Raw genomic sequence first — 288,358 nt, forward strand, 5'->3', positions numbered from 1 at the left:
ATTATACAGAATTAGAAACAGTGTAACTTATTAAATTTTTTACAGTTTTTCTTTCTTGTTTATTTTTTAGATTTTTATGTTTCAATTGAACCTTGTATTTGGAAGTCAAATTTCCCATTCTTTTAATCAAAAACGCTTGAAGTTCCTCTATTTCTTTAAATATCCATTTTTGTTGTGTCCAGTGACACACTTCTAAGTTCAATGATCATTATTAACATTTTCTCTGTTACTTTCTTAAGTCTAGGCAAGCAATAAAACAATAGATCAAGTCATGATTTATAACATTTCCTATTTCTGAAATATAAATGATGTCACTGAAAATTCAATGATTAGCAACGTAGAGCACACTCCATTTCTAAGGACTGTCAGAAGGTAGTGGACTTAGACTTAATCTACTTGACCTCCAGGAAGCAGAAAATAGGAACAAATGGATGTAAGTTACAGAGAAGCCAGTTGCAGTTTGATGTAAAAAAAAAATACAAAGAAAAAGAAAACAACAACAACAAACAAACAAAACAAAACACCAAACTTCCTGAAAAATAGAATTGACCAGAAATGGAAGGGACTGCCTCTAGAAATTCCCCCTCATTAGAGGTTTTCAGGTGCTTGTCTGTAACACTGTAGAAGGAACATCTTTTAATCATACTAACTTGGGGTCACACTGTACTTTGTTTGGGTCACCTTTGAGATTCTGTGATTCTATGATAGGACAATTAAAGTGCAGAGCCCAGACTCCTGATTCTCAGGACACTATGGTTTTTACTATGCAGTGAAAGTCATCTCATTCTAATCATTATACTGATTACCTGGAGTCATCAAAAAAAAAAAGGTAAAATTCAATTTACTCTTTAAGGAAGATTTCCATCCAAAATGCTTACGATAAAAAATAACTTTTTTTTTTTGATAAACATACTTTTAAAGAAGTTTTCCCTATTAAAAAAAATCTCTAGAGGAAGAGATTCAATAACCTTTACAACAACTACTTAACAGAAATGTTGATCTATTTAATAAAACAAAAGTAAAGTCTGATAAGCCTTCTTTTGAGAGCATTTTGAAAGAAAATGCCTCAAGAAATCTAGGTCCTAAAAATGCATCCTCTCAGATTTCCTAAATTGAAATAAATGTGAGCATAACATAACATGGGTGTGTTACCTCTGTCATTTACCTCGAGGAAGTATACAATTCACTAAAACCCAAGCCCATTCTCTTTCACTGAAATATGCCCTATGGGGGCAACTAGGTGGCACAATGGATAAAGCACCAGCCCTGGATTCAGCAGGACCTGAGTTCAAATCTGGCCTCAGGCACTTGATACTTACTAGCTGTGTGATCCTGGGCAAGTCACTTAACCCTCATTGCCCTGCAAAAATAAAATAAAATAAAATAAAACAAAACAAAACAACAAAATATGCCCTATTCAGGATACAAAAAGAGGTCTCTTATATAGACATATCTAATTACCTGGTTTAATAAAAGACAGTTTGATGGCAGAGGGAATTCTTCCTTTGAAGCAATTGAGCAACAATGCCATCATTGAGTATGGAACAAGATTGAAACTTGAGAAAATCTCATTAGGAAAAAAGTTTGTAGCTTGATCTTTTTTTAAATAGAGGTTTAAGAGATCTGTGGCTTCAGTTTAAAAAAAATATGAATTTAGATAGCAGATAAGCACCAACTGAAAGACATTGCCATATTCTTCCCATCTCTCTGCCTCTTTAACCAAAAAAATCTTAATACCTCCAAAGTGGTAGTAATTTCATTATCTATTATTCTAGAAATTCCTTATTCCTAAAAATTACATTCAACATTTGGCCAGAGAGCAATATTTTAAAACTATTTAATGGTTTTACTGACATCTTTTGCTTCTGTGACACCCTCATTTCCCTATATGTATCCCTTCCAACATCCCATTCCTGAAGAAACATCCCTATAACAAAGAAAAAAAGGAAAGGAAATCAGTTCAGTGAAATGAATTAGCACACTGACCAAATATATGCAGTGTTCCTTCTGTAACTATACAAAGAAGCAAGAAAGTGTAATGCTACATCTAGACAAGTTTGGTTATATAATTACATTGCATCAATTATTTATTTTTTTTTTTGCTTTTCCATTTACATTGTGATAATGATTGTGCATATTTTTTCCTGGTTCTACTTCACTTTTCATCAATCCATACAAGTTTTCACATGCTTCTCTGTATTCTACATATTCATGTTTTCTTTTCACATCAATATACCATTAAATTCATGTACCACAACTTGCTTAGTCATTCCCAAATCAATTGGCAACTACTTTATTTCAGTTCTTTGCTACTATAAAAATCGCTGCTAAAAACTATTTGATGTAAATAGAACCTTTCTTTGCATTTTTGAGTTCTCTGGAGTTTATGCCTAGCAGTGGGATTTGGGGGTTGAAGAGCATAGGCATTTTAGTTTTTATCTTATCATAACTCCAATTTTTTTCTGGAATGATTGAATCAAAATCCATCTCTACCAACAGTGGATTAGGGTCCCTATCCTTTTACAATTCTGCCAACACTAACTATTCCCATATTTTGTCATCTTTGCCAAAATTTCCTGGATAGTAGGTTAAACCTCAGAGTGGTTTTGATTTGTATTTTTTCTTATCAAGAACAATAGTTTTCATTTCTTCTTTTGAAAAATGTTTATTCATATTATTTGACTACTTATCCATTTGTTTTAAATATTTTGATTGCATGTAAATCTTGGATATCAGACCCATGTTAGACTTATTTGATCAGTCCCATATCAAACATAATAAATGCAAAGTTTTTTGTTTCCTCAGTCAACTTCCTTGTTGTTTAGTCATTCAGTTGTCCAATTCTTCATGACTCCATGCCAGGCTCTTCTACCCTCTAATATCACCTGAAGTCTCTTCAACCTCATGTTCCTTGCTTCCACAAGTATCTATCCATCTCATCCTTTGTCAATTCCTTTCTCCTTTTACCTCCAATATTTCCCAACATCAGGGTCTTTTCCAAGGAGTCCTTCTCATTATGTGGCCAAAGTATTTGACCTTCAGCATCAGCATTTGTCCTTCCAAATTAATTTCTTTAAGAATTAAAGTATTAAATTCACTTCTTTCCTTCTTATCTTAGTTGTGTTCATTTTGTTTCTACAAAAGCATTTCAATTTTATGCAATTTAAAGTATCACAAAATTTGCGCAACATTTTTTTATCCCTTGTTTGGATAAAATAATTCTTCCCCTATTCATAGCTGTGAAATTCTGATGCTCTTGTAGTTTTTGTTATGATATGAACTTTAATATTCAAGTATATATTAATTTTGAGCTTATTATGGTTTATGGTATAAGCCATTGGTCTAAACCTAATTTTCAACACTTGCCAATTTTTCTTGACATTCTTTAAAAACAGACAATTATTGTCCAAAGAATTTGTGTTCTTGGATTTATCAAATACTGTGTTATTTATGTTAGAAGTACAGCTAACCACTCTTCATATTGCACAGGTCTAGTGTTAGCAGCTCTAGTGTTGGCAGCTTGAGTGTCAGCAGCTCAAGTGTTGGCAGCCCTAGTGTTGCTAGCAGGTCGCTGTTCAAAAATCCCAAGGAGGCAGCAGTTGGTGAGTGAAGGCTTTATTCATCTTCCCAAAGATGGGCACTTTTCTGAATGTGCTGGACAGTGCACTGAAGTGAGATCTCTCACCTCTATTTATACCCCTCAAGGGGTCCCCTCCAACAAATCACATTAAGGCATTTCGATACCCTTCATTTACATTTCAGTTATTACACCTATTACAGTTGCTATTTATACTGAATAACAGTAACATTCTAAGAACCCATCAGGTGATAGCAGTTAACCAATCAGATTTTACAAACTACAATACTGGGTCTTAACCTATTCTGGACAAGAGTGTCAGCTCCCCCTCAGAACAATACTGTGTTAACATACATAACTCTCCAAGAAAGAAAACTCATTTTGGTGTTTGACCAATCAGATTGCTCTGTTTACCAACCAATCAGATTGTGGCCTTAGGCCCCAACCCTATGCTGGAGTAAGAAAGTCCTCTTTCCTCACTAAACAGTTCTTGCGTAAACATAATGTTTCAAAACAAAACTCAAGTCAGGGCTTGAGTGCCAAGTCACGTGGGGATCACCTTGGGCACCTCAAGGTGAACTCCCAGCCCAGCCCAACTCCCACACAACCCAGGCCCTTCTTCAGGCCCTGCTTGGGCCTAAGGCCCAGGAGCCTCAGCTCAAAGCTTCATGTGCCAAGTGGCGCCCTGCTGGGAGGTTTGGGGCCACAAAGCTGTTGATCTAAAACCAGATTCATTCTCTGCCTTTAGGGCACTGAGAAGAGTCCAAATATAGTCTTTTCTCTCATTTACTTTAAATGTTTCTGGTTCTTCCTTATCTGTACTTTTTCACTAATATAACCAAAAAGCAGTTTAATAAAATAGTTTCCAAATCATTTTGGGAGGTCAATCTCCCATATAATTCATACTTGGTAAAGAGAAGGTTAAATCCAATAGCATAACAAGTAAGGTGTGTGTATTTTAATGTGTGCTCTTTGCCAAAGCTTCTTGGGGTTGCATAACTGAATGTGGGGGTGGTGAAAAATTTGACAGTAAATGTTTTATTTGTATACCTGTTTTATATACCTATATATCTGAGGTGACATAAAAATTTCTCAGGTGAAAAGGGGTTGTGAATGGAAAAAGTTTAAGGAGCCCTGCTCTATACTGGCAGACTTAGTTGATGGTCACTTTTGCTGAATGTTTTTTTTTTTTCTGTTAAAAAAAAAGTCTTTGTTACAAGATATGACGTGCTAAATAAGGGAAGAGGGACTTAATTTGGAAATAAAGGTGATGTAAAAAATAATCAATAAAATTTTTTTAAGGAATACACGTAAGGGATTATTTCCTTCACTGTGCTTTATTCTCAGTACTTGGCACATAGTGAGTGCCATTATGATAATGACATTGGCACACAGCAGGTTCTTAATAAATACTGATTGATTGTTTGAAGGACTTCTCACTGACATGCACAGAATTAGATTATTTGAATTACTTCATATAACACAGGGGACAGCAGGGATTGCACAGTGGATAGAGTGCCAGGTCTGGATTTGGGAAGAGTCATCTTCCTGAATTCAAATCCAGCCTCAGCCAATAACTAGCTGTGTGGCCCTGGGCAAGTCATTTAATTTTCTTTGTCTCTGTTTCCTCATCTGTAAAATGAGCTGGAGAAGCAAATGACAAACTACTCTAGTATCTTTGTCAAGAAAATCCCAAATGGGCTTGCAAAGAGTTGGGCATAACTGAAAACAACTAAATTATGTAACACAATAAATAAACTAGGATGAAAATAGGTATCATTAATATTAATATTGTAAATACTTAGAGTCTTCAGTAAATAATAACTATTGATGGCTACGTGGTGCTTTAGATAAATTTTCTTATTTGTTCCTCACAAAAGCAGAGTGAGACAGTTTGGTGTGGTATGGGAATTCCTAGCCTTTTGTATCATGGCACCCTTTTCTAGTCAGGCATAGCCTATGGACCCCTATTCAAAATGTATTTAAATGCACAAAAATAAAAGGAATAGGATTTAAAAAGATATGAATTATATTGAAATGCAGTTATTAGAATCTACATTTTTTAAAGTATATGGTTGCAAAGTTAAGAATTTCTGGTGTAAAACATTCTGGAGAGCAATTTGGAACTATGCCCAAAGGGCGATAAAGTTGTCCATACCCTTTGACCCAGCAATCCCACTTTTGGGTCTTTTTCCCAAAGAAATCATGGAAAGGGGAAAGGGACCCACATGTACAAAAATATTTATAGCTGCTCTTTATGTGCTGGCAAGGAATTGGAAGTTGAGGGGATGTCCATCAATTGGGGAATGGATGGACAAGTTGTGGTATATGAATACAATGGAATACTATTGTGCTGTAAGAAACGATGAGCAGGAGGAGTTCAGAGAAACCTGGAGGGTCTTGCATGAACTGATGATGAATGAGATGAGCAGAACCAGAAGAACATTGTACACAGTATCATCAACATTGAATATTGATCTACTGTGATGGACTATAGAGTTCCAGGGAACTCATGATAGAAGAGGATCTCCAAATCCAAGAAAAAAAAAAACAAACTATGGATTATAGATGCTGAATGAACCATACTATTTCTTTTGTTTTTGGTGCTGTTGTTTTTTCTATTTTGAGGTTTTTCCTCATTGCTCTGATTTTTCTCTTATAACTAATGCAGAAATATGATTAATGTTATTATGTGTGGTGTGTATATATATATATATAACCTATATCAGATTACTTGCTGTCTAGGGGAGGGGGGAGGGAGGGGAGGGAGGGAGAAAAATCTGAAATTGGAAAGCTTGTATAAACAAAAGTTGAGAACTATCTTTACATGTAACGGGAAAAAATTAAAATACTTTATTAATTTTTAAAAAATAAATAAAGTAAAAAAAAAAAAAGAATTCCTGGTGTAGTAGAAAGCAGGATTTGTAGTCAGGGAGCCTGGGTTTAAATCCTGACTGTGCCTGTGGAACACTGAACAAGTCACATAGTGGATTCTGTCTGCTTTCTCCTTACCTAAAATGCAACAAAATTCAATAAGTATTTATTAAGCACCTAAGACTTGTAAAGAGTTCAACTGGAACTTGTATCACACACACTCTTACATCTCCGAGCCTTTTCTCATCCTGTTCTCTATGTCTGCAGTGCCCTCTTTCCTCTTTGCTGAATTTCTGCCTATCCTTTAAAACCTAAATTAAATGGTGGTTCCTCCAAGAAGCTTTCCCTAGTGTGAGCTGCAGTTTGTTCTCCTGCAAACCTTAATTGATGCTTTGTTTTGTAACTTTCTAATGTACTTACCTTATAATAAGATGTATTCTGCACCAGACACTCTCTAAAACTATGATCTGCAACCGTGGAGGGCATTTCCACACTGGGAGATCCCTATAGTGTTGAAATCACAAGTGTAGGGGGGAGAGCCAAGATGGCAGAGGAAAGGCAGTGAGCTCTCAAACACATGACATGATTGCTCCAAAAAACATTCAAATAATGCCATAGGACAATTCTTGCAGAAGCAAAACCCACAGAAGAATGTGCTAAAATCATCTTCCAATCAAGGACAGCTTTGAAGGTCAGAAGGAGGGAGCTGCTGTGCTGATACAGGAGCCGAGTCCAACCCCACAGTCACCCTGACACAGATCCAGTCCCAGGAAGGCCTCACCAGAGAAGGAGACTCCCAGAGCCTCTGAATCCGCTGAAGCACCAGTGTTGTCTGGAACTAAGCTCACAGTCTGGTGAGAGGGCTGAGCCCTAGGCAGGGGGGAGACTACAGGGGTCTCTGCTGGTGCTGAGGCAGAACCTGGATTTTTCACCCCTGCTGGGAACCAGGAGGTAGGCTTGAGTAGCGGTGGCCCAGGTGGGGGGAGGGGCACAGGCTGGTCGGAGCTGACAACCACAACACACAAAGCTGGTTGATTAGCAAGTTGGTCTGGGCTCATCTACAGACCAGGGAACAGGCCAGGCGAGTGAAGAACCTGATCCTCCTTAAATCATACCACCTGGAACTTCTTAAGCTTGGGATACTGCAGCCTGGAAACAGTGTCCCACTTTAAAGAGCTAAAAGTCAAGTCAAAGAAAGGCAAGATGAGCAGATAGAGAAAAGTAAGAACCATAGAAAGTTTCTTCAGTGACAAGGAAGATTGAGGTACACCCTCAGAGGAAGATGTCAACATCAGGGCCCCTATATCTAAAGCTTCCAAGAAAAATATGAATTGGTCTCAGGCCATAGAGATGCTCCAAAAGGACTTTGAAGATAAAGTTAGAGAGGGAGAGGAAAAAATGGAAAGAGAAATTAGGGTGATGCAGGAAAGACATGAGAAAAAAAGTCAACAGCTTGAAAAGCCAAATGGAAAAGCTCTCTGATGAAAATAATTACTTAAGAATTAGGATTGAATAAATGGAAGCCAGTGACTTTATGAGAAACCAAGACACAATAAAGCAAATCCAATTGAATAAAAAAATAGGGGGCAATGCAAAATATGTTCTTGGAAAACTGCTGACCTGGAAAATAGGTCCAGGAGAGATAATTTGAAAATTATTCTCTGAAATACCTACCTACCTGAAAACCATGATCAAGGAAAGAGCTTAGACATCATCTTCCAAAATATTTTCAGGGAAAATTGCCCCGAAATTCTAGAAGCAGAAGCTAAAATAGAAATTGAAAGAATCCACCAATCATGTCCTGAAAGAGATCCCAAAAGGAAAACTCATAGGAATATTATAGTCAAATTCAAGAGCTCTCAAGTCAAGGAGAAAATATTGAAAGCTGCCAAAAAAGAAAGAATTCAAGCATCGTGGAGCCCCAGTCAGGATAGCAAAAGATCTAGTAGCTTCTACATTAAAGGACCAGAGGGCAAAGGAATTGAAATTGCAACCAAGAATCACCTACCCAGAAAAACTGAGTATAATCTTTCAGAGGAAAAAATCAGACTTTAATGAAAAAGAGGACTTTCAGGTATTTGTGATGAAAAGACCTGAACTGAATGGCAAATTTGACTTTCAAATAGCTTTCAAATACCCTAGAGAACCATAAAACATTGGAGTTGGGGAGGCAGCTAGGTGGCGCAGTGGATAAAGCACCGGCCCTAGATTCAGGAGGACCTGAGTTAAAATCCAGCCTCAGACACTTAACACTTATTAGCTGTGTGGCCCTGGGCAAGTCACTTAACCCTCATTGTCCCCCCCCCCCCACAAAAACAAAAAAAAAAAACCCAAAACAACAAAAATTGGAGTTGGGAGACATACCTGGGGTCATGTAGTAAGTGACTGTCTTGTGTCTGAGGACAGGTTTTGGCTGGGATCTCCCTGGATCCAGGGTGGATTCTTTGTCCACTGTGTCACCTAGCTGCCCCATGATGACATCTTTAGGGTTAAATTGAAGGGTGAGGGGAATGCACTGGGGGTGGGGGAAGGGCAGAGGTGAAATCCCATGTGAAAGAAACAGGAAAAGGCTTATGGAGTGGAGGAAAAGATGGGGGAGGAGCAGGGCAGTAAACGAATTTTACACTCATCAGAAAAGGCTCAAAGACCTTAAACTCATCAGAGTTGCCTCAAGGAGGGACTAACATATACACCCAACTGGGTGGAGTAATCTATTTAATCTGGGCAGTAAATGAGCCTCACACTCATCTGAATTGGCTCAAAGACCTCAATCTCATTAGAATTGGCTCAAGGAGGGAATAATGGACACACTCAATTGGGCAGAGTAATCTCTCTAACCCTGCAGGAAAATAGGAGGGGAAGGGGATAAAGAAAAAGGGGCAAAAGAAGGAGGGGTAGATTGGGGGAGGGGAAAGACAGAAGCAAATCGGTTTTGAAGAGGGATAGGATGAAAGAAGATGGATAATAGAATAAATAACATGGGGAAGGGAATAGAAAGGAAGGGAAACAGTTAACAATAGGAATCATGAAAAGAGAAAAATTGTACAAAAAATACTTATAGCAACTCTTTGTGGTGGCTAAGAATTGAGAATCAAGGGAATGTCCATCAATTGAGGAATGACAGAAGAAGCTGTGGTATATGATTGTGGTGGAATGGTATTGTGCTATAGGAAATGACAATCAGGATGATCCCAGAAAAACCTGGAAAGACTCATGAACTGATGTATAGTGAAGTGAGCAGAGCTGGGAGGACAATGTGCATAGTGACAGCAGTATTTTTCGATGAGCAATTGTGAATGACTTAACTATTTTCAGCAATGCAATGATCCAAGACAATCCCAAGGGACTAATGACGAAGCTTACTTTCCACCCCCATAGAAAGAACTGATAAAAAGAACATTGTGGATTGTACATATACAACCTGGTTGGGGTCTTGTGGAGGGGGAAGGAAAGGGAGGGAGGGAGGGAGAAAAATTTGGAACTCTAAATCTTATGAAAATGAATGTTGAAAACTACCCTTACATGTAACTGGAAAAAATAAATTAAATGTTTGTTGAAATCACAAATTTAGGACAAAAGCACTAAAATTATTGCTATTTAATATAGTTTCAAAATTGCCTTCATTTTTTAGAATGGGCATCTATACTGCTTGCCCAAAATACATGCACTAATGGACTGATTCAATGGATGGCCCATCAACTTTCTACAAGAAGCCTTTCCCAATCCCTCTGAGATTGCCTCCAATCCATCCTGTCTATGTCACATGGTGGTTACATCTTGTTTCCCCATTGAACTGTGAGCTCCTTGAGAGGAAGGAAAATATTTTGCCTTTCTTTATATTCCCAGAGCTTAGCACAGGGCCTGGCACATAGTAGGCCCTTACTGTTGACTGGCTGAATGACCTATATATTATGAGCTGAAAGTTGCATATTCTTCATTCATTCAATTTTTCTTAGATGGGTTGTGAAGTGAATCCTTTATAGGAAGAAAAAAGTGAGTTAGATTGCATTTGGAAAATTGTTCAGCCATTGCAATGGTCCCAGGATACTTCCTGACAGTAATAATCATCTTCACATCACTGTTTTCCACTGAAATAATATGGATATAAAGAATGGACAACTACAGGCTCCAAAGATTCCAAATTGCAGGTGACTGCATTAGACAGCACACCAACGATAATGTACGTGAAAGAAGTACAGATAGGAACAAGAGCACTAGGCCTGGAGTCAGGAAGACATGAGTTCAAATCCAACCTCAGATACTTATGTGTCACTTTGTGACCCTAAGCAAGTCACAATTTCTATTCGTCTCAGTTTCCTCATTTATAAAATGGGGATATAATAGTAACTGTCCCCCAGGGTGGTTGGGCAGGACATCTTAACATTTTTCCACTTGTGATCCTTTTTCACCTGAGATATATAAGATAGGTTTATATCACCTTTTACTGTTGCCAATTTTTTCACAACTCCCACATTCAGTCTCATGACTCCATATGGGGCCATGCCACTCAGTTTAAGAAGCTAGGGTTGTGAGGATTAATTGAGATAATAATTTAAAAATGCTTAGTGTAGTATCTGGCACACAATAAGCACTCTATACTAGCTATTATTAGGCATAAAGAGTATAGAACAATTATAAATCATTTTTCACATAAAATAAAATTAGATCTAAACAATTGAGAAAATGTCAATTGTTCATGGGTAGGCTGAGCTAAAAGATAAAAATGACAGTTCTACTTAAATTAATTTACTTATTCAGTTCCATACCAATCAAACTACCAAAAAATATTTTATAGAATTAGAAAAAATAATAGCAAAATTCATCTGGAAGAACAAAAGGTCAAGAATATCATGGGAATTAATGAAAAAAAATGCAAAGGAAGGTGGCCTAGCTGTACCAGATCTAAAACTATATTGTAAAGCAGCAATCATAAAAATAAATAAAAAGAGCATATAAAGGAAATGTGTGTTGGAAAAGTATATAGGCTGATTATACAACAAGAATAAAGTATAACAGAAGGCTAGTCCACATGTTTTGCTGGGACTTCCAGTAGGTTTAAAAGTCTATAGAAAGTCCCTCTAAGGTATTATGTGTATCCTTAAAGAAGATTTTTTGGAAAACTTGGTAAAGAATCATGCAAGATGAGAAAGCATTGATGGATTGTAATTTGTAATATGGGAAGGATTATTTGCATCAGCAAATTCAGGGATCCATTAGAATGTCATAATTATTTTCTTTCTTACTTGAAAGACAAAACAAGGTTATTTTTGAAAAATGTTACTAATTGGTTTTTGAGTTAGTATATTCAGTTTCTCCTGATGGTGGGTAGATTGGATGTGGGATAGTTTCCAAAGTTTTCCCACTATCTTTGACCTGGGAAATCAACAGCTGTCTGATTCTTTTCTTACTGAAAACCCTTGATGAATGAACAAATGATCTGTTAATGTTTGCTAATGCTGTGATTTCAGCTGTATGGTTGGGAGAGAGCAGGCACACACCCACTTAGCAAATAAGCAATGTGAGTGTGAAAAGATGCTTATTTCCTATTGAGTACTCTGTTATTATACAAATGCAGTTTGTCCTAATACCAAAGCTGAGCAATTCGGGTTATAAGGATATTCTGGGCCTGAGACTTGGGAAAGATTAAAATATAAAATCATACATTACAGTCTCTCTGTGTCACATTACATCAATCTGTGCCGTCATTTTCACTCGAATGATTAATATTCTGTTTCCTCATGCATAAAATCTGCAGTTTTCAGTAATACCTCTTCCATAAGGTTCATTCTCAGCCAACAGTAAAATCATCATAGAGTGAGTGATTCTCCACTAATAATTCTATAATGTCTCTTCCCGGGGTCCTTCTCATCTTCACATAATATTGCAAACCTTAGATAATTGATCCCCAGTAGTGCTCTAATGAAATGATTTTTGATGACTTCCTTAATAAGAGATGAATTTCATGAAAGGCTTCAAAGATCACTGTCTTGATTCCTTTTGCTTTCTTAGGATGAGGAACCATTGTAGTCAGACTCTTTTAGCCTCAGCCTACCATATTTGCCCACCGCACTGGGACCGCAGAGGCAAGAAGGCTAGTTCATGAGAGCTGAAGATAAATTGAGTGCTACCAGGCTATAAATCATTTCCATCAGCTTCCATTGATATGCCACCATAGGCCAGTGCCACTTCCAGACCCTATGTCTACCACCTCTCACTTCTAATCATTCGATACCCATAGCGTTTATTTACATAAACCTCTCCAAATACCACTGTCATATAGTACGAACAGGACAGCTTTAAAAGTAACATGTTAAATTCATCATATGCATTTGTTAAAACAAGCTGAACATGATAGAAATATGTAGTTACCCATATAATTCTCTTTTTTCTATTTTCTTTGATTACTCATATAGGTTTTTGGTTTTGTTATCTGGTGTTTGTTAAGTTTAGAATAAAATCAATAAAAAATTTTAAAATAAACATCATTGCTATGTCACTGAAAGACAAGACTAGCTAGATGGAACCAGGGGTAGGAGTTTGGCTGACAGTAGAGGCAAGGAGTTAGTTATAGGAAGGATTTAATGGATTAGGCTGGTATTGTGGGTCTGAGAGGGGTGGCTAGGTGGTGCAGTGAATAGAGGGCTGGGTCTGGAGTCAGAAATATCTGAATTCAAATAAGGCATCAGACTGACAGTGTGACCCTGGGCACGCTACTTAACCCCTATTTCCCTTGGTTCCTCCTCTATAAAATAGGGGCACAATGGAGAAGGAAATGACAAACCAATCCAGTATCTTTGCCAAAAACAAAACAAAATCAAAATCCTATGGACAAAGTCAATGGGTCAGGTAGAATTGAAAATTATTAAATGATCAAATAATAACAAAAAGGTTTAAAAGGCAAAATTCAGTGTTAGGGAAAATAGCCAAGATAGGAAAGATCAAGCACCTAACTTAGGTGCCAGAAGACACAAGTCAGAACCCAGGAGGTTAAAGAGTTAGAGAGAACTTGCATTTTCATAGTTTATTATTGTAACAAAACACTTTCCATCATTTGATCTTCAAAATAACCCTGTGAAATAGGTAATAGGAATACTGTTATACAAGCTTGCCCAAGCTCAGCTAGCCAATGTCAGAGATGGGGCTTGAACCTAACTAATGTTTCTGTCTCCAAGTTTAGTACTTAATATACGAGTGAATAAGATACAAGAAATTATTCTAATCCAAGGGAAAATGTTGTTTCTGCCTTTTAAAAATACTACCAGTGGCGCAGTGGATAAAGCACCGGCCCTGGATTCAGGAGTACCTGAGTTCAAATCTGGCCTCAGACACTTGACACTTACTAGCTGTGTGACCCTGGGCAAGTCACTTAATCCCCATTGCCCTGCAAAAAAATAAATAAATAAATAAAATAAAATACTACCTGCTATTGTAAATGTATTTACAGAGAGGAAGACAGGAAGAGGGGTCGACAATGGTTCAGTTTAGTCCTTAACATGTTCGTAGACAATACAGTGTGTAGTTTGATTAATTTGTTTGAATGCTATCTCCCCCATTGGATTATAAGCTCCTTGAGGGCAGGGACTATTTTTTGTTTCTTTTTCTATCCTCAGTGATTAGCACAGTGCCTGACACTTAATAAATGTTTATTGATTGATTGATAGATAAGGCAAAGCCAAAGCACAAAAACACCCCAATGTCTCATTCTGAATTCCCCACATTTCTTTGAGTTAAGGCAGAGTAGGATGCTCTTAAGTGTAACTATCACTGAGAGGAAAATAGATTAAACACAAGTTAATGACTGGAGTCAGTCACTACAATCAAAGATTTTTAGTATTTGCATAAGCAGAGGCTTGGGCAAAGTCATAGAGGGAGAAAAGCACAAAGCATGTTCAGGAGACCCGTTTTTCCTTTAACAGATGAGAAGTGAAGTCCAGAAAGATAATTTGCTTAACATGACACAGAAGGGTGCCCTGCTCCCAGCCAATTGTTTCCATATAGATTTTTCCATAATCCAAAAGGACTACAAAGATTTTTTTAAGCTCCAATTTTAAGGAAAGTGGGTTGTTCTTTATGAGACAGCTATTTCATGAACTCCCCTGTGAGACAGGTAATAGGCAGGTTATTATCCTTACTTTAAAGATTAAAACACTATAAAAAAACACCCACTGTCGCAGAGAGAAGTACTTTCCAAATCTGCTCATTACCTTCTTTATCAGTGAAGTTTGGGTGATGGATTGTACAGGGATAAAGTAAAGAGCCCTGTCTTGAGGTGAAGAACAAGAAACTTGAGTTGAATTTTGCCTTCATGTTAAGGGTAAGTTCTTTAAAACATCACCAAGGAAAAAAAGTCATCATGAGAAAGATAGACAGACAGAAACAGAGACAGAGAAATAAAGACAGACCTACAGATAGAAACAGAAATATATACATAGAAAGGAGAAAGACAGAGACAGAATGATATGGTGGGGGGGGGCGGGGAGACACAGAGAGACACAGAGAAAAAAACAGAGAGAAAAAGAGAGAGAGAGAGACAGAGAGAGAGACAGAGAGACAGAGAGAGAGACAGAGAGGCAGAGAGAGAGAGAGAGAAGGGAAGGGAAGGGAAGGGAAGGGAAGGGAAGGGAAGGGAAGGGAAGGGAAGGGAAGGGAAGGGAAGGGAAGGGAAGGGAAGGGAAGGGAAGGGAAGGGAAGGGAAGGGAAGGGAAGGGAAGGGAAGGGAAGGGAAGGGAAGGGAAGGGAAGGGAAGGGAAGGGAAGGGAAGGGAAGGGAAGGGAAGGGAAGGGAAGGGAAGGGAAGGGAAGGGAAGGGAAGGGAAGGGAAGGGAAGGGAAGGGAAGGGAAGGGAAGGGAAGGGAAGGGAAGGGAAGGGAAGGGAAGGGAAGGGAAGGGAAGGAGAAAAAAGGAGTGAGACAGAAAGACATAGAGCCAGAGCCAGAGTATGATATAAAAAATACACCTGAGAGGGCAAAAAAGGTCTATTTGAGGATGTTATCATTAGATTTGATGACATAGTGATAACATTTTATGTCAACATTTTAAGGAGTTTCATAATATTTGATGGCTGGAAATAGTCTTAGTAAATAATGTAATTTCTTTAGATAGGGTAGCATGTTTGCACCCAATAACTACCAATAGAACCACTTATAAAATGCAATATAGTGAAAAACAAGTGAGGAAAAAAGTAATTGGAATATTTAACAGGGCAAATAGCAAAAGTTTACATATTGAGACTGGACTGATTTGAAGAAAGATGGTGATGTTAAAGGTGCCAGCTAAACTGAAACAAACAGAGGTTAAGTGAGTTGCCTAAAATCAAACAGCTAGTAAGTGTTTGAGGATTTGAACTCAGGTCTTCCTGACCCTAGGCCCAGTGATTAATTCCCTGCAGTCACCTAGCTGCCTGAGGAAAATGCTGTGAGAAATCATAAAAGAAAGCTTGATTTTCGTTACATCATAGATTTAGAGATGAAATGTACCTTAGAGAGAATCTTGTTGAATCCTTTCCTCTTTAGATGAGGAAATTAAAGTCTCACTAGGTTACATGACTTCTACAGGGTGGGCCAAAGGTCACAAATATTTAATAACACTTTTATTTTTGTTTTTAATTTACAATACCATAGCATCATATACAATACATATAGGAAATTAACTTATATTATGTGTGAAAAATCAAATCCTGTAAATAGCAAAAAAAAAAAACCCAAAGAAAAATAGTTTTCAAAAAGTTTTAAAATGTCAGACCCCTTCATGACTTTTGGCCCACTCTGTACTACGTCACACAAGGAATTAGCAGTCCAGTCCTAAGATTTAAAACCACCAAAGAATTAAGGTCTCCAAATCTAGTGCCTTTTCCATTATACCAGATGGGTTTTTTTAGGGTAGGAGACAATGTCAGGATAATTTTGAATAACAGAAGTCTGGATGTGTGATCTGATGAATAAATGGCAGTCACTGTAGGTGCTTAAATGGAGAAAAAGATTTAAAAGCCCCAATATTTTAGACCATTATTTCTCATAATTTTGGACCCAGGACCCTTTAGTTGTTGTTATTCAGTCATTTCAATCATGTCCAATTCTTCATTGACCCCGTTTCCTTCTCTAGTTTATTTTACAGATGAGGAAACTGAGGCAAACAGGTGACTTGTTCAAGGTCACACAGCTAGTGTCTGAGGGCAAATCTGAACTTAGGTCTTCTGACTCCAGGCCCTGAATTCTATTTACTGCTCCACCTAGCTGCCCCAGGACCCTTTTATATTATATTACTGAAGACCACAAAAAGCTTTTGTTTATATGGATTATATGTATTGATGTTTACCATATTAGAAATTTAAATGTCTTAGGCTTATTAGAAAAACAATTTTGACCTTGTGAACCCCTGAACAGGTCTCCTCAGAGATCCCCAAACCACATTTTGAGAACTACTGTCTTTGATGGATTAGTCTGGTGGTAATTTACAGCAGAGGTAGCTGACATTTACCCACATTGCTGTCCACAATACTCCTAAGTGTGGCCCAAATCAGATTAAAATGTAATTGAGAAATATTAAACAAAATTAATAAGGATACAGTAGAATATAGATAACACTGATTTGTGGTTTTCTCAGTCAATAGACCACCTTTTTAGGGATAATTTAGTCCCGTCCCCCCCCCCCCCGCCCCATCCCCATGTTTCTTTTTGAGTTTGACACCACTGTTACACAGGATAGATTGGAGGGAGAGAGATAGCTAGAAGAAATTTTTTAAATGATTCTAAACTTCCACAACTTAGTGACAATGGAAGTAGTAGCACAACTGATAAAAATTGGAAAATTGGTTAATTTGGTTTGTGAAATACCCATAGACATTCAAATGAAGATACTCTGCAGGTAAGGGGAAATATCAAAGTAAGCTTCAAGTGCTATGATAATATATACATTTGGGAGTTGTTGGCATGGTTAAAATCATTCTGGTGCTCACTGAGAGACTATCAAGCACTAACTGTTGAAGACTGAGTCTTGGAGAAAGTCTTCAGGAAAATGTTGTCTCACTGAACACCAGGCAAAAGAAGGTCTCAGGAGAGAATTCAACTAGACATCCCAATAATCAATACCATCTGCTTTTAAACGACCATCGATGATGAAAGAAAAAAAAATCATTCATTAAGTTTTTGCTCTATTCAAAGCACTGTGCTAAGCACAAGGGACACAAATAGAAAAGCCGGACAGTGTCTGTTCTCCAGAAGCTCATATTCAAGTAGGGGAGATTACATAAATGGAAGGTTTCAGCCGCAGTCAGATTGAAAGTTCCCATGGTCCTTAGGGTATAATTGCAAAGCACAAAAGGTGACAAAGCACAAAAATATTAATGCCCCTACTTCAATGTCATTTCAACTGATAAAATAATCGTAGCTTCTGATGGTGAACCATTTGACAGGGCCAGAACTTTGATAGCAACAGCTCTCCTTTCTGGATCTTGATTAGATGTGACTATAGCACCTGCAAGAACTGTTGTCAGGTTGCATTTCCAAAGGGTGATGTATGAGGGCAGTGGGCTGGAAGTTATGCTATTCCCGAGGCTCTTGGGTTCAGAATCCTGGCTTGACTCCATCGGGGTCTGAGGGAAGATGGTGGAAGAGGTGGTGGTGGTGGTGGCCTTATTTGTCTGATAGGTGTTGTCCTCCTGTCTGTGACCCCTCAAGGTGCCTGGCTACTTCAGCTAGGCTGGTTGGCCTGCCCTGTGAGTGGCAGTTGCTGGGGATGACTGGTCCTTTCTCTAGAAGTTGCTTCCCTGGATATTGCAGGCATGACAGCCACCAGAGAGCATTACTCTCCTTGGGAATTCTCACCATGACATTCAAGGAATGTTATCATTGCCCAACTTCCTTTATCTTACAAATGAGGGAACTGTAAAAATGTAAATGAAGTTAAGCAATTTAGCTGGGTAATATCCTACCTTTCTGCCTTTGCTCACACTGTTCCATACACTTGGTGGATATCCTCCCTTCTCTTCTTTGTCTGTCAAATTCCTATCCATCCTTTGGAACCAAACTCAAATGCCATCTATCTCCTTGAGGCCTTCCCTCAATAATGATGCTTCTTCCCTCAGACCTCACTTAACACCACTTCCCACCTTTCTAGTGCATTTAGGGATTATTCTGCATTAAAGTTGCCCATATTGGTGGCTTATACCCCCAACAGACTATGAATTTCTTGAGGGCAGGGTCCTATATCCTATTGTAATTTTGTCTGCTCCAAAAGTTGGATGTGATGCTCTGTACATAGTAAGCACTTTAAAAATGTTTCTTGTACTGGCCTGAATCAAACAGAGCAGTGTTACTCTGACCTAGCCCCAGTTAGAGTCTAAGTTTTAGCTTCCTCTTAACTTCACTTCACTTTTTATTTCCTTCCTGTTCACTCTCTTTTCTACTTCTCATGTCTGTTTTTTTGTCTCTTATACTTATTTCCTTTCTTTCTCTGGCCTTCCCTCAGTACTGCAATAATCCAGCCTGAAGTGTGTGCACTTGATGTCTCATTTTCTTCTTGCAAGAGAGCAAATATCATGAAAAGCTTTATTCTCTTTGCTTGTTCTTGACATAGAATAGATTCTCTTAGGAAATGTAGGAACACTTGTGGCATGAAAAGCAGAAGTTCCTGTTAGGGATTTAATCTTACCTCTTTGGGCAACCTCCCTCCCCTTCCCAGAGCCCTGGAACTTCTACAGTTTGGTCAACAACTCACAGATCAAGTTACCAAGAAAGTTTGACCATAATGATTCTCAAGCATTGTCAATGACTTCCCAGAAGCCCCAGTGACCCAACACATTTTTGGAGAGACTTTCTGTGGTGAAGGAGTTACTCATGGGATTCCAGATGAGTCCCAAAACACAATGAGGCATAAATGGAGTGATTCCATCCAACAGAGATTCTACCCAACACCTGGATGTGTCCAAGGCCCCACTGCTCTCTGGGATTGGCTCTCTCCTCCAATTTGTTCTTGTACAAATTCATTTAAGTTCCCAGGGGGCAGCTAGGTGGTGCAGTGGATAAAGCACTCTCCCTGAATTCAGGAGGACCTGAGTTCAGAATCTGGCCTCAGACACTTGACACTTACTAGCTGTGTGGCCCTGGGCAAGTCACTTGACCCTAATTGCCCTGAAAAAAAAAAAGGAAAAAATAGGTTATCATTTAAGTTCTCAGAGACAGATGGCCACCACCTCTGATTCAACCCCCAGTCTAATGTGTTTTCTATCTATACAATCAGCCACTCATAATATTGATACTTTTAGCTCTTTAATTGAACTATTTGCTTAATTAGACAAAACAAAAAACAGATTATAATATACCAAAAGGCACAAATAATAAAATAGAACATATATGTGTATATGCACACATGCGTACGTATATATGTACTGTATGTGTCTCCAGATCACACACTTAAACCAATGCACTCAATAGCTATGGTAGAGAGTGGGAACACACTTACAGGAACTTAGCAGGAATATACACGACAGGAGGGAGAACCTATTCCCAGAGCATCTACAGTGCAGGCATCCATGTTATTGGTCCATTCAGGAACATCTGCACCACATGAAGCTGCCTCTGTCTCACTATTCCACTATTGATTGGTCAGAGACAGAACAGATTTCACTGGACAGCAGCTCACTTTTCATTAGTGTTGGTTGCTTTCTGCTGTCCCCTCTCAGGTTTGGAAGCAAAAGCAGAGGGGGCTTTGCAAGTGCTTTCTTATCCTGCTAAGGGGCTTTAGCAGTCAACTTGGAGGGTGTTGCTGTGAGTTCCATTTTGATCAGACAGCTCCATGTCTGAGTGAAGGAATGATTGGCTGGACTGGACTGGTCTGTATAGCCCAGGGAGAGTGAATTTGATGAGGTTGGCAGTTGCCGTGTCTTAAAGAGGACTGTGATTCACCCCAAGTCCTAACACTTCTAGATGTCCCATTAAAGATGATACTTAATTAAAAGACCTTAAAAGGCTATGTTCCAGTAGAGAAGAGAGGCTATCTTGTGTGAGACCACTCCTTGCCTCTTTTTCTCAGCAGTACCTTAGATGAGAGTCTCATAAAAGTTGAGGGGATCACTTTTACTTAAAAAAGCAATTCTTCAAATTTCTCCTATCAAATTCACATTCTTTTCCATTAGACTTCAGTTTTCCAATGTTTGTGATTTCTCAGTTTTCTTTGTTTTACCTTCTTTAGTCATAAAACATGTGTATGCAAATTAGGAGAGGTACCCAACAAGCCTCAGCTCTGAAGTCTTCCATGAGGCAACCTATCTCTTTGGTGCCCTTGAAACGATTTCTTCAAACTTGGTATTTCTCTATTTTTTAAAAAATTTTTCTCTGTCTCTTTATAACATTAAACTATCCCCACACAAGTGAAGCTTCTCTCTACCTTGTTAACAAAGGGTTCCAAGTCCTCAGATCTTTATTACACATCATTTTCTCTCCCAAACTGTCCAAAACCCTCCCTGAAAGCTGTATTCCTTCATACATATATTAGCAGGGTACATTAAAACAAGGTTCTTTTTTCTATTCCTACTAAACATCAAAATGCTCATCCATAACAGTACCAGTATCTTAGATCCTTTGACAATAAATGAAAATCTCTTCCTTTACACAAAAATACTTTTTTGCCTTTTTCACTACTAAATACACCTTATGAAAAGGGTCTTAAAGAGACATTTTGTTTTTCAGATGGACGGATGAATGAGGAAGTAGTTCATTTCTTCTCTTTCTATTATAATCCCCACCAAGCCTGATACAGTACAAATGGATGATTTCTCATGCCAATTGATCAATTTAAACATACACAGGTTGGTTGCTTCATTTTACACACACACACACACACACACACACACACACACACACACACACACACACACACGCATACTTCAAAATAATGACAATGGCAACAATAACAACAACAATAAACACCTCCAATATCTATTTCTTCTTCCCTTTTCCATCAGACGCCTCAAATGACTGCACAGCTGCATTTACTTTACTGAAACTTCTCTAAACAAAGTCATCATGATCTCTTAGCCAAATCAATAGCTTATTTTTTTCTTTCTAAAAATATGTTTTTAATGTTTTTGTTTTTTTACATCACTGCTATTTCCCAGTGGGAACAGAAAAGTATAGTTTAGCAAAACAAACATAACACATTGACTATGTCTGACAGAACATGACTTGATGATTACATTTTTTTTTAATGGGGCAATTGGGGTTAAGTGACTTGCCCAGGGTCACACAGCTAGTAAGTGTTAAGTGTCTGAGGCCATATTTGAACTCAGGTACTCCTGACTCCAGGGCCGGTGCTCTATCCACTAAGCCACCTAGCTGCCTGATGATTACTTTTGATGTATTTTTGTGTTGATTTCCTCTATCATTGTGATGTATGTATATTGGGCTCTTTGGTTTTAATTCCTTTACATTGAGTCAGTTCATCGACATCTTCCCAAATGTTTCTGAATTCTTCATATTCACCATATCCTTCACTGCCCCAGCTTCATTCCTGGATCTTTGGACTTTTCCATCTCTGCACCAACAGCCTTCTCACCTCCTCCCTACCTGTGGCCTCCTTGCTCACAAATCCCAGGCCATTCAAACTCACTCCTTTCCTCATTTTCTAGTTCCCTTTCATATATTGTCGTCTCCCATTAGAAGGTAAGCAGCATCTTATTTGCTTATAGCTGTATTCCCAGCTTCACATAATGCCTGGCAGTAAGAACTTAATAAACATTCTACTTACCTATCATCTATTTTTCACTATTTCTTATGGTATAATAATAATGTATTATATTTATATGCCACAATTTGTTCATCTATCTACCACTTTCCAGCTTTTTTGCTACCACAGGAAGTGCTGTTTTGAATATTTCATTATTTATGTGACCTTTCCTTGTCTTTGAACTCCTTTTGGGTTCAGCTGTGGGTATGAATAGTTTGCTACATTTCCATTCTAGTTCCAGATCATTTTCCAGAATGGTTGGGCCAACTCATAACTCCACCAACAGTATACGAGTGTGCCTGCCTTCCCTCCAAACCCTGCAGCATTGACCATTTTTGTCTTTCATCATCTTTTCTAAAGTTTCCCCCCAAAATCTGACTTCTTTTAATTTGTATTTCTCTTGGTTTCTGTGATTTAAAGCATTTCATATGGTTAGTGATTATTTGCTCTTAATCTGAAAATTATTTGCTTACATCCTTTTGTTGAGGACTCATCAGTCAATAAACATTTACTATTTACCGAGTCTGTTGGTCATTGTGCTATATGATAGGTAGTCTTTTTTTAAAGTTCTTATCCACTTAAGTAAAAATTTTACTTGTGAGAACAAACCTTGGTTCAATAATATACCCATAACACCGAGTGAAAACCTGGGAATAACCATAACAATCTTCTATCAAGCTTTCAAATCATCACTTAACCAGGAGCCCAGAATGCATTAAAGTTCATTCTAAAAGACAGCTAAGTGGGGAAAAAAAAGGGTTTATTTATTTTATTCCTTAGAGTAAAGAGGGATAGTCTTAAAAAAATTATAGGCTGATACATATTTGGATACCTACTTCTTAGGCTGCTTTAGGGATTTCATAGTACTTCAGGGTCACGAATTCATTTACCTTTGCAGTCTCCTGAGGGAGGTTACTCTTGTTCCCATTTAACAAGGCCACAATAGCAATTCATCAGTTAATTTAAGGTTGAAAGGTACTGCCTTTCTGCTGGAAACAACTGACTTCAACTCCTCTGGTGCCTTATAGTCATAAGATTTAAGCTTCTATAACCTGTTAGTCTAACAAGGCCCAGAGGGAGGCAAGATATTTGACCTATCATCTCTCATTTGAATTTGGTTATTCTTTTTATGGCCCCAAATGGCTTTACCATGATTTTTTGAAAGAATAATAGTAAAAGGCTTTGTGCTTTCCCAGAACACTCTTCTTCCAGGGTTCCTACAGTCTCAAAAATACCTGCTTAGACTCTTCTCCTTAGTGTGATATTCTCTGAAAATCTTCAGAGTTACATTATTTGGTGTTTTTTTTTTAAGTCCTGTAACAAGTGCAAAAAAGTTAACATTCCAGCATATTTTAACCAATTCACTCATCCTTAAAAAAGAAAAAAAACATTATTTTCTCTTCATTGGGAATTAAGTTTTACTCAGCTTGTCTAAGCTCCCACAGATTTACTTTTTCTACTAGTCAACCAACTGGGACAGGAGCTGCATGCTCTAAAGGCCCATGGAAGGCCATATGTGTAGAGAAGACATAAAACCAGACCATTCTTACTTCAGAGGTACTAGTGTCTTCTCATTAGAGTTTCACTATCAGTTGCTGCTATTCAACTATGAAGCCTCTTTCTCCCTTGTGGGGAGGGGTCTCTTTCTTCCTTTTTTCTTTCCTTCCTCCCTTCTTTTCTTTTTCTTCTTTCCTTCCTTCCCTCCCTCCTTTCTTTTTTATCTTTCTTTCCCTCCTTTCTTTATTCTTTCTATCACTCCTCTCTTTCTTTCTTTTCTTCTATTATCCATCTGTCATCTATTTATGAATCATCTATCTATCATCTATCCAATTATCTATGTATTTATCTGTCTATCTGTAATGATCCAGAAGGTTGTAAGGTGCTATGGAGAAGCCAGAAAAAAAAAAAGACGTGGGAGGCAGTCTTCACTCACAGGGACCCCACAGATTGAGAGAATCTATGAAGAAGAAGAGAAGGAATAGCAGTAAGAAATCAGTAGTTAGGGGCAGCTAGGTGGCGCAGTGGATAGAGCACCAGCCCTGGAGTCAGGAGGATGTGAGTTCAAATCTGGCCTCAGACACTTGACACTTACTAGCTGTGTGACCCTGGACAAGTCACTTAACCCCAATTGCCTCACTAAAAAAAAAAAAGAAAGAAATCAGTAGTTATTGCCATACAGTTGAGTCCTTTGTGGGCTGGTGCAAAAGTGAAATGGAAGTTCTAGGAGAGCTGATGGTGGCCTTTACACCCCATGGCAGGACCTCATAGCATCACAAATTTAAAAAACAAAAACAAAACATTGATTCATATGAAGGGATAGGGGATCCTGGAGGAACAAAGGAGTTGCAGTCATGTTTTTGTTACAGTAATAAACATGATGGTTGATATATTCATCCTCCCACTGTATTCAAAAGGGGCATCTAGGTGTACCAGTGGATAGAGAACTGGGTCTGGAGTTGGGAGGACCTGAATCTGGCCTCAGATACTTAACACTTACTAGCTATGTGACCCTGGGCAAGTCACTTAACCCCAATTGCTTTAAACATCCAGGGCCAGGAATTTTGATGTATATCTTGCCACTGGACCCAGATGGCTCTGAAGGAGAGAGCAAGATTGGTAACTTTGCAAAGCCTTCCCTCACTTAAATCCAATTCGCTGCAAGTCATGACATCACCTCCTGATGTGACAGTCCTTTTCCAGAATAAAGAACAAATAACAACACTGTATGCAAAGCATTTCTCTTCCTTTTTTCTTAGTTCTATGTCATTCCTAGATCCTACTTCCTGAGATTGTGGAATTTGGCAGTTTATCTATATAAGGCGGGGCGGGGGTTAGGAAGGGGCAGAGAGTGGAAGTACTGGCCAATAGGAGCTCAATCCTTGGACCATGTACAGTGTACTTTCCCTGGCGCATCCTCCTATGGAGTCTTGATGAGCCTTTAAAAAAAAGGGGGGGGGATGTCCATAACAGAAGGGCCTTTCCCCAATCCAAAGCGTGCACAGGCATTCTATGACTTTCAGTGTGAGCCCACTGTCCCCAGGGACCAAGGTGGCAGACAAGAGTGTGCTCCTGGTTTCAGAGGGTTCTTAGTACTTTGGGTCTTGTTAGATCTTCTTGGGAAATATTCCTTTGTAAAAGCAGATTGATGTGAATATATGATACTGAGGAGGTACCAACTGATTATTTATATTAGGGAGGGATTATATCGGATAGAGCATCAAGAGTGAGAGCACTATGGAACAACTCCACGATTCCTTGGACTTTCCCCTATGGCTCCTTTGCTCTCAGGACCCAACCATCAGTGACAATGTGTGTTGGGAAAGTAAATCCAGAGTTTACATGTGATGTATGAGGCAATTAGGTGCCAGAGTAGATGGAGCACTGAGCTTAGAGTCAGGAAGAACTGAGTTCAAATTCAGTCTCAGATATTTACTAGCTGTGTGACCTTGGACAATTACTTGACCTCTATTTGCCTCAGTTACCTCAACTATAAAATGTCGATAATAATGGTATCCACATCACAGGATTAGGGCAGCTAGGTGGATCAATGGATAGTGCTGGGCCTGGAGTCAGGAAGACTCATCTGTTGGAGTTCAGATTTATCCTCAGACACTTACTAAGCTGTGTGACCCTGGGCAAGTCACTTCAACTTGTTTGCTTCAGTTCCTCATCTGTAAAATGAGCTGGAAAAGGATATAGCAGGGCAGCTAGGTGGCACAGTGGATAGAGCACCAGCCCTGGATTCAGAAGGACCTGAGTTCAAATCCTGCTTCAGACCCTTGACACTTACTAGCTGTGTGACCCTGGGCAAGTCACTTGACCCTCATTGCCCTGCAGAGAGAGAGAGAGAGAGAGAGAGAGAGAGAGAGAGAGAGAGAGAGAGAGAGAGAGAGAGAGAGAGAAGGATATTGCAAACCACTCTAGTATCTTTGGCAAGAAAACTCAAATGGAGTCACAAAGAGTCAGACAACTGAAAAAGATTGAACAACAACAAAATGTGACAGGATTATTGTGAGGATCAAGTGAAATAATGTTTATAAAGCATTTAGTACTGGCACATAGTTTATTCCCTTCCCTATATCCATTTAAGAAAATTCTATTACAACAAAGTAATTTGGACTTCCCATGTAGTTTTTCTTTATTTTTTAAATAGTATTCTGTACTATTCTGTAAATAGTATCCCGGAGTAGACCGCACAACCCTTTTATCCTCTTTTTTCAAAATATCTGATAATCTCACTAAATCCCTTCTCTAAATAATTAAACATTTATCTAAGTTGCTAAAAAAATTTCCCTGGTGAATGTCTCTGACAGACCACATATAGAAAATAAAATTAAGCAAAAAAATATGCTTTGTAAATAAATCTGAAGAACCTTGGCCAAAAAACAAATGGAAAATGACAATTTTCACTGGAATTGTTTTTGTAATGTTAAGCAATTCCTGGGTCATGTAAAATGACCTGACCACAAGTTTTCCATTGGCTTAAATAAACTTCAGAAAATCAGGCAATCTTGGCTCACATAGCAACATTGGATTTGTCACCAAGGGTCACAAAAGGCCATGTTCAAGGAGACTAACAATTTTTTTTACAAAGTTCATTGCCAATAGGTTTTAATACAAATATGCTGAAGGGCTAAACCTGTGAAAAGGAGCCTTCTGCATGAAACTGTATACTTTTAAAACAAGTCTCTACTGAATTCAGTCTCCAGATTTGAAAATAACATAGCAAGATTTTCCAAGGCCTTATTTTTATGGTTCCTTTGCAAGACACTGAAATACATCATTTCCTCTCCATATGTTTCTTATCCTCTCTGAGGCTGAAAAGTGTGCCTCTGCCTGGTGTGCGAGTTTAATGATGCTTATACATTCTTGTGGCATTTTTCTGTTGAAAGTTTAAATCACATGGCTTGTTTTGATGCCTAAGGAAATAACAATACTTGGTTCCATTGCTTACAAAAGTAAATAGAAATGCACACCTTTGAATATACTGTGGGTGGGTTGAGGTTCTTCTTTCACCCTATGTAAAGTCAACTATTGGGGGGGGGGGATTTATCTTTCTGTCACAGAGTTTCTAAATAAGAAGCTATCTTAGAAGCTTGCATCTCCAAGATGCTCCGAGTCTATGGGTCTAAATGAAAGATAGCCAGCCAGTTAACTTTCTCATTAGAGCATTGATCAAGGTGGTGGTGAAGGGCTTTTTTTTGGTTGATGTGAGAAATGTTCATTCCTGTTCAACATTCCACATCCTGGTTTTGGGATTAGGAATCTCAGCTCCCATTCCAGACCCATTCCTACCAAATGACTTTTGTTCTTTAATTTGTATTATCATCTCTACTATAAATTGCCTGAATATTGAGGATAAGGGTTTTATTAATTTAGGGAATTCCAGGTGAACATCACTTCTCTCTAAGTTAATCTTATAGAATTGACTAGAATACTGAGAAGTTAAGTGACTTGTTTAGGACTACCCAGCCAGGATGTCTCAGAAGCAGGATTCTAACCTTGTTTGTTCTGGCTTTGAGGACAATTCTTTATTTACTATACATGCTGCCTCTTATATGAATGTTATTAATTCCATGGATTATGCATAGCACCAACTAATTCATAAACTGGTTTTCTTGTGCTTTCTCTCATTCAGTTTTACTGCCTTTCTCTAACACCAGGATATCAGTACAACCCTTGGGAGTTAGGAGCCCTGGTTCCATGGAGGTGGGCACAAACAATAGCCTTCTGGTCAAGAACATACATGGCATATAAGCTCTGATTGGTTTCTTGGACCCCTTGACTGATATTACAAAGGGGATTGGCTACTGAGCCAGGAGGAGCTGTCCACTTGATAGGTTTAAAAGGAGCTGACATGCATGAAAAGCTCTGCTTTCCTTTCTTTTCAAGCTTGTCACTTGGGACTTTGCCAGCTCTCCCTTGGACTTCCAGAAAATGGAGTGGATGGGGGATATTTTCCCCCTTTCCTCACCTGTGGCCATGGCAGACACAAGCATATGGCAGTGAGAATATGTGATTGCCCACAAGAGCCTGAGACCAGACCTCCGGTCCTTGGCTGCCTCTTGTGTTTGGGTTGCTTCCCCTGAGCATGTCATGAAAAGTGACTCTGAGAAATGGATATTTTTGGCCCCATTGCTAACTTTAGGAGTTCCTGAGTTGGGGCTGGCTGCTCAAACGAAAGGTTCTTCCTACAGCTACACTGCTGCTCTAGGAAGATCCCACACTGCCAAGAGAAACTTCCGGGAGAATGCTGTAAATGCAAGGACTGAAACAGGTCAAGCCATGTCCTGCTTTACCAGGAGTCCCAGGGTCATGAGTTACACAGATGATTCATTAATACACAATGATGGGGGGCAGCTAGGTGGCGCAGTGGATAAAGCACTGGCCCTGGATTCAGGAAGACCTGAGTTCAAATCCGGCCTCAGTCAGACACTTGACACTAGCTGTGTGACCCTGGGCAAGTCACTTAACCCCCATTGCCCCACCCAAAAAAAATACACAATGATGAGTCTTTTGTGTTGTAGTTATGCCTTTTGAGGTAGAAGAAATCATTTTCTTGGATGTCAGCACTTAATAAATGCTTGCGGACTGATGCTTAGTAGTAGGGCATTTAATAAAATGCCTGTTGACTGCTGAACTGACTTGTCAAATCTGATACCAACGTTGTGGCTCACCGTTATTTCCACTAAATTATATTGTTGCTTTGTGTATAGAGAAGTCCAAAGTGGGAGCTGGCTTGGCAGAAAAGATGAGAATTTCAGTTTTATACATTTTCTGTTGGAGGTACCTCTGGTATTAACTGCCAGGAGACAGTTAAAGATGTGGGGCAGAGGTACAAGCTAGAGATGCAGATTGGGTTGTCGCTGAGGTGATCTCTAAGTCTGAAATTCTGTGATTTGGGCATTATCCACATAGAAGCTTGATGCAGTGAAAGAGCCACTAGCTGGAGAATGAAAAGACCTCGCTGTAAATTCTAACTCTCCTATTTTTTGGCCACACAAGAATTACTTAACTTGTCAGGATCTTGGCTTCCTCAGTAGAAAAACAAGGGAGTCAGTTCCTTATACCTCTGACCTTCTGGCATTCTATAAGGAATCTCTACTAATGAAATAAGAAAAAGTGAAACTATAATGAAGACAAAAAATACGGGTTGGAAGATCCCTTAGTAGTGTCATAATTAGGATAGTACAGTCTAAACTTTGCCTTAGGGCATAGACATCTGGGGGGGGTACACTTCCTCTCTATGGCACATGAACCCTGTGCTATGTGACACCACTCCTAAAGGTCCCTCCCTTTAAAGAGCACTTTATTTCCATACTCTTATCCCCTCGTGTGCCAACGCTTGTCACCACCTTGTCCTTTGTCTTCTTCTAAAGTATGAGGAATCAAGAGTTGTGGGTCATTGAAGTTCTGGGACTCCTAACTGTAAACAATGGGATGTTGCTTCTCTAGGAGTGCCTGAAACCATCCAGGGCACATTATCTTCAGCATGTCCTGCTAACCCCTTTCCCCCTTTACTGCTCAACTAATTTGTCCTGGACAGCAGAATTCCTAGTTACAGCTCTGACCCGTAGGTTGAGTTTTCAGAATGGAAGAGATAGTAAAGGGAATGTGAGGATCCAGGGAAGTGTCAGAATCCATCATGCCCACAGGGAGACTTGGTAATGTGAGGTCTGGAGCTCAGAATCAAATAGAGTGGAGGGTGGGGGAGATGGGGAAGGGAATGCCAATACCCTGAAAATTTCTGATATGAATTAAGCAGATGGGTGGCTAGAGAATATGTTCCAGTGAAGGCAATGGAGGGACCAACTATTGAGTGAGTTCTCTCATGGGTAGGCCATGCTGTATTCCCAGAATCCTTTGCCAGGAAAGCACAAGTTGGAATGGCTTCAAGTATGGGCCCCCGATGGACTGTGCACAGCCCATCATCTGAGGACCAACCTAGTTAAGATCTCAAAGGCTCCGTCCTGGGCTTTTCACGGTCATCACAGCAGCTCACAAAGGCTGACTAAAAGGAAGAGAGTAGCTGAAATATGCATCTGGGAAGGGAGAATGAATTCACAGTTCCTTGAAATATTGAAGTGTTGAAGTAGGAAGATAAGAAGAAGAATGAGGCCCAGAGATGTAGGACTATAAACGAACATATCAGAATTTAAATGTCAGCTTTTATTAAGTACCTGCCATGTGCCAGGCTTTATGTTCATGGGATGCAACTTTAAGGAGTTTACACTCTCTACCTGGAAGAAAAATGTCCATAAGATCACTGATCTAGAGGCAAAATGGAATTCAGAGGTCATCTAGTGCAATGCCTTCATTTCATAGATGACGAGACTAATATCCAGGGGTGTTGTTACTTGGCTAAGGTCACACAAGCAGTAAATGTCATAAGGAAGGTATAAATAACTCCATGTCACGATAGGAAGCTATATGGCAAAGTGGTTCAAATGGAGTCAGGAAGACATGATTTCAAATCAGAGCTCAAATACTAGCTCTGTGACCCTAGGCAAGTTGTATTACCTCTTTTTGCCTCAGTTTTCTGATTTGTAAAATTGGAATAATAAATAATAGCATTTACCTCACAGAGTTGTTGTGAGGATCAAATCATTGTAAAACTTAGCACAGTACCTTGTATACAGTAAGTACTACATGAATATTATTTATTATTAATTATTACTGCCTTCCACTCTAGGTCTTTCCATTAGCTCCACACATCCCCGTGTGGTACAGTGCTATGTGGGATTAGTGAGGGGGCTTTGTTATTCCTTCTCACTAGCCTCCACCCCTATGCAAGTTGTGATGCTGATCCAGTCACTGCCTTGACTGGTACCCTAAAGTATGTCTGTGTCTACTGGTAAGTCAGGCCAGGGTTGAGCTCATCTTCTTGTCAATGGCCATCCTCTCTGAGAAGTGGTATAGAAACTAGAGGGGGCACTTAGGGACTTCCCCAAATTCTGTCTCTCAGGATCACTGCATGGGCACCTATACTCAGAGAAAGAAACAAAAAGTAGAGGAGGAAGCCAGAGGCCCCAGCCCCAATGAACACATGTGTCTGACATCCCCATAATTCACAGGAAGTACCAGACAGTTAATTACATGCCACGCTTTCCAGAGAAAGGAAAGGAGAGGGCACCAGGGGTCTCAGTCCTTATTTTCAGTTGTAATAAGTAGCCAATTGGCTATGACAGAGCTTTGACACTTTGCCCTCTCTGGGGAAAGGAAGGAAGGAGGCACATGGAACCCAACCAGAAGGCCATTGGAAAGGACCACAGCTGATATGTCACTGGAAGGAGGTCACCTCTGCATGCAGCACATGTGACTCTGAAAGTGAGCCAGCTCCAGTCATGCTCCAGAAGGTGTGCCTTAGCCAGAGCTGAAGGGGTGGGGGGTGGGGGCTTGAGGATATCCTCTACATAGTCATAGATGAAAGAGCTATTAGGTTACTATGGTGGAATGGGGATAGTACTAACAGCTAGGAATGGAGAGTGCCCAAGAAAACTTCCTGTAGAAGGTGGCACTTGATCTGAGCTTTGAGGAGAACCAGAAAGGGATTCTGATCCATGGAAACAAGGAGGGAGCATATTGCAGGCATGCAGAACAACCAGAGCAAAGGTATGGAGATGAGAGATGACATGTTGCATATGAGGAATAATGCAATTGAATGTTGTCCACAGTACGTAGTTATCCTCAGAGATGTAGTCGTCCAGTAAAATTGTCATTGATCTAACTAAATATGTTAGGAATTGCTTTCAAAGACAAAAGCACCTCTTCTTGAAGTAGGCAGAGCCTTGAAGGTCCTTTCCAGCTCAAGATCTATGAGGCCGGTGGTCTAGTACTGGCCTGCCATTTACTAGCCATAGCTCCTGGGCAAGCCATTTTGCCTTTTGGGACCTCAGTTTCCCTGTCTATGAAATAAAGACTTGAAATAATGACTTGATATCTCAAATTCCTTCTGGTTCTAAAAAATTACAGAATAAATTTCCCCTGGTTTGATTTTTTTTTGAGAAGGAGGGAGAGAGGAGCAGATCAGTGATTTTGTCAGTCATATATCATGATTATCACCAATAGTAGCAAAACTGTGGGGTTTGCAGGTAGATTTGATTTTTAGGAATAATCAAAAGATATTTCAAGTCACATGTGGCAAAGAAGGTTAGTAATAATCTACAACATTATTTTTAATAAAACAACAACCCCCCCAAAAAAACCCCATGAAGCTCAACTATAAAATAATAATGTTCCTCTTTCTGCATGTCTCTTAAACAGATTCTTCTCTTAACCTTCATGTCAGTTTCCTCATCTATAAATGGGTATACTTCACTTACCTTCAAGTGAAGGATCAAGTGAAATTGTAATTGTAAGGTGTTTAGCACAGTGCTTGGAACATTGTACTAACCATATAAAAGCTAGCTAATAATATTATCATTCTTTCTCTCAAGATCATTTTCATGACTATTATGGTAATATTTTACATAATCGTACATGTATAACCTATATTTGATTGCTTACTGCCTCAGCGAGGGGGGAGGGAAAGGAGGGAAGGAGGGATAAAAAACAGAACCCCAAACTATAGGTAAAAATGTTTATTCCTTTAAAAAAAAAGATAGTTTTCAAAGGAGTATCCTAAACATATTTTGAAAATTTATCAAAATCATTGGAATAAGGGTATAATCTCCAAAAGCTACTACTTTGAACTGATAACATTTATACACACACACACACACACACACACACACACACACACACTTATTTAGATCCTAGCATGTTTGTTCAAAGAAAGAAAATCCAATGTTGAAGGAAATGAGCAGGTCCTTTTTTCAGAATATTTATTAAGCGCCTACTATGTTCCAGGTACTGTGCTAGTTGCTAGAGAAATAAAGCCAAAAACAAAACATTCCCTGCCCTGGAGGAGCTTATTTTCGGAGTCAATTAATAGCATATTGTGTCTTTGACAACAGTGATAAGAAAAGGCCACCAGAGAATTGGCTGTCTCCCCAGCTAATTCTTCACACTATTTTCATGAGCTTTAGAATGGATGGCAGAAGGAATAGCAAGAGTTTTGGAGTTGGAGTCAAGGGACCTGCTTGTAAATCTTACCTCTGATGTGGTTGGCCTTTGTGACTTTGGACAAGTCACTTCAGTTCTTTGGGTTTCAGTTCCCTCAACAGTAAAATGAGAGTGTTGGATTAGAGGATCTCAAGGTTCCTTCCATTTCTTTCTTTCTTTTTTTGCAGTGTTCCTTCCATTTCTAAACTGTACAGATTTTCCCAAGATACAATAGAAATATGTTAACTCAATCTCTTCTCTTTTCATTGTCTTAAGGATAACTTTGCCTTTTTTATTAACTTTCAGTGTTCTCTTGTTATTTTAACATTGGAAGGCAGTTTGCATTTTTAAAACAGAACTTGTGAGGTTACACGCACAAAATCAGTCATGTCAGTAGGTTGGTTTGCACTCATTTCTAATTATTTGTTTCAGCTAATAAGAAGCAAAAGTCATTTCAGTAAATGGAGATGATCTGTATTTTCTTTGTTCAGGGGTTATGGCAACAGCTGGCTTTCTCTAGGGAAATACCATGCCTCTGTTGATCAAGTAGATGGCACTGTAACATCAAAGCTAGCCAAGAAGAGAAGAGACTCAGTTATTTGCAGTTGGAGGGAAGGAAACCTGAGAGGAGAAAAAATAAAAACCAGAGGAAAATATAAAAAGATAAAAGGTATTTTTTGAAGAATTTTTAATAGGCACCAAATTTCAGCAGAGCATTGAAAATCTCATTAATTTTAACAGGGGAGATGTCTTCTGGAACTACAGATGCTAGCTCTGTGTCTGAGCTGGCTTGCACTGGATTTAGCAGAATCGGTTGTGAATTCCAGCTGGGACTTCTGATCTGGGTGTTTAGTGTCCCACAAAGATCACGAAATGCCTTTCAACTTTCAAACACTTCCAACAATCCAGTCCCACCTCATCTCTAAGCCCCCTCCCCTATGAGTCTGAGCTTTCTAATGACCTGCCTTCTAACCAATGCTTCCTAATATGTTAAAGATTTTGTTGCCAATCTTTTTTCTTTGAACCGTTCAGCTCTTTTTCTAATCCCAGTGTTGGTCTCTTTTCAATTCTCACTTCAGGATTCCCACCTCTAGCCACCCTCAAACATGACTTCCAATCCCCTGACCCATTTCCACTGTGCTTTTTGATCGGTATTCTGTTTCTATGCCTTTTACCTGACCTCGTAATTTTTTCTCCATCTCCTTCATATTTCCTCTCCAACCTAGAAGAGCTCTCTTACTCTCCTTGCAGAAATCATCTCTTTTATAACTGGCTCATAGATCGAGAACTGGAGGGCACCTTAGAGGTCATCTCTCATTAGAGGTCAACCCCCATTTTACCTATGAAGAAACTAAGACCCAGAATAATTAAGTGACTTGTCCAAAGTCACACAGCAGCAAGAAACAGAGCCTGGATTAGAACTCAGGTTCTGTGATCTCAGGTTATCTGGTCTTTCCACAGCACCATGTTTGTACTGACTTTCTCCATGGTTTCTCATAAAGATCTTTTATGCCTTTAATAGCAGGACCTAATGTTCTTATTCTTCTACCCAGAGCCTATGCCATTCCTAATTATGAGGTCTCTGCTTCTCTGTCTCTCTCTTCATTGTGAGAATGGTTTGATTAGGTATGGAAGAAGGCAAGAACACACCCTCCTTTCACTTAGAGATCTTCAGTTAATATAGCCACTTAACCTTCCTAATCTATAAAATGAGGAGAATTGTCTATATCATTTTTAAGGTGGATTCCAGCTTTCAGTCTATATGCTTTAACCTGAAATGAGAAGAACATTGGTCTTGGAGTCAGAAGTCCTGTGTTTGAGTTTCATCTCTCCTACCTATTAGTTTTGTGAGGATGGACAAATTGCTTAGACTGAATTTTAGCCCAACTACAGGCAAGAGGCTGTAGTGCACAGTGGTGTATGGAGAGCTAGCCTTGAAGTCAGGAAGACCTATGTTCTAGTCTTGCCCCTGGCAGTAGGATCATGGACAATCTCAACCTCTTAGTGCTCCAGGCAATTCTCTAAGACAATAAGTGACAGGTGAATTGCTGATCTATATCCCAGCGGGAAAATTTCCATAGCAGAAGAGACACACATTTCTGAAATCACAGGTCCCAACCCTATCAAAAATATGTTCAGAACTGCCTGAGTGATTAGATCAAAGGATGTCATCTTGGGATTAGGGAGGTTCTAGTGAATTATTGCAAGGATTTATCTTTGATCTTACATTATCCAATGCTCCCCTTCCCACCCTGCAATGGCTTCTGAACTCAGCAAGTGCTATTAAACTGGCATCTAGACCTGAAAAGTTCTTGACACAGAAGCTAAAAAGACAAAATTCCATAGATAGAAATGTTAAATTTTGCACTTAGTTGTTTTTTTTAATTAAATTACTTGTACAAGAGAGAGAAAACATGGCTATTATGATGTGAAAAAGACTTGAGAAGAAGCTAAGATTTTCAGTTCTTCAATTCTTACCCTAGGGGATATGCTGTTCTGGTTGATAAGGACCCATGTAACCATGCTTCACCTAGGTCATCTTCCTCCCACACCACTCTGTGAATGCTACTGCTGCTACACTCTGTGAACCAGATTTCCAGAGACCATGACCTAGAGGACTTCACCCATTCAGCTTTTGAATTTCTGCCCTCAGTCCATGCTGTCTTTATTCACAGTATCAAGCCGGCATCAAGGTCTTCTTGCCATGCCCCTGAATTTATTCCCAGATCCCTGCCATATATACCACTTCTTGATTTTGGACAGTAATGAAATCAAATCAACTACAATTGCTTCTGGAAGGAGTATGTCAGTCAACCTCTCTGTGGTTCCACTCATCATCCCCATGGCTTTCCAGACCAATATATCCTTCACAGCTACTGCTTCTCATGTATTGTTTTTCCCTCCGCTGCCCACCACTATTAGAATTTAAGCTCTTTGAGGAAAGACCTTGTCTCTCTCTGACATATGAAGCTCGATGAAAGTTATGGTTCTATATGTAATAAAATAAAAACTTAATGGGAAGGAAACAGATTATACAACTAATTCTTTCTTACTACCAGTTTTTGGAACAACATTTTTAGAACAACAAAATGGATGACAACAGGTTTTAAAACAATTATAATGAAAACTTGCACAACATTAATGAAACATAGGGTCAGCAGTCAAAGACCCCAAAGTAGCTAATAGAAAGATTAATACTTCCTCATCAAAAAGGATGTAGAGATGGGGCAGTTAGGTGGTGCAGTGGATAAAGCATTGGCCCTGGATTCAGGAGGACCTGAGTTCAAATCTGGCCTCAGACACTTGACACTTACTAGCTGTGTGACCCTGGGTAAGTCACTTAACCCTCATTACCCCCCCCAAAAAAAGGATGAAGAAAATGGATAAAGATTTTCACAGTATATAAACTGGTTAAAAACTTACACAAATACTTTTAGAACAAACATGCATATATGATTTCATTGATCAATGGCAATAAAAGACATATACTACTGGAGTTGGTAAATATAACCATAAGTGGAGCCTATGAAACAAGATTGGAATCACAAGGCTCTCCATGGGTATCATCCATATTAACTTAACCAACAATAATAGTCAAGGATGCAAAGGAAAAAAATGGCAGCATCACGTGGATTTATTTACCCAAAACTAAAAGTTTATAATGAAGATCCAGGACAAGGTCATTAATACCAAGAAGCACCATTACCACCAATAAATGTTATCTTTTTAGGAACATAGACTTATTAATTGGTACATATTGTCCAAGGAAACAATAGAAACTGCAAAGTTTCAGTTCAAATTGTGAACATTTAGCACTTCCCAAATACTTAGATAGATATGATCAGGTAGCTAGGCTTATGTACCAGAAGCCCACTATCCTTCATCAACTAATGAATCACAAATCTTGTACTACAAATGCAGATCCCAAAATAATCTTGCAAATTCGACAAATAGATTATACTAGAATTGGAGCCTCATCCTGTACAGAACTATTGCTCACAATTGTCCAGATAAAGTATCGATTCATAAACATTTAAGACCAATTTTTTTTCAACATATGTTGCCATATTTGTGAGAAATTCAATCTCCAAATTACAGGCACTCAATCAGCAAGCATTTATTAAACACCAACTATATGCCAGATACTATGGGATAAAAAGACAAAAAATAAACAGTTTCTGTTATCAGAGAATCTTTCTATAGGAGATAATTTGTATAAACATGTAAGTATAAAAAAGAGAAATTTTGCATCAAAATGAATATAAAATAATTTGGAGAAGGAAGGTTCTAATCACCAAGGAAGCAGGAAAGGCCTCATGTAGAAGGACTTGGACTGAGTTTTGAAGGAAATCAAAGATTCCAAGAGGTTGAAGTAAGAAGGGAGAACATTCTAGGCATGGGGTATAGACAATGAAAAAGCAAAGGAATAGAGGGTATACTATTGTATATGAAGAATAGCATAGAGGGGTGCAACATATCAAAAATCTGGAAAGATGGAAAAGGGTGAGATTGTGAAAAGTTTTAAACACTAAACAGAAGAATTTCTGTTTGATCTTAGAGGTAAAAGGGAGCCACTAGTGCATATTGGAGGGGGAGGGAGAGTGACATGATCAGAGCTAAGATTTAGAAAAATCACTTCCTTTGTGGAGGATGGATTAGAGTAGGAAGAAAATTGAGCCACGGAAACTAGGACTATGTTACATTAGTCCAGGCAAAAGGTGTTGTGGCCAGACCTAGAATGATAGAAGATGTCTGTCAGAGAGATTGTGGAGAGCGAAATGACAAGATCTGGTAACATTGGATATATGGAGTCAGTGAGAATAAAAAGTAGAAGTTTATGTGCCAACGTTGTGAATGTAAGTGATTGGAAGGAGAGGGGTGCCCTTGACTAAAATAGGGAAGTGGGAAATATAAAGACCTAGCAGAAGAAGTCAAAACTATGTGGAAACAAGATGAGGAATGGTGGTGGGATGGAACAGTATCATCCCTGTAACCTTTTCTGTTATTCCCGTTGTCTTGAATATGCTTTCAGTAAGCTCACAGAAAATGAATATACAACCTAATGCTTTTGTTCAATGTCAAAAAGCAGTTGCTTTATTGATCTGGGCAATAGTTTGATGAATAGTAAATAGAAAATAAAAATATCAGGAGAGCAACTTGTTCTTCAGCCATTTCCACTTGAACTCAAAGTCGACAATGAGATAGCAAAAATAATAATTATAGTAATAATAAAACAGCTGATTTTTATTTGGTGCTTTAAAGTATTTTTTTTTTCAGGCCTGGCCCTCTCCAGCCACAGGTGTGATGTCTGAGCCATGATTAGCATCAGGTGATGAGAACATTGCACTAGGTAGATACCTTCTCATTACTCCTTTCCTGATGGTCATTAATCCTCCACCTTTCTACACCATGGCTGCTGAGCCATCACTTCTCCCTTGCTATTCTCACCCTCTCCTCAGGCCTACCTTTTTTCCCAATCCCTGGTGGGGGCTGGTTCAGCCTCAGGGGATGATGGGCCACTTTTTCTCCCTTTCACAGCTAAATTGATCCCTGTGCTTCTACTGCCCTCTTGTCCCTAACCCTCCCCACAACTGCCTTTGTTCGAGGTGTAAGGATTTTTGGTTTTGGTTTTGGTTTTGGGTGGGGCAATCAGGGTTAAGTGACTTGCACAAGGTCACACAGATAGTAAGTGTCAAGTGTCTGAGGCTGGATTTGAATTCAGGTCCTCCTGAATCCAGGGGTGGTGTTTTATCCACTGTGCCACCTAGCTGCCCCCTAGATGTAAGGATTTTTAGTGATTGCTGGTGGTGCCTGATATTAGTGGGCTAATCAAATATGTTTATAATTTAATTTTATGGAATTTCCAGACATAGATCGTGTAGCCTTGGAGTTCCTTGGAACAAAGTTGGAAATCAACTGTTCTATATAATTAAGATATCTCTATGTTTTAATAAAAATGAGCATAAAATCATGTAGTTTAAAAAAAATTTCTTTTTGAGAGTGTGGAATCTTTGGTTTGGGGACGGTCTATTGGAGGAAAGCCAATAGGAAGGCAGTAGAAGTAAACCATCTCATTAGCCTTTCCTATAGAACATAGTATTAACATTAAGCAGCTCACCCTTCACTAAGATTGGAATATTACCCTGATTACTGTATTTATAATATTATAAGGGATTTATAATATGCTATTTGAAGCTGAAATTCCTTATGCTTGTTTTAGTCCAGGGGCAGTAACAATATTTAATCAAGTCTCACTTTATAATTTTTTCAGACTAACAATATGCATTTAAATTGCACATGATCCTTACTTAGAAGGTAAATTTTGTTATTCAGTCAACACACAGCAAAATGGAAAACGTTATGTTAATTCATTATGCAAATCAGGACCGGTTTATTTAAGAACAATTTGATTATTTCCATTTTCTTTCCCCTTCTCAATTTTTAAAGTCTGTTTCCTTGGTCCTCACTCATTACTGGAAGTGGTGACTCATGATGTCATACCTACAAAACTGCCCACCCCCCATCCCTATTCATTATAATTTCTACAAAACTGAATTCACAAACTTTTGGAAATGGAAGAAAATCAGGAAGAGGTTTTTTTTTTTCAGCTCCATTGTATATCTTCCTGTCAAGTATCTTTGTTACTTCGAATTTCTGCTTGGCTGAAACTTAGTTTAAATTCTCTTCATTGGTGTGTAACATGTTTGGAATCCTTACAAAAAAGCTAGTTTGTACTAGTAAAGAAAATGGTCTCATGTTTTTCCCAAGTACTTTTCTACCATGTGCATCTTAAAGCCTCTAATTCTTATAATTCTGCTAACTTCATTAAGCTTCAGTTTATCATCTTGATAAATAAGATGTTGTTTAGTTGTATCTGACCCTTCATGACCTGATTTGGGGTTTTCTTGGCAAAGATACTGGAATAGTTTGCCATTCCCTTCTCTAGCTCATTTTACAGATGAGGAAACTGAGGGAAACAAGGTTAAGTGACTTGCCCAGGGTCACACAGTATCTGAGGCTAGATTTGAACTCAAGAAGACAGGTCTTCCTAACTTCATACCTGGTACTTTATCCACTGTACCACTTAGCTGCCCCTATCAATGAAAATAGCATGTTTTAAATGCTTAATATTTGCCAGGTATTGTGCTAAATGTTGGAAATATAAATGCAAAAACCTGTTTGTGAGGAGCATACACAGCCCAGTATGACTATTAGTCATCAAAGCCCATTTGTTAAATGGATTTTGTTCTAATAGATAACTTGGGATTTCTTAAAAGCCAGTAGTCAATCAACAAGCATTTATTAACATGAACAATGGACAGAGTACTGGATTTGGAGTCAAGAAGACCCAAGTTTGAATCTTGCCTCAGACATTTACTAGTTATGTGGCTTTGGGAAATTAATTTAACCTCTCTTAGCCTTGGTTTCCCCATGTATAAAATTGGGATAATAATAGCTCCTACCTCTCAGGGCTGTTTAAGGATCAAAGAGATTTTATATATATACATGTATGTGTGTGTATTTGTAGGTGTATACATATATACAAACCTTAAACACTATATAAATGCTAGTTATTCTTGCTTTTTTTTTCATTGTTATGAGCCAGGTATAGGCACTGGACATACAAGGACAAAAATAAAACTCCTGGCCTCCAAGGAGCAACATGCACGCATACAAGTAAATACAAAATGCTGTATAGAGTAAATACAAGGTAATTTTTTTTGGGGGTGGGAGAGTGAGAATAATGAGATTATATGGTACTTAGAGTGAACTTTAAAGGAGAGTATGAATTTGGGGCAGAGGAAAGGGGTAGGCGGGGTTTTACATTGTAGTCTGTACATAAGAAGGGAGATATAATATAGGTAATGGAGTTTGGCTAGAGGATGGATTCTTAACCTGGGATCACTGAACTATTTTTTTTTTAAAGAATTATTTCAGTATAAGGACATCTAAGTGGCTCGATGGATAGAGTGTTGGCCCTAGAGTCAGGAAGATGACTTCCTGAGTTCAAATACAGCTGTGTGACCTTGGGCAAGTTACTTAACCCTGTTTGCCTCAGTTTCTTCATCTATAAAATAAGCTGGAGAATTAAATGGTAAATCATTCCAGTATCTTTGCTAAGAAAGCCCCAAATAAGCTCACAAAGAGTTAGATATAACTTAAAAACTACTGAACAAAAACATTTCAGTATAATTGGTTTCCTTTATAATCCCATGTATTTTTAGTTGTTATCAGACACCATGATTCTGAGGAGGGATCAGTCCATGACACAACAAAGGTTATGGAGACCTGAGCTAAAAGGAGTATGTGAAGGAGAATGATGCTTAATAAGCCTGGAAAGGTAATTTGGAGACAAATCTCGAAAGGACTCAAATTTTAAAGCTAAATAGAGATCAGACCCGTGCTTTAAGAATCTCACTTTGGCAACTATGTAGTGAACAGATTAGAACAGGGAGATGCCTGAAGCAGGAAGCTATTTGCAAGAGTTTAAGCAAGAGTTGCTAAGAGCTCTAGAAAGCAAACCAAATGTCCTTGGGTTCCACTGAATCATCATGATCTGAGTTTGGGGCAATGGATCTCTAGATCTCACTGTAAGTGTCTGAGACAGGAAATAGACTAACATTTTTCTGTTTTCAAGTTCAGAGCTATTTACAGACTGAGGCCATCCTAAAAAGCCAGGATCTATTGGAAAACAAAGCAAACTTTAAGGACTATAGGTCTTTAAATGTGAAATTATACTTCTCTTTCGATGCTTCAGTACATCAAAATAGAGGAATTCCCTTTTCTTTTCCAATGCAATGATACAGTCACTTTCATCTGGGAGCACAGAACTGTGTGCTAACTAGCATGTGGATTTGGGAATCTTTTTTTGGAAACTCTTCCACATCTGCCTTCTGTCAGAAAGCACTGAGTCAAGTTGTCATTCAGGTAAGGACCTAGTAGATATATATTAACTGTGCTAAAAAGTAAAGAGACAAGTGAACTACCACCTCATTTAGAAAAAAAATACATTTTATATTAAGAAGTCCTATGAGTGCAAGCTAAAACTAGGTGGTGCTTAACAGCTGCATGAGTTATAAAAAGCACTTAGCTTAAATCATATATTCATAAAATGTCCTTTGGAAAAAAGAATGTTTTTCCTTCTGAGAAATTAAACTTAGCTCATTTGGGGGGGGGGCTGCAGGAAGGGGACATGTTCCAAAATTAAAATTACATCAGAAATTGCTAAAAATAAATAGAGCAAAATTATCTCAATAATAGTAAAGAGTAAGATGCTAGAGTTTATGGAAACAGTGAAATCGTCCATAGGATGCCCACAAGGGAGAATAAAGAAAATCAACCTAATGCCACTTAACAAGAAATGATTAATGAGCCTGCAGATTGGATGGTTGAAAGTAGCAATGCTATATCTGCTGATGACAGTACAATGTGAGTTAAGAGCAAATGCATATTCTAAATGTAGCATGCAAAGGTACTAATGATGCTCTGAAAATCACTATTCGTTAGGAAGGTAAACTCAAACAATGATTTTCATCAGATGGGAAAGGAAAATAAGATTAACAAGGAGGGAGGGGCGGGGCTAAAATGCTTGCTGAATTTAAATTACCAGCCGTGATATTGGATCATAACCTCTGGAGAACTAAGCCTCCTGGCATTGCCTTAATACAAAGAAAAATAGACTCCCAGGAACATTTAATATGAATAGATATGTTGAAGAGTTAAAGTTAGAAGAAAAAGCTGATGACATTTGGTTGCACTCTGGTAATAACTACTTAGTTTAGTGATAGAACAATGCCAAGTATTTAGGGGGAAAATATTCCAGCTAGGAAGTATGAAATAAAAGTTGACTCTGGAGAAATGCAATGCATTCAGTAATGGTTTTCATATTTTCAGGAAATTTATTTGATCGCATGAAAAGTATAAAGCCTCCTTCCCTTGCCTTCCCTCCCTGGATAAAGGAGTCCAAAGTTTAATGAGATATGGAGGTCTATGCACCCCTGCTAAATTTATCTAAGTTTAGCTTTAGGAATAATATGTGATAATCCAATAATCCTAATGCTGGCAGCAGAGTCAGAAAATGAGTAAGAAAATATTATAGAAGGCTAATCATTTTAGTTGACTGTTGCAAAGTTTATTTGTGTAAATTAATGTGACGTGGCCAGAGAACAGACGTTAACTAGTAACTAGAAGAAAAGAACATAGAACACATTTCTTAATTTTCCTGTTTACCTGTTTAGTGTCAATAATAATAAATTTTAAGAGATATCATTCCTCCATAAAAGCCATTAATGCCTATGACTTAGGAAGTATCTATTTCAAACTTCATGAGTGTATTATATTTGAAATGCAGAGGCACTAGATTTGAAATTCAGAGGTACTTTGTTAGGTACTGAGAACTTCACTGAGTCAATTAATCAGAATTAAGTGGGAGTAGAACCCATATACTTCCTTTAATCAGTCCAAGCCATTTCATGAAAGACTCAGTCATGCCTTAAGGAATCTGTATAAAAGGAAGAAGCTATCTCAGAAACACAGAAAGTCTGAGGATCTGGAAGTCGAAAAGAAGTACATGGTTGATGCAGAATTGAATCAAGAACCAGCATCCCTGGGGCAAGTAGTGAAAGGAGAGCAAGTAGAACTGAATTATGGCAGAGAATGGAGATATAGAGCAGGGCATCCTCAAGGCTTTTTGGAGCAGACCTGGCCATGAGTACATCCATCCATTTATTCACTGCAGAAGAGTACTGAGGAAAGTTTTGTTCTCCCACCTCCCCTCCATGGTTATTATTTATTCGTGGACATTATAACATAATCTGTTGTTTCATTACCCGACTGTTTTCAGTTCCAAGTTGGATTTTTGCCTAAATCACAAGGATACCAGGTGTTAACTAAAGGTAGATATCAATGTAAATTTAATCAGAGAGTCTAACCTCTGCCTAAATGTGAGGACTTTTCCTAACTAGGTATTGGGAATGATTATGTTTGAACTCATAACTTTTGGTTCAAAATAAAATTCTTAAGGCTTCTGAAGAGGGAACCGCTTGGATCTCAGTTGCCATTAATTAGCAGCATTAGTGACCCTTGAGCTTAAGGCAAGCTAAAACTATAACAGGATATAATGCATTTTTGTATATTTTAGGTTTTTTTTAATGAGTGTGAGAATAATAAAAAGGTTTGATAGTTGAGAATAAAACTGGAAAGGTAGGTTGTGGTTAGGTGGTTTAGTGGTTTAAATGTCAAAGTATATATGATCCTAAAGTAAATAGAGAACCACTGGAGTTTATTAAGTTGTGGGCTGATATGGTCAAATTTGCATTTTAGGAAAATAATTTTGTCAGCTGAAGGAAGGATGGATTAGATTTGAAGGGACTTGAGTCAGGAAGACTAATTAGGAGGACACTGGAACAGCCTAGGGGAAATATGACAAAGGCCTAAACTAGGCTGGTGGCTGTGTGAGTAGAGAGGAGACAGATGTAAGAAATCTAGAAAGAGCACAACACATTCAGTATATTGTCCTCCTACTTGGTCAGTCCATCCTCTGAACAGATGCCAAACTAATGTTTCTAATGTGTGGATATGACCATGTTACTCCTTTGCTCAAGCAACTTCAGGGGCCCCATCTTGATTTTGGGATAAAATACAAACTTCTCTGGGCTCCACAATTTATCTTCCCAGACTAATTTCTAATTACTTCCCACTACATACTCTATGTTCTAGGCAAACTTTATTATTTACTTTTCTCCATACATGATATTCTATTTCTTATGACAAACGAAAAGTCTAAGACACATAGTTTTGGGGTAATTAATAGCCAATTTATTGATTGGGTTGGGAAATAATAAATTGAGGTCAATGGGAGGGGGTAGAATGTTTAAATACCCTTGGAAAATGGGCTGTCCCTGAGGGTGAAAATCATCTTTGGTTAACAATTAATGAGAGATTAAATATTATAGTGAGAGGGGGACTTTTTCTAATGAGGGGCTGGGAGAAGTGACTTTGATCATGTTAGCATTTTCACAGATCAGCCTCCAGCAATCTATACAAAAGAATCTATTCTCCATCCAGTCTTACCAGAGTTGAACAATGGGCCAGAATTCACCTAGATTAGATTCTCTTTGGCCCTTTAATTAGAAATAAGCTCTCCCATTTGGGTGGGGGTTCTATCCTTCCAAGATTGAGGAGAATATCTTTTTGTCTTGCCTGTCTTTCATAAGGACTGGGCTTTGAATGAGGAAGTTAAAGGAGAAAAAAACCTGATACTAATAACGAACCTACTAATAATTGGTTATTAATAATGAAAAAGAGGATCTTTGGGTCCCATATATAAAATCTATTGTTAATATAAAAAAATAATTTTTCTGTTTCTTTCCACAGCTCATTCCCCATGCTTATAGCACTCTCCATTCCTTTGGATTCATGATCTTTTTTAGTGCTCAACTTCGGTACATCCCCTATATGAGGTTTTCCTGCCTCCTCCTCTCCCCCTGCCATTCTATTCTCTCTTGTTTCACATTGCCATCTTATTCATCTTTCCTAAAGCACCAATTTCACTATTGTTCTCTCAGTTAAAGATTTAGAATGATAAAAATCTATTAAAAAATAAAGGGGGCAGCTAGGTGGTGCAGTGAAGAAAGCGCTGACCCTGGATTCAGGAGTACCTGAGTTCAAATCTGGCCTCAGACACTTGACACTTACTAGCTGTGTGACTCTGGGCAAGTCACTTAACCCTCATTGCCCCACCCAAAAATAAATAAATAAATTAATAAATTTAAAAAAATAAAAAGATTTACAGTGGCTCCCAATGTCACTTTCTATCTTCTATTTTGTATTATTACTTGTTTTATTTGAAGCTTGTCTTTTCTTCCCAAATAGATCTATAAGTACTTGGAGTGAAGAGTTGTACCTTGCATTTCTTTATATTCTGCCCAGAGTTCAACACTATGTTTTGTACTTTATGAGTCCTTAATGAATACTTCTATATGAATGAAGATGGTAAGAAATATATACAGAAGGCCAGAAAATAACAACCTAAGTTCTTAAATTTAGAGTAGTTATTATATACCTTAAAAAAACCAACACCCTAAGAAGTATAGACAAGATTTTCATTAAACTGAAAGACAGATGCTAAACCACTTTGCCTGCTATTAATTTGTTTTGATTGGCATTATAATCTCATAAATTTGACTCTTCTGAGATAAAGTTTTGGAAATATTTCCATAAATTCCAGAAAGTGATTTTTTCTGATTTGAATGACCATGGATTCATTTAACCTTGTCTAATCAATCACAACATTCTCCCTTTTACATGAAAAACAGTTTGAAAACATCTAAATTATTCTGTTCTTGTTTTGTGTGCTTCCAATGTGCTTCTAGTAAACATTTACTTGTCTAAGCCCTAAAATTTTTCCATGATTGGCTTTTCCTACTCAGAGGACACACATATGTTAGTCATCACTATTAAGAGTTAACTATATTGACAGGGCTAAAGTAGGCTGACAAGAGTGGCCTATGAAATAGTTATTCTAAATGTGTCGGATTATGTATTAGATACCTCAGATTGAGAGGAAACAGAGAAGTGTAGCTAATTTGAAACATATTTCTCAGAAAGAAAAAATTTTCATCATTTACCAGTCCCTAAAAAAATCTACCATTTTATAAATGCCACAGAGCAATAATGCATCTAGAACCAGACATCAGGAATATTTGATCCTATCTGAAGAATCTATAGATCATCAAAAATTAGCCCACGACTTAGTCTCAGAGGGGATCTGTCTTGTTGAAACATCTGATCTTGAAAGGTTAATGGAACAATTAAACTTCTTTTCCTACAATGAGGAAACAAAGCATCATATAACCACTGTGATATGTGCACAAAAAGGGATTTATTTTCCTACATGAGTGGGTACAAGTGCCACCATTTGACCATCATCAGTCTTGTTTGGAGTCTATAACCTAGGTAACACAGAGAAAAACTAATAACCTCTCCTTGTTAGGAGTTTATAGCCCAGCCAACCTAGAGAAGAATGGCTAACAAGGAAGTCTACCTCAAATTATGTCCCTCTTCAGAAGCATTGAACTCTATAGAACAGGGGCTCTGGTTCATGGATAGATTTCAGGGTGGAGTCCACAAACCTGGATTGGAAAAAATTACGTCTTTATTTTCCCTAACTTCTAACTGAAATTGAACATTTTCTTCAATTATCTTTTTTTTTTTTTTTTAGTGAGGCAATTGGAGTTAAGTGACTTGCCCTGGGTCACACAGCTACTAAGTGTTAAGTGTCTGAGGTCGGATTTGAACTCAGGTACTCCTGACTCCAGGGCCGGTGCTCTATCCACTGCACCATCTAGCTGCCCCTTCAATTATCATTTAAAAAAATTATATCATTATTCTGAGAAAGGATTCAGAAGTTAATCACACTGCCAAAAGGGTCAATGACACAAAAATGGTTAAGAGCTCCTGCTATGGGGTGTTCAAGCAATAGGTAGAAAGAATTTTAAAACTCTCTCCAACATATGACTTGTACCTTTATGAAAATCTCAGTCACAAAATCATGGGTCTGGAATGAGCTCTCTTTATGTTTTAAATCAGAAGTGAGCTTAGATTAGTCAAGTAAACATATGTGTGTATTTATAATTTTGTATAAACAAAATCTGTGATAAAATTGAATAAATCTACTATTTCCTTTATATTATCCATGGGGGACAAAGGGTTTAGCAGGAATACGTCTAAGAGATGGGGAGCTTATGCCCCTCCCTCCAGTGTTTCTAGGATCTTCTGGAAATTTCAAGGCTATTTGCATGACTTGAGGGCTAGCTGATAGGGGCTTGATGGTAACTGAAGTGAAAACTAAAAAAGGATCACCCCTGTGCTGATTCCTAGCCTCAGAGAAGCTCATTAAGAAGTATGAAAGGTATGTGGAGCATATAATCTGCCCTCTGAACTGAGGAAGAAGTGACAAGAATCTCTGGTCCAACATGTCTTCAGACTTTGTGCTGTTCAGCCTCAAAGTGGGAGGATGCTTCCCAAAGGAGAAAAGCAACAATAGGCACCACAGAAAGCAGTAGCAGAAGGCAAAACTACAATATATAACAACCATGATAGAAAGTAATGACATATGACAGTGGTCACTGGAGTGGATGAGGGGTAGAGTTGAGAAGCAGAGGATTCTGTGGAAGATGCCAAGGAGCTATGGGAATTTAAAGTTGTGTGAACTCCTACAGGAGGAATGCCATACAAAGTTGATGCCTTCTTAAAACCTTTCCTCCAGAGAGGAGCAGTTTTCCAGGGACTTGTTCTTCCCCCATTGGCTTATAAGTATGTAGGAGTTTGTGCCCATTTGTGTATTGGAGGAGAGCAACAGGATGATTTCATTACTTTATTTCACTGTTATTTAGTTGCTATTCTAGCCCAATAAAATAAAATACTTTGCTATTTGATTTATGACTTCTCTCTAGTCTCTTGGTAGAGAATATGGGGGCACAAGCTGAATATTAGCCCCAACTTTTTTTTCAGTATAATAAAGTAATAGTGAATTCCTATAGTTGAACAGAATCCTCATGAAGTTATAGCAGAAAGAATGAAGTTAAAGATAGAGATCTTCGGTTAGATCTTGGGTTGCCTAGTTATTTTCTATCTATGTGCCTAAGTGTTCTTTTTAGGGAATGGTATCTGGAGGGGTCATCAAGATGGTTGGTGAGGAGGTATGGAGATATACAAATAAATGGTTTACAAGGGGGCACAGTGGATAAAGCACCGGCCCTGGATTCAGGAGGACCTGAGTTCAAATCTGACCTCAGACACTTGATACTTACTAGCTGTGTGACCCTGGGCTAGTCACTTAACCCCAATTGCCTCACAAAAACAAACAAACAAAAAAAAGTACTACATTGGAGTTATATGAGTCAAAAGATGGTAAACCCTCCTAGGCCCTCTGCAGGACTGGGTTTTAAGCCATTTTAAACTCATAGAAGATTTGATTTGAAGTAATGTTGCTCCAGGGATGGAAGAAGGAAACCGATGAAGATCTCCAGTTGGGAGAGTTTTAATAACAAAATTAGAAAATCAGGAGTAAGGAGCATAGGAGGAGTTCATGGAATTTTAGGATTGGGTGGGATCAATTAGCCCAAACTACTCAAGTTACAGATAAGAAAGTTGAGGCTCAGAGACTTCTCAAAACAAATTACTGGCCAATTTCTTGTCTTTTGGGACAAGGAATTAGACCTATGGCTTGAATTCAACTTAACTACCATATTGTTAGTTTCCATAATGCTAGTGTAACATATGAAGTATCCCCCATCTAATAAAATAGGTACCCCAGATTCAAGATAGTCTCTCTCTAGATCTGTAGACATGCAAAACAAAGCTCACAAGCCTTCAACATGCCTATTTGTACAAGTCAACCAGAGAATGAAATTAATTCAAGCAAAGACATTTAATGAAATAGCATAGTTTCAAAAAATTACCAACAAGCATTTTGTTATATCTACTATGTGAGAAAGACAAAAGTAAAACAGTCCCTATCTTCTATTTGTTATATTTGGTTTGAGGAAACAGTTGTAGATAGATACAAAATAGATATCAAGTATTTGGGAAGGTCCTTGGAGCTGGGGAGAGGGATAAGAAAAGGTTTCATGTAGAAGGGGAACCGGAGCTGAATTTTGAGGGAAACTAGCTACTTGAAGGAGTGTAAATGAGGAAGGAGAGCATTGCCAGACATGGGGTACAGTAGCTTCAAGTCAAAGAAGTAAGAAATTGAGGAAAGTAGAAATAAACCATCTTCCTCATAAACGCAGAGAATATTCTCCCACACATTTGCACAACAGGAGAAGAAGACAAGCATTTATTAAGCCCTTATTATGTGTCAGGCACTATGCTAAATACTTTACATTAATTTACTTTAATGCTTCACAACTCTGGGAGATAGGTGCTATTATTATCCCCATTTTACAGATGAAGAAACAGAGACAAACTGCTGTGAAGGGACTCGCCCAAGGTCACCCATCTAGGAAATGTCTGAGGCTGTATTTGAAATTAGGTTTTCCTGACTCTAAGGCCAGCACTCTATCCATTAGTGGAAACAGTGACCACACAAAGAGGGAACACATGCATAGGAACAATTTGTATTTCTGATGGAACATGGCCTCCCATGTCTTCTGGTTATATCATTGCAGTGACATCAATGGGTCTTCTCCCACACTGGTCTCCTGTAGTATGGAGTCTGCTTGGCATAGGGAAATGGCAGGGAGTCTTTGCTGTACATTGCTTCCCTTTGGTCTCAAGCAGCTATTGCTTGATGGTGTTTCACTGATGCCGTGATCACTGCTGATCAGCGGCAGTCATGGCTCCACAGGACGTGAGATTGAGGAGTTTCTCGACTTCAAGTCTCTAGCTTCAGTTGGAATCTTCAGCATACTCTTCCTCAGAAGAGTATATTAGGAAGAGAAGGTCCTCACACAGGCAGGGATCAAACCAGTAAAAAAAAAAATCCCATAATGGCTTGAATTTTTCTTCTCCATAAGGGGAGTGTCTCAGTTGTCAGACCCTTAGCTATAATGGGCATTTTCTCTCAAAAAAGGAGATTCCTTGCCCCAGGAGACAACTTCAGAGAACACAGAACAGTCAGACATCTAAGTAGTTTCCCATAGGCTTTAAATTTATTTTTAACCTTAATTTCCTGCTCACCGAGGGTCATGTCTCTGTCTCTAGCTGCTATGGTTAGAAAATCTTTGCAACTTCCATATACTGTCTGTTCAATAAACTGCACCCATTCAGTTTTGTCTTAGAGGCTCTCCACTCTTTCCACAAGGGTGAGGGCAGAGGTCCCATAGTTTTTTCCCTTAATCTCAATATTTTTTCACCCCCTTTAACATGAGCACTTTTATTTGTACTGGTCTTAAGTGAATGTACAGGTAAAGCTCCTCCCTTCCCCCATTAATCTCATTGAACTCCCCAGGAGACTATAAAAAGTCTATATTGGAGGACCAGGGAAGGAAAAAAGGTAGCCATTATGGCTTATAATAATTAAAAAAAAAACAGGCATTAAGGCAGAAGACACAAAAGTCTTTTTTAAGGATTACATAATTTATATGCAAGCAATACCACTACCTCCTCCATCACCCTTCCCCTCCCTTGCTAGAATTTATGTAATTAGCTCCTTTTTATAAAGCAGAGCATTCTTCATAGAGAAAAGCAATTCCTTGTAATAAATATTTGGTATTTTTTTTAAAGTACAATAAGTGTCTTGAAAATGCATTGTAGAACTTTGGAGATGTTTGTCTCCAACAAACTTAAATTACTGCTCATCACCTTTACTATTCCAGTTTTTAAATACTAATTCAAATGTCCCTAAAAAATGAAAGGAAGAAAGGAGGAAGGGAAAAGGAAGAAAAGAGAAAAAGAATAAAAGGAAGGGAAGAAGGAAAGGAGGGAGGGAGGGAAGGAGGAAGGAAGACATGCCAATCTCATTTCTTTGGGAGGTAATTATCATGTCATACTCTTTAACAAGAAACCTCCCCTCCACTCCCCCAGCAGAACCCCAACAGAAACAATAAGCTGTTTAGAAGCATCTGGCTCCAAGAAACTATAGCAAGAGCAGTAAAAGAGCAGTTTCAAACCTTTTCAGGCTTTGAGGCCCATTATAGACAAGCATAACTATCTCTGTCTTGATATATTTGAACTAATGTGACAAGTGGATAAAAATGGTACCCTGTGTGTGTGTGTGTGTGTGTGTGTGTGTGTGAGGCAATTGGGGTTAAGTGACTTGCCCAGGGTCACACAGCTAGTAAGTGTTAAGTGTCTGAGGCCAGATTTGAACTCAGGTACTCCTGAATCCAGGGCCGGTGCTCTATCCACTGCGCCATCTAGCTGCCCCAGGATCTAAGTTTTTAAGTCTCCTTACTCCAAGTACAGACTCTTTCTTCTCTGCCACCTTATAGCTCTTAAATTTACAGATTTAAATAAAGTGTTAACTTCTCTACTTTCTCTTCTCTTGGATAAATATCCCAGTTTTTCAAAATATATTTTATTGATCTCAATTGGGCTCTATAAATGATCATATATTTTATAATAAATAATAGTGTGTAAAATGAAACACTATAAGCCCTGTACCAGATGACTTTGGGTGAGGACCTGAGCTAGATGCTGAGGAAACATTAAAAAAAAAAGGAATCAGTTCCTTCCAGAGCTATAACTAGTATAGTAGAATCTGCCTTGGAGTGAGCAGTGTAGAAGATATCCTTGAATCAACATTTTAAGACAAGTTTAGCAGTTGGTCACAGATGTGGAAGACTTTGGTTGGGAGGAAGGGGGAGGGACCTTGGCTCTCAGGACACAGGGCCCCATGGTGGGCAGAGCTGCCTTTGGATAAAGGCTGTTGGGGAAGGCACTAGGGTTGGCCTGGCTGGGGAAGCTCTCACTTGAGGTGTAGGTAATAATGGTAAAGAGGAGAAATGGGCCACATGACAGATTATTATTTTAACTAATTCTAAGCTTAGATGTTTCTACTTGCTGAAAGAGCACCCTCTAAATTTGGTCATTATGGGGCAAAATTCTGTTTGGCCTGAACTAATCACGGCTCTGGTCTCTGGGAATCTAGGGACCTTGATGCCAGTTTTTCTAAAAATATTCTGGAGGGTTATACATGACACAATTGAGTCAAGACATTCTTGAAGATAATTTGTCTCTAATCTTTTCATCTCAAGTTTGATACTTGACATATTTACATGTACATTTTTTAAGTGGGTTGGGCATACTTTGTTCCTAATTTTCCTGACCTCAGCTAAAAGTACCCTGCTGGGAATGATCTTGCAAAGAAGAAAACAGAAGAATAAAATGTTGATCAGAGCAAAAGGGTTGGAATGAACAAGGTAGGCAATATTGTTCTACTTGGCTTGCCGTAACCTCAGTGGATAGATTTGTGAGTGAGAGTAGGGGGTAAGTGGGATTGAAGAAAATGAACCAATGACTCCATAAAATGATGACTTTTATAACTAGTTCTGGGTAAGGCACAGTTTTATCTAATGCAACATTCCTACTCCCTACTCCCAGGTGACTCAACTAGTACAGATAAGTAAAAAAAATGTAATTTGAGAGGAAAGAGAGCATTAAACAATGGGGTATCAAGAAAGGCTTCACAGAAGAGGTGGGTTTTGAGAAAAAAGAAAGATTCTGACAAGTAGAAAGAAGGAAGAGATATTATTTCAGTATGGAGGATATATTGGAGGCAGGATATGGAACATGGAGTTTAGGGACCATAGTAATACCATTTTGTCAGAATGTAGAGTGTGTAAATGGGTAAAATACAAAATATAGCTTGCTTCTCTCACAACAGCTAGTTTATTCCATGATACCATATTTGGAATAAATAGTATGAACTGCTTTCTTGGGCTTCCGAGGATGTGCTGAAGGGTGGGCCAGATGAAATGACAAATAAAGATTGTCTAGTTTGCTATAGTTCATTTGTGGGCTAATTGCAAGATGGGGATAGTATAAAGATTTCTGAATTTTTCAGAGGGCTTGTGTTCAAAATCCCAGTTTTGCTACTTAATACCTCTTAATCCTTAATACTTTACCTAGGGCAAATCATTTAATTTCTCTGGATCTCCATTTCCTCATCTCTACAAGGTAGGGCCTACTTTGTATACAGCACACTGTGCCACAAAGACAAAACTGAAACAAACTCTTCTTAAGGAGTTTAAATGTTATTGGGAAAACTTATTTATTGAAACATTCCACCTTACAGATGAAAATACAGAAAAAAAGCAAGATTTTGGTTCTAAAAAAGAATCAAATGGAATTAAATGGAATTAAAAAATGCTTCTGAGTAAACGCAGTGAGATAAAAACAATGTGTGACAGACATTGGATATCACTCTATTATTTGGAATTTTAAAATTTTAGCTTCCATTTGTTCACTTCCTTTTAGGAGCATTGATCTAAACCTGCAGTGAACCTCTTTATCTGTTGGGGAATTGCTCAGAGTTCATCTAGACTAGCCTCCTCATTGGGCCTCATATGAGGAAATAAATTCACAGTTTAAATAACTCACTCAAGGTCACACAGGTGGTAAAAGACAGAGTCAGGATTCCAACTGAGAGCCTCTAAACTACATATCCATCTCTCTTTTTGCATACTTTTGTGCATTTTTTAATATCAATGATGCATCCCACACCCCCATTTCCATAAAATGTTTTCATAGCAAACAAAAACAGTTAAGCAAAACAAAGAGACACAAGGACTATCACTTATAGCATATGCAACAGTTCACATCTCTAATCCAACACTTCTCTTCCAAGAGTGTACTTCATCATGTTTTCTGGATCCCAATCAGGGGAGTGCTGGTAAATGTTTAACAATCAGCTCTCTGGGAAAAAAATATGATCCAATGGCTCACTTAATTCTAGATCAGGGCTTTAAAACTTTTTCTATTCCTTTTTGCCAGAGAAATTTTTATATGACCCAGGTATCTAGGTATATAAAATAGAAATATATAACTTTTTACTGTTGTCAAATTTTGTAAAACCCCCACATTCAATGGGGTCAAGACCCACAGTTTAAGAAGCTAAGGTTTGGATAATATTTAAAACACTAATCAAGCTCTGATTTATAGAGTTTGCCGATTTGGGAGCCATAAATGCTCACACTGAAAATTTAATCAATTTGAGCTGGTTCCAGCACCTCCCCTGATTAGATAGTGTATATAGTCTAGATTCTGATGTCCTTTAGTATTGTTTTCATTTGATTTGTTCATTTCTTTAAAAACCTGAACCTGCAACCATTTGGCCAGAGCTCTGGGGTAAAGTCTGAGCAGGGGGCAGAAGCTTTAGTTGTTTGGCTACCTTAAGGCCAAACTGAATGTTGTTTTGTGTTCTGGTTCATGAGAATTACACATTAATTTCCATCCTTAAAAAATTTTTGAAAATCCCATTTCTTTATTATAAGCTTTGCCACTAAGATCATTCTTTGGAACAACTTTTTAAAGTATACACACACACACACACACACACACACACACACACACACATATTCAGGTTCTTTTTTGTTTGTTTAGCCAATCTAATCCTTATTAGATACATTAACTTGTATTGTTGTTTAGTCTTCTTGGCAAGGACACTGGGGTGTTTGGCCATTTCCTTCTCCAATAGATTAAGGCAAACAGAGGTTAAGTCACTTTCTTAGGGTCACATTGCTGGTAAGTATCTGAGGCTGGATTTGAACTCAGGTCTTACTGACTCCAGACCCAACACTTTATCCATTGAGACATCTTCCTGCCTCAGACTTGTATTACTCACTTCAAATCTTAGCGTGGTCTTTGAACCTTGGAGAGGCCAAGGGTCTTATACTGATTGTCCAGGTTTTCAAGTTTAGTCATTAAAGAAGTCTTCCTCTCTCCCAAGGACTCATATATTATTGAAAGGTGAAGGCTTTGTGCAGTGATTAATTATAAACTAGGTCTCCTAAATCCTTAAAACTTTCAATCAACTGGCCCTATCATTCCTTCACATTATTATTCTAAATATTCCCTCCCTTTCATAGCCCAACTCCTAGAAAAGTCTGCTGTGCCAAACTAGTTGCTCCACTTTTCCCCTTCTAACTTTATAATCCCTTGTGATCTAGCTTCTGACCTCAATACTTCATGGACTTGGCTTTCTCAAGTTATCAGTGATCTCTGGCACAGTGGTGGCCATTTTCAAGATGTAAGAGGGCACCTCTTTACTTCTTAATCACTAAATTCATGGTCTTTTTCTTTTTTGGTCATCTTTGCCAATCTGGTAGATGTGAGGAAGAACCTCACAGCCATTTTAATTTGTATTCATCTACATATTAAATGATTTTCAGCATCCCTCCAATGACTGTTCCTAGCTTGCATTTCTTCTTTTGAAAACTGTCTCTTTATATCTTTTTGACTATGTTTGAGAATAGTTGCTATTCATATACATTTTTATCAGGGTATTATATATCTCAGGTATGAAACAATAAGCATGAACTTGGACAGACTTCAAGAAATGGTAGAGGATGGAAAGGCCTGGCATGCTGTGATCCATGGGTCATGATGAGTCAGACACAGCTAAATGATTGAACAACAACAACAACAAAAATTAGAGCTCTGTCAGAGAATCTTATTATTCCATTGATCATGCACTTTATTTCTTATTCCATACCAAATTGTTTTGATGATTACCATTTTGTAATATAGTTTGAGACCTGATACTGCTAGGACCTTCACTTTTTAAAAATTTCATTGATTCCCCTGATACTCCATTTTGTTCTTCCAGATACATTTTGTCATTTTTTCTATCTCCTTTGCCTTCTGGAATATCATATTCCAAGCCTTCTGTTCCTTTAGAATGGTAGCTTCTAAGTCTTGTGTAATCCCTACTGTGACTCCATTGAATTTAAATTATTTCTGGCTACTTGAAATATTTTCTCCTTGACCTGAGAACTCAGGATTTTGGCCCTTATATTTCTGGGGGTTGTTTTGATGTTGAGATTTCTTTCAGAAGGTGACCAGTGAATTCTTTTATTTTCTACTTTGCCCTCTACTTCTAAGATGTATTCTTTTTTAAATTATGGCTACTACCATGTTTTTAATATATTGTTATTGCACCAGTTTGGGCAGTAAGCATTTGTTATTACTATTATATATACCAGTAAAGAAGTGATTGATATGGCAGTTAACACAGGCAGGAGCAAAGCCCCAGAAGACCCATGTTGTCTCACAGCATGTGGTCTCCCTCCAGGAGAGTTCAGAAGACCTACAAGACCTACACTGTCATAAGAGGGAGAGTGTGTCCAGAGAGAGAACCAAGCACCAGTCAAGTGGGAGAGCTAAAAGCCATAAGAGCAGTGACCTTGGAGCAGCCAAGGGTTTTATCCCCTTTAATAACCAGTCATTATGCATTGATCAAAGGTAATTGGCTAACATCATTCAGTTTCATTGGTTGACATGACTTGAGGTGGTCTACATTTAAATGAACTCAACAGATGACATCAGGGAGGAGAATGTCATGGGGTCATTAGCTTCTACTTTCCCAGTCCTAATTTTTAAGGAGTTATTTTTTTCAGTAAGGTTTTATACTTGTTTTACCATTTGGATAAATTTGATTTTTAAGAACTTATTTTATTATCTTTTGTTCCTCCTTTACCAAGCTGTTAATTCTCTTTTCATAACTTTCTTGCATAGCTCTCATTTCTTTCCCAAATTTTCCTCTATCACCTATTTTTAAAAATTTAATTAAAAATTAAATTATATTAAATTTTAAAATTTAAAATCATCTTTTTTACTTTTTACATTTTTGTGTTTTTCTGCTGCTTACACCGCTCAGTAGAGGCTTTTTTTTTTTTTTTTTAGTGCTTCCAATGTGCTGTGATCCAGGGAGAGAGATATTTTCACTGCTCTCCTGGTCTTTGCTTTGGTGCTTACCCATGTAGGGTCCTTGCTCCCTCACAACCTCAACCATCCCTCTCTTTGCCCTGGAACTATGACCTGCAACTGGGTGTTGGGTGATAGAGCACTTGTTCCAGCTCCCAATGCTAGTATATGGGGCTCTGGGCTCTCTTTTTGATCAAGTTTTCAGTCACCTTAGCATCCTTGAGTACTGTGTTGTAGTCCTCTGCTGCTACCGCCCTCATAGCCCCGTGTTGCCATCACTAGCAGTGCCAATTCCATGCTTCTGGTAAGCTCCCACAACAGTGTTGAAAAACTTTTTAATGTCTTCCTAACCTGCCCCAAGCTGGAAAAATGCCTCAATATGACTTTTAATTGGCTTTTCTGCCCAAAATTTGGTTTGGTGTGCTTTTTTAGGTTGTTTTGGAGGGGATGTGTTGGGAGATCTTGGCAAATTGATGTATAATATTATCATCATGTAAATTGTTCTAGTAATGCCCATTTCATTCTCAAGTCAGCTCACAAGGTTCATACCAGTTCCTTGTAAAACTGTCCATTTCAACATTTCTTATGGTGTAATAATGTTCTATTACATTCATTTACACAATTTGTTTAGCCATTCTGCAATAGTTTCTCCCCTTTTGTTTCACATTTTTTGGCTACCATGAAAAATGCAGCTACAACTATTTTTTATACATATAGATCCTTTTTCTCTTTCTTTGCTTTCTTCTGGGTATAGTTCTAATAGTGGTCAAGCTGGGTCAAAGAGTATTGTACAGTTTAGTAACTTTCTGTGTACAGTTCCAAATTGCTTCTCAGTTGACTGGCTCAATGCATAGCCCTACAAACCAGTGCAGCTAATCTATCTGCTTTCCTCTTCTCCAACATTTGCCATTTTTCCCTTTTGTCATCTTTGACAGTCTGATGGTAAAAAGTGGAAATCAGCTTGTTTTAGTTTGCATCTCTTTTATTTTTAGTGATCTAGGGCACTCCCTCCCCATAATTGTTGATAACTGGGATTATTTTGAAAACTGCCTATTTATATAAGTTGACCATTTATCTATTAGGGAATATCTCAATCTTATAAATCTGAATCAGTTTTCTATTATATCAGTTCTCTCACTCTAAATACACACATATCATGTTTTTTTGTTGTTTTTTTGCGGAGCAGTAAGGGTTAAGTGACTTGCCCAAGGTCACATAGCTAGTAAGTGTCAAGTGTTTCAGGCCAAATTTGAACTCAGGTCCTCCTGAATCCAGGGCCAGTGCTTTATCCACTGTGCCACCTAGCTACCCCCTATTATGTTTATTTATATGGTCATTAGAAGCAGCCTCAGCTAGCCTTGCTGGACTTTCATTGGGTTCTCTCTATTAAGTATGTAGCAAATAAATATGCGGATAATAAATGTATGTACATATAAAAAGATAACGTCTATAAGTATATGTGTGTATAGACTTTCACCAGAAAAATGTTTATGAGCCCTCCCCCCCTTAACTTTTTTTCCTTTTAATCTTATCTCTACTGGGTTTGTGCTGAACAGTTCATTTTATGCTATCAAAATGGTCCATTTCGTCTTGCTGACCCCTTCTGTCCTTTGTTTAGTGATGATCTCTTCATCTATCTATAAATCTGAAAGTCAATTTCCTCTCCTCTTTGCTCCTCTAATGGGTTTATGAGGTGACCTTTTCTATCTATGTCATGTATGCACCTGAAGCTTATCTTGGTACCTGGCAGGGAGTGTTGGTCCAAACCTAATTTCTGCCAGTTCTGTACAGTTTTCGTTTTGGTTTCGGTGGTGGGGTGGCTAGGAATAGAGTCGGGAAGATTCGAGTTCTAACGCGGACTGTCAGGTCATTGCAGAAGATCCATTTGCTTCAATTTCCACAACTGTCAAATGGGGCTCATAACTGCAGGCACTTGGGCTGTTGTGAGGCTCAAATGAGTTCCTATTTGTAAAAGATACTTAGCAAGTGCTTGGCACGGAACATAGTAGGTGCTGTGGAAATGCTTATTCCCTTCCCCCAATCCTTTGGGGGAACTTAGGCTCGGGAGGCGAAGGGTCTCAAGGTTGCACCTAGATCCCATTTTAACAAAAGCAAAGCTCCCAGGACCTGGTTACGCCCCTCTGCGGCTCAGGCTGGTTGGCGGGGGCGTGGTCGGGGAGGGGCTGCGGCCCGGGCCAAGGAGTGAGGGAGAGAGGAAGAGGAGGAGGAAGGAGAGGAGGAGGAGGCTTTTCGCAGGCCATGCGCGCACTGCGGCTACTGCGACTGCTGAGGCCTACGCCGGCACCGAGGCCGGGCCTGCCGCTGCGAGGTGCCGGAGCCGCGGCCTGGGCCGGACGTTCGTGGCAGTTATCGCCGCTGCACCGAGCCATGAGCCAGTACAGCACGGAGGAGCAGGGCCGTCCGTGCTCGGCCCAGTACCGCCTCTACTTCAGTGAGTACGGGGAGAGGTAGGCGGCCCGCAGCCCGTTCCGGTGGCCCAGCCTGAAGACCCGGCCCAGAGCTTCCGCCCCAGCCTGCCCGAGCCGGGGGGCGGGACTAGGGATAGCCCCGCCCCTAGAGCCCGCCCCCGCCTCGCTTCATCCTCGGGTCCCCTCTGCCTCTGCCTCCCTCCTCCCTCCTCTCCCTCCTTCCTCCCACCCACCTTTTCCTCTTTCCTTCTCCTCTCTTCTCCCCTTTACACCTTGCCACTCTCATTTCTCCTTCTCACCTTCTCCCTCCTCTTTTCCCATTTCCTCCCTTCTCTCTTTCCACATCTTTCCTCCCCTTCTCCCCTCCCCCTCCCTTCCCTCCCCTCCCACCTCCTCCTCCCTCCGACCTTCTCTTCCTTCTCCCTTCCACCCTCTCTTCTCCCTCTTCCACCTTTCTCTCTCTCCCACATTTCCCCTCAGCCCCACTTCATATGAGAAGCCTCCTCCTAACCTTCCCAACTACAAGGACCCTGCTTTTCAAACTACCCCCGCCCTGTGTGGATCCACTTTCTCTTTGCCCCCCTTACATTCCTTCTCTATCTCCTTAGGGGCTGGGCACTGGCTCCCTCCCCCTTTCTTCCCCTTTGCCCTCCAAGCATCGCTTCAAGGTCACATCCCCCTTCCGCCACCACTTTCATGGATTCCCGGTTGCCCTCCCCAAGCCTCGCTGACATGCCGCTCCCTTTACCCGGGAAGACAACTGTTACTAGCCGATTGTTCCTCCCCAAGCTTCCTAGAGGCATAGAAATCACTCAGGGAATTAAGACTGCAAGGTTTAAAAGATCCAGGGCAGGGATTAGTCCGCAGTTTTTCTCCTGGGTTTGGGGGCGGGGGCCAGCTTTCCTTTGGGAAAGGTTCCTGGAACAGAGGGGTCAAATTCCCTTTTGGGGGGGGGGCGGGGCAGGGTGTACACTGCAGAGATGAAGGTCTGATGGCCACTCTAATCTCCAGTTTTTAAACTAGACTAATGACAGTTCTTGAAGTCAATTCTGTGCAGTCTGCCAACCTCCCTGGAAGGAAAGGATGTGAAATTCATCAGAAATATGTACAATTTCCTATTTTATAGGTTCTATGATCCTTTGAAATGCTTTTCTCATTGTTTCCACAGCAGTTTACTAGATAAAGAGGGAATAAGGTGAGAGGAAATGGGTAGAAAGAGGAGGCTTAATAAAGTCTTGCCTCCTAATGAGGGGTATGATTTTTAAAAATTGGATGAATGATTGCATTGGGGGGAAAACGTCTAATGCAAATCAGCCCAGCTTGGTACTTTAACTGTCTTAGACTTTTGCCTGGGACACAGGTTAAATGACTTGTTCAGTCAGGGTCAAGATCTTACTCTGGATCTTCCTTACTGAAGCTGGCTTTTTGTCCAGTTTGCCATCTTGCCTCTCTTGGGAGTCAACGACTGAGGATTTATTTATTTGTGTGAGTTGCCCCTTATCTGAAAGAGTCATAGGGCTATAAGAGACCTTAGAGATCATGTGGTGATAAGCCCATAAGACTTAGAGTTAAAAGGGTTAATTCAACCCTTTTTGAAGAAATTGAACCTTAGAAGTTAAAAGATTTGCCTAATAAGGTCACATAATATCAGATTTACAGTTGGAACCTACATTTCTTGCCTGGTTTTCTTGCTTTAAAAAAAATCACAATGATAGCTTGACTGGTTGTGGGGCAAGAACTATGATTATTGCAGTTTTATTTGGATGCAAATCATTTACTGTAGCATCCTTGTTTGGTGAAGGTTGTTGAAATTGATATGAACAGTACACAGAATTTGTTTTTTGGGGGATGGGGGAGGGGACAGGTTTCTCAGAGTTTAACTAATGGATTATGTTCCAAAAGTTTAATAAGTTAGTTGTTTGGAACTGAGAATTTATTTCACAGAAGCAGTATTATTGTGGCTAGGGTCTCAAACTGTCCTATTTGCTTTAGAACATAGTAAGTACCTAATAAACCTTCCTTCTTCCTTCCTTCCTTCCTTCCTTCCTTCCTTCCTTCCTTCCTTCCTTCCTTCCTTCCTTCCTTCCTTCCTTCCTTCCTTCCTTCCTTCCTTCCTTCTTTCCTTTCTTCCTTCCTTCCTTCCTTCCTTCCTTCCTTCCTTCCTTCCTTCCTTCCTTCCTTCCTTCCTTCCTTCCTTCCTTCCTTCCTTCCTTCCTTCCTTCCTCCCTCCCTCCCTCCCTTCCTCCCTTCCTTCTTCCCTCTCTCCCTGCCTTCTTCCCTTCCTCCATTCCATCATGCATGTAAATACTGTAGGTTTGCAATAAAATAGTAAACAACATTGTTACAATTATAATAAAAATAATAGTTACTCATAAATTAAAAATGCAAAAAAGATTATAAAATCTTAAAATTTTGACTCAGTTGCTGTTTTTTGAAGAACAGCTCATTTAATGAGTGGGGAACAGATGGAGATTGGTATAGATTATGAAGTATTTCAGATATTTTGAAAGGTTTACAAGGTAATAAAATTTCATTTCTTATTTCTGGGTTTCCTTTTCTTTGTGTCAGACATATTACTCACATACTTTTAGCTCACCAGATATGATTAAGGTCATTTTTTTTTTTGCTTCAGTAGAATGATGTGAGATTTCCTGAGTTAACCAGGAGGGAGATGGGAAAGCAGGGCGAGGAGGATGTTAAAGAGGATGTGAGTGTTCATGTGAAAAAGAGATTACCTGAGAGAAAATCAACTGAGCAGTGAGCTGCAGAAGATAGGAAATACGTGGACCGTGACATTTTCTGCCTGAGTGGGAATTGAGGAGCTGGTGGGAAAAAAACGTTGCGTCAGACAGTTCCTTATACTAGCTACCACCAGATGGTGCTGTTGGATCAGTACAGCTTTGTGACTATGGAGTAGACCCTGGCTTCTTAAACTGTGCATCCCCACCCCATATGGGGTCATGTAACTGAATGTGGGGGTGGTGAAAAATTTGGCAACAGAAAAAGGTTATGTTTGCCTATTTTATATACCTACATACCTGGGGTCATATAAAAATTTCTTGAGTGAAAGGGGTCATGAATGGAAAAAGTTTAAGAAGCCCTGGAGTAGACTATATATATATATATATATATACCTCAAGATGTTTTTAAGTAGGCAGAGGGAATTTACAACTAGCCACTTGTCTTCACACAAATTTGAGGTGTTTGAAACTTAGAGTGCTTATATGCTATATTGTGATGTAACCTTAAACTAATTTCCACAGGAAAATCATTAGTGTAACACTGCTTTCAAACTGAGTATTTAAAAAAAAACAACAAGATTTAAAATAGAAATATTTTTCATATTTCCAGGCATATTTTCTTGAAAGAATGGTGGATTAGGAGTTGGAAGATTTTGAAATATAAATTGTTTTACTTACATTGTTATTTAGAATTATTGCTAAATAGTCAGCTGCTTTGTATTAGTATTGAATTGTCTTTATGGAAGCAACATTAGCATGAGGTACAGTGCCCAGGCACATACTAGGTACGTAATAAATGAGTGATTGAAATATAACTACTGGGATTGTGACCTTACTAATCGTTAACAAAAACAAACATTTCATCTTATAAAGGAGAATAAGAAACAGACTCATATCAGAAACTAGGAACTTCTGTCAGCTAAGTTTCTTTCTTTCTTTCTTTCTTTCTTTCTTTCTTTCTTTCTTTCTTTCTTTCTTTCTTTCTTTCTTTCTTTTTTGAGAGTTATATACACAGCAACAAAACTACTATATTTGTGTCTCTGTGCTTTTAGGTTTTCTTCTCTGCATTAAAAAGTTAGGGTTGTTTTCTTGTTGTTATACCTATCAAAGCCTATCAATCTACCATCACAGGGTTCTCCATCCCCAGCAGAAGCCCTACCTTGTAACAAATATGTATAGTCCAGCACTGTCACTTCTGAGAATACATATCTCATTCTGTATCTATAGTTCAGTCACTTTGTCAAGAGTTGGAAGTATTTTTCATCATCCTTCTTTGAACTTGCTATTATTGGCTACTTTGATCAGAGTTCTGAGATCTTTTAAAATTCTTTACTTTTATATTATTGTGGTCATTGTGTAAATTTTTCTCCTGCTTATTTAACTTTATTTCAGTTTGTATAGGTCTTCCAAAATTTTGCAAAATTTATCATATTTCTCATATCTTCTGGTGGAATATTATTCCATTACATACATATACCCAATTGATTGGTACCTCTTATATTTCCTCTTCTTTGTTACTACAAAAAGCAATGTTTTAAATATTTCTTCACACTTGTCTCAATCAGCAAGCTTTTATTAAGCACCTAGTGTATTTCAGGCACTGAGGTTATAAATACACAGTCTGAGAAAATGCTTACTGGTTCTTTCCCTCCGCTCTTGATCTCCTTGGGACATAAGCCTAATATAGTAGTATTTCTCGTCAAAGATTATGTTTTATTTAGTGACTTTTTGGGTGTAGTTCCAAATTGTTTTCCAAAATGTTTAGACCAATACCAACATGGTGCTAAATAGACTTGTTTTCACAAAGTTCCTCTAAAAATTGCTATTTTCCTTTTTTGCTGCCTTTGCTAATCAGGTAGGTATAAGGTGAAACCTGAGAGTTATTATTTAAAGTTGCATTTTTCTGATTATTAGTGATTTGGAGCATTTGTTCATATGGTAGTTAATACTTTGTATTTCTTCATTTCAGAACTTCCCGTTCATACCCTTTGATCACATATCTGTGGGCAAATATTCTTTTAAATGAAAACCTGTTGCCGCCTAAGCCTGTGTTTGTAGTAATTATGAAATCCCAATGGAGTTAGAATTCCTAGGATCAGAAATTTCAATCTGGAAGGGGCGTTTGAGGCTATCGAGTATACCTTCTTCCTTGCACAGATGAGGAGACTGAGGTACAAAGAAGTTTGTTCAGGGTCACATTTATTTAGTGAATGAGGTGGGATTTCAATCCAGGTTTTTCTATCTCTGAATACAGAGCTCTGATAAGAAATGACAAGTAAGATGATTTCAGAAAGGCCTGGAAAGACTTGTATGAACTGATGTGTAGTGAAGTGAGCAGAATCAGGAGAACGTTGTGCACAGAGACAGTAATATTGTTTAATGAAGAACTGTGTATGACTTAACTATTCTCAACAATAAATACACGATCCAAGACAATCCCAAAGGATTATTGACGAAACATACTGTCTCCAAAGAAAGAACTGATATTGATGGACACAAACTGAAGCCTGCTATTTTTCACTTTCTTTCATTTTTTTTCTTTTATTCAAGTTTTCTTATACAAAATGACTAATATGGTAATGTTTTACATAATCATACATATCTGATTGCTTACTGCCTCAGGGAGGGGGCCGTGGAGAGAAGGAAGGAGGGATAAAAAATGGAACTCAAATCTTTAAATAAAAATATTCATTACTTAAATAAAAAAAGGATCAACAGTAGAATAAAAGTTTTCATGTTTAAAAATAAAAAAAAATACAAAGCTCTGTACATTTTTGCATTCAGCTTCTACACTGTCTTTCATGAGACTAAAGACCAAGCCCTGCTCATTCATAACTTCCCGGACATATTCCTTGGCCTTTTTGCCTGGAATTTCTTTTTTTAAAAATCACTTTAAATTTCTTTTTTTATGGATAGGGAGAATGACATTTCCTACACTTAGGATGTTTATTATTAACTCTTGATCATCTGGAAGGAAGTAATGACATGGACTGTCAAAAGTCACTTTTATTTGTCCTTGTACCACAATGCCTAGGTAGCTGGGCTTGGAGTCAGAAATGCTTGAGTTCAAATCTGACCCCAAATACTTTTAGTAGCTATAGGACACTGAGCTAGTCACTTAACCCTATTTACTTCAATTTCCTCATCTGTAAAATGAGCTGGAGAAGATACTGGCAAACTACTGTCTCTGCTAAGAAAACTCCAAATGGGGTAATGCAGAGTCAGACACAACTGAACAACAAAAAGGGCTTTTTACCCCTCAAAGGTTCTATGATGAACCATATCATAAATTGGGAGTTAACGAATATTCTACTGATTCCCATCCATTTCTATATGGAGATTACTTTTTTTGTTGATTAGTTGTTTCAATTATATCTGACATAATCCCACTTAATCCTATTTGGAAAAAAAAAAGAAGAAAGAAATTTTAAAAATAGAAAGAGAATTTGGGGCAGCTAGGTGGCGCAGTGGATAGAGCACCAGCCCTGGAGTCAGGAGTACCTGAGTTCAAATCCGGCCTCAGACACTTAATACTTACTAGCTGTGTGACCCTGGGCAAGTCACTTATCCCCAATTGCCTCACTAAAAAAAAAGAAAAAAAGAAAAAAAAAGAAAGAGAATTTGAAAAAACCCTGCAAAAAACCTTCTATCATATATGCAGTCAAGCAGAACAAGTGCCCATATTGTCCACATCCCAAACTGTCTTTCCTATATGAGTCTGTCATCTCTCTGTCAGGACTCAGGTAGCATTCCTCATCATTAGGCCTTTGGAATTGGATTGATCGTTGCACTGATCAGAGTTTTTAAGTCTTTCAGAACTGTTTGTTTTTGCAATATTCTTCACTTTGCATCAGTTCTTACAAGTCTTCTTGTTTCTTTGAAACCATCTCTTTCATCATTTCTTACAGCATAATAGCATTCCACTAAAATCAGATAATATAATTTGTTCAGCCATTACCCACTTGTTGGTGGGCACCCTCCAGTTCTTTGTTAAGAGCTGTTATAATAAATATTTTCATACATCTTTTGCTTTTTCCTTTGATTGTGTTGGGGTATAGGCCTACTAGTGACATTGTTGGGTCAAAGGGCATACACAGATTGGTAACTTTGGGGGAACAATTATAAATTGCTTTCTGGAACTGCTGGACCAATTCATATTTCTACCCATAGTGTGTTAACATTCTTGTTTCCTGAAGCCCTTCCAACATTTTTAGTTGCTTTTTTTGTCAGCTTTGCCAATCTGCTGGTTGTAAGGCAGAACCTCAGAGTTGCTTTAATTTGCATTTCTTTAATTATTAGTGCTTTGGAGCATTTTTTTCCCCCTTATGGCCATAAACAATTCCCCCCTCCCCCAAGAGTTGTCTGTCTCATATCCTTAGTTTATCAATTGGGGAATGACTCTTATTCTTATAACTTTCAATCAATTCCTCCTTATATATCTTAGAAATTAGATCTTTATCAGAGAAACATGCTACCATTATTGTTTTCCCACTTTACTTTCTTATCTTAACTGTTTTGGATTTTATTAAAAAAAATTATTAATTTTATGTAATCAAATTATCCCTTTTATCTTGTGTGAACCTCCTGGTTCTTTTTTTAGTTATGATCTTTTCTTCTATCCATATATCTGGAAGGTAATTTCTTGTCTCTTTCTCTAATTTGTTTATGATGTGACTTTTTATATGTGGGCCATGTATCCATTTGGAGATTATCTTGGCATAAAGTATTGGTGTAAACCTAATTTCTGTCAGTCTTCTGTCCAGTTTTTGTCCCAGCAGTTTTTGTCAGACTGAATCTTTTAGCAGTTGCTGAGTTCTTTGGATTTGAACTCTAGGCCACTGGATTCATTTGTTTCTGCATCTTTTATACCTAATCTCTTCCATGGGTAGATGTCTAATTTTTTTTAGATGAGTATCAAACTGGTAATGCGAGACCCTCTTCCTTTCTACTTTTTATCATTATTTTGCTTGAGATTTATGATCTTTTCCTTTTCTAGATATTTTTTTAAATATTTTTTTTTCTAGTTCTACAAAGTAATCCTTTGATAGTTTGGTACAGTGGTAAATAGGTGAATTAACTTAGGTAGTAGTATTGTCATTTTTATGATACTGACTTGGCCTGCCATGAATAATGAATATTTCTCCAATTATTTAGTTCTGTTGATTTCTGTGTTTTGTAGATGTATTACATAGTTCTTGCATGTATCTTAGTAGGTGGACTCCCAAGTATTTTATACATTTTAAATGGAATTTCTCTGTCTTCTCCTTTTGTATTTTTTTATACAGTAATACATAGCACTCTTCTTCTTTTTTTTTTTTTTTGTAAGGCAATTGGGGTTAAGTGACTTGCCCAGGGTCACACAGCTAGTAAGTGTTAAGTGTCTGAGGCCGGATTTGAACTCAGGTACTCCTGAATCCAGGGCCGGTGCTCTATCCACTGCGCCATCTAGCTGCCCCAATACATAGCACTCTTGATGAATGATGTGGTTTTATTTTATATCCTGCAACTTTGCTGAAGTTCTTAATTGACCCTGTGTAGATATTGGTAAAACATATGGTTTCTATCAGTTGTCTCTTGCTCTTGCTACAAGATTGGCCCATCTTTTTGGGTTGCACAACTTTACCCTGTTTGTTCTCTGCAGTTTCTCACTGGTCACTTAATTCATCTTACCTACCATGTGCTTCTGTCAACCCATAACTTTAATTCTATATAAGCTTTGGCATTCTTTGAACAGAATGACAAATACCTACTATGCATTTATTAGCTTTTTAAAAAAAATTGTATGTTATTAATCACACAAAGCAAAGCAACACATTGACCATCTTTGACATGTGCATCATGCCACCCATGTAATCTACCACTAGGGGGGAGATAAGTTTCATTATCCATATTCTAGTGTCCAGCTTGATTATTGCTTTAATCTGAGTTTGATGTCTTTTAGGGCAGTTATATTATTGTAACCATTATGTATAACGTTTTCTTGGTTTGGTTTACTTTGCCTCAATTTGCATGTGCCTTTGAATTCTCCATATTTTTTTTTTGTGGTGGTGGTGGTGTTGGTTTTTTTTTTGTCTATGTAACAGTATTCTGTCACATTCACACACTACACTTTACTCAGCTACTCCCCAAAAGAAAAACGTTCAAAGGACTTGAGCAGTTTTCAGAAGATATAATGCAGATGATCCACAGCTATATGAAAACATGCTTGCTATTACTATTAGAAATGCAAATTAAGGTGACAGAAAAAATTGTTTATAATGACAGAAAATTGTTCATACCAAATGTAATATTAACTGCCACTCCTTAAATTATCCCAGTAATGTGAGAATTTCAATAATGTCCTCACCTGTCTCAATCTTACTTTGCAAAGGAACCTAGCCTGACCTGGATCTCAGCTCCTAATGTCCTGTTCATTGAGACATGGAGAGTTAGATCTTGGAGGATAAATTAACCAGAATAAGTGGGTATTCTTGTCCAGATTGTCAAAGGTGATTGGGATCTCAGTGCCAGAGGCCTTGCTACCTAATGTGACCCCCTCCCCCTTTTCTCCTAAAAGTATAAACCTTTTCCTGTGAGTCTGCTACTGGCATATCCCCTAGGGTGGCAGGTTGCTAGCCTGTTATCGTGATTAAAGAAGCCTTATTCTTCCACTTATGAGTTTGATTTATTTCAGGACCTGACAAAGGCAATTCATCTCCTACTCAGAAAATTAACAGAGATGATAAAAGACAACTATGTAATCAATATTGGAGGATCTGCAATGGAGACAGGAACTCTGTGAATTGGTCCAGTATTCTGGAACAGAATTTGGAACTATGTTAGAAAAGTGACTTAATTACTTCTTCCCTCTGATCCAGACATGTTGCGCTTGCCATTTTATCCCATAGGGAATGTTCCATATATACTCACTTCTTTATAGCAGTGCTTTTGGTGATAGCAGGGACCTGGAAACAAAATGGGGGCTCATTGATTGAGAAATGAGTAGACAAATCATGTCACACACAGTTTATTGCCATCCGACTGGACAGTGAGCTGCTTTCTGATCAATCACCATACCTGAAAGTTACTGCCCCCTCCTTTAGTTTCCTATGGGTTTTGGATCTTTTCTTTGCTCTTATCACATCCTGCCCTGTTATCATACTTCTATCTTATTTTCTTCACCCTCCATTCTCCACCCCCATAATAGGCTCCTAAATCAGGAACTGAAAGGGAGCTCCTCAGTGTCTGTGTAGTTCAAAGCATTCATTTTGCAGGCAAGGAAACTGAGGCTCAGGGAGGTGAGTGACATGCTCAAACTCACACTGCCAGTACAAATCAGAGGCAGAATTTGAACCCAGTTCCTCTGCCTCCAAAGCCAGTTTTCCTTCTTATTTTCTCTTATTTTGTAAGGACTGTTATAGCCTTGAAGTCTGTTCACTTGGCCTTTATTTCATACTTATCTGTCCAGCACCTGGCATACTCATGTGTACACAATAGGTGTTTAATAATTGTTGAGAAGTATTTGATATTCCCCTTCCATTATTGCTCTTTTGTTAAAGTAGGGTGGGCTAGAACATGCATAGGATGCCCTCTGGAGAATATTGCAGACCACCCTGATGAGATGGTCTTTCCCATCATTATCCCTGGCCTATCAACAGCTGCCTTCCTTTTCATGTTGTTGCCAATGGCAGCCATATTAAAAAGCTAATTAAGAAGTGGATAGATCCTTTCACCACTATCATCTTTGTTGGTTTAAACATTTGAAAAATTGAATTTGAAAACTATGCTAAAAAAGTAATTGCAGGGGGAAACATACCCTAAATGATGAGATTCCAAACTTTAAAATTCCAGGATACAAATTTAGGCTTTTCATTTTTATGATTTTTCTATGGTATGTTGTATTTTTCTAGTGTATGTTGTACCATATATTTTTTTGAAAAGTATATACATTAATAGGAAAAAAATTGGAAGTATTAAAGATGTTTCAGACTTGAAGTTTTGTGATCATATCCTCTCACTTGGGGCGATTCCAAGAGTTATTTGCTAGATTGTTCTTTGGAAAAGGATAGCACCTCCACCCAAACCTTTGTTCTTCCCTTTCTTCACATAGACTCTGGGAAGACAGAGGAATTCATAAGGCCTAGGTCTCCTCTAAGATTATGAACATGTGCAGAAGTGGTGAGAACAGCCACACTCATGAAATTACCTAGTTACTAAAGCTTTCTAGCCATTTATATCAATTTTAATTCAGTTCACTTGGAAGTGAATGAAGTGCTCTCTTCTCTTTCCAATATTTCAAGTCAGTCAATAAATATTTATTAAACACATGTTGTATGTCAGGCACTGTACTGGGGATACAAATGCAAGTTAAAAAAAGAAAAGAATCCCTGCCTTCAAGGAGCTTACGATTTAATAGGAAAAGGCAACAAACAAAAGGAAGCTGAAAAGCAAAGAGATGGGGAGGTAGACACACATAAACTGCTCACTTCAGTTTTCTTATCTGTAAAATATGACTACAAATGGTACCCACCTCCCAGGGTTGTTGTGAAGATCAAATGAGATGGTAATTGCAGAGCACTTAGCAACAGTGCCTGGCAAATAGCAATCGCTATACAAGTGGATAAAGTGCAGAGAAGTTCAAAGGCAGTGGAGCTGTTGGGAAAAGGGGAAAAGACTATGCTGAGCCCCCTCCTTAAACAGAGGCCCTGGAGCTCATGATCCCCCCCTCCAGCCAGAGGGTCCAAGGAAGGGCAGAGAGCACTGATGAGATGTGAGTTCCAGGCCGATTCAATCAATTGAGCTTCTACATGTTCTGGCCAGGCTATTTAGACACTTTCAGACTTTGGTTTTTATACCATTTGCATAGGATTACAATGATAGAGCTGAATGCTACGGGGCTAAATGAAAGATTTCAAAAGTGCCAAAATGGGCCCTTGCTTCGGTCTGAGTTACTTTCTGACTGAGCAGGTTGGTGCAGATTTTTAAAGCTGGCTTTAAATTCCAGACAACAGTGTTTTGAGTCAAAATCTTCACTGGCTGTCACATCCGTACATGATAGCATAAACATAGGGCCTGGTCCTCAGTTGTTAACATTCTTTGTTTTTATCTTGCAGAAAATGTAGCTGGTCACTACATCTCTCCCTTTCATGACATTCCTCTGAAGGCTGAATCTAAAGAGGTATTGCTCTTAATTATTTTGGGGTTAAAAAGAACCTCTTCAAAAAAAAAAAAAAGAAAGAAAAAGAAAAAAACGCATATGAATAATAATAATAAAAGAACCTCTTCCAACAGCATCAAGAAACAGGTTGGGATCTACAGAGAAGATTATTAGGAAACCACAAGGTTGGGAGGTACTGATAAAGCGTAAGAAGGTGGGTGACAAGATCTAGAATACAGTCCCAGGACAGGATAGCTGAAGATGGGAATCTCTAGGAGAGGGTCTCTCAAAGGGACAAGGGGGCAGGAGTTTGCTATCAGGTAGGGAGGGAGGCTTCAGACTGGAGGGGTTTAGGTACTGGAGAGATGAATGGGGGTAGAGTGAAGGGCTGATAGTTGGGAGAAGGGGAGTTTCTGAGTAGTGAGATGCCCATGAAGTATCTAAGTAACTAATGTCAAAAATGTGGGTTCATCGAATAATATTTGTTTGCTTACTCCTAATACCACAGAATTTGCCCTGGCTTCAGTAAAAGATAAATTTAGATCTGATATTTGGTCTCAGCTTTGATAATATGAAAACTGGGGTGCCCCAGTTACTAAAGATGGAAGTCAGCTGGAAGTGAGCATTCCATAATTCAACATATTTGACACATAGAGAACTTTAAGCTATTCAAAGTCTCCCCAAACTTGTGCTAATATCATCCTTATTTACATACTGAGATTGGTGATAGTGTTATCCTTATTTTATGTATTGAAATAGGTTAAGGGGGCTGGTAGGTGGCGCAGTGGATAAAGCACTGGCCCTGGATTCAGGAGGACCTGAGTTCAAATATAGCCTCAGACACTTGACACTTTACTAGCTGTGTGACCCTGGGCACGTCACTTAACCCTCATTGCCCTGAAAAAAGAAAAAAAGAAATAGGTTAAGTGACTCACTCAAATTTACCCACACCTAGAATTAGCTCAAACAGCTAGGAAATATTTGAGATGAGATTCAAACTCAGGTCCTGTATTCTGTGTACTATGCCACAGTTGGAGGAGGGGGTGGAAATCAGAGGATGGTGGAATATTTGGGCAGAAGGCCAGGGTAAGTGAAAGAATTAGATGTTTATTAATAGAGTTGTTATTTATCTCTGGGACAAATAAAAGATAGGGTGATAGATTTGGGATTGAAAAGGAGTTTAGAGATCATCTGGTTTAACATTTTACAGCTGCGGGAACCGAGGCCCAGAGAGGTGAAGTTATTAGGACAAGGCCACACAGGCAATGGTGGTAGACTCAGGATGATCCAGCACTTTTCACTGTATCCTGATGGGGAAGTAGATGTGGGTGGGAAGATGCATGGTTTTGTTACAGAATCAGGTTCTGAAGTACAGGAACGGCTCTGAGAATCCTCTCCAGAGCAGGCTTGAGAACTGCTGTCCTGGATGTGTAAGTGGGGTGAACTCGGCTGAAGGTGTCCTCAGCTACATTGATTTGTGGCTGTCAGGCTGAGCAGAATGGGATGGCGCAGCTGAGTAAGCCCTTCTGCTGCATCCTGTGCTAATGGCCAAGTGCTTAGATCGGGGTTCTGGTGTTCTCCATTATAGAGCAAGGGCTTTCAGTCTGCTGGAGTCCCTGGGCTCCTTCTCAGAACACTGTTTTTAAATACACACAATAATACACAGGATTACAATGAAATAAAAGCAATTATACTGAAATATAATTACCAAAAAAAGTTCACAGGCCTCAGGTTGAGGATCCTTGATTTAGAGACCAAAGCCTGCTGTGATGAGGTAGACTCTGAAATAGACTTTCTACCAATTGCAGGCTGTAATACGGTCATTCTTCAGGTGGCCTAGGAGATGGAACGCCTGGCCTAGAGTCAGGAGGACTCATCTTCCTGAGCTCAAAACTGGCCTCAGACACTAGCTGTGGGCCACTTCACCCTATCCGCCTCAGTTTCCTTATCTGTAAAACGAGCTGGAGAAGGAAATGGCAAACCCCTCCAGTACCTTTGCCAAGAAATCCCTAAATGGAATCCTGAAGAATCATACACAACTGAAAAACGACTGGACAACAAGAACAGAATACTCGAACATCTGTCCTTGCTACCAGTGTGGCAGCCAGCTCTGGGACATGGTGAACGTTTGGCATTTAGCAGCATCATAAGCTTGGGAGAGTAGAAGCAGACAGAGAAGTAGTAATCAGGGTGAGGTTGGTTACCCGTGGAATGTGCAGAAAGACATCTGAGGCATAGCTTCATAGAGCCAGAACTGGAAGGAGTCTCAGGAGATCTAATGCTTTTCACAGACAAGATGGAAGCTCAGGAAAATTAAGGGAGTTAACAGGGTGCTTGGCAAATAGTAGACGCTTAATAAATGTTTATTGAATTGACCCAATTATGTCATGTAATTAAAAAACACAAACATATCTGGTCCAAAGTATCCAAGTGACTTCCTTTTGGGGGGAGTAATGTAGTGGGTTTGAGGGCAGAACCAAATTCTGTGCTCCACAGAAAATTCTAGCTTGGGGCTTCCTTGATATTACAATGATCTGAAGCCTGAGTTGTTGATTATAGCTAGCTTAAGAATGGGGGTTGGGATAACATAGAGGCTAGGAGAAGCCCCGCGAGTCCTTGATGATTGGCAGTGGGGTGGGAATAATGGCACACTTAGATTGTCACGGTGACTGCAAACAGTTTTCAGTCCCACAGGGGTCACACAAATAGGCTTTACTCACTCAGCCAATAGTGATTAGAACCACTGTTATTTGTACTTTGGAGTGTAGTTGTTTGGGAGACAAAAATAGTGTTTTAGGGCTGGCTTGTAACAGTCCCTTTTTCAACATTTATTCCTAAATTATGTTCATTTTCTTCATGATGGGTTGTTTTTCTGTGCAGAAGGTACACAATGTGTAAGCTGGTATAAGGGGCATAGTTCTCCTTCCCGCCCCCATCCCAGAGGCTGTTTTAATTTAAAACCAGCAAGGATGCTCAAGAGAGGAGCAGTAATCACACCTTTGGAGAATTACAAGGCATGGGGTGCAGCCGAGTACTTTCACGTCTTGTTAGTCACACTCCCTGGAGTTTCATTTCGATAATGAAATGACTGTTTTATACGTAATCGCTGGAAGCTGCTGCTACTCTTGCCTTTAGTTCAAGCAATGGATTTGCTTCTTGAAGAAAGGCTTCGGAAAAAGACCTTTGATAAGAGGTTTTTTTTTTAAATATTTTTAGACTTATGAGAACATACCAAGCAAATCCACTCTTAGACATTTGAAATGGTTCACAATTCGTTTTTTTTTAAAATTCCCTCTTTGGGTTTAACCTTGGAGGTCATTTGACCCACAAGGCACTTGGTAGCATATTTACAGAAGATACCAGTATTACGTGAATCTGCTGTCAGTTCTAAGCATGCAGTAGGCACTTGCAATTTTGGTTCTGTTATCACCTCTTACTGCAGCTTTATTTTAATCTCCTGGCCAGGCAATATAGAGCCATACTCAAAAACCATGTCTTTATTACAGTCATCAGCAAGCATTTAAAGTCTGATCGGAGGACTTAGTATTGTATCCTAGAGGCAATAGGGATCCGCTGGAAATTTTTGAGTAAGGAGTTGATCTGAAAGATGGATTGGACAAGGAAGAGACTTGAGGTAGAGACACCAATTGGGAGGATAGTGCACGAGTCCTGGAGATAGTTTAAAGGCCTGACCTAGGTGGGGGAACAGTTGCAAGAGATGTTGCAAAGGTAGAATCTACATGAGTTGGCAACTGATGGCATATGGTGGGGGTTGGGGCGGGGGGGAGGTTAAGGGAAAGTATGGAATTGAGAATGACTTTGAGCTTACAAACCTGGGTGACTAAAATGATGTTGGTACTTTGTACAGAAATAGAGAAGTTAGGGAATGAAGTGGGGGTTGGGGGTAAGACAACGAGTTGTTTTGGACATACTGAGTTTCAGATGCCTGTAGGACATTGACTTGGAAATGCCCCAGAAGCAGTTGGTGATTGTTTGTAAAGAGATGTGTAAACCTAAGTGATTTTTCCCCCCTCTTCATCCATAGGAAAATGGCATTCCTGCAAAGAAAGCTCGGACCAAGGAGCATGAGGTATGTCTAGGGCTTGTTTTTTTTTTTTTTTTTTTGCAGGGCAATGGGGGTTAAGTGACTTGCCCAGGGTCACACAGCTAGTAAGTGTCAAGTGTCTGAGGCCGGATTTGAAATCAGGTCCTCCTGAATCCAGGGCCGGTGCTTTAACCACTGTACCACCTTAGCTGCTCCTAGAGGCTTGTTTTTTTTGTACATAACTTTCATTGTTTAGTATCATCGTGCCTGATCCTTGTATGGTGCTCTAAAATGTTTTTGCTTGTGTCTTCTGATTTTGTGCTTCTCACACTTCTTTGAGGCATGCAGAGTGAATGTTATTCCATTTTGTAGATGAATAATGTGAGAAACAGGTTGACTTGTTCTGGTCAAAGAGTAAGGGCTGATATTTAAACTTTAGAGTAAATCATTTTATCTTAAGACATTGAGTGAGGCAGCTTGGTTAGTAGTGGATAAAATGCTGAGTCTGGAAGACCTGAGTGCAAATGTGGCCTCATACACTTACTAACTTTGTGTCCTTGCACAAGTCACTTAGCATATTTGAACCTCAATTTCCTTTTCTGTAAAAAAGGAAATAATAACACCTCCTTCTTAGACTTGTTCTGAGGATCAAATAAGATAATATATGTAAAGATCTTTATAAATCTTAAAGCATTATATAGATGTTGATAATGAATTTTATCAATAGCTGGAGTGATATAAATATAGATGTATATTTGTGTGATTATATACTTATGTGTATATGTGCATATACACATGTGTGTTTACATGTTTGTATTGTGTGCATACATATATGTATGTACTTATATTTCATACACATATCTTTATGTGGATATACACAAGTCTGTGTATCTATGTATCTATCTAATGTTTGATATATAAAAAAGTGATCTCCCTGAGGGCAGGGACTGTTTTTTGTCTTTCTTTGTATCCCCAATGCTTGGCCTGTGCACGGCACATAGTAAGTATTCAATAAATGCTTTCTGATCTATTGATTGATTGATTGATTGATGTTCAGTTTATTTTTTCCTTTGTTAAAGGCAGCTTGGCATAGTAGAAAGGGAATTCACTAGATTTGACCTCTGGAGGAGAGACCTGGCTTTGACCCATGGCCAGCTGAATGATTCTCGAGCAAGTCAATTCATTTCTCAGGGACCCTGTCTCATGTTCTCTAAGATGAGGGTGATATGAGCTGAATGGGCCATTGTAAGAAGAATGCCTATGGCTCTTAACAGGGGCATAGATTTGGAGTTAGAGGGTCATCTCGAGAGGCCTCATCTTTTGGTTTTGCAGTTTTAGAAACCGAGGCCCTCCAAAAGTTAAATGACTTGTCTAAGGTAACAAAGGGAGCAGTAGCAGAGCTAGGATTCATACTAAAACCCCCTGACTCCCTTTCCCTCTCCCCCTCCTTTTCTTCCCTCCCCCTCTCCCTTCCTTTCCTTCTTTACTTTTTACAAAGAAACATTTACAAAGGAATGGCAGGGAGAACAATCATACAAACATCCCACCAACACCTGGGGCATAACCGCCCCCGCCCCCATCCCCACCCTGTGACCGTTTCATACTCTGGGGAGGGGAATAGGATGAGTTTTGCAGCTTTGCACAGATCCATGTTCCTAGTCCAAAGCCCTCCTTGGGCTGGAGTGCCAGTCACCCCGGGTTCTTAGGGTTTCCTCCTGGCTGGTCTGGCTGCAGCATCTGGGCCTGGAATCCTGGCTCCAGGATCGCCATCCCTTGATTCCCTGCCCGTGGGGATTCTACCCTCTGCACCAGGCACTGAAAAGGACAAACAGACACCCAGAGCTGGTGTCTGGGGGCCACAAGATGGAAGAGGAGAGGGGGGGACAAAAGCCTTCCCCTTCTTACTGCTTAGTTCATGGCACCCTTGCTGTGGGTGAACTTGGATCTAGAGCCTATCAGGATCAGAAGGAAAGAGCTCATCCATTCTAAATCCAACACTTTCCATGAAATAATAATACTTACATCAGATTGAGAAAGGTTTTTTGCTTGGTGACCAGTAAGTGAGATAGATAGTTTGCAGGTAAATTGGGTGAGGTCAGATTTCCCTTTCTAATGCATGAATACCGTCCAACTCAGTGGAGCCCCAGCTAATCTGTCCTTACCCAAAAGTGCAAGAGGAATGGCTTGTGTCACGTGTACTCAGAACCCTGCCCTGACTGCTGCTACAGGAGCAGCTTCTACAGTCTTTACCTTTGCCACCTCTGTCCCCCCTGTAAATCCTAGGCTTAGGACTCAGAGAGGCTCAGCCTAAGAGAGTTCAAGGGGGCTTGGGATCTGGGGAGAGCCCTTTGGGCTACTGTTAGTGTTGTTTCAGGAGTGGGCTGGAAATCTAAGCAATCATTTAAAGGATAAAGAGCAGGGGTCATTTCATTTTGGTCTTTGTGTCTCCAGCTCCTAGCCTAGTGCCCAGCACATGGTAGACACTTAATAAGTGTTTATTGATTGATTCATTGGTTGGTCAATGGGAAAATGCACTCAGAGTTCCAAGTGACTAACTTACAAATGAACTTTTAGGAAAACCGGATCAGAAAAATGTCACTTTTTAAAAAATTGTAAGCACATGCCTTTCACTGGAGAAGAGCAAGGAGGTAGGCTGGGAATAAGTGCTCAGTAATCAGAACCAGGAAGACAGAGGTTTTGGGGGAGATCGTGCTTGGCAAGATTAAAATTCAGCCCTCATCCATGGTCCTTTTGGCCTCGTTCTGAGCTCTGTGAGTGGTTATGGTAGTTAGCATTGTGTAAAACTCCATTTCTTGTCACTAGTGTGGTCTTCTCTGTTACCCTCTATGCATTCATCCAAGGCATTTGTTCTCTAGTAACCAGGCTTTCTGAGATGAATAAATTATGTGAACATCTGCCATTTCCTTAGGTTCTCCTTTATAACGATGACTTCAGACATATTTAAACAGGTGCAGAGGTGCCTCACGAAAGAGCATAGAAAATGAAACATAATGGGGGGCTGTGTCTGCCGTTGCTTGAGACGGGTGATGAGACATGCTCTGGGGGAATAATTGTTGAGAATTAGAGCAAGTGGAGGGAGCCAGGCTCAGGTTTAGCCGTCCCCCCTCTTATAACTAGCATGAGGCAGTTGTGCCACAGCTAGGCCCAGCTTCATAAAAACACCATTCAGTGCCTTTGTGTTTCTTTGTGAGTAAAGAACTTTGTTTCAATGTGTGAGAAACTTAGACATGATTTAACCAAGCTCTTCCCAAGCCATTGTTTAGGAATCACCAGACTGGCTATCAGAGTGCTCCTTCTGGATGACATAGCCTTATCTTAGGAAGCTCTTGATAGGAAAACCACTCTGGGATTGGGTGGGGGTGGGGGGCATGGGGGGATAATGGTGGGGAGTGGGGGGGTGTTCAGTGAGGAGACTTGAACTCACCATATTCCTAGAGTCACTCTCAATTGAAGCTATACTTATATAGCCATGTAGGGCATGAATACCATTCAGAAATGTCAAATGAAGCAGACCACCTCTGGGATCTCTTACCTTCCAGTGTGTAGAGTCTGTCAATTCTCCTGCCTGTGAGATCAAACTTTAATGACTACTTCTACTAATTTTACATTTAATAATGATAATTTGTACACTGGTATAACACTTCACACTTTTCAAGTGATTTCCCCAAGCTTCCTCTCTTTTGATTCTTAAGATAGCCCTGTGAAGTGGGCAGTTATTACATAAAGATGAAGAAACTTCACCTGAGAAGCTTAAGTGGTTAAATGGAGATGGGATTTAGAGCCCCCATGCCTTCTGATGCCATCCACCAAAGTGCACTATAGGATTCATTTCCAGATGTGACTCTTCTCTGTCATACGGGAGATTGGGAGAGGGGAGATCCAGGTTCAAATGATGGCTTTACCATCATGTGATTATTTTCTCCTTTCTTTTCTTGTCATTGTTTATTCCACATGGGCAGGTAGTTTTGAGGGTTGGATAAGGCAATTACCCAGTCTCAGACATCTGCTAAATAGCATATTGGGACTTCATATAGAACTTACACACACACACACACACACACACACACACACACAACACACACACACACACTCACACACACTCACATTCAATGACACCAAACAAAACCAGGTAATTTCATCTCTACCTCATTTTACTTTTCTGTCAAATGAGAGGGTTGGGTAAAATAATCTCTAAGTTCCCTTCTAGCTCAGATCTCCTAGGATTCTCATGGATCATAGGTTTAGGATCATAGATTTAGAGGCAGAAGGGACCTTTAAAGCCAGTTAGGCCAACCTTCTCATTTGACAATGAAGAAATGAGACCCAGCGAACTTAAGTGACTTTTTCAGGGTCACATGTGTAGTAAGTGTCAGACCCATGATTTGAATCTAGGCCTTCAGACCTGAATTTCCATTGTTCTCAGGCTGTGGAAAATTGGAGAATATAGTTGTATTGTTTTAGACTCTATTTTCTTTCAGTTTTTAGGAAATTGAAGACTTTGGAATAAGAAGCTCATTGAACTTGAGTAAGAATTTTACTTAGATGAGTTCATAGGGAAAAAAACCACTGAAGTATATTTTGAAGCACATAAATTGAGATGTTATAAGTAGATACATTTTAAATCTTTTTATTATTTTTATTATCACAGGCAGTATTTAACATGGTCGTAGAAGTACCTCGCTGGACAAATGCCAAAATGGAGGTATGTGATCAAATATATCCTACTAATATCAAAGGGAATTATAACTTTATTATTAAGCATCCAGAACAGTCTTTTAATTATCCAAAACATGGTCTTTTAGTTAAGCAACTTCCCACAAAATTCAATATGGTTGGCCATTTTTTTTTTTTTTTTGTTAAGGCAATTGGGGTTAAGTGACTTGCCCAGGGTCACACAGCTAGTAAATGTTAAGTGTCTGAGGCCAGATTTGAACTCAGGTCCTCCTGATTTCAGGGCCGGTGCTCTATCCACTGTGCCACCTAGCTGCCTGGCCATATTTTTTTAATGAGGAAAAAAGTTATGATTTAAGAACTTTCTTGTCAAACTTATTTTCCATTGAACTTGATCTTGGGCCAGTCACTAAATATCCCTGGGCCTCAGTTTCCTCATTTGTAAAATGAGGGGGTTGGATTAGATGGCCTCTGAGGTCTCTTTCAGCTCTACATGTGTGAGCCTATGACCTGTGATGTCATCAGGGTAGAGAACTTCCAATGTGGACATTCCATCTACCAATGCAGATCTGCCACCCTTTGAAATACATATTCTTAGAGTATTACCCAAAATATATTCCAGAGAGAGGACCTCAAGCCAGGTTCTCCTAATTCTGAGACTGGCCCCAGGATACATTGTTTTTAAAGTTTGCAATTTAGATGCCAGCTGGGTGCACTTGCACTTGTCCTGATCTGTGTTTTTTTTTTTTTTTTAGTGAGGCAATTGGGGTTAAGTGACTTGCCCAGGGTCGCACAGTTAGTAAGTGTTAAATGTCTGAGGCTGGATTTGAACTCAGGTCCTCCTGACTCCAGGGCTGGTGCTCTATCCACTGTGCCACCTAGCTGCCCCCTTTGGTTTTTTTTAGTATAAATATATTAACTTAATTCTGTTTAATAAATGACATATATATATATATGTCACCCTTCTCCTCTGTCCTCCCCTCCACCTTGGGAAATGGCAAATACTATTTTCAAGGGTGACCTAAGCAGCCACTGAGTTATATTTAGTTCAGTGACAGCCCTGAAACCTGTTTATTTGGGAGTGAAGCCAGTTTTGGTTTCCAAGGACTTAATTCTCCCTTTAGATTTTGCTCATGCGGGAGTGATAGAGTTTTCCAGGGTAATGCTTGATTTACGATGACTATCTAAGAACATCTGCTCTTCTGCTGATTAGTCATTTTGAATCTTGTTCACAAGAAGGGAGCCTATAAGATGTTCACACCAAGGCCCCTCCAGAGCTTCCCTGTACTCTTCATGAAGTATTCAGCAAGACCACTTGCAGAGCAAAGTCGGATTTAATTTATGGCAACTGCTTTTGTTGAGTTATCCATAGCATTTCTAGTACCAAGTACTAGTGTTAATGTTAATTCTAGCTTTTAAATTAGGGATTTTTTTTTGGGGGGGTGGGGCAGGTCTGTTTCTCTGAACGTGTTGAAAGTTGCCAATACTTCCTGCACGTGTTTATAATGATCAGTCTTTATTAGGGTTTTTATTAATGATAAGCACTAAGTTATTCTTCTCTTTATCCACCATTTCACAGTCTTTCTCCCCCTGGCCTAGCAAAGGAAGTTACAGGATCCCAGAATCTGAGACTTCAGCCAGTAGAAATAATTTTCTTCATCAAACATGCTAATGCTTATTTTTACTGACTTGATATTATGGGTGATCTTTTTTCCCTTTCAATAATTCCAAACTATTTTAGTGAAGCTTTAGTAGAAATTTCACTTTGAACCAGCCAACTGGACCATGGCCTCACAATTAATTTTATCATAAAATTGATTTAAAAAAGCTTAAGATGAACAATACAAAAAGTAAATTGGCTAATCTTAATCTGTTGACCATCCCAGTCTTCCAACTTGTTGGATTTTTGAGATCGATAGATTTGTAAAATATCAACATTTCTTTTCCAGACATTTTTTCCGAACCTATAAAGATTAGCTTGTAAATTAGTAGTACAAACAGGCTTTTTTTTTTTTAAGCCTATATCATGGATAGATTATATGAATTTTGGCAGTCTGAAAATATCAGACTTTTAAAGAACTTTTCAGGCAGTTGGATAGAGGATTAATTGCTATTCATTTGACTTTTTTTCCTTTTTTTTTCCTATGATCTCTTTAGATTGCCACCAAGGAGCCATTGAATCCCATTAAACAAGATATAAAGAAAGGCAAGCTACGTTATGTGGCAAATATCTTCCCTCACAAGGGTTATATATGGAATTATGGTGCCCTCCCTCAGGTAACATTTTTGTTATAATGGCGAAACTTTTCTGTCTTCTGAGTAAATTGCCTTATAAATCCTGAGCACTGCATGAATTTAAATCAGCTGAAAGGATATGTCTGTTTGAGAGATTTGTAAATTTGATTTTTTTAATGCAAAGTTTTATTATATCAATAAATTTTGTCTAAATCATGTGTATTTCCACAAACAATTTCATGGACTTAAGCATTTAGGAAACCTCCAACTTGATATTTTATACATTTTTTTCCCCCCTTTTGGACATGACTCTACCGTGTTAGTCAGAAGTGTTTAAGCCAAATTGTATTTACAGCTTTCCCTTTGAATGTGAAACATGCAATATATTTATGTAAAAGAGTTTTTTTACACCTTGAACAGAGAGTGGTGTGTTTTCTTCTCAACTGATTTTTTCTTTCCCTGACCTCATTATGAATTAGCTTAGCAAGCGTATTCACTTTGACTGTTTAGTGTTCTGTTTATAATCTTTAAGTGGAGAACAGTGAAAAGGAGGCAAATGAGCACGGAGGTAGCATTGTGAGTAATGGGAAAGCAGCATCTGTCTTTTTCCCTCTCTCCCTGCTTCTTTTTTTGTTTCCTACAGCCTCTTGCTTGCCTTTCATCCTGGTTCCCTCCCAGTGAGGAGGTGATTCCTTCCACAGCACCAGAATGAATAAAAATGAAAATGTACCGAGTTGAGACCTACCGGACCTAGAAACATCTGCCTCTGTGTTTACATAGGCCCTTGGAACCCCCATCTGTCTGGAGTTGGGAGTTTTTGTTTGTTGTCGCTGTCGCTGGGGTTTTTTTTTTTTTTGAAGTTCTGTATAAAATTCCAAGATGCTATTTAGCAGATATCTGAGAATGGGGCATTGCCTTATCCAGCCCTTAAGACCAGCTGCCCATGTAGAATAAACATTGACAAGAAAAGAAAAGAGAAAACAATTTTCTGAAGGGCCAGGCTGTCTTTGATGCAGTCAGGCCACCCACATGGATACATTCTGGGTTAAAATGGTGTGCTGAAAGGAATTAGAATTCCTATTGAAGTCATGGAAATAGCAGGTTTCTCTGTCAGCACTGCAGCCTGAAAATGCAGCCTGGTTGACCTGTGAGTAAGTGAAGGGGACTGTGAAAGGCTGAAGGGGGCAGCCTTTATCACATAGAGAGGCCAGAACACTGTGTAGGGGGAGAAGCATGTGTGAAGGAAGGAGCTGATAAAGGGACTTGAGCAACTGAGTTCTTTCCATCCTGTCAATTAGATATTCCCCTGGGGGAACATTTGCATTTAAAGCATTTTTATCTGATGTGTTAGTTTAATTGAGGCTGGGCCTGGGTAGATGGAGAGCTGATATTAGAGCCAAGAAGATCTGAGTTCAGGTCCCATTTTTTTTATACTTCCTGGTTGAATGTCCCTGAGCAGTCCTTTAACTTCTCAGGACTCCAGCAGCTTTCCAGAATTGTAAACTACTTGCATTGGTAAAAGGTTTTTTCCTCATTTGGGAGTTCTCTTTACTAGTGACATAACAAGCCTAGTACTTGTTCCTATTCACTTAATTAGGTAATGCATTTTTTTTTTTCCTCCTGGAAATATGGACCCTAAGTTGCCCAGAATCATGTGGTTTTACATTTGATTCTTCTGGGATTCTAGGTGTCAGGGTCTCATGGTTTGAGATATATGACATTTTTGGGGGTTATTTCCAGTACTAGCACTTAAGTCTTTAATGTAAAAGAGTTGCTTTGGCTGGGAACTTCTGCCCTGTGCACATATACTGGGGTAATATCCTAGGATTTAGGGCTGGAAAGATCTTAGAGTTATCTTGTTCAGCAGTCCAGGAAACCGAGACCCAGAGAGGCTAAGTGACTTATTTGAAGTCACAGGCAGAAAATGTTAGGAGGTGCAATATGAATCTTTTCCCACTGCATTTCTGAATCTACTCTGAGTTCTAAGCCAATGCCTTGGCTTTTGTGATCATATTTTTATTTCATATAGCAAGCAAAGTTGCTTATAGTGAGGGAGCATAGTTTTCAAGGGTAAATGGAGGTGATTATGGCTCTTTCTCCTACAGCCTTGTCTGAAATCAGTCATGGAAATCCCTGAGTCACACTCCCTTCATGAAGAATAACAACTCGATTTTATAGAGTTTTGCAAAACAATTTCCTTAGAATAGCCCTGGGAGGTTGGAAGTTTGAATGTTACTAAGTCCCATTTTACAGATGAGCCAAAGCTCAGAGAGATTAAGTTATTTGTTCAGGGTCTCACAGACAATGGAGTCATAGAGCCAAGACTGTTTCTTTCTCTCCAAATACAGTGCTGCTCATATATGCAAATACAAACATTTATCAAGTTCTTGCTGCATACAAAGCTCTACCTCTACCAAGCTCTAAGAGATATACACAGTTTAGATAAGATGAGGTTTCTGTGTTCTTCAAGCTTACCTTTGAGGAGGGGAACACAGCTACCGGGCACTTATCCAGTATTGTGTATCAGAGTTGCCCAACTAGATATCAGGACAGACACACCTAAGAAATAAGGGAAGATAAAATTCAATAGCAGGAAAGTCTGGTGTGGCTACTACCTGACCAGAGATAGGAGACAGAGATAACTCCAGGGTCAGGACCATCATTTCAGAAAAATGTCATGGGAAAAGGTGAGGGTCCTTAGGTATTCCTCAATAAAGAATTATACTCTCACACACAGTCCAATTAGAATTAATTTTTATTTGGTGGTAGGGTAAGTTATGGAGAGAGAAGTTGAAGACTTTGTGTCAGGGGGAGGAGAGTTTAGAAACATTCTCCTCTACCAATAGAGAGAAGGCAAAAGCTTTTACAGAGGATAGATGGGGTGTCCACTTGAAAACTGGAAGGTTCCCTTTGCGGGGTGGGGTGGGGAAAGCTTGGATGCTTATCATATTCCTGAGAGTTGAGGGGGATTTTTTTGAAATGATGGTCCTGACCTTGGGGTTATCTCTGTCTCCTAGCTCTGGTCAGGTAGTAGCTGCGCCTAACTGACTTTCCTGCTATAGAATTTGATCTCCCCTTATTTCTTAGGTGTATTTGTCCTAATATCTAGATGGTCAATCTAAACTTTAAAAGTCTCTTGATTCCTCCATATGTCTGTCCTGTTATGTGGTCATCTTTGGTTTTGCATCTCACGGGAGAAACTTCTGATTTATTCTAAGCCCCATGTCAGAGCCATTAGAGTTCATCGAATGGGGAGGGAGGGTGACATGGACGCACCCCTTTGGCAGCAGAGAAGACGATGGACCGGAGTGGGGAGAGATGGGAAGTGAGGAGCTCCATCCGAAAAGTTCACAAGACTTTGGTGTTCCCACCTTGCCCTGCTTAACTGAATGCATTTTCACATAGAAACAATATTATAAATGTGGTTAGGCCCAATATGCCAATGGGTGTCCTCAGGCTAGTCCTAACTTCTTTGAACCTGAGTTTTGTGATTTGTAAAGGGTAAAGGTATGTGCTGGACCTGGCATTTTAATGGTGTAGGATGAAGGCATTCCTTGTATCAGTGCAGGTCTGCGCTTGTTCCAGGTCAGCATCTTGCTGTTCAGTTGTGCCTGACTCTTCTGGAGGTCACGGACCATAACACACCAATAACTTCCATGAGGTTTTTTGTTTTTTTTTTTTCGGGGCAATGAGGGTTAAGTGACTTGCCCAGGGTCACACAGCTAGTACATGTCAAGTGTCTGAGGTTGGATTTGAACTCAGGTCCTCCTGAATCCAGAGTTGGTGCTTTATTCACTGTGCCACCTGGCTGCCCGGCCATGAGGTTTTCTCGACAAAGATACTGGAGTGGTTTGCCATTTCCTTCTCCAGTAGATTAAGGCAAGCAGAGGTTAAGTGACTCGCCCAGGGTCACATGGCTAGAAGTATCTGAGACTGGATTTGAACCTAGCTCTTCCTGACTCCAGGCCTGGTGCTTTACTCACTGGGCCACTTAGCTGCTTCCTAGGTGGTAAGTGTCTGAGGTCAGATTTTGAATTCAAGTCTTCCTGACTGCAGGCCCAGCTCTGTATCCATTGAGCCATACATATAGCTGCCTCATAGTCTTAAAGACTTGTTTACAGCTCTGAGACATGAAGGAACTTGCTTAGGGTCATATAACTTGTCTATATGTCAGAGGCAGGACCTGAACCCAGGTGTTTCTGGCTTTAGGATTGGCTCTCTGCCCACTATCCTAGACTGCCACATTTGTAAAATAAAGGCAAAAAATATTTGTACTCCCTTCTTCTGACTGCTGTGTGGGGAGCACACGAGCTCATGTATACAAAGTTCAATGGAACAGAGTGCTACCTAAATTCCAGCTTTTGGTATACTGAGAAGAATAGTTTGCTGTGATAAACTAGTCCCAGCATTCTGCTAATGAAACATATTAGTGAAACAAATTAACAACATGGAACAGCATTATGGTGGGAACCTTTTAGACACCATCCTGTGCTGGGAGGTAGTCCTGAACTCTTAGTATTAGGGAAATTTAAATGGGTATTTTTTCTTTCTTTTTTTTTTTTTTTAGCAAAGGATATTTTGAGAAAGGTTTTCTTTGTTACAATCAGTGATCTTCAGTCACTGATCACCAGGAAGCTTTTGGTTCTTGGCTTAAAGGATATTTTGAATCTTTTCAAGTCCTTAATATTCTATCCCTCTTATCTATCTATCTATCATCTATCTATCTATCTATTTATTGCGAGGCAGTGAGGGTTAAGTGACTTGCCCAGGGTCACACAGCTAGTAAGTGTCAAGTGTCTGAGGCCAGATTTGAACTCAGGTCCTTCTGAATCCAGGGCTGGTGCTCCATCCAGTGCACCACCTAGCTGCCCCCCTTTTATTTTTAATTTGCAGGAAAAATGCCTGCTCTAGGTAGAATCTCACATAAGTATTTACCAAATAAAACATGCAGGGTAAGTGACCTTCTGGAATATGGAAATGCCATTAGCATACATTTTCCCCCTTTTTCCCCAGGCCATGTTCTGCAGGGCACTCATTTCTCCCTCCAAGAACAGCATAGCTTAGTGATGAGCAAGACTTTTAAATGAGATAACCCAAAGAAAGCACTTTGTGAACCTTAAAGCACTCCATGAATGTTATTATCATCATTAATTGGAGGCAGTCACCTGAGTAAGTCGGGTAGCCTTTTCTCTTTGCTTGATGCATTTATTACTCAGGTAACATTTTGTGTTTAGCTGTCTTGCTTATGTTATACTTGGTTCGGGTTTTTGCTCTTCTCCTATGATTTGGCTGGTAATGGAAGGAAATTTGTACAGAGCAGTTACCAAGCCAACCATGCTTAGCAGAACGCTCAAGCAGTGCAATGCTGCTTAAGTGGCTGTCTCTCCACTTAACTTGTGATTCACCAGCGTGCTGTCATTATCCCCAAGCTGCAGCCCTGTAGACCTTTAGAAGTAATAGCTTTTCCTGCTGAAACAGTAGTAGCTTCCCAAAGCTGGAGCTGACTTTAGCCAAAAATCATCCTGGGTTTTCCCTGTGGTGCTAAAATTAGCCACATGTGACTAATTATCTTCCAGTTGTACTTCTCTGGGTGAATGCTTAAAGAGCATCTCTAAGTGGAGACACCCTCCACCCCAGCTAGATGACTAGATGATACCCACGGATGGCTTCAGATAGCTGTTGTCTAAGGGAAATATTGTTTTAATCCACATGATCATTTTGAGTCATTGGTAGTGAGAATCCCGATTTTTCTCTTGAAAGATAATTGTGGCTTTTACATGAAGAGCTAACGGCATCTCAGGCTGATGGGAGGAATAGATTGGAAAGCAACATTGTGGATAGAGAAATAAAAGGACAGAGGGTGACAGATGTTTGTCATTAAATGAACATGAGAAGGGGCAGGTTGCGATTGAGGAAAAGGAAGACATCACCTATTAGCTGAGAACCAAGAAGCAATAGCCATCAGTGTGGGGGATCCTGGAAGAGAGGGATGAGCCCGACAGAAGACCAGGAAAGGCAGCATGGTTTGTAATCAGAGGACCTGGATTCCAATCTTGGTTCAACTTCTTCCTCCCTGTGTGACCTCGAGCAAGTTACATGATCTCCCTGGGCATCCCTTCTAACTCTCAATCTATCATTCCATGAAATGACTGATGCTATAATTTCAGGAACTAACTTGGATTAAAGATGGAGATCTGGTATAGGGCAGGAAACTTTGGTATCTGAGGATCAGTAAGGAGAAAAACACTTTATCAAGACAGTCTTTCAGAGATTCCTTCTCCGTTGGTCATCTTGGTGACCTGGCTTTCTACTTGGCCAGTGGTGGTTGGTCAGGCCTGATTTTCAGGACCTGTGTCTGCCCTCATTTCCCACAAGAGGGCGTGCTTGCAAAGCTTTTGATTCCCTTCATTTCCCTGCCCTGGAGACTCAGACATCTTAGAATTAAGAGGACCTTAGAGATTATCTGGTCCAATACCTTCATTTGATCTAGAGAAACTGAGAATTTGAGAAGTTAAGCAAGTTGCCCAGGGCCACACAACTGGTTAGTGGCTGAATCAGGATTAGAACTCGGGTCTCCTGATTGCTAGGCCACTTTTCTTTCCATGATCTCTTTCCTAGGTGTTAACAAAAGGCCGAAATTCAGAATAGAGAAAGAGGATCAGAGAATTATAGGTATAGAGCTGGAAAGGAACTCAGAGGTCAGTGAGGCGATAAGCACATAAGATGGTATTTAAAACCATGTCCTCTAGACATCAAGCTTAGTGTCCATCCACTGTCAGTTTGCAAAAAAGAATTAGCTATTAGCAGTAAAAAGGCTGAGTTCAGTACTCAAGAATGAACATATTGGTCTCACAATCTCTTTTGTATGAACATCACTAAAGAAAAGGCACAACACTGACAGTTAATGATAAAAGGAAAGAATTAAGGATTGATGAGTGAAAGAGAAGCATATTTCAGTGCAAGCTGAGGAAGACATTTAATAACAACGATAACTATTCAACAACAGAATATGACGGCGTGAGCTCCTCTGCATGGAAAGTGTTCACACTGAGTTTGTATGTCATCTTTCAGGGAAGAAAATCTTTGTTTGACTGGGATGTTGGATTTGATGAGTCTTTAGGTTCTTTCCAACTCTTAAGATTTTTATAATGTTTTAACCTTGGTCATTGAAAAGTGAATGAAGCAAAGAGAAAGGAACAGCAGAAAGAGAAAGATTGTGGCTATAGAGAGCTTGAAGAGATTTTAGAGGTCATCTGGTTCAATTCCCTCATTTTATAGATGAGGGAATTGAGGTTATGGGAGTTGCCCAAGGTCATTTGGGGATCAAGTGGTTTGCTTCCACATACAGAGTTTGAGAATGATTAGGCTTTCTGAGAGAAGATAGTGCTTGAGATTATTAGATTAGATAAAAGATTCCAAGATGAATGATGTGAATTCAGTGGGCAAATGGTGAATATAGATCACTGGAATTGGTTGATTGGTTTTGTTTTGATTGGTTGATTGGGTCCGTTTTGGTTTTGTTTTGATTGGTTGGTTGGGTCAGTTTTGTTCCACAGGGGGCTGTAGAAAGTAAGAAGGAAAATACTTGAGTAGGTAGAAATTCTACCTATACCTAAGAATGTATATGGATTTGTGAAGTGTATATACACTACAACTATCTGTATGACCTGGGTAAGTCATTTGATTTCCCTAAATCTCCGGTTCTTCATCTGAAAACCAAACCAAACCAAACAACAAACAAACAAAGCTGCTGGCTAGATGTCAACTCTAAAGTACCTTTCACTTCTATAATTCTGTGCCTCTGTTATCAGTCCCAAAGGAGTAGACAGTGATATATGTAATCCAAAATTACAAACAGGACTGGTAAATGCAAAGGGCACTGGAATTGGAGTTGGTGACCCCTGTTTTTAAATTCTGGCACCAGCACTTCCTGTTTTCTTATTTCTAAAATCTCTAAGGCTCCTTTCAGCTCTGAATCTGGGTATGTCCCTGTCTTCTAGTGGTTTAAATTAAAAAGACAATGTCATTATTGTTATTGGTGATGATGGTGACCTGTGATTTCACTGTTAGGTGAGGAAATTCTTCTAACAATGCAAGTTATAGCACCTTTTCTGTAACTTCTTGTCTTAGTTGCATAGACAAGGGGTACCACACTCAAATAGAAAGGGAAGGGGTCCACTAAGCCTGCAAGGATCCTGCAGGGCTGCATATTGACTTAGAAAACCACATATTAACATTATCTGTGTTCTATTTTGTTTTTATTTATTTTGTTAAATGTTTCCCAGTTACATTTTAATCTCCTTCAGGCCACAGTGCATATTTCAGGCTGCCTGTTTGAGTCTCTAAAGTAGAGCACAGAAAGGTTAAAACATATACACACACCTATATTTCAGAGGCCAAGAGGATGCAATCTTTTTTCAGTTTTTAGATGAACCAGAGAATTTAAGCATATCCTACAGATGTGTCAAATCCTCTCACAGACATGGGAACAGATATGGAAGATTTCCATGAATAGAATAAAATGGGGAAAATATACACATACATATACACACACACATTCATATATTAATTTTTCTTTTGTGAGTGATGCAGTCTTGCTTTTATTTAATCCATGTTACTCAAGGAAAGACTGGGTTTCTTCTGGCAAAAGATATTTAAAGAGCATGAAGTTTGTTCCCCTCCAGCCCCACCCCCTCTCAACTCCGATAAAGTGCCAGCTCAGCTGTTATTGCCATACGGGGACTGATTAAAGTCCAAATTCTGGCTGGCAGAGAAGGGCAGGGGCACACAGTATGGGAACTGGAAACGAGAATATAAGTTTAGACGCTGACTAAGCTTGAAGAAACGTGTGTGTCTGGGAACACCACCCACTTCCAGATGTGATTATACAGACAAATGGAAGTTTGGAGGAGGAAATAATATCAAATCTGCTTCAATTGTAGTAGGAGTTACAGATGTCCTGGCATATTGGCCTTGAGCCTATGGGAAGCTTCAACAGGGCAGCATCTCTCCATTCACATGGTGTATACCTGTAAAGCTCCATGGTTACAGGGCAAAGGGAGAAGGCGATTGTAGTTAGAGTTTAGTCATTAACTTGCATTTCTATTTTTGTTCTGTTTAGACTTGGGAAGATCCTCTTCACAAAGACACCACCACCAACTGCTGCGGTGATAATGATCCCATTGATGTTTGCGAAATAGGCTCAAAGGTTTGTTCTGTGTAAAGGATTCTTCTGATATCGCCTTGATTTATGCAAAAGTTGCTAGGGATTGAGAGGAGGGAGAGGAAGGAGCTTTGGGGTCTTCACCTAGAAGTCAGTTAGGTTGATGGTATTCCATTTTAGCCAGCAGGAAACGAAACCTTGAGAGGTCAGCCTTGGAGTCCAGCCTCTGACACCTGTTAGCTGTATAATGCTGGGTAGGTCAGTTTGACCTCTCTGAATCCCAGGCAACTCTTCAGGATGACCAAATGAGGTACCTACCCAGGTGCAGTCACACCTCAGGATCAAGAACCAAAGCATACAGCACACACTCCCACCACACCCCAGCACTGACACCCTGTGCTGATTGAATATAGTATGGGGCATCACATGGAACATGAAACCAGGAAGAAATAACGCACTGAGATCAAATCACTTTTTGAGTTCTATTCTCCACATGTATTAGTATTCTCTCAGTGTAGTCTGCAAATAAGTGATGTAGCTTATCTTTTGCAGGCCCCAAGGGTACTGTTATCACATTGCAGCATCCACAGCTTTCTTACTTTGAATGCCTCACTACATGACAGTGAGGTTTTATAAGAGGTAGAGTTTGGGGGCCCATTAGTCACTTAAATGTCTAAACTTTCTGCACATGAGGTCTAGCATGCTTGAGCTGGTGTGCTCTGATCCTAACACTCATTACCACACATAGGGACAAGTGTTAATGATCATGAAAGCTAAATCAGACTGAAGGCCTCTATTTTCCAGTGAGCTATATGGCTTCTGGTCACATTATAAAATTCCTTTAAGACTAGAGAGTTAAGAAAGTAAGAAAGGAGAAATAAATGCAGTTCAATTGATGGGGACCTCATCAGTAAGAATGGTTTCATTCTTTATATTCACAGGCCAGATCCCTCCTCACTCTTCCCATATTCTCTCCCCCCCCACCCCCCAAGGGGGTGCACTGACTGGCATATAGTTAGCACTTGAGTGAGTGTGGGATTGAATAACCCCAAACTACTGAGTCTAAACATGATTTTTTGGTTCTTTGGGATCCTTTTTCAGGGCTACTCCAAGTTAATAAGTTCATTCAGACCTCTGGGAAGGGTACATGTAAAGAGATATCACCAGGGAGCCAGTTGTTTTCAATAATGCCATTTCTGTACTGAGGCAGCTAGATGGCTAAGTAGATAGAGAACTGAGCCTGGAATCAGGAATATCTGAGTTCAGATTTGGCCTCAGACACTGTCTGTGTGACCCTGGACAAGTTACTTAACTTCTGTTTGCCTTATTCCATGGAAGAAGAAAATGGCAAACCATTCCAGTCGCTTTGCCAAGAAAACTCCATAGGTTGTGTGGTCCATGGGGTCCATCGGAGTAATATCATTCAGTAACATTCCCTAAGATTATAAGTTGCAGAATAGCTGCTGATCTGTACTGGAATAGGTGATTTCTTCTTTAGGGAGGGCCTTACACTGAAGAAATCCTGGGTCCAGACTGTAAAACAAAAACTTGATCATTTTAGTCTATTAAAATCCTTCCTCAGTGCCTCACTGGCATTGGAGATTCTTGAAGGCTGTGCCAGTCAGGTCTAAGTTGGAAAGAATTCAGGTATTGGCCCCTCTATTATTTAACTAAATTGGGAGAGGTTGATGGTTTGCTGTGGAGTAAGGAGCTCGTTTTGGCCACAGCAACTCCTTTATGCTATCTACTAAGACAAAATCATGGCTTTTGGGAATCATTTGTATTTTGTTAATATTAAATTGTTACTAATCGCAGCCTGAGTTGGGTCCTAGTTCTGTGGTGTTTTCATAACTTGAAAGAGTTGTCCTGTGAAATTTAAACACTTGACAAGTTAACCTGATATATAATAATATTCAATATCAACAAAGTGCCCTTGGTTCTAAGAAAATGTTCTAGATGGAATTTTTATCTTAATCATATAAGGAATAAATTTTAAAAAAGGAATTCTTTCAAACTTATTTCCAATCTAAAAAATATAATTAGATTGTCAGTTCCTTGAGGACAAGGACTGTGCTTTCAAATTCTTTTGTGTTCCATATAGAACTTGGTATAGTAATAAGGATATAATAATTGCTTAATAAATACTTCCTTATATACTGACTAGGTTATTGCAAATAAAATTGCAATATTTACATTTGCATTAAATGAAGCCTTGTGATGTAAAGGGCAATTAGGTGGTAGAATGGATACAGCACCAGGCCTGGAGTCAGGAAAAGGCCCTTCAAATCTGGCCTCAGACACTTACTTAGCTGTGTGACATGTTTGCCTCAGTTTCCTTAGCTGTAAAATAGCCGGAGAAGAAAATGGCAAACCACTCTAGTATCTCTGCCAAGAAAACCCGAAATGGGGTCATCAAGAGTTGGACATGACTGAAACGACTGAATGACACCAACGGTGATATAAAATGCTTAATTTGGAGAGAGGAAGATGTGGGCTCCCATCCAGTTTTAGGCATTTGCTATAAATGTTTAACTAATGTGGACAAATCACTTTTTCAACCTAAGTTTTTTCCTTATCTGTCAGATGAGGATAATAACACTAACCTCACAGCGCTGTTATAGACTCATTTGAGATATGTAAATTGCTTTGCAGACTTTAAAGCACAATCGAAATGTCACTATTATTACTCACACAAAAGGAGGAGGAGAGCAAAGGTTTGGGAATTGAATGTTGTTGCAGAGTACTGCCAGTCATGGGAGAACCCAGTGCCTGGAAAGTACTGAGGGAACTGTAGAGGAAAAGGGAGATGGGAGTCAGGACCAGTGGGCAATCCTCTGGTGTTCAAGCATCCTAGGAGCCTGGCCACCGTTTTAAGCCATATCCTATTCTAAGTTCCCAGCTCCATTAATGAGGGATTCCATCCAAGAGAGGGAAGGGAGGTATTCAAACATTCCCATTTTGTTTCTTATAATTATACAATTCAGTTAAATTTTTTCCCTTTCCACTTATATTTCTGTAGTTGCATATATTGTTCTCCTCTTTATCAGTTCATATGAATCGTGTGCTTCTTTGCATTAGGCATATCTTTTATTTCTCATGGTGTAGCAGCATTCTACTCCACGAATGCACTGCAGCTTTTTTAGCCATTCTTCAATAGATGGGCGTCAACTTTGTTTCAAATTCTTAGCTACCAGAAAAAAAAAATGGTCCTATGAATATTCTGGTGTGTGTGTGTGTGACTGCTGTTTCTGTTTGTTGTCTATGTGACTGCCATTTCTATTTAAGACTTCCTTGGGACCCATGCCTAGCAGTATAATCACTAGGTCAAAGAGTATGGATATTTTAATAATGTTTTTCAAATTTTTCCAAATTGCTTTCCAGAATGGAGAGACCAGTTCACAGTGTCACACACAATGTATTAATTAATGTACCTCTCTACATTTACATAACTGCTGATTATTTCACATTTCTCATTATTAATGATTTGGAGCTGTCTTTCATATGTTTGTTAATAGTTTTCAATTCTTCTTTTGATCAACAACATTCCTGAAAAGGGCTCATCCATCCTCTGCTTTTACACGTCCAATGATGGGGAACACACTGTCTCCAGGAACGATCCATTCCATTCTTGGCTGGCTCTAATTTCTGAAAAGTTTGCCTTCTGTGGTCTCTTCTGATTCTGAAATCATGTGAAAGTTTCTCTTTTGTTGCTTAAAAATCTGTCCCTCTATAACTTCTACCCATTGCCTCTACTTCTTTCTTCAGAGTTACAGAGAATGCCTAGTCTCATGTCCATATAATGACTCTTCAGATATTTGATAATAGCTATTGTGTGTCCCTTTTAGTGTTCTGTCTTCTAGGCCAACCATTCCTATTTCCTTTCTTAACCATTCTTATGACATGTTTTTTTTTTCCCTATCTTTCTCTGTTGTAGTCATTCTCATCTCAACAATCTTAAGTTTGCCTATGTCCCCTTATAATGAATTAGAATTAAACATAATGCTTCCAGTAGATTCTTATCAATGTAAAGAGAGCTATGTTGCTGTTTTGTGTATAACCAAAATACACATGTATACATATGTATACATGTATATAACCAAAATACATACATAGTTTAGAATTTCTTTATGTAGTATATTTATGACTATATCAACCGAGAAGCAGCATGGTTTGGCTGATAAAGAAGTGGCCTCAATCCCAGGCAAACCTAGATTCAAGTATTACCTCCTACATGCTGACTCTGTGACTTTGTGGAGCAAGTCACTTGTCTAATACCAATCTCCCAGTACCACAGGGAAATAAGACTATAAACTCCAGAATGGATCCCAATTTGTATTATAGAAGAAGTTCCTCACCAGCACCATCCTGCACTGATATCACAGGTCTGGGAAAAAAGAAAAATTCAAAAGTTCAGGTCTATAAACTGTCACTAGAAGAACTTTTTGACCAAAGCTGTTAGGGAGAGTAGGTATTTCAAGCAGTCAGACCCAAGACCAAAGGGAAATTCTTTGTTTGTTATGAGTCACTTAATTGTGAATAACACTAATGGTGTATTTCTCTCACAGATGTGGCTCTGCGTATTTAACCCCTCAAGTCATGTAAAAATGTAGCTGAGTTGGCTAAACCCTGGCCCTTCTGAGTTGGTGCCAAGGAATATGCATTGAGTAATGGGTATTCCCTGTTTCCCCTTCCCTGCAGAGATGACAGTGGGCTGGGTCTTCAGAGGTCTTTCTCTGGACATTATGGAAACATAGTTATTTTACATCTGAATAGAATAATAATAATGCTAACAATAAATATTATAACTCATGTGGATAGTGTTTTCCTTTTATGTTATATGGAGATAATAGATGTACTGCATACCTCACAGACTTTTTGTGAGGAAAGCATTTTTTTAAGCCTTTTAATCAGTTTGTTCCTTATAGAAACTATTTTTTTTAATCTCTGAGGTGGCATAGCTATGATTATCCCCATTTTATACATGAGAAAACTGAGACACAAAAAGATTAAATAGCTTTCCTTCTGAATTTTGATGTAAGGAAATTAAATTGGCAGGCAACATTATAGATAGGCTTAGATCTGGAAGCTTAAATGGAGATTAAGTGGCTCACCTGACATTCCTTCTTCAGTGGCAGAGGCAGGCTATGAGCTTTCTGGCTCCAAGGGACTCTTTTCCTGGCATAGAATACATCGCTTCTAATAGAATTGGATGCATATATACCATGGGATCAGTAGTCTAGCCCTTTCATGTTACACATGAGGTAGCTGTACCAGGTAAGTGTCATTGACCTCTCCAAGGCCAGACATAGTAAGATTCAGGGTCAGGATTTGAACTCCAAATCTAACACTCTTTCCACTGATCCTCACTGGTGTAGTGGCTTGGACTTGGTAATTAAGAGGTGACATTTGAGAAGGCAATCATATGGGAAACAAGTAAAAGTAATAAATGTCAATCAACGATTAAGCAACTACCAAGTGCCAGGTACAGTGCTAAGTGCTGGGTCACAAAGAAAGGCAAAATAATAACAACAAAACAAAACCCCAAAACAATCCCCACAAACCCGCCCTTGCCTTCAAGGAGCATAGTTGCTATTGGGGGAGACCTCAGACAGATAGCTAGGTACATACAAGATGCACGTCAAGTAGTAGCTGCAAGGTAATAGGAAAGGGAAAGACACTGGTAATTGGGGACCAGGAAGGGACTCCTGAAGACAAGTGATTTTGAGCTGAATGTTGAAGAAAGCCAAGAAAATGAAAAGGTGGAGATGAGGTCAGAGCATTCTAGGCAGTTCAAAGGCAAGAAACAGGAGAGTGTCACTTTCAAGGAATAGCAAATAGGCTGTTATGTCGTTGATGAGTCATTTTGATCATGTCTGACTCTTCATGACTCCATTTGGGGTTTTCTTGGCAGAGATACTGGAGTGGTTTGCTCTTTCTTTCTCCAGCTCATTTTACAGATGAGGAAACTGAGGCAAACATGGTTAAATGTCTTGCCCAGGGTCACACAGCTAGTAAATATCTGAGGCCAGATTTGAACTTGGGAAGATGAGTCTCCCTGACTCCAGGCCCAGCTGCCCAAGACTATTATGGCTGGATCTCAGTGAATGATGAGGACTAAGGTATAAAAAGAACAGAAATGTAAGGGGGTCCCAGGTTAAGAAGAGTTTTTAATACCAAACAAAGGAATTTTCTCATAGATCATGAGGTAATTGGAGACCAAAGGTTTTGAAAGATCATCTGGGGCAGCTAGGTGGTAAAATAGAACACTCTCCCTGGAGTCAGGAGCACACTTACTAGCTGCATGAACCTAGGCAAGTAATTTAACCCTGATTGCCTAACAAAAAAAGAAAAATGAAAAAAAATCATCTGACAAGATGCAAAATGGAGGAGGATGGATTAGAGTGAAGAAAGGCTTGAGGCAGGGACTCTATTGAACAGACTATTTCAGTTCTCCAGGAGAGAGGTGATGAGTACTTGAATAAGTCTGATGGCTGTCCGAGCAGAGGAAGGGCACAGGAAAGATGGTATGATAGAAATGACCAGATGGGCAACAACGTAGGTACAGGCAGGAGGGCAATGTGGGGTGACAAGTTGAGGACATTGAGTTTGCAAGCCATCTGCCAGGTAACTTGACAGTAGTAGGGAAGTTCAGAAAAGGTGAGGGTTTGGGGGGAAGGATAAGAAGTTCAGTTTTGAGCATGTTGAGTTTGAGATGGAGACTTCTAGGTGGAGGTGTCCAAGCTTAGGAGAGGCTAGGATTCCATATGACTTCTGGAAAGCCTGTCATAAAGATGGTAATTTAACCAGTGGGAGCTGACAAGTATGGAGAATGGACAACTTTCATTCTGGAATTCAAGTAGGGACTTCTTTATCTAAAATTTTAACCATGAATAAAGGAAGACATAGGAAATAATCTCAAGGGGGGTAGCAGGGTCTAGGGAAAGTTTTCATTCAGATAGAGGAGATTTGAGCGTGTTTGTTTGTAAGTCATCTGGGAAAGAGCCAATTGTGGAAAAGAGATTGAAGTTAAGAGGTGGACGTGTAGATGTTTTGAATGACTGCTGGAGAAAATTCTTCAAGGAGACCATAATCCGCCAGGGTTTGTCAAGTATCTACTATGTGTAACCAAGTACTGTGCTGTATTCTAGAGATAGAAAAAGAAACATTCCTTCCCTTTGAAGAACCCATAGCTTCCTTGTGGAAAAAAGGAAGAGTACATAAAAAGATAACGCCACAGAGTAGCATAGGCTAATGAATTCAGTGTTTGCTACATCATGTAAAATTAGTGCTCTTTTATTAACATCACCTCTTTCAAGCCTCAAGGTGAATGTTGAAATTTGATTTAAAAAAAAGTCTATGTTCATTTGAGCTATAATTTTCATAATTTTTTAGGCTTCAATTCTATCCTCTCTCAGATCTTATCACGCCAGATGTAAACCCTCATTTTTATAGTTTGTCCTTATTTGCCCAAGTTAACAATATTCCAATCACTTGTCAGGAAGAATCAATTTAATCAGTCATTTTCCTATGAATATCACTGCTGCTGTTTTGTGTATAACTAAAATACATATATGTCCAAATTAAAATTCAGATATTGTTTGATTTTTGGAAATGTCATGGTTTACTTTCTAAAGTAATAATTCTGTCATTATATGAGAGAACTTAATTATTATTTAGTTATTTTATTTACCAAAGCAAATTCAATCATATACTTGGAGAGGGATCTGGTTTCAGTCTAACAAGTTAATGATGGATATTTGGGATATGTTTTGTTGTACTAAGGAAAACAATATCAAGAAAACATTAAAATTGTTTTATTTACCTAAAACAACAAACTTAGGCACAGTGGATATTTCTTAAGAACAATAAATATGTGTAATTATTTTAACTCACAGTTAAAAATATTTTATTTTAGAATTGAATATAAATTTTAAAAATTAAATAAAATTAGACTATTTAGATTAGGTCGATATAATAAACCCAGTATATTTACTCTACAACTATAGAATACCTGTTGTCTGGGGTGCCCTTTAAAAGGCCATGCTTGAACCACAAAGATGAATAAGATGAGGCCAAACCTAAAAGGGGTGCTAAGATAACTCTACAGATAACTATAGTCCAGCATCAAAGGCAAAAGTGCCACATGAGTATTCAGGAGTCATCCTGGACCCTTCACTCTCACTCATGCCCTATATCCAGTGGATTGCTAAGGCTGGACAATGGGTAAATTAGTATTTAAGCACCTACTATGTGCTAAGCTCTTTATAAAGATTATCTTATTAGGTCCTCACCACAATCCTGAGAGGTAGATGCTATTATGGTACTCTTTTGGTAGGTGAGGAAATTGAGGCAGACCACAGTTAAATGACTTGCCTGTGGTCACACAGCTAGTAGGTGCCTGGTTTGAGCTCAGGTCTTCCTGACTCTGGGCCTGGTTTGGTGCTCAATCCATTGCCCCACCTAGCTATTGATTCTGCCTCCTCAACATTTTTTGTATTTTTTTCCTTCTTTCTGCTCCCACCACAATGACCCTAGTCCAGGCCCTCATCATCTCTCACCTGGACTGTTTCAATAACCTCCTAATTGGTTTCCCTGAATCCAACTTCTTCCCTCTCTAAGAGATCCTAATGGGCCATGTTGCTCCCTTCTTAAGAAACTTCAGTGGTTCCCCGTTGCAGTCTCTGTTTGGCGTATGAAGCTTTTTACAGTTTGGCTGCAGCCAGTTCTTCCCAGGCCGACTGTAAGTCATTCCTGCTCAGGCATGATGAGCTGCAGCCAGCCTGGCCAATGTGCTTCACTGAGACGGCTACTTTGCTGTTCACCATCTCCTGCTGTGTGCTTTTGAACACTTGTCTGCCTGCCTCTACTTGTTACAGCCCTCACCTCCTACCTGCCTCCTTCACGAGGCCTGCCCAAATTCCATTTGTCAGCATGCTCCTCCCCTGAGATCACTGCATATTGGGATAGATCTTGTATTTACTTATTTGTGAATGGGTTCATGGGCAGAAGCTCCTTATAGACAGGGAAAGGTTCATCACCAAAGTCTCACCTGCATGGTGCCTGTCATGTAACAGGTGCTTAGTAAGTATTTACTGATTGATTGATTCAGAGGATGGAGAGGTCACAGGTTGGAGAGTTGGGGAGAGAGGATGAATGAAGATTTCACAAAGCAGGTAATATTTGAGCTGAGCCTTGAAGAACAATGGAGATGAGCCTGGGAGAGTAGGCCATGCAGAGATTATAGCCAATGACTCCCTGGTATTCCAGTAAAGTCATTAGAAACTGGGACTCCTTAATATCTTCCGCCTCATTTGACTCCTAGGATTACTATGTTATTACTTGGCCTGGTGACTGTGCCCTGACCATAGTGCCCATATCCTTTCAGCTCATGAATTTTTACCCTGAGGCCCTGTTGATGGGCACCTCACGTTTAGCCCATTTCCTTAGGTCTGCTGCTACTTGCAGGCCAGCTTCTCATTAAAATAACCGCCTCTGGCTATGCTTTATCTCCCTTACTAGGGAACTGAAGCTCCTTGAAGACATGACCCTTTTTTTTCCCCTCTTATATTTGTATCCTCAGCGCTTAGCACAGTGCTCAGCCCACTGAACAAATGCTTTTTCACACAGGCATTCATTCATGAAAGAATGAGTCATTGAATGGGTGTTGCCTCAGACAAACTGGGACCTGGAAAGACCAAAGTCACCCACTGTATCCTAGGTGATGGTCATCCATTGCATTCTGATGACTCTAGAGGAGAGGGTAAGGCTGATGACTTTTCAAAACTCTGCCTCTTTAAATACAATTCACTTGACAATCAATACCTTACCCCATGATGTCAGCGGTCTTCTTTGAGAATGAAGGAGAAACAACAATATGGGGCTAAAAGTCTGTGAAGTTAGTTTGGCATCTAAAGCATTTGGGTTTTTGAATGGCAAGCTTAAGGTGTTCATACTTGATATGGTAGGATTTGGGTATGGGAGGCCTTGACCCTTTTTGAGTAGGGTCAGAAGTGTTTTAGGGTATTGCTTTATGTGGCTAACTCAGGCTCTATCTTTTTTCTTCTGTTATCTATAAACCATAACTGAGAGATTGATCTTTCTTTTTAGATTTATAAACAAATTCTCAATAGACCAAATTCACAGGAAGAGAATTTCCCTTCAATTCTTGCAAAAGAAGCTACTGTTCATATATGTTGCGTTACCACTTCAGTAGTTTGTGATGAATCTGTGTACTTAAGTGTGACTCCCTCTGTGGTAAAATAATGGAATTTGGCACCTGAATGATCTAGTAGTGTTTGGAAAACCGGCTAGGGATGATTGGATATGGGCCACACACCTGGCCTGCCCTGAGTGATGTATGCTGCTGATGTCAGGAGGGGAACCACTCTCCACAGGCAGTTTGAAAAACCTCCCTTTTTAGGGAGGGAGAGTCAACACTCGATGAGGGGAGCTCTGTCTTTTCCTGTGGGTGAGCTTCCAGGAGTGCAGGAGAGAGAGGGAGAGGGAGAGGGAGGGGGTTTTGCCAGTTGGCTTTCCTGTGGGCCCTCATTATTTTCTGAACCCCAGTATTATGGCGAGACACCCAATTAACTCTCCACATATTAAATTTGGCCCCTACACCTCCATTCTCCATCACTACAAACACATATTTCTTGAACTTATTATAGTTGATATTACTTTGATCTCATTCTTATCCTATGTTGCTTCCTTTCTGGTGGCCTACAAACATGCTCAAGGTTTCCCATCCTCAAAAACCCCTAGATTTTTATGTCCTTACAAGCTGACATACAGTGTCTCTTCCTCCCTTATCAGCCAAACTCCTTGTAAAAGCCTTTTTCACCCTTGGCTTCTACTTCCTTTCTTATCAGTCTACTCTAATCCCTTTGCTCTAGGAAATGGATTGTGTTTAGTATTCTTTTTTTTGTCTCAAAACACCTTTTTCTGTGTGTCAAATGGTATTTCTACTTCCCTTGGCTTGTAACTATAGACCTAATAATGTCTTTTTCTGATTTCTATTCTGAATTTTAAAAAATGGACTTGCTTTCCGTGATCTGACTATTTCGCCTCTCTTGTTCAACCTCCACTGGCTCGCTACTACTTCAAGTGTCAACTATAAACTTGTGTTCAACATTTAAAGTTGAGAATTGCCACCTAGAAGCTGTCTAGCACAAAATCTGAATGGGAGGATTCTCTCTAGATGGTGAGGTCCTCTAGATCCTTCTCTCTGCAAGAGATATTATGCTGATTGTGTCAAACCTCAAAACAGGATAAGATTCTATATATTACCAACAAAGTCCAGTAGCGACAGATAGAAAGAGAAATCCCATTTAAAATAATTGTAGACAATATAAAACACTTGGGAGTCTGCCTGCCAAGACAAACCGAGGAACTATATGAACAGAACTATAAGACACTTTTCACACAAATAAAGTCAGATCTAAGCAACTGGAAAACATTAATTGCTCATGGGTAGGCTGAGCCAATATAATAAAATTGGTAATCCCACCCAAATTAATCTATTTAGTGCCATACAAATCAAACTATCAAAAATATTTTATAGAGCTAGAAAAATAATAACAAAATTCATCTAGAAGAACAAACTCAAGATATCAAGGGAATCAATTTAAAAAATATGAAAGAAGGTGATCTAGTAGTACGAGATCTCAAACTTTATTATAAAGCAATGTGTTTTTTAAATTATTTGTTGCTACTGTGTTTTTCTAAAATTATTTCTATTTATATATTAATAGCTATTATACCTGTTTTGGCAGTATTTAATTTTTTTTTTTTTTTTTTTAGTGAGGCAGTGGGGGTTAAGTGACTTGCCCAGGGTCACACAGCTAGTAAGTATTAAGTGTCTGAGGCCGGATTTGAACTCAGGTACTCCTGACTTCAGGGCCGGTGCTCTATCCACTGCGCTACCTAGCTGCTCCCAGTATTTAGTGTTAATTAATATTACATGTTAGTAAAGTATTGACCATGTGTCTCCCTAACTTCCTCAGAGCCTCAGGCTTTCTGGCCTACATTCTGAGCCAGGGCAACGAGTCCAGGAAGCCAAGAGACCAGAGAGAGAGGGCAAGAAGAGAGCAAAAGAGAGCCTGACCCTGGTGTGGCCAGGGATTTTATACCCCTTAGTTAGAGGCAGGTCATCTTACATTGATCTAAGCTAACTGGTTATAGCATCATTCAGTTCCATTGATTGCCATGACTTGAGGGTGGTCTAAAGAGGGTAAATTTCTACTTCTAGGTGTGCCTCTTCCCCTAGCTAAACAAAAGAATCAATATGCATTTCCTTTGTTCCCCTGGGCTCATCCCTGGAACTGAACTTTCTGGGGTGAGGGGGAGAGAGCAATTAAACTAATGTCTGGCTTTCTCTTAGAAATCCATTGTCAATAATTATTTTCTCACAGTGGTAATTATCAAAACACTCTGGTATTGGCTAAGAAATAGAGAGGTGGATCAGTGGAATAGAATAGGCATAAATTACACTATAATAAATGACCATAATAATCTAGTATATGATAAACACAAAAATCCGAGCTTTGGGAACAAAAAATCATTATTTGACAAAAACTGGGAAAACTGGAAAACAGTATGGCAGAAACTAGGTATAGACCAACATCTTACACCATATACTAAAATAAGGTTAAAATGGGTACATGATTTACATATAAAGGGGGATGCCATAAATAAATTAAGAGAACATGGAATAGTTGATCTGTCAGATTTGTGGACAGGGGAAGAATTTAGAACCAAAGAAGATATAGAGAACATTACAAAATGTAAAATAGATTATTTTAATTATAAAAAATAAAAAGCTTTTGCACAAATAAATCAATATAACCAAAATTATAAGGAAAGCAGGAAACTGGGAAAGAATTTTTGTAGCATAAAAATACAAGTCATTCCCCAATTGATAAATGATCCAAGCATATGAACAGGGAGTTTTCAGACAAAAAAATCAAAGCTATCTCTAGTCATATGAAAAAATGTTCTAAATCACTATTGATCAGAGAAATGCAAATTAAAACAACTCTGAGGTACTACCTCATACCTATCAGAATGGCAAATATAACAAAAAAGGAAATTGTAGAATGTTGATGGGACTGTGGGAAAATTGGGACACGAATCCACTGCTGGTGGAGTTGTGAACTGATCTAACCATTCTGGAGAGCAGTTTGGAACTATGCCCAAAGAACTATCAAACTGTGTATACCCTTTGATCCAGCAATATCACTGCTAGGTTTATATTCAAAGACATCCAAAAAAAAGGGGAAAGGACCTATTTGTACACAAATATTTATAGGAGATCTTTTTGTGGTGGCTAAGAATTGGAAACTTAGGGGATGCCCATCAATTGGGGAATGTCTAAACAAACTGTGGTAAATGATTGTAATGGAATATTATTGTGCTATGAGAAATGACAAGCAGGATGATTTCAGAAAGGCTTATAAAGACTTATATGGTATAGTGAAGTGAGCAGAACCAAGAGAATGTGGTACACAGTGACAACAGTATTTTTTGATGAATTGTGAATGACTTAACTACTCTCAGCAATACAATGATCCAATACAACCTCAAAGGACTAATGATGAAGCATACAATCCACCTCCAGAGGAAGAACTGAAATTAATTGAACACAGACTGAAACATGCTATTTTTCACTTTATTTCTTTCATTTTTTCCCTTTTATTTGTTTTCTTATACAAAAGGACTAATATGGTAATGTTTTTCATAATTGCATATCTATAACCTATATATAATTGCTTAGTCCCTCAGGGAGGGGGGAAAGAAAGGATAGAATTTGGAATTCAAAACTTTAAATACAAATTTTTATTATCAAAAAAATAAACAAAACAAAACAAAAAACCATGAGAAGCACTCATCATTGAAATTAGTAAATACTCAATGGGTTGTCCTGCTATTCCATGGGGGAAAAACAAAATGGAAGACACATGGCTATGGTCCAGACTGTGACATTCAGTTGGGTAGCCAATTCATTGAGTTAGCACCTGTATCTAGGATACTTTCTGCAGATGAATACGGAGCTGCACCTTGAAATGAGCGGGCTGGATTTGATTTGGAACTTATGAAGTGCTTTTAACAATCCCAAGATGCTCTTCAGTACAAAGAGCCATCTCCCTAGTACAGATATTCTCCTGTCAATTGTATGGTCAAGAATCTTTGAACATTATTGTCTTTGAAAAGTCAGTGTTTCACCTGACCCTGCCTTGTCAGTCGAGAGGTGTCAATAACCAGGAGAGGGTCCAGAGGATGGTGACCAGGATAATGAAGGGCATTGAGATCATGCCATATGAGGATTGAGTGGAGGAACTGAGGGTGTTTACCCTGTGGTTAGAGATGAATAGTAGTAGGGGTATGACTTATCTTCACTAACTGAATGCCTGTTAAATAGATGAGAAAACAGCTTTGTTTTGCCTGATTCCAGAGAGCAAAACTAGGCACAAAGCTTGGAGGTGTTTGAGGGGCCGATTTGGATAAAGGAAAAACTTCTGGCCAGGAGATGGAAAAGTAGAATGGATGAGCTGCCCCAGAGGAGGTCCTTGCCAACTCTCACTGTTTTGAGATATTTTTAATAGTTTGTATTCAAACTGTTTGGAGCAATGAAATATTTAAGTGTTTTTAGCATTGGCTTAAGGTGCAGTGACTAGAATGTCACCTGGAATTCCAGAAATAGTTTGCAGAAATAATGCATTTTGGTATTGGAATGGAACTTGGAGAAATATGCTGTCAACATCCCTGCCAGACAGTCTTCCAGCCTGTGTTTGTAAACTTCCAGTGTCAAGAACTCTCTAACCCGTAAGGCACTCTATTCAGTTTTCACATACCTCCAGTCAGTGGGGAGTCCATGATTTTGAACAAGAGTAGAATAATATTTTCTTTTAGTCCTTATATCCTTCCTGTTGATACCTAATATCCCATTGGTCTCTGGGTTGAAGGACCACATTTGGCTCAATGCATTCGTGAAAACCTATGAAGTTTCTGAGATCTCTAGGTCATACCCATCATCCCATGAGCACAGTTTAGATTTTTTCTCCCCTAAATGCATTACCTTACACTTGCTTGTGTTAAAGCTCGTTTGCTCCTTGTTTTGCTCACTCACATAGTTGTTAGTGCCATTTTGCCACCAGGAAGAAATTAGTGTCATCTATAAAATTGGGAGATTTCACTGTGCACTTTCATTTCAAATTGTTTGTACATGTTAATAAATAAGGCTAGTCCTAATTTCTATCCCTAGGAACCCTGCATGCTTGTGGTGCCCCTTGTTTCATATCTATAAACTAGTTTTGAACCTAACTACAGGATCTTCTATATTAGATTTCACCATGTTAGAATTAACATGAATTGCTGTTAAGTAGGTACTTAATGAATACAAGGATTAATGAATGGAGGCAGATCATTTTTCCTTCTTCAGATATTTTTCATTTGTGCAAATAATTTTTAAATGTAAATTTAAGATTTTACTACTTTTTGGTGAGGATGAAATGGGGTTTTTGAAAGAAAAATTTCATTTATATCTTTTTTTTTTTTTACATCACCAAAATTTCTCCAAGTATCCCTTGGACTCCTCCCCCTATTGGGGAGCAATCCTATATAATAAATAATATCTTTAATGAAAAAAAAAAGAAAAATCAACAGATCTGATCAGTGTGTCAAAAAAGTCAGAAAATATGTGCAACAAATGTGTGATTTCATCATTGAAGGGAGCTCTTGGTGAAGAACTTCCTTTACCATTGCAGAATGGCACCTTCTTAACAACTTATGAGCAACTGAGAGGGACTAAGGCATTGCACCAGATCTATATATGGTAGAGGTGGGATACAGAGTCAGGTTTTCTTGACACTGATCTGAGTCCAACTCTTTTTTTGTTTGTTTGTTTGCTTGTTTGTTTGGTTTTTTTTGCAGGGCAATGAGGGCTAAGTGACTTGCCCAAGGTCACACAGCTAGTAAGTGTCACGTGTCTGAGACCAGATTTGAACTCTGGTCCTCCTGAATCCAGGGCCGGTGCTTTATCCATTGTGCTACCTAGCTGCCCCTGAGTCCAACTCTTTATCCTAAGCTACACTGCCTCTTATCACCCTTAGCCCCAGGTTTTTCTGACTCTGAGGCTAGCTGTTATGCTGACTCTCACCATCTTTATCTCTTTGAATTTCATCTTATTAGCCTTGGCCACAAATGTATTTGGTGTCCCACTCAGAATTGTGTCATCTGCTAATTTAATTGGCATGATTGCTAGGTCTTCATCCAAGTCCTTGATAAACCATGTTGAACAAGATAAAGTTAGCTCTAGAGCTTTGCTATCTATTTTGAGGCCTAGTTGTTTAGTCTTGATGGATCCCATTAAACTGTACTTACAGTTGCCCTTCACATTCAGCCATCCCCCATTTAGATCCTGCCTGTATACCTCATTTGCTTAATCCAACAAACTTCTGTTAAGCACCTATTATGTGCCAGACACTGTGGTGCAGTCACGGGTACACACCTACCCTACCTATTTTTTTATCTGTATGTTGAAAGCAGGTATTACTTCACTTTTGCATTATTCTCCCTGCCTGGCATATAGTAGGCATTTAATAAATGCTTTATAATTCAACATTTGGTTGAACAGTGGCTACCATTCTCCCAATTAGCCTATCTTGAAACTTAAAGTTCTCTTTCCAATCCTCTCTGTCTTTCATTCTTTAAATGTCTAATGTCTTCCAATGTCAAAGCCATTGTTGTTTTTTTCTGTAAAAGATGATTAGGGTTTTTTTCCCCTTCCTCTCCATTTCCATTGTCATTAGGGTCTTAATCAAGTCCCTGATCATCTGGTCTGGACTACTGCAGTGACTAGTCTCTCCTTTTAGTATTACATTCTTCTTTTCAACAACTTATAGGGGCTCCCTTTTTGACCAAGTTCAAATACTTCCTTTTGGAATTTGAGACCCTCTGTAATCACTTTTTTCCCACCTAAAACAATGAAATGGAAACCCAAGCTTATCTCTTACTCCAGGCCAAACTCTTCATTGGCCTCTGCAAATACCATCACCCTCTCCCCTTTGTGCCTCTTTGCTTATGATGTTTTCCCTAGTTTGAAATACCATCCTATTTCCTTGTTGACTATAAAAACATCACTCATTTTCAATGTCTTAAGTGTGTAACGATTGGAATAACGCCACCTGCTGGATACTTACTGTAGAAGAGTTCTGCCCATGAAGCAAAGGTCTTTGAGGGCAAGACCAGGCATCAGGAAGTGACGCGGACGAGTGGGAGGAGGAAGGAAGAGACTGGCGCTCAGTCTCGCTCTTTTCCTCTGGACTCTGGTGGAGAAGGGAGCTAGAAATGTGCTCTCCCTTTAATAGATAGGAATCTAGGCCTTTCTCTCTCTTTACCAAATTCTTATTCTCCTTAATAAATGCTTAAAAGTCTAACTCTTGCTAAAGCTTATAATTGATTGGCGACCACTCATTAGATATTTTAGACAGTTTAGCTAGAATTTTAACCCTTAACAAGTGTTTCATTTAACATCAGGTCTTCCCCAGACCTCTTTTATTTTTCCTGTCCTAAATGCTATGGATGCTTATCTGTTACATGTTTTAGCCCAAACCATGATGCTTACGTTACAGCCATCATCCTCATTCCTCTTGGCCTGTCCCCCTTGGCTTTGCTAGATGAAAAAAGCCTTATCTTGCCTGGAAGTAGTCCCCTTCTTCACTTCCTAGTCATCTCCAAACCATGCTGCTGAGATTGTCCCTACATCCTTTCTGTCATCACCCTTTTATGTGTTATCTTCCTCATTTAAAATGTACATTTTAATGTTCTTTGAAGGCAGGGACTGTTTAGCTTGGTTATATTTTTTATCCCCAGTAGTCAGTATTTACTAAGCTCTTAATAAATGATTGCGCATATTCTCTCTGACTCTGTCTCCCTTTCTCTTTCTTCCCTCCTCCCTCTCTCAAATTTTATTTATTTTATTCTGAATTTAAGAAATAAAACAAGCATTTCCATAACATAGTAGAATATTTTCAGTTTCATGTACAATCATATTTTTATTATTTACAACTTGCTATTCCTTTTAAATAATAAAGTTATCATGTAATTTGTTTTCCTTTTTTTCTTCCTTCTGTACACTACACCTACAGATGGCTGCCATTAGACAAAAATATATATGTATATGTATATGTGTGTATACACACATGTAAAACCATTCTATACATAATTCTATTTATCAGTTCTTTCTCTGGATGCAGATAATGTCTTCCTTCATATGTTCTTTGTAGTTAATTTGAATGTATATCAGAATGACTTAGTTGCTCAAAGTTGTTCTTAACACAATATTGCTGTTACTGAATACAGTGTTATTTTGGTTCTGCTCATTTTGCTTTTTTTTTTTTTCTAAGATCATTGAGCTCATCATTTCTTATAGCACAGTAGTATTATGTCACAATTATATACCACAAGTTGTTCAGCCATTCCCCAATTGATGGGCATCTCCACAATTTCCAGTTCTTTGCCAACATAGAGAGCTGCTATAACTATTTTAGAACATATAGGTTCTTGATGATGAGTGAGATGAGCAGAACCAGAAGAACATTGTACACAGTATCGTCAACATTATGTGTTGATCAACTGCGATAGACTGGATACTTCTCACCAATACAATGGTACAAGAGAGTTCCAGGGGACTCATGATGGAGGAGGCTCTCCGAACCATTGAACTATTTCTTTTGTTTTTGGTGCTGTTTTTCTTTTTTGAGGTTTTTCCTTTTTGCTCTGATTCTTCTCTTATAACATGACTAATACAGAAATATGTTTAATGTTATTGTACATATATAACCTATATCAGATTATCTGCTGTCTTGGGGAGGGGGGAAGGGAGGGGAGGGAAGGAGAAAAATTTGAAATCAGAAATCTTATAAAAACAAATATTGAAAACTATCTCTACATGTAACTGGAAAATAATAAAATACTTTTATAATTAAAAAAAAAGAATATATAGGTTCTTTCTCTTTTTCCACAGTCACATTGAGAAGCAGACCCAGGAGTGATTATTGCTGGGTCAAGGAATTTATAACTCTCTGGGCATAGTTCCCCAAAATGGTTGGATCCATTCACAGTTCCACCAACAATGAATTAGTTTTGCAATTTTTCTACATTCCCTTCAATATTTGTCACTTTGCCCTTCAATCATTTTAGCCAATCTGATAGATGTAAAATGATAGCTCGAGGTTGTTTTAATTTGCATTTCTCTAATTATGATTTAGAGCATTTTTATATTATTATAAATTGTTTTAATTTCTTCATCAGAAAACTGCCTGTTCATATCCTTCAACCATTTGGGGAATGACTTGTCTTCTTTTGGATTTGACAAAGTTCTTTATATATTTAAGATATGAAATCTTTACCTAAGAATCTGTCTATAAAATTCCCCCCTCCCATTTTCTGCCTTCCTTCTGATCTTGGTTATATTTGTTTTATTTGCATACAAACTTTTAAATTTAATGTAATTGAACTTAGCCTTTTTACACCTCACACCTCTTTCTCGTTTATTTATAAATTGTTTACTTCTCCATAAGTGTGCTAGATAATATATTCCATGTTCTTTAAATTTTCTTGTAATATCTTCCTGTATCTAGGTCATATATCCATTTTGACCTTATCTTGGTAAATGTTGTAAGATATTGGTCTGTGCCCAATTTCTGCCAGACTTTTTTCTAGTTTTCCCAACAATTTTTTTTTTTACCAAATAATGAATTCTTATTCCCAAAACTTAAGTCTTTACACTTGTCAAATACAAAGTTACTATATTTATTTGCTGCTTTTAATGTATGTCTATTCTGTTCTACTCATCTATGTTTCTATTTCTTAGTACCAGATAATTTTAATAATTACAGTTTTATAATGTGTTTATAATCTAGTTTAAGATCTGGTACTGCTAACCCTACTTCCTTTACATTCCTTTGATGTTCTTGAATATATACATACATATGTATATATTTCTGTCATCTATCTCTCTCTTCCTTCCTTCTCCATTTTATATTTTTGTTATGTAAAAGTAAGTTCTTGAGGACAGGGACAAACTTTTTTTAAAAATCCCTCAAGGTGCCTAATGAATGCTAAGCACATAATAGGCTCTCAATAAGCACTTCTTGAGCCAAGGTGGATTGAATCCACCTATCATTTTTATTTCACCATCAGCATGCCTGATGCTCTGGGAAAATAGAAGAAGTCAAATTATGTTTAAATAGAAATGGTAACATGATCTGCACAGAATTGCCCTCATCATATTATACAATTTTAGCAGCTAAATAATGAAATGTGCTTTGAAAAAAATCTCATCAATTATTAGTATCTCTTCCTTGCATATGAAAAAAGATGCTTAAAGATTATACTTTAGTTTCCTTAGTCTATTTTTTTCTTTTGTAAAAGAATATTCTAACCATAAGATATTTGTATTTGAGATTGTCAGGAAACAATTGAAAGGGCTTCAAATTTTTTTTTTATGTGTTATTGATGCCTTTTTTTCACACTACTTACTTCCCTATAAATGCCTTATCCTATATAATTTTCCCTTATAGCAAAGAAAAACAGTTAAGTAAATCTACCAAAAAAGCAACTGTATCTTCTATGATATGTGATATTACATCTCTGTAGTTTGCCACTTTTAAAAACTCTTTTCTGAGAAGTGTCTGACCTCCGGAACTAGTCCTTGTATTTAGCATGAGTTCTGATTTTTTAATGGTGTTTTCGTTTATGTTATTGTAATCATTGTGTGCCTTGTTCTCATTCTGTATTCTTTGCTTATCATCAGTTCATACAAGTCTTTCCATGTTTCTCTGAATTGCTCATACATAGTATTTCTGATGGTACAAGAGTACTACATCATGTTCACATACCCTCTTGTTTCAGTCCTTTTGTAACAGAAGGACATTCACTTTGTCTCCAGCTTTTTTGTTACTGTCAAAATGAAGCTGTGAATATTTGGGTATATATGGAAACTTTGGTCATTGACCTCATTAGTGTTTATGTTTAGTGGTAGTATCACAAAATTGAAGTCTATGAATAGTTTCTTGCCTGATTTCAATGGTTGGACCAATTTACAGATCAGACTATCACATGTTAGTTTAACTAATTTCCCCAGCCCCTCCAATAGTGACTATTTTTAACCTTTATCATTTTTGTTAATTTGATAGGTGGGGGTAAGACCTCGGTTGTTTTAATTTTCATTTCTCTTATTCTCCTAGTAGAATATAAGGTACTTGAATGTTGGAACTATTTTTAGGTTTTGTTTTGGTTTTTTGTATCTCTAACACCTAACACAGTTTCTTATTAAGTACATATAGTGAGTCCCTAATAAATGCTTATTACCTTGAAGTATTAGTGACTGGGATGATTTTTTCTTGTGGTAATTTATATTTTACATTTCTGCTTTTTTTAATGTCCTTTGACAACTCATTTGTTAGGGAATGATTCTTGCTTTTATATTTGTGTGAATTTGCTATGTATTTTTGATTTTTATCAGAAGTATTTGATATATAAAAACTTTGCAAATCTTAAGTATATTCATATACCTGTTCTTATTGGAAAAAACATCTATTATTTCTCCATTTCAGATAATGCTAGCCTATGTATGATTCTAGATTGATAGTTTTGATCATGTTGAGAAAAAGTTCTTTTTATTTCTATGCTTTTTGGTATTTTTTTAAACAAAAATATGTGCTGTATTTTGTAAAAAGCTTTTTTTACATTTACTTATATAATAATTTGATTATGGTTTTCCTGATCTTGAACCACCATTGTATTCCTAATATAAATGAAAATTGGTCAAAGTGAGATAATTTTTCAGTATATTATTGAAGCTTCTAGGAACTAGAATCCCTAGTTTCATTCAAAGGCTCAGCTCTTTGCTAATCATTTTTCAATATTTTTGCATTCATATATACATTCATAGTATTGACATAGGTTTCTGTCTCTGCTTTATATCTCTTTTTGAATATCAAGGACATATTTGTTTCATAGGAGACTCATAAAATACCGTGTTTCTCTCTTTTGGCGAACAGTTTATATAGTAGCATAGGGGTTGTTTATTCTTTAAACATCTAAGATAATTCATTCAGAATCCATTTGGATGTGAGCTTTTTTCCCTGGCAGTTCATTTATAACATATTCATTTTCTCTTTCTGAGATTGTGCTGTATAGGTTCTATATTTTATTTTTTGTTCATTTAGGTGTTTTATATTTTTGTTAATGTTTATCCATTTTACTTAGATTTTCAGTTATGTTGTCATTTAACTGTATACAGTAGCTTCTAAATCATTCACTCATGTGTTGTGTTTTTCATTTTTGTCTGTATTGTTTGGTTTTCTTCTCTTTTTTCTTGATTAAATTAGTGAACAGTTCTGTTTTATTGTCTGAAAAATTCAGTATAAGTTTAATTTATCAGCTGTGTAGTTTGTTTTGTTTTTAATTTTGTTCATACGTACTTCAATTTCAAGGATTTCTACTTTTGTGCTTATGGTTAGGTCAGTTCAAGACTGAATGACTGTACCACAAGAGTGGACATTCATAGTTAGTTGTCAGTCTCTAATAGAGTGCCTGAGAGATCCATATTTTGCCTTGAACGATTTTAACATTCCAGTTAGACTAGATAACCTCTCAGGTCCTTTACAACTATGAAATTCTATGATTTATTCTATCTGATTGAGAGTTCTGAGCATTGTATTAATGCAGTTGAATGCATCTTTCTTCTTGTAATAAACATTTTTATTTATAGTTTTGGGTTTCAATTTTTAATCCCTCTTTCCCTTCTTCCCTTACCCCCTTCCTGAGGTGGCAAACAATCTTTCTTCTTATAATAAACATTTTTATTTATAGTTTTGGGTTTCAATTTTTAATCCCTCTTTCCCTTCTTCCCTTACCCCCTCCTTGAGGTGGCAAACAATCAGATATGGATTATACATGTACGATTATATGAAACACTACCATATTTGTCATTTTGTACAAACTTGATCAAAAGAAAAAATGAAAGAAAGTGCAAAATAGCATGCTTCAGTCTGTTCCATCAATATCAGTTCTTTCTTTGGAGGTAGATAGTATGTTTTATCAATAGACCTTTGGGATAGTCTTGGATCATTGTATTATTGAGAAAAGTCATTCACAGTTCTTCATCAAACAGTATTGCTGTCTCTGCACAATGTTCTCTTGGTTCTGCTCACTTCACTATACATCAATTCATACATGTCTTTCCAGGCCTTTCTGACGTCATCCTGCTTGTCATTTCTTATAGCACAATAATATTCCATTACCATCATATACCACAGTTTGTTTAGCCATTCTTCAATTGATAGGCATTCCTTTGATTTTGGATGCATCTTGTAAAAATTAGATTTTGTGTGTACACTATACACCAATCTATTTCTCAGACTATCATAACTTAATATTTCATGTTGTATAACAATGTTTTGTAAATATATTGAATATACTGAAAGGATTTAGTTTTGTGATTGTATGTTTGAAGTAAAATTTTAATAAAGCTTCCTTTTTCTCTAAAAGGAATCATTTAAAAGTATAATTTAAACTTTATTTTTCATATTTGTATTTTTAAGAAATGTTTAGATGGACTTTTGAATGAATTGTTAGGATTCACACTGACACATTCATTTAATGTCAACATGCAGCAGAATTTTATGAATAGCTGTAACCTTTTTTTTAAAAGGTATATAGAATTCATGAATGAAAACTTGGCCAATAACTTTTGTGGTACAGAGAACTTCATGCCCTTCTTGGAATTCTCTTTAAAATTTTGAGCATTTGATGAAAGCTGTTTTGTCTATGCATTTAAAATGTTCCCAGTCTTTCAGGGTCATAGTTTATCTTCTTCATTAAAGTATTAAAAAATGGCCTTTCCCCCACACCCCAAGATTTATTTTACATGCTTAAAAAAGCTATTTTCCACTTGTAGCTAAGCAATTTGGACCAGAAACTAGGTATCATAGATCAGAATTAAATATAGTTGATGCCTCAGTTAAAAATATTTCAAATCTTTTCCTCCCCATACTACAGGAATTCTTTGGAGTCTAAAATGATGTGTATGACTCTATTTTTGTCTAGTCAGTGTCTAGTGCTGGTATAAATCTTAAATTTCAGGGCCTATAAATAGCTTAGTTGCTTTGATTTTTGTACCAGTTTGAAAGCTACTTAAACTCAGTTTTCCTTGGTGCCAAATAAAAATAACCATGGGCTATGATTCTGCTTTTGAGGAAATGTTTTGACTCCTGAGTTTTAAAATTTTAAGTAGTTCTTAGCAAATAAAGTGACTTTTCACTTTTCTCTCTCAGAGTCCCTAGTTTCATTTTAGACTGGTTGTTATCCTCTACTTGAAATATTTTCTCATCACCCCTCCCCACAAATGTTAGTGCCCTTCCCATCACATTGTATCTATTTTGAATACACTCAAGTAGCACCTTCTCCCATCCCTCTAGCACTGGTAAATCAGGACCTAAGAAGGTAAATAGCTGATCACTCCTTGTCTCTGTATTCTAAAGGTTAATCCTGAAAGGTTGGGGGTATGTGTGTTTCTGTGTGTGTGTGTGGGGGGGGGGGGTGTTAGTACTATTGCTTATGAACCCCCATTGGTATACTCCTTATTGATTATCAATTACACAGATGTAATTAATTGCCTTTTAGAAATGGCTATTTACTATGTAGGTATAGTAAGAATAATTATAATTATAGTAAGTCGGTAACAAGAACATTCCTCCAAAAACTTGGGGCATGCTTTCACACAGTTATATACAGCATCCACCAGAAAGTGGGTTTTAGCTACAAGAGCTCATGTGCCCAGCAAACTCATAGATCCTGATTACTGGAAGTCCTTTTCTCCTTTTGTGGATTCCTCATGAAGTTTTCCTTGGGTTTTGCTAGCTCTGCAGGACACCGAGGCTCAGAACCCTAGTAGAATTTTGAAGCTACATTTTTCTCCACCCCAAAGAGGTCACCTTCCCAGAAGCTGGTTTTCCTTGGTGAGTGTACTTTGTCCTCTGTCAGATCCTGGCTGAAGGCTTTGTTACTCATGCAGGCTCTCTGATGTCAGTGGAGTAGGGGTTGGAGGAAGAGAGTGTGAAACTTACTGTGGGAGCCCTGGATATCTTTTTCCTTTTGCTCAAAGTAGCAGCACTATCATTGAGATTAAAGAATCTTGTCATTGGAATATTCTCTCATCCTCATTCATTCATTGTTCATTTGCTCCATCCCTACTGGACAGCTCTAACTAAAAGTCCCATACATATGTCAAACTCAATGTGTACTCATTATATTTTCCCAAAACAAATTTTTCCAGACCACTTAATTTCTATGGATAGTACCCCCATTGTCCTTCCCTTTACATAGGTTGCCAACCTTGAAATTATACTTGAAATATCTCCCTTCCACAGTTCACATATTCATTCATTGCCAAGTCTTGTCACTTCTACCTCCACAGCATCTCTTGGAAACATCCCCAGGGGCACCTAGATAGAATCCTGTCCCTGAAGTCTGGGACATCAGTAATTCCAGGATTATTGCCTCATAAATTATCTTCTAAGTCTGTCACTTGGAATCTGTGTTTTCAGAAAGTTTGGATAATTTGGTGATTATGGGGAGTGGGAGAGGAAGGAGAGGCGGAAAATAAATCCAGTGCTTTGCATTGTTCCTAATTCCATTTTCCAGTATATTAAGTCTGCTTTCCATTGCTTCTGTAGTTTTTTTGAATTTTTAAAAATCTGAATTTTCTTAATTTTTTTGTTTTTAAATTCTCACTTAATTTTCTTATCTGATTTTTTTACCTTCCTCGCAATCTTTTATTTATCTTGTGATTTCCTTAGCGTTTTCAATTCTTGTTTAATTTCTTCAAATGTCAGCAAATGACATCTCTGTGAATGTCTTGTAGGATTTCATTTTCTATCCCTTTTATCAGGTATATTAACTAATTCATTTATTCTAGTCAAGAAGGCCTTTATTGGAATCCTCCTTGTTTACCCAGTAGTTGGATGGCTCTAGAGCTTCTCTCAGCCTCCGTTTCTCCCTTGTAAAATGGGGATAACAAAAGCACCCACTTCATGTGGCCATCATGAGGGTAAAATGAGGACATGTAGAGTGCTCTGCAAGCTCTGCTCATTATTTTAAATTTCATTGACAGTCTTTCTTCTTCTTTGTTTTTCTCCTTAGTTTGTTTGGTCTTTGTTAAGTTGGGTGTTTTTCTTTGCTTGTGTGTGCATGTGTCCTTGTATATCATTTAGTCCATAGTGGAGGACTCAGATGACTGTGACTGATGCTAAGACCCCACACGTATCAGAGTCATATATGTCACTATGGTGGTTGGAAGAATTGACATGTTAGAGGACAGGATTGGCATCTAGAACGTTCTGACCAGCTTAGAACAATAGGCCATAACAAATAAGATGCCATTTAATAGGGATGAAAGTGAAACTTAGGGTGAAAGTGAAAGGACAGCTTGGCTAGAAAGCAGTTTTGAAAGAGGTCTGGACTACAATCAACAGTATGAGGCAATAAGCGTGATATGGCAGCCCAAGAAATCTGGTATGATCTTAGTCAACAAGTATTTATTAACTATTTATTATGTGCCAGGCACTGTGCCAAGCACTGGGAATATAAATTAAAAAAGAAAAAGCAACAGTCCCTGCCCTAAAGATTGCTTATAGTCTAATGGGAGAATAAAACTAAAAGGGAGCTGAAGTGGGGTGGTGGAATGGAGATGAGGGAATGGGCTGAGAAAGAGGTGTTCTGGGAGTAACCAGTCAATCAGAGGAAGGGATCATGTGAATCTTCAAGTGGAGGAGGCTGCTGCTTCACTCATACTTCAGAATATGTCCTCAGTAGCTATAAGTTTATGGCTTGACTAATTATGATTCTTGCACCTGTGGTTAGACCTGGGAAAGCCATGCAGACATAGTTGTTAAGAGCACAGATCTTCCTCACAACTCTTTCATCTTGAAGCTTGGCACCGGGCATTTTCTCCTCCCCCAGCCTAATTGTATCAGTGCCTCAAATTCCCAAGTGTCATTAGACTCTTCTTTACCGCCTCTTGTGCATGTTCCACTTGGGAGAGGCACCTGTCTGGGGAGAAGATGGCGATGTTCTGCTCTGGTTAGATCATGTCTGAAGTGTTACATTCAATTCTGGGTAACACATTTTAAGAAGGATATCATATCAATATTCTACAAGGCTACAGAATATCTAAAGCATTAAAGTTATGTCTCCCACTGGTTGCAATAAAATTAGACAGCAGAGAGTATTAGACTGAGAATTAGGGGACCCAAGTTCTAATCTTTTCCCCTCTATACTAACTAGCTTTGTAACAAATTGCTTACCTCTCCGTTTCCCTGTTCTGTATCTGTAAAATGAGGGGAGTTAGACTAGATGAATTCTAAGGTCCCTTCCACTTCTATATATATGATCTCAAGTGCCAGGGCTAGGGACTTGAGCTACCGCCCATTTTTGTTGAATTGGATTGCTGGCTGACTTTTTATCTGTAAGACCAGGGAAATGATTTCTGCAGTTATAACTTAGACCTGCTGGGCTCACAGTTAACTGCATGGGTTCAGTAAAAAGTTTAAACTAAACTCTCTTTAACTTGAGATGGGGAGAACCAAGAGAGAGAGAATCATTCTCTTAAGATGCATTGTTTTATACCAGGTATCTTAGGGATGCAAATATGCAGGGCATAGAACTTGCAGAGTAGGAATAGGAAGGACTGGCTGGCACTGATCATTGGCTTTTCTTTTTCTTTAACTATAGATTTGTGATTCAGTCTCCAAAGTTCAAACATGAAGTATTTGATGTTAAAGTACTGAGGTTATTTCACATTGTTTTGGTAACAAGGGAAGCACAACATTTTAACAAATATCCATGACCCATAAACATATATCCCTGAGGCACTTGCTTCTATAAAGGGTATTGTGAAGTACCCTATTTTTGGTTTATTTTGAATTCTTGTAGCTTTTTATCACTTCCCTGTCTGATATCTTTAAAAAAGAAAATCTTTTGTGTGGCTTAATGAGAGTCAGAAAGATGTGTGGTCAAGTCCTGCCTCTCACACAGACTGACTAGGTGACCTTGGGCATGTAACTTGACCTCTCAGTGGCTTTGCTAAGACCAGAAGTTTTAGAGAAGGCACTGGTAGTAGAAGTTCCTCACTTGCAATTTTCTGCTTGGATGAAATCTCAGCAGCAGTTTAAAAAAGATTAAACAGCTCCAGATCCCTGTGTAGAATCTTCCAACATTTGTCTGATGCTGAAATTCTTCCTTGAAGGTTCGTGCTCGTGGTGAGATTATCCAGGTGAAGATTCTCGGAGTTCTGGCCCTTATCGATGAGGGCGAGACAGATTGGAAGTTAATCGCCATTAGTGTGGATGACCCAGAAGCCTCCAAGTTCCATAGTAAGTCTTATACCATTTCAGGAAACTGAGCTATCTACCAGGGTGGGATAGGAGTTTGGGGAACTGAAGTGGGGCCTTTAATTACATAGAGCTTATCTAATTAAGAGTCAGATTTGTACAGTCTGCCTTTATTGTCTCTACATGAAATGAAATAGGCATTGTAATAAGATGGTGCCTGACTTGTGTCATACTGGTAGGAGTTGCAGGAGAGAAAAGGATGTAGGCAGCCAAAAAGATGTTTTGGATTTAATGCACATGCTCTGTGTTACTGACTCAGTTTTTTAGGATTTATAGCTTTTAAAGGGATCAAAGTGTTTTAAGAGTTAAAGGAGGAGGGGGGGGTGCAGCTAGGTGGAACAGTGGATAAAGCACTGGCCCAGGATTCAGGAGGACCTGAGTTCAAATCCAGCCTCAGAAACTTACACTTACTATCTGTGTGACCCTGGGCAAGTCACTTAACCCTTACTGACCTGCCTCCTCCCCCCCCCCAAAAAAAAAAAGAGTTAAAGGAGGAGTGAGATGCCCTAACTGATCATGGGAATTTTTTAACTTCTTAGGACAATTTTGGAAAAATAATCATAGAATGTCATATTGGCACTTTTAAAAAGCCATGATATTTCCCTCTTTTCTGGGCAAAGGGGAAAGGTTACTATACAAGCAGGAAGAAGGAGACCCAGAGGCATTATTCCTGTGAACATAAGGTGAATACCTGCAGGGTTTAGCAGGATGTGGAAGGATTCTGTCTATACCATAAGGACCCTGTACTCAAAATTGTGGTGATCCAGAATTTTTCCCTTTCTGTTCTTCCACCATTTCTTGTTACTTCCTTTCCTCCTCTGTCAATACCAACCCCCTGCCCACCTTTAGGAATCAGCTGTCCTATGGTTTTGGTTGTCATCATTTGCCAAAGTGACACATGTAGAGAGTCATGGATTAATACAATACCCGTTTTCCCAGTGTTATAGCAGTTTTTCAAACAAGTGACTTGAAATCAAGGTGATTACAGTTAAAAATCAATGCAAATGGGGCAGCTAGATGGCGCAGTGGTTAAAGCACCGGCCCTGGATTCAGGAGGACCTGAGTTCAAATCCAGCCTCAGACAATTGACACTTACTAGCTGTGTGACCCTGGGCAAGTCACTTAACCCCCATTGCCTGCAAAAAAAAAACCCAAAAACCAACCAAACAAAAAAAAAATCAATGCAAATGATGTGAGCTGGTTCCTTTTGTTCACTGAACCAGCTATCCTGCCCCACAGGGACATTGTGGTAGGAGTGGGAAAAGGCTGCAGGATTTGTAGTTGAGAGTTGTCCAGGCTTGAATCTCTCCTCCACAATGTGTAAGATTTTGTGACTTTGAGCAGTCATTTAACTTCACATTAAGTGTTTCCAAAGGGCCCTGAGGTGCTGGGGACAGAAGCCAACAATGAAGTAGCCCCTGCCCTCAAGCAGCTTGTGTTCTGTTGGGGAGATAACATGGAGATAAAAATAAGATTATATTAAATCCATACAAATTAAGACAAAATAAGCAGGGGGAGGCAGTTCATTTGCATGGGGGCAGCAATCAGGAAGAGCTCTGTGCAGAAGGTGTCCTTCGAGCAGAGTTTTGCAGGGAATGAGGGGATCCCAGAAGCAGAGGTGAGGTGGGAGAGTGAGGGACAGCCAGTGTATGTGGGGATTAGCTACTTCACACACAGACTAGGGGAGCCTCTGAGGAAGCCTAAGTCAGACTGGCCTCGTTCTACATGTAGTACCCGTGCAAAGGCCGGCCCGGCAGCAATACTGACAAAGGCAGATGTGAACCTGATCTCTGGTGAGTGGGGACCAGATTGGGCAGACCTGCTTAGAACTCCTCCTCCCCCTCCTCCCCCTCCTCCTCCTCATCTTACTTTTCCAAATTACATGTAATGATAGTTTTCAACATTCATTTTTATAAGATTTTGAGTTCCAAATTTTTCTCCCTCTTGCTCCCCAAGACAGCAAGCACTCTGATATAGGTTACACAATACAATCACGTTAAACATATTTCCACATTCCTGATTAGATTTTCTGATTTTCACTTTGTTCATGCCAACAAGAACCAGAGCTGGAATGAGCACAGGGCAATCATGATTTTGCTAGCCCAGCGTCATGACAGGCAGAGAGCTGGCCCACCTCTGATAACATCTCTGTGTGTGGTCCTGTGCCAGTCACTTCCCTTCTATCTGAAGCAGCAGGATTCTGTGGAAAAAGTATTGGCTGGAGAGTCAGAGGTCATGGGTCATCCCTCCTTGGACTCTGACTCCCTCTGCCATCATCTCCTTTGATTTTCTTCAGACTGAAATCTGTAATCTATATATGTATAGAGGGTAAGTGGGACTTACTTCTCTCTACACACCCCGACACTCAGCATAGATCCTTCCCTCATACGTTCCTGGCCTTCCATTCCCAAGAGTCCCATAGCACTCATGCCCTTCTGGGCTTCCCCTCTCCCCACTGTTCCATCCCCTCCTCACAAGGGCACCTGTGCCACCGGATCAGTGAGGGAATCCAAGACAAACTCAGTAAATGCCAGCTACCATCCCCTTCTTCAGTCTCCTTTCCCAATAGCAAACATTTTGGAGACTGGAACCAGTGTTGTGTGTGCGCGCGCGCGCGCGTGTGTGTGTGTGTGTGTGTGTGTGTGTGTGTGCGCGTGCGTGCGTGTGCACCCCTTTATTTCCCAAGCTTCAAGCAAAGTGTCCTGCATGAGCAGAGTGTTTGTCAGTGATGTTAACAGTGGATACGTTGCTTGCCACACAATCTCCTCTCCTCTTGCCTCACCTGTTGTAATTAGCCAAGGGAGCTTCCCTTGAGTTACCAGCTACAGAGGCCCTGCCCATCATTCCGATTAGATCCTTGAACTCAGTTTAGTTTCTGTGTTATATTTGGTACTCTCCAGGCCCACCTCTTGCTCCTCTAGTCACTGTGATGCAGAATGCTTTCTCTCCCTGCATTCATCTCCTTCCATCTCATTTCCCTCATCCGTATCCTCTTCTGCCCTCTTTCATGAGACCTCTGGAATTGTCATCTAGCGTAACAAACTCTTCTTGATCCTAGATTAGTTTTTCTTGTATCCCTTTCATTTTCTGGTACTTACTGAACCCAATTCTCTCCTATCTCTTCCTTTACCTTTCTTTGCTTTTCCCTTCCATTTCTTTTTCCTTTCCTTTTCAGCTTTTATTTTTTATTTGAGTTGATAATAATCTACAAGCACTCATACTTTAATATACAAAGATGAACAGAAACCAGATTGTTTATGAAACAGTGAATATATTTACAATTTGTTTCAGATAAGGTATTTATCATATACTCTTCTGAGTTATTTTAGTGAGCCCTACCTGTTTTCTGTGGCATCCTCATTCTCACGTGCTCCCTTTAGAAGCAGGAGGAGTTGGCCTGTTCCTTGCCACTTTCAGATGCTTCTTCTGCCACCAGCATTCAGCAGTCACCTCACCTTTAAAGTTGATTCCATCCCATTTAGGTCCATGTTACTGTTATCTATGGGCCTGCACATCATTTTTCTTTCCTTCCTTCTCAATAAGTTCAGTACCTGACTGGCAGTCTTCTACACAACTTTTGCTCCTTTCAGACACCCCAGCCTCCCAGGCCCTCAACTCTCTCAACAATGCCCTTGACTTCTGCTTCTAGTCCACTTTACTCACTTATAGGAGTGGTCATACCTTAGATTCATTTCACCCCTTTCTCCTTCACAACTGAATTTGTCCCATGTTCCTAATTATTGGCTCTGATACTTACTGATCAATATGCCCACTTTCCCAAGGTGTAGAAAAGAAATTGGCAGATTTTCAGAAATACTCAAATGATATACAGGAAACTCCATCTTCAGTCATACAATTGCCTGAAATATGTAGCGAATACAAGGTCTCTCTGTGATTATTGTTAGTTGATTATTTTTAAAAATTTGAATTGCCAGACAAAATATTGCCTCAAAGATAGTCCTCCAACCAAGATGGTGGAAGGACTTGAGACTTTGTCAAATGTGAGAATAGTTTGAAAGAACTGAAAGTATTTAGACTAAAGAAGAGTTGAAGGAGAAAGATGATAGGAGAAAGATGAAAACCGTCTTCAAGTATTTGAAGGACTTTTGATGGAAGAGGGATTAGATTTGTTTTATTTGGCCACAGAGGACAGAACTAGGGAAAAGGGGATAATTATAAAGAAGGAAATTTAGGTTTGATGCCTAGAAAAACTTCCTAAAGATGAACAGCTTTCAAGTGGATCTGAGAATCATCTGCATAGAGATAATAATTGAATCAATGGGAGCTTATGAGATTTTCAAGCAAAATAGTATAAAAGGAGAAGAGGACCCAGGACACAGAGGGCCATGGTCAGTGAACATGATGTGGATAAATATCCAGCAAAGATCACTGAGGAGTGTTCAGAGGGGTAAGAGGAGAACCAGGAGAGGGCAGTGTCATGACAACCCAAAGAGACAGAGTTTCAAGGAGAAGAGGGTGATCCACAATGGCAGAGTGGTCAAGAAGGATGAGGATTAAGAAAAGGCAATTAGATTTAGCACTTAAGAGATCATGGACAGGGGCAGCTAGGTGGCACAGTGGATAAAGCACTGGTCCTGGATTCAGGAGGACCCGAGTTCAAAGCTGGCCTCAGACACTTAACACTTACTAGCTGTGTGTCCCTGGGCAAGTCACTTAACCCCCATTGCCTCTCAAAAAAACAAACAAACAAAAAAGTAATTGGGAAGAGATCATGGACAACTTTGGAAGGAGTTATTTCAGTTTAATGATGATGTCAGAAGCCAAGTGGCATAGAGTTAGGAAACAGATTTCAAAAGAGAGTGATATGAGATGAAGAAGAGGGGAGCAGAGGCAGGGCATTCTTGGCTAATAGCATTAATTTTTTCAGTGAAATATGAAGTGAGGTTTTTAGCTGAGAAGGTGATGTAGGGGACCCAGAGGAGTTCTGAGGTTGGATGAAAATGTTTGGAAAATCTGTTCTACTGAGTGGAATAGTGCTTCAATGGCAATGTAAAAGTACTGCCTTGCACACTGAGGATCCTGTTGAAAGGACCTGTGTAGCAGATGGGCTGTCCATCACGTCTCTCATGACCAGCTAACCTCTCCTTCTTGTACTAGAGATCTTTGATGATGGGTTTGTTTTTTTTTTGTTTTTTGTTTTTTTGCTGAGGCAATTGGGGTTAAGTGACTTGCCCAGGGTCACCCAGCTAGTAAGTGTCAAGTGTCTGAGGCCGGATTTGAACTCAGGTACTCCTGACTCCAGGGCTGGTGCTCTTGCCCCACCTAGCTACCCCAATTCTGTCTTCTTATATGTTGCTTGCCATATACAAGTCATCATGGCTATACCCTAGCTATGTTAATCATTTATCTTTGTTATTCTTTGGAAAATCTACAGTTTGGGTTCCTATGATATATTGTCCCAAGATTCATTGTCATAGGGGAATCACAGCTTTAGAGATAGAAGGATCTCCTAGATCTCCTAGCACAGTGTCCTCAATTTATCAGTGAGAACAGTTGACTTTACCCACAGTTCCAGAGCTAGTAAATGACAGAACATCATTGACTGCCCCCCCACCTCCCGCCCCAAAGCCTGGAATTCCCTCTTTATGTCCACCTCATAGAATCTTTCTCTTCCTTTATAATGCAGCTCATTTATCATCTTCTGCATGAAACCTTTCCTGATTCTCCTAATTGGTAGTGCTCTCCTTCCCAAACTACCCAACATTCATTCACTTTATATCTATCTGCAAATACATTTTTTGTCTCCTTCATTAGAATGGGAGTTCATTGAGAATAGGAATTGTCCTCATGCCTCCAGTACAGTGCCTATTACATGGGCAGGGCTTTCTAAATGCTTATTGATGGACTTGATGCCATATGAAAAAATGTTTTCTAATAATGAACTTAGTAGTATTTAAATCTCTGTGCCCCTCCCTCCCTCCCTCCCTAACCCCACCTCCTTTTTCTCTCTCCCCCTCTCTCTCACATATGCATGTGCATGTGACATATGCATATACATGCATGCATACATACATATAAACACACACATATACATGTGAAATGGGACTGTCTCAGTGGGGCTTTATGAATTTTATCCATTGTTTTCTCAGTGTGTATAGTTAATTTAATATTATTAAGAATATCACTGAAGAGGTTTTGTTGTATTTTAGACTGATACAATTTGGATTGAAGCATTTGGAGAACTTTCCCAAATGTTCTCCCTGGATTAGAAGTAGAATGTCTTCCATGACCCTGACAAACATCCCAGTGAAGTCTTTAATTCTCTATGTTCTGCCTTGTTTCTGGTTAATACTCAGTGGGGTCTTTAGGCAGAGTTGTCTCTGTAGTTACAACTTTCATTTTTTTTTTTTATATATACTTGCAAAACACCTGATGTGAGGGAAGCCTTTAAAGTAGTGTTATATTTTACTGATTCAGTCCAGACCAATGTAATTCAGCAGGCATTTATAACTTGTTTCTTCCATTGTGCTGGGCACTGAGGATACAAAGACAAAATAAAAACGAGCTTCCACCCCAGGGAGCTTCTGCTTTACTGGGAGATTATGATGGGGATACTGAGAAGTCTTATGCATGATAATTGGAGGAGGGAAAGAACACTAAACAGGAGGGTCAGGCAGGTCTTCCCAAAGGTAGCATGTGGGTTGAACAGCAAAGGAAGCTAGGACATGTAAGAGGCAAAAGTGAGGAGGGGGGTACCTTTCAGGGATTGTGCGACAGTATGGAGCGGCAGAGAGTAGGAGATGGAAGATTGAGGGGATGAGACAACAACTAGGACAGTCTGGCTGAAAGGTAGAGTGTGCAAAGGAGAGTCGTGTGAAATAAGTTTGAAAAGCTTAGTCTGGAACTTAAATGATAATGGAGCCACTGGAGGTTCTCCAGCAGGGGAGTTAGATGTCTAGCATAGTTAGACTTGTACTTTAGGAAGCATATTGAGTCATGAAAAATGTCCACATAGTACGGGAGATTACGGTGGCATCCTTCCCACCAAATATGCTCCATCCTGGTGGGGTGGAGGGAGAAGTCATGGAGCAGGGTCTCATAAGAGAGGCACAGCCCTGGCCACTTCCAGCTCTGCCCAGCCCTTAGCCTGAGGCAAGGATCCAGCTTACACATTTTTCTCACATAGTAGAGGCAATTCACTGTGGAAGTTCACTGTGGGTATGGTGTTGGGATTAGGGGTGTGAGTAGAAATAACATTTTGGACTGGCTCTGAACCCCAGTTTAGCCCTTCCTGTGGATCACCCAAGATGCAGGTGTCATCCAAACCTGTGGTTGGGTGTGAGAAATGTAGGCTGTGGTTATCTGACCTCCCCTAGCAGTCTCTCTTCCATTTGTAGTCTTCTCCCTGAGTCTCTACATTTCTATGCTTCTCTCTGGGTCACTGTCTCTCTCTGTCAAGCCTATATAACCTATAGAATTAAATTCATCCAAGTGAAATGAAAGTACAACATACCCCAACTGTCGCAGTGAATAAAAAATTGCCATGCAGCAGCAATGGGAGTGTAAGGTGGTTTGTTTTTTTCTTTATGGGACCTGTGATTTCATTAATCCTTGGGAGGGTAGCAGAGAGGCGAGGGCTACAGTAGTCTAGGTAAGGGTTCATGAGGAATAGAACCAGGGTGGGTGTGGCGTGAGTGGAGAGAAGGGGACAGGTGTGCAAAATCAATAAATAAACACTTATTAAGTGTTTACCTCCTCCAGGAGCAGGAGGAGGAGGAGGAGGAGGAAGTGGAAGAGGGGGAAGAGGAGGGATGGTGCCTTGGACAGAAATAAATCAGAGTGGATTGCTGGAAATGATGAGTTCTGGTTTTGGACATAATGACCCTGAGGTTCCTATGGGACCCCAGTTGGAGATTTTCCCTAGGCAGATGATAATGAAGGATTAAAAGTCAGAAGAGAAAATCTAGGTCTGGTAAGAGTTGGAGTATATATAGTGCAGAGCACTGGGCTTGGAATCAGGAACATTCATCTTCCTGTGTTCAAATCTGGCCTTAGATACTTCCTAGCTGTGTAACCCAGGACAAGTCACTTAACCCTGTTTGCCTCAGTTCCTCATCTGTAAAATGGGCTGAAGAAGGAAATGACAAACCACTCTAGTACCCTTGCCAAGAAAATCCTGAAATGGGGTTATAAAGAGTTGGCTATGACTGAAATGACTCAACAACAGCAATCTGCACAGATGATAATTAAATCCATGGGGGCTAATGTGATCACTGGGCATAAAGTGAAAAATGAAGTCCCAGGGAGAGCTATGGAATATACCCACAGTTAAAGGGCTATGTTTCACTAAGAAGACCATGGAAGAGTCATCAGGGAGGTGGGAGAATATAGAGAGCAGCCTCATAAGAACAGAGTGGGGAGTATATCCATGAGGAGAAGGTGGTTAACTCTGTCAAATGGGAAATCAATAAAGGATTTGGAATGAGAAGAGGACATTGGATTTGGCTCTTAAGAGATCATTGGCAGTGGGTAGCGAGAAGTCCAGTGATTTGAAATCCAAGGGCTGCTTCTGCTGCTTCCTGTTTGTCCATCACTTGGGCAGTTAAAGTCTGAGCCTCAGTTTTGCAACCCTTGTAAGTTAATCAATTGAATTAGATGGCCCCTTAGGATCTGAATCCTGTGATTGCTTACCAAATTCTTGGCAGACTGATTTTCTGATCATGTGATGGGTTTCCCCTCCATATATGCCTTCAACCAAAGGTTGGATTACCAAAAGTCAAATTTGTGTAGAAAGACTCTTTCTCAGTTCTGTGAGACAACTAAATGTTCCATGAAATAATGTTTCTTCTTGCCTTTGGCTGCAAAATCCAACCAACCCTGCCAGCTCTTTTATTTGCTTTACCAAGGAGAGTCTCTGAGCCAGTCTTTCATTTTGCTGCAACTTCTTTATGCCTTCTGGTTTGATTTATCAAGAGAATGTCAATATAGATACAGTTAATTTCCCCCAGTACAGTGTCAGTGGCAAGTCATTGCACAAAGAATACATGGTGAGTATCAACAATTAATATTTTTAAAAGATCTGTGAGGTAGGTGCCCTCTGCCAACCAGTTTTTTATTACTCTCTCGTGGTCATTGCAGACATGAAAGGGGAATTGTGTAAAATATGGGGGAGGATGTGACTTTTATGTTTAATATGATCTTTTGTGGGAGGATTTTTTTATTTTTAAAAATTTACTCATTCAATTAGGAATAATCTAGTCTGATCCACTCATACTGCAAATGAGGGAAACTGAGATCTTGAAAGACAAAAGTTAATTAGTGGTAGGGCTGTGATAAGCATCTTGTTCACCTGAGTCCCTTCTGGGTGCCATCTGTATTGTGTGGATTCTAGAGGTGAGCATCTCAGCTGGGATCCTGCTAAGTACCAAGGTTATATAGGTCACTACTGGTCAGTGATGATGAAATGACAGTCAGGAAGGAGGAGATTCCAGAAAGTCGAGTAATTGCCATAATTCCTTTTATCTCAGAATTAAAAGAAAACTAAAATAAGTTTCACAATACATTTTAGTGACTTTAAAGAATAGGCTAATGATGTTCATTTAGAGAAGAAAGGCTGGGAATCAGATAGTTTTGTAAGATGCATAGCATCACTTGTGGATGTGAAAGTCCCATTCCTTCTTAAACAATCTTTCAACAAATCATTTACAAGTAGAGAGACACAACTTGATGTTCTTTAGTCACAAATCAAGCCATGTGCAACGCCTTGTGTATTTGTTTGAACTTAGTTTATAACAAAGTTGAGATTCTTCCTTAGGGAGGGACAGACAGTTTTGTTACAATGACAATACAAATATTTAGCAACTCAAAAACTCAAGATTATTGTCAGAAAATCAAACAAAAATTTAGATGACTTAGAAAAAAGTAATACATGTTTCTGGGATATGTTTAAAAATAATGGTCATGTCATGATTATCTGTTTTCTGTGTAGCAATAAGGTGGGTCTATACTATTGTAGCTGATAGATAATGTATTTCCTTTTTATTAATTCATATTCTTTGTTAGCAGATTGGGGTAAAAAGCAAAACACAACAATAAAGAAACAAAACAAAAAATCCAACCAAAAAACCCATCTTATTTGTAGTGTTTAGTAGATAATCTCATTTACTTTAGAGGCAGCAACCCAGCTGAACTCTCACACCATTCCCCTCCAAACTTTAAAATAATACTTCAAATCATATTCTGAAGTAGTAGAGCCAACAGGAGGTCAGGGTAAGACATTTTTCCAGTATAAGAAATTGGCAGAAGTCAGTGACACAAGGGAGCAGAAGTCATGGTTCCAGGGCTAGAAGACTGCTAGTGCTTATGGCTACAGAGGAGCAGAGGCCCTTCCTGGGTAAAGACTAAGGCATAGACCAGGAGAGCAATGACCACACCTCTCCCCAGATCACACCATTTTGGAAGCACTAAAAACTTTCAGAACCCCACAACTAACTCTGAAAGCAGCAGCATGAAAAAGCCTGAAGCTTGGGACAATTTCTCCCAACATCCAGGAGAATAAAACCCAACTTTAACATAAAGTTCAAAGTCAAGAAATAGGCTGGAAAAATGAGCACAAAACAAAAAAGAACTTGACCATAAAAAGCTACTATGATGACAGGGAAGACCAAGACACAACCTCAGAAGAAAACAATGTAAAAACAGCTCCAAGTAAAGCCTCAAGGAAAAAAAAAGTGCTAATTAGACTCAAATCCAAAAAGAATTTTGGGAAGAATTAAAGAAAGAGATAATAGAGGTAGAAGAAAAACTGAGAAAAGAAATGATAGTGATGCAAGAAAATATGAAAAGAGAATAAACAGCTTAGTAAAAGACACACAAAAAATATTGAAGAAAATAACACCTTAAAAAAACAAACAAACAGAATTGCCCCTAATTGTAAAAGGCACAAAAATTCATGGAAGAAGTGAACTTTTTTTTTTGACCAGAGTTTAAACATTCTTATTTAAAGTTTTGAGTTCTAAATTCTATTCCTTTCTCCCCTCCCCTCTCCCCGAGGCAGTAAGCAACCAGATACAGGTTATACATGTACAATTATGTAAAACATTTCTGTATTAGTTCTTTTGTATAAGAAGACTCGAGTTAAAAAATGAAAGTAAAAAATAGCATGCATCAGTCTGTGTTCAGTAAATATCATTTATTTCTCTGGACGTGGATAGTATGCTTCATCAGTAGTCTTTTGGGATTGTCTTGGATCATTGTATTGCTGACAGTAGTTAAGTCATTCACAGTTCTTCATCAAATAATATTGCTGTCGCTATGTATAATGTTCTCCTGGTTCTGCTCACTTCATTATAAATCCATTCATATAAGTCTTTCTAGGCCTTTCTGAAATCATCCTGCTTATAATTTCTCATAGCACAATAATATTTCATTACAATCATGTACCACAGCCATTCCTTAATTAATTAATAGGCATCCCCTCAGTTTCCATTCTTGGTCACCACAGAAAGAGCTGCTATAAGTATTTTTGTACAAATAGGTCCCCCCCCCCTTTTTGGATGTTTTTGGGATTTAAACCTAACAGTGTTATTGCTAGATCAAAGGGTATGCACAGTTTTATAGCCCTTTGGGCATAGTTCCAAATTGCTCTCCAGAATGGTTGGATCAGTTCACAACTCCACCAGCAGTGGATTAGTGTCCCAATTTTCCCACATCCCCATCAATATCCTACATTTTCCCTTTTTGGTATAATTGACACTCTGATATAGGTATGAGGTGGTACCTTAGGGTTGTTTTAATTTGCATTTCTCTGATCAATAGTGATTTAGAGCATTTTTTCATATGACTATAGATAGTTTTCATTTCTTTGTCTGAAAGCTGCCTGTTCATATGCTTTGATCATTTATCAATTGGTTATCAAATCACTTGATTAGAGAAATGAAAATTAAAATAACTCTGAGGTAGAAACCTGGAGGGTCTTGCGTGAGCTGATGATAAGTGAGATGAGCAGAACCAGAAGAACATTGTACACAGTATCATCAACATTGAGTGTTGATCTACTGAGATGGACTATATTCTTCTCACCAATGCAATGGCACAAAAGAGTTCCAGGGAACTTGTGATGGAAGAGGATCTCCAAATCCAAGAAAAAAAAAAAAAGAACTGTGGAGTATAGATGTTGAATGAACCATACTATTTCTTTAGTTTTTGATGCTGTTGTTTTTTTCTCTTTTGAGGTTTTTCATCATTGCTCTGATTTTTTCTCTTATAGCATGACTAATGCAGAAATATGTTTAATGTTATTATGTGTATATATATATAACCTATATCAGATTGCCTGCTGTCTAGGGGAGGGGGGAGGGAGGGGAGGGAGGGAGAAAAATCTGAAATTGTAAAGCTTGTATAAACAAAAGTTGAGAACTATCTTTACATGTAACGGAAAAAAAATACTTTATTAATTAAAAAAAATAACTCTGAGGTAATACCTCACTCCTTTCAGAAATTACAAATGTTGGAGGGGATGAGGGAAAATAGGTACATTAATAAATTGTTCATTGAATTGTGAACTGGCCCCACCATTTTGGAGAACAATTTGAAACTATCCCTAAAGCATTATCAAACTGTGACTCCTTTGAACCACTAATACCACCACTAGATCTGTACTCCAAATAGATTAATGAAAAATATTTAGAACAACTCTTTTTGTGGTGGCAAAGTATTGGAAACTAAGGAGATGCTCTTCAATTGGATAATGGCTGAACAAGTTGTGGCATATGATTGTGGAGTATTTTTGTGCTATAACAAATGATGAGGGTATAGTTTCAGAAAAAATCATTTGAAAACTTCTAAGAACTGCTGAAAAGCGAAGTGAGAAGAAGGGAAGAAGGGAGATTGTTATACACAATAACAACAACATTGTAATGATGATCAACTGTGAAAGACTGTGATGTAAAACAATTCCAAAGGACTCATAATAAAAAATGCTGTGTGTCTCCAGAGAGGGAACTCCAGAGCAATGAACTCTGAGTACAAACTGAAGTATAATTACCTTACTTTTTTGTTTGTTTATGCAATGTGGCTAATAAGGCAATATATTTTGTATAGTTTCACATGTATAAGTGATATATTGCTTGCCTTCTCAGTGACTGGAGGAAGAGAAGGAGGGAGAGAATTTGGAACCTGAAATTTAAAAAGAAAAGAACACTGAAATATATATAATACATTTGTTAAATAAAAGTATTTTATTATTTTCCAGTTACATGTAGAGATAGTTTTCAGCATTTGTTTATATGAGATTTCCAATTTCAAATTTTTCTCCCTCCCTCCCTTCCCTCCCCCCCACACCCCAGACAGCAGGCAATCCAATATAGGTGTTTTATATATATCTACACACACACACACACACACACACATATATATATACATATATACATAACAACATTAAATATATTTCTGCATCAGTCATGCTATAAGAGAAGAATCAGAGCAATAAGGAAAAACATCAAAATAGAAAAAGAACAACACCAAAAACAAAAGAAATAGTATGGTTCAATCAGCATCCATATTCCACAGTTCTTTTTTTTTTTTTTTGGATCTGGAGAGTTTTTTCCATCAGGAGTCCCCTGGAACTTTCTTGTACCATTGTATTGGTGAGAAGAATCCAGCCTATCATAGTTGATCAATACATAATGTTGATGATACTATGTATAATACATTTTTTGAAAAGAAGAAAATAAACATGCCTATTTTAGTTTTTAAACAATCTTTCCTTTCATATGTAATGATTGGAATGATGCCACCTGCTGGAGACTTACTGTAGAAAAGCTCCGCCATGAGGTGAAGGTCTCTGAAGGCAAGACCATGCATCTTTCCTTTGGTGTCAGGAAGTGATGTTTACTTGTGGGAGGAAGAAGGGGGAGCCTGGCGCTCTGACTCGCTTTCTTTTCGTGTGGACTCTGGTAGAGAGCGGAGCTAGGAATGCTCTCTCCCTTTAATAGATAGATGAATCTAGGTCTTTCTCATTCTCTTCGCCAAATTCTTATTCTCCTTAATAAATGTTTAAAAGTCTAACTCTTGCTAAAGTTTATAATTTATTGGCGACCACTCATTAGATATTTTAGACAGACTAATGAGAATTTTAGCCTTAACACATATTTGCCCTGCATATTGTGCCAGACATTTTAAAGTAGATAGTATGTTAGCTTTAGTTATGAAATAACTACATTCAAGGCTGTTTTTAGATGAATCTAATTCCAGAACATCTGTAATATCTTTGTGAATTTAATCACTTTCAAACACAGTGTTTCAAATATTCATTCAGCAAGTGTTTGATCCTCTTCAGAACAGAAAGAGGTGTCTGAGGACCTTATGTCCAAAAGAGGAGAGGTGTCAGGAGGAAGTGATTTAGGTTCTCATGCTTTTTCCATTTTTAAGTCACTTGGGCTTTCTTTCCATCTTTAAGTATCTTGAACTTTTTGATTATTGTCCAGCAATAATGCCTGTCATCTATGCAATAACTTTTACTTATATAAAAATGAAAAAAAAGCTTGTAAAGTAAAACTGAGCCATAAGCAGAACGATTGTAGATATCATTGCATTGTCAAGTGAATAAATATTATTACAATAAGTATATTTTTAATGTAGCTAGACTAGTGCCAGAGTTTCATTTTATATATGTTTCATGTTTTCACTATTTTAAATTGAAATAATGGAAATAGAAAAGCCAAATAGGCTACATCATGAGGTTTTCTTTCACTGTAAAATCCTTTTAAGATAGAGATAAGTATGTGGAAACTCTGAATCTCTTTGGCCTGGAGTTTATTTTCTAAATAAAGCCCTCCACTTGCAAACAAAAATAATTTTTTTCAGCAGTATCTGTACAAAAGTTCTATTTTTAAAAGATAAACTAACAAATTTGATTTTAATATTGATTTTGTCTGTAGTCTGAAGGCTAGGCTAAGTATAGAGAAAGACTCACCAATCTATTAGCAATGTCATCCAAAAAACTATTAGATTTTTAAAAACAAAATTGGGGGGCAGCTAGGTGGCGCAGTGGATAGAGCACCGGCCCTGGAGTCAGGAGTACCTGAGTTCAGGTCCGGCCTCAGACACTTAACACTTACTAGCTGTGTGACTCTGGGCAAGTCACTTAACCCCAACTGCCTCACTAAAAAAAATAAAAAAATAAATTGGATAACATTATAAAGTATATATATAGAAAATCAAATCAGCAAGAATATCATGGGGAAAAAAATGAGCTCACCCAAAATTTAAAACACATTATAAAGCAGTTATTATTAATCAATATATTTGTTATTGATCATCAAATAAGAAAAAAAAGCCAATGCAACAGAATAGAAATGTAAGAAAGAGTCAAATATAGAAAAAATTATTGAAAAATCAAAACTGGAGAAAAGATTATTTAATATTGTTAGGAAAATTGGATAGAAATGTAGGAGGAAATACATTTATGATGCCATTTTCTATTATATACCATAATCAAAATTGGAAGTGGTACAGAGGACAATGAAAAGATGTAAGGTAGATTTGTGGGACCTATAGTATATTTCCAATGGCACCTTTGAAGGAGTGTTTCCTCAAGTGTTTATGATGAGAAAATTAAGTGGGCTAGTGATGTAAGCATGATATTCACATGCACAGCCAGAGTGTTGCAGCAGTGTATAAAAACATATGAAGAGGCCCAGACCAAGGCCTTTAGAATGTATTTGGTAGATACTTGATGGAAGACTTATGAAAAGAAAAGGACAAGAATTATACAGGATGGAAAGACATGGAAGGGTTGTGATCAGTGGAGATGGTACATGAAACCAAATGCATTAAAGATAGATTAAGAAGCAGCATAAGGTGGTGGAAAGAGTAAAGGATTCGGAGCTGGAAGACCTGGGTTCAAATTCTGGCTCTATTGTTTTTTTATTGTGTGATCTCGAGGTTCATTTTCTCATTTCTTCTTTTTTTGTTGTTGTTCAATATTTTATTATTTTACAGTTACATGTAAGGATAGTTTTTAACATTTGTTTTCAAAGGATTTTCAGTTCCAAACTTTTCTCCCACCCTCCCTTCCCTCCCTCCTCCCCAGGACAGAAAGTAGTCTAATATAGGTTATGTATGTGCAATCACATTAAACATATTTCTGCATTAGTCATATTATGACAGAAGAGTCACAGCACAAGGGAAATACCTCACAAAAAGAATAATTTTAAAAAGCCCAAAAATAGAAACAGTATGGTTCAATCTGCATAGTTCTTTTTTTTTTTTTTGTGGGGCAATGGGGGTTAAGTGACTTGCCCAGGGTCACACAGCTAGTAAGTGTCAAGTGTCTGAGGCCGGATTTGAACTCAGGTCCTCCTGAATCCAGGGCCAGTGCTTTATCCACTGCGCCACCTAGCTGCCCCCAGAGTTCTTTTTTTCTGAATGTTGAGAACATTTTCTATTATGAAGGTGTTTGAAATAGTTTTGGACCATTGCATTGCTAAAAAGAGCCAAATCTGTCACCATTGTTCATCACACAATGCTGCTGTTACTGTATACAATGTTCTCCTGGTTATGCTCCTCTCAGTCAGCATCAGTTCATGTAAGTCCTTCCAGGTCTTTCGGAACTCCCCCTGCTCATCATAACTTTTAACATTGATTTTTTTTAATAAAGTATTTTAATTTTTTCCTGTTACATGTAAAGATAGTTCTCAACTTTTGTTTATACAAGCTTTCCAATTTCAGATTTTTTTCTCCCTCCCTCCCCTCCCTCCCCCCTCCCCTATACAGCAGGTAATCTGATATAGGTATATATATATATATATATATATATATATATATATATATACACACACACACACATAATAACATTAAACTTATTTCTGCATTAGTCATGTTATAAGAGAAAAACCTCAAAATAGAAAAACAACAGCACCAAAAACAAAAGAAATAGTATGGTTCATTCAGCATCTATACTCCATGGTTCTTTTTTTTTTTCCTGGATTTGGAGATCCTCTTCTATCATGAGTTCCCTGGAACTCTTCTGTACCATTGCATTGGTGAGAAGAATATAGTCCATCACAGTAGTTCAACACACAATGTTGATGATACCGTGTACAATGTTCTTCTGGTTCTGCTCATCTCACTCATCATCAGCCCACGCAAGACCCTCCAGGTTTCTCTGAACTCCTCCTGCTCATCGTTTCTTACAGCACAATAGTATTCCATTACATTCAAATACCACAACTTGTCCAGCCATTCCCCAATTGATTGGCATCCCCTCAACTTCCAATTCCTTGCCACCACGTAAAGAGCAGCTATAAATATTTTTGTACATGTGGGTCCCTCTCCCCTTTCCATGATCTCTTTGGAAAAAGACCCAAAACTGGTACTGCTGGGTCAAAGGGTATGCACAGTTTTATCGCCCTTTGGGCATAATTCCAAATTGCTCTCCAGAATGGTTGGATCAGTTCACAGCTCCACCAACAATGCATTAGTGTTCCAATTTTTCCACAGCTTCTCCAACATTTATTATTTTCCTTTTTTGTCATTTTAGCCAATCTGATAGGTGTCAGGTGGTACCTCAGAGTTGTTTTAATTTGCATCTCTCTAATCATTAGAGATTTAGAACATTTTTTCATATGGGAATAGATAGCTTTGGTTTCTTCATCAGAAAACTGCCTGTTCATATCCTTTGACCATTTCTCAATTGGGGAATGACTTGGATTCTTATAAATTTTATTTAGTTCCCTATATATTTTAGAAATGAGGCCTTTATCAGAAGTACTGGCCATAAAATTGTTTCCCAGCTTCCTGCCTCCCTTCTAATTTTGGATGCATTGCTTCTGTTTGTTCAGAAATGTTTTAATTTAATGTAATCAAAATCATCCATTTTGCATTTTCTAATATACTCTATCTCTTGTTTGGTCATAAACTGTTTTCCTTTCCAAAGATCTGAAAGGTAGACTATTTCTTTCTCTCCTAATTTACCTATGGTACCACCTCCTATATCTAAATCATGTATCCATTTTGACCTTATTTTAGTATAAGGTATAAGATGTTGGTCTATGCCTAATTTCTGCCATATTATCTTCCAGTTTTCCCAACAGTTTTTGTCAAATACTGAATTCCTATCCCAGAAGCTGGAGTCTTTGGGTTTATCAAACACTACATTACTAGTGTCATTTACTACTGTGTTTCCTGTGCCTAGCCTATTCCATTGATCCTCCACTCTATTTCTTAGCCAGTACCAGATAGTTTTGATGACTGCTGCTTTATAGTAAAGCTCCAGGTTTGGGACCACTAATCCACCCTTCCTGTTAATTTTTTTTCATTATTTCCCTGGATATTCTTGTTTTTTTGTTTTTCCAGATGAATTTTGTTATTATTTTTTCTGGCTCTATAAAATAATTTTTAGGTAGTCTGATTGGTATGGCACTGAATAAGTAAATTAATTTAGGTAGTATTGTCATTTTTACTATATTAGCTCTGCCTATCCATGAGCAATTGATATCTTTCCAATTATTTAGATCTGATTTGATTTGTGTGAAGAGTGTTTGGTAGTTGTGTTCATAGAGTTCCTGGGTTTGTCTTGGCAAGTAGACTCCCAAGTATTTTATATTATCTACTGTTACTTTAAATGGAATTTCCCTTTCTATCTCTTGCTGCTGGACTTTGTTGGTCATGTATAGAAATGCTGATGATTTATGTGGATTTATTTTATATCTTGCTACTTTGCTAAAGTTGTTAATTGTTTCAAGTAATTTTTGAGTTGATTCTCTAGGATATCATCTTCAAAGTGTGATAGTTTTGTTTTCTCCTTGCCTATTCTGATTCCTTTAATTCCTTTCTCTTCTCTGATTGCTAAAGCTAACATTTCTAGTACAATATTAAATAATAGGGGTGATAATAGACATCCCTGTTTCACCCCTGATCTTATTGGGAAGGCCTCTAATTTATCTCCATTGCATATAATGCTTGCTGATGGTTTTAGGTAGATACTGTTTATTATTTTAAGGAGAGCTCCACCTATTCCTAAACTCTCTAGTGTTTTTATTAGGAATGGGTGTTGTATTTTGTCAAAAGCTTTCTCTGCATCTATTGAGATAATCATATGGTTTTGGTTGGTTTTCTTATTGATGTGGTTGATTATGTTAATAGTTTTCCTAATGTTGAACCAGCCGTACATTCCTGGTATAAATCCCACCTGGTCATAGTGTATTATCCTGGTGATCACTTGCTGTAATCTTCTTGCTAATATATTATTTAAGATAACATTGATTTTTTAAAACTTTGTGTTCTAAATTTTCTTATGCCCTCCCTCCTCATCACTCCCTATGAAATCCAGCAATTCACAAAACATCTTCTCATTAGTCAGGTTGTGAAAGAAAATAAACAAAATGCTTTTAGAAAGAGGAGCTAACAAATAAAATTATATTTCAATCTGTATGCAGATACCATAAGTTCTATTTCTGTTGATGGTTTGCATTTTTTAAATGTTCTTCTGATGGCATCCTGCCCATCATTTCTTTCACAGTTACTATTGTTAACTGTATTACCCTCCGTCTTAATCCCTCCCCTTGATATTTACTCTATTATCTATCTTCCTTCACCCTATCCCTCCTTGAAAGTGTTTTACTTCTTACTGCTCCCTTTCCCAATCTGCTCTTCCTTCCATTGTCCCCCCCCATTCCCTTCCCCTCCCACTTTCCCACAGGGCAAGATATAATACAATCCCCTCTTGAGTATGTAAATTATTCCCTCTTTGAGCCAATTCTTATGAGAGTTAGGCTCACACTTCCCTGCGCCTTCCCTATCTTCCTCTCTACCCCATAAGGTTTTTCTTATATCATTTATGTGAACTACTTTTTCCCAATCCACCTCTCTCCCTTTCCCTTTCTTCCACTGCATTCCTCTTACCCCTTAATTTTATTTTGAAGATGTCATCATGGGTCAGCTAGGTGACACAGTGGACAAAGCACCAGCCCTGGACCCAGGAGACCCCGAGCCCACATCCGTCCCCAGACATAAGCCACCCCACCCTGCCTGCTCCACAAAAAACAAGGATAAACAAACAAAAAATGCTTTACAGATATCATCCCTTCATATTCAATTCATACCAGTGCCCTCTAAGTATGTTCCTTTCAGCTGCCTTAATACTGAGAAAGATCTTATGAGTTAGGAGTATTATCTTCCCATGTAGGAATGTAAACAGTTTAATCTTTTAATATCCCTCATGATTTCTTTTTCCTGTTTACCTTTTTATGCTTCTCTAAGGTCTTGTATTTGAAAGTCAAATTTTGTATTCAGTTCCAGTCTTTTCATCACAAATGCCTGAAAGTCCTCTTTTTCATTGAAGTCCCATTTTTTCCCCTGAAAGATTATACTCAGTCTTGCTGGTACGTGACTCTTGGCTGTAGTCCCAGTTCCTTTGCCCTCTGTAATATCATATTCTGTGCTCTCCAGTCTTTTAATGTAGATACTGCTAGATCTTGTTTTATCCTTACTGTAGCTCCACAGTATTTTAATTCCTTTTTTCTAGCTGCTTGCAATATTTTCTCCTTGACCTGGGATATTTCATATCACCCTCTATTATTTTATTCAGTTGCATTTGCTTTACTGTGTCTTGGTTTCTCATGAAGTCACTAGATTTCATTTGTTCAATCCTAACTCTTAACAATTATTTTCTTCAGAGAACTTTCTATTTCCTTTCCCATTTGGCTTTTCAAACTATTGACTCTTTTTTCATGACTTTCCTGCATTGCTCTAATTTCTCTTTCCATTCTTTCCATCTCTCTCAATCTTCCTTCTATCTCTCCTACTTTCTCTTCAAAGTCCCTTTTGAGTGCTTCCATGGCCTGAGACCAATTTATATTTTTCTTATAAGCTTTGGATGTTGGAGCTTTGACTTTGTTATTATCTTCTTCTGAGGGTGTATTCTGGTCTACCTTTCTCCCAAAGAAATTTTTGATGATCTGCTGTTTTCTCTGGCTGCTCATCTTGGCCTCCTATTTCTTGGCTTTTAAGTCCTTCTTAAAGTGTAGCGCTGCTTCCAGGACACACTGTTCTGAGCTACAGCATGGCCCAGGGAATGAGTGGGCTTCTTCTCAGCCTGCCTGGCCTGTGAGTAACCAGGGCTGCTTTCTCTTTGACCCAGAAACAGAATTCTGATTAAACTCTGATTCTCTATGGTTGGAAGCTTAGTGTGCCTGTGCCCCTCCCCCACTGGGCCACCACCACTTGATTCAGCCCATTGGTTCAGAACCTGGGCACTTTGCCCCAACTCCAGCAGAGACTGCCTCCACTTCACCCCGGCCTACCGCCAAACCCCCTCACCAGTCCACGATCCAAGCCTCAGAACCTGCTGGTGCTGAAGACTCTGAGGCACTCTGGAAGCACTGTCTTCTCCTGCCTGGGTCCGGACAATGTGCTGAGCTGTTCAGTCCAATTAGCAGGTAATTGCAATTTCCCTCTTTTGCTGAAAAATAGTCTCACTCTGTTCTTATGTGCATTAGGCTGCTCTGGATTTTTTTTATGGCATTATTTGGGAGTGAGTAGACGGGTTTATCTGGAGCTTGTGGGAGTCACAGCCTCTCCTCTGCCATTTTGGTTCCGTCCCTCCTTTCTTCTTCTGAGCCAGGCTTAGTCTTGTTACTTATTACCCCATGTTCAGTTCTGTTTGGTTGTTGTTTCTGATCCTTAGAATAGTAATTATAAAACACTCTTCCTCCAAGGATCACTTATTTTTTATTCTTTTTTTTTTTTTTTGGTGAGGCGATTGGGGTTAAGTGACTTCCCCAGGGTCACACAGCTAGTAAGTGTTAAGTGTCTGAGGCTGAATTTGAACTCAGGTCCTCCTGAATCCAAGGCTGGTGCTCTATCCACTGTGCCATGTAGCTGCCCCTATTTTTTATTCTTTGATTACCAGAAGGTATATTAGATTGGGGAAAATAAATTTTCAAGACATATTTAAGATTGGAATTAAATTATGGTATTTGGTCTTATGACTTGTATTATTTTGGATTTTATCTCAGCTCTCAGTGTTATTAAGTTTTAATTGATTATAATGTGGGGCAGTAAGAAAAAATGTTAATGGTAATCAAAAGGCCTGGGTTCCCAGTGTGACATTTAAAATCTAATGTGTGGTCGCCTTTTTCTGCCCCCAGTGTGTGTGTGTGTGTGGGGGGGGCAACTAGCTAGGATTTACTTATAAATTAGAAACTTCAGTAACAGTTTAGGCATTAAGCATTTATTAAAGTATATTAGAGGTTAGTAAAGAGATAAGATGTGGAGTTTAGAAAATTAAGAAAGAAGACCTGTCTCCCTCTCCTGGAAGGGGCCATCCTTCAAGCCAATTGGCTAGATTGGTTCACTGGACCTCAGGGTGGTGTCATTGATGAGTTCAAAGTCCTCAACTTCTGAGAACAACACCCTACCCAGGTTGCCAGGTGTAGTCTTGATTTAATCAACCTTAAGTGGATTCTCAGTCAGTCTCACCCAATTCAATCAATTCCAAATTAATCTCCAGGTGGGGCCCCTGGTTTTCTGCCAAATCCCATTATTTTCTAAAACCCCTCCCTTCGTTAAGAAACATCATTTCCTTAATAAATCAGTAACATTACAGATACTTATGACTAACAATGTAGAAGGAATGAAAAGAGAGAAAAGAAATTGAACTCATTGAGAGTAAACTAAAAGGGGCCCTCCCCTTTAGTAGGTGGACATTACAAAGAAGAACTAAAGGGAGGGGGCACTCCCCTTTAGTAAGTGGATATTACAAATAGTGTATGCAGGGGGGGGGGGAAGGAAAACAGGAAAATGTCCATTTAAGTCTTTGAAAGTCTTATGGCGGTGGCAGAATACTTGGGAGAAGAAGCAGGAAAGGCAGAAAGAACTCTTATCTCTCCTCTAGGGTAGATAGGTTTCTTAACTTCCTGAACTCCATGTGTTCTCTACTCTCTAATAAATGCTTAATGCCAAACTTGGTGCTAAAGCTTCTAATTTATAAGTAAACTCTAGCTAGTTTTCCCTACACTGGGGACAGAAAAAAGGTGACCACACATTAAATTTTAAATGTCACACTTGAAAGACATTTTTCCTAGAGAAATGATATTATAAATGGTGGTTAGGTTCCCAGGCTAGCCCATTTACCTGTAATATAGCTCAAATAGTATATATTTACAATAAGAAACATTGCTGTTAAAATCCTTGTCATTAAAAGCAAAACAGAATTAAATAAAATGTATTTTGAATGTTCTTGAAAAACAGGTTTGATTATAGGGAAGGATGAAGAAGCAGATGGAGTCTTGTAAAGAATCTTGAAAGGAAATTCTGGTTACTTTCATGGGTTTTAAAGATTGATGATTCTGGTTATTACTTTTAATTTTACTTCAGGACTTATGATTTTCGTTTCTGTGATACAGATGTATCATTACCACTGCTTTTGGCTTTGCAGCTATGATTTGGATCATTTTCTTGCTCATGGTAAAGTGAAGGGGTAGAACTAATGGGAATAAAGGTTATTTTGAGGTAACTGAGCAAGATTTGAAAGACTGGAAGGAGAAATGCAGGTTAAAAGGATTATGTCTGGAAAGAGGAAAGGGAGATGGAGGGGTGAGGAAGGGAGAGAGAGAGGAGAGAGAGAAGGAGGAGGAGGGAAGGGGAAAAGGTGGAGAGGTGAGGAAAGAGAGACAGAAAGAGGAAAGGATAGGAAAGGGGGTGCAGAGGGACAGGAAGTGAAGAAAAAGGGAAAAAGTAAAGAGATAGGGAGAGGTAGAGACAGAGGAGACAGAGAGAGGGGAGAGAGGAGAGAGGAGAGAGATTAAGTGAATTATAAACAGTTGTCATGGGGGGTTGGGATAGGGGTTCTTAGGAATTCCTCTTTAAAGAATTACACTCTCTTGCACACAAATCCAATTAGAATAAAGTAACAGTTTATTTAGGGGCTAGGGAAAGGAAACCAAGAGAGAAATCCTTGGGCTTCTTCTCATGGGGAGAAGGCATTGCACAGAGGCGTGGCTCTGAGATACCTATCTCCTTGAGAAAGAGATGGGCAGATACTTTTATAGAGGGCTGATGAGGTGATCATCTGACTGTGGAAAGTTCCCCTATTGGGGGAGGACCATCCCCCACTGGTGGTGGCTGGGGGAAGTTGGGTGAGGGGCGGCTCTGGAACTCTTAAACCATCTCCTTATGCCACAAAGGCAGCAGCCACACCTAATCTTATCTCCCAGAAGTGTGGGGGAGACTGGTTAGGTGTGTCTGTCCTTTGGTTTAGTTTCTCAAGGAGAAGCTTCTTTTGATTTACCCCAGGGCCATTCAAATGAGGTACCCAGGCCCCTAACACAGTAAAAGACAGAATAGTATAATGTGTATAAAGAGGAGGAGAGGGAAAACTTGTAGGTCAAAGATGTTCCTGTGCTATGAGCCCAGAACTATGTGGTTACCATCCTGAGTGAGTGAAAAGGAAGTAGGAGAGTGACCTCATAGTAGGTGGGGTAAGAGAATATGTAGAATCAGTCATTGCTATATGAAGAAGGTTCACAAATTAGATATTTGTGCCCCTCTGTAAAACCAAGAACATCAATAGTGTCCCCTATCATGCATAATTGGTTCTCAATAAATATTTGCTTGTTTTGGGTTGTTGGAGAGAGTCACAAATGTATGACTTGTAAACATTCCATAAATGGGAATTATTAATTCTTCATAGCCTTTCTCACTGACTTTTTTTTCCTGAGGGGGGGGGGTGGGGCACCTATGGGCCTATTTGTAAACTAATAATTTCTGGAATAAAACTTTTATATAACAACTCGTTCCCAGAGGTGTTTGCTGTTATAATATCTATTGGCCTCTTTATATAATCCTCTGTTTGTGTAACTTTTAGAAAATGGATTAATTCATCTTTCAGAAATATATTAGTATATTTTCATAATTTCATAAACTTTTTCAGTACAAGCTTTAACTTGATGACAGTAGCATGAGGAAGGCTGAAAGTGGAACAGAATAGAGAGACACCTAAAGTGAAACAGCCTACTCATTAGCTTGTAGATTATGCATATGTTTGTTCAGTTTGTATTCGAGAGCACTATGGGAAATATATGAAATTCTTTTATTGAGCCCAAGCATGTACCCATTCAAAGAAAATCAGTTTTCTGTACTGGAATCTCTATTCGTGATGCAGAAAATCTAGAGGATGCCTTTATATGGAATGAAATGGCTGTTTCCTGTGAATGTTTATAAGATGTTATTAAAAACATATGTCCTTGCTTCCCCAGATTTTGTTTAGAGTGATAGTTTACACATGCTTAGCTCTGTGAGGAGCAGCATCTGTAACACCGGAATGGCAGTTTTGTGCAAATGTCTTTTAATCGCTTCCTCTGGCAAAATTTCATTGATTTGGGACCTCCCCTTACCATGCTTCATTTCCTTAACCAGGCACTATATATGAGATGAGCCGTTAGGTGTTTTGTTTTGGGTTTTTGATTGTTCAGGAAAGAACCAAGACAGTCAGTGTAATAATATGAACGATGTTTATTATCTTTCCAAATCCTCAATTTGCATAACTATTATAACTATGAAGTTTTAGTTAACTATAGAAACGAAAACTTGAGAAGACCCCAGGACATCAGTATATAGAATAGATACATAGAATTTGTCTAACTATCCTTGCAGATATATATTCATCCTTCCTAGTTTGCTGCGCCCTTGACATTCTAGTCTGCAGAAAGCTAAATTGTTAGTAAGCTAAAATTGTCTGCAGTGAGCTAAACTGTATAGTACTTATGATAAATGCTGCTTAGTTACACAGGGCTTTTGAGGTACCCCTCAGAGGTTAGTCTTCAGCTTTGTTCTTTAAGTCAACTAGTGGGGATGGGTAGTGTCATGGATAATCTGAAACATCAGATTGTCTCAAAGCCACTTTTTTCTATGTTGTTTTGTTTGTTTGTTTGTTTGTTTGTTTGTTTTTTGGTAGCAAGCTGCCTTATTCATATCCTCTTTAAGCTAATAGTAAAATGAAATTACATCAGCTTACCATACAGCAACGTGTGTGTGTATGTGTGTGTGTGTGTGTGTGTGTGTGTGTGTGTGTGTGTGTGTGTGTGTGTGTACACAAGGTGGAAAACTACCCTACTGTATTCATTAAATTAATTAAACTTCAACTTTTTTTAAAAGTACTTTATTTGGTACAGGCTACTACTTAGACACAAAGATGATTAAAAAAAAAAGTCCTAGCCCTCAAGGAAATTATAATCTAAGATGGAGAGGGAAACCAGCCTGCAGTTCTAAATTCAACATTTGTAATTTAGAGTTGGTTGTCTTTAATTTTACAGTCAATGACTTATTGAAGAGTATGAGCAACAAATTATGATCACATCAGCTTCAGTGGGGTAACTATAATTGTTTAATCATAACTATAATTATTTAATAACTATATTTAATCATAGCTATACTTATTTAATCATTATTAAAGAATATTTAAATATGAATCAGTAGATGTCCTGACCACTGTACAGATAGTGAGAATTAGAGGACATGGGTTCAAATCCCTGCTTTACTAGTTGAATAACCTTGGGAAAGAACACTGTGGGAATTCCAGCAACATGATTGAGTAGGTGATCATAACTCACTCCACTTTCCCATTGTTGCTTCAACATTGCAGTAAATATGCCACATAAATTAAAAGAATAATCCAAGTGAAATATAAGGGGAAAATCCCCATGGAAAAACAAACAAACAAGAAAACCCCACCATAATAACTAAGAAAATGAGTAAGAGAAAAGGCATCAATATGGTGAATAAATATTTTGTTGGTATAATAAGTGACAAATGTTTTCTAGAGAAAGACAAAGAATGATGCAACCAAGAGCATCAGAAGTAAAAATGGTAGGTACTTTCTTAAAAACCTTAAATCGGTTAATAAATTAAAAGAGAAAAATAAAAGACCTAACATCTGTAACAACTGAAATAAAGCCTATGAAAGAACATTTCATCAATGAATCATAAACACAGAATTGGAGGCAGAAGACCCCTTAAAGTTCAGGCATGTACTTTAAGTCCAACATATTATGGATAACAAAACATAAAACCTACAGAGATGTGGTATACTTGTCCAGTGTCTCACAGGTAGGAAATACTACTCAGGATTCAAATCAGATGATTTGCCTCTGATGCCAATGCCACTGTTTTCCTTCCTTCCTTCCTTCCTTCCTTCCTTCCTTCCTTCCTTCCTTCCTTCCTTCCTTCCTTCCTTCCTTCCTTCCTTCCTTCCTTCCTTCCTTCCTTCCTTCCTTTCTCTCTCTCTCTCCTCCTTCCTTCCCTTTTTCCTTTCTTTCTGCTATACCATGAAGCTCTTTTTAATCAGTCAATTCTCTGAGAAACAGAATCACCCATTTGGAAGTAAAAAATGTAGATAAAACAGCAAATAAATTAAAATCTTAAAAGGAGCTTAAGAAGAAGATTTCATATTGCTGCAAGTGAAACTAATAGATCTAGGGGTCAGGACTCAGAGAGACAATGAAAGAATTAACAGTCTCCTAGAAAAAAAAAAAAAGAAGGAAGGAAGGAAGGCATTGGTACATACTAAAGTGCTTAGTATTGAAGGTCCAAAGACAACCAGGAGGACAGGGTTTTTTATGGGGTAACAGAACAAAAGGGAACCAGAAGACTGCTGGGGTGGGGGGTGGAGAGTTGAGGGAGGTAGTCACTTATGGAAACTACTAACTACTTAATGTAAATAAACCTTTACAAAAGAAACTATAGAAACTGCTCCTGAGTTAAGTATAGATGCTACTTAACTCTAAATAGAAACTACTTAATGTAGGGGGACCCTTTTACATAATAACATGAATAAGGTGGGGAACCATTGGAAGGGGATAGTTTGCTTGGGGGTAGGTGGGGGAGGTCCATAAGTCAATCAAGAGTCTGGAATTGACAAAGATTGGTTAGCCCCAGGCAGTTCATCTGCCTTGGCTAGGGGGGACTGGGTGGTGAAAAAAGTTGTCATTAAATTTTGTAGTTATCAGAAGACAGGGTAGTCTGTTAGGACATATGCTCTCTCTCTTAGAAATGTGGTGTGGCGGGGGTTTTCAGCTTGTGTTAACTGCCATGAATATACTTTAATAATAAATGCTTACTGACTAAACTGGTGCAATAGTCATTATGATATGAATAGCCATTAATATATAAGTAACAAATATTTTAGAAAACCCAGCCTTGCCTGCCAATAATTTAGCTAGAAACAGTTGGTGATCCAATAATTTAAATAACATACAGAGAAAGTGGTGGAAAGGGTGAGGGAAGAATACAACAGGGCAGAGGGCATGAAAATAGAGGGTGTGCTAGCATGCTCAGGGAAGGCTAGAGATAAGGGGAATTTTGAGCTCTCATATTCACCGATCAGGATAGCACAAACTCCAGTGCAGGACTTTGAAGCTCCTCTATGGCCTAGGGCCTACAGAAGTAGGGCTGATGTCAGGAAGATGACTGAATGTGATAGAAGGTAAAACAAAATTAACAATGATTATTTTGAACATAAATGAACTGAACTCACATACAAAAAGAAATTTGATGATTGGATTAGAATATACAATCAACCAATAGATTGCTTTTAGGAGATACACTTAAAACAAAGGGACATGTACATATTCCAAAGTAAGATTAATTTTTATTATACTCCAACTGAATCACAAAATCAGTAATTGCAAAAATTATTTCAGATAAGTCCAAAGTTATGGGGCAGCTAGGTGGCTCAGTGGATAAAGCACCAGCCCTGAGTTCAAATCTGGCCTCAGGCACTTGACACTAGCTGTGTGACCCTAGGCAAGTCACTTAACCCTCACTGGCCCTCCCCCCCCAAAAAAACCCCACCACCTTGGGCAAGTCATTAAACCCTCAATGCCCTGCAAAAACAAAACAAAACAAAAAGAACAAAAAACAAAAACAAAAAACCCCCAAATTTTAAAAAAGCCTAAAGTTATAGTAACCCTAATTGTCTTAATCAAGAGAGAGAAGGAAATTACATTATGTTTAAAGGTTCCATAGACATAAAATAATATCAGTATTAACCATATGTTAGTATAGCAACTAAGTACTTAAAGGAAAAGTTAACTGAAATGCAGAAATATCTAGATTGTAAGGCTTGATTTGTAGAGACTTTAGTGTTCCTCTGTTGGAACCTGAAAAATCCAACAGGAATGATAAATGGAATAAATTACTGACTTCAACTGAATATTGAAAAATGAGGTTTTGATAGATCTAATGACATTTGAATGATAGTCTTAGAAATTACACTTGGTTTTTTTGGACATGGGTAATTTCAAAACTTGATCATCTCTAGGGTGAGTATGTCAGTACTGGCTGACCCAGCTGCCTCCTTTTATGTGGCCTATGAGCAAAGAATGTTTTTTGTATTTTTAAATAAAGTTTTATTGTATTTTGAAATGTAAAAAATATTCTTAACTCCTGTTGAATTTGACCCACTGACTGAATCCTGATGTGTAGCATTAAGAACTTAAAAATACTATAAATGCATACAGGCATTTAAATCAAGCATTCTTTATAGACTGTTATGCATTAGAGAAAATAAAACTGGAGAGAATAGTAAGAGTAGACCAACTGGATAGAATAGGTACATGCCGAAGACAACATAGTTTGGGGAAAGATATTGAGGGATGGAATCTCAAGATATCTGGAAGAGGGAAGAATACCAAAGGAAAAATGGTAATTGAGAAAACATCAGCAATTCTGGACTACACACCTGCTTTCACAGCTCTGTCATATATTTATAAAAATAGTCTATGCATACATTTCATGGACATTCTTGATGAAGTTATAAAAAGGTCACTGGTGGGCCACATGTTCACAGTGAGAGACTACTGTCACATTTTGCTTATTATAAAAAGAAATAGGCTTCAGTAGGATAAATACCACCTAAAAAGAGTTTCCTCCCAAAAAAGTTAAGATCATAAAAGTTTTAATGAGGAATTCAGAGAAACATGGGAAGAACTATGTGAACTAATGCAGAGCAAAGAAAATAGAACCAAGAGAACATCATGCATAATAGCCATATCATCATCATCTTTATCATAGCTAACGTTTATAAAGCATCTACTATGTACTGGGTCCTGTGCTAAACACTTACTGTATATTATCTCATTTGGCCCTCACAATAACTGGGAGGTAAGTGCTATTATTATCGCCATATTACAGAGGAGGAAACTGAGGCAGTCAGTGGTCAAGTGACTTGCCCAGGGCTACACAGCTAATAAGTATCTGTCGAGATTTGAACTCAGGTCTTCTGTACTCCAGGCCCAGTGATCTATCCACTGTGCTACCTAGGTGCCAAAATGTAGAAAGAAACATTTAAAGGATATCAGAATTTAGATTGATTTCATTTAATGACCACTCTTGGTTCTGGAGGTCTGATAATAGAACCCATTAACTTTATCTCACTAGAAAGGTGGTGGATTATGTGTTTAAAATGCTGACCACATTGCCAGACATAGTTATGCGTCTGTTTTCCTTAGCCTCTACCTTTTGTTACATAGGCTGATTCTATGGGGATAAGGGAGGATTATTGAGAATCAACAGTGATGTTAAAACACACACACACACACACATACAAACAACCCCAAAACAAAAACAAAAAAACCTACCAAGCATCAATAACACATTAAAAAGAAAGAAAGTATGATGGTTGAACCATAGCCTAAATGAATAAACAATGTGTTGGTGAGTCATGTCCAACTCTTTGTGACCCCATGGACAACAGGGCATGCTGGTACTGTCCATGGAGTTTTCTTGGCAAAGATGCTGCAGTCATTTGCCAAATGGATTAAGGCAAACAGACCTCAAGTGACTTGCCCAGGGTCACATAGCTAGTAAGTGTGTGAGGTTGGCTTTGAATTCAGGTCTTTTTGACTCCAGGCCCAGCACTGTATTCGCTGAGCCATCTAGCTACCTCAAACAAAAAAGGACCTGGCAAGTGAATAACAACATCCTTGGGTACTTCGTGTTGTTTTATTTTTTTTTATGTATCCTGGAAAAGTCACTTCACCTCAGCCTCAATACCCTCATCTGTAAAACTAGGATAATATTTGTACTGCTGATGTCATAGGATTGTTGTGAGGATCGAATGACAGGACATGTGCTAATTATAATTGCAAAGTGCTGTATGAATGGAAGCTATCATATGAAAGTAATGACCCTTCTATTTTTAGAAAAGAGCACACAAGGTTGCTTGAAAGATGAAACAATGGAGAAAACTTTGTTCACTGCCCTTCTGATTCACAGTATAAATGAGACAGAAAACAGTGACGTGTGGCTGCCACTGGGTCTCTACTGTCCTGGAGGATGCCCAGGAAACACTCTAAAGAGAAGAATTATTCCTAAGTGGGGAGGTCCTCTAGATAGATGCTCCTGCTTGGAAATGGCATTTTACTAATTACACCAAACCCTGGAACATTGCAGAGCCTCCTTAGCAAAGTCCACAATCATTCAAAAGAGTTTCCCCTATCTACTCATAGTAGAAAAAGCAAGAAGTTGAAGAATGTCTGTTGTTCCAACTAGCATATGCAATTATTAGTCAGTCAATAAGCATTTATTAAGCACTGTGCTAAGCAGTGGGGATACAATAAAAGGTAACTGAATGGACTTTTAGCCTATAAAGCTGGGTTATTACCCACCTCCCACATACACACACACACACACACACACACGTACACACAGTCACAAACATGTACACATGCACACACATATTGGGTTGACAGTGCAGAAAGTTAGGTCAGAAAGCTGCATTACCTCTGGGAAACAATATAGTACTTTTAATGACCTAAGTATCTCCCTGGAAGAAGCTCATTATTTTTATCACCAGTATTCTTGCAGTGATGTCATGGGACTGCAATTCACAGCATACCACAGTCTCTGAAGGCCAAGGAGTGATGTAGGTCTATGGTAGGAACACGTCTGCCACAGCAATAAAAAGTTACTAAGGAGAAGCATAAAAGACATCATCTGAGACACATAGGAAAAGGTGGTAGACCAGTCTAATAACAGGTATGAAAGATAACTGATGAGCAAAGCACATGCTCCATTGATACCCACATAATGTCAAGAGATTCAAAGGAACCTCTCCATCATAATGATTGGAGTCCCCTGCCTCGTCATTTCCTTTCCCTGACCCCAGAAGGGTTTAAGGGAAGAAATGAAAAAGTCATGCAAAATGATGGAGCATAAATGTTCTGATTTGCTCCATGGGATGGAGTAACCACATTGATAAACACAGCGGTTTATTAATTACTGCTTTAGGAAAGTGGGAGGATGCTAGGCAAATCCACAAATTCACCAACATTTCTTTGTATTATTTACAACAAAATGAAAATAAAGAGAAACAATTTATCCTGGTCTTAGAGTCAGGCAACTTTGTATCAAGTTTGAGCTCTCACTTCTTGACCTTCGGCAAAATAAGTCACTTAAACTCCCTGGGCATCTATCTTATCATCCCTACAATAGGAATATACTGTTGCCCTCCCTAACTCACTCACAGGTTGTTTGGAGGGTGGGAAGGCCATTGTAAGTTATAAAGCACCAAGCGAGTGAGATCATACTGGGACATGGTCCTTTGCTGTTTCAACAGGACTGCCAATGACAGCCCTAGCTTTTCCTCTTCCTCTTCTTGTGTTTCTAGTAGCCTCTTGATGCTTCTTTGGGACCTTAGAGTAATTTACAGAGGCTCACCCCAGTCAGACTGTGGTGGTAAAGGGGAGAGATGATGTGAGATACAAAGAGAAAAAGAGAACAATAAGAATGTTTATCTCATTTCTAGAAAGACTGAGGAAGGGACAGCGAAACCTTGCTCAAGCTCTAAGATGGGAAAAGGATAATGGAATTCAGTTGTCCTAACTTGGCCAGGAGCAATTGCTGGATATGGGCGTGTGTTTGAATATGGAGGTCTTTGTAACTTGTTGATGGGACCATTAATGAGCTAAAAATGTGGTGACTGTCCTAGAGACATATTGGCCTTAACTATTTCATTGTAAGTAACACTTACTTAGATGAAAAAAGGAAACAGTGAGAGATGGATGAGAAGTATCAGCAGTACTCAAGTGGGAAGCAGGCCATTGCATGATGGGGGAGACCTAGGGAAGAGAGCCAAACAGATTGATACCTGATAGGAGCCTTGGTTACAGATATGTGCCAGTAGGAATCAGATCAGCTCCTTTTCCCCACTTAGTACATGGGGAGAGTAACATCCACATGCATATGTGTCGGAAGCATAGGGAAGGTGAATATTCCTTTGTTGTGATAGTATGGAGAATGAGGACCCAACTAGGGGCAATGATTCAGGAAAGACAGATGAGACATTTAGCAGGAGACAGATATATGATGAAAGATTTTGGATCAAGGAGTCCAACCTAACATCCATGGCAGACAGGCAGCATGAATCAAATTGTGTCCCACTACTGGTGCTATGCTTAGAGTCAGGGACATAGGAGCAAGGAAACTTGCAACAAAGAGAAACAGGGGCTAAGTCTGTTTTTGGAGTGAAGATATTCCAAAGCCAAGACCTTTAGGGGGTGTGCATTGATTCCTGACTATGCTTAGCCTGTGGAGAAGGAAATGAGATTCTTTTTCCAAGAAAAGGCTCTTCTTATTACTCAGCTATAGGCTCTTGGGCAGCTAGGTGGCACAGTGGATAGAGCACTGGCCCTGACGTTAGGAGGACCTGAGTTCAAATTTTACCTCAAACACTTACTAGCTGTGTGTCCTTGGGCAAGTCACTTACCCCTAATTGCCTTAAAACATCCTGGGGCCATCTTCATTTGTCTTGATATATAACTTCCCACTGGACCCAGATGGCTCTGGAGGAGAGAGTGAGGTTGTTGACCTTGTACAGCCCTCCCTCACTTAAATCCAATTCTCTGCAAGTCATGACACCGTCCTTAGGTCGTTGTCCTCTTCTAGAACTAAAGACAAACAACAAACTATAGGCTCAAATGTGAGTCCTTTCTGTGTTTGCTGTCTGTTGTCCAATTAATATGCTTCTTAGCCTGAGGACTTGTAGGGGAGCTGGTGGCCTTATGTAGGGAAAATGAGTCTGATTCTAATGTTCCCAGATGAAACCCTCTGTGAGGGGCTTGAGTCAGAGGTCATCTCTTAACTTAGTGGTCCTCAAGTTGTGAGGCTCATTTTGCCAGAATTCAGAGAAAACATGGGTTATGTAAGGTATTATTACTAGTCACTTATGTGGTGCTGAAGAAAGAACACAGGCTCTACTGACCTATGCCCAAATACTGTTGCCCCTGACATTTACTCTGTGTGTGACCTTGGGCAAGTCCCCTTAGCCTCTGGGGACTCAATTTCCTCATCTGTAAAATGAAGAGAGTGCCAGATGGCTCCTGAGGTGCCTTTTAGCTCTGGATCTGTGATCCTCTGAAATCAAAGTGGGACAGAAGAAAAAAACCAGGAAAAGAAGCCCAGACTTGAAAAAGAGAATTGAACTTTCAAGATCTGTTTGTCTTTTGTTCATGTATCCCCATTAAATCAGCTTCACTCTGGAGCCAGTATTTCACAATAGGAGTCACAAAGCCCCCAAATTCTCGATGGATTCGTATGGAAATGTGATTATACTTTTAAATGACAAATCCTTAGTTTTCATATAAAGAACACTTTGAAGAAACTCCAAATAACCTTGGTCACTTGCTTAACAAACAGTTCCAAGTTTGCTAACAGTTCTGACTTAAAGTTATGGCTCAGCATTATTCGCAGACTTTGACTTAGAGTTTCAATGCCATCTTAAAAAAAAAAAAAAAAGCCATCCAGAAGGGTTCCTGTTTCTTGGACTCTGACTAGGGCAGAAATTTGCTTTTAGTGTTACAAACACATTTTCTCTGGATTAGCTTCTCCTCTTTCAGGGTTATTTCCCGTCATCTTTGACACTGAATCCAATTTAAGTCCATCCTAGTCTAATCTTTACTCTTCTATGTTATTTTTTTCTTCTGGAGTTAAATTTCCCAATAACCATATTCTGTTATTAAACTGCCTTTTTCTTGTAAGATATTTTCTCCAAAAATGCATATCTATTATAAATTATTGGCCAATAAAAAGGCAAGGTACATTTTCGTCCTCACATATTTAATGCATTAATACAAGGACAATTAAGCTATCAAACTACGATTAATAATAGTTCTGAAGTACTGCTTTTCTTTCAACATCCATGCCTGAATGGCCTTCAAGTTTTATTCTTGAATTTTGAAAGACTCTTGTATGTAATGTCCTTCTGTTTTCATGAAAATATAGAAGGAATACTGAAAAGAAGGAGAAAAACCTGACTCTCTCTGCTAATTTAGATAAAAAGGGAAAAGGCTGGAGTTTTTATTAAGCAGTGACAGTTTTCTGCCCTATCACTGCTGGTGCCTTTGGTTACAGTGATTAGGGAAATGCTTAGGGCTTTATTTTAAGTTATTTTATTCCTGAACTTTCAAAGTGGCATGTAAAGCTGTGGCTTCTATTTTCATTAGTGTCCTAGGAGATCCATTTTTGAGTCCACATAGAGTCTTGCAGCTCTTGCTATCCCACCAGAGCTTTCCACCCCTCTTAATTAGCAGGTTCCTCTCCCCTGAAACACAAGGAGACAGAGCTGCCTGTGGTCGTTAGAGATACAATCAAAACCTCCCCCTCTTCTGTTTCCGAGTTTTCCGAGTATAATTTACTGCTTGTTAAATTCCAAACATTCAAAATGTTGGACTCCAAACATACATTTGAACATTTTAGGAAATGCATTGTTTTGTCAGGCAACTCAAAGGGACGCTGTCAAATGAACACAGACCTGGCATTTCCTTACCTTTACTATAACACCACTAAATAATACCAAAATATGCACAGATTTTGTTTGTGGTTTATTTAAAAAAAATAATTGATGTACAATTTTGCCTGAACATCTGTTGGAAAAATTAAAACCCCCCATATGGGTGTGTTCATGCCAGACTACAGCTTTTGTTGACAGTGTGAAATTTTCTCTCTGCTGTGTTTTGAGGTATTCTGTTCACAGTGCCTAGTAATAAATATCCACACGGAGACAGTTTTCTTTTGCTGCATGCTGTACATTTAAGACTGCTTTCCCACAATATGATCCCATCACGTTCATTTACATTATTTGTTATTGGTGTTTGAATTCTTAATGAATAGGAAAAAAGAAGAAAAATGTTTTGATCATCATTGATCTAAAGAGATGAGTTTTTCTAATTCCATTCTGTTTTCTCTACTATTTATACATTCATAGGAATTTAATCACATAACCAGAAAAGTTATGTACCCACAACTTGTAAGCAGTTGCTTTCTTAATATGCTTTGATTTAGTGGTCATCCTTTTTTGCCTTCAATCGGCAGACTCACGTTTCATTATTTTCTGAGATGCAGGGTGATTTTGGTCTGGGAAATAGAAGATATGGGTTCTTATCCCATTTCTAGCATACACTGGTATGACCTTAGGCAAGTCATCTGTAAAATAGAGAATTGGACTAGATGAGGCTGATATCCCTTCTGCCTCTAAAATTCAATGATTCTTTCAGTATTTTTAAAACAAAAGTATACCTGTAAAAAGAATGGTACATTTTGTTCTGGTTTTCTCAGAAGGTGAGTTCTGTATTTCACATGGCTATCTCTCAGTACTCATTCAGTACTTTATCAGCTAGAGTGTATGGGGTATTTGGGGAGGTCTGGCACCTCTGGCGTGAGGGCTTGCTGACGCCTTTTCAGGTCTGCTCATCTACCTTTGGTATCCACCTGTCACCCAACTTGCACTTGTGGCTCCAAGAAGCTGTAGCATGTGCAGTGGTCACACCCTAATAAAACCAGCTCAGCAGACCAGCTAAACCAGACTAAGGGTAACTGATAGGTTTCAGACCTGTTGGTGAGTTAGGGAGCATGTGAAGATTTCCCTCATCAGAATGGGTGGATGAGAACAGTTTGTTCCAATGGCCATGAAAGCAGCTGAAACTGGTGCTGTGGGCCACTTAGAGCTTGGTCAGACATCTAAGATTCCAAGGTTAACCACGGTATCCTGGGCCATCCCCATACATCTTTTGTCTTGCCATCAATGAGTCTGGAAGAGAAAGTAAGGCTGACGACTTTGTGCAACTCTGCCTCACTTAAATCTGTTTCACAGCAAAAGTTACGTAACTGGTCCTTTTCAAAAATTAAGGATGAACAACTTCATTAGCTAATCAGTTTCCTTTTATATCTGTGGTGAAAAGGACATCAGGAGTCATCATGGTTATGATATTCCTGAGGATAAGTAGCCTCATAGAAATTTAGGGTTGGATAGATTCTAGAAGTAAGTTAGAAAGGAACCTTAAATAGTTTAACCCTGTCCTTTGTGAAATGAGGAAATGGGCACAGAGGGAGTGAACTCAAGCCCAAGTTTATTGCAGATAGAGGGCTAGATTCCTAGTGTTTCCATGATACCATCAAAACCCAGTATCTTTTGGAGTTCTCATTAAACGCTAAAAGCCAGTAAGTTCTAGAGATAGACCCTGTGAAAAGTATCAAATGATAATGGACTTTTTTGCATTTTATACTTATTTTATTGTTAGTGAACATTGACTGAACTTATGCAAAGAAGGATTTTTAAAACATGATTTCGAGTCCAATGAATTTTCAGTCCCATACTCCCGGGACTCAAACCTTTGCTGTATTTGGGTGCATGGTACTTGTAGAGACTTTCTCTGTGTTTACCTTACTTATGACATCCCTTGTGATACTTGTGTTGGTGTGAGCACCTGTTTCTAGGGTATTTGCCTTGCTCTATGTTTAATCTCAGGGAATCGCTGAACAAAGTTATCTTAGTTGCATCTCTCACAGATAATGTGTATGAGCTTCACATAGGTATGAGAGGTACATTGTATGAAGACATTCCCCCAAGACAACCTTTTGCCTCCACTGAGATACAACAAACCAGATTTGGAATCAAGAACATGTAGGTTCAAATCCTGCCTCAGATTCTTAATAGCTGTGTGACCCTGGGTAAATAACTTAACTTTATTTTTGTGCCTCAGTTTCCTCATCTGTAAAATGAGAACATTGTACTTGATGGCCTCTGAGGTTCCTTCTTGGTTGAAATCTATGATCCTATGAGTGAAAGGCTTTTAAAAAATCAGAAACAGAAAACTCAGTTGGGTTCTCATAGTTAACTTTGTGACAATGAAGATGAAATCAGCTATATAAAATTATTTGTTAATGCCTTCTTGCTCTTGTCTTATGTGTTCATAACATGAAAATATGTTATGTGCTCAACATGAAAATAAGCCATTGTCTTAAAATTTTTTATAGAGATGAAAAAGTGGATTGGTAGTGGCTTCCTATTCACACTTGGTTTTGGGGGTAGGGTGGGCAGGATGGAGATATATAGTTGTATTTCCATATCTTTCCCTATTCGAGATATCTTATGTTTTTTGGTTTGAATTCAGCATGGATTTCTTCCATTTCCTTCTGGTCAGGACTGGCTGTCTCCCATAGTGCCTGAGCCAATAATGTTTTGGGGTCCAGTTTTGATAGTTCCACTGTTGATGATAAGAACAGATCTTTCTAGAAATGCTGTCAGATATGTATACTTTTATATCTATTTGTTGTTCTCCTTTCAGTTTCAGCCATAAATGCTCTCATTCTAATCTTGTTTGACCAGATAGCATGGTAAGCTTTCTTCATGCTCATTTTCTTTCCTCTGTTTTTCAGTGTTTTGCTCTTAATCATTAGTCATCCCAGTCCATGGTTGTTTGCATACGAGCTCATAGTATAAAATAATGTTGCCCATGTCTCTCCATTTAGCAAAGCAATCAAGTATTTGTCTACAGAGGTACTTTATTAGCTCTTTTGGTCTCCTCCTTGTCAGAGTTCTTTTCTCTCCATTGGGCTTTTTAATTAATGAATCAGCAAGTATTTATTAAGACCTACTATTTGCCAGGCATTCTTTCTAGGTCTTGAGTATACAAGTGCAAAGAAAGAAATTATCTCTACTTGCAGTAAGCTTCTCCTTTCCCCATTGGAGCCATTGGATCTTATGGTTAAACCATCTCAGCACCAGGGTCTTCAAAAGTCTCTCACCTCCCAGAAAAATTCTTCTGCATCACCTCCTAAGGGCCACAGTGGAGACTGGCAAGACCCAGGAAGCTCTCTCATTGCCCCTGCAGTGTCTTAGGAATTTAAATAATAATGTGGTATTTGTAATTAGGGAGAACTCTAGGCCATACCTACGGCTGGGGAGCACGAGGGAAGCTTACCCTTCCCTGGGGCAAAGGAAGGTGAGATCTATGAGGGGAAGAGAGATGTAGGCAGATGAGTCCATTTCCAGAATAGTTGACTGAGTGATTGTTTGAGAGATAGTTAAAATCCAAGGGAATCTGCTTAAAAAAATTAGAGATTTAAGGAACAGAGTACTCCTTTCACAGAAAAAAATGAAATACTTAAGCTTTTTTCCATGGTTAGCAAAAGGTCTTTTCTACTCTTCCCTGACTGATGCTGACCCACTGAATAATTCCAGGTTGGTCCCACTTCAGAGGTTCCCAACGAGGGTTTGTATAGCCCTAGTGGGTATGAGTAGCTTGTCAAGGTGACTTGGGGAACAGTTAGGAGGTTATTATCCTGTTGAAACATTCCAAAAGTACTGGTGTCAAAAAAACCCAACACATTTATAAGTTCAAGTTTTCTTATTGAAAAATTAATCTATTTTATTTCTCACATGTCTGTCTATCCGCAAGTGTTTCTTCTGCACCAGGCACTGTTAGTTTACAATATGCATGGTAAGCTGTAGAATGTATGTCCTATTGTATTGAATAAGGAATACATTATTGATTGATCAATACTGAAGAGATTTACTGAAAGCCAGGAGGTGTGAGGGCTGAAAAAAGTAAAGAATCCTTGCTCACCTCTCTCTGAATGATTCATCCCCTTAGCCTCTGTCTCAAATCTGGATACCAGCTTTCTACCTTACTGAATTAAAATAAAAAGTGACAATTGTTTTTTCAAACAAAACTTTCTTTTGCTGTTGTGTACAGATATTGATGATGTGCGGAAGTATAAACCTAATTACCTGGAAGCAACACTTGATTGGTTCCGATTATACAAAGTGCCTGATGGAAAACCAGAAAATAAATTTGCTTTTAATGGAGAGTTTAAAGACAAGGTAAAGATGGCATACATTTGGACACACTTCTCATAATGCTTCTTAAAATAGTGTGAATATCTGTGTATGAAATGAACCAAAAAAGCTCTCTAACATGTTCCTGATTTTGGTGTCTATATGCACTTAAGCAGATACTTTGATTGTCATTCTATTTAAAGAATCATTTCAGGAGTTCCAGGGGTAGAGCCAAGATGGCAGAGTGAAGCCAGGATTTTTCCTGAACTCTCCCAAATTTTCCTCAGAAACAACTCTAAACTAAGCCTCCAAATGGATTCTGGAGCTACAGAACCTACAAAAAGATGGAGTGAAACAATCTTCCATCTTAATATAACCTAGGAGATCTTCAAGAAAATTCTGTTTCATCTGGGTTAAAGTAGAGTACAGCTCAGTGCAAAGGGTGTCTGGGCCAGCCAGCAAAAGGCTCTTAGCCACAGCACAGATCAGCAGCTGAGGACCCTTGGTCCTAGTTCAGCAGTCCAGATGTGAGGCCCCCAGCCTCAACACAGAAGACAATCTACCAGTTGGTATCTGCTATCCAACAGATCCAATAGGCTGGACCACCCCAGTACAATGAGCAAACTATAAGCTTCTGAAGCCTCAGAGCAGAAAGCCAGTGACTTGGGCCCCTGGCCCCCAGCAAAAGAAGCTTGGGACAGTGCACACTGTACTCCAGGAGCAGAATTCAACTTTAAAAGGCATACAGGAGGCCAAAATATGAATAAAAACAGAAAAAAAACAAACCCTTGCTAAAGAAAATTACTATGGCAAGAGGGAAGACCAAAACATAAACTCAGTGGAGGACAAGAATCAAAACCAAAAAGCTCTCTTGGAAGAGCTCAAAAAGGACTTTATAAACCAAATAGGAGAGGTAGAGGAAAAATTAGGAAAAGAAATGAGAGCTATAAGAAAGACAGTCAGTAGCTTGGGGAAAGGACCAAAATTTACTGAGGAAAACAACTCATTAAAAAATGCAATTGGAAAATGGAAAATGGAAAAGGAGGTGTAAAAGTTCACTGGGGAAAATAATTCCTTAAGAATCAGAATTGGGCAGATGACTCAATGAGACAAGAGGAAGAAGTAAAGCAGAATCAAAAGAATATAAAAGTAGAAGATGAACAATACCTTGTCAGAAAAACAACAGACCTAGAAAATATACCTAGGATGGACAACCTAAGAATAATTGCACTACTGAGGACCATGATCAAAAAAAGAGCCTAGACATTATATTGCATGACATTATCAAAGAGAACTGCCCAATGTCTTCGAACCAGAGGAAAAAATAGTCATAGAAAGAATCCACTGATCACCTCCTGAAAGGGACCCCAAAACGAAAACTCCAGAATTATCAAGTAAAGGAGAAAATACTGCAAGCAGCCAGAAAGAAACAAATTAAATATCAAGGAACAATAATCAGGATTACACAGGACCCAAAAGCTTCAACATTAAAGGATCAGAGGGCTTAGCATATAATATTCTGGAGGGCAAAGGAACTGGGAGTACAACCAAGAATGTACTACCCAACAAAATTAAGCTTAATCTTTCACGGGAAAAGATGGGTTGGATGTTCAATGAAATAGGAAACATTAAAACTTTCCTGATGAAAAGCCCAGAACTGAACAGAAAATTCCATCTAAAAATACAAGACTCAAGGGAAGGATGAAAAGGCAAAACAGGAAAAAAACCAAAACATGTTATTCAATAAGGTTAAAATATTTACATCCCTAAATGGTAGGAAGATACTTGTAACTCTCAAGAGAACTGTATATTAAGGCAGATAGGAGGAGTACACAAAGACAAGAAGGTGTGGGTATAAGTTGATGTGATGATATTTTTAAAAAACCTTAAGAGGTGATAAAAAGGACTATACTGGGAGAAGAGGAAAGGGAAGACAGACACAAAAGATTTATTACAATAGAGGGAAAAAAGGGAGGGGTGAGCATTGTTTCAACTTTCCTCTCATCTGATTTGGCTCAAAGAGGGAATAACATAACACACCCAGTTGAGTATAGAATTTTATCTTAACCTATAGAGAAGTAAAAAGGGAAAGGGGAAAGAAAAGGGTGGGGTGCTGATAGGGTAAAACTAGGAGGTGAAAGGGGAAAAGGCAAAAGGGAGATGGGGCTGATAGAAGGGAGGGTAGACTGAGGGAGGTGGTAGTCAAACCAAAACACTGGTGAGAAGGGACAGGGGAAAAGGAAAGAGAAAAGTATAAACAAGGGGAAAAGTAAGATGCATGGTTAATAATCATAACTGTGAATGTGAATGGGATGAATTCTCCCATAAAATGGAAGCAGATAGCAGAGTGGACTAAAAATCAGAATCCTACAATATATTGTTTACAAGAAACACATTTGAAGCAGAGCATAAAGGTAAAAGGTAAAGAGTAAAGGTAAAAGGCTAGAGCAGAATATATTATGCTTCAGCTGAAGTTAAAAAAAAAAGCAGAGGTAGCAATCCTTATCTCAGACAAAGCAAAGGCAAAAATAGACCCAATTAAAAGAGATAAAGAAGGAAACTACACCTTACTAAAAGGCACCATAAACAATGAAGTAATATCAATACTAAACATGTATGTGCCGAGTGGTACAGCATCCAAATTCTTAGAGAAGAAATTGAGTTATAGGAAGAAATGGACAGCAAAACTATATTAGTGGGGGACCTCAACCTCCCCCTCTCAGAACTAGATAAATCAAACCACAAAATTAATAAGAAAGAAGTTAAGGAGGTGGTAGAATTTTAGAAAAATTAAATATGATAGACCTCTGGAGAAAACTGAATGGGGATACACATGGGACCTACACAAAAACTGACCATGTATTAGGGCATTAAAAACCTCATATTCAAATGCAGAAAAGCAGAAATAGTAAATGCATCCTTTTCAAATCATGATGTAATAAAAATTATGTGTAATAAAGGGCCATGGAAAGATAGATCAAAAATTAATTGGAAACTAAATAATCTTATCCTAAAGAATTTGTGGGTCAAACAACAAACCATGGAAACAATCAATAATTTCATCCAAGAAAGTGACAACAATGAGAAAACTTACCAAAACATATGGGATGCAGCCAAAGCAGTTCTTAAGGGAAATCTCATATCTCTGAATGCCTACATGAATAAAATAGAGAAAGAGGAGATCAATGAATTGGGTATGCAACTAAAAAAAGCTAAAAAAAGAACAAATTAAAAATCCCTGATTAAATACCAGATTAGAAATTCTGAAAAAATAAAAGAGCGATGAATAAAATTGAAAGTTAGAAAACTATACAATTAATAAATTAAACTAAGAATTAGTTCTTTGACAAAACCAATAAAATAGATAAATCTTTGGTTAATTTGATTTTTAAAAAAAAGAAAGAAGAAAGCTAAGTTATTAGTATCAAAAATGAAAAGGGTGAATTGCACCACCAATGAAGAGGAAATTAAATCAATAATCAGGAGCTCTTTTGCCCAACTATATGCCATTAAATTTGACAATCTAAATGAAATGGATGAATATTTACTAAAATATAAACTACCCAGATTAACAGAAGAGGAAGTAAAATCCTTAAATAAGCCCATTTTAGAAAAAGAAACTGAACAAGCCATCAATGAACTCCCTAGGAAGAAATCTCCAGGGCCAGATGAATTCTACCAAAGTGAATTCTACCAAATTCTACCAAGCATTTAAAGAATAATTAATTACAATACTATACAAACTATTTGGAAAAATAGGTGAAGCTTTGTACTAAATTCCTTCTATGAGACAAATATGGTGCTGATACCTAAACCAGGAAGAACAAAAACAGAGAAAGAACTAGTGACTATTGGTGATGGAATTCAAACTCAAGTCTCTTGATTCCCAAACCAATGTTTTTTCTGTCGTTCTCTGTTTCCTCTCATAAAAATTCTAGAGTGTATGACAAATATTACTAGACACAGAAGTTGATCCATATTGAAGCAATCTGTTGTGGCTTAAATCCTTTGTCTGGAAGAAGCCCTTGATTTTAGACTGTATCCTTCTCACATGTGAAGAAAACCTTTGCACTTTTCAGAAGAAGAAATGTTTCCAACCTTTCCCTTAAAAAACATGTATTCGTGGCAAATGACGCCACCTGCTGGAGACTTAACTGTAGAAAAGTTCCTCCATGAAAGGAAAGTCTTTGAGGACAAGAACATACGTCTTTTCCTTGGTGTCAGGAAGTGACGTTGGCTAGTGGGAGGAAGAAGGAAGAGCTGGGCGCTCTGACTTGTGCTCTTTCCTTTGGACTCTGGTGGAGAGCAGAGCTAGAAATGCACTCTTCCTTTAATAGATAGGAATCTAGGCCTTTTCTTTTCTCTTTACCAAATTCTTATTCTCCTTAATAAATGCTTAAAAGTCTAACTCTTGCTAAAGCTTATAATTTATTGGCGACCACTCATTAGATATTTTAGACAGTTTAGCTAGAATTTTAGCCCTTAACAGTGGATAGAGCACCGGTCCTGGAGTCAGGAGGACCTGAGTTCAAATCTGGATTCAGACACTTAACACTTACTAGCTGTGTGACCCTGGGCAAGTCACTTAACCCCAATTGCCTCACAAAAAAACACACCAAAAAAACAAAACAAAACATGTATTCCATCTTTGAATCACCACAAATTCTAAATCAATATGGTGCAAATAATGTTTCATTGTATGAAGCACCTCAAACCTCCATGATGATTTTATAATTCCATTTGGCCCTAGGCCAAATCTATATCTATACTGTTACAGGTAAAACTAAATGTGTGTAGGGTGTTATTTCTTTTGTGCAAAAATTGTGTAGTTTGCATATTTTTGTGCCAGATCAGTAATTTTGTACATTACTTTCTTCTTCTATTTAACCTATGGTATCCAGTCCATTGTCCAAAATAATAAAAAATGACAAATTAAATGCTGGGCAAATTATAAAGAATTGGTTACACTGCCACATTGTCAATGGATTTCAAACTGGTGGAATCTTTATTAATCATACCTTTTGATCCTATAATCCCAATATTGAGAATATATACTAATGGCATTATTGCAAACAAAAGGTGTGGGTGTGGGTGTTGGGGGTGTGTGGGTGTTGGGTGTGTGTATGTGTGAAAAATCATTTAAAGATATTTAAATCTATATTATTTGTAATGGTAAAAAAGTAGGAACAACCCAAGTATTTAATCATTTGGTAATGGTATGTCAATGTAATCAAACAGAATGTAATCAAGAATGACAAGTATAAGGACCAAAAATAGAGAAGCATTTATGTGAAATAACATCAAGAAAAAAAAATGAACCTCAAAAAATGTTTATATACTGTGAATGTATAAAAGGAAAAATGCACATAAACTTGGCACTGAATGGATAAAAGAAGAGAGCAGAAGGGTATGTGGTATGGCATAGTAGAAATAACCAATAGGTTGTTACAGGTATTATTTGCATGCTGACTTTTAAAATTGGACATAATTTTAGATACAGGTTAATTGCATTTATTGTTGTTTGAAGTTAAGTTCCAAATAAGTTATTGTTTAAAACCATGGTCTCCAAACGCTATAAAACTTGAGGACAAAATATAACTTGTCCAATTAAGGTAGTCGCAGAGATAGCTTCCATTCTTTTATCCATTGTTTCACAGCTTAAAAAAAAAAAAAATAGACAATCCTATTGAATGCCAAGACCAGCTCTAAATAGCTGGTTAGTTTGGTAATTAATATGAAAGCCTTTGCTTAAAATTTTCCAGTGCACCAAAGGAAGCATGGGTTTTGTTTCCTAGAATGAGCATCTGAATTCTTTATATGCTTTCACTGAAAGGTCTCTTTTCCCCTTCAGTTAGGTCAATATAGGCCTGATAAAACTTCCTTTGGAAGGTCAAGTACCAGTTTTTGTGAAAACCACAGAAGTGCCAAATCATTCCCAAGTATTTCATTTGGTTTTAGGAGCAGGCTAGTAAGGGTGATAGAAGCACTGATGTGGAAAAATGGAAAAGCCCTTTAATGGAAATTACTTGACTTTTAGAAAAAAATTAAGTATTTCCTATTTTAGAGTAATAAAGCATGATGAGACATTCTCTGTAAGCTCCAATACTCTTTTTTAAGGCTCCAATACTCTTTGACTTAGTATCTGGTGCCTTTATGGCAGATGTCATGATTGCGGAGTTTTTAGACTGTGTAATACTAGCTAATGCTACTAAAAATTAAATTCCAAAAGTAGTAGAGAATTTAAAATTACCTTGATATGACTTAAATTTTACAAAATTAGTGCATAATGAACTTTACTGCTAAATTAGTATTTAACAAACTTGCTGGAATTATTCATGTGTTTTTCCTTTAGAATAAATATATTGCATTGCTTAAAAAATAACTGGCATTTTAAAATATCTCTTTTGCTGCTAACCTAGGATTTTGCTCTTCAAGTTATTGAATCTACCCACAAATATTGGAAAGCCTTGCTTCATAAAAAGGCTGATGGAAGAGATATAAATTGGTAAGAATCTAGTCTAATTGATTTATATTTTATATTCCTTTACTTGTCTTATTATTCAGTACATGATAGTTATGAGCCCTCCTTCCTCTGTTTTTTAAAGGTCTTATGTGCCTATGATATTTTTCTTTAAAAAAGATGTAAAACAATAGAAAATAATGATTACAAGTGTATGTTCACTTCTAGTGAACTTTTTATCCAGGGGTAATAATTAAGGTAGTGTTTTTAGGGGGAAAAAATGGAACCAAGTTTTCAAACAAATTAGTCTCTTTCAGAAAACAAAATTTACCTTTTTTTTTTTTTTTTGGTCCTTTTAGGTAATGATACTTTCAGTGCATTTAAATGCAGGTGTTCAGGATTATGGCACAGCATTCATTCACTTAAATGATGCCTTCCTTTGTTTTTAGCAAAATCCTATGGGAATCATTGAAGGCTGCACAGGAGGTTTCCAAAAATAACCCTAATCGTAACCTGGGGGAGCATTAGCTCCTTGAGGGCAGGCACGTTTTATTTGACCTCCTCCATACTTGATATATAACAAGTGCTTAATAAGTGAGTGTTGATTTGATCATATCATAAAATCATATGGATAAAGACCAGAAGAGACCTTCAAGGCCATCATTTTATAGAAAAGTTGAAGTATCCTGCTCAGTGTCACCTGGGTAGGAAATGACAGTGCCAGGCTTCATGCATAGGAGCTCTCTCCAGAGCCAGCACTCTCCCCACACCAGACTGAATAGAATTGAAGTGAATGGTGTTTAACTGAGGCTAAAATGATTCTGCCATCTGTATGTAAATATATACTCTTCATAATAAATGAAGGAATGAATGAATGGATAAAATACACCTAGTTAAAACAATAGGATTGCATTTGTTACTGACCAAGGAATGTACTAAAATATTTTCTGTAAAGGTGTTGTTGAGCCTGAACCAGGAGGAGCAACCTGTTCTCCCCTCTAACCATTCTTAGTTCTCAATATGAAGATTTCGAGAGACTCTACAGTCTCTTTTAGAGGCCAGTTATGATGTTGGCCAATTCTGGTTGTCAGGAAATTCTTCCTTAGAAATCATGTAAATAGGGGCAGCTAGGTGGTGCAGTGGATAGAGCACCAGCCCTGGAGTCAGGAGTACCTGAGTTTAAATCCGGCCTCAGACACTTAACACTTACTAGCTGTGTGACCCTGGGCAAGTCACTTAACCCCAATTGCCTCACTAAAAAAAAAAAAAAAAGAAAAAGAAAAAAAGAAATCATGTAAATATCTTGTGCTATAATTTAAGTTTATTTATTCTAGATTTCCTTTTTTAAGTTATTAATGATGACAAAGTATCATTATATAAGAGCCTTCCAGATAATAGATGAACATGAGTCTAAGTTTAGTGCCCTTTTCAAATGCTGATCCTGAAGACCCTATAATATGGGGCACACATTTATCTTATAAAGGATCTTTGCAAACTTGCCTAAAATAAATGGACTGAAATTTTAACTCTTCTCAATGATTTTATTTCATAATTTCACGCTTAGTCTGAGGGTTTGTAGTTGTACAAACTGTTTGTGGGGGCAGTGTCTTTTGTTTGGTTATTTTCATTCATCATTTTCCTTGTTTAATGTCTACCTTTTTATATTTCAGTGTTAATGTGCAGGTATGTGACAGCCCTTTCTGCTGCAGTGAAGAGGAAGCCAGATCCATAGTGCAGTCGGTAAGGGAGAGAAGCATTAATTGTATTTTAGCCTCTTATATATGGTGTGGGGAGGAATGCAGAGGTTCTGAAAATCCAGCAGTGAACTGAGACAAAATGCATAAAAAATGAGGCCTTTTTTGAGGCGTGAACTTAAAAAATAGCATTGAAATCTACTAAAAAAAAAAAAGAAAAACCCACAGAAAAACAACCAGATAACCCCCCAAACCTCTCTGGTGGAATCTTAATTGTATTTTCCTGAAGGCTCATTAGTTTTTAGTTGATTTCCTATGATGCTGTTTTTCTTAATACCAGGTAACAAGACGAATTATTATTTGTGTGTCATATACTCTCTTCTCTGATGCTCTGTTGCTATGAGTTACCACCCAATGCTAGGACCGAGGCTGACTGCTGGTACTATCTAATCATCAGGGCTGAGCCATATTTTTTCTTATTATTATGGAATTCTGTGTTATAAATTTATTTTTGTATAAGAAAAATGAAATATTGAAGATTTTTTAATTTTTTTTCTTTAACAAAGGCCATTTATCTCCTATTTGGGTAAAATTCAGATCACAAATTTCTTTTTCAAGCTTTTATGATAATCTTGGATTTCTCTGTTTCCTAATGAAATACTATCCATGGAGAAGTTCATTTATTATTAATTTAAAGTTTTATATTTGGAGGCTATTCAGCAAGCAGATTAATGTTCAGATAACCAAGCTTTATCATGGCAAATTTAGCTGTTTCATTTTATTTTTTTTTAAGCATGTTTTTAGCAGGAAGCAAATAGAAAAATTTTAGGGCTGAAGATACCATATGTAAATTTAACTTTTTCTAAACTTAAATACTTCACAAAATTATTATCTTTATTCCTTGCTGTGGAATCCAGGTGACCATGGTTTCTTGAAGACTATGCTAGTGGAACATAAGCTGTTAGATCTTTCTAGACTGAAAAAGGCTGGTGACAATCATGGATAATGCCTCCTCACTGATAGTGTGACCCTGAGCAAGCCCTTTGACCTCGTCAGGCTCGTTTTCCTCATCTGTAAAATGGGGAATCATAAAAACCTACCTTCTGAGGTTGTGGATCAAAGGATATAACCTAGGGAAAGCACTTGTGTGTGAGGAATTACTTGGTTGTGTCAGCCTGTGAAATGAAGAAAAATATAAATGGTGCTCATTCTATGCAGCAAGCTCTCTCGTGCTTCTGCAGTGGCAGTCCCGGGACTTCAGCCTAATTAACAGCAACAACAACAACAACAATAACATTTGAAGGTTTGTTGTTGTTCAGTCCTGTCTGACTCTTCATGACCCCGGCTCATTTTACAGATGAAGAAACTGAGGCAAACAGGGGTAAGTGACTTGCCCAGGGTCACGCAGCTAATAAGTGTCTGAGGTTGGTTTTGAGCTCAGCCGTTCATGTCCAGAGCTCTATTGAGCTCAGGTCTTCCTGACTGCCAGGGCTGGCACTCTATTAGCGGCACCACCTAGTGAGTGTCTGAGGTTGGATTTGAACCCAGGAAGATGAGTCTTCCTGACTCCAGCCTCAGCACTCTATACACTACCACCTAGCTGCCTGCTTTAATGTTTGCTGTGTGCTTTATATGTATTATCTCATCCAATCCTTATAACAACCCTATGAGGCAAGTACTATTATTATTCCCATATCACAGAAGAAACAATTAAGTCTAAGATTGGTCAGGCAATTTGTTCAAAGTCACTTAGTAAGTATCTGCTGTATGATCTGAACTCAGCCCTGTGTGTTTAACACTCTATCTGATGCACCACTTAGCTGCATAGGAATCACCCTATTCTAAAAAATATGGTCATTAAAAGTTAAAAAGTAGTAACTTTGGTAAATGCCCTCTGGAACAAAATGTGGAGCCACTTGTACAAGTGATTCAGACATATCTTCATCTAATATACTAATATTACTTCCACAAGTTGTCCTGCAGCATCAGTATTTTTAACCCTGTAGAACCTTTCCTGTGTCATCCCTTCAGCATTGACATGTCTGAAGGAGCTTTATCAGGGTATATATTCCCCAGCCCTTCCTTATTTCCCATATACTGGGCTTTTTGTTATCTTAGAGATGCTTTTGTGTTTAATTTGTCAAGCAGTTTCCCAGCACAACTTAAGATGTTTACATTCTGCATCAAGCCTTACTGGGTTACTTTTAGTACTATGCCCATATGGAAACAATAAATTCTAAGCCTCCCCAACTGCTTGGTTGCCCCTGAAGAAGTAAATTGCTCATTAATCAGTAGTGCATGTGTGCATGCATCCCAGTTATACCATCATGACCTGGATTTCGGAATGCCCTCAGAGACTAAGGATATGCGCTATTCAGCTGGGTGGTAGGACTGGGAGATTCCCATTTCCACAACTTGGCCACACCAGGCTGAGATGTGGAGATGAGGTTTTTTGATAAGGAAAATGACTGCTTTCTAGAAGGTGTTATTTTAGAACCCACAAAGAAAGGAAACATACCGGACTTTGTACTGAATAAGTGAACAGGAACTGATACAGGAAGTATCTGTGGGTGAACCACTATGCAATACTGATCAGAACACAATGAGGTTGAACAGTATTGGGAGTGGGAGAACCAGAAGAAAGCCATCATGTGGTTTCCTAATTTTAGAGAAAGGAATTAAAACAATGTGGTCTGTTAGGAAAATAATTTGTGCTACCACAGCCATACAGGCAGCGAAACACAGGGCACTCTCAGGATGGAGCTTGGAAATGGCAGACACTCCTGTGTGGCCTTTGGCTTTTATAGCCCTTCCTCACCTGGACCCGCCCTTCCTAACCTGGACCCTCCCTTCCAACCTTTCCAGGCATCTAATACTTTACTCTCCCCAGACCCTCTGTGATCTGGTGACCCTGGCCTCCCTCCCTGCTCTTCCTCCAACAAAATACTCCATCTCTCAGCCCCAGACATTTTCAATGACCCCCTTAGAGCCTTCCCTCTATGGAATATCTCCAATTGATCCTCTATGTGTCTTCTTTTGTACATAGTGTTACTATGTTTCCCTCATTAGAATGTGAGTTCTGAAAGCACAGAGACTGTTTTAGCTTATCTTTGTATCTCTAGTGTTTTAGCACGATGCCCAGCATATAGTAGGTGCTTAATAAGTGCTCATTGACTTGACTTTTTGCCTTTGGAAAAAGTCATGGTACCTTAGTGCATGGAATCTTTCCTGGTGTTCCTTGATCATGAGAGAAATTATCCAACTAGGAAGGCCTTCCTTTGGGAAATCTAATTCTCCACAGCTCAGAGGACAGTGGTAGCCCAAGGAGAAGAATTGCCTACTTGTGCACAGGACCTGATGGTTACAAAGTGCTTTACATCTAAGAATAAGTGATTGAACTATAGACATTTGTAAAAGGAAACCAAAAAAGGAAATTGAAATGAATGGCAAGCACAACCAGTCTTCACACATAGTAGGCACTTAATGAATGCTTGTAGAGTGAATGTTTGCCGATCCAAGGATGCTTTAAACTGGGTGACAGAACAGAACCACTATATATTGTCCTAGAGGTCTAAGATATAGTAGTTGACCAATGGCAACAGCCTTTACTCTCCGTAAATGGGATGCAGATGTCAAACTCTCTTCACTTTAATTTCAGCTATTATAATAATACCCTCCTAATTTGCCTCTCTATCACCAGCCCTCCCTCCCATCCATCCTATACACTACCTCTAGCATAATGTCTTTGGGGCTCAGGTATGATTCTGTCGTTCCCCCTACTCAACAACCTTCCATGACTCACTATTACCTTTAGAATAAAATACCAACTTGCTATCAGGCATTTCGGACTCACCGCAATCTTTATCTGATTGATCTTCTTAGTCTTATCTCACCTTATTTCTCTTGATAGAAGTGATTTTCGAGCCAAAATGGACTACTTGAAGTTTTTCAGACTTTATGTATTGTATGCTTTTTCCATGGCTTCACTAAGCTGTTCCCCATGTCTGGGATGATCTTCATCATCTCACCCTTCAGAATTCTTAGCTCAAGGTCCTTTCTTTCATGAAGCTTTGCCTGACCCCCCCCCCCCCCGCCCCAGTAGTTCTCTCACCCTCCTCAAATATTCCTGGAACAGTTTATCTCATATTTTCTTTGTGGTTTCACTGCCCGATGTGTATTTTACTCATCTCTATTGATGTTGTTTACCCCTCTACCCAATATGTGCCCCCTGAAAAACAAGGACTATTCTGTTTTTTGCCTTAATAAACATTTTCTGATTGAGCAAATGAATGAAATCAACCAACCACATTTCTTTAAATGGGCTTTGTAGTATGGGGGGGGGGGGGTCTGCCTGACTGTAGCACATAAACACTAGCTTATCCATATTCACTTGTTATTTCTGAGCCTTAACTGTCTTATAACTTATTGTCTTATAACTTTTACTTGGTAGCAAAAAAACAGGATATCTGGGGAGCCTGAATGATATAGTAGAAAGAACTCTGGCATCAGAGTCAGAAGGCTTGACTCAGAAATGCCAGTTACTATTTGTGTGATCTTAAGCAAGTCATTCACCTTGAATCTCAGTTTCCTCATCTTTAAAATGAAGAAGTTGTGGTAGATGGCCTCTGAGGTCCCTCTCATCTCTACATCTGTGATCTCAGGAATCTCTGTTCATCTAGTATAGGATTTGGCCTTCTCCTGTATTTAATTATAATTTAGAATACACCTGCACAGATTTGTGGGTCGAGTGATGGACTGATTTTTATTTCGCAGAAAGTATTGTTATCAGTTCTAAACATTTGCCAACTTCATTATTACTCAACCTCCTGTAAAGAAATCACGTTTTATCACCCTTTGTCCTCCCTTTTACAGATAGAATTTTCCCTTTTCAATTAATCCCATTATGGTTCTGTATAACAAAATTATATCAGAAAGCCCATCCTAGTGCTACTCTGCTAATGTGAATTTAACAAATTCTGTTACAATGTGAATTCTTGAGTAACAGTTGCATTCCCAAGGCCATTTGCACATATTAGTCTATTTATTCAAGTCAATCAATCAATTAACACATGTGTTTTAGTGCCAAGCACTGTAGCAGGTTCTGGTGATACAAATACAAAGAAGAAAACTGCCTACTGACAAGACCCCTTTGTCATGGTACTTATGTCTCTCATATAATGCACATCCCTACATGATATTAATTATTTTTCTTTTTTCTTTCTTTCTTTTTTTTTTTTTTGCAAGGCAATGGGGGTTAAGTGACTTGCCCAGGGTCACACAGCTCTTAAGTGGCAAGTGTCTGAGGCTGGATTTGAACTCAGGTCTTCCTGAATCCAGGGCCCTTGCTTTATCTACTGTACCACCTAGCTGCTCCGATATTAATTATTTTTCAAAAAAATGAAAGTGCTTTTGGAAATGTTACAATAGTTCCATTCATAGTATTCTGGGTTTTAGAGGTAGAAGAGACTTTAAAGATCAACTAATCCTCTTTCCGGATTTTATAAATCACTCAGTTATTTTGGTAAAGAGTTCTACCTTGTTATTGGTATTTGCGAGTCAATAAAATGGTAAGTTTACAGTGATCTTTGAGTAGAGACAAATAAGTGCTCTGGGTTCCTTTTTCGAGACCTTTAACCTCACAGTTTAGCAAATTGCCAAAGCATCTGCAGAACACTCACTGAATTACCAGCCTTTTTTAGTTTACATGTCATTTTGCAACCAAAAACATACTGACACAATATTTTTAAAACATGAAGTTTCATTAAAAACAAACTTATGGTTTTAGAAAGTAGGTAGTTAATTATATTTTCAGATACCGCTCTTTTAAAAGAGACAAAATATCCCCTTTTCCACAATTTTCTTCCTTCCCTCTCCCTCCCTACTTCTTACTATCTGCAAATACCCCTTCTCCTTAGTTTGGTAGTAGCAGGTAAACAAAGGAAAAGCTCGCATGAAAAAGTGCAATAAGACTACAAAATCACAATGATCAAGCTTCATCCTCAAGGAGAGATATGGGAAGATGCTTTCTCTTGCTTCTTAGAAAAGGTGGGGTTCTAGGTATGGAACACTGACACTTTCTGTTCTCCCTCTTTTCTATTCTTTATTATGGGGGATGGCTTTCTAGGCAAGGGCATGGATTCCTTTGGGAAATCTAAGTCAAGTAAAAACAGATCATATTACTAAAATTTAAAACACAACAAGAACCCATATACTTATATTCTCTAGACCCTAGCACTAGGCTTGCTTTTTTTTTTTTTTTCAGGGCAATGAGGGTTAAGGGACTTGCCTAGGGTCACACAGCTAGTAAGTGTCTGAGGCTGGATTTGAACTCAGGTCCTTCTGAATCCAGGGCTGGTGCTTTATCTACTGCACTACCTAGCTGCCCCTTAAGCTTGCTTTTTTAATGAAAGATTGGACTGTGACAAAAGTTTTATTTTCTTAAAGTGGAATTTTACCTGTAATTATGTTTGAGCATGTATACCTAAAAGTTTCATTTTTAATTAGGAATTCACTGGGGAGAGAGAGAAACAAAAACAATTTCAGTAGGAGGGGAAACAAAGACCCTTCCACATATCTATTGCATCTCTAGATGAATTGGCAGGGGAGGAGGCATAAAATGTTATTGACACATTTTTTAGATATTTTTGTGGAAAAGTTGGGTTAGATATATTTTTCCCTTTTCCCCATGAAGTCATTACAACTTTTTAAAGCTTCAGACTTTAATACTTCAAACCTGACCCACTAAAGAGCGCTGCCTTTGATTTAAAGAAGCCAGTTGTAAATTGGCACGCAGTCTACATTAGCGTTCTGTCTTCTTGTTTTCCTTTAGCCAACCCCATTTTGTGAAGTTCCATGTGAATTCCTGTGCACCCGGGGCCCTAATCTTGGGTTAATCTAGATACCATATTTGGATTTCTCTTTAAGGAAGGGGTTCCTTAAAGCCTGTTCTTCATTAGTCAGGAGTGATGGGTGGAACGCAGCATGATGGTTTTGCTGAGTGATGGTGGCCAAGGGGTCTATTGTTTGATAGTAGGAGCACATGGAGACCAAGGAGCATGCCTAGGCTTCCTCTTGGCCAATCTCTCCTGGAGAGAGTGGACAGAGGTGTAATGTCTTCTGGGAAGAGCCAGGTTTCTTAATACAAAAGATACAGATAGTGAAGTAAAGACATCTGCTCATATTGTGCATCATTTCTGTCATCTTCCTATCTGGGATAAAGACAACATTGGGTAGTAAACATTGGGACTAATGCTGCTGTTGTTATCCCCATTTTACAGCTTAGGAAACTGAGGCAGGCAGTGGTTAAGGGACTTGTCCAGGGTCACATAGCTAGTAAGTTTCTGAGGCTGGATTTGAACTCAAGTCTTCCTTAATCTAGGCCCCACACTCTATTCACTGCCACCTAGCTTCCTGAGCGATCAGATAGGGAGGAGGAGAACCGGGTAAGAGTGGAGTCACAAAAAAACCTGCAGAAGAGAGTATCAAGAATAGGGTTATAGACAGCATCAAAGATTGCAGAGAGACCAAGAAGAATGTGAACAGAGGAAATACCATTAAATTTGGCGATTAAAAGATCCTTGGAGGGGCAGCTGGGTGACCCCATGGATAAAGCACCAGCCCTGGATTCAGGAGGACCTGAGTTCAAAGCTGGCCTCAGACACTTGACACTTACTAGCTGTGTGACCCTGGGCAAGTCACTTAACCCTCACTGCCCTGCAAAAAAAAAAAAAAAAAGATCCTTGGTGACTTTGAAGAGAGCACTTTCAGTTTAGCGATGAGGTAAGCAGCCAGACTACAGAGAGTTCAGAGGAGGGAGAGGAAAGAATATGAAGGGAGAGATTATAGATGACCTTCTCCACAGAAGGGTGGAGTGATAGCAGATGGACAATAGCTAGTAGGGATAGATGAGTAAAGTGAGGGGTTTTTGCAGAAGGCGGAGGCATGGGCCTGTTGGCAAACAGTAGGGAAACAGTAAATAGGGAGGGACTGAAGATGAGTGAATTTGAGTTGTTGTTGGTTTTTTTTTTAACTTAATAGTGTTTTATTTTTTCTAGTTACATGCAAAGATAGCTTTCAACATTTGTTTTTATAAGATTTTGAGTTCCAAATTTTCCCCCCTCCATCCCTTCCCTCCCCCTTCCCAAGATGGCAAGCAATCTGATATAGATTATATATGTATTATCACATTAAACATATTTCTGCATTAGTTATGTTGTGAAAGAAGAATCAGAACAAAAGGGAAAAACCTAAGAAAGAAAGAAAAAAAAACAAACCAAAAGAAAAAGTAAAAACAGTATGGTTCAATCTGCATTGCAATTCCACAGTTCTTTTTTCTGGATGTAGAGAGTATTTTTCATCATGAATCCTTTGGAATTGTCTTGGATCATTGTTTAGCTGAGAAAAGCAAAGTCTATCATAGTAGACCATTACACAATGCTGCTGTTACTATGTACAATGTTCTCCTGGTTCTGCTCCTCTCACTCAGCATCAGTTCATGTAAGTCCTTCCAGGTTTCTCATAAATCTGTCTGTTCATCATTTGTTTGTTTTTTTGTTGTGGGACAATGAGGGTTAAGTGACTTGCCCAGGGTCACACAGCTAGTAAGTCTCAAGTGTCTGAATCTGGATTTGAACTCAAGTCCTCCTGAATCCAGGGCCAGTGATTTATTCACTGCACCACCTAGTTACCCCTTGCTCATCAATTCTTATAGCACAATAGTATTCCATTACATTCATATACCATAACTTGTTCAAACATTTCCCAATTGATTGACATCCTCTCAGTTTCCAGTTCTTTGCTACCACAAAGAGAGCTGCTATAAATATTTTTTGTACATATGGGTCCTTTTCCCTTTTTTATGATCTCTTTGGGATACAGACCTAGTAGTGGTATTGCTGGGTCAAAGAGTCTGCACAGCTCCATAGCCCTTTGGGCATAGTTCCAAATTGTTCTCCAGAATGGTTGGATCAGTTCACAACTCTACCAACAATTCATTAGGGTTCCAATTTTTCCACATCTTCTCCAACATTTATCATTTTCTTTTTTTGTCAAAACAGCCAATTTGGTAGGTATGAATGAGGTGATACCTAAGAGTTGTTTTAATTTGCATTTTTCTAATCAGTAGTGATTGAGAACATTTTTTCATATGGCAATAGATAGATTTGATTTCTTCATCTGAAAACTGCATGTTCATATCTTTGACCATTTATCAATTGGGGAATGATTTGTATTATAAATTTGATTCAGTGATTTATGTTTTGTTTAGAAAAAGCAGCAGTAGATGCATGATATCCTTTATTTAATAAGGTTATATGGGTGTGCATGTATGTGTGCATTTAAGCATTCCCTGATAAGGAAATAATTGTCACCCCTTATGTGTTAATGCCCAGACCTACCTTGGAACTCCCTGTTCCAAGTGCTTATATACATCATGTTATCTTCACAATGGCCTTATGAAGTAGAGAGTATTTGAATTACTCTTCAAGTTGCACAGAATAGGATACTGAGACTGGGAAAGTTGTCAGTTGCTGCATGTCTCATGCCTATTAAATGACAGAGCTGAGTAGAATTCCTTCAAAGCCATTTTACTCTTCCTACTATACTATTCTGAGTTTGTTTGAAAGGGGTTGAGAAGATGATAATGTGAAGAAGATGGGGTAGATTCTCATTGGGTTAGAGATGAGGAAAATGCATACCCTGTATTCCTAACAAGGCAGATGTTTTAGGAGAGGTAATTCCAAAGTTCTTCCTTTTAAAAGAAAAGTACAATGCTACGTAATATTTTTGCAGATAAGGTAATAGCTTGTCCCTTGGTTTTTGTAATTCTTTTACGCTAATGAGAAGTCTCTCACTTAATCTATTTTTATACACTATCTACCCTCTTTGAAATATTTGGCATCTCTAGCAACAAGCAGCTGCTGGTTTTAAACAGGAAATTTAAATAGGCTAACTTTCCATCAGGCTTTGTAATAGGAGACCTGTGCAATTCAAAGGGACCCGGACATGGGCAAGTCTGGTCCAGCGCTTGAATTGCATTTTATGTTTTTATTTAGAAAAATCAGGAATGGCTCTGGGTCTTCTTTTATTTAGAGATATAATTGTATTTATTATGGATACATACACATACACACAGACTTATTATTTTTTTTAAGTGAGGCAATTGGGGTTAAGTGACTTGCCCAGGGTCACACAGCTAGTAAGTGTTAAGTGTCTGAGGCCGGATTTGAACTCAGGTACTCCTGACTCCAGGGCTGGTGCCTCCACTTCGCCACCTAGCTGCCCCCCCCCACAGACTTATGATTATGCTAAATAAAAGGTACCATCAACAATGGGGGCAGCGTGGTGAAGCTGGGCCTAGACTCAGGAAGACTCCTCTTCCTGAGTTCAAATCTGGCCTCAGACACTTGCCAACTGTGTGACTCTGGGCAACTCACTTAACCCTGTTTGCCTCAGTTTCCTGATCTATAAAATGAGCTAGAGAAGGAAATGGCAAATTACTCCAGTATCTTTGCCAAGAAAATCCCCAAAAGGGGTCAGGAAGAATCAGACATGACCGAAATGACTCAACAACAAACACACATACATTGTGTGTGTGTGTGTATGTTTATGTATATATGTATGTATATATGTATGTATGAATGTATGTATACATTTAAGCACTTACTATTTTTTACACATGCATACTTAATGAATAGCTTTTTTCTCGTGATTAGTTTTTTTAAATAAAGTATTTTATTTTTTCCAGTTATATGTAAAGATAGTTCATGATTAGTTTTTAAAATTATTTCTTAAAGCAAAGATTTTTTTGTTCCTTTGTTTCAGTTCCATATTCTTTCTCTCCTTCCCTTTCCCGCCCCCCACATTGAGAAGGAAAAAAATAAAAACAAAAAACCACCCCATTACAAATATGTATTGTTATGCAAAACATTTCTGTGTATGCCATGTTTTTTAAAAAAGGCAAGAAAGAGAAAAAATATGCTTCAGTCTGAACTCTGAATCCATCACCTTTTTTTTTTTTTTTTGCAAGGCAATGAGGGTTAAGTGACTTGCCCAGGGTCAAGTATCTGAGGTCTGATTTGAACTCAGGTCCTCCTGAATGCAGGGCCGCTGCTTTATCCATTGAGCCATCTAGCTGCTCCCCATCATCTTTCTATCTGGAGGTGAAAAGCTTGTTTTATCATGAGCCATTTGGAATTGTGTTGGGCCATTGTGCTGATCAGAAGTACTAAATCTTTCAGTTAATTATCTTCACAATATAGCTGTGACTGTGTAGATTGTTTTCCTTGTTCTTCTCATTTCACTTTGCATCCATTCATTTCATTTAAGTTTTCTCAGATCTTCCTGAAACCATCCCCTGCATCATTTCTTTTTTTTCTAATCTCAATAACATTTTCCCCAGTTATTTGTAAAGACAGTTTTCAACATTCATTTTTATAAGATTTTTGAGTTTCCAATTTTTCTCCCTCTCTCCCTTCCCTCCCTATTCCCCAAGCAGTCTGATATAGGTTATATATGTACAATCACATTAAACTTATTTCTACATTAGTCATGTCGTGAAAGAAGAATCAGAAAAAAAGAGAAAAACCTCAAAAAAGAAAAAAAAACACAAAAAGTAAATAGTATTCGTTCAATCTTCATTCAGATTCCACAGTTCTTTTTCTGGATGTGAAGAAAGTATTCCATCATGAGTCCTTTGGAATTGTCTGAGATCATTGTATTCCTAAAAAGAGCTAAGTCTATCACAGCTGATCATCACACAATGTTGCTGTTACCAGGTACAATATTCTTGTTCTGCTCACTTCACTCAGCATCAATCCACTTAAGTCTTTCCAGGTTTTTTTGAAATCTGCCGGCCCATTATTTCTTACAACACAATAATATTACATTACATTCATATACCACAACTTGTTCAGCCATTACCCAGTTGATAGGCATCCCTTCAATTTCCAATTCTTTGCCACAACAAATCTGCTAGAAATATTTTTTGTACATTTGGGTCCTTTTCCTTTTTTTATGATCTCTTTGGGATACAGACCTAGTAGTGGTATTGCTGGGTCAAAGGGTATGCACAGCTCCATAGTCCTTTGGGCATAGTTCCAAATTGCTCTCCAGAATGGTTGGATCAGTTTGCAACTCCACCAACAACCCTGCATCGTTTCTTACAGTACAACAATATTCCTTCTTATTCATATACCATATTGTCTTCGGCCATTTCCCAGATGATGGGCATCCCCTCAGTTTTCAATTCTTTGCCGCCACAAAAAAGAGTAAGCATTCATTATTAAAATGCTGTTGGGCTTTTGGCTTTCAGAGTGGGATCATGGTGGTGGGCAAGAACAAGTGCCTCACCAAAGGTGGCAAAAAAGGAGCCAAGAAGAAAGTGATTGATCAAAAGAAGGATTGGTATGATGTAAAAGCACCAGCTATGTTCAACATTTGCAATATTGGCAAGACACTGGTTACAATGACTCAAGGAACAAAAATTGCCTCTGATGGTCTCAAGGGTCAAGTTTTTGAAGTAAGCCTTGCTGATCTGCAGAATGATGAGGTTGCTTTTCGTTAAGTTCAAGTTAATTACCGAAGATGTTCAGGGTAAAAATTGTCGGACTAATTTCCACGGAATGGATCTTACCCGGGACAATGTGCTCCATGGTCAAAAAGTGGCAGACCATGATTGAAGCCCTTGTTGATGTCAGAACTGCCAATGGCTACTTGCTCCACCTCTTTTGTGTTGGTTTTACCAAAATGCGCAACAACCAGATCCGTAAGACCTCTTATACCCAGCACCAACAGGTGCGTCAAATTTATAAGAAAATGATGGAAATCATGACCCAGGAGGTGCAGACAAATGACTTGAAAGAAGTTATCAATAAACTAATTCCAGACAGCATTGGAAAAGACATAGAAAAGGCTTGCCAGTCCATTTACCCTCTCCGTGATGTATTTGTTCAAAAAGTCAAGATGCTCAAGAAAGCCAAATTTGAATTGGGAAAGTTAATGGAACTGCATGGTGGCTCTGGAAAACCTTCAGGAGATGAAACAGGCACAAAAGTAGAAAGGGCTGATGGCTATGAACCACCATGTCTAAAATAACTTTTAAAGGCCGAAAAATAAAAATGTATCATTGTAGAAAAAAAATTGCTGTTGGCCGAATTTCACCTTTATAAGCAGCCTGTTCTTAGTAGAATTATTATTTACTACCCGCGTTTTGGCCAGATGTGGTTTCCACTATAGCTTTTCAAATTATATTTTTTCCAGTACCTGAGGTTCTTAACCCACTGGATTCATCTGCACTAATTTATTTTAGTAGGGGGACTAGATCTGTGACTTCTGGGAGAGGGAACTCCATCTACCAAAGTAGATCAGCATTTAGTTGTTGACTTAAAGTCTTAGAGAGTTACCTCAGTCACTAAAGGGTTAAGATAAAATAATAATGATTAGCATGCATAAAACTTTCTAAGATTTGCAAAGTGTTTTACATGTTACCTCATTTGATCCTCAGAACAACCTTATGACACAGGTGTTGTTAATTATCCTCATTTTACAAACAAGGAAACTGAGGCAGATAGATAGATAGATAGTCAGTATCTGAATCTTCCTGACTCCTAGCTAGCATACCCATTTTATCACCTTACTAGTGTCAGCCATTACATATCAGAGGTGAGACTTGAACCCAGGTCTTCCTACCTTTTGATCCTCAATTCTCTGCTGCTTCTTGTTATATATTATTGTTCACATGCTTCAAACCTGCCTTATTGCTTCTCTTCATATACCCATGTCCTAGCAAAACTAAACTGCTTCTCTCATCCACTTCCATGTATTGATTGGCATACTTTGTCTACCAATTCCTGCTGAAGTTCTTCCTTTCTTTTCAAGCCCAAGTTCAGGTGCCATCTCCTCAGTGAGCCCTTTCCTTGGTTCCCCAACAGTGGAGCGATGTCTCTCCTTAATCTGTTTTGCCTTTGTTAGGCCTCTTTTTTATACTTTTCTTATTCTAATTTGTGTTATAGTGACTTGCATATTTGTGTCACCTGCCACTGAGTTATAAGCTCCTTCAGGGGAGGAATCCTTCATTTTTCATTTCTGTATCCTCAGTAACTTTTCACTCGGTAGACACAATATAAATTTTTATTGAACTGATTGGAATACAGGCCTTCAGAGTCCAAAGCACCACTTCAAAACTGTTCTTTTCTCTTTGCATATTTTATGCTCTAGAGTTCTTAGAGTTTTTAGGAGAAGTCGAACTGGGAAGAAGAACTTTCCCCAAGCTTTTCCACTTATCCATTTATATTCAAATCCTTTGACAGCACCCACTGAGAGATTTTTAAATCTCTTTTTTTCAAGAGACTTTGACTATCTCAGAACCCCAAATTCCCAGTGTAATTCCCTTTTCAAAGTTTAAAAGATTGAAAAGTTAAGCTGTTTCTTTTCAAAGTTTTAAAATGTAAGCTTTGATGCTATAGGAAATAAACTGAAGGCATCAAGTTTACTAATTGTGTTGAATATGTCTAAACTTGCAAACTGAGGTGTTGTAATTGGGCCTGTATTCAGAGAAATTTAATTCATCTATAGAATTTACTTTTGGGGAAATAACTAATTTACCCAATCAGCGCCCATTTATCTGGTACCAACCAAATGTAAGGCAATAAGTTTTAGTGCTAAGCATGCTTCAATGAGTTAATCCAGCAAACCAAATCAAATTATATGAAAAAGGTTTGACTAGTCCTTTGTGCACATCCTTACAGAATTTGTTATTTCCTTTAAACTACAGTTGCATACCTTACTAGTTTTATACTATTTTCAAACCCTTATCTTCTGTCTTCCATAGAAGACAAAAACACAACCATATGTAACACCCCAGATTATTCCAGTGGGTTGCAAAGCAATGGGTACCTTTGAATATGGTATCACTGGATCAGCACCATTGCTTATGAAAAGTGCTATTTTTAAAAATCATTATTTGTTTCAACAGAAAAACAGTATTAGATGAACAATTCTTCCATCATTTCCAGTGCCTTAGTGGCTGAGGTAGTAAGTTTCATGCCCATTGGAAATTTTGCTTATGAACCCTGTGGCCTTCTTAGTGCATGTGGAAGGCTGAATGAACATTTGTTGTTTGTGGCCTGAAATAACCCTTAGCACGTGGGAATTCTGAGTTGGCATGTGAGCTTCTGCCCAGGCCTGAGAGTCCCAACTATAGAGGAATCCCCTAATTCCCTTATGGCTATCTAAAAAGCCCAGAATGGCAAGATTCCCAGCACCATGCCTCTGAGATCAAAACAATCTTAATATGGTTTGGTCTGCTCTTCTTGCCTCGAGTTAAAAAGGAGGAGGGAGTTGGCCAAGTTAGATATGCCGAATTGTGACTCCAACCTCAGTTAGTGGCCGCCATATAACAGGATGTTTATTTCACTTGTATTTTTAAATGCTGCCATCTGCAGAATTAACAAGGACAGCCACGAGTCTCGTTGACATTAGTCCCCCAATGGCCAACTAGCCCTACAAGGAAGTCTAATAAAACTGCTTCTTTTTTGAGCCCTGGGAAAACCTCCAAGATGAATTACACATAATTTGTAGAGTGAGCTTTTTTTGCTTACAGTCACGTTCTTCCCTGTGGTGTGATTAAAGGAGAAAGAACGAAAACCAGGCCTTACCTGAACTGTTGGTTTCTTCAAAGGAACAGTGGGAGGGTTGGGGGTGGGGGTGCATTTGAAGACCCTCATGATTTAGATGAATCCTTTTTTTTTTTTAAATAGTGCTGACATTGGCTATCCTTGTTCTTGCTGAGTCACTCTCAATTGGGGGTCAGCAAGATCAGACAATTAGGAATTTGTGCTGCTCTGCTCAATGAAAGGGCCCTTTTTATGCAAGAGGCTTCAGTAGGGGAGAAAACCTCTCTCAAGAAACTTTTCTATGCTTACCCTTGCCTCTGCTGGACCAGATTAAATAAGCTCCTGAGAACCTTGGCTGGCCCCAGCATCTGAAAACATTTCCTCGAAAATTACCTATGTAAATGACCTCGCTTATGTGAACATCATTAGTTTTTCAAGTGCCTCAACAGAGGGCACAACTGAAGGGGGGGGAAACGAGCCATTTGTGTCAAAAACTCAGAAGCAAACACCTCAATTACTGCTTGTGACTAAGATTAGAAAAAAGATTTCTCAACATATTGTTTATCTTTAATGTAAATCTTTTGATCAATCATAATGCCGGTAGTATAGGGATTCTGAACCTTTTTGTGTGTTTGACAGTCTGGGGAAGTCTGGGGAACCCTTCTCCAAATAATGTGTTTAAGTGCATAAAATACAGAGGATTGCAAAAGAAAATGATGTTAACGAAATCCAGTTATTAGAATGAAAATAATAATAACAACAAAGAAGTTCACAGACCCCGGGTTAAGACCCCTTGCTGTAGGAAAATGATAATTCCTTGAGTAGAGTAGATGGGGGGACATGTGCTTCTACTATCTGTTAGGCAGTTTCCCAATAAAATAGCCCTGGCTCCAGATTCCATATGAAAAGTCTTCATTAAAAACAGGCTCTTTGTTTTTATCTCATAGGCATCAACTGCAGTAAATGAAGATTCAAATTCCAAAGAAGGTATGTTATCCAGAGGGCCTACACATACTTAATTGTTTGCACTTGTGGAAGCAAAAAATAAAAATCCTACAGTCAAAAAAGTTTCTAGAAGCTGAACATAATGAGCTGTAAGATATTTATGAAGTTGTCTAGACGAGTTAGCTATATCTTTTTTTTTTTTTTTGGTTTTTTTGTGGGGCAATGAGGGTTAAGTGACTTGCCCAGGGTCACCCAGCTAGTAAGTGTCAAGTGTCTGAGGTCAGATTTGAACTCAGGTCTTCCTGAATCCAGGGCCAGTGCTTTATCCACTGTGCCACCTAGCTGCCCCCAAGCTAGCTATATCATAATCAATGTCCTTCATTAAATCAAAACAAGACAGAAGATACATTTACCATTTTTAAACAAGGAAATAATGCTTATGTGATATCATGACTTTGCCTTCCAAGCACTGACATGTTTTAGTAGGTTATAATGAATTTAAATTTATAACCAGTACTTTGGGGAAGTTTTCTTTGTCTTCCTTGTTTTTTTCATCAAGTCAGTAAAGTAGTTTTAACTGAAGGACCAAAGTTCATATTCGATTTTGAAAATGTTTAATACATTTTCTTTTGGAAAATATTGTATTTAAAGTTTTTTGAGAAGTAAAGCTTCCAGTAAGAAGGGAAAAGTGTTAGCTTATACATTTAGCATTTGTTTAGCAAACTATGTGCCTATTCTGATTGTTTTTTTTTTACTTTTTGTTTAACATTATTACTCAGTAATAATAATAGTTTACATTTGTGTAATGCTTGGTATGTGTTGTAATTCTTTACAGGTATTGAATGCTTTCACATATTAATGTTCATTAGCTCCTATAAGATGTAGGAAGGACCTGCAACTTGCAAATTTTATAAATTTTGTGAAAAAATGAGAACTACTTACCATGAGTTCCAAGATTTTTATAAAGGAATGCATCCACAGACATGATTTCATGAGAAAGCAAGCAGTATTCCTTATATGGTGTGCTAACAAAATAGCAGCTCTATCAAAGTAGCCCATTTGGGGTATTTGACAGGCAGTCACAGCCTTTCTAATCCTTTCATGCCAATGTTTGAATGGTAACTTTAGGGCTCTCACTGGGTAATGATATTATAGTCTGGAAAGATCTCCAGACATAATATGGGAGCTGACATTTTGAGAAAATGTGAGAAACTATAAATTTGTGTTTTTCATGGAGATAGGAAGGGAAAGAAAGTCAACATAAAATTGAGAAGGTTCCATGTTTATGTTTTTGCATCTGTCTCAGCATTCTGATAAAATGTAAACTCCCTGAAGACAGGGATTATTTATTTTTAGTCTTTGTATTCCCATTGCCTAGAATGTAGCAGACAGTCAGTGTTTGTTGCATCAAACTAAACCAGAATATAATTTTGTTCTCTCTCTCTTCCTCCCTCCTTCCTTTCTCTCTTATATTCTTCTCCACAGATGAAGATATCCACAGGTGGCATTTTATCAAGTACTGATGGAAATCTCCAATCATCCTTCATTCCCAAGGGCCACAGACAAGTTCAGGCAATGTGAAGCTTCACTTTTTTTATATCTTGAGATAGGCAGTATACAAATAAACACCGGACTTCCAAATTGTTCTCTCTTTCGTATTTCCTTACAAAATTTTTGTTGTTGTTAATTTTGAAGGGAAAGCTTGGAAGCAACATGTTGTGAACTGTTAGCCATTTCATTTCTGTGCATAAAAGGAAACCCACAGATGTCAGGGCTCAATTTCTCTGCATGAATGTAGAATCCTAAATTTAATCTGTTAACTAGCTGCTGGTAAAGACTATTGTTCTCTTTTCAGAGTGGATTAAAATGTCAGTTCTAAAACAGGTGGGTGTGTGTGGGGGGGCTCATTTAGCCCACATCTGTCCTCTGTCTCACACTAACTCTGATAGTATCTGAGGTCTTGTGGATGTCTCAAGTTTATACTAATAATACTTGACACTTATGTCACATACACATACAGAACACAGAGTGCTTTCACACTCATCATCTCATGCGATCCTCACAAGAACCTTACTAGATATTATATAACACAGACATTAACATCATTTTAAAGATGAAGTGATTTGCTCAAGGTCACACAGCTGGGGAATAAGTAGATCAAGGGCCAACCTCCAGGTTTCCAGGATCTCTACTACAGTCAAAGGAAAATCCAGTAGACCTCTAGACCATCAGATAAGGCCACATCGAACCTATTTAATTCAACAAACATATTAAATTCCAAATGTAAAGTTTATGTAAGAGGGTGGGGCACCTGTGCTCATGCAGCTTGCAGTACAGAATAATGTAGTGGAGTAGAAAGAGCTCTGGCCTTGAAGTCAACAAACCCAAGTTCAGGGCTCCAGCTCTGGCAGATACATGAACCAGGACAAATGTCCTTTCCTCTCTAAGCCTCGATTTTGTTACCCATAAGATAGGACTGATTCTACTTCCATTACTTACAGGATCATTAAGAAGAAGGTGTTTTAGAGTTTTTCAGACTCTTTCTAAATGTTACGTTGTTATTATTGGGAGAGGGATATGAAACACAAATAACTATGAAATAATATATTACAAATTCATCAGCAAGATACAAGCATACTTACATAATATTTTAGGAAGAACAGCCACGACTCACCACAGAGATCAATGAACACTTCTTGGGGTAGTTAGAGTTGACTTGACATTTAAGGGATGGTTAGAAACTGAATGTGGTATGTTGCATAAACTATGGGATGTCAGTCTAGGTACAGGGAAGAGCTTAGTTCAAGAGCTGAGAATGTGTTGAGCCTGACCAGAGGAAATTGAATTCCATTTGATTGGAACACTGAGTATATGGCAGAGATTTGTATGGGAAAATACAGTAAAACCAAATTGTGAAAGGCCTTGATTGCCAGGTATAGAAGGTAGAGAGTGTTCCTTAGTCACTTACAGCAACCCATTGAAACATTTTGAGCAGAGGAAAAAACTGACAAGAACTTTACATTGGGAAGATAATGCTGACAAAGATGTGAACGATAGCTTGGAAGACCTGTTAGGAATCTATCGTAAGAGTTTAGGCCATCACTGAAATAGATATAACAATATCTGTTTGAAATAGAATAAAAATGTATGTTGTTTTTTTTTTTTCGGTGAGGCAAATGGGGTTAAGTGACTTGCCCAGGGTCACACAGCTAGTAAGTGTCAAGTGTCTGAGGCCGGATTTGAACTCAGGCCTTCCTGACTCCAGGGCCGGTGTTCTATCCACTGTGCCACCTAACTGCCCCTGTATATTCTTTTTTTAAAAGATTTCTGGAAACAAAAATCGAGCAATATTCTGTACAATCTATGCAGCACCCCTTATTAATAAGATATAATTTGTAACCTAAATTCTACTGGTTTAACTTAACCTTAATTCCCCTTCTCTGATTATTAGCAGAGATGGAAAATATTTGGAGAGTATACCTGGAAAATTCTTCATACACCTGAATGTCACTATTAAGTCTCCTCTCAGTTTTTTCTTCTCAGGCCATAGAGTTCCAGTTCCTCAAAGGTATTTTCTAAATACTTTAGTCTTGTCAGGATTCACACCTTTGAGACTTTTCTCTAGATTCTTTCCAAAGCCCCAACATGAATGCAATAAACAATGTCAAACTAATGTCAAATCTAAATGCATTATTACTTTATTCTCTAGACTCCTGTTTATTCATTTTAGGAAAGTTCCTTTCCATGTGCTATTTGCATTTTTGCAATTTTAGCTTTGTCCAGTGTTTGTATTGTTCAAAATATTGTTCAAAAAATGTTCATATTGTTATTTGGGTTATTCATATAGATACTCCAAGTGTCCAGATGATAATTTAAGCATTACCTTTATTGTTAGCCTTACATGTCCTGTGACTGCAGTAACAACTTATGAAGTAATGATCTCAGAGTATCTAATTTATATCATAATATATCTAGTTTTTAAAAAGATTAATATCGTAATATATCTGAGTATCTAATATAGATCGTGTATTGGACATAAGGCCAGGAAGACCTGGATGCATATCCTGCCCCTGTTACTTCCCAGCTGTACTTAAACTTTTTAAACTTAAAGTTCCTCACCTGTAAAATGGGGTTTATAATGTTTGTGGTTCCTACCTCATAGACTTGTTAGGAGGACCAATTGAGATAATGTTTGTATAAAGTGTTTGTAAGCATCTGTTACCGTTTGCTTGATGCTGTTTGTTTTTATAGCACGATAGAGACAAGAGACACCGAGAGCAGAATATGCCCAGGCAGAACTCAAAGCGTAGAATTTACCTTCTGATATCTCCAAATAGCCTTCTGTGCAAATGCTGGGACAGGCATGCATATCAGCAGCATTGATGCTTTTCAGGTTGAATAACTGACGGAAGATTTCCTTGTAGCATTCCCTGTGACCATTCATTCCCCAGGAGTCATTGTCATTGTGAAAGTGAAAGTAATTTCATTGTGGGTTCCACATCATATATATCACCTTAAATACTTGGGATTTAAGCTCTGAATGCTTTCAAGGCAGTAATAGGTGATGTAGGAAGGATGACAGATAAATGATTGAAATGATCAAAGAGAGTTCTAGTAGATCCTAGGGTCCTCAACATTCTCTAATCTCCAAACACAGAAATTTCACTAGAGATCTTCTTATAGGTACAATTATTTTCCATTCATCTCTGTCTTCTTCCACCCCATACTTTCACATATCACCCACATTGATTCCCCATTTTTCCCTTTAACTATTTTGAGCCATTTGGAACTAACTTTTTTTTTTTTGACATAGTGATTTTTATCCTAAAGCAAATCCTTAAAACTTCTTTGCAAAAAGCATTAATAAACTGTAATCTTATTTTTACCATGACCACACCCACCCAGAGGGGACAAAAGTACTTCAAGATACATTGGACTTAGATGATTAGTGTCAGGGCAGCTAAGTGGCGCAGTGAGTGGAACACTGGCCCTGGATTCAGGAGTGCCTGAGTTCAGGTCCGGCCTCAGACACTTGACACTTACTAGCTGTGTGACCCTGGGCAAGTCACTTGGCCCCCGTTGCCCCGCAAAAAAAAAAAGAAAAAAAAAAAAGATGATTAGTGTCTGTGTTGCCTCTAGAACATACTTAACTGCTTTAAAAAGGCGGGGGGATCATTCACAAACACACAGAAATGACCATTGCCATAGGTTACATTTGCCTGCACCAAGTGGAAATCCTTTCCATGAATCCATGCCACTTTTCTGGAATTTTAAAGATGTAGTTCATGACACAACACAGGAGGTCATTTGTAAGTCAAGGCAGGACCTCTCGGGAGCATGAGTATTTTCTTTAACTTCACTAGCTGTCTCTGCATAGTGTCCATTTTGTCACATAATAATGTTTGATGATGTGGGTAAATTGTTGAGGTTTTGTCAGAAATGTTGTCAGAAAAATAAAGACATCTTTTACTTGTAACTACCATAAATTTATTCCCGGAAGGCAACTTTTCCCAAGTATTGTTTCTAATCAAGATAATATGATTCATTTGAGAGTTGTTTATAATTAACAGATGCCACATAGAGATACCTAGAAATGTTTAATTGTTACTTATGATTGGAGACCTAAAGCAGGAAATGTTATGAATGGGTTAATATTTAGAAATAAGATATTATTTGTGACTGAATTGCACTAATGAAAGCTTGTGGATTGCGGACAATGAAAATGATTATCGCTTTGAAATGCCCAGTAGCAAATGTTAGTGATTTGTCAGTGGTATGGGCATATGGAACATAAACCCTTTCTTTCTATTAAAGACCCTGTCTTTGTACCAGCATCTGTTTGTGTAGTTTTTTTCCCCTGTGGCATAAAACAAAAAGTGCAACAAATTAGGTTTGCCACTCCTTAATGCTTTTTTTTTCTAACATGCATTGAATGAATGATTTTAAAATGTAGACAGAATTCTAGGGAAAACAGGTGGTGTGGGTGATGGAATTGATGTTGGCTAAATACTGTGTGGCATGGTGTCACCCTCTGACCAGTTGTTCATTCAATAAAAGCTTTTTGCATATTCTAACAAGAAGTATATTATGTGTGTGATGTTAAGTGCTGGCCTCCTCAGGGTTAGATGCTTAGTTACTGAGCCCAGCCATGGCTGCCTTTTGTAACAAAGGAGCATTCATTAGGGTCTGTGAGCACAGAAATTTGAACCAGTTATAAAAGCTGGTGAAAACTTGAATCAGATTATAACTTGTTCCTGGTGAAGATATGGGTTTATTTAACTAGAGGGAGGCACTAACATCTTCCTCCTCACCAACATTAGCTATCTGATTGGAAGTGGCATTGTCGTTATGTTTGCAAATGAACGTTGGTAGTGAAAGATTCATCCTCTCCTGGGGGGGGGGTATAATAAATAAACCTTTGACCACATTAGAATAATCTAAATGTGAACCCATGCCTTAGTTTTGCTCCTATAAACAGAATTCCACCAAAACCTTTTTGGACCCTTTAATTTGTGAATAATATTATGAAGATTTCACAATGGGAAAAGTGATATGCTGTCTTGAAAGTCTACAGTTCACCGTAGCTGCTACAAATATTGTCCTGAAGTAAACTGTTGTTATGACCAAAGACCTTCATCCTCAAATGGTGAAAAAGAGTCCCTGCATTTAATTCCTTTTCCTTAATGGACACGCCATGACTTATTTGTGACTTGGATTTGTTATGCTGCCTGAGAATACTTTGGAGATCTAAATTAGATTTTTAAAAAAAACACATGTATAGAAGATGCAAGAAATAAGAACAGGGTACTGGGGATGAATACAGAAGTGCTAAAGTACACAATCTGCCATGGCTGTTCTTTGGCCATCTTCCTGCCTTGTCACCATAGGTATACATTCCTACCCCCACCTCTGGACACAGTAATCAGATCATCACTGCCTTTTCTGGAGATGACTGTCCATCAGCTGCCCCATGACTCCACTTTATTTCCATTTTTGAAGAGGGATATTGAGGAGATAAGCTCCTTTGTGTTCTCTTATTCACTTTTCTGGAACTGCTTACAGATGTATGTGCTCACTGACACAGGCTAAGCAGACCGCTCTTCCAGTTCCTTTTATCTTTTAAATTTTCTGTCTGCTAATCGGAGACTGCAGACCTGACTGATATTTCCTGGCTCAAGAGATGACAACACCCTTGATCCCATCCCCTTCTGTCTTAAAATATTGCCCCCACTACCATCCCTCCTCTGATCTACAATCTCTTGATATGTACTGGTTCCTTCTCTGTGGCCTACAAACATTCCTAAGAATCTCCTATCTTTTAGAACCCCTCCCAACTTCAGCCAAACTCCTTGAAAAAAAAGCTGTCTGCATTTGGTGCCTTTCATTTCCTGTCACTTTTTTTTCCTTCTTCTAAACTCTCTGCAATCTGACTCTGACCTTATCATCCAACTAAAACTGTTCTTTTCTTTTCTTTTTCGGTGAGGTAATTGGGGTTAAGTGACTTGCCCAGGGTCACACAGCTAGTAAGTGTTAAGTGTCTGAGGCTGGATTTGAATTCAGGTCCTCCTGACTCCAGGGCCGGTGCTCTATCCACTGCGCCACCTAAAACTGTTCTTTTCACAAGTAACCAGGAGTTCTTTCTTACTACATCTGATAGCTTCTCAATCTTCAGCCTTCTCCATAGTTGAGCACCCTCTTTTCCGGGCTGTTATGATATTGCTCTCTTACTGTTCCTCCTTATCCTCCTTTGCTAAATCCATGTCATCTTTACCAGCTTTGGGTGTCCCTCAATGCCCTGTCATGTTCCCTCTTTCCCTTCTGTCCTTTCTTACTTGGTGATCTCATGAACTTCCATACGTTCAATGATCATTTCTCTACAGATTCCATCCAGATGGATATATTTGGCCCTAGTCTCTCCTGAGCTCCAGTCTTGCCTGTTGGACATCTCGAATTAGAATCCCAAATGCTCGAGAGAAGTGGGGATGGTTTGATACACGGTGGAATCTTCTCAGAATAGCTTGATACATGGGAAAGTTTTCTCAAAGGAAGCATGCTTGTACAGATAACAGCAGACAGTATTATCTAGTGAATTATGTCAACTCAAGAAAAAGAAAAGTAAGTTTTTCAGGATTAGAGATAGAAACCAGTTTGAGCTGACTCTCACCAGGGTCCTAGAAAAAGGAGGTAAAAGGTTAACCTTAGTCTCTACTGTGCTTGCTTAATAGACTTATTAATATTAATTAACTTCTCCTCCCCTGTCTAAAATCTCCACCCCATTTTTAATCATGGGTCACATGGAAGTATATGTGTATGGGAAAATTTAGCTAGAACTCTTCCAGGAAGATTGTGAACCTGTGCCTAGCAACCTATGGTGGCTCAGGGGAGGGACTGATTGCAGCAGGGTGTAGGACAAATACCTGATGCTTGCTTTCAGCATTGGCACTCACTGATTGGCTTTACTGTGGGTGCCCCATTCTCATGAGAATACAATAATAGCTTTTGTCATACCAAAGCTGCCTCTGAAAGAACTTATTTTAAGGAGGTGGTCTGCACCTGTGTCTCACATGCCTATAATGGAATATATTATATCTCCCCCCAAACCCAATCTTCTTCCTAACATTCCTCTTTCTGTGGAGGAAACCACCTCCCCTCCAGTCACCCAAATTCACAACAACCTCAATGTTATCCTCAGCTACTCTCATTGCACATATCCAGTCAATGTCTAAATCTTGCTCTTTCTGCCTTTTTGCATCTCTCCCATTTGTTCCCTTCCCTAATAATACCCTAGTTCAGAGCCTCATCACCTCTCAACCTAGACAATTGGAATAGCCTATTCGAGCTTTCAGAATTGAGTCCCCTCCTCCTTTCCTCACCCCCATCCCTGCCCCCAAAGCCTCAAGTGATTTTGCTAAAGTACATGTCAGATCGTATCTCTCCCTTACTCAACTCCAGTGATTCACCTCCCAGAACAACTAGAAATTTCTCTGCCTGGCTTTTAAAGCTCTTCACAACCTGGTCTCTTCCTGCCTTTGTAGCCCTCCTACCAATCATTCTTTTCCTGCACAGTCATAATGGCCTACTCCCTTTTTCACACACAACACTCCATCTCTCATCTCCGTGGCTTTTTAACATCTGCCCTCCTTACCCAGAATGCTCTCTGTCTCCTCTGCTTCTGTCTCCCTTCCTCCTTCATCTTCTCTATAGTTTTTCCTCATCCTCCTAGCTCCCAGGAGCTATATTCTCTATATACCTATACATGCACATATTGTGTCCCCTCCTCAGTGGTGGGGACTATTTTACTTTTGTCTTTGCACCCCCAGTGTTTTTCAGAATACCTGACACGCAGTAGGTGCTTGATAAACGTTTGTTAACCAAGTGACTGTGTGTACCTTTGCAAGTATCTGAACCAGGCAATTTCATCTTAGGGATATAGCCTCAGTCACCAAAACCCATCCAGAAGAAGACTATTATAGGCCATCAAAAAGGATGGCTCCTTTCACAAAAGTCCATGTTCCTAAAAGCCTAAATCAAGGAAGGAATGTGGTACAGTTTAGTTGAAGAATAATTGAAGAGTTCAATTTCCATCTCTTCCATTTACTAACTGGATAACCTTGGTCAAGTGGTGCCATGGAAAGATGGCTTAGTTTGGAACTGGGACCTTGGATCAAATCCCAGCTTTGACATTTATTCCTTAGGTAAGCTTGGATGAGTAGCACTTCACTCCTCTGGGCCTCAGTTTCCTCATCTGTAAAATGAGGGAGTCGGACCAAATAACTTTCAAGGATCCTAATAACTCTATACCTAAGATCCTATGACTAAATCATCTTTTTTTTGTTTTTGTTTTTTGTGGGGCAGTGGGGGTTAAGTGACTTGCCCAGGGTCACACAGCTAGTAAGTGTCAAGTGTCTGAGGCCGGATTTGAACTCAGGTACTCCTGAATCCAGGGCTGGTGCTTTATCCACTGCGCCACCTAGCTGCCTCCTATTACTAAATCATCTTAGGAGGCAGCCCCAGCCTTTAAAAGCCATTCTCTTAGAGACTACCAAGGGACAGCTCCAAACTAACCAGGTTTTCTTGGTATAGCACCACTCACAAAGCTTTACTTAGGGTTGTCTTTAGTTTTATTTTTAACAAGGTGCCATTGGGCAGGTCCATAGTCAATAGGGAGAATCAAAAGTCCACCCAAGGCGCAGATCTTGGTAGGGACTGGATCTGTGAATTTATTGCTCTATGGAGCTAGTGGTAAAGATCTTCATCAAGGCAGCTGTTACCCCTCCACCTCCTGGTAAGTTCATTAGTTTATCTGGAAACTCCTGATAAGCTCCCACCCTTAAACATTAGGACTTTACTTAAAGCAGCTGATTCTGGGCTAAAGAAGAAAGGCCCAAAGCAGTTTATTTACAGTCAAATTTGGAAGATATCTTCTCCCCTGAAGTCCTATTCCAACAACTTGGTATGGCATATGAGTGGCCTTGAGTTTATGAAGACTATGGCAGTTGAGCACAGTCCTGAAAGGCCTTGAATACAGGCTTCCTGGTTGACACTATCACACGAGCACCAACTAAGTGTGAGTTGCTTTGTAACCAGAGGATTGGTGACCTGGTTGAGGACTTCTTTCCCAGCCAAAGCAGCTCCTGAAAACATCTAATGTATGATGGAGGTGTAATCTATTTCAACGCAGGGTAAACCATGCCAGCGAAGTCATATGTATTTAAATAGTCATTGTGTGTGTGTGTGTGTGTGTGTGTGTATGAGAGAGAGAGAGAGAGAGAGAGAGAGAGAGAGAGAGAGAGAGAGAGTCAGGAGAGTGGGAAAGGAGGTGGGAGGAAGCTTGGAGAAAGAGGGGAAGAAGAGAGAGGGGAGGTGAAGAAAAGAGAGGGGGAAGAGAAATGGGAAGAAATGGGGGAAGGGAAAGAGAAGAGCAAATAGGAAGAAGAAGGAGAAAGGAGGGGGAGAATAGGAGAAAAGAGGAAGAGAAAGGAGAAGAGGGGGAATAGAGAGGAAGAGAAAGGGGAAGAAAGAGAGGAATGGCGGAGAGTGAAGGGGGAGAAAGAATTGGGAGGAAACAGGACTGGGAAAGATTGGGGCAAAGAGGAAAGGGAGCACCAAGAGAGAAAGAAAAAGGGGGAGGAAGAGGAGAGGGCAAGAAGAGAGAAAAATGGGAAGAAAGGGAGGAAATAGAGAGAGGAAGGGGGAAAGGGGAAGAGAGGGGAGAAGAAGACTCCAATAGCGTGGATAAAAAATAGGCTTGGTCAGGAAGACCTGGGTTTAAGTTGTGCCTTGGATACGTATTATCTGTGTGATCCTCACTCACTCGAAAACTGTAACTTTCAAAGATGCTGACCTGCTTCCAAATATACAGACTGTATATAAATTTGGAAGGGGAAACTGAGCTCATATTTCAGAAATATCAATAGAATGTCTGTTATAATGATGATTTTCTTCATAATATACATGAGTTGTGACTATATATATATATATATACATATATATGTATAAGCAGTCTTTTAAGCATTAGACAGCTTTGTGATTCTTAAATTTTCCATAGCTAAAGCTTCCAATGCTAAAACATCTGTTCCTCTTACAATATCCCCAAAAGAGGCCCCACAGATCACCTGATGGTAAATTTGTATTACCAATCTAGAGAAGAATGTGTCCCTAAACCTCAATGATCAGAATGCCTTTATTTCTGTGTTTCTGTTACCCTCACACTAATCTCAACCACATACAAGGTTCAGGGTCTACACATATCCTCTCCCCCTTCTTATCCTCAGCCATTCTTTTTCTCTTGTATAAAAATGACAGGGGGTCAGGGACCCTTCAGGCAGCATCTGTTTGGGCTCTCTTATATTTGCAACATCACTTCTGAAGTGCTGGTATCAAACATCACTGGCTTGAGATGTGGGAGGAGTTCTTAAAGTAAGGGGGAAGAGAGATGAAAATGGCAGTGGGGTGTGGAGCCAGCCTGCCTTAATGCAGCAGTCTTTTATCTCTGCTAAGAGTTTGTGAGCCAGATTCAGGTATAAGTGGCTAGTGCACTTGGGATCAATCTGGCAGCTAAAGGCATGTCAAGAACTAGACCACAGGTTGTGGTAAACCAAGTTCTTATAAAGGCCTTGATCCCTGGTGAAGGGCCTTGAGTCCATGGTATTAAGTACTTGAAAGATTGTCCTAGGGAGGAGGGATTATATTCATTCTATTTAACCTCTGAGGTCAAACCCAGATGCCAAAGGGTGGGAGATGCAAAGAGTGAAACGTAGATTGGATGTCTGGAAAACCTTGATAGCAATTAGAGTTGCTCGAAAGTGGAATGAGCCGCTCTTAGAGGTGGTATGTTCTCACCTATGGGGAATCTTCTAGGGGAGGCTGGATGGCCACTTGCTAGGAATATTATAGTGAGAATTCCTTTTGGGTATCGATTGGACTAGAGGGCTTATAAGGTTACTTCCAATGCCAAAAAATACTGTGATTCTATGAAGGCAAGTTGAAAACAAATGACTTCCAGGAAGATGCTATATATTATTTGCAATGATGGGGCAGGTGGGGCTCCTAAGCCTCTAATGTTTGGGATAGAAAAATAAGATCTAAGGTGGAAAATTCAAGTTTATGATAGTGTGAAAGGGTGAATGAAAGTGAATGCTGAGCTAAGACTTCTGTTTATTATATTTTTATTACTTTGATTAAACATTTATTCTAAATACTCATAAAGGCTTGGGTAAGTAGGAAATACAGCAGGGAACAATAACAAGGAGAGCTCTTTTCCTAGAATAGAATGGGGGCTTGGAGCCATGAGATCTAATTGGGTTGATCCATACAACCAACCTGGGATATTCTAGAATAGTCATTTCACCCATAAAGGAGTAGAGCTAAGGTGAAAAAGAAATAGCCAGCTCTTTGAGAACCAGAGAGAGCCTAGCAGCTGACTCAGAGTGTGCCCTGGCACTGGCTGGTCCCTAAAGCCACTAGGGAAGAACATCTGAATGATAATATTTGGTCCATACTACTAAATAGGGTCTTGTATTGAGCACCAACATTTTCCTAGCTATAGTGCTAGATGGTGGGACATTTGGGCACAGAACCTGCCTCAGGAAAACAGACTCAGGTTACTGACTCGGGATGCACAACACAGTCAGGATATGTTAGCCTCCCTCTTGCCTTAATGGGCCAACAAGCATTAAGTGCCTGCCATGTGCCCAGTGCTATGCTAGATACAAGGGATTAAAAGATAGCAATGAAACAGCCCCTACCCTCATAAAGCTAATATTCTACCAAAGGAGAAAGCATGTACATATGTGGGTAGATGTAGAAATAGATACAAAGTAGATTTGAGGTGATTGATGGTGGAAGGCTCTAGTAAGGCTCAATCAATGCTCAATTCCCCCTACTCTGGAGCTAGATATAATCTTGTAAATTCCCTCAGTTCCTACCCGCAGGTTGCTCATATTCTTAATAATAACTTATATTTATGTAACACTTGTGGTAAAATAATTTGGCAGACTGATTGGGATGGACCACACCTGTCCTGTCCTAAGTGATGTATGCTGCTGATGTCAGCAGGAGAAACCACTCTCTGATCGAGTTTGAAGGACCTCCCCTTTTGGGTGAGGGAGAGTAAATGTTCACTAAGGGGAGCACACTCTCCTTCTTCTGGTGTGAGCTGCAGGAGCGGGCAGAAAGAGGTTCTTTCTTGGCAGTCTGTCCTATGGGCCCTGGCTGCAAAAGCTGTTTCTCCATTGAAGCTACAGACCCCAAGTGGTGAGTTAACATAAGAGCCCTGCTCTTTTGAATTAGATGAACTGGAATTGAGTTTGGGGATTGTATAGACTTAAGTTAGAGTTAGGGAGATTATCCATATTTCTTTTTCCCTATTCCCTTGTCTTTGATTTTATTAATTTCACCTTTGCTGTTTATTTTATTCCCATTAATAAAACCTGACTCATTTGTAGAAAAGAGGCTGTTAGGCTCCTTTCTTATTGGCCTGGGAGAAATATCTAAATAAGCAGTTTGGACGGGAGGGAGCTTTGGACCTAGAGGTCCCTCATTATTTCTGGGACCCCAACATTACAGTGAGCCACTTAATTAACTCTCCCTATATTAAATTTGGCCCCCACAGTAGAAGAACACGGAGTGTTTCCTTGATGAAACATACTTTATAAGTGTCTCATTTGAGCTTTTCAACAGCCCTGTGAAGTAGGTGCTATTATTATTCCCATTTTACATTTAGGGAAACTGAGGCACAGAGAGGTTAAGTTACTTGCCCAGTATTACAAAGCTAGCAAGTGTCTGAGGTGGGATTTGAATTAATGTCTTCCTAACTTGAACTTCCCTTGAACTTCCTAGTTGACTAATACCTGCTTTTGCCCAGAAACATCCTGGATCACTTGAATTGATTTACTCAATTTGCCTAATTACACTCTTAATGCTCTCATTCGGTTTCTGTTCTACACATTCAGTTCCACTGCGTGCGCTCTCCTCTCTCATGTGCATTCTGCCTCAGATGTCCATGAGCCAGTCTCTTCCCTAATTGTAAAAACCAATCACCAGTGTCAAAGGTAGGTTCTAATACTCTTTAATCTCAGGAAATCAGAGCCAGAACTAATGGTTCTAAGTAGGTACATGTCCCCAACAGTGTTCCCCACATAACCATTTGCCTTTCAAATCAGTGTCACCAGAATCTCATATACCTCAATCTCTGTGGCTCTGACAGTTGGATCACAAGAGTGATTGAAAGTCTTTTCACCTCACCTCACAGAAGTCAAATGACTTGACCAAGGTCACACAGATCAAAAATGGCAAAGATGGTATTCAAACTCAGATCCTAGAATTATAATAAGCTTTTCCCACTAAGTCACACTTGCCTACTTCCCACCCAAGAAGGTGACTGTGAATGCTTGATAGAGGTAGGGACAAGAGGGAGAAGAGAGAGGTTGTAACTCTTTCTAAGAGAATCAAGTGTCTCAGTCAATAGACAAGCATTTTTAAACTCCCTCTATATGCCAGGTCCTGTATTGAGCTCTAGGATTACAAAAACACAGAAGTTCCTGCCCTCAGAGACTTCGCAATCTAGCAGGAAAACAACTTGTACACATAGAAATAAACACAAAATTATACAAAGAAGATATAGGGTGATCCTGATGGGAGATGGCAAGTATAGCTGTAGGTTGGTGGGAGGAGTGGTAGGGCCATTGGGAAAAACCCCAAGTAGGAGATGGGGTTTGAGCTGAGCCTTGAGGAAAACCAGAGATTCCCTTTCTGTTCTAATAGTCTGTGATGGTGAATAGATCCTCTGCATAGCACATGGTCACAGAGACAAAAATAAAAATAAACCTTGCATCATTGACCCAGAGCTGGAGTCTTAGCTGAAACTGGGGCCCAGAGAGGTCATGTAACTTTCCCAAGGTCACACAGGTAGCAAAAGGCAGAGATGGGATACACACTCAGGACTCTTAAGTTCACTGCCTTTTCTCCAGTTAACCATATATAAGTGAGGGAAGAAGGGAAGAAAAGAGGGAGGGAAAGACAGAAGGAGGGAGAGGAGAGAGGGAGGGAAAGAAGGGAAAAAAGGAAGGAAGGAATTTATGGTGGTAAGTATTAAGGGGGGAAAAGGCAGAAGGAGGGAGCACCTGGGGAGCAACATCAGGTTGAATCCAATCTTTACCTCTTACCCAACAGCAAGAAAGAGATGTTTTGGTGGCAGGAGTTAAGTTGGAACAATGGATCACTATATCTTCATGTTGAGTTAAAGCTCCGGTGCTCACTCCAAATGAGACAGAGCTGGTTAACTGTCCCAAGAACTAAGGCCCCTGCTGAAACAACTTTGGGAACTCACCAGCTACTGTGCTTAGAGGTTGCTTAAAGAGGTAACCAAATGGATGGTTTTGAAACTGATCTGTATCATTTTTCCTGACCTACAATACACTAGCCATATCTAAACCTTTGCAGTCATTTGAGTACAAGATTGGCCCCAGTCCAGAGTCCTTTGAGCTAGGAAGTAGTGGGGTTAAGTAGGGAGCTAGGACATACCTCAGGACTCAGGCCAAAGTCAAAAGAAATTAGCAGGATCATTGACACGGGTTTCTTTCATCATGGAAGTGGTTCAGTAGCTATGTCTTGATGTCTGGTTGCTGGAAGCAACTGATTACGGCTGATTAGAAGGAGAGAAAGCATGCATGTTTCTTCAGAGAAACAGACCATGAAGAAAAACAATAAGGATGGTCTAGTGATGATAAATTGTGCATAGAATATTAACCAGCAAGAATGGAATGATGTGGAGGTAACTCACTAGGGATACAGGTTTACTGCAAAAGTAATCAGTATTGGAGACCCTTTGGGACAGACTGATGCCAACTCAGCTGAAAAGCGAGAAAATACAGACGAAAACGTGGACACGTTGCGTTTGTCTATTTTCAGAGGTATAAAGTGTTGAATACTGTACATTCTCGAGGGAGGTAAGAAACCAGCTACTGCAAATGCTAAAAGTTTTAACTGGGTAGGTTCATACAACTTTATCAGAGAGAAAAGACCCTCCAACTATTGAGCTCTAATCATAACAGAGCTTCTTAAACATTTTACTTGTAACTCCTTTTAGCCCAAGAAATTTTTATGTGACCACGGGCAACATTTTTGATTGTTGCATGTTCAGAAACCTTTTACTGTTGCCAAATTTTTGTGACCCACACATTCAGTTACACAACCACATGGGGTTGTGAACCACAGTTTAAGAAGCTTTGCCCTAGAATAGTGCAGCAGAATAGAGCACCAGGCCTGAATTCAGGAAGACCTGAGTTCAAATTTCGCCCTAGATACTTCTTAGCTGTGTGACTTTGGGCAAGTCACTTAACCTCTCTCTGACTCAGTTTCTTCATCTGTAAATAGGGATAATAATGTCACCCACCTCACATGGTGGTTGTAAGGATTCAATGAGATATCTGTTAAGTGTTTAGCACAGTGTGTGGTACATCGTATACACTTAATAAAGTGTTGCTCTTATCCCTTCCCCTTCTAGAATAGGGTTAGACATGTATCTTCAAAAGGGCCATGCAGAAACTTTGTTCACATGATGTATTTTCCCATTCTGGTTGGTGGTTACTGGGGGAAGGAGCTGTACAATCAGAGGGGTCTTGGGAGACAGCACAATGCACCGGAAAGGGGGCTTAATTTGGAGTCAGATGACTTGAGTTCAAATTCTGGTTCTTTCATTCACTGCCTTTGCAACATTGTACAAATCATTTAACCTCTCTGAACCTCAGTTTCTTCAACTGTAAAATAAGTGCATTGGACTAAATGATTTTGAGGCCCTTCACAGCTCTAAATCCATGTTTCTATGAACTAATTTTGTAGTTTCACATCGCACAGTGCCTGATTCATAGGAGGCACTTCATAAATGCTTGCTGGCTTGATTGATTCACATGTTAGACTTCCCGTGGTCCACAATGCCTATGCCTTAGGCATTTTGATTTCAGTGATATTTAGCAATTGCTGACGATTATTTACTCTAGTCCTACCCTACACTGTTATTAGCTTTGGGATCATGGAAATATGGTTAGATTATTCCAGGCAGTGTTCTAGGTGATGGGGATAAAAGTTGTGGAATAATAGTTCTAGAGCTTAAAGAGACCTCAGAACCTTCAAGAACTGACCGACATTTATTAAGGGCCAACAACTATGCTGAGCTATTGAGTGCTATTTAATAAGTGGAGCTCACAGTCTAATGGGAGAGACAATATGTGGGCAACTATGTACAAATAGATATATACAGAATAAATTGGAGATAATCAGCAGAGGAAAGACACTAACAGGGGGATTGGGAAAGCTTTCCTGTCAGGTGAGCCACATAGTTCAAACCTCCTTCATTTTATAGATGAAGAAACTGAGGCCTATGGAAGGTAAATAAATGACTTGCCGAAGGTCCTAAGTACAGAAACAGGTTTGAACCAAGGATCATGAATTCAGGGCCAGTGCTCTTTCCAGTGTACTAGGATGGCTCTACAATCCCTGTCCTCAAGAGACACTGATATTTTGTCAGTCCCTCAACAAAATGAACAAATTGTAAGAAATGATTGGTTTTGCAGAACTATTGGCCCCTAGGTGATGCAGTGGATAGAGTGCCAGCCCCGCATTCAGGAGGACCTGTGTTCAAAACCAACCTCAGATACTCACTACTTGTGTGACTCTGGACAAGTCACTCAACCCTGTTTGTTTCAGTTTCCTCATCTGTCAGATGAGCTGGAGAAGGAAATGGCAAACCATTCTAGTATCTTTACTGAGAAAGTTCCAGATAGTTACTGACTGAAAACTGGTGAACACAAATAAACTCCTGTAGGTGTGAGATTTAAAATTGGATATTAGATCATAAATCTCCCCTACTTAACCTTTCCCTTAATTTATCTCCCAAACTTGTAAATGGAAGAAGCTTTTGGTTTTCTAGATAGACCTTTTTATTTATTGTTATGGTAGTCACAAGGTGATGTTGATTAGAAGGATAGGAAAGTAGAAACACAATACAAATCGTCTTAAGTCTAAGCTTAGTCTATATTCCTTATAAAAACGCACCAAACCGAAAAGGCCACCTTTGGAGAGAGAGAGTCTGTGCCGCGCAGTCAGGAGTCCCGCCAAGCAGGCAAAAGCCCCACTTCCGTTCTCTCCACCCCGGAAGTCGAGTCCCACAGGCAGTCTGATGTGCGCAGCAGGCGGACTGTTCATCTCCTCCCCAAAAGGGTGGTCCTCGAAAAACTGGCGTCTTTCAGTTATCCTAACCGACTGTTAAAAACTTTCATATTTTACCACATAGGAAAAGACATTTCTTTAGAATTAATCGGATGACTGCTGAAAGGATTTTGTCCTATTAATTCAAACTTCCAGGTCATTTTCTGAAAGTATCTTGTGATCTTAAGAAACCTGTCTACTTGTGGGAAGCAGTCAGTCCACATGAAAACTCTAAATATTACCATTGGAATAACAGGCCTTCTCAACGATGCCATCCTGTCTTTCAATGGGAAAACATCCCCAGACCAAAAGAAGAATCAGTTTTCCAAGGATAAATCTGTGGCTTGTTGCAAGCTGTTTCATTCCTGCTAAAATCAAGTAGAGGTTATATTTAGAATTTAAATATCCACTTCATTAGAAAATTGTCTGACAGGCGATTTCTGTACGAAGCTTCAACCAACTGTTGTGTCTATGGGTGGGGCAGTCTATAAAAGAGAAATTATCCAGACACACTTCAAGGGATGGTTGTAGATAGTAAAAAAACAAAAAAAACAAACCCTGAACCATTAATGCTGTTGGGTCTTTTGGCTTTGTTAGTGAATGGCATCTTTAGATAGTATAGAAATGTTACAGAGACAGGTTACCTTCTTCAGGATTTCCTAATGATGTTGGTATGCTTGCTGGAGAAATTACCTAACCCCCTTGCTTCTTTTCAAAGACTATATATGCTTCAGGGGCAAAGTTCCACTTTAGTCCAACACAAAGGTGATTTTCATAAGGAAGCTATCTTTAGGGGGCAGCTAGATGGCACAGTGGATAACGCACCATCCCTGGATTCAGGAGGACCTGAGTTCAAATCCTGCCTCAGAGACTTGACACTTACTAGCTGTGTGACTCTGGGCAAGTCACTTAACCCTCATTGCCCTGAAAACAAAACTATCTTTAAGTAAGTTGTAGCCAAAATGGTGCATGAATGTCAGAGGGCCACAATACATGCTGAGAAGGTAGAATGTATCATTTACATAAGTGAGTGATGTGTAGGGGGTGACCACCTTTCTTTGCAGGGCTATAAATTTTTCAGGGTTTAATTCAGTCTGGTTTGGGACTATCCTTAAGTATCAGCCCAATCCAATCTAAGAACCATTTATTAAGTGCCTACTATATGCCAGTCACTGTGCAAAAGACAGTCCCTGCCTTCAAAGAATTTACAACCTAAAGGGAGAGACAACAGCAAAAGGAGTCAGGAAAGTGGGGAGACTTGGAGGGGGGTAACCTTGTGTGGTAGCATCTTGTTCCATAAAATTGAAACCAGGCAGAGCAGCAGATGCAACATGGGATGAACTGAGTGTGGTTTCTACCCTCTACATTCTACCTCTAAAAAGGAAGGCATTGGGATGAGTTGGAAACTCTGGCCTCCAACCCTCCAGTCACGGGGAGAGGAAGCATAGGAGGATAGTTTCAATCAAGGCTTGAGTTAACAGCATGGTGGTCAGTTTAGAAGGGATGAATTCATGGTAGGAAAGGCATCTTGTTCCATGGAATTGAATCCAGGCTGAGCAGCAAATGTTAAAAGGAGTCAATCCTATTCTGTGTTAGAACAGTCCACTTGGTGCTGAATACCTTCAAATATTACAGTACTATGTCAGAATTTGTCTTCTTAAATACAATGTAAGTTTCTATATTGGAGGGATTACTTAATTTCTGGTTTTGTATTCTTAGTACCAAGCATAAAGTAGACACTTAATAAGTGCTTGGTGATTGATTGTTAGACTTTGAAGAATCTCTAATCATAGAGACCACAGCTAGTCTTCCCCAGCCCTTCTTTTCTTTAGTGAATTTTTATACCTCCCTTTCCATTTGTCCAATTATGCTTTTTAAAGGATTCTTCTTTTCATTGGATTTTTGTGCCTCTTTTACCATTTGGACAATTTTTAAAGGTATTTTCTTCAGGTTGTGTATGTGTACCGCCTTTAGCAAGATGTTGACTCTCTTTTCATAATTTTCTGGCATCACTCTCTTTTCTTTTCCCAATTTTTCCTCTTTCTCTTATTTGATTTTTAAAATTTTTTTGAGCTTTTCCAAGAATTCTTTTTTTGAGCCTGTGGCTAATTCACATTTTTCTTCAAGGATTTACATGTAGCTGTTTTGATTGTGTTATCTTCTTTTGAGTTTGTGCCTTGTTCTTCCTTGTCACCATAGTAACTTTCTATGATCAGTTTCTTTTTTTTGTTGTTGTTATTTGCTCATTTTCCAGTCTATTTCTTGACTTCTAACTTTATCTTAAAGTTGAGCTCTGCTCCCAGGAAGGAGGGAACATTGTCTCAAGCTTTAGGGTTTTTTTATGCTGTTATTTTCATAGTTAGTTCTGGGGGTCTGTAAGTTTTTAATTCTTCCAAGGTCTGATCTAAAGAGAGGTGTGGTCACTGCTCTCTTGGCCTGTGCTCTGGTTTTTGAGTGACTACAAGCACTTTTTCCCACCCTGAAACTGTGTCCAGGCCACCTGCTCCCCAGTGGCCACAAGTGTTATTGCTCATTATGACTCTGGAATTGTGACTCAGGCTCCTGCTTTCCTGGAATTGCAAGTGTCAGTGTCCCTTCTCTGCCTTGGCCCTGAGACTAAGACCCTTGTTTCCCTTTGACCACAGGCATTCTTCTTCACCCTGGAACTATAACCAGAGGTCCCCACTCTCTTGTGGCCATAAGCTGCTACCAGTGTGCTAGTGCTCCTCTTCTTCCTGAGACTGTGACCTGGAACTGCATATGGGCAATGCAACATACAAATACAAACAACTATACCCAATGTCACTAAAGGTTCTCCTGTAGACTCCTTATTACCAGTTGACTGACCCCTTAGTATCTCTGGGTTGAGAACTCTTGAAGCTGCTGCTGCAGCTACTTCCAAGGCCTGCTGCTGCTTGCCAGGGCAAGACCTCCACTGTACTGCCCTCTAAGCCCAACAACCACCCCATGAGTTGGACCTTTTCTGATGACCTTCTAAGTTTTCTTGGGCTGAAAATTTGCTTCATCCCTGACCTTTTGTTGGTTCTTTCACTCCAGAATTCAATTTGAGACATTATCTTAAAGTCATTTAGAGGGAAATGTGGGAGAGTTCAGGTGAGACCTTGCCTTTACTCCTTTATCTTGGCTCTGCCCTTCTAGAAGTAATTAAGTAGAAAAGATAAAATCAGGCTAAGTATATAATATAAAGTTGATGAATTTGTGGAGCAAATAAAACTTATCCCCAAGATATCCAGAATCTAACTATCTATCTCTAGCCACCATCTCAACCTTTTTCCTTATTCCCTAACTTTAACCCATCTCACCCATTCTCACTTGCCTTTACACCTGTAATAATAGTAATACAATGTATGAGAATGGCATTACATGTCAGGAAGAAATGGGGATTCAATGGACACTATGTAGAATTAACTTTGCCTGTTCAAAGGCCAATGTTTCTAAACTGAGTATATTGTTTATGTCATTGATTATATATGGGGGAAGTGATGTATTATTGGCTTAAACTAGAGAGTTCAGGCCTTCTGCTTAGATTGGAAGCTTCTTGAAGACAAGCTATCATTAAAAAATGTATCCCTAGCATAGTCCTTTATATGTAGTTGGGGCTTAATAAATATTTATTGAATAGATTTTATTTTTAGCTTTTATTCACATATTTTTATATCATCAAAAATTTCTCCACCATCACTCCCCCTTCCTTTCACAGTTATCCCACATAAAAATATTTTAAAGGAAAATTAAAAGACAAAGAGAAAAAAATAGCAAAAGTGATCAATACATCAAAAAAAGCTGAAAATATATACAATGTACCATAACCATGGACCTCCACCCTCTGGAAAAGAATGGGATGGGATTCTCTTCTCATATTTCTTCTCTGGATGTTTGTTAAAATACAAATTTTTGTTAAAACAGATTTTATTGATTTTTTGTTTTATATTTGTTAAAATATATTTTGATATATTTTGTTTTATATATCACCAAAATTTCTCCCAGCCTCTCCCCTTGTCCCTTCTCAGAGAGCCATCTGATATAACAAATATTATTATTAAAGAAAAATAAAGAGGAAAAACTAAAACTGATTGATATGTTGAAAAAAAAATCTGAAAATATGTGCAGTATAACTCCACTGTGGACCTCTCATCTCTTCCTTGGAGCTGTGTTTGTTCTTTGTAGTTTTACAATATTCATTTTTTGATAGTTTTGTGGTGGTTGTTCTTTGCTTACACTGTTGTAGTGCTTGTTTGTATTGTGTTCTTGGCTGTACTTCTTTCTGCATTGGATTGTTAGTCTTCCCATGCTTGTATATGGTCATCATTCATTATTTCTTTTTTCCCCCATTTATTTAGAATTTTATTTTCTTACCAATTACATGTAAAACAATTTTAATGTCCATTTTAAAAACTCTGTGTTCCAAATTCTCTTCCTTCCTCCCTTCCCACTCCCTCCTTAAAAACACAAGAAATTCAATATAAGTTATATCTGTGTTGTCATGCAAAACATTTAAACATTAGTCAGGTTGACAAAGAAAACAGACAAAAAATCTTAAGAAAAAGAAAAACAAATTAAAAAAATATATACTTCAATCTGTATTCAGTCACCATCAGTTCTTTCATAAGTCCTTCAGAGTTGTCTTGGATCATTGCATTGCTGAGAATAGCCAAGTCATTCACAGCTAATCATCTTACAATATTGCTGTTACTTTGCATACAGTACATCTCACTTTGTATCAGCTCATGTTAGTCTTTCCAGGTTTTTCTGAGAGCATCCTGCTCATCATTTCACAGTTACTATTGCTAACTGAATTTCCCTCCATCCTACTCCCTCCCCATGTCACTTACTCTATTCTCTATCTCCTTTCACCCTTTCCCTCCTCAAAGGTGTTTTGCTTCTGACTGCCCCCTCCATCAATCTGCCTTGCCTTCTATCACCTCCCCCCCAAACCACTTCCCCTCCTCCTTTTCTGTGGGGTAAAATAGATTACTATACCCAATTGAGTGTGTATGTTATTCCCTCTTTGAGCCAATTCTTATGAGAGTAAGGTTCACTCATTTCCAGTCACCTCCCCCATCTCCCCCTCCACTGTATAAGCTTTTTCTTGCTTCTTTTATGTGAAATATTTTACCCTATTCCACCTCCTCCTTTCCCTTTCTCCCAGTGCATTCCTCTCTCACCCTTTAATTTTATTTTTAAAAGATATCATCCTTTCATATTCAACTCCTACCTGTGTCCTCTGTCTAAATATATTCCATCCACCTGCCCTAATAATGAGAAAGTTCTTATAAATGTGGTAAAATATGAAAGTTTTTAACAGTCGGTTAGGATAACTGAAAGACGCCAGTTTTTCAAGGACCACCCTTTTGGGGAGGAGATGAACAGTCCGCCTGCTGCGCATGTCAGACTGCCTGCCGGGTACAGTCCGCCTGCTGCGCATGTCAGACTGCCTGCCGGGTACAGTCCGCCTGCTGCGCATGTCAGACTGCCTGCCGGGTTTTTTGACTTCCGGGGTGGAGAGAAGCAGAGTAGGCCTTTTTGCCTGCTTGGCGGGACTCCTGGCGGCGCAGCACAGACGGTCTCCCTCACTCCAAAGGTGGCCTTTTTTGGTTTGGTGAGTTTTTATAAGAAATATAGACTAAGCCTAGATTTAAGACGATTTCTACTGTATTTCTACTTTCCTATCCTTCTAATCAACAACACCTTATATACAATAAAGGCTCTATCTAGAAAACCAGAAGCTTCTTCCATTTACTAGTCTGGGAGATAAATTAAGGGAAAAGTTAAGTAGGGGAGATTTATGATCTAATATCCAATTTTAAATTTCACATAAGTTACAAGTATAATCTTCCCATGTAGGAAAATAGTTTAACCTTTTAATATCCCTTATTTAATATCCCTTTAGCCTTTATTTAATATATTTAATATCCCTTTAATCTGTTAATTTCACTTATGGTTTCTTTTTCCTGTTTACCTTTTAATGCTTCTCTAGAATCTAGACTTGAAAGTAAAATTTTCTATTCAGCTCAGGCCTTTTCATCAAGAATATCTGACTGTCCTCTCTTTCATTGAATTCCCATTTTTCTCCCTGAAGGATTATACACAGTTTTTCTGGATAGGTGATTCTTGGTTGTAATCCCAGTTCCTCTGCCTTCCTGAATATCATATTATAAGCCCTCTGATCCTTTAATGTAGAAGTTGCTAAATCTTGTATTATCCTGACTGTGGCTCCACAATACTTGAATTGTTTTTTCTGGCTGCTTGCAGTATTTTCTGATTGACCTGGAAGCTCTGGAATTTGACAATAATATTCCTGGAAGTTTTCATTTTGGGATTTCTTTTAGGAGGTGATCAATGGGTTCTTTCCATTTCTATTATACCTTCTGCTTCTAGAATATTAGGGCAATGTTCCCTGACACTTTCTTGGAAGATGATGTCTAGGCTCCTTTTTTTTTTTATTATGACTTTCAGGTAGTCCAATAATTTTCAGATTCTCTCTCCTGGATCTATTTTCCAGGTCAGTTGTTTTTCCAAGGAGATAGTTCACATTGCCCTCTATTTTTCATTCTTTTGGTTTTACTTTACTATTTTTTTTGTGGGACAATGAGGGTTAAGTGATTTTCTCAGGGTCACACAGCTAGTAAATATCAAGTTCTGAGGCCAGATTTGAACTCAGGTCCTCCTGAATCCAGGGCTGGTGCTTTATCCACTGCACCACCCAGCTGCCCTTACTTTACTATTTCTTGATTTCTCTTAAAGTCATTAGCTCTTAAAGTCATTTGCTCAATCCTAATTTTTAAGGAGTTATTTTCTTCAGTGAACTTTTTTACCTCCTTTTCCATTGGGCCAATTTGGCTTTTCAAGGAATTCTTTTCCTCATTGGCTTTTTGTGCTCCTTTTACCATTTGGTCTAGTCTGTTTTTTAAGGTGTTATTTTCTTCAGTATTTTTTTTTTGGTGTCTCCATTTGTAAAAATTATTTTAACTGGTGGGCCTAATCTGTGAACTCCTGACTGGCTATCTCACTGCTTTTAGCTGGTAAAGCTATAGCTGGCAATTAGCTTCCTAAGACAGTCTGCAAGGGCCGTTTAAAAATTCACCTACTGCCTCTCCCAGGCTGATTTTTTTTTAATAAACCAAGCAGGGTTTATTTATATGGAACAAACTTAGAGATAAACTTAGAAAAGCAAGAAATCCGACCTGTGAATTTCTGCCAACGAACTCTCCACTTTCTCTTTTAACTTTCTCTCCTGCTACCACTTGTGCTTACAACCCCTGAGCTGCCTCTCTCGCCTGTGGGTGTGGCTGCCTGTCTGCACTCCCCTTTCTCAGAGTCTTCACTAAGTCCTTTCACTCTCACTCCTCCTCTCACTGTCTCTGTAGCGTTCCTGTAGCATCCCCCTCTTCTAACTTCTCTCTCTGTTGTGACCCCCACTTCACCATAGCGACCCCCCAGTATCTCTACCTTCTCCCTAGCTCTCCTCTCCCTGCTCTTCCCCCTTCACTACCTCCACTCCTGAATATAAACCCTTCTTTCTCATCAGACCCTTGGGTTGGGCCATGCCGACAGGCACATGAAGCTAATTCACTGGCCACTCCCAGGGCAGGTGTCCAAGCCTGACAGGGGCACTAAGCCTTCCTGCTGTGCACGCCTGGAGCTGGGGCTGGTTGGAGGAAGCTGGCATGTCCCTGAAGTTTTTCGTGTGCATCCCTGCTGAGCAGGGCCTGGGCGTGAGAGGCTTGCATGCCTGGGGTGGTTTTGGGTAGAGCAGTTAGCCTGGGGGAGGGGCAGCCCATTTGGGGCTAATTTTAGCTGCCTACACTTTACCAAGCTGTTGACTTTTTTCATGATTTTCTTGTATCACTCTCATTTCTCTTTCAATTTTTTCCTCTACCTCTCTAACTTCTTTCCAAAGTCCTTTTTGAGCCCTTCTATAGCCTGAGACCAATTCGTATTTTTCTTAGATGCTCTGGATGTAGGAAACTTTGACTTTGTTGCCTTCTGAGGGTATATTTTGATCTTCCTTGTCACCATTGAAACTTTCTAGGGTCAGCATTTTTCTCCTGTTTGCTCATTTTCCCTGCCTATTTCTTGACTTTTTTCTCTTTGTAAAAGTGGGGCATTGCTTCCAGGGTGGAGGGAGCAGTGTCCCAATCCTCATGGGGTTTCTGCAGCTGTTTTCAGAGATACTTCTAGGTATCTGAAAGTTTTTAGTTCTTCCAAGGTGGTATGATTTAAGGACAGGCATGTTTACCACTCTCCTGGTCTGTTTTCTGGTCTGTAAGCAACCACAGGCCTGCTTTTCTGCCCTGGAACTATGAACAGAGTCCCATTCCACTGTGGCTGCAAGCTCTTCCATGCTTGTCCTCCTCCCCTGCCTGGGACCACCACCCAAGACTGCGACCTGGGTCTGAGTATGGGCAAAACAATAGATTCCTGACTCAGTGCTAGCAAAGAGACCCCTGGAATCTCCTTCTGGACAATTGTTTGACCCCCTTACTGTCTGTGGGCTGAGTTCCAGAAGTAGTTGCTTCTGTTCCTGATTCAGAGGCTCCCAAGATCTGCTTCTGCTTTGCTGTGGCTGTGGCTGGACCTGCACTGGGCTGCGCTCCACTCTCCCCACGTAAAACAGACATTTCCTACTGACCTTCTGTCTTTTAGTTGTTTCTTCTGCTCCAGGACTTGTCTTATGGCATTATTTGAAGGGGTCTTGGGGAGAGCTCAGGCAAGTCACTGCCTTTCCTCCACCACCTTGGCTCCCCATTGTTTCTTAAGGTATAGTAATATTCTAATACACAATTTTTCTAGCAATTCCTCAAATAAATGGAGAGACACTTTGTTTCCAATGTTTTGCTATCACAAATATTGAATAGAATTTAAAACAGTCTCTAAATGAGCTTGTGGGGGACTCTGGTTATCTTTTCCCTTCTCCATCATCCCCTGCCCCCACCTTTGCCTATCTATTTCAATAGATAAATACATACATATAAACATACTTATATCTACCTCTAGGCATTACTCTCTAGCCAGAGATATCTATAGGGAGATAGATGTACATTAATCCATGGGGGTATATCCACACACATATATAAACATACACCAGTGTATTAATGAACACACATAATGTAGAATATTCATTTGGTAGCTACAACAAATGTTGTCTATCTCCTAGTAGGATCCAGAAGTGACCATATGGTATGGTGGCCACAGCTCAGGATCTAAATTCTTCTGTTAAATGTCTATAGTACTTTGGAGGAGTCAGCCTCTCTGGGCTTCAATTTCTTCACCTGTAGAATGGTGAGATTAAATGACATGTCCTTTAAGGTCCATTCTAGCCCTAAATCCCTCTTATCTCTTACTCTACCATATGAACTTGAGTTAGACTGAGAAACTGACTGAGTACCTACTTAAGGGTGATTGGATGGAGACCACACCTGGCTGGCCCTGAGTGACGCTGTTCTCGGAGGCTGTGGACTACTGATGTCAGTAGGAGACCACTCTCAACCAATTAGCTTGAAGGACCTCCCCTTTTGTGGAGGGAGACAGGAAGTAGGAAGAGGAGGTTAGCTCACTGGATTTTTCTCTCTTTTCATTGAGGAACCGGCGTGGTGGGAAATGGAGGAAAAGGAGGGTCCCTCTTGTTGTTTGGTTCTTCGGCTTGGTGGGAGACAGAGAAAAGGTGGACAGAGAAAGAGAGGAAAGCAGATAGAAAGTAGATAGACTTGTGGCATTACAGGATCCCATATGTTGTCTTTACTCTTTAATAAATACCTAAAAGCCTAAACTCTTGCTTAATTTATCAGTGATTTTAACCAGCTACCCCCTGCCCAAAACTGGGGGGGCACATTAGTACCCACATTTAGATTTTAAACATCACAGACATGAGGGCCCCCAAGGTCCCCTCCAAGTCTAGGTCTTGGCATTTTGTGATCTATGGCACTAATCGCGCAACTTTTATGATTCTCTGCTACATGCTTCCCCATGATGTGTGCTTAGGTTTTCAATGGTACTAAGCTGTCATCTCACCTGCACTTTATCATTTCCAGATTTTTCCATGTGCCCTTGGCATCTGGCTCCTTCACTGGCATCTCTCCTCCTTGGCGTTGTCTGTAATTCACTAGGAGTGAATCAAGGAAGTTTCATGTCTGTTAACTCATCGGCACAGCACTGCATATAGGGAGGTGCTTAATGAGTGCTGTTTGATTGACTAATTGTGGCTTGAGTAGATTCCTGGGACTGGTGGCTGTGTCTTTATAGATTTAGCCACTTAATTTCTATAGAGATTCTGCGACTATAATGCAGCATGAATTGGTATGGAGAGTGAGCAGAAGGAAGCTGGAAGGGGAGAGAAACAGATAAAGAAGGTGAGAGTGCTGAATATATCATATCTTCCAATAGGTCTGTATGTTGTAAGATCTGTTTTGATAACACATTATGTTTGGCTGGCATTGCAAAGTGAAATCCTATACTTAATGAGCCAATAATGTACCCAGGGCACTGGTGACCTTGGAGCGACCTGACTTTTCACCAGGCTAAAAGCTGATAATTGAGCTTTGTGCCAGCCGAGTCCTGGAGATTTCTCTTGAAAGAACACCTGCTTCATTCATTCATTCATTTGTTTATTAATTCATTTTATTTATTTCTCTATTTATCCTTCTTTTCCACTCTCATGTGCAGCCAACTTCAGAGGAGGGCTCTGTTTCTCTAGGGAGTTAACTTCTCTCACCTACATTATTTTGATTAACCCCTAACTCCAGGCGGCTGGATTTGCTGACATGCAGCAGGGATGGAGAATACCCTCTTGCAAATGCCTGCGGGAGGGAGTGATAAGCCAGGTTGAGTGCCAAGGGGATGAGGTTAAAAGATTCTTTTTATTCAGCTTAAATGAAATTGTAACTGGCCCTGCTTCAGAAGCACACAGGGGAGAAGAAAGGGGTAGCCAGAAAGCTTCATTTTTGTATTCTTATTTAAAGCTAATCTGCCCCATGGGCTGAGAGCATGAAGGTGACTGCCTTAGTAGGGTGATTAAACAAGGTTGGTTTTATTCTTTATTTAAGAGAGTCTCTCTTCCCCATGGTGTTTTGGAACAATTTTCATAATCTCTCTGCTTGCAGATTCTCAGTGGGCAAAGTCCTCATCTTGTGTGTCCACAGCTGAGGAGAGTGTCTGTGTTTGCAGGTGTATTTGCTGCAATACTATTAGGGCTTTAAAAAAAATAGAGGTATTCAGGAACCAGATTAGGGATAGGATAGGGACTCGGGCAGAAGATGTGTCTGACAGTCCTGTGGTCTGAAGCAGATAGATACAGAGAAGAGAAAGCTTAGGTAGACTTCCACATGGGTAAAGTTTAAGAAAAATGTTTGTGTGATGGAAAGACCAAAGTATGAGGACTGACCCTAAACCACTCACTAACAGTGTGACCTTCAGTGAAACTCTGAGTCTCAGTTTCTTTATATGTAAAATGGGGAGGGGGGGAGTTAGTGATATTTACAACAGGAAGCTAGCATGGCATTTTGGTAGAGCAGCAGTCAGAGAGCAAAAGGCAGAATGATGCGATGGGGAAGGTCCTGGATCTGGAGACAAGGGGACCTGGGTTCAAATACTCACTCTGCCACTTACTACTTGGATGACCCTAGGCAAGTTAGTTAGCCTCTCAGTGTACCAGACTACCCTCTCAGACCAGAAGTAGCAGAACAGTCATTAATCTGAACATCTGCATCATTCATTCATCCATTTATTTATTAATTGATTTTATTTCATCATCTATGTATATGTATACACACATGTATAGAACAGATACCCAAGAAAAATGCTCTCCAAGGCAGAGAGAACCAGGGAGGGCTTCTTGGAGGAGGCCATTTGGGTGAATCTAAAGTTGAAGAACCTGATTTTCTCAGGTATAAGGAAATCATAAGTCAATGCATAGGAGATAGAAAGGTAAAAGGCCTATGGGGTGGGACAGGGGGAGGAGGACAATGAGTGTCCAGTTTGGTGTTATGCAGATTTGGTGGAGGAGGAAAAAAACAAATAAAAAAAAAACCATTTTCTAGAATTCAAGACCCTGAGTTCAAATCCCTCTTCTGACCCTTACAACTTACATAGACTAGAATGAATCCCTTCACTTCCCTATGAAAGAATTTGGCTCCTGACTCTCCAGATTATGTTTCCATTCCTTTTCAGAACCATAATTTTTTTTTTTGGTGTAGTTTTTTGTCATTAGTCAATCAGTGAATAAATATTTATCAAACACTATGTTCCAGGTACTGTGGTAAGTAATAACCATTAAAATATAAGCTCCTTGAGGCCAGGGGCTAACTTTGCTTGTCAGCCAATAAACATTTGTTAAGTGCCTTCTATGTACCAGACATTCTGCTAAGCACTAGAGAAAGGAAGGGGAGGGGAGGGAAAAGACATAGCATTGTCCCTGGCCTTAAGGAGTTCACAATCTAATGAGGAAGACAACAAGCAAACAAATATGTACAAACATATATTTAAGGTCCTAGCACTATAGCAAAATGTCTGGCATATACATAGTAATCACTTTATAAGTGCTTTATTTAATCTTTTTTTTTTAGTGAGGCAATTGGGGTTAAGTGACTTGCCCAGGGTCACACAGCTAGTAAGTGTTAAGTGTCTGAGGCTGGATTTAAACTCAGGTACTATCTATCCACTGTGCCACCTAGCTGCCCCTGCTTTATTTAATCTAACCAGAATGCTGAGTTGGTTGAGGTGATGAATGATGATCAGAAATCCTTGTTTTATTTTATATGATTTTTATCCTTTGTTTTCAGTATCTTTTAAAGGAAAAGCCTGTAAAATTCTAGTGTGCAAAAGCAGGAACCCATGGTCAAAGGAGGGAAGTACAACATAAAATAAAAGTCAAAGGAAGAAAAGGTCCTAGATTTGCCAAATGGTCAATTTGAAGAGGTCTCTAGGTGTTTTTCAAAATTGATTTTTCTGCTTGCTCTTAATGATATAGTATTATCCTCCATCATGTAAAGGATTTTGCCCCATCTATCAGATTAGTTATAGCTGTTAGAAGCCGAGAACTACCTCTAGAGGCTTGAAAAATACAAGTTAGTTGATTCAATCAGGAATAAATTAGCCAGTTTACAATGATGTGTATGTTGTTGTTCAGTCTTTTTCAGTTATGCACAACTCTTCACAACCTCATTTGGTGTTGTTTTGTTTGTTTGTGTTTTTTTGGCAAAGATACTGGAGTGATTTGCCATTTCCTTCTCCGGTTTATTTTGCAGATGAGGAACTGAAGCAAATAAGGGTTAAATGACTCTCCCAGGCCCATCAAATTAAGTGACCGGATTCCTGATTTCAATCACAGTGGTCTATCCACTGTGCCACCTACCTGTCCTCTAATTATATGTATGTAATTCTATTATCAAAATGTGGGTCTAAATTCCTTTCTTCATTATAGAATCACAGATCTGGAAGTAGAAGAGAACTTGGAGACTTCAACTCCCTCACTTTATAGATGAGGAAACTGAGGCTCCAAAGGTTAAATTTCACCCAATGTCAAGCAAGGTCTTTCTTCATAAAGAAAATAGAAGTGGAGGCAGCTAGTGGATAGAGCACCGGCCCTGGAGTCAGGAGGACCTGATTTCAAATCCGGCCTCAGACACTTAACATTTACTAGCTGTGTGACCCTGGGCAAGTCACTTAACCTCAATTGCCTCACTTAAAAACAAAAAAACCCAAACAAAAACAGAAAATAGAAGTATAATAGATTTGCCATCATGTTATCTTTCCATCTAAACTGAGGTTATTTTTCTTGTTCTTGCCCCTAATGTAGAAAAGGAACAAAAAAACAAAAAACCCCAGCCCTTTTATTGCATTGAGCATTTAATATAATCCTCATTTCATACTGGGCTTAAGCCTTGCACATTTTTTTTTTTAATCATCCTCTCTTACTTTTCTCTCCCCTCTCTCTTCTCTTCACGTTTCTTTTTTCAACATCTGTTTTTGTTGATAAGTTTCTTTTACAAAGCCATTATTTCAGACATGACAGTTAAATAACCATGTGCTGTCTTGCATTGTTATGTTCAATTCTACAAATATTTTTCATGTGCCCTCAAAAAAGAAAGCAAATTTTGATTCAATATAAGGAAGAAGTTCCTAATAATGACAGGTATTCCAATTCCAAAAATGCAACAATAAGCCTCATGAAGTAATGAATCTCAACCCCCAAAACTTAGAGGCACTTCTTATGTGTGTTCTTTTCCCAATAGAATGAATGTAAGCTTCTTGAGGGCAGCAACTGTCTTTTTGCTCATATTTGTACTCTGCCTCTCCAGTGCTTGGCACATTGCCTGACAGCAAGCACTTAATAAATGCTTGCTGACTTAACATAAGCAGAAGTTGTATGACCACTTGTCCCAGACAGTCCATCAGCTCCTCAGAACAACATGTGCTAATTGAACTCTTCTTCTCCATAAAACCCTCCCTTAGCTACTATATGCTTTTGAAAACTTTTTTATTTTTTTCCTTCTGTTCACAACATGTGCATTTCCCCCTTTTTGGCCTCACCCTTCATAGGACCCATCCTTACAACACAGAAAAATAGGTTGAGCAAAGCTGAATGACAGGTTGTCTGACAGTGTATGCCTCCTTTAGACCATATCTTTCTAAAGAGAAAAGAGAAGGATGCTTCATTGGTTTTCCAGGATGGAGAATGTCCACTAAAATTTATCAGTGCAACTGCTTTCTTGTTTGTTGTTTTTTTCTTCTTTTTCTTTGTTTCTTTTACTTTATTTCTTTAGCCTCTTTCTGTACCCCTAACACTTAGCCTTGTACATAGTAGGTGCTTAATAATACTTATTTGCCTCCCTCTATTCTAATGCATTTCATAAGCAAATAATTCTTCTAAAAAGTTAGTGCTCATCCCAGGCAACTGTGTTAATTTACAGTGTCAGATACTGTGTTTACTTAAAGCAAGGGGTGCCTGTATTCCTTGGCTGTCTCTTTTGAATGTCTCATTTCTGGACCAGCTAGATTTGCAGGAAAGATTTTTTAGAAAACCCATATTCCAATAGAAATACCACCTCCTTTTTTCTTTTAGAGTCAAGTGCAGGAGCATTTATTAAGTGTTTACTGTATACTAGACACTGTGCTAAGTACAGAGGATACAAAGGCAAGAACACAGTTCCTGCCCACAGGTAGCTTATATTCAAATGAGGTAGATGATATGTCAATAGCTACATACACACAAGACAGATTCAATGGAAATGGAAGGTAATACCAGAGAGAAGGGACTAGTGGTAGCAAGAGTACTGGAAAAGACCTTCTCCAGGAGGAGGGATTGGAGCTTATTCTTGAAGGCAATGGGGAAGCCAAGGGACAGAAGGGAAGGATTAGAGAATTCTAGGCATGGAGGGAGCATCACTAAGGCAAAGATACAGAAACAGGACATGGAATATCATCTTCAAGGAACTGCAGTGTCCATGGAGGACAGTAAAGTGTAAAAAAGACTGAAAATGTAGAAAGGGACCCAGCTATGAAAAATCAAAGGAGTTTATGTTTAATCCTGGAGGCAAGACAGAGCCACTAAAACTCACTGAACATGGGTGGGTACAGGAGAGGTGACATGGTGAGAACTACATTTTAGAAAAATCCCTTTGGCAGCTGGAGGATAGCATGGAGTGGGGAGAGCTTTAATCCAGGGGAATATTTTTAGAAGGCTATTATTGCAGTAATCCAGATGAGAGGTGATTAGGATCTTAATCAGGATTGTGAGGAAAGGATATTGTATAAGAGAAGTTAAGGTATAAATAAGATTTGGCAATGGATTGGATATATCGGGCGAGTTAAGGATGACACTTGATTAATAAGACTAGGTGACTGAGAAGAGAGCAGGACCTTCAAAAGTAATATGGGAGTTCAGAAGGTGAAAAGGTTTTTTGGGGAAAAAAGGTGAGTTCTATTTTGGACATGTTTAGTTTGAGATGTCTATTGGACATCTAGTTTGAGATATACAGAAGCTGGAATTGAAGAGAGGTATTATAGACTTGGTCAACATACCTATCAATCAACAAGTATTTATTGATACCTATATTTGGGGAAAGAGTCTATATTCAAAAGACTGACAATGTGATTAAATTTATGTCAATTTTCTTATGTAATGAAAACAAAAATTGATAAGAGTATTGTTACTTATTATTGCAATATGAAGCAGATATGGAAGAGTACAAGGGAAGAGATCCTTTCTCAAGTCAGAGGACCATGTGTGATCATATAAAAGTTACCTAACCTTCTTCGGCCTCAGTTTCCTCCTATGTAAAATGGGCAGGTTTGACTAGATAACCTCTAAAGTCCCTTCCAGGTATATATCTTTGTTTCTATGATTTGGGACTTTTCAAATATAACTTCCACCATGATATATTCACTTCTACTCTTTAAAAGGGCAGTGGTGCAGTGGATAGAGCACTAGGCTTGAAATAAAGAAGACTCATCTTCAGTTCAAAGCTGGCCTCAGACACTAGCTGTGTGACCCTAGGTAAGTGACTTAATGCTGTTTGCCTCAGTTTCCTTATCTGTAAAATGAGCTGGAGAAGGAAATAACAAACCACTCTAGTATCTCTGCCAAGAAAATTCAAAATGATGTCACAGAAAGTCAGACACAACTGAGAAATGACTTAATATTCTTTAAATGCCTGAGTGTTACCTTGTTCTTAATCATCTAAAGAATGTGAATACCACTGGGTGGAGCCACAATAGCAGAGGACAGGCAGTGACTCTTCGGAGCTCTCCCCCAAATCCATCCAAATAACTTCAAATAAGACAATTTCTGGGGAAGCAGAACCCACAAAAGAATGGGGTGAAATCATTTTCCAGCCAAAGACAGCTTAGAAGGTCGGCAGGAAAGGTCTGTTGTACTGCATTGAGAGTGGAGTGCAGATTTGGCTGCACCATACAGCCCCAGGCTCAGCCCCAGAGAATCAGGCCTCCAGAGCCTCGGAATCACCTGAGGCAGCAGCTGCTTCTGTAACTTCACTCATGGACCACTGAAGGGGTCAAGTGGTTGGCCAGGGGGAGATTGCAAGGGTCTCTTCTGGGCACTGAGTTGGAACTCTGTTGTGTTACATGTGATCAGAACCAGGAAGCAGCCTCGAGTGGTGGCCCAGGTGGTAGATGAGTGCAGGGACAACCGAGCTTGCAACCACAATGAAACAGATTTCTTTTCCTGGGTTAAAGAGCAAGCAGGCTTGTGGTTACTTACAGACCAGAACATGTAGAACATGCCTCTCCTTAAATCGTACCACCTGGGACCCTGTAAAGCTTGGGAGAGTTTGCTCTGGAAGCAGTGCCCCACTTTTAGGAGGAATTAAAAGTCAAGAAATAGACTGGCAAAATTAGTAGACAGAAAAAAATGTGGACCCTAGAAAGTTTCTTTGGCGACAAGAAAGATCAAAATACACCCTTAGAAGAAGATAACAAAGTCAAAGCTCCTATATCCAAAGCTTCCAAGAAAAATACAAATTGGTCTCAGGCCTTGGAAGTACTCAAAAATGACTTTGAAGATAAGGTAAGAGAGGAAGAGGGAAAAATGAAAGGAAAAATGAGAGTGATGTAGGAGGGTCATTAAAAAAAAAAGTCAACAGCTTGAAAAGCCAAATGGAAAAGGAGATACAAAAGCTCTCTGAAGAAAATAATTGCTTAAGAATTAGGATTGAACAAATGGAAGCTCATGACAGTATGAGAAATCAAGACACAATAAAGCAAAACCAAAAGAATGAAAAAATAGAGGGCAATGTGAAATATCTCCTTGGAAAAAACAGCTGACCTGGAAAATAGATCCAGGGGAGATAATTTAAAAATTATTGGACTACCTGAAAGCCATGATCACCTCCTGGAAGAGATCCCAAATGAAAACTTCCAGAAATATTATAGTCAAATTCCAGAACTCCCAGGTCAAGGAGAAAATATTGCAAGCAACCAGAAAGAAACCAATCAAGTATTGTGGAGACACAGTCAGGATAATAATACAAGATCTAGCAGCTTCTATGTTATAGGATCAGAGGGCTTGGATTATGATATTCAGGAAGGCAAAGGAACTGGGATTACAACCAAGAATCACCTACCCAGCAAATCTAAGTATAATATTTCAGGGGGGGAAATGGGAATTCAATGAAAGAGAGGACTTTCAGTCATTCTTTTTTATATTATTTATTTTTATTTTTTGTTTTATTTTAACATGGCAATGAGGATTAAGTGACTTGCCCAAGGTCACACAGCTAGTAAGTGTCAAGTGTCTGAGGCCGGATTTGAGCTCAGGTCCTCCTGAATCCAGGACTGGTGCTTTATCTACTGCACCACCTAGCTGCCCCACTTCAGGCATTCTTGATGAAAAGACCTGAGCTGAATAGAAAATTTGACTTTCAAGTACAAGACTCTAGAAAAGCATAAAAAGGTAAACAGAAAAAAGAAATCATAAGGATATTAAAAGGTTAAACTGTTTACATTCTTACGTGAGAAGATGATATTTGTAACTCATAAGAACTTTCTTATTAGGGCAGGTTGATGAAGTATATTTAGACAGAGGGTGCAGGTATGAATTGAATATGAAGGAATGATACCTTTTATTTATTTTTATTTTATTTTATTTTTTTGCAGGCAACGGGGGTTAAGTGACTTGCCCAGGGTCACACAGCTAGGAAGTGTTAAGTGTCTGAGGCCAGATTTGAACTCAGGTACTCCTGACTCCAGGGCCGGTGCTTAACCACTGTGCCATCTAGCTGCCCCGGAATGATACCTTTTAAAAAATAAAATTAGGGGCAGCTAGGTGGCACAGTGGATAGAGCACCGGGCCTGGATTCAGGAGTACCTGAGTTCAAATCCGGCCTCAGACACTTAATGCTTCCTAGCTGTGTGACCCTGGGCAAGTCACTTAACCCCCGTTGCCTTACTAAAAATATATATATATATGTATAATATATAATAAATATTATATAAATATATAATAAATAAATATTATATATAATTAAATTAAATTAAAGGGCAGCTGGGTGGCACAGTGGATAAAGCATTGGCCCTGGATTTAGGAGGACCTGAGTTTCAAATCTGGCCTCAGGCACTTGACACTTATTAGTTGTGTGACCTTGGGCAAGTCATTTAACCCCCGTTGCCTTACTAAAAAAAAATATATATATATATATGTATAATATATAATAAATATTATATAAATATATAATAAATAAATATTATATATAATTAAATTAAATTAAAGGGCAGCTGGGTGGCACAGTGGATAAAGCATTGGCCCTGGATTTAGGAGGACCTGAGTTTCAAATCTGGCCTCAGGCACTTGACACTTATTAGTTGTGTGACCTTGGGCAAGTCATTTAACCCCAATTGCCCCACAAATAAAATAACATAAAATAAATTAAAAATAAAAATAAAATAATAAATAAATAAAAGAAAGTTTAGGGGTGAGAGGAATGTATTGGGAGAAAGGGGAAGGGACAGGTAGAATAGGGTAAAGTAGGGTGAAAGAAGCAAGAAAAAGCTTTTGGAGTGGAGGGGAAGATGGTAGAGGTGTGGGGGAGTGAGTGAGCCTTATTCTTATCAGAATTAACTCAGATCAGGTAATCTATCTAACCCTGCAGGAAAGTAAGAGGATAAGGGGATAAAGGGGGAGGGGTGAAAGAAGGGAGGGCAGTCAGAAGTAAAACAGTTTTGGGTGAAAGAAGACAGAAAATAGAGTAAATATCATGGGGGAGAGAATAGGATGGAGGGAAACACAGCAATAGTAACAGGAAAAAATTTTGAAGCAGAGGCAAGAGCAATGTAAGATGATGATGACGATGATTGATGGATTGATGATGATTAGGTGAAGATGAGAATTGATTGATGAAAATGAGGTTTCATGATGGTGAGGAGGAGGACTGATTCATGGTGATGGATTGATGATGCTGGATGATTGATGATGATAAACTGTATGGTATTTACTTTGCTGGGCTATTGTGAAGAAAATTCTTTGTCACTATAAGTTAATATGTAAATGTTATCTATTACTGTTGTTGCAATAATCAACCTCATGGGTTTATTGTAAGGAAATCTCTCTTTAAAGGTATATATAAATGTAGTTTACTATAAAAAATGAGGAGCAGGATGCTATCAAAAAAACCTGGACTTACATGAACTTATGCAAAGTGAAATGTACTGTATACAAAATAACAACAATATTGTAAGATGATCTGATGTGAATGACTGTTATTTTTCAGCAATACAATGATCCAAAACAACTCTGAAGGACTTATGAAAAATGCAATCCATCTACAGAGAAAGAACTGATGGTATCTGAATACAGATTGAAGCATAATTTTTTGGTTATTTCCTTTATTTGAAGTTTTGTTTTGGTCTGTTTTCTTTTGCCACCTGGCTAATGTGGAAATGTTTTGCATGACTACACATATATAACTTCTATTGAATTGCTTGAGTTCTTAAGGGGGCAGGGTTGGGGAGGGAGGGAGGAAGAGAATTTGAAACAGTATGTTTTAAAAAATTGATGTTAAAATTTATTTTTACATGTAATTTGGGAAAATAAAAATTCTAAAAAAAAAAAAAAAGAATGTGAATGTCCCATCTCATCCATTAGCCTGTGAAGAACTACTTGTAGAGGCTTAAGATAACCCCCTAAAAGCTGTAACTCTCATTTTGCTTCTGAGTTTTATTGACTTTTTTGTACAGATTAAAACAAGTCAATGATGGGGACAATAGATAGTTTAGTCCTCAATTTCTTTTACCTTGTTTTATCTGTTGCTCTGAACCTCTTACCCTCTTCATACCTGGTTGCTCTTCCTTTCTGCCTGCTGACTGTCCTGGCTTCCTTTTTTTCACATTGAAAATGAGTTTAAGGGGATTGGACTAAGAAGGATACAATCAATCCTGTACTGAAGCTGTATAGCCAGAGTGCCAGCTCAGGCAGATGTAGCCTCAGCTTGATCCATGTGCTGAGGAATCTCAGGGTGGGGACAGATTTCTGTAGCATTTTCAGGACCCAAATGAAGAGCAGGACCATTGCTAATTGGGCTCAGCATGCTAATCCTAGACAGAAAAGCACCAGGGGAGAACTCTTTCTTGGTGGTACAGAAAGCAATTAGGACTGGAAAGGTGATGGTAAGGGAGTTTCCACATCTGGCAGCTGGTCCCATGGAGGGCGTCATCCTGGGCCATCTTACTTCTGCTTTGTCTTGGGGACCTGTGGGCACTTCTCTTGGGCTGGAGGTGGAGTGACCTTGATGGTGCATGGCTCTGGCACCTGGGGATGGCAAAGCTCTGGCACCTTGGGATGGCAAGGCTCTGGGACTTTGGGGGCACATGGCTCCTGAGGAGGTGGCTGTCAGGGCTGTTTCACATGCTGCTGATGAACTTGGGGGGGTGGGGTACAGGGCATCTTCTGTTGCTGAGAAGACATGATTCTGTGATATGGATAGACCTGGTGTTCAGAGAAGAAAGAGTTATATGGCTGCTCAGTCCATTGCTCCTGGCTTCCTTTTAAGTCCCAGTTAAAATCTTATCTTCTACAGGAATCCTTGCCCAACCTTCTCTCATTCTAGTGCCTTTCTTCTGTTGATTATTTACTATTTATCCTGTATATAGTTGCTTTGTACATAGTAGTAGGCCTCCACCAGTCACAGACGACCATGGATCAACGCCTTGAAGAGCCACAGGCCACAGTGTGGCTGTACATACGGGAGCCACAGCTCCTGAGTGACTTATAACCAGTAACTGCCGCATCCCGTGTTGTATCTACCCCATGAGGAGTAGCTGGAGTGTCTTCTCCAGGGTGCTGGCCTGGGCGGATCAATTGGAAAACAAGCTGTTGCCCATGCAGCAGGATTTCCCTCTCCGCAACATTGGTAGATCCAAAGGAGAGGCAGAGCCAGTACAGTTTGGCTCCAGTGTCAGAGGGATGTGATGTCCAACATCCAACTACCTAAGGGACTCCGACTCCTGATGTTTCCTCTGGGTTAACTCCCGAAGCCTTTCCCATATATGGGTATAGCTGCAAGGCTTTGTACATAATTGTTTGAATTTTGCCTCCCCCATTAGACTGTGAACTACTTGAGAGCAAGGACTGCCTTTTGACTTTGTATTTGCAGTGCTCACTCAGCACAGTGTCTGGTACATAGTAAGGACTTAATACATTCTTATTGATAGGCTGACTCTTAATATGGTTTTTGTTTAAAATCTCAAGCCAAAATGGTCACCCAAATTGGTTTTCCTCCACTCCCTACCTTGGTCACAACAACCAACAACAACCAACAACAACCAACAACAACAACAACCTCCGAAAATACATATGTCAGATGGACACTGCTTGGGACCCAGTCCTGCTATAACTAACTCTCCTTAACTTTATGGCTTGTCACCTCCTAGTACTTTTTGCAGTTTTAAAGTTAATGATTATAAGGCTTCAAGTAATGGCTCTACTGATAAATCAAGTGCAGTGTAGGATGAATAAATCTTATGTGTCACAGTAAGCAGTTATGGAAAGAAGTATGGCTATAGGCTTGTGAGGTGATGCATATACCAGACAGAATGTGCTTGATCTCATTTGACTGTGAAAGCTGAACAGGTTTGAAAATAGCCAGTAATTAGATGGGTGCATTTCTAGTGATTCAATCTCCTTGCTCCTCAAAATAACATTAGCTGTTCTTAACAATTTTTAGAAAAGTGATGCCTTTCACTGGAAAGTTTGGTAGAAAAGCTATTATTGAGTACAGTGAATCTTATTTTCTTAAGAAAGGCAGAAGCCCAGGCATAATTTGTCATTTGAAATGTGTAGGTTGCATATTGAGGTACAGGAGTACATAATGTGTGAGTGGGAAAGCTGACTGTATCTCATTCATCATATGAAGGTCAGTCTGTTTATCTACACAGATATATTTCATGAGCTTGTATCATGAGGTCATTTTTATTTCTGTTGTAATGTGGTTGCCAATGTAGTAAGTCATTTTGAATCAGCTATCTGTGTGCAGTCACGCCATGGGCTTATTAGAGCAAAGATAATAGTCATCATCAAAGTAGAAGAAAATATAAAAAAGAGAAGACATGATGTCTAATTCACAAAATTCCAACTTAGCCATTTAAATAAGCTACAGAAACACACACACACACACACACACACACACACACACACACACACACACTTACACGGAAATAGAGAAAAGAACAGACACTCCCTAAGATTATTTTTAAAAATTAAAATCAGATCCCCAAATTAAGAAGACCTAAAGTGCTTAGAAACCTCTTCAGTCAGCAAACACCTGAACTCTTTCCCAAGCAGAGATGCAGCAGACAAGGACACCAGTTTAGATAAACTCAGCTGAAAAATTTTACAGGAAAAGATGGAAGATTGTGAACAATATTGCCTCATGAAGCATCAAAGAAGCAGTAGGAGGAAAAAATGAGGTTACAGAAAGCTAGTTGAGATGCCTTTCTTTCTTTTTCTTTTTTTTTTTTTTAAAGGAAAAAGGTTGACATCCCTGCCATCCTCCTTAGCTCTTTTGCTCTTGGCCAAAGTTTATTTGCCTATCGGCCAGAGCATTATGAGAAATAAGGGGATCCTCAACAACTCTATTCCATGTAGTTCTTGTGAAGTTTTGTTAGGTGAAATCCCTGAAATGGATTATGGAGAAGCAGTCTGGCAATCAGGGATTTGACAAAAGTTCAGAGAAGTCTCCAAATTGTCTTGGGGTAGAGATCCTAAGTGGGAGCAACAGAAGAGTCAGTGAAAACAATAGCCTTCATCAAAGCCTGTATCCTCTGCTGACTTGTGCTGGTTTTCTGACTATCCGATGTTGTCATAGCCTTAGACTTTGCGTCCTAAAAAGATGTTGACCTTTTCCAGGGAAGCAGGAGATTTGTTAGCAGATTTAGTCCTAGGAGATGGTGGCTGAAAACTGAAGATGGCCCCAGAAAAGTTGTGTGGCTGATAAAGAGTGGGTGGTGACAGTGAATACCTTAGCTAGAAACTAGTAGAGATACCTAGAAGGGCATGGAATAAACATATGCAGAAGTAATGGGAGTCAACCACAGTTCAGCAGAGTGCATCTCATCACTGGGAGATATCAGCAACTCTGCACTGTCACAGGTGGCCATGCAGATGCCATGGCCACACATGAACCTGGCTATACCTGTTCTCTTTGTGCTCCCTTCTAGGTATGTTCCTGGGATGTATTCTCATGGCATCTTTTCTGGTTGTGTGTACTTTCTTTCCCCATTGGTGGTCTGGTTATCTGTGGGAAAGGGCATTTTATGTGTGAATAAACTCTTTTCTTGTAATTGTGTTGTTTAAAAATCTAAATGTGGGTTCTAATCTGTTCCCCCCAGTTTTGGGGGAAACTGGCTAAAATCACTGATAAATTCACCAAGAGTTTAGGCTTTTAAGGGGTTTATTAAAAGATATAAGATAGTAAAGAGAGAGAGAGATTGAGAACAGATTTCTTTTTTTTTTCTTTTTTGCTGGGCTATGAGGGTTAAGTGACTTGCCCAGGGTCACACAGCTAGTAAGTGTCAAGTGTCTGAGGCTGGATTTGAATTCAGGTACTCCTGAATCCAGGGCCGGTGCTTTATCCACTGTGTCACCAAGCTGCCCCCCAGATTTCTTATAGCATGGAAATCCTAGCCTTCCTAACCTCCCACATGAAGTCCTGCCACCAAGTTGATGTCTCGAACCCAAAGAGGAAGAACCCCCCTTCCTGCATCTGCTTCCTACTTCGTGTTCTCCTCCCAGAAATGGGAGTCTCCTCAAGTTGATTGGCTGGTAGCTTTGATAGACAGTACCCATGAGCAAATGTCACTTCCTGACGTCATGGAATTGATCACACGACTTGCCCTCAGATGCCTTCTCCTCATGGTGCAGCTTTCCTACAGTAACTCTCCAGCAGGTGGCGTCACTCTAATCATTACATTACTTAATACCTTGTTACTATGTGGTTTGATTAACTGTTCTTTGCTTTGACTTAATGTATTTTTTTTTTCATCACAGTGAAAGTAAACATATTGGTGCACTTTTGACTGAATACTTTTACCCAAAGTTATTGAACCTGGAATAGTTTTCTGGGGGTCCATACATAGTGTGAGAAATAATTATTGATAATCAATATAGTGGAGAACAAGTGATCTTCCCTTCTTTCTTAGTCCTTTCTCCTAGGCCCAAGTTCTCCTTGAAAGTAAGATTCACCTGGGTCAAACCAGACCCAAACTCACAAAGAAGTCTTGGTGGAGACAGATTCTTTTGTCTAGATAACCCAAGGGTGTTAGTTACTGATGAGATTAAACCACACCTAGATAGAAAGTATTTTGGGTGGGGTGGGGGGAGGTCTTACATTCTCTGATGTCATTCCTTGGCTCCATTTTTAATATAACCCACCTCCAATCATGTCAATCAATTAGATATGATGTTAACCAATTTGATTTGATTGGTATATGATGGACCTCCTACAGTTGGAAGGGTATATTAACCAAGACCCAACCACCAAAGGACCCTCCTTTATTAATATCCTGTTGGCATATTAATAAGATGGTTAAATTACCCAGAAACTATGTATCTCATATTTTTAATCATCACACTAGTAAGAACAGACAAAAAAAACCCCAAGATGTATAAAGGTTTTAATAACAAAACTTTTTCTCTGTCAATGGCAATGTAGTCACCAGATCTTCCTGACTCCAAGCCAGCTTTCTATCTACTTTGCCACCTAACTGCCTCATTTATGCTGGAGACAACACAATTTTGAGGGCTTTGAGGGGTCCAGTTTTTAAGATATATGAAAGAACAAAAGATATTGATCTTGGATTTGACCAAGCAAATATTAAAAATTACTGCCCTGGGGGCAGCTAGGTGGCGCAGTCGATAGAGCACTGGCCCTGGACTCAGGAGGACCTGAGTTCAAATCTGACCTCAGACACTTAACACTTACTAGCTGTGTGACTCTGGGCAAGTCACTTAACCCCAATTGCCTCACCAAAAAAAAAAAATTACTGCCCTGTATAGCTACTTTCCCATTTCTCCAAAGTGCTTATTACATATGTACATATTACAGACATCCTTGATGGACGTTTGAGAAGGTCACAATCAGGGTTTTGCTAATATTCAAATTATAATTGACTAGAAGGTGTAGAGAATATATCATTCCACTGAGCTTATTGTATAATGACTATAAAGAAAAGCATTTGATGTAATTAACAGAACAAATAGTCTTCAAGGCTTTTCTCCAACCAAGTTTCTCTCATGCATATTTCACAATCATATGAGATTCCTTGAAATATGTAACAGAGAAAAATTTGTTAGAGCCTCTCATAGCATGACTTAAATCAGAAAAGCTTATGCTCACTGAAGTTGATGTCCAGCACAAAGCCCAGACAGAAGAGAAATTCCCTTTAGAGAAACATGGGTAGACTGATATGAATGGATGTGGAGTGATAAAAGCACAATTAGAAGGAAAACACACACACATGACTATAACAAGGTAAACAAAAAGAATATTAAAAGGTAACCAAGTACTTAGTGATTTTTATAACCAATCTTGGTCCCAAGGAAAAGATGGTGAACCATATTTCACTTCTCTTAGTAGGGAAGCAGGGTGCTATGAGTATAAAATGGTGTATAGATTTTCAATTTCAGTAACTGTCAATTGCTCTTGCTGAACTGATTCATTAAAAGGGAGGGTTTAATGTGGATTGGGTATATCTGTAAATGACTGCTTGTCAAAACAAAAGGCATTGATAAAACTTTTTAAAGAGAAGAAAAGGAATTCTCTATGATGAAGACCTCTTTGCACATGAGCCAATTGAATTAGACCCTAGAATGTTACAGAGACTCTTAGAAGAGACCTACAATCCCTCAGAAGAATTCAGCCTAACTATACACACTGGAAAAACTAAGTGGATGAAGAATGTCTATTTAGACTATGACTTACAGTTGGATGGACAACACATCAGTATATAAAACTTGGAAAGATACCGAAGAAAAATAATGACCTGAGAATTAAACAGGAAAAAGAGAGCAGGTTTTGGGGAAATTAATGTCATCATGCTTCTTACTGAAACACTGGATCATCTTTTTAACATTTTTATTCTTCCTGTGGGCATAGGATTATCCATGTTCCTGGAGTCAGGGAGACCTGAATTCAAATTCAGTCTCAGATACTTACTAGCTATGTGATCCTGAGCAAGTCACTTAACCCTGTCTGCCTCTGTTTCCCCATATGTTTCCTTAACAGTTAAAGAAGGAAATGGCAAATCATTCCAGTGTCTTTGCTAAGAAAATCCTCAAAAGGGGTTGCAAAGAGTGAGGCATGACTGAAAATGATTAAACATGAAACATTCTTCTTGTGGTGATGTGTGACTATGAGACATGGTTACTGAACTATAATGATCATCAAGGAATTAAAGTTGTAGGTTATCCAAAGGTATGTTTGGTGTGCATGGGATACAACTCATTACCAAAAAAAAAGGGGTCATAAAGGATGTTATCAGAGAGATTTATAGCCAGATTATGAGGGTTAGTCATGTGCTGACAGCAAGGGACAACCCAAAGCCAGCCTATATGCTCCATTGATATCCAAACAAGGTTGAGAGCTGTAGAAGTCTCCTACCCCTGTCCATTGTGGGGAGAGGGCATGGATATGTTATCATTAGTATTGTTGAATGGCAACCTATATTAATGAGATCATAGACTTATTGATGTAAGTCTTGAGACATAATAGACACAGCCTTAGAAGAAGCATTCTAATTCCATTATTTTGACACATTTCTAACATATTTCTTTAATTTTCTTAGCTGAAAATCTTATCTTAGATTTAACAGCCTAGGGATTTTGGGGGGCAGTCTAGGGATGTTTTAGTGTCCCATTTTACAGATGGTGAAAATATGGAGAAGCTACTCATCTGAAACCCACAAGTCAATGGCTGGAAAATTACATTACCCAAATTTCTTATTTCTGCAAGAATTTTTAATTTGAAGAATCATGAAAGTATGAGAACCTCAGAGCTGGACTAGTTGTCAAAGACATTTAAGCCAATTTGATCATTTTACAGATGAAAAGGCCAAGGTCATGTAGATACCTTGTGGGAGATCTGGGGTGAAAGTCCCAGTCTCTTGATTTCCTACTATTCCATGCAAAGTGGGGAATCATGTAATATGATAGGTAAAGGGAAGAGTGAGGGAGACACAGCAGGTTTCATAGTTGGAATGCACTCCCTCCTCAATACTATGTCTTGAAGTTGATATCTTCCTTCAAGGTTCAGAACACATGCCACTCACTGCCCTTTGGATACTGCTTACTCCATCCTGAAATTATATTTGGGTATCTATGTACATAATATATTGGAACCATAGGTGAGAGTTGAATGACAGGTGGAGACCAAAGGTGGATGAGCAGCCCTGAAAAGGGCTTGACAAGCATTCATACCAGAAGTGCTAGTCCTCCCTGAGCACCCCATCACATGCACAGTGGCCACACCCAAGTTAAACCTTCTTGGGCTAAATCAGTTGGAAGGTAATAGGTCTCAATCCTGTTGGTGAGTTGTTGAGGTATTTACCCCAACCATGTAAAGATTTCTCCTGGGAGTATGGAAAGATGAGAACAAGTTGTTCCACATCCATGGTGGTGGCTGAAGCAGGTGCTGTGGAGTGCTTAGAGCTCAGCCAGACATCAAAAAGGCCAAGGTTATCCATCACATCCCAGGCCATTGCTACTTGTCTTGACACTTGTCCTGCTACTGCACTTTGTTGACTCTGGAAGAGGGAGTGAGGCTGATGGCTTTGCACAACTCTGCCTCATTTAAATCCAATTCACAGAGAAGTCAAGACATCACCATCACATCATGATGTCATTGGTCCTCTTAAAAAAAAAAAGCAGAAACAAAACATAATAAATATATTCCACCCATTTTCCCTTTCTCCCCACCCAAAATATGGTAAACTCCTAGAGGGCAGACACATAGTAGGTACTTAATAAATATTTTTGTTGTGAATGGGTTTTAACTGGAAATGGGCTTGGAGGAGAGGGAGGGGAATTAAATCTCTTTTTTTCTCTTACTTATTTTCATTAGCAGTAGCACCGTGGAATTCTATTTGCTGTTGTGTGGCTGTGACAGCCTAATGCACAGCACTATTTATATCTTCTAGTAATGCTCATCTGTAGGATTTTTGTGGATCATAATGAAGCATTTTATTGATCGCATTATGTGAAATCAATTCATCAGTTGCTTGGGCCTTCAGCTCCAGGATGTCTTCTGACTGTGCGGTGACAGCTTGGCTGCTCATCCCTGTGGCTGAGAACAGACTACCATGGGGTGCCCAATTATAGCCCCAGCAAGAGAAGCTTCAGGAAAGTAATTGTGACTTCCTTCATTGCAGGCCTCTGGATGAGCAGCCCTCTTTCTCCTCTTTTCATTCTCCATGGCTGCCAGGGGACTAAAGGCAGTTCAATGCAATTTCGACTTCTCATGTCTGATAGATTGAATCAGGGCTTCTCCCCTCCCCCACTTCCCATTTAACAAGACCATTTCCTGCAGATGCTGAGCAGCTATTCTTGTCAGAAGATGCTTTGAAAAAGGGAGATGAGGCTTGGAAACTCTTATTTTCTTTGCTTCCTAATAAGCCTCCTTGTTCATTAGAAATGAAGATCTTTTGTGGGGGGAGACATAGTCAAGGGAAGTTAAAACGGCATTCACAAAGGGGACAGAGGACAGAAATGTGGAAACTACCCACCGAGTCCTTGGGAGAATGGGTGTATTCTCTGGGTAGAGGGATGTCAGCTCCCCTGAAAATGCCCGGTGCCATTGGACATGACTAACAAGCTTCTTGGGTTCAAAGAGGGTCGCTGGTGTTGTTTTTCAAATGGAATTCCAGTCATCTTCCTTTCCCAGTATAGGACACATACTTATGATGGTGCGCTGGTTTTGACTCCTCAAAGAGAGTGATCTTCAGGATTAGCTGAACAGTTTTAAATATGTTTTGGCCAATGCCAATTAGAATGTTGAAAATTGATATCTTTCCAGTTTCATACTCTCCATGTGAAGGTTTGAGTAATAGAACTGTAGAGAAGGGGGAGGGGAGGGAGAAAAAGAGAGAGAGAGCAGGGGAAAGAGAACAGAGAAAGAGAGAAGGGAAAGAGAGGGGAAAGGGGAGACAGAGAGGCAGGAGACAGAAGAGAGAGAGACAGACAGAGACAGAGGGACAAAGAGAAACAGAGAGAAACAGAATAGAGAGAAATGGGAAAGAGAGAGGCAGAAGACTCACAGGCAGAGACATAAGTAGAAGATACAGAGAGATAGAAGACTTGGAAAGAAAGGCGGGGGGGGGAGAGAGAGAGAAGAGAAGAGAAGAGAAGAGAAGAGAAGAGAAGAGAAGAGAAGAGAAGAGAAGAGAAGAGAAGAGAAGAGAAGAGAAGAGAAGAGAAGAGAAGAGAAGAGAAGAGAAGAGAAGAGAAGAGAAGAGAAGAGAAGAGAAGAGAAGAGAAGAGAAGACAGAAACAGAAATATGGCCTTTTCATCTGTCAAAATATGATTAAATGATTTCTTACCTTCTCTCTTTTTTTTTTGTGAGGCAATTGGGGTTAAGTGACTTGCCCAGGGTCACACAGCTAGTAAGTGTCAAGTGTCTGAGGTTGGATTTGAACGCAGATCCTCCTGAATCCAGGGCTGGTGCTCTATCCATTGTGCCACCTAGCTGCCCCAATTTCTTACCTTCTCTTCTCATTTTATATGTAAAGAAAACATTATAGGAAAGAGAAGATAGGCGATAAGGTCAAGCATAGGATTAAAAGCAAGGGCTGGGTAGTCTGATCAGAGAAGAGTCATGCTAGGTTGTTGACTGTATCATCCTGCAAGGATAATCAGCTATGTGGCAATGCAAAACTGATTGCTAGGGAAGAATAGCTCTACAACTTAACAACTAGTATTGTATGAAAGGCAACCAGTCTGGTCCAATGGCTACAGTTCTGACTCTGGTGTGAGTGAGTGTGGCTCCTGGTCTTGCTTTTGTTACTGATGAACTACTTGAATTTGTGAAACCTCTATGAGCTTCTGCTCCCTATCTGTAAAATGGAGGTTAAATGAAAAGGTTTTTTTTCCAGCTGCACACCTGTGATATTTATCTGTGATAAAATCCAATATGTTGCACCATAGAGTTTGTTATTCTTTCAAATGGATGGCATATTTTAATTCAGCAGCAAGCTTTCATGACATATGAAAGTCCCTCCTCACTGAACTCTTAATGGTTTCGTTCAACACAAATAAAGAATCTCCTACTTCCTTGGTGTTTAGGGAACAGCCTGCTTGAAATTAGTCTGTACAAAGAGATCGACACAGGTCTTTTAAATTAAACTAAACCACCATCCAAATTGCCAACAGAAGACTTGGAATAAAAAGACTCAGAAGTCAATACTAATGAAAAAAACATGGCATGTGCAAGTGAGGTAGACTGCATTATTTGGTTCAGCCATCTGCAATAGCAGACATCCCTGCCTTCATTTATGATGATAACAAAGAATAAAGTTGTAGGGTAGAAACCAACCCCTCCAAAGTTGAGAGCCTTTTTTTTTAGCGACATCAACTCAGCTGGAGAGAGTCTTGGTGGTGACTGATGGAGACAAAACTGTCAGCTGTGTCTTTCGAAGAATGAATTGTCAATCTCATCTGAGAAGACAAAATTGTCAGCTATGTCTCTCGATGAGCAAAATTATTGGTTGCGTCCCTGGAAGGTGGAAAGTCCTTGGGTGTAAGGAAAATTGTCAGATGCATATTTTCAAGACAAGATTGTTGGCCATGTCAGCTAAATAACAGGGTACTATTATTTCACTACTGAACTGTGAAATTTACTGTTTTTATCCCTTTCACCATTTGAATTGATGAAGTGAACTTCACCAAAATTGGCATGTGCGTTGGTACTTAGCAAGGACAGATGTGCCACATGTGCCTTTGTGTTATGGCTGGGAAGACAGATGCATATGAGCAACCAACCAGATTGGACACAATAAAATGTCCCATGTGTTAATGGAAAAACAGCCTCTCTGGATTTCCCTAATATTCCCCTTCAATTCAAACTGAATGGCAGCCAGGTCCGCAGGAGGCAGGATGTCAGAGAGAGTGGGATGATCATTACAGGAACACTATATTTAATAATATGGATAGGTGATGGGTCTATTCCAAGCCAATCATTCACTTCTGGACCACTGACTTCACTGATCTGGTCTTCTAGCATATGCAGTCAGAGTGACCTATTGTTGACAAGGGTGAGGAGTGTAACCAGATGATTCCACCTTAGGCTTCCCTATATAGCAGCAGGGGCTTATTATGCCTTAATAATAAGACATTCCAAATCATATTACTCAAATAAGGTCAACCGAATGGAACTGAATGGCTGGCAGGGGCTGAATTTGTTTCTTAAATATGTACGCTGAGAAGTAGCAAAGTATAAAAGGTAAAGTGGATAGGGTACTGGCCCTGGAGAAAGGAAGACCTGAGTTTGAATCCAGCTGCAGACACTTCCTAGCTGTGTCATCCAAGACAAGTCACTGAACCCTATTGGCCTCAGTTTCCTCATCTGCAAAATGAGCTGGAGAAGCACATGGCAAACCATTTTAGTATCTCTGCCAAGAAAACCCCAAATGGGCCCATGAAGAGTTGGATATGACTGAAATGACCACCAATAGCATAGAAGTTAGAAAGCTGGCCTTGAAGTCAAGAAGATATGGCTAAAATCTCATTTCTGACACATAGTAGCTGTCACTTAACCTCCTTGTGCCCTGGGTGACCCTGTGGCAGGGGTGGTGATGATTTGCATTGATAGAGTGTTTCCTCACCTGGGAGTTCCCTGTAACAGTAAAATCATAGGTCTAGTCTCTAGACCTTTCTTTCTTTCTTTTTTTTTTTCCTTTTTTTTGTTTTTTTTTGCAGGGCAATGAGGGTTAAGTGACTTGCCTAGGGTCACATAGCTAGTAAGTGTCAAGTGTCTGAGGCCGGATTTGAATTCAGGTCCTTCTGAATCCAGGGCTGGTGCTTTATCCACTGTGCCATCTAGCTCTTTCTCTAAAGTTTAAGAATTCTAATGAAGACAGGCCTGGCTTCAAATCCTGCATTGGCCACTTACTATTTCTGTGAACTTGGACAAGTCACTGAATCTCTTACAGCCTCAGTTTTCTCATCTGTTAAAGGGGGATAATTATATGCATATGGCCTACTCCACATAGTTGTAACAAAGAAAACACTTACAGGGGCAGCTAGATGGCACAGTGGATAGAGCACCAGCCCTGAATTCAAATCCAGCCTCAGACACTTGACACTTACTAGCTGTGTGACCCTGGGCAAGTCACTTAACCCCCATTGCCTCACCAAAAAAACAAAAAAAACAAAAACAAAGAAAGCACTTTGAAAACCCTAAATATAAATTAGCATTACTATTTTTTCGTATTCTTATGACTATCATTTTTATCAGTATTTGCTGTATTAGCAATTTAAACATGAATTTAAAAAATTATTAATTCATTTTAAAATAATAAACTCATTACATGTTCACATAAGTAAAATATTTTTATAAAAAATAATAATTTTCTAAAATAAAAAAATCTTAGTGACAAGAATGGCATTGTTTTCCATTTTTTGCAAATATTTTTAATGTTTGGCTTCATAGAAGATAGTTGGGTTTTCATATCTACTTCTGCATTCAGTCTGTTGTCAATGGTTGAAGTATATGAAGAAAATCTACATGCAAACAGACATGTAGTTGGAAGGAAGATTTTAAATGGTTTCTGAGGTCTCTTCCAGCTCAGGTGGAGGGGGGAAGTGCAGGGAAACAAGCTCTAAAAAATCTACTAAGTTCCAGTTCCTGTGCTAAGTGTTTTACAAATGTTTATCTCATTTGATCCTCCCAACAATCCTGTGAGGTAGGTGCTATTATGATCCTCGGTTACAGTTGAAGAAACTGAAGCAAACAGAGGTTAAGTGACTTGCCTAGGGTCACAACGCTAATCAACACGAGAGTCTGGATTTGAACTCAGATCTTCCTAACTCCAGACCCAGCACACTGTTCACTGTGCCACCCAGGATGCTGTTCACTGTGCTACCCAGCTGCCTCTAAATTTTACTAGGTAAATGATGTCTTAGTGTTACTGTGAAGAGAGTTTTGACCTTTTGTGCCCCTGAAAGGTTCTCAGGGAGAATCACTGTCTTTTCTCTAGACTGACTATCTTTCAGGCATTCCTCATGGAATGTGGTTTTAAATCTCTCCATTATTCTGCTGCCTGCCCTCTTTTGGGTGAGGTCTAGTTTGCTGATGTACCTCATGACATGTGATGGTCAAACCTGAGCACAGAACCTTTGATGTGACCTAAAACATCAGGTGAGGCACATGGGTGGTATTCTAGTCCATGGAAAGAGGACACCTGTGCTGGTACAGTGAGAGCAAGTCTTCCTCATTGCTCTGGACACCATTTCTGTCAGGACAAACTAAGAATCCACAGATTTTTTTTGACTGCCATATAACACTATTGCTTCCTGTCCTGTAAAATTAAATGTGGTTACCTTATTTCTGTCCCAAGTTTGGGGAAAATTAGCTGGGGTTTGTAATATATTTGCTACTTATAAATTAGAAGCTTTAGCACCAGTTTTAGGGCATTAAGCATTCATTAAAGCATAGCAAGTATTAGTAAAAAGAGAATACCTGGGTCAGAGAGTTAAGAAAAGGCTTATCTAGCCTAGAGCTCCAGCCTGGCCTGCTTCTGCCTCCAAGTCCTCCACCATGAGCCTGTCCAAGAGTCAAACTGCTAGTGGAAGCTCTCTGCATCTGGAGGAGGGGCGGTCCTTATATACTCCTTCAAGCTAATTGGCTAGCATCACCCAAATCCATTGGTTCACTGGACTTGAGGGTGGTCCCATGTTGAGGTCAGAGTTTACACCCTCTAAGAACATGCCCTCTCGAGGGCCAGGCAGGTGTGGTTTTAATTGAATTAACTTTGAGTGAGTTAATCAGCCCAATCAATCTTAATGCAATCAATCCCCTCTAGCTGGGGCCTTTGGGTGTCCCAAAACCCATTATTTTCTCACACTTCATATTGAGCTTCCAGCCCCCTACAATCTCAAAGCCTTCTCTCTAGGAAAGATTGTTGAGCCATGGCTTTCTTGTATAGTTTGAACTTTGGTTGACAGGAATCTGGGCAGCTAGGGGGTACAGTGGATAGAACATTTAGGCTTAGAATCCAAAGACCTCAATTAAAATTTGGACTTAGATACTTACTAGCTGTATGACCCTGGGCAAGTCACTTAACCCTGTTTGCCTCAGTTTCTTCATCTGTAAAATGAGCTGGAGAAGGAAATGGCAACCTACTCTAGAATTTCTGCCAAGAAAATCCTCAATGGGGTCACAAAGACTTGGACATGACTGAAACAACTGAACAAAAGACAGGCATCTACTCTGATCTCTCTTATATTGCATAGAATTATATAATTTCAAATTAAGAGCTGTAGATGGAATTCTTAGGGGCCATTGAATCCACCTCCCTTATTTTACAGAGGGGGAAACTGAGGTCAGCTTCAGCCCATAATTATCTCTTATGATAATTTTTTGGATCCTGATTCTGCCATGCATGCCAACACATTGGCTATCCTTCCTAGTTCTGAGTCAGATTAAAATTTATACTTCCTAGGCTAATAAACTGAGAAAAAAGGAAATTGTGTGAGCTTGATGTAATGTTTCCTTAACTAATCTACACTAGCTCCTTTTTATGTTCTTGCAAATCACAGTACCAGAGTACCACCTTATAGCCAAATATTTGTTCTGCCTTTTTTTTTGTGGGGCAATGAGGGTTAAGTGAATTGCCTAGGGTCACACAGCTTGTAAATGTCAAGTGTCTGAGGCCAGATTTGAATTCAGGTCCTCCTGAATCCAGGGCCAGTGCCTTATCCACCATGCTACCTAGCTGACTCACCTTATGCCCAAATAAAAGTCCTTTGTACAACATATTCAACAAGGAATCAACCAGCCTTTGCTTGAGGAGTGTGGGGGAGATGATCAATTCCTCTGGAGATAGTCCATTCCACTTTTGAATAGCCTTAAGGGTTAGGAAGTTTTATCTACATTTAGTAGGCACATCTAAATGTGTCTTTGCAGGTGATAGGAAGAGGAGAGGGGAGGGGAGGGTAAGGGGGAAAGCTGCAATCCGTTTTACTTTTGCTGTACAGTTTTGTTTAGCTCAATGTCAAATGAAGAGTTCATTTTTTGACCATTCCCCTTTTTTTTTTGCGGGGCAATGGGGGTTAAGTGACTTGCCCAGGGTCACACAGCTAGTAAGTGTCAAGTGTCTGAGGTCAGATTTGAACTCAGGTACTCCTGAATCCAGGGCCAGTGCTTTATCCCACTGCGCCACCTAGCTGCCCCCGACCATTCCTTTTTAAATCAAGGTGGTTGCCTCTGTCTAGCCTTCTGTCACCTTTTACATTCTCCACAGTCCCCCCTAAAATTACTAACCACAGTTGTGTGATTACAAGAGGAGAGTCTTCCATTCTCTTACCATCCCCTCATCCACCTCTATCTTCAGGTTTCTCTGTGATGCTTGTTTAATGTTGCATTATTTGAAAATCATTCTCCTTAATGAAAGGAAACAAAATTAGACAAGACTTTGTCCTCTTTTTCTTTGTCCTTTTTCTCAAGCAAAAAGTTGGTCTATTCCTCCCTTGGTCTTGAAAATAGCTTTTAAAAATCTTTTTTATTGTCCTTAGCATTTTAAACAAACCTCATCTCATTCTTATATCTATAGATGCACATTCTAGTTGGGTGAAGAGAGGAAGGAGAGGAGAAAGAGAAAGAGACAAGAACACAGAGTACTCTTTGTGGCCAAACACATGCTACACAAGGGTGATGTAAAGGTTGTCTCCAAGTTCCCTTGGCTACTGGTGATGAATCACCACTCTCATGATGACAATATTTGTAACCAGAACCTTAGAGAAGGAAAGCCCCCAAACTGTATAATATGATTCATTACCAATGACTGAAGATATACTCAGGGGCCAGTTAACCAAGATCAAATGAGATCTTTCAAAGCAGTATCTGAAAAGGAATCCTTCCCTGTACCACTCTCTTGAGTCATCATCCATGAGCATGATCATCTGGCAATGGGAAGAATGATGTGAGAATGTGGCACTTGTCTGGGAAGTAGGACTAATTTAGGGAGGTTTGGTTAGGTGGGGAAGAAGAGGGTGATGGTGTCTCCTTAAAAATGATTTTGACTGATAACTTAATATCAGTAGAGCTCTTGGTGGGATGGGTGCTCTGAAGTGGTTGAATAACATCTAATCAAGGGTTTCAGAACTTAATCTACTGATGCAAAGAGGTGCTCTATCATTCTAGGTACCTAGGTCCGAGGAATATTAATGGTTACGTATGGAAATCGTTGAGGCAAAAAACTTATTAGGATTGTTAGGAGAAGTTCTCTGCCCCCTTTTCTCTCCCTTCTCTTACTTATATCGACCCAACATTCAGTGTATCTACAAGTGTGAAGTTCACAGACTAGAGGGAAATGGAAGAAGAATCTATTTCTCTTTCAGCAAAGAAAGGGGAGAAAGAGGAAGAGAGAGACAAAGAGAATAAAGAAAAGAAACAGATCTAAAACCTTTCTAAGTCTTGCTTGCCAGCAGCTGGATTTCCCCACTTTGATTCAGCTCTGCTCAGATTGTGAGGATGGAAATGGGCAAAACCAGACAATGGCATCTGGGTGGAAAGAACTGGGTTAAACTCTGTGAGAAAATTGTCAGTGGGCTTAAATTGAAGTGAAAAGATCCACCATGTAAAATGAAATCATCTGTTTCAAACAGGACATGTGGAACTAGAATTATGCATTCAAACTTTATAGTGCCAAGGGATTTGGATTTTTTTCAGTAGGCAAAGAGGTGCCATTAAAAGTTTTTGAAGAAGGAACTAGTTACCAGAGATGTATAGTAAAAAAAAATTAATTAAGAAAGTAGAGTTTAAAAAAATTGAGAGAAGCAGCACAATGTAATAATAATGACATGATAATAACAACTTATATAGTACTTTAAAGTTTATGAAATATTTTATAAATATCTCATTTGGTCCTCACAGCAACCCTGGGAGATGGGTCCCATTGTATTCCTCAATTTACAGATGAGAAAACTGAAGTAGAACAATTTTTTAAGTGATTTGTCTAGGGGCACATAGCCAGTAAGTGGCTGAGACAAGATTCAAATTTCTCTTCTGGCTCCAGGTCTAATGCTCTATCTATTGTGCAACATAGCTACCAAATCCCACATCTCCCATATATCACCTATGTGGCCTTGAACATGTCTTCATCTCTCTGGGCCTGTTTCCTTCTTTTCAAAATGATGTTTGATATAATGAGCGTTGAGGTCCTCTTTAGTTCTGGATCTAGATGTTATGGTCATTTTATGTGACAATAGCTTATAGGATGAATTAAAGCAGAAAGTAGTGAAGCTTCTTATATGACTACTGCAGTGGTTTAGGTGAGAAATAATGAGAAGCTCAATTCAGATCCCAGCAACAGAAATGGAAAGTAGGGCAGGTAGATCCTATAGAATTAGACAATTGACAGAGAGGAAGAGAAGGTGTAGTCAAAGATCACTTCAGAATTCTATGCTTAGACGATTATGAGATTGCTGTTGCAATGAAGAGGAACAAGGAAGTCAAGAGGAAGAGCAAGCTTGGGGATGTTGGTGTGATTTATTTTGAACATCTTGAATTGGAAGTTCCAGTAGGTCATTTGAATGGAGATGTCCTACAGTTATTTGGTAATACAGAGCTGGAGCTCAGAAAAAGGATTAGGCAGGATTGGTGATATAGATTTAGGCATTTTCTGAAGAAACTGCGGGGGGGGGGGTGGGGGGTAGGGGGGGGAGCAGCCGGGTGGCACAGTGGATAGAAAATCAGCCCTGGATTCAGGAGTACCTAAGTTCAAATCCAGCCTCAGACACTTGACACTTACTAGCTGTGTGACCCTGGGCAAGTCACTTAACCCTAATTGCCCTGCAAAAAAAAAAATAAATAAATAAACAAACAAACAAAAAACTGTGGGGATTGAGGCAAGAGGGATGAGATCAAAGGAAAAAGGGAGGAACCAGACCATCTTTCTTCACAGACAGGAAAGAGAAGAACGTGAAGACCAAGCTTCAGGAGATCTCTAAATATACAAGGTGGATGAAGAAAGAGGAATGAATAGAGGAGACTGGAAAAGAACTGCCAGAAACAAAACAGTAGAGATCATGTAACCTGAGGATACATGTTAAAAAAAGGGAAATTTCATGAGGTATTAAAAGTTACTGAAAGTTCAAGGAAAATAAGAACTAAAAAAATTGTCACTGGATGAAGGTTTAGGAAGTTATTAATAACATTTAGGAGCCTGATTTTATTGAGGAGTAGAACTTGAGGAATGCTTGAGTCATAAGGAACACAAAACAGTAGGTGTATATTTACTTTTTCTAGAAGTCTGTCAGTGAGGGAGGTGATAGATGAAATGTCAAATCAAGTGGGTAGCATCCAAGTTATAGCTAGGGATCCAGAAATGTAGGGCAAATTGAGTTAAACTGGGAAGCCAGCTCTAGGAGAGGGGTATTATAGTTCTGGGATCTGGTATATGAGTGGGCAGCCCAAGGATGGGCAATGAAACAGTTGTGCATTCAATGCTTCTACTGAATTGGGAGTGGTACTATTTGGCTCAAATGTTGGTGCCTAGGGAAAAGCCATAGTTACCCCATGCCCTAAGTACTGTGGTCAAGTATTGAAGGGAAGATCTGAGCTTTTAAGAGTAGGATGATTGTGTAATGAGAAAGAATGTAGATGCAAGTGAAAGCAGAGATGACTGATGAAGTAAACAGGTGGGAGGTGATGAAAAATGAGGGTAGAGAGTTTTGGCGAGAAGACACATGTCTTACTCTGGGAGTGGAGAGAAGGAAGCCAAGGTTCAGAGCCAGTTTGAAATATGGAGGAAAAAGGAGCTTTACTGAAGGAATTTCATAGTAATGGGGACAATAAAAAGCCTATGTGACACAGAAAAATATAAGAGAATGAGAGAAACCCTTCTTTCAGCTTCTTTCTAACAGTGTCACTGACTTGTTGAATCATCAAATAGCACTGGCTCAGGAAGTGAGAGTTTCAGTTGGTTGTACTAGGCTGTCTGACTTATGGTTGATAGATAACCCAACTGGTGACGGGAAACCTGGGAGTACTGGGGGATGCTGGCTGTAATACCTTCCTCCCCTTTTCTCCCATCTATTGGACCAGAAGAAGAAGGTTGTGGGCATTAGTCTGAAGAATCCTGATCCTCTTTGGAATGTCTGCTTTGGTCATTAAATTGCTGTTTCATATTCCCTTTCCCACTTGTAAATCAATGGCAGATGCTTCCCACTGAGGCTCAGATGACCCCCAAATGCTTTAGCTCAATATTGGCACTGGGACATTGAGGGAACTTATGTTGTTATTGAGGCATTTCACTTGTGTCTGACTCTTTGTGACCTTTTTTGGAGCTTTTCTTGGTGAAGATACTGGAATGGTTTGCCATATCCTTCTCTAGCTCATTTTACAGATGAGGATCTGAGGCAAACAGGGTTAAGTGACCTGCCCAGGATCACACAGCTGGTAAGTATATGAGTTTGGATTTGGACTCATGAAGATGAGACTTCCTGATTCCAAGCCCAGTGCTCTATTCACTACACCACCTAGCTGCTTATTATGATTCAATACTGGTAGCTAGGTAGCACGATGGACAAAGCACTGGTCCTGGAGTCAAGAGGACCTGAGTTCAAATTTCACCTCAGACACTTACTGGCTGTGTGACCCTGAGGAACTAACTTAACCCCAATAGCCTTAAACATCTGGGGCCATCTCCAATCATCCTGATGTATGCTGGACACAGATGGCCCTGGAGGAGAGAGTGAGGTTGGTGACCTTGCACTTTGCACTTAAAATTTAATTCAGTGCAAGTCATGACATCACCCCAATGTCATTGTCTTCCTCAAGAACGAAGGACAAACAACAACACCACTACCACCAACACCAACAATGACATAGTCCCTGAATTTGTGATACAGTTGTATTAAAAAGGAAACATACCTTCCACCAAATCATCTTTATACTAGCAATTCCATTGGTTGCATTAACAATTCTTCACCAAAATAGAGGTTAATCACAAGATAATTAAAACAGCCAAGCTTGTTTCTAAAGAAAAGATTTAAAAATAGGCTTCCTTTGATGATTTACAGAGATGATGGTCTATGGGTGTGGAATATTGAGTATTTTTTCTGACATAGTTGATGGGTTAGATTTGCAAAATGTTTTTTTCTTTTCTCTTCTTTGTTACAAGGGATGACTCATTGGATAGAAGAAAAGAGGTATATATATTTGGACATGGTATTCTAAAAACGCAAGGTATCAACAAAAGAAGTTATTTAAATAATGATTAGCTTCAGGGTTACTACTTCAGGTTATCTATTTTGAATGAGTTAGAAGCTTTTGGTGAATTGCTGAGAAATTTTTTTGATAGTTTGTAGTATAGCAGAAAGAAAACTGAATTTATGCCAAAAAGATCTGGGTTTGAGACCTTACATAAGTTATATAACATCTTTGAGTTTCATTTTCTTCACCTATAAGATGTGCTGTTTACCAAACATTTGTTGTAAGGATACAGTGTACGTATGAAAACCTGTTTATGTACAGCAAAGTACTACATACCAACAACTATAGTGATGCATTATCTTTGTGTTCTGGGTATACTTTTTCAGTGGGGCCTGCTTTGTTTTGCATGTGATGGTGGTGGTGGGGGGAAGGAATTATGATCAGTCTTTCTTACCTGCTCCTCTGCTTTGAATAGACAAAGATGAAAGGTCTAAGTGATTCCAGAATCCTATGGGCTAGGTAGCCAAAATACACCAAAGCAGTCAGGAAGCTTCTAGGTTTGATTAGAGTAGGGTTGTAGAATAGATGTATGAGCTTGACTTGGTTCTCCCAAGTGAGTGATTCCAAAATTGGTGCAGAGCCAAATCAGGAGTCAAAGCCACCCATTTCTCATGGGTCTATGAAAGAGCTGGATACCTCATGCCTAGAGGAAATCATTGACCATTGGGAAACTGTAGGTGAGTTAGTTTAGAAGCCTGGGATGGGGTAATTTTATACATACTTCTAGTTAACTCAATTTAACAAATTGCTTATGAATTTATATAATCATTTTTGAAAGTAAAATCTTAGAAACATACTTCTAAGGCTTGGAGTGTGTGGTACCCAGACATGATAAGGGGAAAGGGGAGCAGATGTCATACTGGGGCATCTATAGAGCTGTGGTAACAGTGGCAAAAGAAGAGGGGAAAGAGAATTAGAGATTGGCAAAGTGGCTCAAAGCCCCAAACTGCTTCAGTGCCTATATTAGAGTGCAGTGATCAGGAAAGTATTGAAATTACCAAAAGGTTTCAAAGGACGGGTTGCTTGGTAAAGAGCTGTTGGGGCAGAAACTTTAATATTAAGAAGGTCTACAACCCAGTGCTGGATCCTTTACCATTATAAACACTGACACTCTTTTCCTTTTAAATTTGTGTTGATATTTTTTTTTGCTTTTGTATCAACTTTATTTCCAAATATATCCTTCCTTCCTCTCCTACCCAGGGAGTCATTTCCTGTAACTAAAAAGTAAAAAAGAGACAAAAAAAAAAAAAAGCAGTTCATCTAAACTAACCCACACATTTAGTCTGATAATATTTACAAATCATAGTTCTCTATCTCATTCAGGAAAGGAGAGATGTGCATTTTCTCTCTTCCTTGGGCACTATAATTACATTTTCTTTCAGTATTGTTTTTTTCGCTTACACATTAGAATCATTGTGTACAGCTTTCCTGGTTCTACTTACTCTACTTTGTATCAGTTCAGGTAAATTTTCTCATACTTCTCTGGATTCTTAACATTCACCAATTCTTATTGCACATCACTTCATGAAATTTTCAGAGCACATTCATATATATGTGGTCTCATTTGAGCTTTGAAACAACCCTATAAGATAGGCATAACAACTATATTTTAGAGATGAAAAAACCTAGGCTGAGAAGTTGTGGCATTCTCAGGGTTACATAGCCTGCAAGTGGGAGAGCCAGCGGCAGAACCCAGTTTTGTCAACTCTAAGGGCAGTGCTTTTTCCACAAGGCCATATTCCTTCTCTAGTCTTCAAGTGTTTGGGAATATAAAGCTTCCCTCCTGGACAGGCCAGATTCCCAGAGAATATGAGAGAAAGAGATTGGGCATTCATTGACTCTTTGCTGTCTTTGTATTTCAGATCCTGGGTGACAGAATAAAAGTTGTATCTCTCTTCTGCTAGGCCCCAGTTCTCTGCATGACAGCAACCATGGGTCAGCTGGACACCAGCTGTTTACAGTCTGTTTTTAAAAGAGGGTGACCTTATACTGGATCTCTCTCCATTTTGAATTTTCTGAATTCCATTGTCCCATTGTGAACTAGACCTTAAAGAGGTTTTTCCCCCTCTGGGATGAATTCTCCCACATAAACAGCCTGTTTCTTTCTAAGCTTTCTTAAATGCTCCCTTTGAAAATCTGAAAAATCCCTTTCTGTCCCAGTCTGCCTTTTCTTGAGCCAACTTTTAGTGTTCTTGCTGTTTTAGCCTTATGCCACCTGGCAGGCTTTCGTGGCTGCTGGCATTGCCCTGAACATGTATAAAAGATGTCAGCAAGAGAAGAGATGTGAGTAGGGCCTGGGAAAGTCATTCATACCCAGTGAAGGACTGGGTGTCTGCTTTTACTGCAGCCTCCCTTCTGACAAGTCACTATGGGTACACTCTGATTTACATTCTATTGTTAGGAATTTAAAAAATATATGTAACTATACACGTACAAAATCTTACTTTTACTGGCTGATTTTTTTTTTTTGCCAAATTCTTTCCCTCCCCCTTCTCTAAGATATAATAGCCCCTCTGTTACCTATTTTCTTATTCTCCCACTCTGTTCTATCCTTACACATTGCCATGGGACATTTGCTTTCTATATTTCACTCTTACTTAAGTCATTAGAAACAAGTTGGGTTCAATTTTGACAGACTAAAATGGTGGGGGGGGGCTGAATTTAATAATATGGAGTTGAACAGAAATAAATATGAAGTCCTCTAGCCCATTATGTGGACCCCCTTGTAGAGAATTTATGGGAAGATATGGAAATGGGCTGACCCAGAATGAGAAAGTGTAGACAGTTGCAATCTGCACTGTTAGAGCAATATTGACAAGCCTGGATTCATTGAAGAATTAAAGTATTAATATAAAGTCTTACATTTGAATTTGAAATTTTAACTTTTCTGGTCCAAGATAGAAGAGGAATGTCTAGGTTATGTGGGAAGGGACGTGGGAGTTTGACAGGCCACAAATTCAATAAAAGTAAACAATGTGACATGGTAACCAAAGTGTAAGTAGAATCCTGGACATAATTAAGAAAAGTATTGTACCAAGAATGCAAAATGTGAAAGCCTTACTGCACTCTTCCCTCTTCAGACAATATCTGAAGGACCACGTTCAATCCTTTTTGTTTTGCTTAGTTTTAACTTTTATTTTATTTTTTCAAGTAACAGGCCTTTATTTTCCCTACTTCTCTCCTCCCCCATTTCTGAACTGTACTGTGTTCAGTGGACATTGACAAGATAGAAGAAAATCTAGAGACATGTTAACAAGATGGCAAGAGGACTTGACACTGTGCCATAGTAGATTGTTAGAAGGAAGTGGGCATATTTAGTGTAGAGGGGAGGTCAGAACTGCCTTTAAATACCTGAAGGGCTCTCTTGTTCAGGAAGGAACACATTTATTTTGCTTGACTCTGGAGGGCAGAACTTAGGAATAACCGATGGAAATTGCAGAGAAGCAAATTTCAACTCACTTATTTAACAAAAAAAGTTTCTAGCAATGAGAACTTTACCGCCCCCACTGGAAGTCTTCAAATGAAAACTGGATGAGCGCTTGTTGGGTAGTTGCAGAAGTAGTTATTGCTCAGTTACAGGTTAGACCAGATCGCCTTCATGATCCCTTCTGTAATATTTTGCATAACAACTTGCCACTTCTTAGCATTTTGAAGGGTGGGCACTGGCCTATCTGATTAGAAATTGCATTTCCCATGAAGCTCCAGACCCTAAAAATTTATCCTGAAAGAAAGGAGTCAAGACTTTTCGTTTCTGTGAGATGGTATTTTGGAGGTACAGGGGATATTGTCACAGATCAGAGGAAGGGAAGGAGAAAAATGTTAAGATATACAGTGCTATAACATCAGATCCTGAGTCATGGAGCCAACCAGGAGCACAGTGAGCCAAGACAGGTGATTCACCAGCAAACTCCCTCATAAATGTGAATTCTAGTATATGGAGGGCCCAAGGTTACCTAGCACACAAACTACTACACTGTAGGACCTATGTCTGATTGGTTGTGGGTCTGAAGTTTAAACTGTGTATACTGAGGTACAAAGCTCACCCTTGAGCTGATCATTTACTATAACATCGACGGTGATTTTGCTGCTCTTTGCCCCTTTTAAGTATAGGTTATATTCAGTCTGTTATCCAATATGCATTTATTAAGTACCTACTATGTGTCAGACACTATGCTAAGCAGTGGGAATGCAAAAAGAGGCAAAAGATAGTTCTTGCCCCCAAGGAGTGCACAATCTGATGGAAATTAAACTTATGGCTCAGGCTCCAATTATCTAAAAAGAAAATAGAATTCTCTCCATTTTAATAGTATTCTATTAAAAACTAATATTTTTATTAATCTAAGCAAATTTTATGCTTGTAAAATTATATCAAAGTGACATTAAATAATGGCTCATTGAAGTGACATTTTATTTTTGTTTTGGGGCAAGCACTCACCATGATTCTGCAACTATTGAGGAGTTGGTGCTAAGCAAGGACTCTTGGTTATGAGTTATCATGGAGTACCTCAAGATTGTAGAATTCAGGACTGAAAGCATATTGCACAACACTGTGGAATCTGAGATGATGGAAGTAACTTACTGTGAAAGGTACACAGGCAGAAAGACAATTCAGTGTCTGTATTCTTCAGTCTATTTATTGGACACTATTGACCCTCCTGAGATATCTGGAGAGATTTATAGAAATGGTGGTATTTGATAATTTTGCTTCTGACCCAAAATATTTAAGCAAGTTTAAATCCTTTATGATGAGCTCGGGATGGGCTGTGGATGCTGGCAGCTGGAGACAAGAACATTCTCTTCTGTAGCTAATGGCCCAGTGCCAGCTGGCTAGCATGGCCTAGTCTGTTGGTCAACTAGTTTTTTAGCCATAGTGGACACACCATATGTTCATGTTTAGGGAAGCATGTTTACTTTCCTAGATAAGGACTCATTAAACCTTAGTTAGGGTATGATACTGATGTGACCGGTGCAGACATGGTAGCAGAACAATGAAGAGAAATAAAGGAAACTACTAGAGAGTCTCAGTACCCCTAGGTCACTTAAATATTTACATATCTTGGACAATCAATTTGATGACAATATGAGCAAAGAGAACAGTTTGATGGAATTTCTAATGGTCTTTTATTGGGGGGGGTGGGAGATCTCTGACTTTGTGCTTAAGTTAAAGAGGATTCTTTAGATAATAGTAATAAAAGGAATAGTGACTGTAGAATATGTGATAATATCAGTGTAGCAGGGGCTTAGGCTTGGCCCTCCATCAGGTATAGCCTAGGTAAGGGTGATTATCCCTTTCTACCAGATAACTAGGCCATTCTCCTTATTCCTTCTCATCCTGGGTTCTAAAGTAATCAGGGAACATATTATGATATATCTATATTACTTGGTAAAATTATAACATCTCTCATTATTAATCAATTAATTCTGAACCTGTATCCCCATTTACTAAATATTATATATATTTATAATCTGAAGAAATCTCTCTTCCAATAAACATGTCTATTCTATAAATCAAATCTTTAAACATCCTAGGTTTAAATAAACATCAAATTGGCTGACTATACTATTTATTAACAGTTATTAACAGTAACAATAAAAGACATAAGTAATAATTTACAATTACCCCACAGCTATGGAAAAGTATATCTATTTGTATATATGTATACATACACACAGAGCCAAAGTCACCTTTAAATATCACTGATATTAAAATATTACTCAATTCTGGTACTATCATCCTGATATTTATTTCTTTTGGGGTACTATTAAAGTCTTTTAAGATTTTAATCATGTTTCTTCACAAGATAATAGTGAAATTAATTTCTATGAAAAAGTAAGTTCTCAGTCTTTTTGAATATGTCTCAATATCTTCAGACTTCTAATAACATGGAATGCTAAATTGGGGCGCTAGGTGGCTCAGTGAATAGAGCACAGGGTTTGTAATCAGGAAGACCTGAATTCAAATATGGCCTCAGACATGATGTGACTCTGGGCAAGTCACTTTACCTCAGTTCCTCAATTGTAAAATGGACACACACTGGAGAAGAAAATGGCAAACCGCTATGGTATCTCTGCCAAGAAAACCCTATGGAAAGGTCCATGGGGTCATGAAGGGTCAGACATGACATCATCATCGTCATCATCGTCGTCATCGTCATCATCGTCGTCATCGTCATCATCGTCATCATCAACAACATTACTGTCAAAGATTCTAATGCCTATTAAAGAATCTATAGTACTCTATGTGAAAGGTTATTGAAGCTATACTCGGATGACCAAATGATCAGGTGATATGTACCTAATAAAATGCTATAGGTTCAAATAGCAATACTATAGTGGCAGCCAAGCAATACGGTGGTTAGGATGCTGGATTTGAAGTCAGGAAGACCTGATTTTGAATCCTACCTCACACAAATATTAACTACTTAGTCTCTGTTTCTTCATCTGTAAAGAAAAGAAAATAATAGTACCGATCTCCCAGAATTATTGTGAGGATAAAATGTGAAAAGTATGTTACAAACCTTACACATTATATAAATGCTAAGTATTATTGTTATTATGCTTCATCAAAAGGCAACAGCCTCCAAGTTAGTGTGGGAGAATAGGGAAGCAGAGATAAAGCTGCTGAAGAGAGAACTATTACAAGAAGTAAGTACTACATGTGGTCCAATTTGGCATCCAGAAATCTCAACAAGTATGGACTGTGGAGACCAAAATGGATTCAAATCAATCAAACTGGACCCAAAAAGCTCAGATCAAGCCAGATGGATGCTTGGACCAGTATGCATACTCATTCCAGAGGGATAAGGAAGTTTGAGAGCAGATGTTGAAGCTGGGCACATCAGGAACAAAACCAAGAGCCAACTGTGTTTTACTATAATTGTGTTGCTGCATTTGAGAAACCAAATTCCACTGAATTGGCATTGGAAGGAGAATGGGGTGAGGAATTGGAGTCACCATGGGTCCAAGAGACCTTAGCTCCTTACCTATAAAAGTGTTTTTGACCTTTCTCATGGGAACATGTAGTATATCATATAGTAGTGACTCTGAGAATCAAAAATGTAGTATTTCATTGTGCTGGACAATGAAGTATCCATTTAAAAGTGACATTTAGATTCTAGTTATTTTATGATAAGTACTCACAACATATATCTCTACAGCATAGGAAGAGGCTAGGCCTCTATGAACTAACCAAGAAGGACAATTCCTACCTCAGTTATAGCATGATGAGTTTGAAATTCCTAGGAAGGGGGAGGCTAGGTGGCGCAGTGGATAAAGCACCAGCCCTGGATTCAGGAGTACCTGAGTTCAAATCTGGCCTCAGACACATGACACTTACTAGCTGTGTGACCCTGGGCAAGTCACTTAATCCCCATTGCCCCGCAAAAAAAAAAAAAAAAAAAAAAAAATTCCTAGGAAGGTTTAGGGAGCAATGGCAAAGTGGGCACTTTAGCTCTCTCTAATACAGCCAAACCCGCAAACATTTCTGGGATTTGAAGAGGCAAGAGTTGATCCCAAGTACTGTCAGGATACTGCAGCCAGTGAGACCTTGATGCCTAGACACCCTGATAATTCATACCTTCCATGAAAAACCTTTCAGGAAATAGAGAAGAGCCTCAGGATAGACAATTAACTACCAGTTTGGGGTGCTGATCCAGAGAAGTTTTACTCAGCAGATTCTTTGCAGACCTTCTAAAGAAGGAAGTCAGTAATTTAGGATTAGCATGTTCCCATTGCACGAGTGGGGTGTGTTCAAGGAGGAATACCCTCAATCCCTATGGATGATTCTTAATATTTCTGAAAAGGGTCATGGAAAAGCACCCTCTCTGGGCAGAACTTCAGAAATCCAATGGATGAAAGCCAGTTTGACCAACAGGCTGGTTATCAGGAAGTATAAGTGGTGGGGGTTGGGGGGGAGGGCTGGTGGAAAATCTTCATGGCAGGATGGATGAGTGGACACAGACTGGAAGTGGCACTGGTGACAATTAATAATTAAGGACACAGGTGGTCAAGATGGCAATGACGAGTGACCAGGAAAGAAGGTGAATGATCAGAGATATGATGCTCACAGAAAAACGAGAGGTGGAGAAGCAAATGGCTTCTGTCCTCTAATGAAAATGAACAAACACTGACTAGGCAAAGAAGCCCAGACTTCAAGCTGAAGCAACAGTGCATGAATTTAACTGCTTATGTCTCTGCTGCTATGTTGAGAACAAAAGGGGAATTGATAGGGAATAGACATGCTATCTTCCTTAGAGGCATAGGTGGAAGTAACTTTAGGAGGACATTTGGCAAAAATACTCATTCTCTTATTTAAATTTTTTCTTTTTTACTTTGAAATTGTATGTTGATTACTTTGGTCTGGGAGATTTATGAAATGGGTGTTTATAAGCTTTAAATTTAGATAGAAGAGGGATGCAAATAAAGCCAGGAACTTAAGTGTAGCTTTCAGGAGACCATATTGGGAAATGGGGATGGGAAGCCCTCGATCCTATTTATTCTAAAGTATTAATTACCTTTAAGTAGCAGTTTATTGTTACTTGGTAAAGAAGTCAAGAATTTGCTGACAGAGGCAGTTTCTAGCTTTTGTTCTTTTTATTGTTCTTCTTTAGAAAATTGTATTTATATTAATGTCTGTTGTTTTCTCCATTTCTTTTCCCCCCATATCAACAGCTTAAAGGTTTGAGTTTACTCATCTGTGCACCATATCTAATCCTTTTTATTCTTCGAATTTGGTATTGATTTTGATTTTTGTTCTAATGACTCTGTGGTTAGATTGTACACAGGAATCTGATTTAGACATGACTTTCACATCTGTAACCAGTACTAGAAAACAGACTTCATATACTCCTGTTTCGTTTTTTTTCAGGTTAAACATACCCAGATCCCTCAGATCTCCATTCTTCTCCCATCCTGTCTATCTTCTTCTGAATGAACACTAGCTTTTCAAGGCAACAGGCAGCAACAAGCATTTATTTTTTCCATATAAACATTTTATTATTTTCCAGTTACATTTAGAGATAGTTTTCAACATTTGTCTTTATGAGATTTCTAGTTTCAAATATTTCTCCCTCCCCTTCCTCCACAAGACAGCAAGCAATCTGATATAGGTTATAGATGTACAATCACATTACACATATTTCTGCATTAGTCATGTTATGTGAGAAGAATCAGAGCAAAAAGGAAAAACCTCAAAAAAAAAAAAGAAAAACAACAACAAAAAACGCAATAGAAATAGTATGGTTCAATCTGCATCTAGCTTCCACAGTGTTTTTTTTTTTTTTTCTGGATTTGTAGAGCATTTTCTTTTCTTTTTTTTTTTTTTGTGGGGCAATGGGGGTTAAGTGACTTACTCAGGGTCACACAGCTAGTAAGTGTCAAGTGTCTGAGGCCGGATTTGAACTCAGGTACTCCTGAATCCAGGGCCGGTGCTTTATCCCACTGCGCCACCTAGCTGCCCCCCGAGCATTTTCCATCATGAGTCCTTTGGAACTATCTTGGACCATGGTATTGCTGAGAAGAATCAAGTCTTTCACAGTTGATCAACACATAATGAGCAACAAGCATTTATTAAGCGATTACTATATGCCAGGCACTGTGCTAAGTGATAGTCATTCAAACAGAAGTAAAATTAAATTCAAATAGAAGTGAAAGAAAGATGGTACCTGTTGTCAAAGACCTTGTTGCTTATTTGTGTTGTTTGTCCTTCATTCTCGAAGAGGACCATGACATTGAGAGGTGATGTCATGACTTGCAATGAATTAGATTTATGTGAGGGAGGGCTGTGCAAAATAACAAGCCTTATTCTCTCCTTGAGAGCCATCTGGATCCAGTGGCAAGATATCCATCAGGATGACTTGAGATGGCCCTGCTGTTTACATTAAGGTTAAGTGACTTGCCCAGGGTCACACAGCTAGGAAGTATCAAGTGTCTGAAGCTGGATTTGAACTCAAATCCTCTATCCACTCTATTACCTAGTTGGCCCAACAAGGAAGATATATTTTAATGGGGGAAGATAACATATAAAGGGACCTAAAAAAGGAGGGAGAGGGAGAAATACCCACTTCAAAGGCATAGTGGCAAAGTCTGGAGAGTCAGAAGCGCAGTAAGGAGGGAAATGGAGCATGGTTGTACTGGGCCCATTCCCAAAATACAGGCATTGGAAATAACTCACCAGTTGAGAAAATTGGGCCTCAGGGTAGACAGCTATTCTAGGGCGCGAAGACCCTGTGCACTGAAGGATGTTCCAGGATGGGAAAGCAGCTGAATATCAGAGGTGAAGTCCAGAGAGGCAGAAATACATCAATGTCAGAATGTTAATCCATTCCCTCTGATTTCCTGACTGCTACTCAGTTATAAGATCTTAGGATAAAAGATCCTTAGAGGCCATCACTTCTAATTCTCTCATTTAATACTCTATTCATGTATTACACATCTTTGCTGCATCTTTAAGAAAGGAATTTCTAGGGGGCAGCTAGGTGGCGCAGTGGATAGAGCACCGGCCCTGGAGTCAGGAGTACCTGAGTTCAAATCCGGCCTCAGACATTTAACACTTACTAGCTGTGTGACCCTGGGCAAGTCACTTAACCCCAATTGCCTCACTAAAAAAAAAAAAAAAAGAAAGGAATTTCTGTTGTCTATGGTCATTCTCTAGCTGTCTGGAAATACACTTTCTGGATGCTTTGTCAAGAGGGACTTCTGGTTGACCACTATCTTGCCTAACAGGGTGACATTGGGAATCATAGGACTCAGAGTCAGAAAAGACCTTAGAAGTCATCTAGTACAACCCTTTCATTTTACAGATGAAGAAACCAAGGTTCAAAGAGTTTGGATGACAATCTCAAGGTCACAGAAGTAAGGAATAGTAGAGCTGGGATTTGAACCCATTCTACACTACTTGGAATTCAGTGTTCTTCCAGCATATCCAGAAATTCAATAGCCATTTTGTCCCAATGGTTATTAAACCTACTGATTCTCATTCTATTTCTACAGCTCTATGAATTCTAATTTCAGTTACTCCTGATTTGATGTGATCTGTATTTGTCATACATCCTTTGCAATTATGAATAACTATCTATATGAATATCTATATAAAAATATCTAAATATTTAAAACAATCAAGGTGGATAATCAACAACAGCACCCATTTTAAGGTTTACAAAATACTTACCTCACCACAACTGTATAGGGATAGGGACTTCACCTATGATTTTATTGTTATACAGAACTCCTGGGTGAGGAAATTCCATTTATATCATTGCAGATGGACAATTCTGCAACTTGTAATCAGTGAGTAGTTAATTGATTTGCGCAGTTACATAGCTGGTATGAATCAGAGACAGAATTAACCCAGATCTTCTTGGCTTTGAAGAATGGTTCCACTAGCTCACTGTCTCTCTAAAACAACACTATGAAGCGGATACACCAAATAATGTCACTCCCATTTTACAAATGAGGCAAAAGGCTCACAAGAAGATGTTACTTTAGGGGACAGCTAGGTGGCGCAGTGGATAAAGCACCGGCCCTGGATTCAGGAGGACCTGAGTTCAAATTCAACCTCAGATACTTGATACTCACTAGCTGTGTGACCCTGGGCAAGTCACTTAACCCTCATTGCAAAAGAAGATGTTACTTTTTGGGGAGGGGGCGGGGCTATGGGGGTTAAGTGACTAGCCCAGGTTCACACAGCTAGTAAGTGTTGTGTCTGAGGCCGGATTTGAACTCAGGTCCTCCTGAATCCAGAGCCAGTGCTTTATCCACTGTGCCACCTACCTGCCCCGAAGATGTTACTTTAAGGCCATACATCAAAATCATGTCAGAGCTAAGGCTCAAATCCAGGTATTCTGACCCCAAGTTTAGTCTTTCTGCAACACCAGGAAAAATGGTGACTAACAGCATTTCTGTGTGCCTAAAGTCTTTTTAATCCAGTAGGACAAAGTGGTGATTGCCATTTCCTTTACTCATGCTCTTTAAAAAAAACTTTCCTGTGCCTAAGAAGGTCAGTAACTGGTGTTTTTCACTCAGTGTGAACAAGGGTCCCATGAGTAAATGTTGATTTTGGCAACATTTTCTCTTTTAAAATATTTAATATGAAATGATGTTTGTATTAAAAATTCAACAATTTTGAATATGGAAATGGATTTATTTTACTTCAAAATGTCTTTTACCCTGTCCCTGGCCTAGGGATATTCTATGTCCCTGGAAATTCCTGGATCTTTTTTCTTTGAGGTTCCATCAATATATGTTTAAGGCTTAAAGTGTTCCATGGCCAAAGGAGACTTTCTGCCTCTAGTGCTTAGAGTGTTCTCACTGGCTGGAATGTACACCGTACTCCTCAGAGAAGTTCAACTTTTGTTTCGAGGCCAAGCCCAAATTTAACAATCTCTTCCATTTCACCAAACCCTCCAGCTCAGAACAAATTCTCCTTCCTCTGAATTCCTGTGCCCTTGATTGTTTGTACAACTCAGCTGGTACTGATTGAATCCGGGGTACTTTGCATTATCCTTTATTATATGTGCCCTGTTTCACCAACTATAGTGTAAACTTATTAAAGGCCTGGAGGAGTATTATACCTTTTTTACTTTCAGTGATTACTGGAGTGTTTTGTATATCATAGTAAAGTCAGTCAAATCAATATTTATAAAAGTACTTACTGTGTGCCAGGCACTGTGTCAAATGCTGGGGACACAAAGAAAGGCAAAACCAGGACCTTCCTTTAAGGATCTTTCAGTCTGATGGGAAAACAACATACGAAGAACTGTGTACAAACATCATGTGTGTGTGTGTGTGTGTGTGTGTGAGAGAGAGAGAGAGAGAGAGAGAGAGAGAGAGCAAGAGCGCGAGAGAGCGAGAGAGAGAGAGAGCGAGAGAGAGAGAGAGAGCGAGCGAGAGAGAGAGAGAGAGAGAGAGAGAGAGAGCGAGAGAGAGAGAGAGAGAGAGAGAGAGAGAGAGAGAGAGAGAGAGAGAGAGAGAGAGAGAGAGAGAGAGAGAGAAATTGGAGATAACTTCAGAGGGAAGGTGCTGACATTAAGATGGACTGGGGGGGGGGGCGGGCGGTTAGATAGCATAGTGGATAAAGCACCGGCCCTGGATTCAGGAGTACCTGAGTTCAAATCCGGCCTCAGACACTTGACACTTACTAGCTGTGTGGCCCTGGGCAAGTCACTTAACCCCCATTGCCCCACCAAAAAAAAAAAAAAAAAAAAAAGATGGACTGGGAAAAGCTTCTTGCAGAAGCTAGGATTTTGGCTGAGACTTGGAGGGAGCCAGGGAAGCTGGGAGACAGAGCCGAGGAGGGAGGACATTCCAAGCATGGGGACAGTTGGTGAAGATGCCAAGATAAGGCCAGTATCACCGGATCAATGAATGTTTGTCGATAAAGAGCAGGTGATGAATCATGGGATAATAGAGCCAGAGATGTAAGGGATTTTTGAGGCCAATGAGTCCAACCCCTCCCACATTTTACATTTGAGGAAACCGAGGACCAGAGGCAAGTGACTTTCCCAAAGTCACAGAGATCAGAATTGAAATTAGTGCTGAGCCTAGAGTCAGAAAGACTCATATTCCTGAGTTCAAATCCATCCTCAGACACTTACTAGCTGTGTGAGCCTGGACGAGTCACTTAACACTCTTTGCCTCAGTTTCCTCATTTGTAAAATGAGCTGGAGAAGGAAATGGCAAACCGTTCCAGAATCTTTGCCAAGAAAACCACCAATGGGGTCATAAAGACTCTGGTGTGGCTGGAAAGCGACTGAACAACAGTCTGTGCTAAGTGCTGAGAATGTAAGGAAAGGTAAAAGACTGTTCCTGATGTTCAAGAATTCATAGTCAATGAGAGAGAACAGGTAAACACCTAGGTACAAACAAGACTCCTACAGGATAAATTGGAGATAATCAAGAGAAAGGAGGCACTCAAATTAAGAGGGCTCAGAAAGGCTTCCTGTAGAAGATGGGATTTTAGCTGGGACTTTGATGTCCTGGTAGATAAAAGGTCCAGTCATCTCAATCCTTCCATCTCACCTAACTCTTCTCTCCATATGACATGCCCAACTGCTGCTGCCATAGCTGGTTGCCCCTTACTTTTTTCTCTACAGCCTCAGCTCAAAATCCCCGTGCTGTCTCTATGTACCACTTTCTTGAGAATCCCCAGTTCTCTTTAGGGTAGGAAGAAAATAACTCATCTCTATAGTATCTTCCAGGACACCATGCAGCTTTTGTTCAGTGCCATGCTATGTTGCCTGGTTGGGTGGTGCCTGTTGCCTGCCTTGCTCTGTTTTTTTGGTTTCTCTTCTTCTCTTAGTCATTTCTTTTTTCCTGCTGCTGCCAAACTTATTTTTCTGTCATTCTGCTCTGACCACAGAACACTTTTGTTCCCAGAATCTCTGCTGTGCCTCTGTGGCAACTGTCCCTTTTTTCTCTTTTTTTGCATGCAATTTAAGATCTGAGTGTTTCAGTGATCCAGTTCAGTTAAGCAAGCATTGATTAAGCACTTTGTGTGCAAGGTACTTTGTTGGGCACTGAGGATATTTGGGGAAAATGGAAAAAAAAATAGTCCCTGCCCTCCAAAAACTTACATTCTACTGTAGAGACACTTATGTAAAACAGCAGGTGATATTTCGAGGAAAGGTTTGTTCATACAAAAGACCTGAGAAACAAGTAAAATAACAACAAAGCCCAAGCATTGAATCTTTCTTTTTCCTCCCAGCAGGTAAAAGATAATTTCCCAGACTATATCTTTCTACTCCCCTTAGGCATAGCCAGAGCCACAACCTTTTGGTTTATGTCCTTCTCTATTCCCTTTCTTATCAGAAGTTGGAATTAATAAAGGTTTGTTGAATGACTGAATGAGCTGCCCATATTCTAAGTCATAGGATTCTGGTTTAATGGAGGCTCATTTTTTAGTCTAGAGCAAAGGGTCAGGGGGACATCAAACAACTGTGGATTCAGTTTAGTTCTCTCTTTTGGGAAGTTTGTAAAAAAATTTTTTTCTTAAGAAGATAATAACCATAAGGTTCTCTCACAATTCCTGCTTAGAGTCCTCCAGTTAGAGAAATCCCTAATAACTATTCTGGGTTGAAATATAAGCCTTCTGTCCTAGGTAATTTTGTGTATTCCCATTTGACCACCCCTGGTATCCACCATTGGACCACCCCTGACACACAATTAATAACATGTATTACAAAACAGTTATAAATGATCATAGTTTTCTGTTAAAGGAAAAGGTTTTCAAAGATACAAATTAAATTAGAATTTATTTATTCTTTCATTCATTTACTCATTTATTTAGTTATTCATCTATCTATGTATTCATTCATTCATTTATCTATTCACCTATTTATTCAGTTATCTATTTATTATTAATTCATTAATTTGTTTGATTGCTTGCTTATTCATTCACTCATTCATTCATTTATTTACTTATTTATTTATTTTTGGGGGGGCAGTGCAATGAGAGTTAAGTGACTTGCCCAGGGTCACACAGGTAGTAAGTGTCAAGTGTCTGAGGCTGGACCTGAACTCAGGTCCTCTTGAATCCAGGGCCAGTGCTTTATCAGTACAGTAGTACTACCTAGCTGCCCCTGAATTAGAATTTATAAATAGATTTGAAGAACAGAGAAACAGGAGTAAGTAGCAGCTATGTGTAGTTAGAAAGACAAATAAAAAGGTAGGGGAGGATTGAAGCACTTCAGTTCCCCTCAATCTCTTGGAGAACATTTTGCTTATCAGTGATTTAACTAGTTAGAGGGATCTTGGTTGCTTCTGTAATCACCTTAACATCACAATCTTAATCTCATTGGAAAGACACACTCCACTATTGTGATAGAAGAAATGATGAACAGGATGGTTTCAGAAAACCTGGGAAGACTTATATGAACTAATGTAAAGTGAAGTGAACAGAACCAGAAGAACATTGTATACAGTAACAGCAAAATTGTACAAATGATCAATTGTTAAAGACTTAGCTACTCTGATCAAGACAATGATCCTAGACAATTCCACACCACCCATGATGAAAAATGCTATCCACCTTGAGAGAGTGAACTGATGAACTCTGAATGCAGATTGAAGGATACTTTTTAAACTTTATTTTTCTTGTGGGTTTTTGCCTTTTTTTTGCAACATGGCTAATATAAAAATATATTTTGCATGACTTTACATGTATAATTGATAACAAATTGCTTGCCTTCTCAAGGAAGGGGTAGGGGTAGGAAGGAAGGAAGGAGCTTGGAACTTAAAATGTTTTAAAATGATTGTTAATTTTTTATATGTGATTGGGAAATATTTAATGAAATAAAAGCATACATATTAAAAGACAAAAAGGCACATTCTACCCATCTACTTTGCAGATGGCTTGCTCTTTCTTCTACCAAAGTCCAATTCAGCTGTCCTGTGTCTGTCCAAAACTGAAAGCAAATGCTCTCTAGTCTCCCTAGTCTCTCTCCCAGGGGGAAAAGTATTGTCCATCTGGGAATAAAAATCCCAGAATTTAAAAAAAACACACACACACACACCCAGAATTCATTGTTAGACTTCAGAACTTTTTTCAATATCTCCAGGGCGGGGAATAAGTTTGTCTGTTTAAGGTACAACCCTTCTATTTGTGGTAGGAGCCAAAAAATGATCATCCAAGCCTTAGGTTTCCTCTTCTGTGTATTTTTCCTTGGCAGTGAAATGAAAAGGAGGTACCCTAGTTGCATGTGTACAGAGATAAGTAAATACAGAGAAGATCATTTGAGGAGGAAGAGAATCAGGAAAGGTTTCACACAGGAGTTTGTACTTTGAAGGTGAGGAGGAAGTTCATCGCAGGCATGGAAGGCAGACTCTACAAAGGAAAAAAGGTCGAGGATAGAAAGCTAAGGTATTGAATATCAAGTAGGTCAGTTTGGCTTAAATGGAAAATATATGAGGGGAATTTTTGTTGTTTGTTGTTGAGTCATTTTTTTTTCAGTTGTGCCAGACTCTTCATGACCCCATTTGGGGGGTTTCTTGCAAAGATATGGGAATGGTTTACCATTTCCTTTTTCAGCTCATTTTACAGATGAGGAAACTGAGGCCAACAGGGTTAAGTGACTTGCCCAGGGTCACACAGCTAATAAGCATCTGAGACTAGATTTGCATTCAGATCATCTTGACTCCAGGGCTGCTGTTCTATTCACTATACTCAAAATTCACTCTATCCAACCCCAACGAGAGGTAAACATGAAACAAATCTGGGAAGTTATCTGTCTTCCAAAGTCTTGTTCCTCCTATTTTTTCTCTCCATAAATCCCCTCTTGTTCCCTTGGATTTAAATCTGTCCTGGCCTGCCTCACACCTGGTGAACTGCTGTCTGGAAACACCTAGTGCTGCATTCTCCTTTAAAGCCTGATGACAACAGTACTGATTCACAGTCAATGACCTGCCCAAGAGTCCGGCTTCTGCCACTTACTAGTCATGTGACATCTCACAAATGTCTCCATCTTTTTGCCCTCAGTTACCTTATCTGTAAAACCAGATGACACTTTGTCTCTTCACAGAGTTGTTGAATTTTGGATATCTTAAAGCACTTTAGAAATGGGAGTTTATTATTCTTCAAGCCTCTCTCTTCCCCCTCCTCCACCAAAAATTCATTTTTCCTTCTTTACCTTCTACAACTTCTTTTCTCATGGACTCATAGAACTTTAAAAACTGGAGGGAACTTTAAGATCATCTAATTCAAGTGCCTTAGGGGAGGCTAGTTTGGTGTAGTCAGAAAGATTCATTTTCCCAAGTTCAAATCTGGCATCAGACACTTACTGTGTGACCCGGGGCAACTCACTTCACCATCCTTTGCCTCAGTTTCCTCATCTGTAAAATGGGCCGGAGAAGGAAATGGCAAAGCACTCCAGCATTTTTGCCAAGAAAACTCCCAGTGGGGTCATAGAGAGTCTGACAGGACAGAACAAATTCAAGTGCCTTATTTCACAGATGAAGAAGAAATTGAGGGAAGCATTATGGTGTGGAGTGCTGAACTTGGTGTTCCAATACTTCAGTTCAAATAAACTTACTACCTATGTGACACTGGGCAAAGCACTTAATTTCTCTGGGACTCGCTTTTCTCATCTGTAGGTAACCCAGTTCCCCCTCCCACCAGCAAGTCAGATTCCCGGAGGGCAACCACATTTCCCTCTCAGATTCCTTGGGATAAACCCGAAGGACTGGGGCAATTATTCTAATACTATTGCTAATTTGCATGTGATTATTGTCCCAATATAATTTGCTGGCCACAGTATGTCCCTGGTATCATTTAACTAGCTGATTTCTCACTATCATTGATAAGCAACTCACATGAATGAGCTGTTCAAAAGGAATGTTTATTAAGAAGATAGAGGAAGAACAGGAGTACAGGGGGCAGCTAGGTGGCACAGTGGATAAAGCACCAGCCCTGGATTCAGGAACACCTCAGACACTTAACACTTACTAGCTGGGTGACCTTGGGCAAGTCACTTAACCCTCATTGCCCTGCAAAAAACACACACACACACACACACACACAAAAAGAGGAGTACAAACACATTTCTCCTGAACTGGGACAAACTCTACTCCCTATACAGGGCCATAGGTATGTTCAAGTTGAAAATGGTTGCTGCAAATATTCCTCCCACCCAGTTCACTTCTGGTTGCAGCACAGCCAATGGAAAAGTCACTCTCTTGTTTGCAGAGCAGTGTCTCTGCTTCTGGGCTGATTTACTGCTATGCCTCCTTATGCCTATGTGGGCTCATCCAAGGCAGCTACCATAGGCTCTGCTGTGGGCTGCTGTCATTGGACCTCTAGTCATTCTTCTGACCTTCCAAAGTTCACAAGGTTGTTCTGTGTCACATGTGACATCACCTAAGGTCAGTGACAGAAAAAACATCAGGGCTGTACATTTAATGGCCACATTGTGGCCTTATATGGGAGATACAGCAACCTAGTGGCTACCCATTTACTGCTTCCCCCCATGGAGGCTTATAATAGTTCTTGTGTCTCAGTTGAAAACCACAAAGGAGAGAGAGAGAGAGAGAGAGAGAGAGAGAGAGAGAGAGAGAGAGAGAGAGTTCCTCTAGATACAGTACAAGTTTCTCCACATGTTCTTCTTCCTCAAATTAGAGAATATGGTCATACCTTTTGTTTCATTTTCTTCCCAGAACTTTCCATCCCCCCAACCACACTCACATCTAAGATTTTCCCTAGACTTCTATTCAATGTTGTCCAGTCGTGTTGAACTCTTTGTGACCCCCTTGTACCTCCTGGATTGTTTTGCCTCAGGAGTCATTTTTATATGTGTAATGATGAGTTGGACTAAATGACTTCTAACATCTTGTCCATCTCCAAATATATGATTCTTTAAACCTATCTAATTTCTTTTTTAAAAATTTAATTATCTCTTCTTTAAAAAAAATTAACAAAAGTCTATTCCCTTTACCCTCACCAGAAAAAAAAGAAAAAATAACCAAATACTTATTAAAAAATAAGCAATGTCAAACAAAACATATTTCTCTATTGGACATGCCTAAAACATGCCTCTTTTGCACCCTGAATCCATCTCTCCTGTTGAGGTGGGGGTGGGGGGGATGAGTCATCATTGGTCCTCTGGAATAATGGTTGGTTATTGCATTGACCTGATTTTTCAGCCCTTTCAAAGTTGTTTTTCTTTTTTTCTTTTTTCTTTTTTCAAAGTTGTTTTTCTCTGTATTGTTATTGTTATTTCGGGCAGCTAGGTGATGCAGTGGATGGAGCACTGGCCATGAAGTTGGGAGGATCTGAGTTCAAATCTCACCTCGGACATTTACTAGCTATGTGACATTGGTCAATTGCCTTAAACACATGGGCCATCTCTAGGTGTCCTGATGTATATCTTGCCACTGGATCCAGATGGTTCTGGAGGAGAGAGTGAGGTCGGTGACCTTACACAGCTCTCCCTCACTTAAATCCAATTCAGAGAAAGTCATATCACCCTGATCCTATTTTATAATTTGCTTTCCTGGTTTCACACTCCACTCTGCAAACATTGCTAATTTCTAAGCAGAGATCCTGCCAGGCTTGTTTTAATGAATTGCTAAGACTCATTAGCGGCATCTATTTGTATATTGATAACTAATGTGTTATATTTATAATAGCAAACAAGCAAACTATATCCCTTCCCCCAATCTTGTTTATGATAAATATTAAATAACTCATATTTGCACAATGCTTTAGCACCATGAAAATATGAGTTATTATTTAGTAAATTAATTTCTTTCTAATAAGTAATTTGACAGATGAGGAAACTGAGATTCAGAGACATGATGGTAGCTGCTCATCAATATAGAAATCAATGTGTCAACCTAATATGCTTTCCAGTATACATAGTTTAGCCTTGCCTAGGTTAGATGATCATAAATCCAGAATTGATCTTCTCCAGCTTACCCAGGCTTTTCTGTCTTACTTTAGTGTAGTTTTTAATTTTGTGAGAGAGGCAGCTGCTGTTGTAGAAAGATTCCAGAGCTGCAAATCAAGCAGCCTGCGATAGAAGCCTGCCTGGACCTCCAACTAACTGTGTGACTTTGGACAAGTCACCTCACTGGGGTTTTCTCATCCTTAAAATCAATAAAAGATGAGTTTGGGCTTCTAAATCCCCTTCTAGGAGCTCTGGACAATCAATTGTCTGTCTGTGTCTCTGTCCCTGTCCGTGTCCGTGTCTGTGTCTGTGTCTGTGTCTGTGTCTGTGTCTGTGTCCCTGTCCCTGTCCCTGTCCCTGTCCCTGTCTCTGTCTCTGTCTCTGTCTCTGTCTCTGTCTCTGTCTCTTTCTGTCTCTATTTCTCTCATCTTGACAACATATAAAGAAAAATTCCATGTGTGAGAAAGAAGAGAGTCTCAGCTGCTGGAATAACTCAAGCTAATGTCATCTTACAAAACTGGAACCTATGTAATATACTCATGAAATCAGCTTTAAAAACAATGAATAACTTATGCTAAGCCTCCCTACCCATTTACCCCCAGTCCTAAGAAACCAAACATGCTCCAAGAGCCTTCCTCTCAACATAGACAGTCTGGAAATACTTTATGTGTATGATTATATCTTGGGCCTGAGACTAAACGATCACTTCTACAAAATTGAACATTTAAACATACAGATGAGATCACCCTAAATTTCTGGGAATAAAAACTGAATTATTTCCCCCCAATTGCCCCATGTTTCTCTTCTACTCTTAGCTGTTCCGGGGCTTTGTTCTGCTTTTAGCCTTCCAGTCTCAGTTTTTATCAGTCCTGAGATGCATTCAATACTATGGAAACAATGACGTCATGGCAACAGCAGGGTGCTTAGCAACAGTCACAGACCCAGAGAGTGGTCTGAACTGCAGTTTGGAGCACTGGAGGCTTGGAGAAAGTAGGTTTATCCCTTTTGCTGGGAACCACCTTCTCCCTTGTCTTTGGGAAGGATTTCACCAGGTTCTGTGAACATGTGTTTATTGCTCTTCCAACAGACAGGTCTTACCGGAGACAAATGGGAGGATGCCTTTCTTGGGACACTTGGAGTAAGACAGTCATAGTTACAAGATCTCACCAGTAGGAGGAGCCTGAAGACCCCTTTCTCTTCTCGAGTGCAGGGTCAAGCCTACGAGGGAAGAGAGTATGGACCTTACACCCTTACAACAGAGTGATAAAATTAGCTCTACAACTAGAAGGGATTTCAGAGGTTATAAAATCATCAATCACAGATTTAAAACTTGAAGGGATCTTAGATGCCATCTAGTTCAACCCCTTCATTTTTTACAGATGAGGAAACTGAGGCACAAAAAGGTTAAGAAACTTGCCTAACTTCATACAGGTGCTGGGATTTGAGTTCAGGACTTGGAATTCCTGGTTAGCTCTTTCCACTGTACCTCATGGAAGAGACTCCTTATGGTCCCACTTTTAGGGAATCCCTGCTAATGATATAGATATCCCAGGGTTGGAGATCTGGTAGATGAGAGAGAGGAAAAAAAAAGTAGGGTAGGGTAGGTTGGGAATTAGACTGACATTTTTTAGGGACTGTATCCAAAACACCTTAAATATCTGTTCATTTGAGCAGGACATGGGATTGTGGATGGAGTCATAGATCTAGAAATAAGAGGGAGGTCCTCTAAAGGCCATCTTGTCCACCCTCCCACCCTGCATTGCACAGTAGGAATAGACCAATCTAAAAGGCTAAATCACTTCACTAAAGTCACATAGGTAGTTAAATAGCAAAGTGGGACTGACACTCATGTCTTGGATGTCAAGGTTCGTTTCACTGGTCAACACCACAAGCCTAGGTTATCGAATGTGCATCTGTGCTATTAAGGATCCATTTACAATAAGAGGCATTTCCATAAGAATTATTAGGAACAAGTCTGTTAGTTCACTTGGCCAGGTACCAAAAGTGTGCCATGTGGAGTCAAAAGTAGCAATTCTGTTGGTTGGCAACAATAACCTGGGGAATGGTACCTTCAAATCAACTTTTGAGATTTAGGATACAAAGTCCAATGAGGAGACAGAGACCCCCTGGCTCATATGTTTGTAGACCCCAGAACAACATGAAGCTTCTATTGGAGATGCCACTTCACTGCTACCAGGGGAGAGATCTGGTCAGAGTTAGGCTGACAAAGAACTCACTTGGAGTGCAGATTGGGCTGGGAGAATGAAGGTGAGCACAACATCTGGTACCTTTCCATTTGAACTATTCTAGCAAACTAGGAACTCAACCCAATTGCTTCTACCTGTTAGCGATATCTGATAGCTATCTACATTCTTTAATTTTGGGGGAGGAGGGGAGACATGTAAGTGGAATAGATGCTACATTTGGAGTCAAAATTGTTGTTTGTTTTGTGTCTGACTGTTCATGACCCCATTTGGGGTTTTCTTTGGCAAAGATACTGGAGTGATTTGCCATTTCCTTCTCTGGCTCGTTTTGCAGATGAGAAAACTAAGGCAAACAGGATTAAATGACTTGCCCAGGGCCACACAGCTAGTAAGTGAATGAGGCAAGTTTTGAACCCAGGAAGATGAGTCTTTCTGACTCTAGATCCAGAACTCTATCCACTGTGTCACCTAGATGCCCTCAATACATAGGTTCAAAACCCTGCACTGATGCTTTCTAGCTCCTACCTGTGTGACCATAAGTAGGTAATTTAACAGCTTTGAGTTTGTTTGTCTGTAAAAAATAAGGAAAATCATAGTATCCACCTCCTACTGCTATGAAGAAAGCACTTTTCATCCTTAAAACACCATATCCATGAGTTCCTGATAGATGTGTCACTCCATGCCTTGGTGGAGGATCCACCCAACAGCTGTCCTTTTGAGCTTGACTTCCTCCCTTGGCTCATCTGTCGTCCTCATTTCTTTCTGTGTGGCCAATTCGTCCAGTCAGATCCTTGGGTGTCTTTTGCCATACTGCCATCCTCATGAGGAGTGTGCATTCCAGTCTTTTTATACTCACTGCACTTCTTTCCTCTGCTCTTTGGGTTATTTGTAATTTCCATTCTTCTGGAATGAAGCTGTTCCAATCAGTGGGAGAGAGAGGCAGTGTGTGATAGTCAATACAGCTACTCATCAAAGCCCAGAAAACCTAGATTCAAATTCTATTTCAGGGATTAAACTTTATTGTTCTAGGCAACTCTCAAAGAGAGTTACAGAGAAGTCATAACCTAAATCGATAGAAGTAGCTGGGTGGTGTGGTGGATAGAATACTGGACTTGGAGTTAGTAAGACCTGGGTTCAAATTCAGAATCAGACGCTTACTAGCTGTGTGGTGCTGGGCAAGTCACTTAACCTCTGTCTGCCTCAGTTTCTTTATCTATAAAATGAAAATTGAGGCAACTAGGTGGCTCAGTAGATAGAGCTCTGGGCCTGGAGTCAGGAAAACCTGAGTTTGAATGTGGCCTCAGACACTATCTGTGAGACCCTGGGCAAGTCACTTAACCTCTATTTTCCTTAGTGCACTAGAGAAGGAAAATGGCAAACCATTCCAGTATTTTTGCCAAGAAAACCCCAAATGAGGTAACGAATAATTGGAAACAACTGAAAATGACTGAACAACAACAACGACAACAAAAAACACCCTGAGGATCATAATAGCACCTACCTCCCAGGGTTGTTATGAGAATCAAATAAGATAATACTCGTAAGTGCTAAGCACAGTGCTTGGCACATAGTGAGTGCTATGTAAGCTTTAGCTATCATTATCATGATCATGATTCTTATCATTATTATTATTGAGGTAGTTCCACTGAGGCCCCAATCCCAGGCCATCTCTCCAGGCCAGCAGAATGCTGGCATTAAAGGGATGAGCTTTTGCAGTGAATAGTAGTCTGGGATCATTAAAAGCACAACAGAGATTTCTTCCAATTTTACTCTATTCCCTCCTTCCACCAAAAAAAAAAGAAAGCTAAAAGAAATGAGCATTCTTGGTGAATTGACAAGGCATGAGTTACTGCATTAGTGGGCCAGATTTATAGTCAGAGCAAACTATGGTGGTTCATTAAAAAAAGAAAATTGCCAAAACATTTAGCAAGTGAATATTATTTCAGTAAACCTCACAACTCCATGGGATGAGGAACAACAGGAGGAATGGAGGACAACAGGACCAAGTCCAGTCATTCAGGGCTGCATCGATCAGTTCAGGCCTTAAGTACCTGGTGTATGTCAGATACTGTGCTGGATACAGGAGGGAAGGAAGAGGCCTAGGTTAATAGACTGGTTACTCTTCCTCATACTGATCACTCAGAGAGACAGTTCCTTTAGGCTTACTTCTCCCTGAAGAGACAGTGGAAAGAGCCAGAGGACTGGGTTCCCATCCTTCCATTGACTTCACAGCCTCCATGGACCTCCTTTTCTTCATCTGAGGACTGGATGACAACTAAGATTCCATTGAGCTCTGAATCGATGATCTCTTGATCCAGTCATTTTAAGTTCTCTTAGCCTCTTTCCTCATGTGATGGTGTTGTACTAGATGGCCTCCAAGAACCCTTCCACCTCAATCTAGTACCCAATGACCTATGACACTGATTTCAGTCCGTTAGGCAGCAAGCATTGATTAGGCACCTTCTGTGTGCTAAGCACAGAGGACACAAAGGAAGGAAATGTTTCCAAATCCTTTTTGTTTGTTTGTTTTTGTGGGGCAATGGGGGTTAAGTGACTTGCCCAGGGTCACACAGCTAGTAAGTGTCAAGTGTCTGAGGCTGGATTTGAACTCAGGTCCTCCTGAATCCAGGGCCGGTGCTTTATCCACTGTGCCCCTCCAAATACTTTTAAAAATGGTGGTCACAGTGTGCATCTAACATCTTAACACTTCGAAGGGGAATAGAAAAAAAACCAGCAGAAGGAAAAATTTAAAAAGAATAGCAGGCTGACTGCCGCCTGGGAAAGGAGGCAAGCCGCAGTGTGAGGAGACATCTGTGCGCAGGCGTGCTTGTGTGAATGGGTTCATTCTTGGCAATTATTTCCAGAAAAGCCAAGGGACCAATAAAGCTTTGCTCACACTGGCTCATCTGTTATTTCCAGCTGTCTCCTGCATTCAAGTCCACCTGCACTCTCTCAGGCAGCAGGGCTGCACCTCTGCTCCCAATAAGAGGGTACCCCCAGCCTTCCCCATCAGGGAGCATGAGGAGGGGGCCAGGCGGGCACAGGAGAGAGCTCAGAGAGTCTTAAATTTCCTGGCCCCGGGCACCTGAGACATGCAAATAGGGAGAGAGGGAACACTCCAAAGGTGCAGACAGATGACGGATGCTGTAATGAGGGTTGACAGTGTGCCCAGAGGTTTGAAGAAGGAAAAAAATAAAAAAGGAAAAATAATTAGATCCTTGCCTTTTAATGGCTATTGAGGAAACTGCCGGTGCTCTTGACGCCGCCAGCTTAAAACTGAGTCCTAGGAGCAGCCCTCCTGAGTCTGCCTACAAGTCCTGGAGGCTTGGGGTATTTAAATCCAAGTTTGCTTGAGTCAGGAAGGACTGGGGGTCAGAGGGTTGGGAATTCTCTCCCTTCACGTTGAGAACCATTTCCCTGCCACAGATAGGGCTGGGAAACTCACATAAACAATAGCCGTTCTTAATGACTTGGGCCTTTCAGTGGGAGGGAGCTTTGTGAGCTTAGAAACAAGGGAGAGATTCCCAGAGAGGAAGGAGGAAGGAGGGGGAAGGGGGGAGGAAAAATGAGTATATTTAGCCTCAAGTTCTGAGAAGTCATAGGTAAAAGGAGAATGACATCAAAATTGGTGTTCTCTTCCATGGGGGCTCCCTCCACCCCTGTGTCTACCTCCTTTACTTGGCAAGGGAAGACAAACTGGTGGGTCCATGTAGAGACATGATAGGAAGGGAGAGGCTGTTTGTGTGTTGTGTGTGGAATTCAGAAAACAGAAGGGTTGAAGAGGACTAGGCAAAGAAATAGATATTTAAAACCACAAAACCAAATCCTTTGTTTAAGGAGGCATGTTCTCTCCTAGCAGACCTACCTAATAAGGTACCTGGGCTTGTGTGAACCAGGAGGAGAACCAATAGGGAGCCCCAGAGTGAGCTCTCACTCACTAGCCATAGCCTCTTATATTGTCTAGACATACATACACAATACTTGAATAGTCACATTTCTTGGCTTAAAATCATTAATTAATTTATTTATTTAAAAATCTTCAGCCTCACTTATTTGAATATTTAGGTGCAAAGTTGCTTTTCTGTTTTGCAGGTGGGGAGGGGATGAGAGAAGGGCCTAAATGATCTTGGTTATCACTTAAATTCTGTTCTTAAAATCTAACCATCCAAAGGGGTTTGAAAGGAATGATTTCTTTCCTCATCTCCCAATGAGTTATGAAGGAAACAGAGGCTTTCACAAGACGTAATTAGAGTGCATTAAATAAATATAAATTTTATTAAAAACACCCACATAGCGTTATCAGGAATGATATAATAATAAACAGCTTTCAAATAACCTGCATTCATTACATTACAATACTTACAGTATTTATAACAATCTTCGGATTTTTTTTTTTTGTAGATAAACCAAACATCTCATGAAAATGAAATGAAACCAAAGGGGAAAAAAAAGTAGAACATAAAGCATAGAAAATGCACACAGAAGTTCATTTGCTTAGTGTCAAACTGCAATAATTTCCTACACAAGTTAACCACTAGCTTTAGAAGTGACTTACATCACTGTGCATCAATCAAGATGAAAAAAAATTCATTCAAGTAAAGTTGACACCACTCAGAAGCATTTTCAAGTATGGCTATAGTCAACCTGATAATCCTATACAAGCAATTTATGTCTGCTTTCCATTCATTCTAACTGAGGCAGGGTTCTGTACACCAAAATTACAGGTCCATATTTACAATAAAAATTGAATCCCACCTTCCCCCCCAACCCCCGCCCCCCAACTAAGCTTACCGTGTTAATTTGTCCACCAGCAGTTTGGCAAATGATGATGGGTAGCATAAAAAAAAATATTCACCATGGGTGACATGGTAATTGTACAGACTTCAAATCAGCAATTTTTAAAAAATGAATCAGGTTAATACTACCATGGTAGTTTTAAAACCTAAAAACAACAAAAAAACCCCAACTTTTGGTTTGATGTAAAAATGCAAATCAAACATTTCTGAAATGTATGCATTATGGTGGACATAGCCACAAATGTGAGAATTTTTTTAAAAAAAGGCAAAGATCCATATTATAAATATTCAACCAATAAGACCCAAAGGCTTCCTTTGATTAAGAATTCATTGAAATCCTGCTAGTCAATCATTTCTTTTGACCGAAACCTTAATTATACAGTATATTGCACAATATATATCTAGGTGATGGTGGTTTGCATGTTTAGGGAAGCCCTCAAACTGTCTGTTTGTTTATTACAGTATAATAAAAACCTCATTTAGAGAGTTGCAAAACTCTGGTAAAACAGCCATTTGCCACACCCCTGCCTTACATTTTTCCCTTTTATTAGCTCAGTGCATTCTACTTTCATGTTATATTCTTTTTTTCCGGCTTGACAGTCAAAACATTCCCTAAACCGTAAAAAACACTTTTATTACCATAAAAAGTCAACAAATTTACAAAATTAGTTGTAGTTACATTAATACATTTACAAGAAAAATTAGAGGAGGGATTCAAGATAGAAGGGTTAAATCCCTGAAAAAAAAAAAAGAATATATTTATTAACCTACAAGAGCTTTTACATACACACAGTTGACATGTTGGCGTAAGGAGAACGAGCTGAAATATCCCTGAAGTTTTAGAACGAAAAAAGGTTGAAATTTCAAGTTATACTTGCTAAGATATCAAGTATTGAGAAAAAGGTATGTTTTAAAAATGTATTTTAAAAAAGACTGTTGGAAACGAAACTAAACTAAAAAAAAAGATGGTATACAATGTTATAAACTTTCACTCTCAGTTCAGTTTCCTATTGCCAAGCTAGTGTTGAGGTATATGACAAGTAGGAATATCACTCAAACCTTTAATGTACTCTTAGCTCACATTATGATTTATTTGTAGCAGGCTGAGTAGCACCATCATGATGTGAATTCACTTTCAAACCCAAATATATATATATATATAATATATATTTAATATATTTTAATTTTTACAGTACTAAAATACTAAAGCATTGTGTTAAAAAAGTTTCGTTTACAATTTAATTTACTATACAACTCTTTTGCTTCTTTTTTTTAATACAAATTATTGACTTAAAACCACCACAGCAAACCAGCTGCCTGTTTTGTTTTTTTTTTAATCAATAGAATCACACAGAACTAACCCTGTTTTATCATCTGGTGTGGGCATCGGTCTGCTTAGTCTACCTGGTTAAAGAGGACGCTTAACAGCAAGAGATGACACATATCACAATGCACACAATCCTCAAGAGAAAGCAAGCTGTCTTTTCCAACTCTAAGAACTTCGGGAACCAGGAAATGGCCTAGGCCCAAGCTAACTACAGCCAATGAATCTGCAGTTTGTGGCTAATTGTTACCTGTGGTTAATAAGAAAATCTGTGTCTTCAAACTGTCCACATTTGAGCAATGAACTTGTCATAACAATAGTATAAAACAGGTTTACAGTATAGCAGTGAGATGAGCAGAAAACATGTGTTTTGTGTACTAAAAGTATTCCCTTGAATCCAGTAAGCCCCGTTTTACTTGTAACTGGCTGCATTAAAATGGATATGTAGCCCACCAGCAGATGTATGGCTAAAAACGAAAAAATATATATATTTAAAAGCTTTTTTTCCTTAAAAAAATCACTTTACATTTTAAAATTAAAGTAAACGTTTTCATTTCAAATGTCTCAGTACCTTAGCATTGTTCAAGTTGTCAAAGCTTAGGTAGACAAAGTGCTCCTAAAACACCATTAAAAATATTTATACTTATACATGAATGTGCATGTATATGTGCACATATACATAGCACACATATATATATATTTATATAAATGTACATCGATATGCTTATTGTCCTAATGAGGACTTCACTGGATGAGCAAAATCCAGAGGCGTTTAAAATTTCCACATTTTAAAAAGCTTGTGTAAGAATATATTAACTAGGATAAAAAGTTGGATGAAAAGGTGCCCCTGTCATTCAAAGGCATTTGAGTACACTGTTAACATTTGGACTATTATAAAGGCATTAAATGTTCAATGTCTATATTAAAGACACCATTTTCTTAGCACCATATTTTAGGATATCCAAACAAATTCAGTGTTTGCTGTCTATTCATTTTTATGTTCTGTGTATCTGTTCTGATAAATAAAAGTTAATATTAAGATTACAGTAAAAACTGCGTGTTAAAAACCCATAATTCCAGTCTTTCAGTACATCGTATATTCAGCACCAGATGGTATTTTATGATTCCTACTGTAACACTATAGTATTTGTTTGACTCTTGTTCCATGACTATGCAAACTTGATATTATTAAAAGTGGTCACAGATGTGCAGAGTTGTAAGGAAAATTCACATTTACATGTTATCTCGTCCAATAATAGAACCAGTGTTTTCCAAATGTAAATTGTGAAACACTTCCGCCCCCTCTCTCTTCTTTTTTGCATGGAATGCTTTGGTCTCATTTCCTACCTGCCATCTGTGACCACTTATTACTAGTCAGTGGAAATTAAGTACCATGGTAAGATTACTTTTTTTTTTTTTTTGCTGGCGTACTGAGGTTATTCCACCATGTTGAACATAAATATGGTATCTGTTTCCCCCCTCCCCCCCAGTGACCAGTTGATGGTCATCTTTATAAACGAGGTAACCAACAGAGGGTGTGACATCATATATATCTGTTATAAGGCCCTGTGACCCTTGTAAAGGCATATGGAGATGTAGTTACTGTAGAGTTTGTGGTGACAGACATTGTCCTTTGGGCAAGAGACTTGATGAAGCGTAAATAGGTTGGTTCTGAAGGTTCATGAGGCTCAACAGGCTCCCGCTTTGTTTTTTTACCATAGGTTTTCTGAGGCACATAATCCGGGCCATACTTTTCACATTCTTCCTCCTTCTCCCGTGCTTTCTCTGCCATTTTGGCTTCCCATAGAGCCAGACCGTGTTTTGGTTCATTCATGCTCTTGTGCTGGTAGAACACAAGGGATATCCTGGTAGGGTGGTTTCTGTTGGGGTTCTTTAAGGGGGTGGTTGCATGGAGCTCACGTTTTGCACATTCAATGAGAATTGACCCATGAGTTGGGGCTACTGCCACTCCACCTATATCGGGATCTAGAAAGCTGTGCTCACTGTCCGACCAGACGTCATCGTTGTCCTCTGGGGCAGAGGCTGGACCCTGGATTGGTGCATGAGGCTGCTTTTCCATATGGTTAGCATCATTTAATTTGTTTAAGCCTCCTTGAACAGGAGTAGTCCTATCATGGTTAAAACCTGGAAGCATCTTAGACAATCCATTAGCTGTGTGAGAAAGAATCTCACGTTCTTTGTTTGGGAGATGGAAGGAGTGAGAAGGGCTACTGAATATACCGGAAGCAGCATGGTAGTCATGGACTAAGTGGGGAGGTGGGTGATGTTCACCATTTTTATTCATAGATGTATAGTCCAAGTTTGGATTGTTCAGATTGGGTGGTAATCTTGAAGCAGATTCCATGAAGTGGCCATCCATATCATGCATGGAATAGGGAGGAAAAGACCCCATATGGTGTACATTAGGTCTAAGGGTACAGCTACTATAAGCATCCACCTGCATATTTTGGTTTCCATAATTCAAGTACTTGGGACCAAAACTCTGGCTATTTCCAAACTTCTGTTGGTATAGTGTATGAATAGGTGGGAGATTTAGCTTAGATAGAGGGTCTTGGCTCTGATACCTGTATAGATCCATCGACTGAGACTGGGAAGGATAGGAACCTACATAGGCTGAACAGTTGTCCATAGGCATGTTTCCATTGCATTGGTAAGATGGATATTGATTATTTTGATTCAGAGACCCTGCATAGGGATTCATGGGATTGGAAGAATTCAAATAAGAGCCTGCAGCCTGGGATGAGGTGGTATAGAGATTTATAGGGTTGGCCGCACTATAAAGGTCAGATGGGTGGGAAGAGCTGGTATAAGGATTAACTGGGTTGGGTCGCCTCATATACAGATTCGGGGGGGCTGAAGTTGCATAAGCATTGACAGAAGTTGACTGAGGATTATTTGTGAGGGGATGCTGTTGTATTGGCTGTTGTTGCTGCTGCTGGGGCTGCTGCTGTTGCATCGGTCCTGAAAGTCGCAAAAGATCTGTAAGTAGGAGAGAGGAGACAAAAAAGGGTCAATGAATTTAAATGTTACTTTATGAATACTAAATGAAAACTTAAACTTGTGTGAGAACCACAGTCTAGACCAATGGTGTCAAACTCAAATAGAAAGAAACAGGACCCACTAAACCATACTTAAGAATCCCCATGGGCTACATATTGACTTAGTTTTAAAATTTAATATTATCTATGTTTTATTGTATTTTCATTTATCTTATTATTTCCCAATTACATTTTAATTTGGTTTAAGCCACACTCAATAGGGTTTTGGTGGCATGCTGCCCATAGGTGCCATCTTTGACACTTCTGGTCCAGACCAGTAACCCACACAACAGGAACTGTGTCTAAGGAAGGGATCCTTAACCTCAGGTTCATGGACTCCATTTTTCAAGGGGTCTGTGAACTTGGATGGAAACAAAAATTAGAACTATATTCACTGTAACTGGTTTCCCTTGTAATGTTATGCATTTTATTTTATGCATTTAAAAATATTATCCTGAGAGGGGATCTAGAGTTTTCACCAGACTGCCAAAGGAGTCCAAGACACCCAAAAGGTTAAGATGTTCTGATTTAAGGGGATAATTGGATACCTTGTTATCATGCAGGTGGTCAAAGGATTAGAAATAAGAATGGTAAATCTATCACCACAGCACATCTTGGAAAATGGATCAGAAGGTGAACTTTGAAAACATCAATAGAACCTTACTGATACTTTGCATTTGTTCATCATCCATCAGTCAATGATCAATAACCAGATAATTGTTTACCCTTCACTAACTCCCACAGACTTTAGCAGGAATTTTGCTTCCTTGTAACTAGATTTTTTTAGGTAGAAGAGCATGTTATGAAATTTAATTGGGAGGAGGGATGTTAATATAATTATACATTGTACTCTGGGGACAAAAGGAATACCCTCAAAGCCACAGTATCTTAATTGATTGCTATTTTTTTTAGAATTTTGGGGTTCAATATAATAATGAGATCAATGATTGCTCATGGCTTGTGAAATCAGCATCATGACATCATACAGTCACAGCTTATACTTTTCATTTTAAAATTGTAATTAAACTTCACTGTGTTCTTTCCCCATCTCCAACTTAACACTAATATTGTGAGATGGGTGCTGTAGTGGAAAGAAAGAACTCTAGATCTGAGAGAAGTCCTAGTTCTATCACTAGTTCTCCAAACCTCCATTTCATAAGGTGTTTCTGCTTTTTCTCAACTCAGAGGGTTCTGAAATTCTCAAATAACCTTAGATACATGAAGTCAATTTGTAAACTTTATATCCCTATCTAGAAATCAAGTATTGTTAAATAGAACTAATAAGAGAGTTAGTGTGCATCCAAAGAGGGGTAGAAAAAAGATCCATGGTGTCTCTACTTTTGTGCTGCAAATACCAGGGCCTTCAACTTTTTCATTAAAAAGTTATTTTTTATTTGAAAATAATTAGTCTGTAGGGTAATAAAGCAACACAAAACATGACATTGAGTACTCTGGTGATGTTATAAGGAGAAAAAAAGAAATCACCTTTATTTTGGATGTCACATCAGGTGATCTTATTTCCAGTGGCATAATCCCTATAGTTGTAGTGGAGAAGGAGCAGCTAGGTAGTACAATGGATAAAGTGCTGGGCCTGGAGTCAGGAAGATTCAGCTTCCTGAGTTCAAATCTTATCTCAGACACTAGGGGTCACTTGTGTGACTCTGGGCAAGTCACTGAGCCCTTTTTGCCTCTGTTTCCTCATATGTAAAATGAACTGGAGAAGGAAATGGAAAACTACTCCAGGATCTTTGCCAAGAAGGACACAATGAAGAATAATTACAATTTTAAAAAGAAAAGTATAAGCTGTGACTGTATGAAGTCATGATACTGATTGGACATGATTGAAAAATGATTGAACAACAACAACATATTAAAGTAAACTCTGTTTTTTAATTGAAGGTGGTGATGATTGGCACCTCACCATCCACAATCTCTAATTGGCCTTCTCTATAAGGTCATAGATTTAGAACTGAAAGGCAACACAAAGAAAGTTTCTTACACTAGAAAGGCAAATCCTACTTTCTTAATGAGCTTTGGGGGAAGGAAAATAACCTGTGCTTATATTTGAAACTCTCACATTGTAAGGGAAACTTTCAGAAACCCTTACTTCCTTTTCATGACTAAACTTTAAAAAAGAATTAGAGGACAGTTGCTATAAAAAGCAAGTCTTTAGTACTCAACTAAAAGAGGTAAAGGAAGAAACTGAAGTTAGACCAGCCAATAAATATTTATGTTAAACTCTTGTTATCATAAGACAAATCATCTGGTCTCCTTTCTGGTAAGACTAAGAACAAGAGTATCAGTGTGAGTGGTGTATATGGTGTATATTTGGTGATATCCACTGGATTTCAAGAAGAGGAGCAAACACCCTACTGCTTCTGAGATTTTCTTCTTGTCTTAATCCAGCAAAAGAAAGGGAGAAGAAGGGGAGCATCTATGATTTGCCATTATTTCTATGTTTTTTGTCACTGGCTGACTGGGCCAATAAGACATAATAATTGATTAAAACTGATGTTGGTGACATTGTCAGGAAGGAAAACACATAGTATCCTCTTCCTACATTTTTGTGTGCCCCATTAGGACAAAATTCATGCCTACAATTCTGTTTCCTACTGTCAAGTATAGTAAACATTTCCCAAGAAATGTCTAAATCTAAAGAGACAAAACTGAAAAAATAATATTTTTGTCATGGGCAAACATTAAGGATCCACAGTTATATGCTAACAGTCAAAGCCACAAATTTATATAGAGACAGGAAAGCATATTGGATTTGGAGTCAGAGATATTTATGTGATGCAACAGATAGAATGTTAGATTTGGAATCAGGAAGATGAGTTCAAATCCAACCCGGGTAAGTAATTTAACCTCTGTTTGCCTTATTTTCCTAAACTCTAAAATAGGATAATAATACCTACCTGCTAGGTTTGTTGTGAGGAGAAAATAAGATAATGTTTATAAAGCATGTTGCAAACTTTAAAGCATTATTTATTATTGTGGTTATTATTTATTAAGTGTTGGGGCTCTACTATTTATTTCTTGTGAAATTTGGAGTAAGTCACTTCACTTCCCTGTCCCTCAATTTCTTCATTTGTAAAATAAGAGAGTTGAAGTAGATGATCCCTACGGTCCCTCCCTATGATTGTACAAACATAATAATCAGACACAAGGACACATTCTATCCATTCTACCTTCCCCTGTTACTTCTAAATAGATGTTACTGAGGCAAATAAGATAACTGGATTTTTTTTTAAAGCTTCATCTATATAAGTTCCATGTTTGTAAGGTTCATCACAATAGATGAATGCTTGTTTTCATAACAATGGTGGGTAGTCATTCTGGTGCTTGAGATGAGATCTAAATGAGATCTAAAATGATGGCCTTGGTCACAAGTTGTGGTTGAGGGCCTATACTTACATTGATTTGACCTAGACTACACACCCAGGTGACAGTTGTGGTTTTCTGGCACTGATAGGCCCTATGACTACTTCTATAGCCACATTTAAAGAGAAATTTACTTCACCACAGGGAAGCACCTGAGCCAATGGGCCATTGTGACTTTCCTACTAACTGAATACTCCTTGGCTGGAGCCTCTTCCTTCTCCTGCTTCCTTTCTTACTGTAGATATTCCCTAAGGTTCAAATCTTGCTTCCCTGATTCACCTGCTCTAGGATTATCTTATAACCTCAATTATTTCTTCATATCATCTAAACTCTAGTGCCCATATCTCCAAATGCTTAGAAACTCTCTACAGTTGAATATCCTTCAGTCACCTTAAACTCGACATGTCCAAAACATGCTGTTCTCCCTCCACCCCCAACTTCCTTGTTTTCTTTCAATGATGTCATCGTTCTTACAGTTAGCTAGGCTCAAAACCTCACTGCCATCTTTAACTCTTCCTTCTTTGTTTTCTATAGGTTGTCCCCAGATTCTGTTGATTTTTCCATGGGGCATGTCTCATTTATCCCTCATCAATTATCTGTGGGACCATTCCAAGACAGGCTATAAATTAAATTATTTCTCTAACCACTCCTTTATCCTCACCATGGATTGGTACTTCTCAAACTCAGTCATATACACCATCATATTAATCTATAAACACAGCAATATGGTCCCTGCTTATATTTTCTACCTTATCTATTACAATTACCCGGCATGATGTTTTATTCCAGTCATATTACTTATTGACTGTCTTTTGTATCATGGCCCCTTTCCAGAGTTTATTGATTTGCCTTACCTGAACTTTCCATTTCCCCCTGACCTTTCCTGCAATGATCTAAGTCCTATCCCAGCCTTAGAAGCCCAAGAACTTCATTTAATGGAACTTCCCCAGACTATTACAGCCCACGGTGATTCCCCGCACAACCTAATACATCATGAAGATAATGAACTTTGCTTCCAAGTCAAGACAAACATTACACTGAGGCTTTGGCAGGTTACTAAATACTGAAAAGTCCCATATTAACAGTTACCTATATGGTGGCTGTTGAGATACTAGGCAGTAGCCCAGAGACTTGATAGTATCAACTAGTGCTCCAGGATTTCAAGAACAGCAAACAGTTTGCTTCTAAGGCCTTCTTCTGATGTTGATCCAGCAAAAGGAATGGAGAAGAAAGGGGTACACCTTCCATCATTATTCCTTCCATTATTTCTGTGTTTCTTATCACTGGATAGCTGTGCTAACCACCCCATATTGACTAATTAGCCAATCTGATAAAACAACTAATTAAAATTGATGTTGGTGACATTGGCATGAAGAAGGGCATTCAGTATTTCACTAAATGTAGCATCCACTTTTAGAATTACTCATATACTACCTTGCACTGTTAATTGATTATTTTACATGTGTACTTGTTCTCTGTCTAGCTAGACTGTATGCTCATAGTAGACAGAGACTTTTCCTTTGTATCACCTATAGTATGATAATTAATACTTGTTGGATGGAGGATGCAATGAATGCTCTACTTTGTGTGTGTGTGCGTGTGTGTGCGTGTGTGTGTGTGTGTGTGTGTGTGTGTGTGTGTGTGAGGATGTACTATCTCTTATTGTATCACATCAGGTCTATCCCTCCTTGCCTTCCCATTTTTTTCCATTTTGGATATTTGAGTGAATCTTTAAAGAAGTCATCATTACCCATTTAAAAAAATTTAACTGGAGCCAAGCATATAATGTATTTATATAATATTTATGTAGGACTTTAAGGTTTTCAAAGGGCTTTATGAATGTAATCTCATTTTATGCTCAGCTTGGAAGGTAGTCTATCCCCATTTTATAGATAAGGAAACTGAGGCACTGAGAAGTTAAATAATTTGCTTAGGGACACATAACTAGTAAGTGTCTGAGGCAAGATTTGAACTTGGGTCTTCCTGACTCAAAGTCCAGCATTCTAATGTTCTGTACCACCTACCAGAAGCAGTGTGGTACAATGGAAAGGGCCCTGGCTTTGCAGGTAGAAGGGCTAGGTTTATAAATCCTGCCTGTCAGGACCTGAATAAATGCCTTCATTTCTAGTTTCCTAATCTGTAAAATGAGGGGAATGTACTGGCCGATCTATGTGGTCCCCTTCAGTTCTAAATATTTGATTCTATAGAAAAGGTGAGAAAGAGGGTAGAGATGCTACATCCATTAAAAAGTCCAAACTCCTTTTCTTTTCTTTTTTTTTTTTTAGGTTATACATTACAATCCTGTTAAACAGATTTCTACATTAGTCATGTTGTAAGGGAAGAATCAGAACAAAAGAAAAAAAATGCAAGAAAGAATAAACAAGAACAATAACAAAAAATTAACAAAAGTGAAAATAGTGTGCTTCAATCTGCCTTCAGACTGCATAGTTCTTTTTCTGAATGTGGAGAGCATTTTCCACTATAGTAAGTCTTTTGGCATTGTCTTGGATCATTACATTGCTGAGAAGAGTTAAGTCTATCACAGTTGATCATTACAAAACGTTGTTGATACTGTGTACAATGTTCTCTTGGTTCTGCTCACTTCACTCAGGATCAATTCATGTAAGTCTTTCCAGGTTTTTTCTGAAATTCATCTGCTAACCATTTCTTATAGCACAATAGAATTCCATTATATGCATATACCACAACTTGTTTAACCATTTACCATTTGATGGGAATCTCCCGAATTTCCAATTCTTTCCTACCAAAAAAAGAGTTATTAATTATTTTTGTACACATGGGTCCTTTTCTCTCTTTTATGATCTCTTTGGGATATAGACCTAGTAGTGGTATTGCTGGGTCAAAGACCTTCTTTTCTTAGAAGAACTTCAGATGAATGTGAAAGATTCTTTGGTTGTTTCTTTCTCATTCTCCCCAGCCTGGATTTAGTCTTCATAACTACTGGAGAAAATGATCTTGAAGATTACTAGTGATTTCCTAATGGCCAAATGCAACGGTCTTTTCCCATTTTGCCATTTGTGCCCTTCATTTTTATGTAGACTGTTTCTGGTCCCCATGAAAGGCCATTCAAACGGAAATGCCCAATGACTGAGCCCTACTATATCTCTGCGAATTGTGCCATGGGAGATAAGATCAGCAGATGTTCCATTCAACATCAACAATTCTGTACTCTTTCCTATGTCCTTCCCACCCAACATAAACACCTTCAGTACCTTGAAGTGAGCTTACCTGCCAACTGTTTAGCATGGTTTGCACTCTCGGAATTCGCCTGCTTTTGACGTCCAGAAGCTGACTTCTCTTTTTCATTCTTATTTGAGTTGTTCTCCAAGGAGGAGAGCCTTTCAGCTACAGCTTTCTTGGTTTCTAGTTTCCTCTGCCGGCAGGTCTTGGCAGGCTCCGCCAGCATCCTAACTTTGCGCCGAAAGGAGCTAAGAACCTGAATGGCTCCATTCCTCTTTTTTTCCTCCTGGGCTTCCACACTGCCAAACTCATCCACATTAGAGACTTTATACAAAGGCAGAACATGAAGCTGCTCATCCTCAGGGGTTCTACCAACCTCCCGGTTGTCTTCTCTCGTAAGTGTGCAAACCTAACAGTGCAAAAAGAAAAGAGAACTTCAGTTTCTGTTCAAGAAAGCAGGAGAAAATATAGTTGTCCACTTAATGCTTCACCTTTCACTGCTAGGCTGGCAGGTGCAATGACACTTGCCAAGGGAGTACAGAATCATGCTTGGCTGTTCTCAGTGAAGCACAAGGTTGAAATGAATCATAAACAATCATAAACCTACTCTCTTTCGAGGGAAGTAAGAAAATGGACAAATTTGACACATTTACACCATCCAAGGCAGTGATCAGGTTCTATGTTATCTGTGATTACTCTGTTCAAGATCTGTACTTTTCTTACTCCCCAGAAGCAAAAACAAAAACAAACCCCCGCCCAAAACCCCAAACCAAAACCAAAACCAAAACCCCAATGAACCAAACAACCAACCAAACAAACAAAAAATAGCATTCTTTCCCACTTTTCTCACCTCAGACCGAGAACTCTAAAATATGTAAAAACCTAAAGAGTCCTCTTTAAGCTGCTTTTATAAAATAATCTCAATTCTTTTTCAGTTGCAGGGTGTCTACCTGCAGTATTCCACTCTTGCACATAAAGAAACACTGCAATACTGTCCTTTCCTCTCCAATTCCCATTCTCTAACTTTCTTTCCCTTTTTACAGAAAGTCCAGGTGAAGATCTGTTGGAGAAAATGCCAAGAAAATGCCTGGTATGTGATAGTAACATATTAAATGGTACCATTTCTAGCCTTCATTTTTCTTTTTTTTCCCCTCCCTGTTCTGTTTTAAAACAAATTTGCTGACTACTTTTCTTCTCCTTTCTAATTAGAGAACTGAAGCTTCTGTCAGAAACAAAGGAGACGAGAGGCTACTTTTATTTTTCAAACGTGGAATACTAGATAGAGGGCTAGACTTGGAAGACCAGAGTTCAAATCCTGCCTTAAACTAAACACTTACTAGCTGTATGAACCTAGATAGGTCATTTAACCCCTCAGCTTCAGTTTCCTCATCTGTAAAATGGGGGTAATAATAGTACCTACCTCAAAGGGCTTTTGTGAGGACCAATTTAGATAATTTATGTAAGACACATTGCAAATCTTAAAGAGCTATATACATTCTAGTTGTTTTTATTTATCCATGAATCAATTGATTGATACAGGTCATGTAAAACAGGATGATAAAAATCATCTAAGGGGGCAGCTAAGTGGCACAGTGGATAAAGCACTGGCTCTGGATTGAGGAGGACCTGAGTTCAAATCCAGCCTCAGACACTTGACACTTACTAGCTGTGTGACCCTGGGCAAGTCACTTAACCTTCATTGCCCTGACCCCCCCCCAAAAAAAATCATCTAAATGTGGTCTTGGAATGAATTTTTTACATTTATAGCAAATGTGTTTTTACAATTGCATTCACTTGGAAAGACATTAGAATGGCTTCCAATACAGTCTGACTCCAGCATTATCTTCACTGAGGAGATGACAGGGTCAAGGTACAGAATGTAAGCAGTTCTTGCAGGGCTTACCATGCAGAGAACCTTTAAATACAGGTCAACAGGGTTGCATGTAAATATTATCTGAGGAACAGCCTTATTAAGATTGGAGGGGATTATAACCAGGATGTCGATCATTAGACAATGAAAGCTTTTGGCCACAACTATTCACAGTAGGAGAGGAAGAAGTACCTACACAGACAAAATTATAACTCTTCTGAAGTATTAAAACTATTACAATGACCTCACAATGTACTTTCATTTCTAAGGTGTGTCATACCCCAGCCAAACCTATTGTTCTGAGCACTATCTTATGCCTTCTTATTCTCACTCACACCATGCCATTCCTGTCTTCCTCTAACCTCTTACCTATTTCCTCCTTCCACTGCCATGCCCTATATAGAACACTTGTTTTTCAGTTAAGTTTTTTGTGTTCTTTGCTTGAACTGTAACATGACCCTTCTCTTGATTCCCCTTCTATTGTTACTTTATCTTTTCCCTTTTCCCAGCAAACTGCACAATTCAATAAATGTCAATGATGCTTGGAAAGTTAGCCTTTTAATTTAGCCTTCTCCTTAATCCCTAGTATCATCTCAAGACCATTTGCATTCTCTCTCTCTCTCTCTCTCTCTCTCTCTCTTTCTCTCTCTCTCTCTCTCTGCCCCCTCTCTGTCTCTGTCTCTCTGTCTCTGTCTCCTTCTTCCTCTCCCTCTCTCTCCTCTCCCCTGAATGACCCCATTGAAAATCCTTACATTTACTGACTATTGCTTTCATATATCCATTCCCATCATCTCAACTAATTTTAGCATCAGATTCACATTCTTCCCCTATACTCGGTTTTCTACCATTATCCCTGTATATATTTCCACTTCCATATCTATGTTTATCATATCGATTCTTTAGCTTCATAGTTCCTCAATTTCTTACACTTAGTTTTCTACCACCACCCTTATATATTTCCTTACTTTCACATACATGTTGATGAAATAGATTCTGTAGCCTCATAATCCCTCAATTTCTTAGTCCCCAAAGACTCAGTCTCTACTCAACATCAGTCACGCAACAAGGCAATGCGGTGCTCCTAAGATTTATGGCCTTATACTTCATTTTGTCTCCCCTTAACAGGTGACTTTGCCTCCTACTATATTGAGGAAGTACAAATTCCTTAATATCCCTTCCCTACCGTACCACTATCTCTGTTCTTTCACCATTCTGCTTCATCCATCTGTGCCCCTAAACCCTTCCCTTTGGAAACCTGCTCCCCTCAATTACTTTTCCCCTTCGCTTGCCCCTTCCTTTCTCTTTCCAAATATGTGTAGATCTTCCATATCTTGAAAAAAAAACCTATCACCTAACTCCTTTCTTTTTTAGCCAAACTTTTTAAATGAATATTATACATTCATTGCTTTCCTCATTCTCTGCAACCTGGATTTGGGCTTCATAACTATCTAAATAATGCTCTTGTTCATCATTAGTGACTTCTTAACTGACAAATTCATTGATCTTTTCACAGTTCACTCTCTGGGAATTAGCATTGTTTGCCTTCTTGAATCTCTTCTCTTGGTTTCTAAGAGACTGGGTGATCTTAGTTTCACTGTTTTGATGACTGTTTCCTTTTTTTCTTCATTGGTCCCTCTTTCTCTTTCTTCCTTCATAGGGTATATTCTTTGTATTTTGTTTTGGTTTTTGGTTTTTGGTTTTTTTTTTGGTGAGGCAATTGGGGTTAAGTGACTTGCCCAGGGTCACATAGCTAGTAAGTGTTAAGTGTCTGAGGTCCTCCTGACTCCAGGTCTAGTACTCTATCCACTGGGCCACCTAGCTGCCCCCATAAGGTATATTCTTTAAAGTTCTTATTCTCTCTTTAAATTTGCTTCCTCAAAGATCTCACTCCCATAATTTCAATTATATTATATAGAAATTATTCCAAAATGGAGATTTCCAGCCTTGACTTCTCTTCCAAAGTCCTTTTACTTCTCAATATTTCCATTTGAATGGAAATATTCAAATGGAATATCTCTATAAGAGAATTTACTTCCCATCTCACCTTAAACAAGCCCCTTCATCTGATTCTCCTGTATTGTATTTTAAGTTGACATCACTCTCCAAGTCAATGAAGCCCACAATGTCAATGTTCTCTTTGATTCCTCCATTGCTGTTATCTGTCACAACCAACTAGTCACTGAATTCCATAAAACTTCTTCCTGTACTTCTGTAATTTCCTTCCTGTTATTCTCTTATGACTGAACTGTGACAAGTAACTTCCTAAGTGATCCCCTTACCTCTGAATCTTCCTCCTCTCCAATCTATCTAAAACAGCATTGGCTAGTTTAACTTTCCTAAAACATAATTTCTGTAAGGGGCAGCTAGGTGGCGCAGTAGATAGAGCACCAGCCCTGGATTCAGGAAGACCTGAGTTCAAATCCAGCCTCAGACACTTGACACTTACTAAGCTGTGTAACCCTTGGGAAAGTCACTTAACCCTCACTGCCCCACAACAAAAACAAAACATCCCTTTTGTGATATTAAACTATATTGGCCAAAATTCCCCATTGTCTACAGATTAAAGGCCATCCTCTCCATCACCCAATGCCCTCTGCCATACAGCCTTAGCCTTCTTTTCTCAATGTGTTTTTCACCTTTATATCTATGCTTTTGCTGTTTTCTTCACCTGGAATTCCCTGGCCCATCTTTGCTTCTGGAGATACTGGATAGTGTGATATAGTGAGGGAAAGC

At 39.0% G+C, this 288,358-nt stretch overlaps 3 protein-coding genes and 1 pseudogene across 3 annotated transcripts in view; 2 read left to right on the forward strand and 2 right to left on the reverse strand.

Annotated features, from left to right (window-relative positions):
* The first annotated feature begins 59,686 nt into the window (after window positions 1-59,686).
* On the forward strand, window positions 59,687-186,903 carry PPA2 (inorganic pyrophosphatase 2). The gene is made up of 12 exons (XM_043970983.1): window positions 59,687-60,034; window positions 71,845-71,909; window positions 75,934-75,978; window positions 80,603-80,656; window positions 82,783-82,902; window positions 91,982-92,068; window positions 120,333-120,459; window positions 160,470-160,597; window positions 166,972-167,057; window positions 168,683-168,752; window positions 185,265-185,304; window positions 186,748-186,903. The coding sequence occupies exons 1-12, from the start codon at window positions 59,842-59,844 to the stop codon at window positions 186,783-186,785; spliced, it is 1,053 nt and encodes a 350-aa protein (XP_043826918.1). The 5' UTR covers window positions 59,687-59,841; the 3' UTR covers window positions 186,786-186,903.
* LOC122731115 (40S ribosomal protein S3a-like) lies at window positions 181,026-181,798 on the forward strand. The gene is given in 3 exon segments (XM_043970985.1): window positions 181,026-181,265; window positions 181,267-181,343; window positions 181,345-181,798. Coding segments are annotated over 3 exon segments (771 nt in total).
* A 38,257-nt stretch (window positions 186,904-225,160) lies between the features above and the next one.
* LOC122730365 lies at window positions 225,161-225,400 on the reverse strand (annotated as a pseudogene).
* A 46,884-nt stretch (window positions 225,401-272,284) lies between these two features.
* Window positions 272,285-288,358, reverse strand: part of TET2 (tet methylcytosine dioxygenase 2) — a 163,382-nt gene continuing 147,308 nt past the window's right edge. Inside the window, exons 11-12 of the mRNA XM_043973184.1 lie at window positions 283,804-284,164; window positions 272,285-277,114 (exon numbers count right to left, since the gene is read on the reverse strand). Coding sequence (XP_043829119.1) covers window positions 275,658-277,114; window positions 283,804-284,164 — 1,818 coding nt within the window. The 3' untranslated portion in view covers window positions 272,285-275,657. The remainder of the gene's footprint in view (window positions 277,115-283,803; window positions 284,165-288,358) is intronic.

This window comes from Dromiciops gliroides, chromosome 6 (genome assembly GCF_019393635.1).
Source record: "Dromiciops gliroides isolate mDroGli1 chromosome 6, mDroGli1.pri, whole genome shotgun sequence".
NCBI classification, from domain to species: Eukaryota; Metazoa; Chordata; class Mammalia; order Microbiotheria; family Microbiotheriidae; genus Dromiciops; species Dromiciops gliroides.

Coding starts and splice junctions, on each gene's coding strand:
- PPA2 (XM_043970983.1), top strand. CDS start 59,842: ATGCGCGCACTGCGGCTACTGCGACTGCTGAGGCCTACGCCGGCACCG. Junction 80,657..82,782: donor GGACAAATGCCAAAATGGAG/GTATGTGATCAA, acceptor TGATCTCTTTAG/ATTGCCACCAAGGAGCCATT. Junction 167,058..168,682: donor GATGGAAGAGATATAAATTG/GTAAGAATCTAG, acceptor TTTATATTTCAG/TGTTAATGTGCAGGTATGTG.